This window comes from Hemiscyllium ocellatum, chromosome 7, assembly GCF_020745735.1.
Source record: "Hemiscyllium ocellatum isolate sHemOce1 chromosome 7, sHemOce1.pat.X.cur, whole genome shotgun sequence".
Taxonomy (NCBI): domain Eukaryota; kingdom Metazoa; phylum Chordata; class Chondrichthyes; order Orectolobiformes; family Hemiscylliidae; genus Hemiscyllium; species Hemiscyllium ocellatum.
The window spans coordinates 72,955,653-73,219,184 of NC_083407.1; the positions used below are offsets into that span (position 1 = coordinate 72,955,653).

General features: G+C 41.0%; 1 protein-coding gene and 1 non-coding gene across 6 annotated transcripts; one reads left to right on the forward strand and one right to left on the reverse strand.

The window, feature by feature from the left end:
* The first annotated feature begins 85,928 nt into the window (after positions 1-85,928).
* On the forward strand, positions 85,929-242,632 carry itprid2 (ITPR interacting domain containing 2). 5 transcript variants are annotated; one of them, XM_060827338.1, is made up of 20 exons: positions 85,939-86,007; positions 162,898-162,980; positions 167,233-167,460; positions 177,177-177,225; positions 184,143-184,192; positions 184,448-184,504; positions 192,664-192,706; positions 192,797-192,895; positions 194,417-194,625; positions 197,350-198,119; positions 200,717-200,801; positions 213,572-213,657; positions 215,612-216,874; positions 217,267-217,344; positions 221,275-221,402; positions 226,587-226,737; positions 229,884-229,943; positions 233,089-233,559; positions 239,421-239,536; positions 241,661-242,632. In XM_060827338.1, exons 3-19 carry the CDS (start codon positions 167,271-167,273, stop codon positions 239,526-239,528), a joined length of 3,897 nt encoding a protein of 1,298 aa, XP_060683321.1. In that variant the 5' UTR covers positions 85,939-86,007; positions 162,898-162,980; positions 167,233-167,270; the 3' UTR covers positions 239,529-239,536; positions 241,661-242,632. The 5 variants fall into 5 exon arrangements, with proteins under 5 accessions (XP_060683322.1, XP_060683326.1, XP_060683321.1 ...); XM_060827339.1 differs by lacking the exon at positions 162,898-162,980 and having other exon boundaries at positions 85,929-86,007; XM_060827343.1 differs by lacking the exon at positions 229,884-229,943 and having other exon boundaries at positions 85,938-86,007.
* On the reverse strand, positions 115,953-116,058 carry LOC132817748 (U6 spliceosomal RNA). Its single transcript, XR_009644915.1, has one exon. It is a non-coding gene; the product is annotated as a U6 spliceosomal RNA (small nuclear RNA).
* Positions 242,633-263,532: the final 20,900 nt, after the last annotated feature.

Below are 263,532 nucleotides of genomic sequence, written 5' to 3' on the forward strand. Positions count from 1 at the left end.
ACAGTACGGGTGAAGATTATCTCAACAGTACGGGTGAAGATTATCTCAACAGTACGGGTGAAGACGATCCCGACAGTACGGGTGAAGACGATCCCGACAGTACGGGTGAAGACTATCTCAACAGTACGGGTGAAGACTATCTCAACAGTACGGGTGAAGACGATCCCAACAGTACGGGTGAAGACGATCCCAACAGTACGGGTGAAGACGATCCCAACAGTACGGGTGAAGACGATCCCAACAGTACGGGTGAAGACGATCCCAACAGTACGGGTGAAGACTATCCCAACAGTACGGGTGAAGACGATCCCAACAGTACGGGTGAAGACTACACCAACAGTACGGGTGAAGATTATCTCAACAGTTTGGGTGAAGACTATCCCAACAGTACGGGTGAAGACGATCCCAACAGTACGGGTGAAGACGATCCCAACAGTACGGGTGAAGACGATCCCAACAGTACGGGTGAAGACGATCCCAACAGTACGGGTGAAGACTATCCCAACAGTACGGGTGAAGACGATCCCAACAGTACGGGTGAAGACTACACCAACAGTACGGGTGAAGATTATCTCAACAGTACGGGTGAAGATTATCTCAACAGTACGGGTGAAGATTATCTCAACAGTTTGGGTGAAGACTATCCCAACAGTACGGGTGAAGACGATCCCAACAGTACGGGTGAAGACGATCCCAACAGTACGGGTGAAGACGATCCCAACAGTACGGGTGAAGACTATCCCAACAGTACGGGTGAAGACTATCCCAACAGTACGGGTGAAGACGATCCCGACAGTACGGGTGAAGACGATCCCAACAGTACGGGTGAAGACTATCTCAACAGTACGGGTGAAGACGATCCCAACAGTACGGGTGAAGACGATCCCAACAGTACGGGTGAAGACTACACCAACAGTACGGGTGAAGATTATCTCAACAGTTTGGGTGAAGATTATCTCAACAGTTTGGGTGAAGACGATCCCAACAGTACGGGTGAAGACGATCCCGACAGTACGGGTGAAGACGATCCCAACAGTACGGGTGAAGACTATCTCAACAGTACGGGTGAAGACGATCCCAACAGTACGGGTGAAGACGATCCCAACAGTACGGGTGAAGACTACACCAACAGTACGGGTGAAGATTATCTCAACAGTTTGGGTGAAGACGATCCCAACAGTACGGGTGAAGACTACACCAACAGTACGGGTGAAGACGATCCCAACAGTACGGGTGAAGATTATCTCAACAGTTTGGGTGAAGACTATCCCAACAGTACGGGTGAAGACTATCCCAACAGTACGGGTGAAGACGATCCCAACAGTACGGGTGAAGACGATCCCAACAGTACGGGTGAAGACTATCTCAACAGTACGGGTGAAGACTATCCCAACAGTACGGGTGAAGACTATCCCAACAGTACGGGTGAAGACGATCCCAACAGTACGGGTGAAGACTACACCAACAGTACGGGTGAAGATTATCTCAACAGTTTGGGTGAAGACTATCCCAACAGTACGGGTGAAGACGATCCCAACAGTACGGGTGAAGACGATCCCAACAGTACGGGTGAAGACGATCCCAACAGTACGGGTGAAGACGATCCCAACAGTACGGGTGAAGACTATCCCAACAGTACGGGTGAAGACGATCCCAACAGTACGGGTGAAGACTACACCAACAGTACGGGTGAAGATTATCTCAACAGTACGGGTGAAGATTATCTCAACAGTACGGGTGAAGATTATCTCAACAGTTTGGGTGAAGACGATCCCAACAGTACGGGTGAAGACGATCCCAACAGTACGGGTGAAGACGATCCCAACAGTACGGGTGAAGACGATCCCAACAGTACGGGTGAAGACTATCCCAACAGTACGGGTGAAGACTATCCCAACAGTACGGGTGAAGACTATCCCAACAGTACGGGTGAAGACGATCCCGACAGTACGGGTGAAGACGATCCCAACAGTACGGGTGAAGACTATCTCAACAGTACGGGTGAAGACGATCCCAACAGTACGGGTGAAGACGATCCCAACAGTACGGGTGAAGACGATCCCAACAGTACGGGTGAAGACTATCCCAACAGTACGGGTGAAGACTACACCAACAGTACGGGTGAAGACTACACCAACAGTACGGGTGAAGATTATCTCAACAGTACGGGTGAAGATTATCTCAACAGTTTGGGTGAAGACGATCCCAACAGTACGGGTGAAGACGATCCCGACAGTACGGGTGAAGACGATCCCAACAGTACGGGTGAAGACTATCTCAACAGTACGGGTGAAGACGATCCCAACAGTACGGGTGAAGACGATCCCAACAGTACGGGTGAAGACTACACCAACAGTACGGGTGAAGATTATCTCAACAGTTTGGGTGAAGACGATCCCAACAGTACGGGTGAAGACTACACCAACAGTACGGGTGAAGACGATCCCAACAGTACGGGTGAAGATTATCTCAACAGTTTGGGTGAAGACTATCCCAACAGTACGGGTGAAGACTATCCCAACAGTACGGGTGAAGACGATCCCAACAGTACGGGTGAAGACGATCCCAACAGTACGGGTGAAGACTATCTCAACAGTACGGGTGAAGACTATCCCAACAGTACGGGTGAAGACTATCCCAACAGTACGGGTGAAGACGATCCCAACAGTACGGGTGAAGACGATCCCAACAGTACGGGTGAAGACTACACCAACAGTACGGGTGAAGATTATCTCAACAGTTTGGGTGAAGACTATCCCAACAGTACGGGTGAAGACGATCCCAACAGTACGGGTGAAGACGATCCCAACAGTACGGGTGAAGACGATCCCAACAGTACGGGTGAAGACGATCCCAACAGTACGGGTGAAGACGATCCCAACAGTACGGGTGAAGACTACACCAACAGTACGGGTGAAGACGATCCCAACAGTACGGGTGAAGACGATCCCAACAGTACGGGTGAAGACGATCCCAACAGTACGGGTGAAGACGATCCCAACAGTACGGGTGAAGACTACACCAACAGTACGGGTGAAGATTATCTCAACAGTACGGGTGAAGATTATCTCAACAGTTTGGGTGAAGACTATCCCAACAGTTTGGGTGAAGACTATCCCAACAGTACGGGTGAAGACGATCCCAACAGTACGGGTGAAGACGATCCCAACAGTACGGGTGAAGATTATCTCAACAGTTTGGGTGAAGACTATCCCAACAGTACGGGTGAAGACGATCCCAACAGTACGGGTGAAGACGATCCCAACAGTACGGGTGAAGACGATCCCAACAGTACGGGTGAAGACTATCTCAACAGTACGGGTGAAGACTATCCCAACAGTACGGGTGAAGACTATCCCAACAGTACGGGTGAAGACTATCCCAACAGTACGGGTGAAGACGATCCCAACAGTACGGGTGAAGACTACACCAACAGTACGGGTGAAGATTATCTCAACAGTTTGGGTGAAGACGATCCCAACAGTACGGGTGAAGACGATCCCAACAGTACGGGTGAAGACGATCCCAACAGTACGGGTGAAGACGATCCCAACAGTACGGGTGAAGATTATCTCAACAGTTTGGGTGAAGACTATCCCAACAGTACGGGTGAAGACTATCCCAACAGTACGGGTGAAGACGATCCCAACAGTACGGGTGAAGACGATCCCAACAGTACGGGTGAAGACGATCCCAACAGTACGGGTGAAGACTATCTCAACAGTACGGGTGAAGACTATCCCAACAGTACGGGTGAAGACGATCCCAACAGTACGGGTGAAGACTACACCAACAGTACGGGTGAAGATTATCTCAACAGTTTGGGTGAAGACGATCCCAACAGTACGGGTGAAGACGATCCCAACAGTACGGGTGAAGACGATCCCAACAGTACGGGTGAAGACTATCCCAACAGTACGGGTGAAGACGATCCCAACAGTACGGGTGAAGACTACACCAACAGTACGGGTGAAGACGATCCCAACAGTACGGGTGAAGACGATCCCAACAGTACGGGTGAAGACGATCCCAACAGTACGGGTGAAGACGATCCCAACAGTACGGGTGAAGACTACACCAACAGTACGGGTGAAGATTATCTCAACAGTACGGGTGAAGATTATCTCAACAGTACGGGTGAAGATTATCTCAACAGTTTGGGTGAAGACGATCCCAACAGTACGGGTGAAGACGATCCCAACAGTACGGGTGAAGACGATCCCAACAGTACGGGTGAAGATTATCTCAACAGTTTGGGTGAAGACTATCCCAACAGTACGGGTGAAGACTATCCCAACAGTACGGGTGAAGACGATCCCAACAGTACGGGTGAAGACGATCCCAACAGTACGGGTGAAGACTATCTCAACAGTACGGGTGAAGACTATCCCAACAGTACGGGTGAAGACGATCCCAACAGTACGGGTGAAGACGATCCCAACAGTACGGGTGAAGACTACACCAACAGTACGGGTGAAGATTATCTCAACAGTTTGGGTGAAGACGATCCCAACAGTACGGGTGAAGACGATCCCAACAGTACGGGTGAAGACTACACCAACAGTACGGGTGAAGACGATCTCAACAGTACGGGTGAAGACTATCCCAACAGTACGGGTGAAGACTATCCCAACAGTACGGGTGAAGACGATCCCAACAGTACGGGTGAAGACGATCCCAACAGTACGGGTGAAGACGATCCCAACAGTACGGGTGAAGACGATCCCAACAGTACGGGTGAAGACTACACCAACAGTACGGGTGAAGATTATCTCAACAGTTTGGGTGAAGACTATCCCAACAGTACGGGTGAAGACGATCCCAACAGTACGGGTGAAGACGATCCCAACAGTACGGGTGAAGACGATCCCAACAGTACGGGTGAAGACTATCTCAACAGTACGGGTGAAGACTATCCCAACAGTACGGGTGAAGACTATCCCAACAGTACGGGTGAAGACGATCCCAACAGTACGGGTGAAGACTACACCAACAGTACGGGTGAAGATTATCTCAACAGTTTGGGTGAAGACTATCCCAACAGTTTGGGTGAAGACTATCCCAACAGTTTGGGTGAAGACGATCCCAACAGTACGGGTGAAGACGATCCCAACAGTACGGGTGAAGACTATCTCAACAGTACGGGTGAAGACTATCCCAACAGTACGGGTGAAGACTATCCCAACAGTACGGGTGAAGATGATCCCAACAGTACGGGTGAAGACGATCCCAACAGTACGGGTGAAGATTATCTCAACAGTTTGGGTGAAGACTATCCCAACAGTACGGGTGAAGACGATCCCAACAGTACGGGTGAAGACGATCCCAACAGTACGGGTGAAGACTATCTCAACAGTACGGGTGAAGACTATCCCAACAGTACGGGTGAAGACGATCCCAACAGTACGGGTGAAGACTATCTCAACAGTACGGGTGAAGACTATCTCAACAGTACGGGTGAAGACTATCCCAACAGTACGGGTGAAGACGATCCCAACAGTACGGGTGAAGACGATCCCAACAGTACGGGTGAAGACGATCCCAACAGTACGGGTGAAGACTATCCCAACAGTACGGGTGAAGACGATCCCAACAGTACGGGTGAAGACTACACCAACAGTACGGGTGAAGATTATCTCAACAGTTTGGGTGAAGACTATCCCAACAGTACGGGTGAAGACGATCCCAACAGTACGGGTGAAGACGATCCCAACAGTACGGGTGAAGACTATCTCAACTGTACGGGTGAAGACTATCCCAACAGTACGGGTGAAGACGATCCCAACAGTACGGGTGAAGACTACACCAACAGTACGGGTGAAGATTATCTCAACAGTTTGGGTGAAGACTATCCCAACAGTTTGGGTGAAGACTATCCCAACAGTTTGGGTGAAGACGATCCCAACAGTACGGGTGAAGACGATCCCAACAGTACGGGTGAAGACGATCCCAACAGTACGGGTGAAGACTATCTCAACAGTACGGGTGAAGACTATCCCAACAGTACGGGTGAAGACGATCCCAACAGTACGGGTGAAGACGATCCCAACAGTACGGGTGAAGACGATCCCAACAGTACGGGTGAAGACTACACCAACAGTACGGGTGAAGATTATCTCAACAGTTTGGGTGAAGACTATCCCAACAGTACGGGTGAAGACGATCCCAACAGTACGGGTGAAGACGATCCCAACAGTACGGGTGAAGACGATCCCAACAGTACGGGTGAAGACTATCTCAACAGTACGGGTGAAGACTATCTCAACAGTACGGGTGAAGACTATCCCAACAGTACGGGTGAAGACGATCCCAACAGTACGGGTGAAGACTACACCAACAGTACGGGTGAAGATTATCTCAACAGTTTGGGTGAAGACTATCCCAACAGTTTGGGTGAAGACTATCCCAACAGTTTGGGTGAAGACGATCCCAACAGTACGGGTGAAGACTATCTCAACAGTACGGGTGAAGACTATCCCAACAGTACGGGTGAAGACGATCCCAACAGTACGGGTGAAGACTACACCAACAGTACGGGTGAAGATTATCTCAACAGTTTGGGTGAAGACTATCCCAACAGTTTGGGTGAAGACTATCCCAACAGTTTGGGTGAAGACGATCCCAACAGTACGGGTGAAGACGATCCCAACAGTACGGGTGAAGACTATCCCAACAGTACGGGTGAAGACGATCCCAACAGTACGGGTGAAGACGATCCCAACAGTACGGGTGAAGACGATCCCAACAGTTTGGGTGAAGACGATCCCAACAGTTTGGGTGAAGACGATCCCAACAGTTTGGGTGAAGACGATCCCAACAGTACGGGTGAAGACGATCCCAACAGTACGGGTGAAGACGATCCCAACAGTACGGGTGAAGACGATCCCAACAGTTTGGGTGAAGATGATCCCAACAGTTTGGGTGAAGATGATCCCAACAGTTTGGGTGAAGATGATCCCAACAGTTTGGGTGAAGATGATCCCAACAGTTTGGGTGAAGATGATCCCAACAGTACGGGTGAAGACGATCCCAACAGTACGGGTGAAGACGATCCCAACAGTACGGGTGAAGACTACACCAACAGTACGGGTGAAGATTATCTCAACAGTTTGGGTGAAGACTATCCCAACAGTTTGGGTGAAGACTATCCCAACAGTTTGGGTGAAGACGATCCCAACAGTACGGGTGAAGACGATCCCAACAGTACGGGTGAAGACTATCTCAACAGTACGGGTGAAGACTATCCCAACAGTACGGGTGAAGACGATCCCAACAGTACGGGTGAAGACGATCCCAACAGTACGGGTGAAGACGATCCCAACAGTACGGGTGAAGACGATCCCAACAGTTTGGGTGAAGACGATCCCAACAGTTTGGGTGAAGACGATCCCAACAGTACGGGTGAAGACGATCCCAACAGTACGGGTGAAGACGATCCCAACAGTACGGGTGAAGACGATCCCAACAGTACGGGTGAAGACGATCCCAACAGTTTGGGTGAAGATTATCCCAACAGTTTGGGTGAAGATGATCCCAACAGTTTGGGTGAAGATGATCCCAACAGTACGGGTGAAGACGATCCCAACAGTACGGGTGAAGACTACACCAACAGTACGGGTGAAGATTATCTCAACAGTTTGGGTGAAGACGATCCCAACAGTTTGGGTGAAGACGATCCCAACAGTTTGGGTGAAGACGATCCCAACAGTACGGGTGAAGACGATCCCAACAGTACGGGTGAAGACGATCCCAACAGTACGGGTGAAGACTACACCAACAGTACGGGTGAAGATTATCTCAACAGTTTGGGTGAAGACTATCCCAACAGTTTGGGTGAAGACTATCCCAACAGTTTGGGTGAAGACGATCCCAACAGTACGGGTGAAGACGATCCCAACAGTACGGGTGAAGACTATCTCAACAGTACGGGTGAAGACTATCCCAACAGTACGGGTGAAGACTATCCCAACAGTACGGGTGAAGACGATCCCAACAGTACGGGTGAAGACGATCCCAACAGTACGGGTGAAGACGATCCCAACAGTACGGGTGAAGACGATCCCAACAGTACGGGTGAAGACTACACCAACAGTACGGGTGAAGACTACACCAACAGTACGGGTGAAGACTACACCAACAGTACGGGTGAAGACTATCCCAACAGTACGGGTGAAGACGATCCCAACAGTACGGGTGAAGACGATCCCAACAGTACGGGTGAAGACGATCCCAACAGTACGGGTGAAGACTATCTCAACAGTACGGGTGAAGACTATCCCAACAGTACGGGTGAAGACGATCCCAACAGTACGGGTGAAGACTACACCAACAGTACGGGTGAAGATTATCTCAACAGTTTGGGTGAAGACTATCCCAACAGTTTGGGTGAAGACTATCCCAACAGTTTGGGTGAAGATGATCCCAACAGTACGGGTGAAGACGATCCCAACAGTACGGGTGAAGACTACACCAACAGTACGGGTGAAGATTATCTCAACAGTTTGGGTGAAGACGATCCCAACAGTTTGGGTGAAGACGATCCCAACAGTTTGGGTGAAGACGATCCCAACAGTTTGGGTGAAGACGATCCCAACAGTACGGGTGAAGACGATCCCAACAGTACGGGTGAAGACGATCCCAACAGTACGGGTGAAGACTACACCAACAGTACGGGTGAAGATTATCTCAACAGTTTGGGTGAAGACTATCCCAACAGTTTGGGTGAAGACTATCCCAACAGTTTGGGTGAAGACGATCCCAACAGTACGGGTGAAGACGATCCCAACAGTACGGGTGAAGACTATCTCAACAGTACGGGTGAAGACTATCCCAACAGTACGGGTGAAGACGATCCCAACAGTACGGGTGAAGACGATCCCAACAGTACGGGTGAAGACGATCCCAACAGTACGGGTGAAGACTACACCAACAGTACGGGTGAAGACTACACCAACAGTACGGGTGAAGACTACACCAACAGTACGGGTGAAGACTACACCAACAGTACGGGTGAAGACTATCCCAACAGTACGGGTGAAGACGATCCCAACAGTACGGGTGAAGACGATCCCAACAGTACGGGTGAAGACGATCCCAACAGTACGGGTGAAGACTATCTCAACAGTACGGGTGAAGACTATCCCAACAGTACGGGTGAAGACGATCCCAACAGTACGGGTGAAGACTACACCAACAGTACGGGTGAAGATTATCTCAACAGTTTGGGTGAAGACTATCCCAACAGTTTGGGTGAAGACTATCCCAACAGTTCGGGTGAAGACGATCCCAACAGTACGGGTGAAGACGATCCCAACAGTACGGGTGAAGACGATCCCAACAGTACGGGTGAAGACGATCCCAACAGTACGGGTGAAGACGATCCCAACAGTACGGGTGAAGACGATCCCAACAGTTTGGGTGAAGACGATCCCAACAGTACGGGTGAAGACGATCCCAACAGTACGGGTGAAGACGATCCCAACAGTACGGGTGAAGACGATCCCAACAGTTTGGGTGAAGATGATCCCAACAGTTTGGGTGAAGATGATCCCAACAGTTTGGGTGAAGATGATCCCAACAGTACGGGTGAAGACGATCCCAACAGTACGGGTGAAGACTACACCAACAGTACGGGTGAAGATTATCTCAACAGTTTGGGTGAAGACTATCCCAACAGTTTGGGTGAAGACTATCCCAACAGTTTGGGTGAAGACTATCCCAACAGTTTGGGTGAAGACGATCCCAACAGTACGGGTGAAGACGATCCCAACAGTACGGGTGAAGACTATCTCAACAGTACGGGTGAAGACTATCTCAACAGTACGGGTGAAGACTATCCCAACAGTACGGGTGAAGACGATCCCAACAGTACGGGTGAAGACGATCCCAACAGTACGGGTGAAGACGATCCCAACAGTACGGGTGAAGACGATCCCAACAGTTTGGGTGAAGACGATCCCAACAGTTTGGGTGAAGACGATCCCAACAGTACGGGTGAAGACGATCCCAACAGTACGGGTGAAGACGATCCCAACAGTACGGGTGAAGACGATCCCAACAGTACGGGTGAAGACGATCCCAACAGTTTGGGTGAAGATTATCCCAACAGTTTGGGTGAAGATGATCCCAACAGTTTGGGTGAAGATGATCCCAACAGTACGGGTGAAGACGATCCCAACAGTACGGGTGAAGACTACACCAACAGTACGGGTGAAGATTATCTCAACAGTTTGGGTGAAGACGATCCCAACAGTTTGGGTGAAGACGATCCCAACAGTTTGGGTGAAGACGATCCCAACAGTTTGGGTGAAGACGATCCCAACAGTACGGGTGAAGACGATCCCAACAGTACGGGTGAAGACGATCCCAACAGTACGGGTGAAGACGATCCCAACAGTTTGGGTGAAGACGATCCCAACAGTTTGGGTGAAGACGATCCCAACAGTTTGGGTGAAGACGATCCCAACAGTTTGGGTGAAGACGATCCCAACAGTACGGGTGAAGACGATCCCAACAGTACGGGTGAAGACTATCCCAACAGTACGGGTGAAGACGATCCCAACAGTACGGGTGAAGACGATCCCAACAGTACGGGTGAAGACTACACCAACAGTACGGGTGAAGATTATCTCAACAGTACGGGTGAAGACGATCCCAACAGTACGGGTGAAGACTACACCAACAGTACGGGTGAAGATTATCTCAACAGTTTGGGTGAAGACTATCCCAACAGTACGGGTGAAGACGATCCCAACAGTACGGGTGAAGACGATCCCAACAGTACGGGTGAAGACTATCTCAACAGTACGGGTGAAGATTATCTCAACAGTACGGGTGAAGATTATCTCAACAGTACGGGTGAAGATTATCTCAACAGTATGGGTGAAGATTATCTCAACAGTATGGGTGAAGATTATCTCAACAGTACGGGTGAAGACGATCCCAACAGTACGGGTGAAGACTACACCAACAGTACGGGTGAAGACTACACCAACAGTACGGGTGAAGACGATCCCAACAGTACGGGTGAAGATTATCTCAACAGTACGGGTGAAGATTATCTCAACAGTACGGGTGAAGATTATCTCAACAGTACGGGTGAAGACGATCCCAACAGTACGGGTGAAGACTACACCAACAGTACGGGTGAAGACGATCCCAACAGTACGGGTGAAGACTACACCAACAGTACGGGTGAAGACTACACCAACAGTACGGGTGAAGACTACACCAACAGTACGGGTGAAGACGGTCCCAACAGTACGGGTGAAGACGACACCAACAGTTTGGGTGAAGACGATCCCAACAGTTTGGGTGAAGACGATCCCAACAGTTTGGGTGAAGACGATCCCAACAGTTTGGGTGAAGACGATCCCAACAGTTTGGGTGAAGACGATCCCAACAGTTTGGGTGAAGACGATCCCAACAGTTTGGGTGAAGACGATCCCAACAGTTTGGGTGAAGACGATCCCAACAGTACGGGTGAAGACGATCCCAACAGTACGGGTGAAGACGATCCCAACAGTACGGGTGAAGACGATCCCAACAGTACGGGTGAAGACTACACCAACAGTACGGGTGAAGATTATCTCAACAGTACGGGTGAAGATTATCTCAACAGTACGGGTGAAGATTATCTCAACAGTTTGGGTGAAGACTATCCCAACAGTACGGGTGAAGACGATCCCAACAGTACGGGTGAAGACGATCCCAACAGTACGGGTGAAGATTATCTCAACAGTTTGGGTGAAGACGATCCCAACAGTTTGGGTGAAGACGATCCCAACAGTTTGGGTGAAGACGATCCCAACAGTTTGGGTGAAGACGATCCCAACAGTTTGGGTGAAGACGATCCCAACAGTACGGGTGAAGACGATCCCAACAGTACGGGTGAAGACGATCCCAACAGTACGGGTGAAGACGATCCCAACAGTACGGGTGAAGACGATCCCAACAGTACGGGTGAAGACTACACCAACAGTACGGGTGAAGATTATCTCAACAGTACGGGTGAAGATTATCTCAACAGTACGGGTGAAGATTATCTCAACAGTTTGGGTGAAGACTATCCCAACAGTACGGGTGAAGACGATCCCAACAGTACGGGTGAAGACGATCCCAACAGTACGGGTGAAGATTATCTCAACAGTTTGGGTGAAGACTATCCCAACAGTACGGGTGAAGACGATCCCAACAGTACGGGTGAAGACGATCCCAACAGTACGGGTGAAGACTATCTCAACAGTACGGGTGAAGACTATCCCAACAGTACGGGTGAAGACTATCCCAACAGTACGGGTGAAGACGATCCCAACAGTACGGGTGAAGACTACACCAACAGTACGGGTGAAGATTATCTCAACAGTTTGGGTGAAGACTATCCCAACAGTACGGGTGAAGACTATCCCAACAGTACGGGTGAAGACGATCCCAACAGTACGGGTGAAGACTACACCAACAGTACGGGTGAAGACTACACCAACAGTACGGGTGAAGATTATCTCAACAGTACGGGTGAAGATTATCTCAACAGTACGGGTGAAGATTATCTCAACAGTTTGGGTGAAGACTATCCCAACAGTACGGGTGAAGACGATCCCAACAGTACGGGTGAAGACTACACCAACAGTACGGGTGAAGATTATCTCAACAGTTTGGGTGAAGACTATCCCAACAGTACGGGTGAAGACGATCCCAACAGTACGGGTGAAGACTATCTCAACAGTACGGGTGAAGATTATCTCAACAGTACGGGTGAAGATTATCTCAACAGTACGGGTGAAGATTATCTCAACAGTACGGGTGAAGATTATCTCAACAGTACGGGTGAAGACGATCCCAACAGTACGGGTGAAGACTACACCAACAGTACGGGTGAAGACTACACCAACAGTACGGGTGAAGACGATCCCAACAGTACGGGTGAAGACTATCTCAACAGTACGGGTGAAGATTATCTCAACAGTACGGGTGAAGATTATCTCAACAGTACGGGTGAAGACGATCCCAACAGTACGGGTGAAGACTACACCAACAGTACGGGTGAAGACGATCCCAACAGTTTGGGTGAAGACGATCCCAACAGTTTGGGTGAAGACGATCCCAACAGTTTGGGTGAAGACGATCCCAACAGTTTGGGTGAAGACGATCCCAACAGTTTGGGTGAAGACGATCCCAACAGTTTGGGTGAAGACGATCCCAACAGTTTGGGTGAAGACGATCCCAACAGTTTGGGTGAAGACGATCCCAACAGTTTGGGTGAAGACGATCCCAACAGTACGGGTGAAGACGATCCCAACAGTACGGGTGAAGACGATCCCAACAGTACGGGTGAAGACGATCCCAACAGTACGGGTGAAGACTACACCAACAGTACGGGTGAAGATTATCTCAACAGTACGGGTGAAGATTATCTCAACAGTACGGGTGAAGATTATCTCAACAGTTTGGGTGAAGACTATCCCAACAGTACGGGTGAAGATTATCTCAACAGTACGGGTGAAGATTATCTCAACAGTACGGGTGAAGATTATCTCAACAGTTTGGGTGAAGACTATCCCAACAGTACGGGTGAAGACGATCCCAACAGTACGGGTGAAGACGATCCCAACAGTACGGGTGAAGATTATCTCAACAGTTTGGGTGAAGACTATCCCAACAGTACGGGTGAAGACGATCCCAACAGTACGGGTGAAGACGATCCCAACAGTACGGGTGAAGACGATCCCAACAGTACGGGTGAAGACGATCCCAACAGTACGGGTGAAGACTACACCAACAGTACGGGTGAAGATTATCTCAACAGTTTGGGTGAAGACTATCCCAACAGTACGGGTGAAGACGATCCCAACAGTACGGGTGAAGACTATCTCAACAGTACGGGTGAAGACTATCCCAACAGTACGGGTGAAGACTATCCCAACAGTACGGGTGAAGACTATCCCAACAGTACGGGTGAAGACTATCCCAACAGTTTGGGTGAAGACGATCCCAACAGTTTGGGTGAAGACGATCCCAACAGTTTGGGTGAAGACGATCCCAACAGTTTGGGTGAAGACGATCCCAACAGTTTGGGTGAAGACGATCCCAACAGTACGGGTGAAGACGATCCCAACAGTACGGGTGAAGACGATCCCAACAGTACGGGTGAAGACGATCCCAACAGTACGGGTGAAGATTATCCCAACAGTACGGGTGAAGATTATCCCAACAGTACGGGTGAAGATTATCCCAACAGTACGGGTGAAGATTATCCCAACAGTACGGGTGAAGACGATCCCAACAGTACGGGTGAAGACGATCCCAACAGTACGGGTGAAGACGATCCCAACAGTACGGGTGAAGACTACACCAACAGTACGGGTGAAGATTATCTCAACAGTTTGGGTGAAGACGATCCCAACAGTTTGGGTGAAGACGATCCCAACAGTTTGGGTGAAGACGATCCCAACAGTTTGGGTGAAGACGATCCCAACAGTACGGGTGAAGACGATCCCAACAGTTTGGGTGAAGATTATCCCAACAGTACGGGTGAAGACGATCCCAACAGTACGGGTGAAGACTACACCAACAGTACGGGTGAAGATTATCTCAACAGTTTGGGTGAAGACGATCCCAACAGTTTGGGTGAAGACGATCCCAACAGTTTGGGTGAAGACGATCCCAACAGTACGGGTGAAGACGATCCCAACAGTACGGGTGAAGACGATCCCAACAGTACGGGTGAAGACGATCCCAACAGTACGGGTGAAGACGATCCCAACAGTACGGGTGAAGACTACACCAACAGTACGGGTGAAGATTATCTCAACAGTACGGGTGAAGACGATCCCAACAGTTTGGGTGAAGACGATCCCAACAGTTTGGGTGAAGACGATCCCAACAGTTTGGGTGAAGACGATCCCAACAGTACGGGTGAAGACGATCCCAACAGTACGGGTGAAGACGATCCCAACAGTACGGGTGAAGACTACACCAACAGTACGGGTGAAGACTACACCAACAGTACGGGTGAAGACTACACCAACAGTACGGGTGAAGACTATCCCAACAGTACGGGTGAAGACGATCCCAACAGTATGGGTGAAGACTACACCAACAGTATGGGTGAAGACTACACCAACAGTACGGGTGAAGACTACACCAACAGTTTGGGTGAAGACTACACCAACAGTTTGGGTGAAGACTACACCAACAGTTTGGGTGAAGACTACACCAACAGTTTGGGTGAAGACTATCCCAACAGTTTGGGTGAAGACTATCCCAACAGTACGGGTGAAGATGATCCCAACAGTACGGGTGAAGATGATCCCAACAGTACGGGTGAAGATTATCTCAACAGTACGGGTGAAGACGATCCCAACAGTACGGGTGAAGACGATCCCAACAGTACGGGTGAAGACGATCCCAACAGTACGGGTGAAGATTATCTCAACAGTACGGGTGAAGACGATCCCAACAGTTTGGGTGAAGACGATCCCAACAGTTTGGGTGAAGACGATCCCAACAGTTTGGGTGAAGATTATCTCAACAGTTTGGGTGAAGACTATCCCAACAGTACGGGTGAAGACTATCCCAACAGTACGGGTGAAGATGATCCCAACAGTTTGGGTGAAGACGATCCCAACAGTACGGGTGAAGACGATCCCAACAGTACGGGTGAAGACGATCCCAACAGTTTGGGTGAAGACGATCCCAACAGTTTGGGTGAAGACGATCCCAACAGTACGGGTGAAGACGATCCCAACAGTACGGGTGAAGACGATCCCAACAGTACGGGTGAAGACGATCCCAACAGTACGGGTGAAGACTACACCAACAGTACGGGTGAAGACTACACCAACAGTACGGGTGAAGATTATCTCAACAGTACGGGTGAAGACGATCCCAACAGTACGGGTGAAGATTATCTCAACAGTACGGGTGAAGACGATCCCAACAGTACGGGTGAAGACGATCCCAACAGTACGGGTGAAGACGATCCCAACAGTACGGGTGAAGACTACACCAACAGTACGGGTGAAGATTATCTCAACAGTACGGGTGAAGATTATCTCAACAGTACGGGTGAAGACGATCCCAACAGTACGGGTGAAGACGATCCCAACAGTACGGGTGAAGACGATCCCAACAGTACGGGTGAAGACTACACCAACAGTACGGGTGAAGACTACACCAACAGTACGTGTGAAGATTATCTCAACAGTACGGGTGAAGACGATCCCAACAGTACGGGTGAAGACTACACCAACAGTACGGGTGAAGACTACACCAACAGTACGGGTGAAGACTACACCAACAGTACGGGTGAAGACGATCCCAACAGTACGGGTGAAGATTATCTCAACAGTACGGGTGAAGACGATCCCAACAGTTTGGGTGAAGACGATCCCAACAGTTTGGGTGAAGACGATCCCAACAGTTTGGGTGAAGACGATCCCAACAGTTTGTGTGAAGACGATCCCAACAGTACGGGTGAAGACGATCCCAACAGTACGGGTGAAGACGATCCCAACAGTACGGGTGAAGACGATCCCAACAGTACGGGTGAAGATTATCTCAACAGTACGGGTGAAGATTATCTCAACAGTTTGGGTGAAGATGATCCCAACAGTACGGGTGAAGACGATCCCAACAGTACGGGTGAAGACGATCCCAACAGTACGGGTGAAGATTATCTCAACAGTACGGGTGAAGACGATCCCAACAGTACGGGTGAAGACTACACCAACAGTACGGGTGAAGACGATCCCAACAGTACGGGTGAAGACGATCCCAACAGTACGGGTGAAGACGATCCCAACAGTACGGGTGAAGACTACACCAACAGTACGGGTGAAGATTATCTCAACAGTTTGGGTGAAGACTATCCCAACAGTACGGGTGAAGACTATCCCAACAGTACGGGTGAAGACTATCCCAACAGTACGGGTGAAGACGATCCCAACAGTACGGGTGAAGACTACACCAACAGTACGGGTGAAGATTATCTCAACAGTTTGGGTGAAGACTATCCCAACAGTACGGGTGAAGACGATCCCAACAGTACGGGTGAAGACGATCCCAACAGTACGGGTGAAGACGATCCCAACAGTACGGGTGAAGACTACACCAACAGTACGGGTGAAGACTATCCCAACAGTTTGGGTGAAGACTATCCCAACAGTTTGGGTGAAGACGATCCCAACAGTTTGGGTGAAGACGATCCCAACAGTTTGGGTGAAGACGATCCCAACAGTTTGGGTGAAGACGATCCCAACAGTTTGGGTCAAGACGATCCCAACTGTTTGGGTGAAGACGATCCCAACAGTACGGGTGAAGACGATCCCAACAGTACGGGTGAAGACGATCCCAACAGTACGGGTGAAGACGATCCCAACAGTTTGGGTGAAGACGATCCCAACAGTTTGGGTGAAGACGATCCCAACAGTTTGGGTGAAGACGATCCCAACAGTTTGGGTGAAGACGATCCCAACAGTTTGGGTGAAGACGATCCTAACAGTTTGGGTGAAGACGATCCCAACAGTTTGGGTGAAGACGATCCCAACAGTACGGGTGAAGACGATCCCAACAGTACGGGTGAAGACGATCCCAACAGTACGGGTGAAGATTATCTCAACAGTACGGGTGAAGATTATCTCAACAGTACGGGTGAAGACGATCCCAACAGTACGGGTGAAGACGATCCCAACAGTACGGGTGAAGACGATCCCAACAGTACGGGTGAAGACTACACCAACAGTACGGGTGAAGATTATCTCAACAGTTTGGGTGAAGACTATCCCAACAGTACGGGTGAAGACGATCCCAACAGTACGGGTGAAGACTACACCAACAGTACGGGTGAAGATTATCTCAACAGTTTGGGTGAAGACTATCCCAACAGTACGGGTGAAGACGATCCCAACAGTTTGGGTGAAGACGATCCCAACAGTACGGGTGAAGACGATCCCAACAGTACGGGTGAAGACTATCTCAACAGTTTGGGTGAAGACTATCCCAACAGTACGGGTGAAGACTATCCCAACAGTTTGGGTGAAGACGATCCCAACAGTACGGGTGAAGACTATCCCAACAGTTTGGGTGAAGACGATCCCAACAGTTTGGGTGAAGACGATCCCAACAGTTTGGGTGAAGACGATCCCAACAGTTTGGGTGAAGACGATCCCAACAGTTTGGGTGAAGACGATCCCAACAGTACGGGTGAAGACGATCCCAACAGTAGGGGTGAAGACGATCCCAACAGTACGGGTGAAGACGATCCCAACAGTACGGGTGAAGACGATCCCAACAGTTTGGGTGAAGATTATCCCAACAGTACGGGTGAAGACGATCCCAACAGTACGGGTGAAGACTACACCAACAGTACGGGTGAAGATTATCTCAACAGTTTGGGTTAAGACGATCCCAACAGTTTGGGTGAAGACGATCCCAACAGTTTGGGTGAAGACGATCCCAGCAGTTTGGGTGAAGACGATCCCAACAGTTTGGGTGAAGACGATCCCAACAGTTTGGGTGAAGACGATCCCAACAGTTTGGGTGAAGACGATCCCAACAGTACGGGTGAAGACGATCCCAACAGTACGGGTGAAGACGATCCCAACAGTACGGGTGAAGACGATCCCAACAGTACGGGTGAAGACGATCCCAACAGTACGGGTGAAGACGATCCCAACAGTTTGGGTGAAGATTATCCCAACAGTACGGGTGAAGACGATCCCAACAGTACGGGTGAAGACTACACCAACAGTACGGGTGAAGATTATCTCAACAGTTTGGGTGAAGACGATCCCAACAGTTTGGGTGAAGACGATCCCAACAGTTTGGGTGAAGACGATCCCAACAGTTTGGGTGAAGACGATCCCAACAGTTTGGGTGAAGACGATCCCAACAGTTTGGGTGAAGACGATCCCAACAGTTTGGGTGAAGACGATCCCAACAGTACGGGTGAAGACGATCCCAACAGTACGGGTGAAGACGATCCCAACAGTACGGGTGAAGACGATCCCAACAGTACGGGTGAAGACTATCTCAACAGTACGGGTGAAGATTATCTCAACAGTACGGGTGAGGACGATACCAACAGTACGGGTGAAGACGATCCCAACAGTACGGGTGAAGACGATCCCAACAGTACGGGTGAAGACTACACCAACAGTACGGGTGAAGATTATCTCAACAGTTTGGGTGAAGATTATCTCAACAGTACGGGTGAAGATTATCTCAACAGTACGGGTGAAGACGATCCCAACAGTACGGGTGAAGACTATCTCAACAGTTTGGGTGAAGACTATCCCAACAGTACGGGTGAAGACTATCCCAACAGTTTGGGTGAAGACGATCCCAACAGTACGGGTGAAGACTATCCCAACAGTTTGGGTGAAGACGATCCCAACAGTTTGGGTGAAGACGATCCCAACAGTTTGGGTGAAGACGATCCCAACAGTTTGGGTGAAGACGATCCCAACAGTTTGGGTGAAGACGATCCCAACAGTACGGGTGAAGACGATCCCAACAGTACGGGTGAAGACGATCCCAACAGTACGGGTGAAGACGATCCCAACAGTACGGGTGAAGACGATCCCAACAGTACGGGTGAAGACGATCCCAACAGTTTGGGTGAAGATTATCCCAACAGTACGGGTGAAGACGATCCCAACAGTACGGGTGAAGACTACACCAACAGTACGGGTGAAGATTATCTCAACAGTTTGGGTTAAGACGATCCCAACAGTTTGGGTGAAGACGATCCCAACAGTTTGGGTGAAGACGATCCCAGCAGTTTGGGTGAAGACGATCCCAACAGTTTGGGTGAAGACGATCCCAACAGTTTGGGTGAAGACGATCCCAACAGTACGGGTGAAGACGATCCCAACAGTACGGGTGAAGACGATCCCAACAGTACGGGTGAAGACGATCCCAACAGTACGGGTGAAGACGATCCCAACAGTTTGGGTGAAGATTATCCCAACAGTACGGGTGAAGACGATCCCAACAGTACGGGTGAAGACTACACCAACAGTACGGGTGAAGATTATCTCAACAGTTTGGGTGAAGACGATCCCAACAGTTTGGGTGAAGACGATCCCAACAGTTTGGGTGAAGACGATCCCAACAGTTTGGGTGAAGACGATCCCAACAGTTTGGGTGAAGACGATCCCAACAGTTTGGGTGAAGACGATCCCAACAGTACGGGTGAAGACGATCCCAACAGTACGGGTGAAGACGATCCCAACAGTACGGGTGAAGACGATCCCAACAGTACGGGTGAAGACTACACCAACAGTACGGGTGAAGATTATCTCAACAGTACGGGTGAAGATTATCTCAACAGTACGGGTGAAGATTATCTCAACAGTTTGGGTGAAGACTATCCCAACAGTACGGGTGAAGACGATCCCAACAGTACGGGTGAAGACTACACCAACAGTACGGGTGAAGACGATCCCAACAGTTTGGGTGAAGACGATCCCAACAGTTTGGGTGAAGACGATCCCAACAGTTTGGGTGAAGACGATCCCAACAGTTTGGGTGAAGACGATCCCAACAGTTTGGGTGAAGACGATCCCAACAGTTTGGGTGAAGACGATCCCAACAGTTCGGGTGAAGACGATCCCAACAGTACGGGTGAAGACGATCCCAACAGTACGGGTGAAGACGATCCCAACAGTACGGGTGAAGACGATCCCAACAGTACGGGTGAAGACTACACCAACAGTACGGGTGAAGACTACACCAACAGTACGGGTGAAGACTACACCAACAGTACGGGTGAAGACTATCCCAACAGTACGGGTGAAGACGATCCCAACAGTATGGGTGAAGACTACACCAACAGTACGGGTGAAGACTACACCAACAGTTTGGGTGAAGACTATCCCAACAGTTTGTGTGAAGACTATCCCAACAGTACGGGTGAAGACGATCCCAACAGTACGGGTGAAGACGATCCCAACAGTACGGGTGAAGACGATCCCAACAGTACGGGTGAAGATTATCCCAACAGTACGGGTGAAGATTATCTCAACAGTTTGGGTGAAGACGATCCCAACAGTTTGGGTGAAGACGATCCCAACAGTTTGGGTGAAGACGATCCCAACAGTTTGGGTGAAGATTATCTCAACAGTTTGGGTGAAGACTATCCCAACAGTACGGGTGAAGACTATCCCAACAGTACGGGTGAAGATGATCCCAACAGTTTGGGTGAAGACTATCCCAACAGTACGGGTGAAGACGATCCCAACAGTACGGGTGAAGACGATCCCAACAGTACGGGTGAAGACGATCCCAACAGTTTGGGTGAAGACGATCCCAACAGTACGGGTGAAGACGATCCCAACAGTACGGGTGAAGACGATCCCAACAGTACGGGTGAAGACGATCCCAACAGTACGGGTGAAGACGATCCCAACAGTACGGGTGAAGACTACACCAACAGTACGGGTGAAGATTATCTCAACAGTACGGGTGAAGACGATCCCAACAGTACGGGTGAAGATTATCTCAACAGTACGGGTGAAGATTATCTCAACAGTACGGGTGAAGACGATCCCAACAGTACGGGTGAAGACGATCCCAACAGTACGGGTGAAGACGATCCCAACAGTACGGGTGAAGACTACACCAACAGTACGGGTGAAGACGATCCCAACAGTACGGGTGAAGACGATCCCAACAGTACGGGTGAAGACTACACCAACAGTACGGGTGAAGACTACACCAACAGTACGGGTGAAGACTACACCAACAGTACGGGTGAAGACTACACCAACAGTACGGGTGAAGACGATCCCAACAGTACGGGTGAAGACTACACCAACAGTACGGGTGAAGACTACACCAACAGTACGGGTGAAGATTATCTCAACAGTACGGGTGAAGACGATCCCAACAGTACGGGTGAAGATTATCTCAACAGTACGGGTGAAGACGATCCCAACAGTTTGGGTGAAGACGATCCCAACAGTTTGGGTGAAGACGATCCCAACAGTTTGGGTGAAGACGATCCCAACAGTTTGGGTGAAGACGATCCCAACAGTTTGGGTGAAGACGATCCCAACAGTACGGGTGAAGACGATCCCAACAGTACGGGTGAAGACGATCCCAACAGTACGGGTGAAGACGATCCCAACAGTACGGGTGAAGATTATCTCAACAGTACGGGTGAAGATTATCTCAACAGTTTGGGTGAAGACGATCCCAACAGTACGGGTGAAGACGATCCCAACAGTACGGGTGAAGACGATCCCAACAGTACGGGTGAAGATTATCTCAACAGTACGGGTGAAGACTACACCAACAGTACGGGTGAAGACTACACCAACAGTACGGGTGAAGACGATCCCAACAGTACGGGTGAAGACGATCCCAACAGTACGGGTGAAGACGATCCCAACAGTACGGGTGAAGACTACACCAACAGTACGGGTGAAGATTATCTCAACAGTTTGGGTGAAGACTATCCCAACAGTACGGGTGAAGACTATCCCAACAGTACGGGTGAAGACTATCCCAACAGTACGGGTGAAGACGATCCCAACAGTTTGGGTGAAGACTACACCAACAGTACGGGTGAAGATTATCTCAACAGTACGGGTGAAGATTATCTCAACAGTACGGGTGAAGATTATCTCAACAGTACGGGTGAAGACGATCCCAACAGTACGGGTGAAGACGATCCCAACAGTACGGGTGAAGACGATCCCAACAGTACGGGTGAAGACTACACCAACAGTACGGGTGAAGATTATCTCAACAGTTTGGGTGAAGACGATCCCAACAGTACGGGTGAAGACGATCCCAACAGTACGGGTGAAGACGATCCCAACAGTACGGGTGAAGACTACACCAACAGTACGGGTGAAGACTATCCCAACAGTTTGGGTGAAGACTATCCCAACAGTTTGGGTGAAGACTATCCCAACAGTTTGGGTGAAGACGATCCCAACAGTTTGGGTGAAGACGATCCCAACAGTTTGGGTGAAGACGATCCCAACAGTACGGGTGAAGACGATCCCAACAGTACGGGTGAAGACGATCCCAACAGTACGGGTGAAGACGATCCCAACAGTACGGGTGAAGACGATCCCAACAGTACGGGTGAAGACGATCCCAACAGTACGGGTGAAGACGATCCTAACAGTTTGGGTGAAGACGATCCCAACAGTTTGGGTGAAGACGATCCCAACAGTTTGGGTGAAGACGATCCCAACAGTTTGGGTGAAGACGATCCCAACAGTTTGGGTGAAGACGATCCCAACAGTACGGGTGAAGACGATCCCAACAGTACGGGTGAAGACGATCCCAACAGTACGGGTGAAGACGATCCCAACAGTACGGGTGAAGACGATCTCAACAGTACGGGTGAAGATTATCTCAACAGTACGGGTGAAGACGATCCCAACAGTACGGGTGAAGACGATCCCAACAGTACGGGTGAAGACGATCCCAACAGTACGGGTGAAGACGATCCCAACAGTACGGGTGAAGACGATCCCAACAGTACGGGTGAAGACGATCCCAACAGTACGGGTGAAGACTACACCAACAGTACGGGTGAAGATTATCTCAACAGTTTGGGTGAAGACGATCCCAACAGTTTGGGTGAAGACGATCCCAACAGTTTGGGTGAAGACGATCCCAACAGTACGGGTGAAGACGATCCCAACAGTACGGGTGAAGACTATCTCAACAGTTTGGGTGAAGACTATCCCAACAGTACGGGTGAAGACGATCCCAACAGTTTGGGTGAAGACTACACCAACAGTACGGGTGAAGATTATCTCAACAGTACGGGTGAAGATTATCTCAACAGTACGGGTGAAGACGATCCCAACAGTACGGGTGAAGACGATCCCAACAGTACGGGTGAAGACGATCCCAACAGTACGGGTGAAGACTATCTCAACAGTTTGGGTGAAGACTATCCCAACAGTACGGGTGAAGACGATCCCAACAGTTTGGGTGAAGACTACACCAACAGTACGGGTGAAGATTATCTCAACAGTACGGGTGAAGACGATCCCAACAGTACGGGTGAAGACGATCCCAACAGTACGGGTGAAGACGATCCCAACAGTACGGGTGAAGACGATCCCAACAGTACGGGTGAAGACTACACCAACAGTACGGGTGAAGATTATCTCAACAGTTTGGGTGAAGACTATCCCAACAGTACGGGTGAAGACGATCCCAACAGTACGGGTGAAGACTACACCAACAGTACGGGTGAAGACGATCCCAACAGTACGGGTGAAGACGATCCCAACAGTACGGGTGAAGACGATCCCAACAGTACGGGTGAAGACGATCCCAACAGTACGGGTGAAGACGATCCCAACAGTACGGGTGAAGATTATCTCAACAGTACGGGTGAAGATTATCTCAACAGTACGGGTGAAGATTATCTCAACAGTACGGGTGAAGACGATCCCAACAGTACGGGTGAAGATTATCTCAACAGTTTGGGTGAAGACGATCCCAACAGTACGGGTGAAGACGATCCCAACAGTACGGGTGAAGACGATCCCAACAGTACGGGTGAAGACTATCCCAACAGTATGGGTGAAGACGATCCCAACAGTACGGGTGAAGATTATCTCAACAGTTTGGGTGAAGACTATCCCAACAATACAGGTAACGTTTATCCCAACAGTACGGGTGAAGACGATCCCAACAGTACGGGTGAAGACGATCCCAACAGTACGGGTGAAGACGATCCCAACAGTACGGGTGAAGACGATCCCAACAGTACGGGTGAAGATTATTCCAGCAGTACAGAGGTGAAGACTATCCCAACAGTATGGGTAACGGCTATTCCAACAGTACGGGTGAAGACTATCCCAACAAAATGGCTGAAGAATATCCCAACAATATGCGTGAAGACTATCCCAACAGTATGCGTGAAGGCTATCCCAACAGTATGCGTGAAGACTATCCCAACAGTACGGGTGAAGACTATCCCAACAGTACGGGTGAAGATTATTCCAACACATTGAGTGAAGACTATCCCAAGAGTAGGGGGAGAAGATTATACCAACAATATGGAAGAAGAGTATCCCAACAGTATGGGTGAAGATTATTCCAAAAATATGGGTTAAGACTATCCCAACAGTATGGGTGAAGATTATCCCAACAGTACTGGTGAAGACTATTCCAAAAGTATGGGCGAAGACTATCCCAAGAGTATGGCTGAAGAATATCCCAACAATATGCGTGGAGACTATCCCAAAAGTACGCGTGAAGATTATCCCAATACTACGGGTGAAGACTATCCCAAAAGTATGGGTGAAGACTATCCCAACAATATCAGTGAAGACTATCCAAACAGTAGTGGTGAAGTCTATCCCAACACTATGGGGGAAGTTAACCCAACAGTACGGGTGAAGGTATCCCAACAGTACGAGTGAAGACTATCCCAACATAATGGGTGAAGAGGATCCCAAAAGTACAGGTGAAGACTATCCCAACAGTACGGGTGAAGACGATACCAACAGATCGGGTGAAGATTATCCCAATTGTAAGTGTGAAGACTATCCCAAAAATATGGGTGAAGACTATGCAAAACAGTATGGCTGAAGATTATTACGACAATATGGGCGAAGACTATCCCAACAGTATGGCTGAAGAATATCCCAACAATATGTGTGGAGACTATCCCAAAAGTACGTGTGAAGATTATCCCAACAACATGAGTGAAGACAATCCCAAGAGTGGGGGGGGGGGGGAGATTATCCCAACAGTATGGGTGAAGACAATCCCAACAGTATGGGTGAAGACTATCCCAACAGTATGGGTGAAGACTATCCCAACAGTATGGGTGAAGGTTACCCCAACAGTATGGGTGAAGGTTACCCCAACACTATGGGTGAAGACTATCCCAACAGTATGAATGAAGACTATCCCAACAGTATGAATGAAGACTATCCCAACAGTATGAATGAAGACTATCCCAACAGTATGGGTGAAGACTATCCCAAAAATATGGGTGAAGAATATCAAAACAGTACAGGTGAAGACTATCCCAACAGTACGAGTGAAGACTATCCCGACAGTACGGATGACAAAAATCCCAACAGTATGGGCGAAGATTATCCCAACAGTATGGGTGAAGACTATTCAAATAGTACAGGTGAAGATGATCGCAATAATATCGGTGAAGATTATCCCAACAGTATGGGTGAAAATTATCCAGCAGTACAGGTGAAGACGATGTCAACAGTGCGGATGGAGATTATCCCAACAGTACATGTGAAGATTATCACAACAATATGAGTGAAGACAATCCCAAGAGTAAGGGGGGAAGATTATCCCAACAATATGGGAGAAGAGTATCCCAACAGTACGGCTGAAGACTATTCCAAAAATATGGGCGAAGACTATCCCAACAGTATGGCTGAAGAATATCCCAACAATATGCGTGGAGACTATCCCAAAAGTACGCGTGAAGATTATCCCAATACTACGGGTGAAGACTATCCCAAACGTATGGGTAAAGACTATCCCAACAATATCAGTGAAGACTATCCAAACAGTAGTGGTGAAGTCTATCCCAACACTATGGGGGAAGTTAACCCAACAGTACGGGTGAAGGTATCCCAACAGTATGAGTGAAGACTATCCCAACATAATGGGTGAAGAGGATCCCAAAAGTACGGGTGAAGACTATCCCAACAGTATGGGTGAAGACGATACCAACAGATCGGGTGAAGATTATCCCAATTGTAAGTGTGAAGACTATGCAAAACAGTATGGCTGAAGATTATTACGACAATATGGGCGAAGACTATCCCAACTGTATGGCTGAAGAATATCCCAACAATATGTGTGGAGACTATCCCAAAAGTACGTGTGAAGATTATCCCAACAACATGAGTGAAGACAATCCCAAGAGTGGGGGGCGGGGGGGGGGGGGAAGATTATCCCAACAATATGGGAGAAGAGTATCCCAACATTACGGGTGAAGACAATCCCAACAGTATGGGTGAAGATTATTCCAACAGTACGGGTGAAGATTATCCCGACAGTATGGGTGAAGAACATCCAACAGTATGGGTGAAGATTATACTAAAAGTATGGGTGAAGACTATCCCAATAGTATGAATGAAGAATATCCCAACAATATGGGTGAAGACTATCCCAACAGTATGCGTGAAGGTTACCCCAACACTATGGATGAAGACTATCCCAACAATATGGGTGAAGACTATCCCAATAGTACGGGTGAAGACTATCCCAACAGTATGAATGAAGAATATCCCAACAATATGGGTGAAGACTATCCCAATAGTACGGGTGAAAATTATCCCAACAGTATGAATGAAGACTATCCCAACAATATGGGTGAAGACTATCCCAACAATATGGGTGAAGACTATCCCAACAATATGGGTGAAGACTATCACAACAGTATGGGTGAAGACTATCCCAAAAATATGGGTGAAGAATATCAAAACAGTACAGGTGAAGACTAACCCAACAGTACGAGTGAAGACTATCCCGACAGTACGGATGACGAAAATCCCAACAGTATGGGCGAAGATTATCCCAACAGTATGAGTGAAGACTATCCCAACAGAATGGGTGAAGAGGATCCCAAAAGTAAGGGTGAATACTATCCAACAGTATTGGTGAAGACTATCCCAACAGTAGGGTTGAAGACTATCCCGACAGTACATGTGAAAATTATCACAACAATATGAGTGAAGACAATCCCAAGAGTAAGGGGGGAAGATTATCCCAACAATATGGGAGAAGAGTATCCCAACAGTACGGGTGAAGACTATTCCAAAAATATGGGTGAAGACTATCCCAAAAATATGGGTGAAACTATCCCCACAGTAAGGGTGAAGACAAACCCCACAGTAAGGGTGAAGACAAACCCCACAGTAAGGGTGAAGATTATCCCAACAGTATGGGTGAAGAATATCCCAACAATATGGTTGAAGATTATCCCAACAGAATGGGTGAAGATAATCCCAACAGTACGGTTGAAGAATATCCCAACAGTACGGGTGAAGACTATCCCAATATGATGAGTGAAGATTATCCCGACAGTACGGATGAAGATTAACCCAACAGTATGGGTGAAGACTATCCCAATATGATGAGTGAAGATTATCCCAACAGTATGGGTTAAGACTATCCCGACAGTACGGATGAAGATTAACCCAACAGTATGGGTGAAGAATATCCCAACGGTACGGATGAAGGTTATCCCAACAAAATGGGTAAAGATTATTCCATGAGTATGGGTGAAGACTATCCCAACAGTATGGGTGAAGATTATCACAACAGTTCAGGTGAAGACTATCCCAACAGTACGAGTGAAGACTATCCCGACAGTACGGATGACGAAAATCCCAACAGTATGGGCGAAGATTATCCCAACAGTATGAGTGAAGACTATCCCAACAGAATGGGTGAAGAGGATCCCAAAAGTAAGGGTGAATACTATCCAACAGTATTGGTGAAGACTATCCCAACAGTAGGGTTGAAGACTATCCCGACAGTACATGTGAAAATTATCACAACAATATGAGTGAAGACAATCCCAAGAGTAAGGGGGGAAGATTATCCCAACAATATGGGAGAAGAGTATCCCAACAGTACGGGTGAAGACTATTCCAAAAATATGGGTGAAGACTATCCCAAAAATATGGGTGAAACTATCCCAACAGTAAGGGTGAAGACAAACCCCACAGTAAGGGTGAAGATTATCCCAACAGTATGGATGAAGAATATCCCAACAATATGGTTGAAGATTATCCCAACAGAATGGGTGAAGATAATCCCAACAGTACGGTTGAAGAATATCCCAACAGTACGGGTGAAGACTATCCCAATATGATGAGTGAAGATTATCCCGACAGTACGGATGAAGATTAACCCAACAGTATGGGTGAAGACTATCCCAATATGATGAGTGAAGATTATCCCAACAGTATGGGTTAAGACTATCCCGACAGTACGGATGAAGATTAACCCAACAGTATGGGTGAAGAATATCCCAACGGTACGGATGAAGGTTATCCCAACAAAATGGGTAAAGATTATTCCATGAGTATGGGTGAAGACTATCCCAACAGTATGGGTGAAGATTATCACAACAGTTCAGGTGAAGACTATCCCAACAGTACGAGTGAAGACTATCCCGACAGTACGGATGACGAAAATCCCAACAGTATGGGCGAAGATTATCCCAACAGTATGAGTGAAGACTATCCCAACAGAATGGGTGAAGAGGATCCCAAAAGTAAGGGTGAATACTATCCAACAGTATTGGTGAAGACTATCCCAACAGTATGGGTGAAGACGATCCCAAAAGATCGGGTGAAGATTATCCCAACATTATGGGTGAAGACTATCTCAAAAATATGAGTGAAGACTATCCCAACAGTATGGGTGTAGATTATTACGACAATATGGGTTAAGACTATCCCAACAGTATGGGTGAAGACTATCCCAACAGTACGGGTGCAGATTATCCCAGCAGTATGCATGAAGACTATCCCAACAGTACATGTGAAGATTATCACAACAATATGAGTGAAGACAATCCCAAGAGTAGGGGGGGGGGAAGGATTATCCCAACAATATGGGAGAAGAGTATCCCAACAGTACGGGTGAAGATTATTCCAAAATATGGGTGAAGACTATCCAAAAAATATGTGTGAAACTATCCCAACAGTAAGGATGAAGACAATCCCAACAGTATGGGTGAAGATTATTCCAACAGGATGGGTGAAGACTATCCCAACAGTACGGGTGAAGATTATTCAAACATTATGGGTTAAGACTATCCCGACAGTATGGATGAAGATTAACCCAACAGTATGGGTGAAGAATATCCCAACGGTACGGATGAAGGTTATCCCAACAAAATGGGTAAAGATTATTCCATGAGTATAGGTGAAGACTATCCCAACAGTATGGGTGAAGACTATCCCAACAGTATGGGTGAAGACTATCCCAACAGTTCAGGTGAAGATTATCACAACAGTACGGGTGAAGACTATCCCAGCAGTACGGGTGAAGACTATCCCAGCAGTATGGGTGAAGATTATCCCAAACAATATGGGTGAAGATTATTCCAACAATATGGGTGAAGACTATCCCAACAGTATGGGTAAAGGCTATCCCAACAGTACGGGGGAAGATTATCCCAACACACTGGATGAAGACTATCCCAGCTGTACGGGTGAAGACTATCCCAACAGTATCGGTGAAGATTATCCCAACAGTACTGGTGAAGACTATACCAAAAGTATGGGCGAAGGCTATCCCAAGAGTATGGCTGAAGAATATCCCAACAATATGCGTGGAGACTATCCCAAAAGTACGCATGAAGATTATCCCAACACTATGGGTGAAGACTATCCCAACACTATGGGGGAAGTTAACCCAACAGTACGGGTGAATACTATCCCAACAGTATTGATGAAGACTATCCCAACAGTATGGGTGAAGACGATCCCAAAAGATCGGGTGAAGATTATCCCAACTGTAAGTGTGAAGACTATCCCAAAATATGGGTGAAGACTATCCCAACTAGATTATTATGACCATATGGGTTAAGACTATCCCAACAGTACAGGTGCAGATTATCCCAGCAGTATGCATGAAGACTATCCCAACAGTACATGTGAAGATTATCACAACAATATGAGTGAAGACAATCCCAAGAGTGGGGGGGGGGGGGGGGTGGGAGATTATCCCAACAATATGGGAGAAGAGTATCCCAACAGTACGGGTGAAGATTATTCCAAAAATATGGGTGAAGACTATCCCAAAAATATGTGTGAAACTATCCCAACAGTAAGGGTGAAGACAATCCCAACAGTATGGGTGAAGAATATCCAAGTATGGGTGAAGACTATCCCAACAGGATGGGTGAAGACTATCCCAACAGGATGGGTGAAGACTATCCCAACAGGATGGGTGAAGACTATCCCAACAGTACGGGTGAAGATTATCCAAACATTACAGGTGAAGACTGTCCCAACAGTATGAATGAAGAATATCCCAATAATATGGGTGAAGACTATCCCAAACGTATGAGTGAAGATTATCCCAACAGTACGGGTGAAGATTATCCCAGCAGTATGGGTGATGACTATCCCAACAGTGTGTGTGAAGATTATCCCAACAATATGATTGAAGACAATCCCAAGAGTTGGGGCGGGGAAGGGGGTGGGTGGTAAAGATTATCCCAACAATATGGGAGAAGAATATCCCAACAGTACGGGTGAAGATTATTCCAAAAATATGGGTGAAGACTATCCCAAAAATATGGGTGAAACTATCCCAACAGTACGGATGAAGATTATCCCAACAGTATGGGTGAAGACTATCCCAACAGTATGGGTGAAGACTATCCCAACAGTATGGGTGAAGACTATCCCAACAGTATGGGTGAAGAATATCCCAACAATATGGGTGAAGACTATCCCAACAATATGGGTGAAGACTATTCCAACAGTATGGGTGAAGATAATCCAAACAGTATGGGTGAAGACTATCCAAAAGTATGGGTGAAGAGGATCCCAAAAGTATGTGTGAAGATTATCACAACAGTATGGGTGAACACTATTACAACAATATGGGTTAAGGCTATCTCAACAGTATGGGTAAAGATGATCCCAATACTATGGGTAAAGATGATCCCAATACTATGGGTAAAGATGATTCCAACAGTATGGGTGAAGACTATCCCAACAGTATGGGTGAAGACTATCCCAACAGTTCGGGTGAAGATTATCATAACAGTACGGATGAAGACTATCCCAACAGTATAGGTGAAGACCACCCCTAACAATACGGGTGAAGATTATTCCAACAGTAAGTGTGAAGACTATCCCAAAAATATGGGTGAAGACTATCCCAACAGTATGGGTGAAGATTATTATGACAATATGGCATAATACTATCCCAACAGTATGGGAGAAGATTGTCCCAACATTATGGGTAAAGACTATCCCAACAGTGCGGGTGAAGATTATACCAGCAGTATGGGTGAAGACGATCCGAAGAGTGTGGTGAGGGGGGTGGGGGAGAGATTATCCCAACAATATGGCAGATGAGTATCCCAACAGTATAGGTGAAGATTATTCTAAAAATATGGGTGAAGACTATCCCAAAAATATGTGTGAAACTATCCCAACAGTAAGGGTGAAGAATATCCAAGTATGGGTGAAGATTATTCCAACAGTATCGGTGAAGATTATCCAAACATTATAGGTGAAGACTATCCCAACAGTATGAATAAAGAATATCCCAACAATATGGGTGAAGACTATCCCAACAGTACACGTGAAGATTACCCCAACACTATGGGTGAAGACTATCCCAAAAATATGGGTGAAGACTATCCCAACAGTACGAGTGAAGACTATCCCAACAGTAAGTGTGAAGATTATCCCAGCAGTATGGGTGATGACTATCCCAACAGTGCGTGTGAGGTTTATCCCAACAATGAGTGAAGACAGTCCCAAGAGTAGGGGGGGAAGATTATCCCAACAATATGGGAGAAGAGTATCCCAACAGTATGGGTGAAGATTATTACAACAGTACGGGTGAAGATTATACCAGCAGTATGGGTGAAGACTATCCCAACAGTACATGTGAAGATTATCCCAACAATATGATTGAAGACAATCCCAAGAGTGGGGGAAGGGTGTGGGGGGGCGCAGAGAAGATTATCCCAACAATATGGGAGAAGAGAATCCCAACAGTACGGGTGAAAATTATTCCAAAAATATGGGTGAAGACTATCCTAAAAATATGGGTGAAACTATCCCAACAGTAGGGGTGAAGACAATTCCAACAGTATGGGTGAAGAATATCCAACAGTATGGGTGAAGATTATTCCAACAGTATGGGTGAAGACTATCCCAACAGTACGGGTGAAGATTATCCCAACAGTATGGGTGAAGAATATCCAACAGTATGTGTGAAGATTATTCTAAAAGTATGGGTGAAGACTATCCCAACAGTAGGAATGAAGAATATCCCAACAATATGGGTGAAGACTACCCCAACAGTTTGCGTGAAGATTACCCCAACACTATGGATGACGACTATCTCAAAAATGTGGGTGAAGACTATCCCAACAGTATGGGTGAAGACTATCCCAACAGTAAGTGTGAAGATTATCCCAGCAGCTTGGGTGATGACTATCCCAACAGTACATGTGAAGATTATCCCAACTATATGTGTGAAGCCAATCGCAAGAGTAGTGGGAGGAAGATTATCCCAACAATATGGGAGAAGAGTATCCCAACAGTATGGGTGAAGATTATCCCAACAATATGTGAGACGATTGTCCAAACAGTACAGACACTATCCCAACACTTTGGGAGAAGACTGTCCCAACAGTACGGGTGATGACTATCACAATAGTACGAGTGAAGATTATCCTGAACAATACAGGTGAAGATTATCACAACAATATAACAATGTATCACAACAAGACTATCCAACAGTACGAAGACTATCCTAACAGTTTTGATGAAGATTATCCCAATAGTTCGGGTGATGACTATCACAATAGTACGAGTGAAGACTATCCCAACAGTACGGGTGAAGATAATTCCAACAGTACGAGCGAAGATTATTCCAACATTACGGGTGAAGACTATTCCAACAGTATCGATGAAGATTATCCCAACACTACAGGTGAAGACTATCCCAAAAATATGGGTGAAGATTATCCAAACAGTACAGGTGAAGATTATCCAAACAGTACAGGTGAAGACAATCCCAAAAGTATGGGTGAAGACTATCCAAAAGTACGTGTGAAGATTATCACAACAGTATGGGTGAAGATTATCCCAATAATATGGGTAAAGACTATCCCAACAGTAAGTGTAAAGATTATCCCAACAATATGAGTGAAGACAATCCCAAGAGTAGGGGGGGAAGATTATCCCAACAATATGGGTGAAGACTATCCCAACAGTATGGGTGAAGATTATCCCACCAGTACGGGTGAAGACTATCCCAACAGTACAGGTGAAGATTACCCCAACAGAATGGGTGAAGACTATCCGAACAGTACAGGTGAAGATTATCCCAAGAGTACGGGTGAAGACTATCACACCAGGATTGGTGAAGATCATCCCAACAGTTCGGTTGATGACGATCCCAACATTATGGGTGAAGACTACCCCAATAGTATGGGTGCAGATATCCCAACAGTATGGATGAAGATTATCCCAACAGTACGGGTGAAGACAATCCCAGCAGTTTGGGTGAAGACTTTCCCAACAGTACGGGTGAAGACTATGCCAATAGTATGTGCGAAGGTTATCCCAACAGTATGGGTGAAGACTATCCCAACGGTATGGGTGAGGACTATCCCAACAGTATGGGTGAAGATTATTCCAACAGTACGGGTGAAGATGATCCCAATAGTATGGGTGAAGACTATCCCCACAGTATGGGTGAAGTCTATCCCAACAGTACGGGTGGAGAATATCCCAAGAGTATGGGTGAAGAATATCCCAACAATATGGGTGAAGACTATCCCAACAGTTCTGGTGAAGACTATCCCAACAGTGCGGGTGAAGACTATCCCAACAGTGCGGGTGAAGACTATCCCAATAGTATGCGCGAAGGTTGTCCCAACAGTATGGGTGAAGACTATCCCAACAGTATGGGTGAAGACGATCCCAACAGTATGGGTGAAGACTATCCCAAGAGGATGGGTAAAGATTATTCCAACCATACGGATGAAGACTATCCCAACAGTATCGATGAAGACTATCACAACACTATGCGTGAAGATTATCCAAACAATATGGGTGAAGAATATCCCAACAGTATGGGTGAAGACTATCCCAACAGTATGGGTGAAGACTATCCCAACAGTTCTGGTGAAGACTATCCAAACAGTGTTGATGAAGACTATCCCAACAGTGTTGATGAAGACTATCCCAACAGTACGGGTGAAGACTATCCCAACAGTACGGGTGAAGACTATCCCAACAGTACGGGTGAAGACTATCCCAACAGTACGGGTGAAGATTATCCCAACAGTACGGGTGAAGAGTATCCGAACAGTACAGGTGAAGACTATCCCAACAGTATGAGTGAAGACTATCCCAACAGTATGAGTGAAGACTATCCCAACAGTATGAGTGAAGACTATCCCAACAGTATGGGTGAAGACTATCCCAACAGTATGGGTGAAGTTTATAACAACACTCTGGGTGAAGACTAACCCAACAGTTTGCATGAAGATTTTCCCAACAATACGGGTGAAGACTATCCCAACAGTACGGATAAAGGCTATCTAAAAGTACGGGTGAAGACTATCCCAACAGTGTGGGTGAAGATTAACCCAACAGTACAGGTGAAGATTATCCCAACAGTACAGGTGAAGATTATCCCAACAGTACGGGTGAAGACGATCCCAACAGTACGGGTGAAGATGATCCCAACAGTACGGGTGAAGATGATCCCAACAGTACGGGTGAAGATGATCCCAACAGTACGGGTGAAGATGATCCCAACAGTACGGGTGAAGATTATCCCAACAGTACGGGTGAAGATTATCCCAACAGTATGGGTGAAGATTATCCCAACAATATCGGTGAAGACTATCCCAACAGTACATGTGACCATTTTCCCAACAGTACGGGTGAACATTATCCCAACAGTACGGGTGAAGAGTATGCCAAGAATATTGGGGAAGACTATCCGAACAATACAGGTGAGGACTATCCCAACAGTATGGGTGAAGATTATCCAAACAGTATTTCTGAAGACTATCCAAACATTATGGGTGATGACTATCCCAACAGTATGAATGAAAACTAACCCAACAATATGGGTGAAGACTATCCCAACAATACCGGTGAAGACTATCCAAACCATATGGGTGAAGTCTATCGCAACAGTGTGGGTGAAGGCTATCCAAACAGTACGGGTGAAGACTATCCCAACAGTACGGGTGAAGACTATCCCAACAGTACGGGTGAAGACTATCGCACCAGGATGGGTGAAGACATCGCCAACAGTATGGATGAAGATTATCCCAACAGTATGTGTGAAGACTACGCCAACAGTAGGGGTGAGGACCATCCAACAGTAGGGGTGAGGACCATCCAACAGTATGGGTGATGACCATACCAACAGTACTGGTGAAAACTACCCCAACATTACGGGTGAAGACGATCCCAACAATATGGGTGAAGACTATCCCAATAGTATGGGTGAAGGTTATTCCATCAGTACGGGTGAAGTCTATCCCCAACAGTACGGGTGAAGTCTATCCCCAACAGTATGGGTGAAGATTATTCCAACAGTACAGGTGAAGACTATCCCCAACAGTTCTGGTGAAGACTATCCAAACAGTATGGGGGGAGATAATCCAAACAGTGCGGGTGAAGACTATCCCAATAGTATGCGCGAAGGTTATCCCAACAGTATGGGTGAAGACTATCCCAACAGTACAGGTGGAGAATATCCCAAGAGTATGGGTGAAGGCTGTCCCAACAGTGAGGGTGAAGATTATCCCAACACTATGGGTGAAGAATATCAAACAGTATGGAAGAAGACTATCCCAACAATATGGGTGAAGACTATCCCAATAGTATGGGTGAAGGTTATTCCATCAGTACAGGTGAAGTCTATCCCCAACAGTATGGGTGAAGTCTATCCCCAACAGTATGGGTGAAGATTATTCCAACAGTACGGGTGAAGTCGATCCCAATAGTATGGGTGAAGACTATCCCAACAGTATGGGTGAAAGCTATCCCCACAGTATGGGTGAAGTCTATCCCAACAGTACAGGTGGAGAATATCCCAAGAGTATGGGTGAAGGCTGTCCCAACAGTGAGGGTGAAGATTATCCCAACACTATGGGTGAAGAATATCAAACAGTATGGAAGAAGACTATCCCAACAATATGGGTGAAGACTATCCCAATAGTATGGGTGAAGGTTATTCCATCAGTACAGGTGAAGACTATCCCCAACAGTATGGGTGAAGATTATTCCAACCGTACGGGTGAAGTCGATCCCAATAGTATGGGTGAAGACTATCCCAACAGTATGGGTGAAAGCTATCCCCACAGTATGGGTGAAGTCTATCCCAACAGTACAGGTGGAGAATATCCCAAGAGTATGGGTGAAGGCTGTCCCAACAGTGAGGGTGAAGATTATCCCAACACTATGGGTGAAGAATATCAAACAGTATGGAAGAAGACTATCCCAACAGTATGGGTGAAGACTATCCCAACAGTTCTGGTGAAGACTATCCAAACAGTGTTGATGAAGACTATCCCAACAGTATGGGGGGAGATAATCCAAACAGTGCGGGTGAAGACTATCCCAATAGTATGCGCGAAGGTTATCCCAACAGTATGGGTGAAGACTATCCCAACAGTACAGGTGGAGAATATCCCAAGAGTATGGGTGAAGGCTGTCCCAACGGTGAGGGTGAAGATTATCCCAACACTATGGGTGAAGAATATCAAACAGTATGGAAGAAGACTATCCCAACAGTATGGGTGAAGACTATCCCAACAGTTCTGGTGAAGACTATCCAAACAGTGTTGATGAAGACTATCCCAACAGTATGGGGGGAGATAATCCAAACAGTGCGGGTGAAGACTATCCGAATAGTATGCGCGAAGGTTATCCCAACAGTATGGGTGAAGACTATCCCAACAGTATGGGTGAGGACTATCCCAACAGTATGGGTGAAGGTTATTCCAACAGTACAGGTGAAGACGATCCCAACAGTATGGGTGAAGACTATCCCAAGAGGATGGGTAAAGATTATTCCAATAGTACGGATGAAGACTATCCCAACAGTATCGATGAAGACTATTTCAACAGTACTGGTGAAGACTATCACAACACTATGTGTGAAGATTATCCAAACAATATGGGTGAAGAATATCCCAACAGTATGGGAGAAGACTATCCCAACAGTTCTGGTGAAGACTATCCAAACAGTGTTGATGAAGACTATCCCAACTGTATGGGTGAAGATTAACCCAACAGTATGGGTGAAGACGATCCAAACTGTATGGGTGAAGACTATCCCAACAGTTCTGGTGAAGACTATCCAAACAGTGTTGATGAAGACTATCCCAACTGTATGGGTAAAGATTATCCCAACAGTACGGGTAAAGATTATCCCAACAGTACGGGTAAAGATTATCCCAACAGTACGGGTGAACATTATCTCAACAGTACGGGTGAAGAGTATCCCAAGAATATTGGAGAAGTCTATCTGAACAGTACAGGTGAAGACTATCCCAACAGTACAGGTGAAGACTATCCCAACAGTACGGGTGAAGTTTAGCACAACACTCTGGGTGAAGACTAACCCAACAGTTCACATGAAGATTTTCCCAACAGTACAGGTGAAGACTATCCCAACAGTACGGATGAAGGCTATCTAAAAGTACGGGTGAAGACTATCCCAACAGTGTGGGTGAAGATTAACCCAACAGTACAGGTGAAGATTATCCCAACAGTACGGGTGAAGACGATCCCAACAGTTTGGGTGAAGTTTATCCCAACAGTCTGGGTGAAGACAATGCAAACAGTACAGGTGAAGACTATCGCAAAAATATCGGTGAAGACTATCCCAACATTATGGGTGATGATTATCCCAACAGTACGGGTGAACATTATCCCAACAGTATGGGTGAGGAGTATGCCAAGAATATTGGGGAAGACTATCCCAACAGTACAGGTGAAGACTATCCCAACAGTATGGGTGAAGATATCCCAACAATATCGGTGAAGACTATTCCAGCAGAATGGGTGAGGACTATCCCAACAGTATGGGTGAAGATAATCCAAACAGTATGGGTGAAGATAATCCAAACAGTATGGGTGAAGATAATCCAAACAGTATGGGTGAAGACTATTCCAACAGTATGAATGAAAACTAACCCAACAGTATGGGTGAAGACTATCGCAACAGTATGGGTGAAGACTATCGCAACAGTATGGGTGAAGACTATCGCAACAGGATGGGTGAAGACATCGCCAACAGTATGGGTGAAGACAATGCCAACAGTAGGGGTGAGGACCATCCAACAGTATGGGTGATGAACATACCAACAGTACTGGTGAAAACTACCCCAACATTACGGGTGAAGACGATCCCAACAATATGGGTGAAGACTATCCCAATAGTATGGGTGAAGGTTATTCCAACAGTACAGGTGAAGACTATCCCAACAACATCAGTGAAGACTATCCAAACAGTATGAGTGAAGACTGTACCAACAGTATGGGTGTAGATTATCCCAACAATACGGGTGAAGGTTATCCCAACAGTATGGGTGAAGATTACCCCAAAGTATGGGTGAAGACTATCCCAACAGTACGGGTGAAGATTATCCCAGCAGTACTGGTGAAGGCTATCCCAACAATATGGGTGAAGACTATCCCAACAGTACGGGTGACGACTATTCCAACAGTGTGGGTGAAGATTATTCCAACAGTATGAGTGAAGGCTATCCCAACAGTATGGGTGAAGATTATCCCAACAGTACGGGTGAAGACTATCCCAACAGTACAGGTGAAGATTACCCCAACAGAATGGGTGAAGACTATCTGAACAGTACGGGTGAAGATTATCCCAACAGGATTGGTGAAGATTATCCCAACAGTTCGGTTGAAGACGATCCCAACAATATGGGTGAAGACTATCCCAACAGTTTTGGTGAAGATTATCCCAACAGTATGGGTGAAGATTACTCCAACAGTACGGATGAACATTATCCCAACAGTACGGGTGAAGAATATCCCAACAGTACAGTTGAAGACTATCCCAACAGTATGGGTGAAGATTATTCCCAACGCTATGTGTGGAGACTATCCCAACAGTACGGGTGAAGATTATCCCAGCAGTACTGGTGAAGGCTATCCCAACAATATGGGTGAAGACTATCCCAACAGTACGGGTGACGACTATTCCAACAGTGTGGGTGAAGATTATTCCAACAGTATGAGTGAAGGCTATCCCAACAGTATGGGTGAAGATTATCCCAACAGTATGGGTGAAGATTATCCCAACAGTACGGGTGAAGACTATCCCAACAGTACAGGTGAAGATTACCCCAACAGAATGGGTGAAGACTATCTGAACAGTACGGGTGAAGATTATCCCAACAGGATTGGTGAAGATTATCCCAACAGTTCGGTTGAAGACGATCCCAACAATATGGGTGAAGACTATCCCAACAGTTTTGGTGAAGATTATCCCAACAGTACAGGTGAAGATTATCCCAACAGTAAGGGCGAAGACTAACCCAACAGTTCGCATGAAGATTTTCCCAACAATATGGGTGAAGATTATCCCAACAGTATGGGTGAAGACTATCCCAACAGTATGCATGAAAATTATTCCAACAGTATGGGTGAAGACTACCCCAACAGTATGGGTGAAGATTACCTCAACAGTACAAGTGAAGATTATTGCAACAGCATGGGTGAAGACTATCCCAATAATATGTGTGAAGATTATCCCAACAGTACGGGTGAAGACTATCCCAACAGTATAGGTGAAGATTATCCCAACACTATGGGTGAAGACCACCCCAACAATACGGGTGAAGATTATCCCAACAGTACGGGTGAAGTTTACACAAACAGTATGGGTGAAAACTATCCAATAATATCGGTGAAGACTATCCCAACAGTACAGGTGAAGACGATCCCAATAGTATGGGTGAAGACTATCCCAACAGTATGAGTGAAAGCTATCCCCACAGTATGGGTGAAGTCTATCCCAACAGTACGGGTGGAGAATATCCCAAGAGTATGGGTGAAGGCTATCCCAACAGTATTGCTGAAGACTATCCCAACAGTATGGGGGGGGAGATAATCCAAACAGTGCGGGTGAAGATATTCCAACAGTACGGGTGAAGACTATCCCAACAGTATGGGTGAAGACTATCCCAAGAGGATGGGTAAAGATTATTCCAACAGTATGGATGAAGACTATCCCAACAGTATGGATGAAGACTATCCCAACTGTACGGGTGAAGACTATCCCAATAGTATGGGTGAAGGTTATCCCAACAGTATGGGTGAAGACTATCCCAACAGTACAGGTGAAGACGATCCCAACAGTATGGGTGAAGACAATCCCAAGAGTATGGGTAAAGATTATTCCAACAGTACGGATGAAGACTATCCCAACAGTACAGGTGAAGACTATCCCAACAGTACGGTGAAGATTACCCGAACAATATGGGTGAAGACTATCCCAACAGTACAGGTGAAGAGTCTCCCAACAGTATGAAGGAAGATTATACCAACAATTTCGTTGAAGACTATCCCAACAGTACGGGTGAAGATTATCCCAACAGTATGGGTGAAGACTATCCCAACAGTATGAGTGAAAATTATCCCAAGAGTATGGGTGAAGACTACCCCAACAATATGGGTGAAGATTACCTCAACAGTACGGGTGAAGATTATCACAACAGCATGGGTGAAAACTATCCCAATAATATGTGTGAAGATTATCCCAACAGTACGGGTGAAGACTATTCCAATAGTATGGGTGAAAACTATCCCAACAATTTCGGTGAAGACTATCCAAACAGTACTGGTGAAGACTATCCCAACCATATGGGTGAAGAATAGCCCAACACTATTGGTGAATGTTAAACCAACATTACGGGTGCAGGGATCCCAACAGTATGAGTGAACACTATCCCAACAGTACTGGTGAGGACGATCCCAACAGTACCGGTGAAGACGATCCCGATAATAGGGGTGAAGACTATCCCAACATTATGGGTGAAAGGTATCCCAACAGTATGGGTGAAGACTATCACAACAGTAAGGGTAAAGATTATACCAACACTATGGGTGAAGGCTATCCCAACAGTATGGGAGAAGATTATCCCAACAGTATGGGTGAAGACCAACCCAACAGTTCTGGTGAAGACTAACCAAACAGTATTGATGAAGATTATCCCAACAGTATGGGTGAAGATTATTCCCAACGCTATGTGTGAAGACTATCCCAACAGTACGGGTGAAGATTATCCCAGTACTGGTGAAGGCTATCCCAACAATATGGGTGACGACTATCCCAACAGTACGGGTGACGACTATCCCAACAGTGTGGGTGAAGATTATCCCAACAGTACGGGTGAAGACTATCCAAACAGGATTGGTGAAGATTATCCCAACAGTTTGGTTGAAGACGATCCCAACAATATGGGTGAAGACTATCCCAACAGTACGGGTGAAGATTATCCCAACAGTACGGGTGAAGATTATCCCAACAGTACGGGTGAAGACTATCCCAACAGTATGCGTGAAAATTATCCCAAGAGTATGGGTGAAGACTACCCCAACAGTATGGGTGAGGATTACCTCAACAGTACAAGTGACGATTATTGCAACAGTATTACTGAAGACTATCCCAACTCTATGGGGGGAGACAATCCCAACAGTATGGGTGAAGACTATCCCAACAGTATGGGTGAAGACTATCCCAACAGTATGGGTGAAGACTATCCCAACAGTATGGGTGAAGATTATCCCAACAGTATGGGTGAAGATTATCCCAACAGTATGGGTGAAGATTATCCCAACAGTTTGGGTGAAGTTTATACCAACAGTATGGGTGAAAACTATCCCAACAACATCAGTGAAGACTATCCAAACAGTACTGGTGAAGACTATCCCAACATTATGGGTAAACACTATCCCAACAGTATTGGTGAAGATTATCCCAACAATATGGGTGAAGACTATCCCAATAGTATGGGGGAAGGTTATTCCATCAGTACAGGTGAAGACTATCCCAACAGTATGGGTGAAGATTATTCCAACAGTACGGGTGAAGACGATCCCAATAGTATGGGTGAAGACTATCCCAACAGTATGGGTGAAAGCTATCCCCACAGTATGGGTGAAGTCTATCCCAACAGTACAGGTGGAGAATATCCCAAGAGTATGGGTGAAGGCTGTCCCAACAGTGAGGGTGAAGATTATCCCAACACTATGGGTGAAGAATATCAAACAGTATGGAAGAAGACTATCCCAACAGTATGGGTGAAGACTATCCCAACAGTTCTGGTGAAGACTATCCAAACAGTGTTGATGAAGACTATCCCAACAGTATGGGGGGAGATAATCCAAACAGTGCGGGTGAAGACTATCCCAATAGTATGCGCGAAGGTTATCCCAACAGTATGGGTGAAGACTATCCCAACAGTATGGGTGAGGACTATCCCAACAGTATGGGTGAAGACTATCCCAAGAGGATTGGTAAAGATTATTCCAATAGTACGGATGAAGACTATCCCAACAGTATCGATGAAGACTATTTCAACAGTACTGGTGAAGACTATCACAACACTATGTGTGAAGATTATCCAAACAATATGGGTGAAGAATATCCCAACAGTATGGGAGAAGACTATCCCAACAGTTCTGGTGAAGACTATCCAAACAGTGTTGATGAAGACTATCCCAACAGTATGGGTGAAGATTAACCCAACAGTATGGGTGAAGACGATCCCAACTGTATGGGTGAAGACGATCCCAACTGTATGGGTGAAGACGATCCCAACTGTATGGGTGAAGATTATCCCAACTGTATGGGTGAAGATTATCCCAACTGTATGGGTGAAGATTATCCCAACTGTATGGGTGAACATTATCCCAACAGTACGGGTGAAGAGTATCCCAAGAATATTGGAGAAGTCTATCTGAACAGTACAGGTGAAGACTATCGCAACAGTACAGGTGAAGACTATCCCAACAGTACGGGTGAAGTTTATCACAACACTCTGGGTGAAGACTAACCCAACAGTTCACATGAAGATTTTCCCAACAATACGGGTGAAGACTATCCCAACAGTACGGATGAAGGCTATCTAAAAGTACGGGTGAAGACTATCCCAACAGTGTGGGTGAAGATTAACCCAACAGTACAGGTGAAGATTATCCCAACAGTACGGGTGAAGACGATCCCAACAGTTTGGGTGAAGTTTATCCCAACAGTCTGGGTGAAGACAATGCAAACAGTACAGGTGAAGACTATCGCAAAAATATCGGTGAAGACTATCCCAACATTACGGGTGAAGACGATCCCAACAATATGGGTGAAGACTATCCCAATAGTATGGGTGAAGGTTATTCCAACAGTACAGGTGAAGACTATCCCAACAACATCAGTGAAGACTATCCAAACAGTATGAGTGAAGACTGTACCAACAGTATGGGTGTAGATTATCCCAACAATACGGGTGAAGGTTATCCCAACAGTATGGGTGAAGATTACCCCAAAGTATGGGTGAAGACTATCCCAACAGTATGGGTGAAGATTATTCCCAACGCTATGTGTGGAGACTATCCCAACAGTACGGGTGAAGATTATCCCAGCAGTACTGGTGAAGGCTATCCCAACAGTACGGGTGACGACTATTCCAACAGTGTGGGTGAAGATTATTCCAACAGTATGAGTGAAGGCTATCCCAACAGTATGGGTGAAGATTATCCCAACAGTACGGGTGAAGACTATCCCAACAGTACAGGTGAAGATTACCCCAACAGAATGGGTGAAGACTATCTGAACAGTACGGGTGAAGATTATCCCAACACTATGGGTGAAGACCACCCCAACAATACGGGTGAAGATTATCCCAACAGTACGGGTGAAGTTTACACAAACAGTATGGGTGAAAACTATCCAATAATATCGGTGAAGACTATCCCAACAGTACAGGTGAAGACGATCCCAATAGTATGGGTGAAGACTATCCCAACAGTATGAGTGAAAGCTATCCCCACAGTATGGGTGAAGTCTATCCCAACAGTACGGGTGGAGAATATCCCAAGAGTATGGGTGAAGGCTATCCCAACAGTATTGCTGAAGACTATCCCAACAGTATGGGGGGGGAGATAATCCAAACAGTGCGGGTGAAGATATTCCAACAGTACGGGTGAAGACTATCCCAACAGTATGGGTGAAGACTATCCCAAGAGGATGGGTAAAGACTATCCCAACAGTATGGATGAAGACTATCCCAACAGTATGGATGAAGACTATCCCAACTGTACGGGTGAAGACTATCCCAATAGTATGGGTGAAGACTATCCCAACAGTATGGGTGAAGACCAACCCAACAGTTCTGGTGAAGACTAACCAAACAGTATTGATGAAGATTATCCCAACAGTATGGGTGAAGATTATTCCCAACGCTATGTGTGAAGACTATCCCAACAGTACGGGTGAAGATTATCCCAGTACTGGTGAAGGCTATCCCAACAATATGGGTGAAGGCTATCCCAACAATATGGGTGACGACTATCCCAACAGTACGGGTGACGACTATCCCAACAGTGTGGGTGAAGATTATCCCAACAGTACGGGTGAAGACTATCCAAACAGGATTGGTGAAGATTATCCCAACAGTTTGGTTGAAGACGATCCCAACAATATGGGTGAAGACTATCCCAACAGTACGGGTGAAGATTATCCCAACAGTACGGGTGAAGACTATCCCAACAGTATGCGTGAAAATTATCCCAAGAGTATGGGTGAAGACTACCCCAACAGTATGGGTGAGGATTACCTCAACAGTACAAGTGACGATTATTGCAACAGTATTACTGAAGACTATCCCAACTCTATGGGGGGAGACAATCCCAACAGTATGGGTGAAGACTATCCCAACAGTATGGGTGAAGATTATCCCAACAGTATGGGTGAAGATTATCCCAACAGTATGGGTGAAGATTATCCCAACAGTATGGGTGAAGATTATCCCAACAGTATGGGTGAAAACTATCCTAACAACATCAGTGAAGACTATCCAAACAGTACTGGTGAAGACTATCCCAACATTATGGGTAAACACTATCCCAACAGTATTGGTGAAGATTATCCCAACAATATGGGTGAAGACTATCCCAATAGTATGGGTGAAGGTTATTCCATCAGTACAGGTGAAGACTATCCCCAACAGTATGGGTGAAGATTATTCCAACAGTATGGGTGAAGATTATTCCAACAGTACGGGTGAAGACGATCCCAATAGTATGGGTGAAGACTATCCCAACAGTATGGGTGAAAGCTATCCCCACAGTATGGGTGAAGTCTATCCCAACAGTACAGGTGGAGAATATCCCAAGAGTATGGGTGAAGGCTGTCCCAACAGTGAGGGTGAAGATTATCCCAACACTATGGGTGAAGAATATCAAACAGTATGGAAGAAGACTATCCCAACAGTATGGGTGAAGACTATCCCAACAGTTCTGATGAAGACTATCCCAACAGTATGGGGGGAGATAATCCAAACAGTGCGGGTGAAGACTATCCCAATAGTATGCGCGAAGGTTATCCCAACAGTATGGGTGAAGACTATCCCAACAGTAAAGGTGGAGAATATCCCAAGGGTATGGGTGAAGGCTGTCCCAACAGTGAGGGTGAAGATTATCCCAACACTATGGGTGAAGAATATCAAACAGTATGGAAGAAGACTATCCCAACAGTATGGGTGAAGACTATCCCAACAGTTCTGGTGAAGACTATCCAAACAGTGTTGATGAAGACTATCCCAACAGTATGGGGGGAGATAATCCAAACAGTGCGGGTGAAGACTATCCCAATAGTATGCGCGAAGGTTATCCCAACAGTATGGGTGAAGACTATCCCAACAGTATGGGTGAGGACTATCCCAACAGTATGGGTGAAGGTTATTCCAACAGTACAGGTGAAGACTATCCCAAGAGGATGGGTAAAGATTATTCCAATAGTACGGATGAAGACTATCCCAACAGTATCGATGAAGACTATTTCAACAGTACTGGTGAAGACTATCACAACACTATGTGTGAAGATTATCCAAACAATATGGGTGAAGAATATCCCAACAGTATGGGAGAAGACTATCCCAACAGTTCTGGTGAAGACTATCCAAACAGTGTTATGAAGACTATCCCAACAGTATGGGTGAAGATTAACCCAACTGTATGGGTGAAGACGATCCCAACTGTATGGGTGAAGATTATCCCAACAGTACGGGTAAAGATTATCCCAACAGTACGGGTAAAGATTATCCCAACAGTACGGGTAAAGATTATCCCAACAGTACGGGTGAACATTATCCCAACAGTACGGGTGAACATTATCTCAACAGTACGGGTGAAGAGTATCCCAAGAATATTGGAGAAGTCTATCTGAACAGTACAGGTGAAGACTATCCCAACAGTATGGGTGAAGACTATCCCAACAGTACGGGTGAAGTTTATCACAACACTCTGGGTGAAGACTAACCCAACAGTTCACATGAAGATTTTCCCAACAATACGGGTGAAGACTATCCCAACAGTACGGATGAAGGCTATCTAAAAGTACGGGTGAAGACTATCCCAACAGTGTGGGTGAAGACTATCCCAACAGTGTGGGTGAAGACTATCCCAACAGTGTGGGTGAAGACTATCCCAACAGTGTGGGTGAAGATTAACCCAACAGTACAGGTGAAGATTATCCCAACAGTACGGGTGAAGACGATCCCAACAGTTTGGGTGAAGTTTATCCCAACAGTCTGGGTGAAGACAATGCAAACAGTACAGGTGAAGACTATCGCAAAAATATCGGTGAAGACTATCCCAACATTATGGGTGAAGATTATCCCAACAGTACGGGTGAACATTATCCCAACAGTATGGGTGAGGAGTATGCCAAGAATATTGGGGAAGACTATCCAAACAGTACAGGTGAAGACTATCCCAACAGTACGGGTGAAGATATCCCAACAATATCGGTGAAGACTATTCCAGCAGAATGGGTGAGGACTATCCCAACAGTATGGGTGAAGATAATCCAAACAGTATGGGTGAAGATAATCCAAACAGTATGGGTGAAGATAATCCAAACAGTATGGGTGAAGACTATCCAAACATTATGGGTGAAGACTATTCCAACAGTATGAATGAAAACTAACCCAACATTATGGGTGAAGACTATCCCAACAATACAGGTGAAGATTATCCAAACCATATGGGTGAAGTCTATCACAACAGTGTGGGTGAAGATAATCCCAACAATACGGGTGAAGGCTATCCAAACAGTACGGATGAAGACTATCCCAACAGTATGGGTGAAAATGATCCCAACAGTGTGGGTGAAGACTATCCCAACAGTACAGGTGAAGACTACTGCAACAGTATGGGTAAAGGATATCCCAACTGTATTGGTGAAGTGTACTCCAACAGTATGGGTGATGACTATCCCAACAGTATGGGTGAAGACTATCCCAACAGTATGGGTGAAGACTATCGCAACAGGATGGGTGAAGACATCGCCAACAGTATGGGTGAAGACAATGCCAACAGTAGGGGTGAGGACCATCCAACAGTATGGGTGATGACCATACCAACAGTACTGGTGAAAACTACCCCAACATTACGGGTGAAGACGATCCCAACAATATGGGTGAAGACTATCCCAATAGTATGGGTGAAGGTTATTCCAACAGTACAGGTGAAGACTATCCCAACAACATCAGTGAAGACTATCCAAACAGTATGAGTGAAGACTGTACCAACAGTATGGGTGTAGATTATCCCAACAATACGGGTGAAGGTTATCCCAACAGTATGGGTGAAGATTACCCCAAAGTATGGGTGAAGACTATCCCAACAGTATGGGTGAAGATTATTCCCAACGCTATGTGTGGAGACTATCCCAACAGTACGGGTGAAGATTATCCCAGCAGTACTGGTGAAGGCTATCCCAACAGTACGGGTGACGACTATTCCAACAGTGTGGGTGAAGATTATTCCAACAGTATGAGTGAAGGCTATCCCAACAGTATGGGTGAAGATTATCCCAACAGTACGGGTGAAGACTATCCCAACAGTACAGGTGAAGATTACCCCAACAGAATGGGTGAAGACTATCTGAACAGTACGGGTGAAGATTATCCCAACAGGATTGGTGAAGATTATCCCAACAGTTCGGTTGAAGACGATCCCAACAATATGGGTGAAGACTATCCCAACAGTTTTGGTGAAGATTATCCCAACAGTATGGGTGAAGATTACTCCAACAGTACGGATGAACATTATCCCAACAGTACGGGTGAAGAATATCCCAACAGTACAGTTGAAGACTATCCCAACAGTATGGGTGAAGATTATTCCCAACGCTATGTGTGGAGACTATCCCAACAGTACGGGTGAAGATTATCCCAGCAGTACTGGTGAAGGCTATCCCAACAATATGGGTGAAGACTATCCCAACAGTACGGGTGACGACTATTCCAACAGTGTGGGTGAAGATTATTCCAACAGTATGAGTGAAGGCTATCCCAACAGTATGGGTGAAGATTATCCCAACAGTACGGGTGAAGACTATCCCAACAGTACAGGTGAAGATTACCCCAACAGAATGGGTGAAGACTATCTGAACAGTACGGGTGAAGATTATCCCAACAGGATTGGTGAAGATTATCCCAACAGTTCGGTTGAAGACGATCCCAACAATATGGGTGAAGACTATCCCAACAGTTTTGGTGAAGATTATCCCAACAGTACAGGTGAAGATTATCCCAACAGTAAGGGCGAAGACTAACCCAACAGTTCGCATGAAGATTTTCCCAACAATATGGGTGAAGATTATCCCAACAGTATGGGTGAAGACTATCCCAACAGTATGCATGAAAATTATTCCAACAGTATGGGTGAAGACTACCCCAACAGTATGGGTGAAGATTACCTCAACAGTACAAGTGAAGATTATTGCAACAGCATGGGTGAAGACTATCCCAATAATATGTGTGAAGATTATCCCAACAGTACGGGTGAAGACTATCCCAACAGTATAGGTGAAGATTATCCCAACACTATGGGTGAAGACCACCCCAACAATACGGGTGAAGATTATCCCAACAGTACGGGTGAAGTTTACACAAACAGTATGGGTGAAAACTATCCAATAATATCGGTGAAGACTATCCCAACAGTACAGGTGAAGACGATCCCAATAGTATGGGTGAAGACTATCCCAACAGTATGAGTGAAAGCTATCCCCACAGTATGGGTGAAGTCTATCCCAACAGTACGGGTGGAGAATATCCCAAGAGTATGGGTGAAGGCTATCCCAACAGTATTGCTGAAGACTATCCCAACAGTATGGGGGGGGTAGATAATCCAAACAGTGCGGGTGAAGATATTCCAACAGTATGGGTGAAGACTATCCCAAGAGGATGGGTAAAGATTATTCCAACAGTATGGATGAAGACTATCCCAACAGTATGGATGAAGACTATCCCAACAGTATGGATGAAGACTATCCCAACTGTACGGGTGAAGACTATCCCAATAGTATGCGTGAAGGTTATCCCAACAGTATGGGTGAAGACTATCCCAACAGTACAGGTGAAGACGATCCCAACAGTATGGGTGAAGACAATCCCAAGAGTATGGGTAAAGATTATTCCAACAGTACGGATGAAGACTATCCCAACAGTACAGGTGAAGACTATCCCAACAGTACGGTGAAGATTACCCGAACAATATGGGTGAAGACTATCCCAACAGTACAGGTGAAGAGTCTCCCAACAGTATGAAGGAAGATTATACCAACAATTTCGTTGAAGACTATCCCAACAGTACGGGTGAAGATTATCCCAACAGTATGGGTGAAGACTATCCCAACAGTATGAGTGAAAATTATCCCAAGAGTATGGGTGAAGACTACCCCAACAATATGGGTGAAGATTACCTCAACAGTACGGGTGAAGATTATCACAACAGCATGGGTGAAAACTATCCCAATAATATGTGTGAAGATTATCCCAACAGTACGGGTGAAGACTATTCCAATAGTATGGGTGAAAACTATCCCAACAATTTCGGTGAAGACTATCCAAACAGTACTGGTGAAGACTATCCCAACCATATGGGTGAAGAATAGCCCAACACTATTGGTGAATGTTAAACCAACATTACGGGTGCAGGGATCCCAACAGTATGAGTGAACACTATCCCAACAGTACTGGTGAGGACAATCCCAACAGTACCGGTGAAGACGATCCCGATAATAGGGGTGAAGACTATCCCAACATTATGGGTGAAAGGTATCCCAACAGTATGGGTGAAGACTATCACAACAGTAAGGGTAAAGATTATCCCAACACTATGGGTGAAGGCTATCCCAACAGTATGGGAGAAGATTATCCCAACAGTATGGGTGAAGACCAACCCAACAGTTCTGGTGAAGACTAACCAAACAGTATTGATGAAGATTATCCCAACAGTATGGGTGAAGATTATTCCCAACGCTATGTGTGAAGACTATCCCAACAGTACGGGTGAAGATTATCCCAGTACTGGTGAAGGCTATCCCAACAATATGGGTGACGACTATCCCAACAGTACGGGTGACGACTATCCCAACAGTGTGGGTGAAGATTATCCCAACAGTACGGGTGAAGACTATCCAAACAGGATTGGTGAAGATTATCCCAACAGTTTGGTTGAAGACGATCCCAACAATATGGGTGAAGACTATCCCAACAGTACGGGTGAAGATTATCCCAACAGTACGGGTGAAGATTATCCCAACAGTACGGGTGAAGACTATCCCAACAGTATGCGTGAAAATTATCCCAAGAGTATGGGTGAAGACTACCCCAACAGTATGGGTGAGGATTACCTCAACAGTACAAGTGACGATTATTGCAACAGTATTACTGAAGACTATCCCAACTCTATGGGGGGAGACAATCCCAACAGTATGGGTGAAGACTATCCCAACAGTATGGGTGAAGACTATCCCAACAGTATGGGTGAAGACTATCCCAACAGTATGGGTGAAGATTATCCCAACAGTATGGGTGAAGATTATCCCAACAGTATGGGTGAAGATTATCCCAACAGTTTGGGTGAAGTTTATACCAACAGTATGGGTGAAAACTATCCCAACAACATCAGTGAAGACTATCCAAACAGTACTGGTGAAGACTATCCCAACAGTATTGGTGAAGATTATCCCAACAGTATTGGTGAAGATTATCCCAACAGTATTGGTGAAGATTATCCCAACAGTATGGGTGAAGATTATCCCAACAGTATGGGTGAAGGCTACCCCAATAGTATGGGTGCAGACTAGCTCAATAGTATGGATGAAGATTATCCCAACAGTACGGGTGAAGACAATCCCAGCAGTGTGGGTTAAGACTATCTCAACAGTACGGGTGAAGTCTATGCCAATAGTATGAGCGAAGGTTATCCCAACAGTATGGGTGAAGACTATCCCAACAGTATGGGTGAGGACTATCCCAACAGCATGGGTGAAGATTATTCCAACAGTACAGGTGAAGACGATCCCAACAGTACAGGTGAAGATTACCCCAACAGAATGAGTGAAGACTATCCCAACAGGATTGGTGAAGATTATCCCAACAGTACAGGCGAAGATTATCCCAACAGTAAGGGCGAAGACTAACCCAACAGTTCGCATGAAGATTTTCCCAACAATATGGGTGAAGATAATCCCAACAGTATGGGTGAAGACTATCCCAATAGTATGCGTGAAAATAATCCCAACAGTATGGGTGAAGACTACCCCAACAGTATGGGTGAAGATTACCTCAACAGTCCGAGTGAAGATTATTGCAACAGCATGGGTGAAGACTATCCCAATAATATGTGTGAAGATTATCCCAACAGTACAGGTGAAGATTATCCCAACAGTACGGGTGAAGACTACCCCAAAAATACAGGTGAAGATTATCCCAACAGTACGGGTGAAGTTTACACCAACAGTATGGGTGAAGACTATCCAAACAGTACTGGTGAAGACTATCCCAACCATATGGGTGAACACTATCCCAACAGTACTGGTGAAGATGATCCCAATAGTACGGGTGAAGACTATCCCAACAGTATGGGTGAAAGTTATCCCCACAGTATGGGTGAAGTCTATCCCAACAGTACAGGTGGAGAATATCCCAAGAGTATGGGTGAAGGCTATCCCAACAGTATGGGGGGAGATAATCCAAACAGTACGGGTGAAGACTATCCCAACAGTGCGGGTGAAGATATTCCAACAGTATGTGTGAAGACTATCCCAACAGTATGGCTGAAGACTACCCCAATAGTAAGGGTGAAGACTATCCCAACAGTATGGATGAAGATTATCCCAACAGTACGGGTGAAGACCATCCCAACAGTACGGGTGAAGACTATCTCAAAAGTATGGGCGAAGGTTATCCCAACAGTGTGGGCGAAGATTATCCCAACAGTATGGGTGAGGACTATCCCAACAGTATGGGTGTAGATTATTCCAACAGTACAGGTGAAGACGATCCCAACAGTATGGGTGAAGACTATCCCAACAGTATGAGTGAAAATTATCCCAGCAGTATGGGTGAAGACTACCCCAGCAGTATGGGTGAAGATTACCTCAACAGTATGGGTGAAGATTATCGCAACAGCATGGATGAAGACTATCCCAATAATATGTGTGAAGATTATCCCAACAGTACGGGTGAAGACTATCCCAACAATATTGGTGAAGACTATCCCAACAGTATGGGTGAAGATTATCCCAAAAGTATGGGTTAAGACTATCCAGCAGTACGGGTGAAGATTATCCCAAGAATATCAGTGAAGGCTATCCCAACAGTACGGTGATGACTATCCCAACAATATGGGTGAAGACTATCCCAAAAGTACGGGTGAAGACTTTCCCTACAGTATGGGTGAAGACGATCCCAACAATATCAGTGAAGATTATCCAAATAGTATGGGTGAAGATTATTCCAACAGTACAGGTGAAAACTGTCCCAACAGTATGGGTGTAGACTCTCCCAACAGTATGTGTGAAGATTATTCAAACAGTATTGTTGAAGACTATCCCAACAGTGTGGGTGAAGATTGTCCCAACAGTATGAGTGAAGATTATCCCAACAGTGTAGGCAAAGACTATCCCAACAGTTCTGGTGAAGATTATCCCGACACTACGGGTGAATACTATGCCAACAGTATGGCTGATGACTATCCCAACAGTACGGGTGAAGACTATCCCAACGATATTGGTGAAGATTATCCCAACAGTATGGGTGGAGATTATCCCAAAAGTATGGGTGAAGACTATCCAGCAGTACAGGTGAAGACTATCCCAAGAATATCGATGAAGACTATTCCAACAGTATGGGCGATGACTATCCCAACAGAATGGGTGAAGACTATCCCAATAGTATGCGTGAAAATTATCCCAACAGTATGGGTGAAGATTACCTCAACAGTCTGAGTGAAGATTATCCCAACAGTACGGGTGAAGACTATCCCAACAGTATAGGTGAAGATTATCCCAACACTATGGGTGAAGACTACCCCAACAATACGGGTGAAGATTATCCCAACAGGGTGGGTGAAGATTATCCCAACAGTACAGGTGAAGTTTACACCAACAGTATGGGTGAAGACTATCCAAACAGTACTGGTGAAGACTATCCCAACCATATGGGTGAACACTATCCCAACAGTACAGGTGGAGAATATCCCAAGCGTATGGGTGAAGGCTATCCCAACAGTATTGCTGAAGACTATCCCAACAGTATGGGGGGAGATAATCCAAACAGTACAGGTGAAGACTATCCCAACAGTGCGGGTGAAGATATTCCAACAGTATGGGTGAAGACTATCCCAATAGTATGGCTGAAGACTACCCCAATAGGAAGGGTGAAGACTATCCCAACAGTATGGATGAAGACTATCCCAACAGTATGGATAAAGATTATCCCAATAGTACGGGTGAAGACCATCCCAATAGTACGGGTGAAGACCATCCCAATAGTACGGGTGAAGACTATCCCAACAGTATGGGTGAAGACTACCCCAACAGCATGGGTGAAGATTATCGCAACAGCATGGGTGAAGACTATCCCAATAATATGTGTGAAGATTATCCCAACAGTACGGGTGAAGACTATCCCAACAATATTGGTGAAGACTATCCCAACAGTATGGGTGAAGATTATCCCAAAAGTATGGGTGAAGACTATCCAGCAGTACGGGTGAAGACTATCCCAAGAATATCAGTGAAGGCTATCCCAACAGTACGGTGATGACTATCCCAACAATATGGGTGAAGACTATCCCAAAAGTACGAGTGAAGACTTCCCCTACAGTATGGGTGAAGACGATCCCAACAATATCAGTGAAGATTATCCAAATAGTATGGGTGAAGATTATTCCAACAGTACAGGTGAAAACTGTCCCAACAGTATGGGTGTAGCCTCTCCCAACAGTATGTGTGAAGATTAATCCAACAGTATTGTTGAAGACTATCCCAACAGTGTGGGTGAAGATTGTCCCAACAGTATGAGTGAAGATTATCTCAACAGTGTAGGCGAAGACTATCCCAACAGTTCTGGTGAAGATTATCCCAACACTACAGGTGAATACTATGCCAACAGTATGGCTGATGACTATCCCAACAGTACGGGTGAAAACTATCCCAACAATATTGGTGAAGATTATCCCAACAGTATGGGTGGAGATTATCCCAAAAGTATGGGTGAAGACTATCCAGCAGTACGGGTGAAGACTATCCCAAGAATATCGGTGAAGACTATTCCAACAGTACGGGTGATGACTATCCCAACAGAATGGGTGAAGACTATCCCAATAGTATGGGTGAAGATATCCCAGCAATATCGGTGAATACTATCCCAAGAATATTGGTGAAGACTATCCCAACAATATGGGTGAAGATTATCCCAACAGTATGGGTGAGGACTATCCCAACAGCATGGGTGAAGATTATTCCAACAGTACAGGTGAAGACGATCCCAACAGTATTGGTGAAGTCTATCTCAACAGTACAGGTGAAGATTATTCCCACAGCATTGGTGGACTATCCCAACAGTATGAGTGAAGACTATACCAACAGTATGGGTGTAGATTATCCCAACAATACGGGTGAAGGCTATCCCAGTAGTATTGGTGAAGACTAACCCAACAGTATGGGTAACGACTATCCCAACAGTGTGGGTGAAGATTATCCCAACACTATGGGTGAAGACTACCCCAACAATACGGGTGAAGATTATCCCAACAGTACAGGTGAAGTTTACACCAACAGTATGGGTGAAGACTATCCAAACAGTACTGGTGAAGACTATCCCAACCATATGGGTGAACACTATCCCAACAGTACTGGTGAAGACTATCCCAATAGTATGGGTGAAAGTTATCCCCACAGTATGGGTGAAGTCTATCCCAACAGTACAGGTGGAGAATATCCCAAGCGTATGGGTGAAGGCTATCCCAACAGTATTGCTGAAGATTATCCCAACAGTATGGGGGGAGATAATCCAAACAGTACAGGTGAAGACTATCCCAACAGTGCGGGTGAAGATATTCCAACAGTATGGGTGAAGACTATCCCAATAGTATGGGTGAAGACTATCCCAACAGTATGGATGAAGATTATCCCAACAGTACGGGTGAAGACCATCCCAATAGTACGGGTGAAGACTATCCCAACAGTATGGGTGAAAATTATCCCAACAGTATGGGTGAAGACTACCCCAACAGTATGGGTGAAGATTATCGCAACAGCATGGGTGAAGACTATCCCAATAATATGTGTGAAGATTATCCCAACAGTACGGGTGAAGACTATCCCAACAATATTGGTGAAGACTATCCCAACAGTATGGGTGAAGATTATCCCAAAAGTATGGGTGAAGACTATCCAGCAGTACGGGTGAAGACTATCCCAAGAATATCAGTGAAGGCTATCCCAACAGTACGGTGATGACTATCCCAACAATATGGGTGAAGACTATCCCAAAAGTACGAGTGAAGACTTCCCCTACAGTATGGGTGAAGACGATCCCAACAATATCAGTGAAGATTATCCAAATAGTATGGGTGAAGATTATTCCAACAGTACAGGTGAAAACTGTCCCAACAGTATGGGTGTAGCCTCTCCCAACAGTATGTGTGAAGATTAATCCAACAGTATTGTTGAAGACTATCCCAACAGTGTGGGTGAAGATTGTCCCAACAGTATGAGTGAAGATTATCTCAACAGTGTAGGCGAAGACTATCCCAACAGTTCTGGTGAAGATTATCCCAACACTACAGGTGAATACTATGCCAACAGTATGGCTGATGACTATCCCAACAGTACGGGTGAAAACTATCCCAACAATATTGGTGAAGATTATCCCAACAGTATGGGTGGAGATTATCCCAAAAGTATGGGTGAAGACTATCCAGCAGTACGGGTGAAGACTATCCCAAGAATATCGGTGAAGACTATTCCAACAGTACGGGTGATGACTATCCCAACAGAATGGGTGAAGACTATCCCAATAGTATGGGTGAAGATATCCCAGCAATATCGGTGAATACTATCCCAAGAATATTGGTGAAGACTATCCCAACAATATGGGTGACGATTATCCCAACAGTATGGGTGAAGACGATCCCGACAGTACGGGTGAAGATTATTCCAACAGTATTGGTGAAGACTATCCCAACAGCATGAGTGAAGACTATACCAAGAGTATGGGTGTAGATTATTTCAACAGTACGTGTGTTGGCTATCCTAACAGTATGGCTGAAGATAACCCCAACAGTACGGGTGAAGACTATCCCAACAGTACGGGTGAAGACTATCCCAACAGTACTGGTGAAGATTATCCCAACAATATGGGTGAAGACTATCCCAACAATATGGGTGAAGACTATCCCAACAGTACGGGTGAAGATGATCCCAACAGTATTGGTGAAGATTATCGAAATAGTGTGGGTGTAGATTATTCCAACAGCACAAATGAAGACTATCCCAACGGTATGGGTGAAGCCTATCCCAACAGTACAGGTGAAGACTACACCAACAATATGGGTGAAGACTCTCCCAACAGTATGGGTGAAGACTATCCCAACAGTATGGGTGAAGACTATCCCATCAGTATGGGTGAAGATTATCCCAACACTATGGGTGAATACTTTGCCAACAGTATGGGTGAAGACTATCCCAACAGTATGGGTGAAGACTATCCCAACAGTAGGGTGAAGACTATCCCAACAATATTGGTGAAGACTATCCCAACAGTATGGGTGAAGATTATCCCTACAGTAGGGTGAAGACTATCCCAACAATATTGGTGAAGACTATCCCAACAGTATGGGTGAAGATTATCTCAACAGTACGGGTGAAGACTATCCCAACAGTACGGGTGAAGATTATCCCAACACTATGGGTGAATACTTTGCCAACAGTACGGGTGAAGACTATCCCAACAATATTGATGAAGACTATCCCAACAGTATGGTGAAGATTATCCCAACAGTATGGGTGAAAAGTATCCCAACTGTTCAGGTGAAGAATATCCCAACAGTATGTGTGAAGAATATCCCAACGGTACGGGTGAAGATTATCCCAACGGTACGGGTGAAGACTATCCCAACAGTATGGTGAAGACTATCCGAACAGTACGGGTAAAGACTATCCCAACAGTATGGGTGAAGCTTATCCCAACAGTATGGAACCCATTTCCTGAGTACTGTTATCAATTTAGGAGAAAGTGAGGATTGCAGATGCTGGAGATCACAGCTGAATATGTGTTGCTGGAAAATTGCAGCGGGTCAGGCAGCATCCATGGAGCATGAGAATCGAAGGTTCGGGCATGAGCCCTTTTTTAGGAGCCTCTCAGGCTCATGCCCGAAACATCGATTCTCCTGCTCCTTGGATGCTGTCTGACCTGCTGTGCCTTTCCTGCAACACATTTTCAGCTCTGATCTCCAGCATCTGCAGTCCTCACTTTCTCCTAGAAGATTTTAACCTACTGCGAATCCTCTTGCAAGGATGCCTTCCTCCCTCTACAAGGATTTCAGTGAGTACCTCTCTTACTGCACACCCCAGGTCATCTCCTCTGCCCAGAAGCTCTTCATCCACGTTCTCAAACAGACTCGCTACCACAGCCACATCTCCTTCCTCAGCACCTGTCTACAGAACCGACTGACAATTCCTGAAGAAGGGCTCATGCCCGAAACGTCGATTCTCCTGCTCCTTGGGTGCTACTGGTATCAATTTGCCTGGAATTGAAACTCAATTCTCCCTCACCGATATCTGAGCCATGGATTCGATGCATTAATTTTATTTGCCCAATGCCAATTTGCTCATAGTTTGGATAATAATGCAGAGATTACTACACCTGGGACTCTGTTTATTTTAATGAACCTCTACCTGCTCATAATTTCTTGCCAGCAACAGTTTCTACTTGTGTCATTAGTACCTTTGTGACATATGATCATTGGATTTTCGTCATCCCACTGCAAGTCCATTTCTACCCCAGAGTTGATACCGCTGGCCCTGGCATCTGGCAGGCAACACAGCCATCTTGCTTTTGGCTGTGGAGAATTATAATTAATCTCCTGACTATTCTGTGATCTATTGCCATTACACTCCTATTAATGCACCCTGCTGGAATGACGTCCTGTAATGTGCTGAAATAGCCAGTTCACTCAGGCACACTGCAGCTCTAGCTCTCATCCATGCAACCCCTAACAACCCAAAACTGCTGAACAATTGTAAAGGCTCCCCCACTTCTAACTTCTCAATCACTTTACTTGTCTCACTTGCAGTCAAACCATCTTTTCATGACTACAAACCAATTCCAAAGAGCCAGTTCTAAGGAGTGCCGCCACCTTTTGGAATAAAGTGTTCAGGTAACTCACAGCTACAGCTCACTGACTGTAAGCTCAAACACCCCAAGCCATAAACATTATTGCAGAAAAGTTTGCCCTGGATCAGACTGGCATCCAGAACATTGCTCATCTTGCAGTCACAGCACATCCACTACCCTGCATTCATTATCATGTGCTAATTAATTTGTTTTGAATTAATGATCTTACAGCCGCCAATACATTTGCTATGGCTAGAAATTTCAGAACACAAATAAAACCTTAAAATTAAAACTAAATTAAGTTGCACAGAAAGATAAATAAGCAAAATACCTAACTACCAATCACTTGCCTGTTTCTCTGTCAAGCCAATCTGTTTACATTTTTTTCTTAAGCACTTTAGACTGAGTCTCGGCCTCAGCCTCAAAGCTGGTGCTAGCTAATGAGCACTGCCACCATGGCCCTGCCACTGGTTAATGGTCTCTCTGCACTGTTTTCACACTGCTTAATGAACTCTCTCCATCACTCTCACACTCTTTAGTGAACTCGCTCTATCACTTTCACATCATTTGATGAATTGATTTTCTATTGCTTTCACATCATCTCTTCAATCTTGCACTATTTAATCTACTCAAAATGCATCACTCTCACTTAGTTTAATGAACTCTTCCTATCACGTTCATTAATAAACTCAGTGCATCATACTCTTGAACAAGCTTTTTCCATCGTTTCTTTGATGAACCCTTTTCATCACCTTTGTGTTGTTGATGAACTCCCTCCATCACACTCACAGTGTTTATTGAAGCTCTCCGCCTATCCTGTGCTTTGCAGAGGACTCCCTCTTCCTCTCTCATGCTGTTTCATCTCAAAATGGTCATGTTTGGAAATGTAACTTTCTGTAGGGTGGAAATATCCCATTGTGTTATCCAAGGCAAATATTCCACAGTTTTCCTGCAATCGATTATGGAAATAATTGGGCATTCATCTCTCTGGTTGAGTGATCTTTTATCTTTCAAATTGTCTGTATGATAATATGTAATGCAGTTGTAAAGTAGCTAATCGATTGACAGGTATTTTGCAATGTTCTGAGGAACTTTTTTTTTGAAACATTAGGCTCTTTCTAAAATCAAACAATGAAAATCTTCCTTGTCGTGAAGACTATGGTACAGGTGGTTCAGGTCATTAAGTTCTCAATCCCTTCTGAATTTGGAAACTGTAGCTGGACATTAGACCAGAATCTGTCAATACAATATTTCTTTATGTTGTCATCACAAGTGTTATGAGGCTGTGATTTAAAATTGTTAATCTTATCCCAGCTGTGTGCTTTCCAAAGCTTGGAACACTTCCTTATGCATTAATTTGAGATCATTTTGAAATGACAAACAAGCTGTCATCCAAAGATTTTATCTCATCCATAAAGGAATAGTTAATACAAGAATAAAACAGGCATCAATCAATTAGGTTTATTCTGCTCAATGCACATTAAGAGGTATTCCAAAACCTTTTCCTGAAAAACAAAGTTCTTTTCATCATTGCCAGTAGGTGGTGCTATTTTAATTATTACCTGATTTGGAGATGCTGGTGTTGGACTGGGGTGTTCAAAGTTAAAAAAATCACACATCACCAGGTTATAATCCAACAGGTTTAATTGGAAGCACACTAGCTTTCGGAGCGTCCGAAAGCTAGTGTGCTTCCAATTAAACCTGTTGGACTATAACCTGGTATTGAGTGATTTTTAATTATTACAGTATTTTTACACTGAAATCTGTCATTTCCAATCCTAACGCTGCCTACACAGTATAACCCAAGCACAGAACCACATGTGCCAGTGTTCACAGATACCTGCAACCAGTCACAAGTATAACCCAGCATGTATTATGCTGAACTCAGAACCTAGAAAGAAAACAATATTCTTTTGGAGCTTAATGAAAAGAGGTTAAATGGATCCCATAATGAGTAAAACATAAACAAAGCACATAAGGCGATGCACCATTCCTGATGTTAACCTTACTTTGTAGGATGTCAAGTACAATCCTCCTAGTGGCGACAAAAGTACCCCTGGAGTCCCGCCCAGCTGACGACAGTGATAAGATCCAGCACAGCGGGTCAGACAGCATCCAAGGCACAGGAAAATCGACGTTCATTGATTTTCCTACTCCTTGGATGCTGCCTGATCTGCTGTGCTTTTCCAGCACCACTCTAATCCAGATATTTGCCAAAAGTCTGACCTCCCTTACAGCAGCACCATCAAAGGCCCAATGTGTAGCCAGACAAACACTATCAGGGTGAGGCTGCCCTGTCTGCTTCCTGACATTTGCCTGGATATGACAGATAGGGGGAACCTGAAGTATGGCCTTAAGGACAGGGTCTGAAGGTCATTCTGAATGGAGTGATACCAAGGTGTGACACACTCCATTCCTAACATCAGCAATGGAGTGATGTCACCAGAGTATGCCAGCCTAGTCCAAGGTAACTACCCAGGTTAAAGCAGTTTTTTCCCCTCTGGAGAAATACCCCACACTGTAGGAAGGTCAACGTCTATCTCCACTTGCCAGATTAAGTGTGACCATCTTGTCTGTGATACCTTACTCTCAGTCTATCTCTGCTACTGTACCCACCTCATACCAAGGCTCATGCTCTATCATTCCCATTATTCCCTGCATCATCTCCCCTCTCCTGCTGTCACCTCTTCCCCCAAACCCTGGCACCTCTAAACCTACATGCCCTCTTACACTATCTACGCACTTTCCTGGCACACCTCCCCACTGCACCAATGATAATAAAAGAAGAATGAGTTTATTAGCTACTAACTCATGTGCAAGGATAATAAACCACAGGTACATACTCAGAGATTATAAATTGAGTGGTGAGTCCAAAAGGTACATGCTAGTAGAAGAAAATAGTATAAATTAGTCTTTGGCTTGTCTGAGATAAATAGATTTTGAAACATTGCAGCCATTAAGATGGTTATCCTGTGCTCAATGACTTTGACAGTTGAGTAATTGTCTAAAGATTCTTGGATCTGCAGTTGGCTGAATGGAGTTTGTTTAGGTTTTGCCATCAATGGCTTTACTGATGAATTTTTTTCAATCAAACAGACAGACTTCATGTCTTATCACCTGCACATACACAGGTTGCTAGTGGAAGTTCCCAGTTGTGATCCTTTACAGCATACTTTAGCAAGTGGAAAATGAACCCCAAAGCTAGCATATCTGAACACCAGCACTGTCGTACACAGGGACATGAGTTACAGTTAATGGTTGCACCCTTTCATATGTATTCCTGAAAAGGTCAAATACAAACTGCCGAACTGCCTGGCTTTCAAATCATTTTATTTCTGCAATCTTCATTTGACACACTTCAGGTGTGATATTCATTGTTTCCACCTGTCACTCAGCGTAATCCACACAGGGATTCTTCAGACAGCCACTGAATTTATAATTCTCAGATATCTTTTGGCCAGATATCCTTTCTTTTAAAAAAAACATATGCTATACTTAAAAGTTCAATATATTCATAATTAGGGATTATGGTTCATTGTCATGATAGTATACACATATTTTGCATAGGATTAGAATAAGACTAATGAAATTATAGATAACTGTGTAAATTGTTAACTTTTGGAGTAAAGGCATCAGGTTAGTTTGCTCCTAATCTATTTGCCAAACTATACAAAAGGTTATGGCATAGAAAGAGCCCATTCAGTCCTTTGCATCTGTATAAATAGAAGCTGGGATAATGTCATTACGCATCAAATACATTGTGGTAATATCATAAACACAAGTTGGGCAATGTACCAATGACTGTCACCTCGAGGTCTGTTAGTGTCTCAAAATGTATTCCCATTCTGCTATTTATATATAACTAAATATAGTGAGTTTGTTTTTGTTGGAAGTTGTTTATTGTTATATGATTGCACTATATGTCAAGCAGTAATAGAATAGTAATAAATTTACTTTACTGTATGAGATGCATTGCAAAATATGACACAGGAATGTCAAAGGGTGGAATCTTCAGGCCCATCCAAAACATTTAGAAGGGTAGATGGGGGAAGGAGGCAAACATTCATTTCCCCAATGGGCAATGTAACAATTTTGTTTATTAAGTTCCTAGGACATTTCAGCTGGTTCAAGTGGTTGGGAATCTCTTTTGCATTCATTAATAACCATGAATATTCATTATTACCCCCACCTAATGGAAGTGCATTCGTAGATGTAATCTTGTTAGATAAAAATGGTGACTAGGTGTGTTCTCATTCCTGACTCTATATAATATGGTGTGTATCTGGAGGGGGAGACTTCTTCCTTCAAACCAGAATACAAAGTCATCACTACTGGTGTCCTGCATAACCAAGCCATTGCATTGCTTAGAGTGTGAATGGTGAATCCTGACCAGGACAACCAGCTCACGAGAAGTCTGTCATTTGTGATCTCGCTGTCATTTTGCCTGAAACAAAATCTTTTCCCCCACCTGTCATTGCTTATGTTACCTCCCATAATACAAGAAATGGGTGTGAATATTGTGGTATTGAAGGGTCCAACAGATGTGTATTATAGCTACCTACTATATACAAATCTTACATTCTCAAGCATATAATTACCTGGGTTGCTGTTAAACTATTAAGATACTAAACAGGAACATGCCTGTAGTGGAGTACCATGCTTCAAGTGATTTTATGTTAAAATGGAGTATGAGATCCTTATACCCGCAGGTCAAATGCAATGATATTATGATGTTATTATCAGCATGTCTCTTAAAGGTATATTGACTCTGAGACATAACACACATTGTAGTTAAATGCTTAGAATGAAGGTTAACTAGGTCTACTAGGTTCCCCAACCAGGCACCACTAGCTGATGCCAGCAAACTTGACCATGGCAGGCACACAGTGCTCAACTGAAAAGGCATCTGAAATGAAAAGTTGGCTCAAATACAAAAGTTGACAGAGAGATGGGCTGGTTGGATGGGATTGCAATTCAATGGGAATGGTTGCTAGAGGCAATTGAGTGAACAAACTGGGACACAGAGAAGAGAGTCACAGTAAGGGGGCAAGGGAGAATCAAGGAAGGGTGGGAGCTGCATATTAATGGTGGGGAAGACAATGGGAGGATTAGTTGTCCTGAGGAGGGAGAAATAGCAGGCAAACTGAATAAATAATTGTATATGGATAAGGCTGGGCATAGGATTGTGAGAACAAGGACTAGACGGAGATAATGAAAGGGCAGATAGTCACGGAGTGAATTTAAAGAAGAATTTATACCAGGACAACCAGCTCATGAGAAGTCTGTCATTTGTGATCTCGCATGAAAAGAGAAGCTGATCTACAGAAATATCGGGAAAGTTACTTTGATGGGAAGGTTAAATGGTGAACAAATGGAGGGAAAAGTTGAAAACTACTATCTTCCTTCAATTTCTCAGTTCTGAGCAAGGGTCACCAGACATGAAATGTTAAATCTGATTTTGGTCTACAGGTGCTGCCTGACCTACTAAACTTTTCCCGTAGTTTCTGTTTTTGTTTCTGATTTGCAGCATCCAGTTATTTTTGCTTTTATATTTCTCCAATCATTTTTAAAAGGCCTCATGGAGAATACAAATACAAATGGGAAGGTCTGAAAATCTTTTACCATGCAGCACAAACACACTTGGCTAAAGGAATCGAGACAGAAATTGAGAACCTGGAGGAAGGACGAGGCCACTCAAGTCCCTCTCAGTACACCAGTGACTGAATGCATTAATGGCTTAAGTGATAGAGTAAAGACCTGAGTGAATATTGGCAGATACCAACTGTTCTCTTCGACCTGGCGCTCTGCAGAAGCATTCATGTGCTCATGTGCCAGTTACAGTGTCAGACAGAATTTGGGCAGACTCTTTCACCTTTTGGTCCAGCCTATATGTGGTCTCTGGCACCTCTGCTAGGCATTCCCCTGCTTGCTCTGTATCTCTACTGGCTCATTAACCGCCATGTCCAGAGGTTCAGGGTTTGCACTGAACTCTGCAGTGGTCAATTCTCCGGCAGTTCTCGAGTTATCAAGAGTCATGGATGTAATTGCATTGGAGGCACTAGATTAATTCCTTGTCTTATTGAGCAGTTTAGGTCTATAACACTGGAGTTTAGAATGATCAGAGGAGTGCTAACTGAGATATATAAGATGCTAAAGAGGATTGACAAATTAACATACAGAAGATGTTTCCACTCATCGGGAAGTCTAGAAGGAGAAGTCATAGTTTTAGGATAAGGGGTGAGAAGGAATTTATAATAGAGATGAGAAGGAATTCCTTCTCTCAAAGGGTCATGAACCTGTGAAATTCATGACTCTAGAAAGCTTTGGACACAGGAACACTGAATAAATTCAAGGAGGAGATAAATAGATTTTTAATTAGCAGTGGGTTAAAGGATGATGGAGAGAGGGCAGGAAAGTGGAGCTGAGGCAGATGGATGATCAGCCATTATTGCATTAAATGGTGGAGCAGGCTTGAGGGCAGAATAGGTCTACTCCTGCTCTTCGTTGTTATATTCTCATGGCCTATCAGTTCCTTCCTCCACTACCATGTCAATGCTGTAGTCACAAGGATGTGACACAAAGCCTGCTCCAGATAGATTCCTCACTGAAATGAGGAGATTTGAGTTGGTGGTAAGAGGGGAGAAAGATCTTTATGGCACACTCTCTGAGAGATTGCAAATGTTCTTCCTCACAGTTACACTGTAGTTGTTGATTGAGATGGTCCCAGATGGCCCTTTCTCTATTGGCCTTAGTTTGGGAATGGAGTTGAGAAGTTGTATAGAGAAACAAAACTTATTGTGCTGTGAGCATTCTCCTCTGAAAAGGTTTCATTAGACATTGCTGCTGGATATGCAGCATCTGGGAGTAACTTCGTGGCATCTTTATCACCAGGTAAGTATTCAATCTGCCCTTCAGATCGCCTGTTCGCCTTTATCTCCATCAGTTCAGCAGCCAGTTCCTCAAAAGGGGGTCACAAACCTTCAGCTAGGCATCCTAGTTTGAGAGACAGGCACCGTACCTGTATTGCTGGACACAGATACAAATATCAATCCCTAGAGCTATGTCTGTGTGCATTTCTGACATTGATATGAAATAGGAGGAACTAAAAGTTAAAGAGTCCTGAAAGATGGTTCAGTGTCATCAAAGGTCTCGAGCTGAAGTAAAATCATTAAGCCTGGAAGATATATGTACCTGTCATATCAGTGAGATGTTCAATCTAAACCCATGTTTTGTGGGTCATATCCTTGTACCATGTGAGAGTTTGGTCAGAACCTGTGCTTGTTTCCTCAGTTTTGGTCAACAATCAGTGAGCTGACTTCCAATGGTGCATAAGCTGCTGAGTGTTGTGGATCCTGTTATATTTTAATGGTAAATCCTTTCAGGTCTGGGAAGGACAGTACCAATGAATGCAAGTGATGGCTGCAGAAGAGACTGCCATGAATTGCATGAGAGACATCTTATGAAGATACCTAGCAACAAATCTTGTGTGGCAGTCTTCTCTTGTGACTACATCATTATACTAATTCACACTCATAGGACATGAAGCATTGAGTAGATTGCGGTACATACCCTAGCAGAATGCTGCAGAACATTCATCCTCCTAGAGTCACTGGAGCCAAATTCTCTTGAGCTGCTCTGAAGTACTGACCTTTGTAGCTACTTCTGTCCAGACTGACTTCATCATGTGGGATGGCCTCTTGCTATCTTCACAAGTGAGAGTAACTTACTTACTTTTCTGAGCAGTGTTCAAGACAACAAACAGGGAAGTGTCTGAATTGTGGAGCTGCTTTTTGCACTGGTTCCCTGTATCTCCAAGGTAGAAATGGCTGCTGAGCAGAGGTTGATTGATGCTAGTTGATTGTCAACAATGATCCACATGCAAAATACAAGTTCGGATCTGGACTAGGCCATTTGGCCCCATTAAGCCTGCTGTACTATTTAATAAGATCATCGCTGACCTGATTGCAACCTCAACCCCATATTTCCCACCTACCTATAATTAACATTCATTCCTTGTTTACTGAGGATGTATCTGCCTCCACCTTAAAAATATTCAAACTTTCTCTTTCTCGAAAGACACTGGAAGCAATTCCAAAGACTCACAACCCTCAAAAGGTTTCTCCTCAGTCATGAATGGGGGACTCCTTATTTTTAACCAGTGACCACCCCCCCCACCACCCCCACCCCCCCCGAATTAGATTCTCCCATATGAGGAAGCATCATTTCCATTTCCATCCTGTTAAGACTTCTTACTCTCCCGAACTCCAATGTATACAAGCCAAGCCTATTTAACCTTTCCTCATAAAACAATCCACCCATTCCAGGTTTTAGCCCACTATATGTAAATTGGATCACAGAAGGTCCCAGTGGAGAACAGAAATTCCTGACTAGCCATAAAATGTGCTATTTTATCTGTGCATGAATATGCAATGTGTTGAGAAGAACATTATCACATAAGAAAACCTACTCTTTGAGTGGAAGTACTTCCTGCTTTTAGGCCTGTCTCCACATTCAGTCTTAGAAGCAACGATTTTGCCCAATGATAGGTGATACATTCCATTAATATTCATGTTTCTTCATGCAGACTCCATGCAATAATTAGAAATTGAATAAACCTGTCAGAAATTAATTTATCTTGTCATCTGCATTAGTCTAGACTTGAACTCCTGAACAGCTCAAAGCACTCAGTCCAAAGTGTAAAAAGAGCTGTCAAAAGATCAATAACTTCTGGGATTTTCCACGCGTGAGAACATTGTGTTTTCAGAGCAGTGTTTTCAGAGCAATATTAAGAAAGTGCTGAAGATGTCAATGATATTAATCATCCAAACAGGATTGAAAGGTCCTGTTCAGCATCATTGTGTGCCGGGGCTAGATAAGGGTGTGCTTTATACGTTAGTTCTCTGTAAATGTTAAGCTTGTATTTATGACAGCATGTTCTATTTAAAGGTTAACATTTCTTCATATGTCAGTACAAAGGCTGCTAATTGAACTCATCTCCTGTATTATGGACAGGGAAAAGTATGAAATATTCCTCCTCACATTTCTTATCTCTGAGCAGATGGAAATAAAATGTATTTTTGAAAGTGGCTGTTTTAACCCTTGTGAGGACTGTGAATTTAAAAAAGGAATTTAAATAAAAAAAGATTCAATATTTATTTTCACAACACGTGAAATGTAAATGTAATAATTGCCCAATCCTCAAAAATTTAGATATACAAGTAATTAATTTCACATTACGCATTAATTGCTTGGTGAATCTTCCTTTATGAAGTTCAGAGCTTTTATTTGGTCAATTAATTTGTGATGATTCATAATTGTTACATGAACATTTCTTTTACCTCCTCTATTCTTTTCACTCTCAGTTTCATTTCTTTGTCTTTTTGCTGGGCTCTCACTTTGTTTCTGGTTAATTCAGGGGTTAACATTATATCTTAGAGTAAAGCTTCCAAGTAACTCTCCATTCCCAGATGCCCCATAATGTCTGCAGCCTCAGGTCAACAACTCTGAGCCAAACTTGTGCAAACTGCAGATACTTGCTACAAACATGATTGCTAAAGACTGCAGTATAATTCAAAGATTCCCGCATATTACATCATAGCACACTACAATTCCTACCATGTCTGTCTAACCTGACATACTTGCTTCATCAATTCATGATCTATTTACATACCTAACATAATGGAAGGTTACACTCTCCTAGTTTGGAGAGAAAAGACATATTACCAGCTGCAGAAGGCTGAATAAAATGAATAAATCCCACATCAGTCAAATTCTTAATTTCATATTTGGACTACGTAGCACACAAGCGTAGATATATGTTCATGATTTCCTTGCTGTATCCAGCTTGTAAACGTGTCTGTTTTTATAGAGTGTTGATGACTCACTCCCATCTTGCAATGCTACTTCAGTGTCCTGCAACAATAATCAGCATATATTCAAGGCAACCATGTTCTAACTAATTTACAGATGATTATCACTATCAGGCTATGCCTTTTTAAATCAGATAAATAGATGGCAGCTTGTAGCTTCAGTGTCAGTGCCTGACTCATCTTCTCCATGTAGATGTTAGAAAAAATAGCATGCAAAGCAAATTCCTGATGTGGCATTTGATTGATGTCACGGGTGTATTCTCCTTTCTACGCATATCCTTATAGCTCTTCTTTTAAATTCATTCATGGGATGGGAATGTTGCTGGTTGGACCAACATTTATGGCTTGTCTTTAGTTGCCCTTGAGAAAGTGGTGGTGAGCTGTCTTCTTGAACAATGGGTGAAATCCCATAGGGGAATGGATGACATGGGCTATGGTGAGCGATGTGGTAAAATCAGGTAATGTAAATGGTAAAGCGCATTTATTGTCATAGAGTCATACAGCATGGAAAATAGACACTTCGGTCCAACAAGTCCATGACGACCATCTCACCAAACTAATCTATTCCCACTTGCCTGCATTTAGTGCATATCCCTCCAAATGTTTCCTATTCATGTACTTATCCAAATGTCTTTTAAATGTTGTAATTGTACCTGCATTCACCACTTCCTCTGAACTGAATTGTGTTTTTTGTCACGTGTACCGAGACACAGTGAAAAGATTTGCCTTGCCAGCAATACAGGTAGATCACAGAGTTAAGTAGCATAGATAGTAAATAATAGATAAACAGTGGCAAAAACACAGTTACAGGCAAATGTTAAGAGTTTGTGAGTCCAACAGTAGGGTAGAAACTGTTGCGAAACCGGCTGGTGCGTATGTTCAGGCTTTTGTATCTTCTCCCTGATGGTAGAGGTTGTAGAAAAACAGTTGCCTGAGGAAGAAGAGATGTTGTTGGGTCTTTGTAACCAGTGTGTCCACATGAAGAGTCCAAGAAAGCTAGTTGTGGATGACCACTCCCAGGATCTTGACACTCTCCACTCATTCCACCTCTGTGCTATTGATGTGTAAGGAGACATGAGTAATATCCCGCTGAAAGTCAATAATGATTTCCTTGGTTTTGCTGGCATTGAGAGCTAGGTTGTTCTCAGTGCACCATCTTTCCAGGTCTTTCACCTCCTGTCTGTAGTCTGTTTCGTCGTCATCTGAAATTTGACCGACTGTAGTGGTGTTATCAGCGAACCTGTAAATGGCTTAGTCTGGTATTTGGCGACGCAGTCATGGGTATACTCTGAGTACAGTAGGGGCTGAGTATGCACCCCTGGGGAGGCTCCAGTGTTGAGTGTTAGTGATGATGAAATATTGTCCCAATCTTCACTGATTGTAGTCTGTGGGTCAGGAAACTGAGGATCCAGTTGCAGAGAGTGAGGCTTAGTTCGAGATCACTAAGTTTAATAATCAGTCTTGAGGGGATAATAGTATTGAAGGCTGAACTGTAACCAAGGAATAGGATTCCTACATTGCTGTTCTTCATGTCAAGATGTTCTAGGGAAGAGTGAAGAGCAGGTGGTATGGCATCTGACATGGATCTGTTGGTCTGTTAGGCAAACTGGAGTAGGCCAAGTGTAATGGGGATTCTGGATTAGTGGTGCTGGGAGAGCACAACAGTTCAGGCAGCATCTGAGGAGCAGTAAAATCGACGTTTCGGGCAAAAGCCCTTCATCAGGAATAAAGGCAGAGAGCCTGAAGCATGGAGAGATAAGCTAGAGAAGGGTGGGGGTGGGGAGAAAGTAGCAATGAGTACAATGGGTGTGTGGGGGAGGGGATGAAGGTGATAGGTCAGGGGCAGAGGGAGGGTGGAGTGGATAGGTGGAAAAGAAGATAGGCAGGTAGGCAAGTCATGGGGACAGTGCTGAGCTGGAAGTTTGGAACTAGGGTGAGGTGGGGGAAGGGGAAATGAGGAAACTGGTGAAGTCCACATTGATGCCCTTGGGTTGAAGTGTTCCAAGGCAGAAGATGAGGCGTTCTTCCTCCAGGCATCTGGTGGTGAGGGAGCGGTGGTGAAGGAGGCCCAGGAGCTCCATGTCCTCGGCAGAGTGGGAGGGGGAGTTGAAATGTTGGGCCACAGGGCGGTGTGGTTGATTGGTGCGGGTGGGGAGGCTGGAGTTGATTAATGCCATGACCAGCCTTTCAAAGCACTTCATGACCACCGAGGTTAGGGCCACTGGGCAGTAGTCATTGAGACATGCTGCATGAGCCTTCTTAGGCACAGGGATGAGGTTGACCCTCTTGAAACAGGCAGGGACAGTGACCTGCTGTAGGGAGAGGTTGAAGGTGTCCGAGAAGACCTCTGCCAATTGATCTGTGTGTGCTGAGTCTGGTCCCATCGCTTTCCTTGGATTCACACAAAGGAAAACTGATCTTACCTCTGATGCACTCTGAAAATTCATTTCATGAACAAGCCACTCTCTGTGCAAAAAGATTTCTCCTCATGTCTTTTTTTAAATCTTTCTCCTCTCACCTGAAAGATTTGCCCATTGTCTTGTAATCCCCAACCCTAGGGAAAAGACACCTATCATTCATCATATTTTTACACCTCGTGATTTTAAAAACTCTTGCAAAATCATCCCCTAAATCCTACACTCCATTGAAATAAGTCTCAACTTATTCAGCCTCTCCCTATAACTCAAACCTTCCATTCCTGGCAACATCTGGTAAATATATTCTGAATCCTCTCTAGCACAATAATAGCCATCCAATGACATGGCACCCAGAACTGATAATGTGCAGGAAAAGCCTCACCAACAGTCTATACTAAAATTGGAGGTGTAGTGGACAGCAAAGAAGGTTACCTCAGATTACAATAGGATGTTAATCAGATGGGCCAATGGGCTGAGAAGTGGCAGATGGAGTTTAATTCAGATAAATGTGAGGTGCTGCATTTTGGAAAAGCAAATCTTAATAGGACTTATACACTTAATGGTAAGGTCCAAGGGAGTGTTGCTGAACAAAGAGACCTTGGAGTGCAGATTCATAGCTCCTTGAAAGTGGCGGCGCAGGTAGATAGGATAATGAAGAAGGTGTTTGGTATGCTTTCTTTTATTGGTTAGAGTATTGAGTACAGGAATTGGGAGGTCGTGTTGTGGCTGTACAGGACATTGGTTAGGCCACTGTTGGAATATTCCCTGCAATTCTGGTCTCTTTTCCTATCGGAAAGATGTTGTGAAACTTGAAAGGGTTCAGAAAAGATTTACAAAGAAGTTGGCAGGGTTGAAGGATTTATGCTATAGGGAGAGGCTGAACAGGCTGGACCTGTTTCCCTGGAGTGTTGGAGGTTGAGGGGTGACCTTCTAGAGGTTTACAAAATCATGAGGAACATGGATAGGATAAATAGACAAAGTCTTTTCCCTGGGATGTGGGAATCCAGAACTAAAGGACATAGGTTTAGGGTGAAAGGGGAAGGATGTAAAAGAGACCTAAGGGGTAACCTTTTCACACAGAGGGTGGTACGTGTATGGAATAAGCTGCCAGAGGAAGTGGTGGAGGCTGGTACAATTGCAACATTTAAAAAGCATTTGGATGGGTATGTGAATAGGAAGGATTTGGAGGGATATTGGCCCGGTGTTGGCAGGTGGGACTAGATTGGGTTAGGATATCTGGTCGGCATGGACGAGTTGGACTGAAGGGTCTATTTCCATGCTGTACATCTCTATGACTCTATGACTCTATATTCAAAGTCTGAGCAATGAAGGCAAGTGTGCTAAACACCTTCTTATCCACCTTGTCTACATGTGCTGCAAACATCAAGGCATTATGTTCATGAAGCCCTACATCTCTCTGTTCTACAGCACCACCCAAGGCCCTACTTTTAATTGAATAAGTTCTTGCCTTGTTCGTTTTACCAAAATGCAAAATCTTGCATTTATCCAAATTAAACTCCATCTGCCACTCCTGAGCTTATTGATCCAATTAATCAAGTTCTCTTCGTAATCTTAGAGAGCCTACTTCACTGTCCACTACACCATCAATTTTAGTGTCATCCACAATTTACAAACTTACTAACCATGCTTTCTATATTCTCATTTAAATCATTCATATAAATGACAAACAAATGTTGCAATCAACAAGCTCCATCTTTTTCACTTTTCACATGTAGCGTGGTGAGGTTCCCTCTAAGCAGCAGCGAAATGCCAGTGGTTAGGGATTAGCACTTGTTATATGCTTTGTTATCATCACACTCGCCACTTTAAGATTCACCCTCCCTTTACCAAACTCATCAAAATAAGCTCAATGTGAGGAACACATGATAAGGAAACTAGATCAGGTACTTGATAGATTCAGCTTACCTCTTGCTCGAAATGATCTCTATCTTGGCAGCAACTATTCTGGGCCACTAACCATGAACATCAGTTGCATGTATCCATCATCTGTACACAGATATCTGATCTTAATACTGCAGAAGGAAAGGATGCTAACTGGTTGGCACATCAGCTTTAGTTGACCATGTCATTGCAGAAATTGAGCTGAAAATGTGTTGCTGGAAAAGCTCAGCAGGTCAGGTAGCATCCAAGGAGCAGGAGAATTGACGTTTTGGGCATGAGCCCTTCTTCAGGAATGAGGAGAGTGTGCCAAGCAGGCTAAGATAAAAGGTAGGGAGGAGGGACTTGGGGGAGGGGTGTTGAAAATGTAATAGGTGGAGGGAGGTTAAGGTGAGGGTGTTAGGCCGGAGTGGGGGTGGGGATGGAGAGGTCAGGAAGAAGACTGAAGGTTAGGAAGGTGGTGCTGAGTTTGAGAGTTGGGACAGAGACAAGGTGGGGGAGGGGAAATGAGGAAACTGGAGAAATCTGAGTTCATCCCTTGTGGTTGGAGGGTTCCAAGGCAGAAGATGAGGCGCTCTTCCTCCAGCCATCATGTTGCTATGGTCTGGCGATGGAGAAGTCCAAGGACCTGCATGTCCTTGGTGAAGTGGGAGGGGGAGTTGAAGTGTTGAGCCACGGGGTGGTTGGGTTGGTTGGTCTGGGTGTCCCAGAGGTGTTTTCTGAAACGTTCCGCAAGTAGGCAGCCTGTCTCCATCCCCAGACCATAGCAACACGACAGCTAGAGGAAGAGCACCTCATCTTCTGCATTGGAACCCTCCAACCACAAGGGATGAACTCAGATTTGTCCAGTTTCCTCATTTCCCCTCCCCCCACCTTGTCTCAGTCCCAACCCTCGAACTCATCACCACCTTCCTAACCTGCAATCTTCTTCCTGACCTCTCCGCCCCCACCCCCACTCCAGCCTATCACCCTCACCTTAACCTCCTTCCACCTATCGCATTTCCAACGTCCCTCCCCCAAGTCCCTCCTCCCTACCTTTTATCTTAGCTTGCTTGGCACATTCTCCTCATTCCTGAAGAAGGGCTTATGCCCAAAACGTCGATTCTCCTGCTCCTTGGATGCTGCCTGGCCTGCTGCGCTTTTCCAGCAACACATTTTCAGCTCTGATCTCCAGCATCTGCAGTCCTCACTTTCTCCATTGCAGAAATTGGGCAATCATAGGCTCTGAAAGCTTCCAGATGATTCAAAAAGACACAAGGCCTACGTAATCTTTTTCTTTGCATGAGAATGGGTCCTTATGTATGAATATATGTTGTTTCTAGCTGGAATAAATGAGCGACGCTATGAGTGAAGCTGATTATCTTAAATTGTTTGTTAGTGTATGAAATTTGTTTATTTGCACAGTCACAAATGTTCAGCAAGTGCTGCCCAACTGCAAAATTCACCTAACAATTGATTTTTGTTGTGGGTTTTGCAAAGGCAGGTTGATTCTGGTCTATTATAAACAGTTGGAAGAAAATCTTGTTTAATTCAATCAGTCAATCATTGTGAAGTATTGCCTATATCCTTGGCATCTAACTGACACTGAAGTTCATGGAGAACATTGCTCAACTGTGGTCAGGCACAATGACTTTTGGACTAATGATAGCATCCTGTTCATGGAATATATCATTCATGTCACCACTGCACAGTAACAAAGTAAATAGTGCTTTGGCAACATGACTCTCTTTGCAGCAATATAAAATACAGTCAATGTACCGTGTGGAATACACTGCAAAACACGAAGATTGACATAAATAGAACAGATATATTCAGTACATCTGTTAGCATCTGTGCAGAGAGAAACAGATCTTACGTTTCAGATCAATGATCCTTTAACAAAACTGGAAGATGTCAAGTGAAAGAAATCAAAGAAAACAGAAATTCTTTGATAGGAGAGAAAACAGGAGATATTCAAGGTCAAAACAATTAGTCATGCTGGAACAAAGGAAATGGTGATACAACGAGAAAGAAAATATGTGTCTGGAGGAGATGTAAATGGCAGAATAGTGAACTGAAAGCAAAATCAGGTGATAAAACCCAATCGAGTGCAAACAGTCAGTGGAAGTAAATTTAAATGGAGGAGCAGAGGTCATATTCTAAAACTGTTGAATCCTTTATTGAGTTTGGAAAGGCTGAAAATTGTGAGCTGAGGTCTTGTTTCTCAAGTTTAAATTGATCTTCGGTGGAATGCTGTTATAGATTGAAGACAGTCAGCATGAGGGTGAGTTAGGTAATTACGATAACGAAGGCAAAATACTGTGGGTGCTGGAAACCTGAAATAAACACAGAGAATGTTGAAGAAATGCGTCAGGTCTGGCAACATTAATGGAGAGAAAAATGGAATTAACTTTCGAGTGCAGTGTGACTCTTCTTCAGAACTCAATTACAATGGCAAGCCACAGAAAGTTTGGGATCATGCTTGCAGATTGAAAAGTGGTGTTCCACATATTAAACTGTCTACACTATGAGCGGCACATATAGTACACTAAATTGGAAGAAGTGTTCTGACCACTAGAAGGAATGTCTGGGTTTTGGATTGAGAAGCAACAAAAAGTAAAAAGGTGATTGCTGCATCTCCTTCTTTTGCATGAAAAGTTGTTGTGAGAAGGGGAAGGTGTGTTGGAGTGACTGAGGAGTGTGAGGGAATAGTGTCAGTGAGGGAATCGTGCTTTTAAAATGCTGAAACAGGAAGGAAAATATGTTTGGTGGCACCTACTTGCTGAAGGTGATGGAAATGGCAGAGGTTGTTCCATTAGGTATAGGGATTGGTAGGATGCAGGCTGAAACAAGAAAAAAAAGAACATAATTCTAGGAGGGAGGAATGCAAGAAATGGATCAGTCACAGTGGCGGCCCTATTAAACATAAGGTGGGGGGGAAGTGAATTTTATGGTTGATGGGAAAGGAAGACATATCAGAAACATAAATGTAGAAGATTGCACCATCAACCAGATTTGGTTGAGATGAAGAATCCAGGAAAATGGTATGGAATCATTAAAGGATTTACTTCTTCTGCACTCAGTTGACTTCTGTTCAATTTCTGTTTGTTCTACTCCATTCTTATAGATGATAATTAATAAGGACTTGCCAGTATTTAGGATGAATTGTCTTGACATTTGAAGTTGGATCATAAAAATGTTTGTTCTTTACCTTATTTGACGTCTTGCATTTTTTAAAAAAAAAATTTGGATGACTGATACTTTTTTATTCTTTATTCATTCACTGCATGAGGGCTTTGCTGGCTAGGCTAGCATTTATTACTCATCCTTAATTGTCCAGAAGGCAGTTAATAGTCAACCACATTGCTGTGTGTCTAGAGTCTCATGTAGGTAAGGATGGCAGTTTCTTTCCCTAAACGACATTAGTGAACCAGATGGGTTCTTCGAAAATCAACAATGAATTCATAGGCATCATTAGACTTCTAATTCTAGATTTTTATTGAATACAAACTCCACCATCTGCCATGGTGGGATTCAAACCCAGAACATTAACTAAGTCTCTGGATTAACAATCCAGCAATAATACCACTAAGCTATCATCTCCCTGTCCTGGGGAAGAGGCAAAACAATATTTCATCTGTGATCACTTTCTAGCAATAGAGCGTGCACAAGGAGACAGAGCTTAGAATTAGAAATCGCCAGTACATGTAATAGAAAATGTGGCCAGCTAAGACAAATCTTTTGGGGTCTGGGAACTCGCATGAATTCCACATGTAGATGTGCATTCCACCAGTTAATGGATCCTTATTTAAAACCAATGTTTAAAATCCATAAATCTTCAATGTACTTTGGGTTTTGTTTTAAAAGACATGTCATCCCTTTTTTGTGAACTCTTTCCAATGTACTGTTCTGCATGCTATCATAGTTTTCACAGGCATGTGCCAAAAAGGAAGCTCGAAATTCACAAAGAAGAATGGCCCAAAAAAACACATCTTAAATCATTGCACATAGAGCGAGCTTTTGTAACAATTTTAAAGTATCCACATTATCAACTCTTACGAATATGATTGCTGCATATTTCCTGTGCTGAAGTATATTTAAAGTACTGTTGGCATGTCAGAAAGTAACAATTTTGCAAGTTGCATGTACATTGAAGGAATTTTTCTTTCTGGATTTCCAAAATAACTGACTATATTGCAAGGTGTTAGAGAACAGGGAGGATCTGCCACTTCGAGATTGCATTAAGGGAGGTACAGGTGAGCAATTGGCATCTTGAACAAACGGCCAGATAGGCTGAGGGGTGACTTATAGAGTCCTCACACACTCACCACACCTTCACAAGCAATTGCAGAATGTGTGGCACCTGCCCGTTTAGTTCCTCCTCGCTATCCAAGGCTCCAGACACACCTTCCAGATGAAGCTGCTATTTCCCTGCACTTCATTCAATCTAGTCTACTGTCTTCGCTGCTCACAATGTGGTCTTCTCTACACTGGGTGACGAAACGCAGAAAGAACCAGCACCTTGCAGAACACCTATATTCTGTCTGCAAAAATGATTGTGAGCTTCCTGGTGCTTGCAATTTTGACACACCACCATGTTTCCTGGCCAACATCCCTGTCTTGGGCTTGCTACATTGCTCTAGCAAAGTTCAGCACAAACTGGAAGAACAGCACCTTATTTTCCACTTGGGGTTCGTGCAGTCTTCAGGACTCAGTATCAAGTTCAATAAGTTAAGGGCCTGAGCACTTTCTGCCATGTCCCTACCCCATAGCTCAGGCCTTGTCATCACATGGACTGCTTTCAACACAGCCAACCCATTTTCTCGCACTAATGGTCCCTATTAGTAGCTTTTCTTTCACCCTGGCTTTCCATTATCCATTCCTTTGTCTGTGCAACCACTGTTCTCTCTCTGGGCTGGGCTCCATCTCCACCTCTCATTTATTTTTTCTCCTCCTCTACCCCATTTCATCAGTATATTATCTTTTCCTAACCACAATCAGTTCTGAAGACGGGTCACTGGACCCGAAATATTGACTCAATATTGACTCTGCTTTCTGACAGCAGAGGCTGCCAGACTTGGTGAATTTCTCTAGCAATTTCTGTTTTTATTTCGGATTTCTAGCATTCGCAGTTGTTTGTTTTCTTTTTCCAAGTCTGACTAATAGACCCACCCTAGCCAGGATTACTTCACAAAGTTACAACGAGGCCTGCTAGCTTTGTTTGCTTCACAGTTTTATTACTTTGTAAGAAATTGATCTATAATTGATATTCTTTTCTGTTTTTTCAATGCTTGTGTGTTTTTTGAGCAAGATTAATAGTTACTTCAATGGGAATTTCATTTACTGCATTTGACAGTTTCATAAGAAGGTAAAAGAGTGACTTTTCTTTAAAAGAAATGTTGAATGCTTGATTGATATTTAAAATTAGCAATTTGAATAATTGCCATTTGGTGTTGAGTTCTGTAGCTACAGGGTCTGGAAAATATATGGGGGCATAAGAAGGTGCACAGAAAATATCGAAGAATGAGAAATGGCTGGGGAATATATGAGGTGGCAATAGGGATATGCAGGTTGCAGTGGGGCATGGAGAGAGCATTGAGATAAGAAGCGGCACAGAAGAAGCATAGCTGATATGGCAGGGGGAGGGTATGGAGGATGCAAGGGTGCATGGGAAACATGAGGAGATGTAGGGGTATAGCTAATATGAGGGAGTATGGAGGTGATGAGAGATATGGGAATTATAGGGAGGATGGAGGATGCATGTGTAATCTGAGGAGCAAAGGGGCACCTGTGGCTGAAGGGAACTGCTATGTGAGGACTAGAGGACCTGACAATTATGGATTCAACTAGACTGGTTCCCAGTTAATGGAGGCAGACTTTCTAATTTATCAGCCTCACCATTCCCCACCTTCATTGTCATCATGGACCTGCATCAGGAGGATGTGGCTCTGACTTCTGCCTGCACCCAACATGCAGAGACCAAAGTACCATTTGGGTGTGCCAAGTTTTTGAAGTCAGGACTGCGATTTTGGAGATGGCCTGACCTGCAGTTCCTGAACTGATTACAAAAATCTGGCCCATGTAGGTCTATGGAATGAATGTCGAATATAGTGCCTCTCATATGATGAATGTGGAAGTGTGTAAGCAATAATTTATCTAATCTGTGGTTGCAGCTTCCACATTCTCAGCACTCTCTGAGTGAAAATATTTCTTTTGGATTCCCTATTTGATTCCTTACTGACTATTTCATACTGTTGGCCTTTAGTCTTGTTCTTTCCCACAAGTATAAACATGATTCATATAATGTATTTCATCCTTTTAAAGTTCTCCATGAGGTTACCTGACAGAGTTCTCTTTCAAGAGAAAAGAGAACCAGCCATTATGGATAAGTTTGATGTTAAGATTTGTCAGAGTGCAATGCCCTGGATCATGCAATGAAAATTAAATAACGTCATATTAGCAACAATTTTCTATGTTTATAGGATTAAAGCAGTGTTTATGTTGTACTGTAAAATATAGCATTTAGCCTCTCCGTTGAAGAATCACTCCAGAGGATATGTGTAAGTTAATGAAAGGAGCATAATATAAACATAGAACATTACAGCACAGTACAGGCCCTTCAGCCCTTGGTGTTGCGCTGACCTGTCATACCAATCTGAAGCCCATCTAACCTACACTATTTCATTTACATCCATATGCTTGTCCAATGACGACTTAAATGTACTTAAAGTTGGCGAATCAGAGATCCAAGATGGCGGCGACTCAGCAAGTCTGAGTTTACAGTGCTCTTCCCAAAACCTGGGTAAAGTGAGTTACTCACCCCCACCACACTTACCAAACCACCCAAAAAATTTCTAACCTTAATTAGCTGTTTACTATTATATTTAAGCAGTTTAATATTAAGTGGATAATGAGTAAACCAAAGGGATCCCGCAGCTCTCAGAAAACAAAGACCCCTCCCCCACCCTCCTCTCCTCCTCCGGCTGCAGCTGATGTAAAAACAGGCCTTGAAGAGATGATTGCCAGGCTGGAAACGACACTCGTCAATTTCATTGCAGAATCCAGACAGAGATGGAACTCATTCGAAGAAAAGTTACAAAAGCACAGCCAGGCTATTGAGGAACTGCAGGGCCGAGTGAAGGGGGCGGAGCTAAAGGCCACGACCTCCGAGGCTGCAGCACAAACAGCTGCAGAACAGGTGCGAGCTCTGGAGCAGAGAGTCCGGGCCTTTGAAATCTACATGGATGACCTGGATAATAGAAATCGGAGAAAGAATATCCGTCTTCTGGGCCTCCCTGAACAAGAGAAGGGACAGTTAGCAGTATTTCTGGAGCGATGGCTGCCCCAGCTTTTAAACCTGGGGGCTGAAACTGATCGGGTAAGGGTGGAGTGGGCCTACCGGGTTGCAGTACGCGGATCTGGCCCAAACCAGCGCCCACGCCCGGTCCTGTTCCGGCTGCAGAGTTATAGGGAGAGGCAGATACTCCTGGATGCCTCCAGAAATCTTGGAAAGGATCCTAAAGCCATGATCCATGAAGGATCCAAGATTATGTTATTTCAGGACTTCTCCCCGGCTTTGGCACGAAGGAGGAAGGCGTTTGATGAGGTGAAGAAATGTCTAAGGAACTTAAATATTCAATACACCTTACGCTACCCAGCGACGTTGTGCTTTAACCACGAAGGATCCGAGTATAATTTTAGATCACCAGAAGAGGCTAAGGAACTTTTAGACTCGTTTAAATAAATCGTAAGAGACAATTTATGTTGGCTTGCCTCTTCCACACTCCGTGGGGAGAAGTGGATACTTTACTCTACTTTACTTTTGCTTCTGGGAGCAGGGTTGTTTTCCCTTGCTATTTTATGTTATTATACTTAACTGTAATTTGTTGGAGTTGTAATTTTATAGTTATGTGTGTTTGTACGTGGCATTGATGCTATCAGATATACTCAGGTATGGGTGGGGAGGGGTGGGGGTGGGGCGCTCACTGTTAACTCTAGCTCGGTATTATATCTAAATCCTATTAAGGTGCGCCCGGGTCAAGGGTGGGACACTGTTTGGGAGAGGATATGGTGGACCTTTAGAAAGGAAGTAAGGCCCCCTGAGAACAAGGGGGAAGATCTCCATTTAAGCATGTCTTTTTTTGTTCTTATTGTTTGGAAATAGTTTCCTTTTTATTATACTGTTATGAGTGTATTAGAGAACATTTTCTCTTGTTTGAAGGATGTAAGTGACTCAACTATACACTCTGGATAATTGTGGATTAGATTAGTAGTTAACTGAGTTTCATTGTTTTTCTTTCTTCTTTAGTATCATTCCTTTGAATTTTGATGATTATATATTTAAGATCTATTTTTATATTAATGTTTGTGCTTGAAAGTTCTGTTTATTTTTGTAAATCTGTCAAAATATTAAATTTCTAATAAAAATATCTTTAAAAAAAAAGTTGGCGAATCTACTACCATTACAGGCAAAGTATTCCATACCCTTACTACTCTCCGAGTAAGGAAACTACCTCTGACATCTGTCCTATATCTATCACCCCTCAATTTAAGCTATGCTTCCTCGTGCTCGCCATCACAATACTTGGAAAAAGGCTCTCCCTGTCCACCTTGTCTAACCCTCTGATTATCTTATATGTCTCTATTAAGTCACCTCTCAACCTTCTTCTCTCTAATGAAAACAGCCTCGAGTCCCTCAGCCTTTCCTCGCAAGACCTTCCCTCCATACCAGGCAAACATCCTAGTAAATCTCCTCACATCATATAGAAGAAACAAATGAAGAAAGCCTGTCATGTTGATGGGCTAATTATGAAATAGAAGGTAGTTCAAAGTTTCCACTGACATGATGGTGAAAATCTATTTCAAATAATACAATATTTTTCCTATTGTAGTCACTGAGGTTTCACATTCAAAATTAATCACAAGCTCCCTGGTGTTCTAGTGGTTAGGATTTGGTGCTCTCACCTCTGTGGCCCCATTAGGCAACATTGACTTTGGGTGGATGGTGGCTCAGTGCTTAGCACTGCTGGCTCACAGAACAAGGGACCCAGATCGATTCTAGCCTTGGGCAACTTGCACATTCTCTCCATTCTGCGTGGGTTTCCTCCGGGTGCTCCAGTTTCCTCCCACAATCCAAAGATGTGCAGGTTAGATGAATTGGCCATGCTAAATTGCCCATTGTATCCAGGGATGTGCAGGCTATGTGGATTAGCCTTAGGAAATGAAGGGTTACAGGAATAGGGTAGGGAGATGGATCTGGATGAGAAGCTCATCGGATGGTTGGTGTGGGCAGAATGGGCAGAACAGCCTGTTTTCACACTCTAGGGGTTCTGTGATGATAAAACTAGCTTCAGTCAATTCAGCTTTGCAGAAGGAATTGAGTCCTCTTCAACTGAACTTCGGCATTTGGAATGACGAAAGAGAAGGATGGGCAAAAGTGAGGAATGTAGATGCTGGAGATAGAGAGTTTAGTGTTAGAAAAGCACAGCAGGTCAGACAAGATCCAAGGAGCAAGAGAGTCCACATTTCTGGCAAAAGGCCTTCATCAGGAATGAGGCCACAGAGAAAGATGATTTAATGGTAAGTTGCATTTCATTCTTATTAGTCACACTGCTCAAATGTTATTCATTGGCTGAAACTCTCCTCCTCCTCCTTCTCCTTCACCCCCCCTCCCCCCACTGCGTCAGACATTGTTAAGTTCTGATGGTGTTCATGTCCTTGATTCACTGTTCTGTTACTCCTGTTCTTGGTCAAACAATAATAGGGTCAATGGTTCTCCTACTGCATTCATTGAAAGGCTTCTCGATTTTATTTTCACTGTCTTCTACTCTGATTCTACCTATTTCCTGCACAGCCTCTTCAGTTGTGGGAAGGAAATACAATGGGTAAAGATATAGCTCAGAACTTTTAATACTTTTATCAATTGCTTAAAACAAGTCAGTTATCATTTTTAAAATACATCTTTCATATCAGGCCAAATGGAATATAACTTCAGTCTGGTTTATCTGTTACTTCTCCTCCATACTTTTAAAATTTAGCAGAGTCCTTAAATTCAATGAGAAAATGGATGCTGATACACGTTCCCCCCCCCCCCCCAAATGAATTAACCAGTTGGTCCTACCATATCAGTGCGTTTGTGCAGGACGTCTCCTGGTAAGTAATCTCAGATCAGCAGAAATTAACATCTTCCAGGCCGTTCTATAATATTCTGAGACCACTAGGGATGGTGATGGTTTCCAAAAATTGGGTATGTGTACTGCCAATGGCAGCTCCCAAATAAATTTGCAAGTGTCGTTGAAACTGCCCATCAGGATCCAATTTTACTCTTGAGCACTTCAATACTTTGTTTTTAGTTTAGATGTCCAGCATCCGCATCGCTTTGTCAGATGTTCAGTTACCTTTTTGGAAAATGGAGTTTAAACTCTTGGGCACAAACTTGTAGTAGCGTGAATTTTTTTTTCAAAAGTCCTTTGAAAACTGAGTGATAGCCTTCGTCATGCAGTCGATTATCATCATCGGTTTTGTTTTATTGAAATGCAGGGGTTTTTTTCATTTTTAACTTTTAATTAAAATAAACATCTGAATTAATGCAATTTAATGATTTTAAGGACAAATTTGGGAATTCAATTTGATATGGTACAAATGAAAAGTTGTAGCAAATTTTAAAATAGAACAGATGTGATTTTCCCTGGCGGCCATGCCCATAATTAATCATTTATATAAACGTTTATACAATTTAGCGATTCTGTTTACCTCTGTGAAGTTCTAGTCAGCAGTATTTTTTGATGTTATAATCTAAACTCTGACAGACACTCTGAAGAAGGATTCATTCAACAAAAAAGATTTATGACCAAGTCAAAGAAAGTAGGTAAGAATATCTTAAGTTCAGATCCAGCATCGACCTTCCAGCGATTAACTATCGCACCTTTTATGTATAAGATTGTACTTTGAGTCCAAATAGCTCAAATGTAAGGGCTACAGATCCTTCTGATTTTTGTGTTTCGGAAACAGTATAATCCGTTTTCTCAGCACGAGGATATTTAAAGGAAATATATTTTTGTACTGTTCATAGACAGACAATAAACATGCAGGCTCGGTTTAAACTTGTCTTTGAATTCATAAACCCATTAATTCTCAAGCAAATGTATGCCTATTAACATGACGACAGAAGACAGGATGTAATTAAGTGTCCAAATGGACAACGATCTAATCACTTGCCTTTATTTCTGCATCTTTTCACCTTGAAAAAACAACTATTCCTCATCATGGTTTTATTTTGTGAACCGGACTGGGTGAGTTAAATATTTTAAAGACCATTGCTTATGATGTTTTAAAGTGCTCTATTTGAATTTATCGGGAGACCGATTTAGGTTTTGAATTTATAGCAACTGGGAACACGGGTTTGTATTTCTTATCCCGAGCGGATGCAACCTTTCATTGTTCTGAGTTGGTTTTACTGTTTTAATACACCCATTGATTCACCATCCTCAGAATGACACGGAGTTAACACTAACAGGCGCTAATTCAACATGAATGCAAGAAAACACAGCCTAATAGTGAAAGCACGTCTGAAAGTGAGGAACGTCCCTGATAGAGGAACAACATTACTTAATAGTAATACGTGTCAATCCTATGAAAAATAAACTTATGACGATTTAATATTAGGATTTATATTTAAGTACGATAACTATCAGATTTTCCTCTGCCGCAATTTTCCCTACCTAGCAAAATCTATCCTTGTGAAGTTGACATTTTAGACCGCGAAACATGATTTGTTACAAAACGTCAACATCTTTGTTCCTGGCGAACTACAAAAAAGTTCAGAAATTGGATTTAAATCTAAAAGGTCAACACTCTTGTCACCAGTAACTTTTTCAATCATGGCAAGCAGTTTGATACAGCCGTACGCCAACCCCTGAGCTCTGCGGCAGTGTAAGGGGATATTTCTATCCTGGGCGATTGGCTTTTGTCGATGCCCACTGTGTTGACTGGACGCTGAGATTGAACTCTCGCTGCTGTTGCTGTGACAGGCTCAAAGAGCTGCCGGCCCGGGAAAGCTTTGTTTTAGGGAGTGTTTACAGAGAAAAGAAAAACGGAAGCGGAAGTACTCCAATAAGTTGGGCAAGTTTAGTGAGATCGATTGTGAATTTCCCATTAAAAACGCAGGGAGACTCGGTCTGATGCGGTAGGAAGTTCGTAATTTCCCTATTTCACTTGTTATTTGTGAGCGAATGTTTTATGTATGAAGTTGGAGTAAATACCAAAACAGCACAACCGCTAGGACTCAACAGATAGAAACGTTCACGGAGAGAGAAAGAGCGAGAGGACCGTGGGGGGAAAGTTGCTGTCTGAGAGCAACGGTGGTTGGGAGACGAAAAGTATGTGTATGTGAGACAGAAGGTGAGTGTATTGGGAGGGAGATAGAGTGAGTGAACAAGCAAGAAAGAAAGTGCTGAGTGAAGGAGAAAAAGTGAGAGTGTGGGAGGGAGTGGTGTGTGTTTGTGTGCGGGAGAGAAGTCTGAGTATGTGAGCAGGGGAGAGAGAGGAGTGTGTGTATGTGTGAGGGAGAGGGGATGTGTGTATCTCTGTGAGGGAGAGAAAACAGGAGTGTGTCTGTGTGAGGCAAGAGAAAAAAAATCTCGAAGCAGAAGAAATGGAGTGGAGACATGGAAACAGGAGAGTGGAAAACTGAGAAGGGGACACTGAAACATATAGAGCGAGAGCAAACAAAAGAGAAGTTTTCACTTCTTGTGAAGAGGGTACGAACCTGTGTAGTGAGGGGGCACAATAACCAGGAAATGAAAATTTGAGATGGAAGAGAAATTGAGAGTTGTGGAAAGGGAGATGAAAGAAGGAAACTAATAAAAACTTTGGAGGGCTTAAAAACTAAGGAATTTGTTAAGAAAATATCAGTGAGAGATCACTGTGTTTGGGACAGTGAGAAAACGGAAGAATTGGGGAAAGTGAGAATAAAAGAAGGGACAACAGGGCAATGTGTTGATTGAGTTAGAGACAGCTAATGAATGGGGTAGAAGAGAAATTGGAATGGGAGGTAAAGTTGGCAGGGAAGCCTGAAGTGGGTAGAGGGAGGGTGAACAGGCTGGAGTCAGAAAAATTCTGATCCAGGGTGAGGTGCAGATATATGTGATGCTGGAGGAGGGCATGAGGTGAGAATGGGTGAGGGCATCATAAAACTAAAGGCAAGAATGGGCATTTAAAATTTGTTATTGGAAAAATAAAGATTCTTTGTAGGTCACTTGGGATGAAGGTGTTGGATCAGTTGTTTTGAAATGGGATGGGGGATAAGGACATCAGAATTTCACAGTACAGTGAGTGGAAGGCATGAGAAGTGGTGGATATAGTCGAGTCTGAAGGTGACTAATGCACGATGAAGGTGTTGGTAGCAGGTGACCTTTGAGTAAGGGTTAGACCCTTAGTTGAAGGATTAAGAACAAGTGAAAGGCAGGCGATTTAGAGGAGATTTGAGAATTTGTTTTCACCCAGTGGGTGGTAGGAATCTGGAAAGCAGTGGATGAGAGGGTGGTTGAGCTGGGTAACCTCACCAACTTTAAAAGTTTGAATATCATTACATTCCAGGCTATGGACCTTGTGCAGAAGAAAGTGAGGGCTGCAGATGCTGGAGACCAGAGCTGAAAAATGTGTTGCTGGAAAAACATAGCAGGCCAGGCAGCATCCGAGGCGCAGGAAAATCGACATTTCGGGCATAAGCCCTTCTTCAGGAATCTTCAGGAAGGGCTTATGCCTGAAACATCGATTCTTCTGCTCCTCAGATGCTGCCTGGCCTGCTGTGTTTTTTCCAGCACCACATTCTTCAACTTGTGTAGCCAAGTGGGACAAGTGTAGGTAGTAGTGTATGTTTGGCAGAACAGGCTTGATGGGCCAAATGCTCTCCTGTATGATTCTAGAAGTTTTGGAGGTGGAAGTAACTGTTTTTGTTAGGCATTAGACCCCAGCTCAGGTCTGAAAAACATTCTGATGGTGTAAAGGATTTGCATAAGCCAGAAGGTGTTGGGTCCACTGCTTTTTGTCACTTATGTAAATGATTTGGATGTGAGCATAGGCGGTAAGTTTACAGATGACACCAAAATTGGAGGTGTAGTGGACAGTGAAGAAGATTACCTCAGAGACCGATGGGCCAATGGGCTGAGGAGTGGCAGATGGAGTTTAATTTAGATAAATGTGAGGTGTTACATTTTGGAAAGGCAAATCAAAGCAGGACTTGTACACTTCATGGTAAGATCCTAGGGAGTGTTGCTGAATAAACAGACCTTGGGAGTGCAAGTTCATAGTTCCTTGGAAGTGAAGTTGCAGGTAGATAGGATAGAAGGTGTTTGGTATGCTTTCCTTTATTGGTCAGAGCATTGAGTCTAGGATTTGGAAGGTCATATTGTGGCTGTACAGGACATTGGTTAGGCCACTTTTTGGAATATTGCGAGCAGTTCTGGTCTCCTTCCTATCAGAAGGATATTGTGAAACTTGAAGAGGTTCAGAAAAGATTTATAAGGATGTAGCCAGGGTTGGAGGATTTGAGCTATAGGGAGAGGATGAGTAGGCTGGGATTGTTTACGCTGGAGCGTCGGAGGCTGAGGAGTGATCTTTTGGAGGTTTATAAAATGAAAAGGGGCCTGTATAGGGTGAATAAACAAGATCTTTTCCCTGATGTGGGAGAGTCCTGAACTAGAGGGCATAGGTTTAGGGTAAGAGGGGCATGATATAAAAGAGACCTGCGGGGCAATTTTAAGGGGAGGAAAGTTATGATAGTGTGAAGAGTGCTGAGAGGAGGATAAAATAGATTACTGAGGAAGATATTGTGATGGAAGGAGAGAAAGCTGGAGGAAGAATGACATACTGGGAAGGTTAAAGGAAGCTGAGTCATGTGATGAAGAATGAACTAAATCTTAGTGTATAGTGGGAAGGTCTTAGTGTATAGTGGGAAGGAGAAATGTGAACTTGGAGCCTGAGGTAAAAGGGATCAATGGAAGATAGCGAGAGACTGACTGCCGGATTCCAGCAACAAAACCTCAGCATGACTGCAGCTTGTACTGAGATGAGGGTATGAATTAACTTTACCCAGGAATAAGGCAACGTTTTAATGTTGTTGTCTTAGATTATTTTGTCTTAATATTGGTTGCAGTGTAAAATCAATGTGTGTGCAGCTAGTTACTTATGTATACAAATTTCACCAGATGGAACCATTCCTTTGCTTTAAATGCTACAATATGTCAGACTAGGATACCAATGAGCAAAACTCTATACATTTTAAATGGACTTTGCACAGACCTCTCAAATATTAATTCTGATCTCTCTGCACCTTCTCTGTGGCAGTAACACTGTATTCTGCACTCTGTTCTGCTACCCTGATGCACCTTGTGTGGTCTGATCTGCTTGTGTAGTACACAAAACAACACTTCACTGTATCTTGGTACATGTGACAACAATAAATCAAACTCAAATGCATTTGTTTGCATGCACATGTCGAACTCTGCTTCGCCTGAATACATTGCAGTGTGAGTATAGCTCAGTGCTGTTCCCTTGGATATAATATTTACACAAGACAGATTGGAAATAACATTTTATGCAAAAGCATTTAAACATTAGAATAATTTGTCTCAATTGGTTGAGGAAGCTGGTTTAATTTTTATCAGATAAACACTTTTTAAACAAAGGTTGTTAATGGTGATACAGGGCAGGAGAAAGCTCTGTTAATGCACTAATACTGACATTGACCAAATGATGTCCTTACATACGGAAATCTTGTGAAGTAAGTGGTCTTGATCAAATGCAACACCAGTGTTCAGCCTCTTAGTGTGCAATAACATTTTGCTTATTGTTTGGAGAAATATACTGTAGATAACTAATCTCTTTAGATTGTGTTGTAAATGGAAAACCCACACTTTGTTGTAGCACAAAACATAAATATATCTATATCCATGTGAAGGACAGTGGAACAGTGATATTCCAATTAAATTTCCATCCATCAGTTTTTGGGAGGGCACAGAGCTAGAGAATTCCATTGTGGTATGTAACAATTGCCCATAGGAATAATTGATTTAACTGTAAGATTATTTCATCTTCTAGCTACATTATACGGTTATAATTGGAATTTAATTATTCCAGACAAAAATGCTTTCATAGCAAATTTGCAAACCAAGTTATTTTTTAAAAAAAATAGAGATTCAATCCAGTGGATTCTTATATTAGGAGTAGTTGAAATATATTTTTATATGTCTACATTTAAGGTTGTAATTTGGTATATTGCTCTTTCTGTACTTCTGTCCTCAATTGAGATGTCAACTTTGAAGATGTGAATGCTATAAAATACATTAATGAGTAAGAGATTGAAGGTTCAATCCATTAATATGCTTGTTAAAACTATATGGCATGTGCTCAGTTTTAGTATAGTCACTGGGCCTTTGCAACCTACTATTTTCATTGATTTTAAAATGACTCAACCTTTCAATCATGGGCTGCAATAAAAGTTGGAATGATAAACCAGTAGCAATTCCGTTTATTTTTCGTTTTAGATTAGAAGTGTTTGGAAACATTTTATTAAATGTTGTAGATCCCAAATGTTAGCCTCAACTCTGATGTGTAAATGTATCTCGTGGTGAGATAGATCACAACTTAATGTTTGCTATTCCAGTGTTGGTGAAGTGGCATTCATTGTTTGTATGTTTTTGAAATTTGGCTTTAAAATATTATGACCAGTGTAGGTGTTTCTACCAAACATGACTTGTAGATGAGATTTATAAGCTAGAAATTTTTAAAACAGATTTAGATAATTTTATTTAATTCACGCTTGAATAATTTAAAATTTAATTTTGTAACATGTAAAATATTAATGTCAAGTAGTTGATCTCCACTAATTAGCAGTCAGAAATATATGTCCGTAACATCTTGAGGTTGTACATCAACTTTACAGAGCAATTAAGTTATTGTCATGGACAAAAGGAAGAAGTTTTTTTGTTTTCCTCTTTTAGTCTGTTACAGAGGTGAATTTTAATTTTAAAATTTTGTTTTATTTCTTTACCTTTTGAAATACACCATGGTGTGTTCCACCACTCTGTTTGTGGAGTCAATTCTTTAAAGACTCATAACAAACTTTGTTTTGCACTAAATCAGAAGGGATGGTTTATTTCAAGCATTATACCTGGGAATTATTCACAACATTTGTAACCAAATGCTGACATGGAAGAATGATGAGAAAAGATGGAGGAAAATAATTATAATTATGAATTCCTTAAAAATCAAAGATTAATTCATGTGAAATAGAATCTGGTAAGTCATTATTCATTGAAATTTTGCAGCTAGTTAGTGGAGCAGAATTCCTTTTTTTTTGTAGAACCTCAGATTACAGTCAAAGGTGCAGCAATATAATTTGTGCAGGCTGGGAAATTAGTTCAACTTTTCAGGTGTAATAAAGAATTCTTTCCAAGAATCAGGCTTTGAGGGAGGTTCTAGATTAGTGGAAGACTACAGTTAATCCTGGAGCTGTTTTACTGTGGACTGTAAAAAGACTAAAAGAAGTCAAAGCAGTATAATTAAAGCTGTTCAGAAAGCAGCAAATTTTAATAACCCAAGTAAGGTTCCTAGGGGCAGTGGTTTTGATGTCACTCATTAAACATCATTACATGTTTCAGGAGATGATAGACTAGTCTCTTACCATCTTATGATGTATAATGTGCTTTAAAGGTTACTGTTGCTCAGAACTGGCTGAGCATAGACTTTGTATCAGTTGTTCCTTTGAGTTGACTTGACCATAGTGTGTATCACATTCCACAAGGATAATGCAAGTATTTGTCCCCTGGTTACTAATAATCAGAATTTTGTAGAAACTGTGGTCAATTAGCATTTCATATGCTGGCAGATGTGTTGCCAATCCAGCAAAATATCAATTTAAAACAAATCAAGGGAGTATAAAAGAAAAAAAATATTTGTTTTTTTACATTTGGTACTATCCTGTCGAATCGAATGAAAATAACCAAACTTTTAATTCACATTGTGCTCCCACATTAGAGGCACACTGATTTGAATGGAGCAGCTCCTTCCTGTTTCTTCTCCTTCAGCAATTTTGGTTTCCTTTCCCTTAACTCCTCCCTGCCCAGAATTGCAGCTACTTAAATGATTTGCAGCTTCTGAAATTCTGGAAAGAAAGAATTCTACATGATGCAAAAACACAACCATTGGTAAGTAAATGAGTAGATTCTTATTCCAGGAAGATTGGACAGGTGTGAAAGCAAATCTTAGCAGGACCTATACACTTAGTGGTGAGGTCCTCGGGAAGGTTGCTGAACAAAGAGACCTTGAAGTGGAAGTTCATAGCTCCTTGAAAGTGGACTTGCAGGTAGACAGGATAGTGAAGAAGGCATTTGGTATGCTTTCCTTTGTTGGTCAGAGCATTGAGTACAGGAGTTGGGAGGTCATTTTGCGGCTGCACAGGACATTGGTTAAGTCACTTTTGGAATATTGTGTGCAATTCTGGTCTCCTTCCTATCGAAAGGATATTGTCAAACTTGAAAGGTTTCAGAAAATATTTACAAGGATATTGCCAGGATTGGAGGATTTGAGCTATAGGGAGAGGGTGAACAGGCTGGGGCTATTTTCCCTGGAGCGTTGGAGGCTGAGGGGTGACCTTATAGAGGTTTATAAAATCATGAGAGGCACGGATAGAATAAATAGACAAAGTCTCTTCGCTGTGATGGGGAGTACAGAACTAGAGGGCATAGGTTTAGGGTGAGAGAGGAAAGATATAAAAGAGACCTATGGAGCAACTTTTTCACGCAGAAGGTGGTATGTGTATGGAATGAGCTGCCAGGGGAAATGGTGGAGACTATTACTCTTGCAACATTTAAGAGGCATCGCGCTGGCAGCTGGGACTAGATTGGGTTGGAATATCTGGTCGGCATGGATGGGTTGGATCGAAGGATCTGTTTCCACGCTATACATCTCTACAATTCTATGACTCCTCTTCCATTCTCCTTTCATTTGCACCGGTACACCCAACTGGAAAAAAAATTGGCACATCTTTTACATTTATTCTGTGAAAATGCTCTGTTAAGTATTACTGTAATGCAATATGTGAATAATTACAATATAATATACTTTTGGTTAAAATTGCTTTGGATAAAAGGTAGTAGCAACTTGATGTAAAAGTTCATTAAAGCACAACAGTGATCTTTAATCATAATAGATTTAAAATTGTGTGATTTCTTTCATAGTTGCTAAATTGAATCTGTTGGTTGTTTGATTCCATTCCTAAAGTTAGTCACAAAGGATCAGCTTTACTTTTTCTGCTTTTATATCTTGCATAAAGACCTTTTACCCAAAAGTGAAATATGTTGCAAAGATCTGTGTTTCTTCTGTCATATTCTTTGCAAGGAAATGTTAGTTAACGGAATTACTTGTTAATATTTATTAAAGTTACTGAAGTGAAATAAAACAAAAAACTAGAGAGCATCGTATTAAATTGTAGTTATTCATAGAGTCATAGTGTCATACAGCACAGAAACAGACTGTTCTATCCAACCAGTTCATATCGACCATGTTCCCAAACTAAACCTGTCCCACCTGCCTGCATTTGGCTCATACCCCTCCAAATCTTTCCTATTCACGAACTTATCCAAAAGTCTTTTGAATATTGCAACTGTACCTGGACCCATAACTTCCTCTGGCAGTTTGTTCCATACACAAACCACGCTTTATGTAAAAAGAAACAAGTTTCCCCTCGTCTTTTTAAAATCTTTCTCCTCTGACCTTAAAAATATGCAGTCTAGTTTTAAACTCTCCCACCCTAGGAACAAGACTTTTGCTTGTCACCGAAACTATGCCTCTCGTGATTTAATGAATTTCTATAAGGTCACCCCTCAAACCCGTGTGGTCTGGTGAAATTGTCTCCATCTATCCAGCCTGTTTTATAATTCTCATCCACCAATCCCATCAACGTCCTGGCCAATCTTTTTTGAACCCTCTCCAATTTACTAATATCCTTTCTATATCGGGGTAAGCAGATTGGCAAATATCAGGTTCCAAGTCTAGGCTTCAGTGAGTTTTCTTTATGAATCTCCCTGAAGACCTGAAATAGGTACAACTAATGAAAAGTTTACATGTTGATTACATCTGTCTGGAGGCAATGCCAGTTATGGGGTGGGAAGCAGGTTTCCAATATACTTGATTTGACTGGGGTGTACAAAGTTAAAAATCACACAACACCAGGTTATAGTCCAACAGGTTTAATTGGAAGCACACTAGCTTTCGGAGCGATGCCTGATGAAGGAGCGTCGCTCCAAAAGCTAGTGTGCTTCCAATTAAACCTGTTGGACTATAACCTGGTGTTGTGTAATTTTTAACTTTCCAATATACTGTTTGTGTTTATCTTCTTTAAACCAGTGCAAATATTTACAGAAATTTAATGCACTCTGCATGTAATTTGCACTACAAAGCTTCTGATGGTTTGTGTTTGTTTTTGGTAATTGTGGGTGAATGGTGCTGAAAATCGAGTTAACCCAACGAAACTCCAGATTAGATTGTTAACATTCAGTGGGGGGTCATTTGTTGCAAGGTTTTGTTCTCTGATCATTAGAACAATGTTTTTTTTAAGATTGGTAGGTCTGTAACTTTTAGTGCTGAGGCCTGATTGGGCTGACACTGTTATTTTCAAGGATTACTGTGTGAGCTTTTTATATTTGTGTGTCTGTAAAAGTGTGTGACACTCAGTTCTTTTGTTTGCAATCTGCGTCTAGTTTTTGGTAAAATGTATACATGTTTTCTGTTGTCCGTTGTTTCCCTCTCTGTATATTCTGGAATGCTTTGGGTTTATGAGAAAATTCTCCGTAGCATCTGTTGTACTGGGAAAGAAGAAGTCAAGTTCAAAAATGCTGATCCACTAATCCATAAGTGAATCATGCAGATGGTTTGGGAAGTTGTAGTTTCCTTCTGTTATTTGTAACTCTTTGGTTCCCATCTACGAACTGTACAAATCATCAACAGAGTGCTTGACACTTAACATCCAATGGTGTGGCTTGAAGCTGCTTTGTTATGTACAATTGTGTTGTTTTGGATTTCTGCCTAATGATTGGGGTTGGCATTAAGGAAACTCTACCAGGACATTTCAACTTTTCCCTTGCATCTTCAGTCTTTGGCTGATATTTCGACAGAATATCGACTGATTTGCCAAAGTTTTCTTGAAATGGAGTAAAATTCAAAGTCTTAAGGGAGTGAAGATTTTTGGCATCAACTTTAAAAAAAAGCTCTCCTTAACAAATAGACACTCAAATTTGAATAGGCAAAACTGAGGACTACAGATGTTGGAAACCAGTGTCTAGATTAGAGTGGTGCTGAAAAATCACACCATCCTGATTTTCCTGCTCTTCTAATGCTGCCTAACCTGCTGTGCTTTTCCAGCAGTACTCTAATCTAGACTCAAAATTGAATGTTTAGTTGAAGTAAGTACGTCATACTTGAGTTAATGTGTCATAACGTGTAATTAAAAGACTACAGAGACATTGTTAATGTATTGTAACTTGATTGTACTTTGTAGATTTGCTTTTGGTTTGCAAAGAGAACAAACAGTTTAACATTTTTCTGTATGGCTCAGTTGGTAACTATATGATATTCTTTTGTGTAGTCACAGACACTCATGTCATTTCTGGTGGAATTACTAATTTTTACTTTAGATCTCTTTCAACCAAGTTACGACCTGGTTAGAAATGGCTGAGCCATAGGAGAATAAAAGCTGGAGTAATGGACAGGATGTGACTTGTGTTGCCCTGGATATTTCACAAGTGGCATATTTGACATTTTATTGTTAGATTATTGCAATAATAAAATGATTATTAGAGCAACAGAATTTTAAATGTCAGAGTCATTGGGTTATCCATCTAGTAATGAGGTCGGTGCTGACAGGAATAAAGTGCTCGAAGGGATGTAACACCAGCTTTGAGCATAAAAGCTTTTGTTTTGGATTTTGAGTAAGAATGAAAGATCCAAAGTCTGGTTGCTAAATCTACTGTGGATAGATAGGAAAGTAAATTGTGGAGAAGGCATATGGAGGCGACAAAGGGTCAATGGTTAATTGAGTGACAAGGAGCCGGGAAAAAAGGTACAAGGAGCCGGGAAAAAAGGTACAATGTGGAAAAAATGTGGAATTTTCCATTGTGGCACAGCAAATGAAAAAGAGTTATTATCATCCAAATAGTGAGGGATTGTTGAACTCTGAGGTGCAGAAAGATTTGGGTGCCGGAGTACATGAGTTGCAAAAGATTGGTATGCAGGTATAGCAATTAATTGGGAAAACAAAGAGGATGTTTGTTTATTGTGAGGGGAATTGAATGCAAGATTGAGGAGGTTATGCTTCAGAATATTGCAGGATCATGGTAAGACCACATCTGGGTGCTGTGTTCAATAGTGGTCTCCTTAATTAAAGAAGGACACAATTTCATTAGATACAATTCAGGAAAGGTTGACTGGACTAATACTATGTATGTACAGTTTGTCTTGTGAGGAAAGATTGAAACAGACTTGGCTTGTATTGCTGGAGTTTAGATGAGTAAATCCTAAAAGTTCTTGATTGGGTGAATATGGAAGAGATGTTTCTTCTTCTGGGAGAATCTAGAACTAGGAGTGACTTAAATGGGTAAGATCCAACTTTGAACAACAGAGAGAAATTGTTAATATTTCAAGTCTGGTATGACTTTTTCAGAATCTTCTGAAAAAGAGTAATACCAAACTCCAAAGTTAATTTTGTTTCTCTCTCATGTATGCTGCCAGACTTGTTGAGTTTTTCCACAATTCTTTGTCTTTATTATAGAATAAATTTGATTCTCCATGGTGTTTAAGATTTTCTTCTCATCTGCATAGTTTATTGAGGCAAGTGATAGGGAAATCAATATTGTTCTTGTACTTAAATCGCATTCTTATTGAAATATTTTACAGTGAACCATATAACTTTTGGGTTTTTATTTGCAAAATTTACTAACATGGAGAATGAACTTTGGTCAATATTTGTGGTAAAAGAGATTTTTTATTTGTCTAGCCCTTAATCTTTTATATACAAGCTCAATGTTTTTGGAAATTATGTCAACTTTTTGATTTTTTTTAGATGACTTTGGCTTAGTTGGTCTGCTGTATTCCTGTAGGATCATTGTTATAAGGCCTGACCAATGACAACTCAGGACATGATAATCTATCATATTACTGTTAGTCTCAGACATACCAAATGTTTACATAAGACAATTACTTTTTGTTTAAAAATAAAAAGTAAGGGATTTACAAGCCAAAGATGGCTGGGGATAGACATTATAATTCAGTGTCTGTAAAATTCCTCCATGGCTTACCCTTCGTCTTGATAGAGAGAATGGAATATCTCGCATGGAGGGTGTCAAGGAACTTCAGGTAGAAAAATTCAAGGGAAGCGATGCAATGCAATAGCTGATCTATAATCGCCTTGCTTGCAAACATGGTTGAGGCCAATTATCACCTCCGTGGAAACCAACTCTTGTTAGTTCTATCCCAGCCCATGGAAATGATGAGAAATAAAAGAAAGTATTTCTGTGCATAATGCAAGTCTGTGCTCTCCCCATTTAGGGATATGCAAAAGATGGGTTAAAAGAAACAAATGCAGCACAGATCTGTGTGCAAATCAGATGTTCTAGCATAAGGAAACTGGAGATCCTGGCTGTAAAACATCCACTAGGACACTGTTTTACTTGCAAGTAAAGGGAAAAAGTCTGTCAATCACTTGTTGCAGGAAGCAAACCACAAGTCAGCAAAACCACCATTGAGAAGGAAACAGTCAACTTCCTTTAGCTAACTTGCAGAATCAAGAATCTCCAAGTACATGTGCTCAGTGTCTGAGGTCAGTAGCATCAGAACCACACAACATACCAGCCTCAGTGTTTCAACATTTACTCCTCATGGACAAGTCAAAAATTGATTTGGGTAATTTTTTATAACTGTTATGTATTTCCGCATTGCTTATTCCTAATGCGTATATGTTTAACTTTTTATATTTTTCCTGTGTTAACTAATAAATTCATTCGTTCTTTCACCCAAGAAATCCTGATTACATTGACATCTTTTAAAATCTCAATACGTTTGAACTGTAGAAAAGGATCCCTCCTGTTGAGTTAAACTGTTTGCAACCAACCATGATGAAGGGAGCATTGAATAAAGAAGCGAATCCAGATCCAGCTGGGGAATAGTTGCAACACTCAGGTAGTGAGATGGTATGTTTTAATTAAGTTGAAAATCATGTGTTTTTAAGGAAAGAGTGTACAGACTTGGAACAGGTTGGAAATTTGCACTTGACACAGAGTATTCAGTATGTTGTAATGTTATTCTCCTGGCTTGCTGGCAAATAGTTTTGTTGATATTGTAGTATTATTCACTAACACTGAAGGTTTTAAGGTACCTCACACATTTGTTATTGTCATTGGTCATTCCTAAAAAAATGAACCTGAACTGTGAACTGGATTTTGCCTTCATTGGTGAAACAAAGGAGCTTGCTATTGACCTTTTTAATGACATTACCTACAAAGATTTTGCAATTTCTATGGCATGATTTCTCATTCTCTCAGTGGCAGCGTAAATCTGGTGCTAAGTCAGGGGGAATCTCCAGGCTACATCAACTTTAAAAATATCTGTGATATTAAAATCACACAGAAATGTGACATTTGTGAAGATCGTGAGAGCTTTTGAGTATTGTTGATGAAATTGTCAGTATTTATGAACTTAGTATGCTGTCCAGCACTCCGTTTCTTACTAAGTCTGCAGATGACACCAAAATTGGAGGTGTAGTGGACAGTGTAGAGGGTTACCTCAGATTATAACAGGATCTTGACCACATGGGCCAATGGGCTGAGAAGTGGCAGATGGTGTTTGATTCCGATAAATGCGCGGTGCTGCTTTTTGGGAAAACAAATCTTAGCAGGACTTATACACTTAGTGGTAAATTCCTAGGGAGTGTTGCTGAACAAAGAGACCTTGGAGTGCAGATTTAAAGCTCCTTGAAAGTGGAGTCGCAGGTAGAGAGGATAGTGAAGGCGGCGTTTGGGATGCTTTCCTTTATTGGTCAGAGTATTGAGTACAGGAGTTGGGAGGTCATGTTGCGGCTGTACATGACATTGGTTAGGCCACTGTTGGAATATTGCATGCAATTCTGGTCTCCTTCTTATCGGAAAGATGTTGTGAAACTTGAAAGGGTTCAGAAAAGACTTACAAGGATATTGCCAGGGTTGGAGGATTTGAGCTAAAGGGAGAGACTGAACAGACTGGGACTGTTTTCCCTGGAGCATCGGAGGCTGAGGGGTGACCTTATAGAGGTTTACAAAATTGAGGGTCATGGATAGGATAAATAGGCAAAGTCTTTCCCCTGTGGTCGGGGAGTCCAGAACTAGAGGGCATAGGTTAGGGTGAAAGGGGAAAGATATAAAAGAGACCTAAGGGGCAACTTTTTCACGCAGAGGGTGGTATGTGTATAGAATGAGCTGCTAGAGGATGTGATGCAGGCTGGTACAATTGCAACATTTAAGAGGCATTTGGATGGGTGTATGAATAGGAAGGGTTTGGAGGGATATGGGCTGGGTGCTGGCAAGTGGGACTAGATTGGGTTGGGATATTTGGTTGGCATGGACGGGTTGGACTGAAGGGTCCGTTTCTGTACATCTGAGTCTATGACTGTATGAGCATAGAGTATAAAAGTTCGGAGGTCATGTTGCAGCTGTACAGGGCACTGGTTATGCCATTTTTGGAATATTGTCTCCGTCCCCTCGGAAAGATGTGGTGAAACTTAAAAGGGTTCAGGAAAGATCTACAAGAATGTTGCCAGAGTTGAAGTGTTTGAGCTATAGTGAGTGGTTGAATAGGCTAGGGCTGTTTTGCCTGGAGTGCCAGAGACTGAGGGGTGACCATATAGAGGTTTATAAAATCATGAGGGGCATGGATAGGGTAAATTGACAGTCTTTTCCCTGGAGTGGGGGAGTCCAGAACTAGAGCTTTAGGGTGAGAGGGGAAAATTTATAAGGGACCTAAGGGGCAACTCCTTCATGCAGAGGGTGGTGTGTGTATGGAATGAGCTGTCAGAGGAGGTGGTGGAAGCTGGTACGATCACAACATTTAAGAGACATCTGGATAGGTATATGAATGGGAAGGGTTTAGAGGGATATAGGCCAAATGCTGGCAAATAGGATAGATTAGGTTAGGATATTTGGTCAGCATGGACGAGTTGGACTGAAAGGTTGGTTTCTGTGCTATACGTCTCAGTGACGCTGTATAGCTTTCTTAAAGATGGGCCCTTACCCTGGTAGATTCTATGTTGTGAAGGAACTGGACAGTAGACTGTCTGGGTGAGCAATGAATCATTGACAGACTCTCCTCTGGACAAGTTTAAACCTTTGCGGTTACTGTCATTTTTCAACAGTGTTCAAATGATTAATGCTGCCAACTCATTGTGTCCTTCCACCTCAGCATTTGTGTTTAGTTGAACATGTCTTGTTAGTGAATAGCAATTAGGAAGTTTTGGGCAACTTTTTTATCCACCAGTCCTCGTGGTGCCCTGATGGAAATCTGATTGGGAATTTGGTTGAGTTTGGAACCATCCTGATGTGAGTGCATCACATTTACTCAGCGCAGGATACTTACAAAATAAAAACAAGAAAGGCTTCCATGATATTTCAATTGAAAAGGCAAGACTTGTGGAAGCCTCACATAAACAATTGCAAAATTGGTGGGGCAGTGGACAGAGAAGATGGTTATCTCAGAGTGCATTAGGATCTTGGTCTGAAATGCCAATGGATTGAGAGGTGCCAGAGTGAGTTTAGTGTAGGTAAATGTGAGGTGTTGCATTTTGGTAAGCTAATCAAGGCAGGACTTACACACTTAATGGTGGTGTCCTGGGGCATGTAGCCACAAAGAGCTTGGGGTGCAGGTTCGTAGCTCCTTGAAAGTAAATTTACAGGTAGACAGGGTAGTGTAGAAGGCGTTTGGTATACTTGCTTTTATTGGTCAATGCAGTGAGTATAGGAGTTGGGAGGTTATGTTGTGGCTGTGCAGGACACTTTTGGAATACTGTGTGCAATTCTGGTCTTCCTGATATAGGAAGAATGTTGTGAACCTTGAAAGAGTTCAGAAAAGATTTACAAGGATGTTGCCAGGGTTGGAGGATTTGAACAATAGGGTGAGGCTGAAGTGTCAGAGGCTGAGGGTGACCTTAGAGAGGTTTATAAAATCATGAGGTGCATGAATAGGGTAAACAGACAGGTCTTTTCCCTGGAGTGGGGATGGAGGGGGTGGGGGGAGTCCAGAAGTAGAGGGTATAGATTTTAAGGTGAGAGGGGAAAGATTTAAAAGGGACCTGGGGGTTACTTTTTCACAGAGGGTGGTGAATGTATGGAATGAGCTGCCAGAGAAAATAGTGGAGGCTGGTACAATTACAGCATTTAAAAAGCATCTGGATGGGTATATGGATAGGAAGGGTTTACAGGGTTATGGGCCAAGTGCTAGCAAATAGGATTAGATTAATTTGGTTAGCATAGACGAGCTGGAGCAAAGGGTCTGTTTGTGTGCTATATTGCTCTATGACTCAAAGTTGCTGAGACTTGCTTGGAATTTGGGGATATTTTAATGCACTCTGTCACATAAAGTTACATTGGCGTGTACAGCACAGAGCAGGGAATTCAGCCCATTGAGTCCATTTTGGTAATTATGGTCCACTTGAGCCTCCTTCCGTCTTTCATCACTTAAGTCTGTCATTGTAACTAATTTATTTAGCTCCCCCTGAAATTCATCTATGATAATCACTGTGGTAATGATTTGAGCATTCTTTTTGAAAATGTATTCTTTCATGAGGTACGGCATCTCTGGCTCGGCCAGCATCTAATACCGGTCCCAAACTGTCCTTGAGAAAATGGGGTGCAGGTGTATCTTGGTTTTCTTGTTTTTCTAGGTAAGGTCATGAGTTTGGAAGGAGCTGTTGAATAACCCTTGATGAGTTGCAGCAGTGTATCATGCAGGTACTGTGCAGTGCTGCCATTGTATATCTGTGGTAGATGGGGTTCCGATCAAGTTGCTCTATTTTCAATGGCGTTGAGCTTTTGCAGTATTATTAGAACTGTAATCAAACAAGCAAAAGGAGAGTATTCATCTGATTTGTCTTGTAGATGGTCCATGGGTTACGGGGAATCAGGAGGTGAGTTAGGTGCTGCAGTTTCTGACCTGGTCCTTTAGCTATCATAGTCAAAAAGTGTGATACTGGAAAAGCACAGCATGTCAGGCAGTATCTGAGGAGCAAGAGTGTTGAAGTTTCGGGCATAAGCCCTTTATCAGGAATACATTTCTGGGCAAGGTCATGAGTTTGGAAGGAGTTATTGAATGAGCCTCCTTATAGCTACCATATTTCTGTTATAAGACTAGTTCAGCTTCTGGGCAATAGTTATCCCCAGAATGCCAGTTGTATGGGATTCTGCAACAGTAACAGAATTGAATGTCAAGGGACAACAGTTGGTTTCTCTCATCAGCAATTGTCATTACCTGGCACTGTGCAGTGTGGGTTTTTTTTGCCTCTAATGAACTCAAGCCTGGATATTGTCCAGGGTCTTGCTACGCTGCTTCAGTGTCTGCAGATTGTGAATTATTTTGGATGTTGTGTAATCAGTGAATATTCTCATTTCTGACCTAATTATGAAGAGGAGGTTATTTGAAGAAGCAGCTGATGCTGGTTGTATCTCAGATGTTACCCTCAGAAATGTCTCTGCTGGTGCTCTGAGACTGAGATGACTGCCCTCCAACAAACACAGCCATCTTCTTTGGTGCTAAGTACTTCCCTTGGTTCCCTTTGACTCCAATTTTGGTTGGGTTAATTGATGCTACACTGGTTCAAATGCTGCCTGGATGTTGAAGTTAATGACTGCTACTGAATGGGTAAAGAAGTTTTTTGTTCCTGAACTTTCAATTGGATTTCTTAGAAACTAGCTTGTATTGATGATTTCTAGCTATGCTCCTCCACAGATGAAAAAAATATTTTCTGTGCCTGTTCTATCAAAACCCTGGATGTTTTTAATAACTTTATTGGGTCATCTCTGCCTTTTTACAGAAGAAAATATTGTTAGCAATTTCTGATTTAATTTCAAAGAACCTTTTTATGCAGATGTTGGCAATTAATCATGGCTACAGAGGTGGGGAAGCATTTAGTTAGTTCTTGGTAACATTGTATTTCAACATCACTTAAAGAACACAACGTAGCCTTTAGATCTTCAGATTCTAAAACACTTGCAAATGACTTGAGGGTGTGTTTTGTTTGTTTGAAAAGAATGTTTTCATTGAAGCAGTGGTACCTCAAATAGGTTACATTGATTGAAGTTGACTACAGTTGTATTACAGACACTTTTGCATGCAAAATTAAGGACTTTGAACTGTGCAGTTTAAAGGATTAAGATTTTAAGGTGCGTTTTTTTTATTTTGAGGTGAGTAATGTTTGTTCTTAGGACTGGATTTCTTTGGCATTAGTTGCTTCTTAACACCCTCTTCACAGGAAGAAATGAAAGCAGTGAAAGTCACTATTTGCTAACCAACATATATTTTTGACAGAAAGTTTCCAAGTAATTATTTAATTTAAACCCAATATTTATTGCTACTGAACCATATACAATGCATAGCAAAGCACAGTGTGTGGATAACAGACTAGACATTATTGTTTTTTCTGCATTTAAAATATTATTTATACAAAAGATATAATTATATTTTAGTATAAACTTTTAAGGTGTGCCCATTGATAATGCTTTCACATAGTTTTTTTGTTTGTTCTTGTATAACCTAAATATTTGGTATGAAAAAAAGTCGTGCAAATACTGTGCTAGAGAAATGGATTTTTCTTTGGGCTTTTGACATTTTGTAACAATGAGTCAGTAACTACTTCAAGAATGATGTATGTGGCACCTGCTAATTGATGTCCTTTTGGTGTGTGTAATTCCTGTTAAAAGAAATACTGTTTCTAATGAACATAGGGATAAACAAACTTACTGATATTGATTAAATTTTCTATATTTGTGTTTGTACACAAAACTGATTTATGATTATAACTAACTTCTGTGTTGATTAGTATTTATTTTGTAGGTGGCAAATTAATGTATATCTGCAGAAGTAAGCGTGAGGAGCTCATGCAATTTATTGTCACTAACTTAGTGCACTTCTATAGAATTATGGAATAATTGAAACTTATGATACAAAGGAAGGTCATTTGACTGTGCAGGTTGTTTAAAAGGGCAGTCATGCTTCGTGTCATAGCCTTATTTCTTATCTGAAACCTTTCAAGTTCCTCATTCTCAAGAACCTGTCCAGCTCCCCTTTTTGAATTATTTATGGGAACCGACTGTTAACCACCTTTCAGGTAATGTTTAACATGCTGGCAACTTCCTTGTATTTAGTAAAAATGCATTTTTTTCAAATTTTAACAATTACATTTTGCATTCTTTGTGAAGGAGTGCAAAGAGTCTGGTAAATATCGTCGACCAACGTAAGAAGCAGTAGCTCTTTGGGAGAAAAATGAAGGAGGATTAGTACTTGTGTTATGGGAAGAGAAGTGATTCATTCAAGAAGTGATTCATCTGAAAAGTGATCCAGTTACTTCCTTAAGTTATCTGTCACTCTGGTGTGCGTGATGTGGCCATTGGAATAGACAAGAAAGTTGACAAAATGGATGCAGAAAGATAGACTCTCCCACTTGGGGAAACAAGGACCAGAGGGCATAATCTTCGAGTAAAGGCTTGCCTATTTAAGATAGAGATGAGGGGGCATTTCTTTTCTTGAGATGAGTGACTCTGAGGATTTTGTTTTTACATACAGGGCTCTGTTGAGCTGGGATGTTAAGTGTACTCAAGGCTGTTAAGCATGACCCAGTGTGTACATCTGGTGATCTCACACTTAACTCCATATCAAAATTTGTATTTATCACTTTGCCAAGATGAGTTTGGGAACCTTACCAGATGGTGGTGAGAGCAATTTTTTTACAGCAGTTACTTGAATCAAGGTTTGTTATCTCCAAGGGTTGCATAATCTTGCTGAAACTAAATGATTTCTTGCTGTATTGTCCAAGTTTATGTTTGCATTAACTTTGGAGCAGTTTATTAAGATGTTTGGTGTAGTTAGCGTTGGATATACTTTACTGAGATACCAGGGAATAGCTGATCTTGAGACTGGTTTATGAGAAGCTAAGGGCTCTTAGCACTTTGTTGGTGAGAGTTTGCCTTTGAACCTATTGTATCATTCAGCAAGATCTTGGCTGATCGATCCCAATTCCACCTTCCTGTGCTATTCCTGAAACACTCAATTCCTTAAAAATCCAAATTGACTTGAATTTACTCAACAACTGAGCATCCATGACTCTTCTGGATAGAGAGTTCCTGAGGTTCACAAATGATCAGCCGATAGCCCAGTCAAAGGACTGTGTATACTCTGTTAAAGCTCTGAAAAATTTAATATGCTTCAATGAAATCACCCCTCATTCTTTTAAACTCTGAGGCAGAAAGGCTTTGTCACTCAATCTCCCTTAACGGGACAATTCTCTCATGACAGAAATCCATGTAATAAAACATTGTTGCACATCATCAAAGACAAGAATGGCCTTCCTAAGGTAAGGGGAACAACCTTACCTTAGTTCACTAACCCACCTATCTTTGCATGTCATCAGCAAATCTAAGTATATTATACTCTGCAACCTTTTGACGGTCACTGATACAGAATATAAAAGGCTGAGGCCCAAGCACTGATCCTTGTGGACTGTCCTATTTACAGTGTATCATCCTAAAATGGCCTAATCATTTTTGCTTTGTTTTCTGTCCATTAAGCAATGCTTGTATATTAACCTCAGTTCCATGAACAGTAATTTGAATAATAACTTTTTGTGACATCTTATGTATTTTCAAAAAGCATTCAATGACATCCATTGGTTTGTCTTTTATGGTGCTCTAGAGCATAGAACGTACAGAACAGGAACTTGCCCTTCAGCTCACAATGTTACTTCGGATACAGCCAAAAACTCCTGTTCAAGGTCTTTTGCCTGAAATGTTGACTCTCCTGCTCCTTGGATACTGTCTGACCTGCTGTGCTTTTCCAGCACCACACTCTCAACTGCCAAATTAACTTCATCCCTTCTGCCTGCCCATGAGCCATAATCCATCCATTCCTTGCTTATTCATGTGCCTATCTAAAAGCCCCTTAAATGCCCCTATCATCTCTGCCTCCACCAATACCCTGAGCATTCCAGGAACCTACGGCACTCAGCATAAAACAGTGCCCCTCACATCTCCTTTGAGCTTTCCTCTCCTCACCTTAAATGCGTGCCCTCGACTATTAGACATTTCAATGCTTGGAAAAAGATCCCAACTCTAACTCTATCTATACATCTTTTAATTTTGTAAATTTCTATTATGTCTCCCCTCAGCTGCCTCTGTTCCAGTGAAAACAAGGCGAGTTTGTTCAGCCTCTCCTTATAGCTCGTACCCTCTATTCTAGGCAGCATCCTGGTAAACCTCTTCTGCACCCTTGTCAATAGCTCCACGTTCTTCCTGTAATGTGGTGACCAGAAATGAACACAATTCTCTAAGTGCAGTCTAATGAAAGTTTTATAAAGCTGCAACATCACTTCCTGATTCTTGTACTCAGTGCAATAAAGGCATGTATGCCATATGCTGCCTCTACCACCCTATCTACATGTGTGGACACTTTCAGGGAAGTATGGACTTGAACGCCAAGATGCCTTTAAGGCTCCTGCTACTAACTGTATCCTTACCCTTAGCATTTGATTTCTCAAAGTGCAGCACCACACACTTGCCCAGATTAAACTCCAACTGCCATTTCTCTGCCCATTTCTGCAACTGATCTATATCTCGCTGTGTTCTTTGACAACCTTCTGCACTTTCCAATCTCCAGCAATCTTTGTATCATCTGCAAAATAAATTTGTTAGTTAGAAAGCTCTGAAAGGACTGGAAAGCAAGATTTTCTTCATAAATCCTTGCTGTCTCTAACAAATTGTTACATTTTTCCAAATAACTTGGTAACACATCTTAAAATTCATTCATGGAATGAGTGTGTCACTGGCTCGGTATTTATTGCCAATCCCTCATTGCCCAGAGGGTGGTTAAGAGCCAACCACGTTATGGTAGGTCTGGAGTTATATCTTGGCCAAGCTAGGTAAGGATGGCAGTTTCCTTCCCTGAAGGACATCTCTAATAATAGATTCCAGTGTATTCCCTTAAAAGACCACAGCTTCATGTTAAATCTATCCTTTTCTCAAGTACCAGGATAATAATTGCTACTTTCTAATCCATGGGGAAAAGTTCTCAAATCAAAGGAATTCCAAATGGTCAAAACCAATCTCTGAATCTATCTGTTTTAGGATGCAGGCTGTTGGGTTACGGGGATTTTTGTTTTTAGTTTTAGTCATTTTTGAGTCACCGAGAGATATAGGACGGAAACAGATCCTTCAGTCCAACTCATCCATGCCGACCAGATATCCCAACCCAATCTAGTCCTATCTGCCAGCACCTGGCCCATATCCCTCCAAATCCTTCCTATTTGTGTACCCATCCAGATGCCTTTTAAATGTTGCAATTGTACCAGCCTCCACCATTCCTCAGGCAGCTCATTCCATACATGTACACTCTGTGTGAAAAAGTTTGCCTCTTAGGTCTCTTTTATATCTTACCTCTCACCCTAAACCTGTGCCCTCTAGTTCTGGACTCCCACACCCCGGAAAAAGACTTTGTCTATTTATCCTATCCATGACCCTCATGATTTTATGAACCTATATAAGGTCACCCCTCAGCCTCCGACGCTCCAGGGAAAACAGCCCTAGCATATTCAACCTCTCCTTATAGCTCAAATCCTCCAACCCTGGCAACATCCTTGTAAACCTTTTCTGAACCCTTTCAAGTTTCACAACATCTTTCCGATAGGAAGGAGACCAGGATTGCATGCAATATTCCAACAGTGGCCTAACTAATGTCCTGTACAGCCGCAACATGACCTCCCAACTCCTGTACTCAATTCTGACTAATAAAGGAAAGCATACCAAACACCGCCTTCACTATCCTAGCTACCTGCGATCTACTTTCAAGGAGCTATGAATCTGCACTCCAAGGTCACTTTGTTCAGCAACACTCCCCAGGACCATACCATTAATGGTACAAGTCCTGCTAAGATTTGCTTTCACAAAATGCACCACCTCACGTGTATCTAAATTAAACTCCATCTGCCACTCCTCAGCCCATTGGCTCACCTGATCAAGATCCCGTGGTAATCTGAGGTCCACTACACCTCCAATTTTGGTGTCATCTGCAAACTCACTAACTATACCTCTTATGCTCATATCCAAATCATTTATGTAAATGACAAAAAGTAGCGGACCCAGCACCAATCCTTGTGGCACTCCACTGGTTACAGGCCTCCAGTCTGAAAAACAACCCTCCACCACCACCCTCTGTCTTCTACCTTTTGAGCCAGTTCTGTATCCAAATGGCTAGTTCTCCCTGTATTCCATGAGATCTAACCTTGTTAACCAGGCTCCCATGAGGAACCTTGTCCAATGCTTTACTGAAGTCCAGATAGATCACGTCCAACACTCCCCCTTATCAATCCTCTTTGGTGGTACTTCAAAAAACTCAATCAAGTTTGTGAGACATGAGTTCCCACATACACAGCCATGCTGACTATCCCTAATCAGTCCTTGCCTTTCCAAACACATGGACATCCTGTCCCTCAGGATTCCTTCCAACAACTTGCCCACCACTGACATCAGGCTCACTGGTCTATAGTTCTCTGACTTGTCTTTACCACCCTTCTTAAACAGTGGCACCATGTTAGCCATCCTCCAGTCTTCTGGCACCTCACCTGTGACTATCGATGATACAAATATCTCAGCAAAGGGCCCTGCAATCGCTTCGGTAGCTTCCCACAGAGTTTTAGGACACACCTGATCAGGTAATAGGGATTTATCCATCTTTGTGTTTCAAGACATCCAGCACTTCCTCCTCTGTAATATGGACATTTTTCAAGATGTCACCATCTATTTCCCTATGTTCTATATCTTCCATATCCTTTTCCACAGTAAATACTGATGCAAAATACTCATAGTATCTCCCCCATTTTCTGCAGTTCCAAAGGCCCCCTTGCTGATCTTTGAGGGGCCTTTTCTCTCCCAAGTTACCCTTTTGTCCTTAATGTATTTATAAAAAAAACCCTTAGATTCTTCTTGACTCTATTTGCTGAAGCTATCTCATGTCCCCTTTTTCCCCTCCTGATTTCCCTCTTAAGTATATTCCTACTGCCTTTATACTCTCCTAAGGATTCACTCGATCTATCCTGTCTATACCTGACATTTACTTACTTCTTTTTCTTAACCAAACCCTCAATTTCTTTAGTCATCCAGCATTCTCTATAGTTACCAGCTTTTCCTTTCACCCTAACAGGAATATATTTTCTCTGGATTCTTGTTCTCTCATTTCTGAAGGCCTCCTATTTTCCAGCCATCCCTTTACCTGCGAACATCTGCCCCCAATCAGCTTTTGAAAGTTCTTGCCTAATAGCATCAAAATTGGTCTTTCTCCAAGTTAGAACTTAAACTTTTAGATCTGGCCTATCCTTTTCCATTACTATTTTAACTCTAATAGAATTATGGTCACTGGACCCAAAGTGCTTCCCCACTGACACCTCAGTCACCTGCCCTGCCTTATCTCTCAAGTTTTGCAGGTTTTGCAAAAGGTCAAGTTTTGCACCTTCTCTGAGTTACATCCACATACTGAATCAGAAAATCCTCTTGTACACACTTAACAAATTCATCCATCAAAACCCTGTACACTATGCCAGTCCCATTCTATGTTTGGAAAGTTAAAATCCTCTACCATAACCACTATTATTCTTACAGATAACTGAGATCTCCTTATAAGTTTGTTTCTCAGTTTCTCTCTGACTATTAGACGGTCTATAATACAATCCCAATAAGATGATCATCCCTTTTATTTCTCAGTTCAACCCAAATAAATTCCCTGGATGTATTCCTGGGAATACCCTCCCTCAGTACAGCTATAACGCTATCCCTTATCAAAAACGTCACTTCTCCTCCTCTCTTGCCTCACTTTTTGTCCTCCTTGTAGCTTTTGTATCCTGGAACATTAAGCTGCCAGTCATGTCCATCCCTGAGCCACATTTCTGTAATTGCTATGATATCTAGTCCCATGTTCATACCCATACTCTGAGTTCATCTGCCTTTCCTGTTAGGCTTCTTGCATTGAAATAAATGCAGTTTAATTTATCAGTCCTATCTTGTTCTCTGCTTTGTTCCTGCCTGCACTGACTGTTTGACTCACTTCTTTTCTCACATGTATCAGTCTCAGATTGATCTCTTTCCCCCATAATTTCTCCAGCAGTCTTTATTTACTCCAAGTAAAATCCCTAACCTCCGAATTTCTGCTAGAGCCCCCATTCCCTGCTATTTCCAGGATGTGTTTGTTTTAATGGTAGAACATTCAAAGACACAGTATTTGTTTAATACCTCAGCAATTGCCATGTGTCCCATGAAGGTCCTTCCTGTCTCTGTAGAACCCATATTCATTTTTGCTAATTACTTCCTCTGTTTCTATAGCTGTTCAATGTATTTTTATGTCCCTGCTAACTTTTCTGTCACATTCCATTTCTATCAAATTCTTTGTCAACTTTTGCTGAATTTAAAATCCTCTCCATCATGAAGCTAGCTGTGTTTTTGGCAATATTACAAGTATTATGCAAGTGAGAGACGCTACTGGGTTAAGCAAAGGGAGTGTTTTTTTCTGCCTGTGACATGTTTTGGGAGTGCTGGCTGCTGACACCAGTGGTTTTTGGCAAAATGCCTATTAAGAATATAATTACCAGAAGTTGATGATTCAGCCCCTTGAGGCTGCTCCCTTTAATACAATCTGGGCTGATCTCCTACCTATGCATGTAGAAGAATGTTAAGTAAACTGTTGAAACATAAAAATTTCTTTGCGTTCAACAGGGTAAATGCAGGAAGGAAGTTTGACAGGGTGGTGGGGAAAGGGGGTGGTGGTGTCTCGAACCTGTGGACACAGTCTCTGAATAAGAATGGCCAGGCTACTTTGGGGGTGCTGAATCACTAGCATTCTCCCTTACAGAGGGCTGCTGAAGCTCAATCTTTGAGACAGAGATTGATTGATGGATTTCTAGATATTCATTACAATAAGGGATAATTGAGATAATGCAAGAAAATGTTGTGCAGGAGATTGGCCATTATCTATCTGAATGGTAGAGCAGAGGCTGAATGGCCTACTCCTGCTCCTATTTCCTATGTACCTCAACTACAGTTTTGTGCTTGATCCCGTCTCCCTTAATTCTCTATCAATCTAAATTTTGCATATATTCAATGATAGATCTTTGACACCTTATAAGGTTCAGTATTCCAAAGAGACACCAATATTTCAATAAAGACATTTTTTACTACCTTGATCATAAAATATTCACTCATCTCAACTTGTCACCGTGTTGTTGATTCTTCCTACAATAGAAATAATCAAATGGCATCTTCTCTATCCCCTTCAGAGTTGTTTGAGTTGCAATGAAATCCAGTTCTTTTTCCTAAGCTCCAAAGAGTGTAGACTGAATTTACCAATACTTTTTAAACAAGGCAGTGCTCCCATTCCACAAATTAATGTGGTGAATTGTATTGCTTCCAAAGCAGGTACATCACCCCATGAATACAGTGACCAATTTGTGTCTACATTACTTGAGGTATGACTTCACCAAAGCCCCATATAGTTGTTGCAAGACATCCTAACTCTTGTATTCCAATTGCCTTTCAGTAAACATCAGCATACTATTTGGTTTCCTAATTGCTTCTTGTGTCCAGAGTCAACTTTCTGTTTTCTGGTACACCTACATTTTCATGAATATAAATATTTACATGTTTCATGCCTTAATTTAAAAAAACAGTTTTTCTATTTTTTTCATCTCAAAACAATTAAGCTCACTTCCCTGTAAAATGTCTTGTTTGACTTGTGTTGGCTCTTCCATTGACTATGACAATTGGGTCCTCCCCCTCCTACATTAAATACTCAATGTATGGAGATGTCTTTGCATTCACAGAGCCTACCAATGAGTACAGACTGGGCGGCTGTACAGTCGGATTTGTAGCCAAACAGTGTACTTTTGCAGTAAATAAATTGACTCACAGAATAGACTTTGTTTACTTCTTTAAAAACTATGCTGAAACCAACAGAACATCAGCAAAAACTTCTGATTTTAAAAGCAGGATGACTTGGCCCGAGCTGTGGGGTGAATGGAGTGTGGTTATGTGCGAATGTTGAGTGCGAAAGCAATCACTGTCATTTCTATGTGATTGAAGGGAAAATTGCCCATTTATCTCGATCTTTGTCGTGAACAGAGATGTCACTGTATGTAGCTGTGATCAGGTTTCAATACCTATATGGGCTGTCAGAAGTACATTTTTCATCTGCACTCCAACCTCAATGAAGTCAGCATGTACAACTTTGTCTTTTACTCTAGTTGTTGGTCTGAAACTGCCCCGTCACCTAGGTTAAGAACCACTCCTGTATACTGAAAATTAAAAGTCCCATTGCCTAGTTATAGCATCTCTGAAATATATTCTGGGAATAGACTTTGTAAAATGCATCTTTTGGCTGCCATTCGCCCTACTGTACTTCAGTCACTGGCTGACCCCCTGTAACATCCCTGTTTTTTTAAAAGCCTAAGTATCCTAGCAAGGAGGGCAGGCCATATAAAGGACCCAATAGTTGGAAGGAAAAGCTATGAGTGGAGAAACCAAATGAAGGAAAGTCTTATTTTGCTTTTGCTTTATCAGAAATACTTTATCAGTCCAAGGATGTTCAGGTTAGATGAGTTGGCCATGTTAAATTGCCCGTAGTAGTCACGGATGTCTCGGCTAGGTGCATTGGTCAGGGGTAAGTGTCAAGTAATAGGAGAATGGGTCTGGGTGGGATACTCTTTGGATGGTCGGTGTGGACTTGTTGGGCCTAATGGCCTGTTTACACGTTGTCGGGATTCTATGATTCTATTCTATGAAATCCAGCTTGTAGTCATTTTACTTTTTTATTCTGTAAGGTGGCTATTAGTAATGTGCCATTACACTAAAACAAAACTTCTTAGTTGTGTGACTATTGCCTTCCAATATATTTCTGTCCTTTTAATTTATCTTGGGGTGACCAAGCATGAGAATGACATCACTTTTTTTTGAAGTCAGGCAGCTTCTAAAAAATTATACTTGACTACCAATATTATAAAACTCCAAAAACCTGACTCACTTAATAATTGGAATATATCGTACATGGGACGAACAGCAGCTTATACTTAATTAAAGGCAGATGTCCTTGCTATGTACAGTAGCTGGTTTTCCATCACAATATTCAGATGGGTCTATTATAGTTTTCATGGAAGTGCAGTTAAAACTAAAGGGAGAAGTTTTGTCTGCAAATGGAGAGGGACTGAACTGTGCCAGTTCTCTGCTATTATTTATAGCCACAGATTTCAATCTCAGCCTGTGTCCGTGGGAATGTTGCTTTACTTTCTGTTTCTTCAAGCATATTTGAATGAGTTTTTTTGGAAGGGTATAGAACGACTGTGTACAACTATCCTGACTCAGCACTGGTAGAGAAATGGGCTATAATGAGGGTAAACTGGTCATTGTGTTTTCTTTCTTAACTTCAAAACAAATTGTTCCATCCAGCCATCATGAGGGAGTTCATTCATTCAATGCTGAATACTGCAGCAGCATTTTTTTTCATTGCAATGCTCTTATTTTACTACAAGAATAATATATCACCTATACCCAGGCATGTTCCTGTTTTACTAACACAATAGTCTGAGATTGACAGAGTTCACTTTCTGAGCTGGAATAAGTCCCATTTTATTAGGATAATCACTTTGTGTATGGAAGTCAAGATATATTATTACTGTTGATGTTCAGTATATCCTAACCCCTTAGTATATTGCATTGGATCATAATGTGATTGGGAGAGAGGAACTTGGCTTTGGATTTTAGTGACCAGTTTGATCTAATGCATTTTAAATCTCCACTTTCTTCTGGCCATTGATTTGGGATGTTATATGGTTTTGGCAATCTAAATATCATATAAACTAAAATAATGAACATTCAGAGGTCTGATAAATCTGTGTTGCACCCACTACTATAGGTCAGAATGAGAATAGGTACTCTTTTATGAAGCCAGATCAATTTAAGAAACACAAAGGTATTTTCTCTGGAAAGAAGGCCATGTACTCCTGGACAGGCCTGTACAGTTCAGTAGAACAAAGAGCAACCAGCAACAATGAAGTTCTATTGAACTGGAATTTTTGGATGATGAGTTATGATGTATAATATTTCTGTGTATTGAGTTAATTTAATGTGTAACCGTCTAAAGACCAGTGTGGTCCAAGTAGCAAGTGACATTAACTTTTGTTGTTTCTTTCTAGCAACGTAGCAATGAGTTTCCCACCCACTCCCCACCAAGGGACATTGATTGAAATTTATAAACCTGAGACTTATCTGAATACTGTATGTAAAGGAGTGAAAGGGAAGTTATCAAATAAAATTACAAAAATTTAACCTGTCTCACATTCGTGTCAGATTTTATTTTTGCCAGTTAAATTTATTTATTAATTGGTCAAAAGCCTAGTTCAATACTTGCCAAACTTTTTCCCACTGTGACCCCATGTCAAAGTTTGAAATTGAAATCCCTCTGTGAGAACTAAGAGAAAGTGGGGTGAGATGGGGGTCAGGGAAAGTGTTTCTGTGATGGAATGGACTTTTTAAAGAGCGAATACAATACAACTATTGGAACTCCAGGGTAGCCATTATTGCCTCTGAACTCAGGACCTGCAAAGCTTCAGTTCTCAGCTCCATTAGGGGTTCCAGTCCCCACTTTGGGAAGCTCTGGTCTGGTTGCATCAATCTTAACACTTTATTCAATGCAAAAGCTTGTTTCTGCTGGATCATATATTGATACTTTAAAAGTAAAGACTTAGATCAATATTACACTTTTTGCAGCCATCTGACATTTCAAAACTCTTAACAGTGAGACGAATATTTTTTGGACTGTAGTTATTATAAACAACCATGATAAGCCTATGTCATTTTTGAGACTGTCAGTTGGATTGAACTGCGGGTCTACTGATGTTGGTGTCTGACATCCTTGGTCCAAGTTGCACTTATTTCAGTTGTGTGCCCTCATTTTATGCCTCTTCCTCACTACACCTACTTTAAACACAAAATGCAATATAATGCCAGCCAATGTGTTATCCCTTTAATTTGAAAAATTGTAGAAATTGATGCAGAAAGACTTACAACTATTTGAGGTTGCATTGACATTTCCTATTAATCTCTGTATCAATGGTAACCTCAGTTAATAAAGTTAAAGCTTATCTGAAGTCATGATTCACTTCCCATCAGGAGTCTCCTACTGCAATACATTATTTCTTATAGTTTCACGATCATGGTTTAATATTATGCATTATGATTTCATGCATTTCTTACTCCTCTTTCCTGCTCACTGCATTGGACATTATAATGAGCCAATTCTGAGATGTATTTCACAGCATTAACAACATTTTGTTTGTGAATTAATGTTGCTTTGATGACCTGGGTGCAGTGAAAGCACTTGACTGAGTTTATTTTAGCTTACCAATCAGGACGCCACTGATCCTCCTAAAATCATTAAATCTTTGTTTATTCTAAATAAAAATTCTTATAAATAAATAAGTACTCACTTCTTTATGGTGAGGTGCAAAGTGCAAACTATAAAAAATGAGCTTAAACAAAGATTAAACTTTTTGTTTTAAAAATACATTATTTCCTTTTGACAGAAATTTGCTTCAATCCCTCTGGTGCCCACTGCTCACAAGTAAGGCTCCAAGCATCATGGTGTCCACTGCAACCAGTCAGAGTGCACATAGCCACGAAAGACAGACAGTTAACCAGAGCTAACACCATCACTAACATGTGTAACCTGAGTTTGTGGCTGGTCATCTTGGTCAGGCCCAGGGACAAATGCATATGGCAGCCCTCTGCCATTTTCAACACCCGACCCAGACTGAGGGGCCAAAGTACAGAGCGTTTCGTCACTTTGTGTATTATCCTTCTGCAGGGGCAGGCTAATCTTTTCTGCATAATTTTAATTTGATACATGTTGCTGCTGAATTGATCTAATTTAAGTTTACTTGTATTTTGCACACTACTGCATAGCAATCTTTTACCACCTTTTTATTGCAGCTGTTTTCTTAGCAATTTAAAACTGAGCATGTCTGTTGTGGATCTTTAGAAACAGAATCACAAAGTTAAGTGTGATTCTTATTGATCATCAATCACAAACACAAATGTTATGGCTGTTATACACTATTTTTTTTAAAAGGGCCTGTATTGCATAAGGGGATGAAGTGAGTTTGATTGTGTATAACTGGGATACCATTTGTGCAACCAGCTCTCATGGAGTTTTATAACATGACGTTCGATTATTAAACAATCACAAATGAAAATTGTGCTTTCTTCTATTCGGGTAACCACATTGTCCTCTGCCAGTGTTCTCTGCTGGATTTTCAGTCATTCGAGTTTTCTGTTAAAAGCTAAAGCACTTTTAAAAAGCTGACAATTGGGAATTGTTGAAATAAGATGGTCATGATTCTGTATGAGTAGCCCATGAGCAATTGTCTGATTTTATGTAGATAAATCTTAAAGGGAAGTGTTCAGTGCTTTGGTAGGAATCTATTGATTGATTGATTATTTAAAATGTGAAACCCATAACTTTAGAAATACCAAGAACTTGAAAACATTATGGAAGGACTTATGGAAGGGTGTTGCCAGAGTTGGAGGATTTGAGTTTTGGGAGAGGTTGAATAGGCTGGGGCTGTTTTCCCTGAAGCGACAGAGGCTGAGGGGTGACCTTCTAGAGGTTTATAAAATCATGAGGGGCATGGGTAGGATAAATAGACAATGTCTTTTCCCTGAGATGGGGAAGTCCAGAACTAGAAGACATAGGTTTACTGTGAGAGGGGAAAAACATAAAAGAGACCTAAGGGGCAACTTTTTCATGCAGAGGGTGGTAATTGTATGGAATGAGCTGCCAGAGGATGCGGTGGAGGCTCGTACAATTGCAACATTTAAAAGGCATTTGGATGATCATATGAATAGGAAGGGTTTGTAGAGATATGGGCCGGGTGCTGGCAGATGGGATTAAATTAGATTGGAATATCTGGTCGGCATGGACAGGTTGGACCAAAGGGTCTGTTTCCATGCTGTGCATCTCTATGATTCTATGATTTTCTCATAAGTTGAACATAGCCAAAATGCACGCCTTCTGAAAATGAATTAAATCTAAGACATGGTCAGTTTTGAACTATTTCTATCAATATTTGAAAAACTATGAAAATTTTCTAGAAATATTTGAAGTGAATGAGATCAGGGAGCTCAGTTTGCACTGGATTTAAGTTGAACTCCATTTTGCTGTGATAAATTTCGGGTGACTTGCAATTGAAGAAAATAAAAGATCCAACACAGTCCAAAGATGTGTAGGTTAAGTGGATTGACCATACCAAATTGTCCCTAATCATCAGGGATGTGCAGGTTAGGTGGATTAGCCATGTTCAGGGTTACAGAGATAGGAGAGGGGTGTGGGTCTGGTTGGAATGCTGTCTGGAGGGTCAGTGTGGACTTGATGGGCCAAATGGCCTGCTTCCACACTGTATGATTCTATTGAGTCTCTCTCAAACTCGAGCTGAATATTTGAATTGTTTATTTGCGTGTTTCTTTGATATTATTGTAAGAACATCATTAACTGTTTCTGAGCTAGACTGGACATGGTATTAGTATAAACTAGTAACATTTATTCACCATTTAAACTATATACTGGACCCTGGCAAAGCTGGACTTCTTTCAAATCTTCTTCACTCCTAATCCAGTCCCGTGGGATCTGACATCATTGAGGTAGTCTAGTTGTTAGTTTATGAGACTGATAACTATATGCTATCGTTATCCTTTTTATTCATGCTTTGTAATCTGGATGCATAGATGGTGGGACAGTGAGCAAGTTACTGAGGCTACAAAGCAATTCAAACTTTATTGTTATGATGCCATGATCAGCTAGATATTCCTTTTGTATTTTAAACTGCAATTTGAAATTGTTCAGTGCTGGATGTTTGATACCAATGAGAATACAGCAGCTTGTGAATCTTAGGTTCTATTGTTGTTATTTGGGTATGCAATGCAGGGAATCCAAAAACCATTTCAAAATAAACTAGCATGAAAGGTGAAACATAATATTAAATGGGTATGAAGACCACTTCATTAGTTTCAATTGTATAACAGGACTGTCTCAAATGTAAGTTCACGTGAACTGTGACTGTTCTCCCAATTTCTCAATGTTTCTGATGTGTTGCTTTAAGCCTCATTTTCTGATCATTCCTCCTCCACTTTTTCTAAGATACAATCCTGAAGAAAAACTATCAGAAGAATGTGGTTGCATAGAGAGCGGGGCAGAAGGATGCTGCCTGAGATGAAAAGTCTCAGTTTTATGCAGAAATTGGTTAGGCTGCATTTGTCCTCCTTGGATTAGAGGAGGCTGAAGTGGAATCTGATTTGATGTATAAAAAAATAATGAAAGGCACAAAAGAGGTTCGGAAAATCTCTTCCCTATGATGGTTGTGTCTAAGACGAAAGGACATAAGTTTAAGGTGAGAAGTAAGTGGTTTGGAGGAGTTCTCGGGAGTTTTTTCACCTAGAGGGTGGTAGATGTATGAGACATGCTGCCCAAGAGGGTGGTGGAGGCAAGTATGCTTGCAAAAATTCAAAAGTATTTGGATGAGTACTTCAAACATCCGGGCATTGTAGGCTATGGACCAAGTGTGAGTGAATGGAATTAGTGTAGTTTGGTGTTTGTTGTAGCCTAGACATGGTGAGCTGAAGGGCATGTTTCTATGCTGTATGACTCTATGGATCTCTAAAAGTTGAAAATACTCAACCACCTTTCCGCAATGGAGGGTTTGGCGTTCCTCAAATAGGTCAGAAGAACAAAACCATGCTTCCATTTGGATGGAGCTAAGGAAGAGCAAGAGACAGCAAACATTGGGAGGAGCAAATTACAGCAGATGCTGGAATCTGTACAAAGTTGCTGGAGATCACAGTGGGTCAAGCAACATCATTGAAGAGAAAGCTTTTTATCAGAGCTAACATGAAGTGTGTAAGGGGCAGCATTTAAACATTGGTAGGAGTTGTTTGTAGGCCACGGAACAGTGTGTGGTAGTGTAAAGCAATATAGACCAGGCAATTAGAGATGCATGTAACAAAGATTATGCAGAGGTTATGGGTGGTTTTAATCTGTATATAGATTGGGTAAATCTAATGAATACCTGTGACATGGAGGATGATTTCCCTGGGCTGTCGACAAGATATTTTTCCAGAGTTGAATTTTTGAGGAACAAACTAGCAATAGGCTACTTTTAGATTTAGTATTGTAAATTGAGAAAGGGCTAATTGATAATAGTTGTGTGAAGAACATTTAGGGGACAGTGACCATGATACAGTATTTTCCATTAAGTTTATAAACTATATTGTTCAATCAAAAACTACGATCTGGATATAGGTTTGCTCTTCTCAAAACTCGCTAAATGCTAGCATAGTAAATTTAAAGGAAGAAATTGTAAGTGTGAGGGGCAAATTGGCTCTAGTTGGTTGGGAAAATATATTTAAAAGATATGAAGGCAGACAGGAAATGAATAATGGTACTATTCACAAATTAATACTTGGCTTGCAATGAATTTATGGTTCTTTTAAGATCCAAAAGTCCAATAAGAAAAGCAAATTTAACTGTGGCTAGCAAAGGAAGTTAAAGATTTTTTTTCAGTCAAAGGAGTGGGGGGTTTATGAAGATTTGTGAAGACGAAATCATGTTTGGTAGTCCTGTCAGATTTCATTTAGGGAAATTACAAGAAAAATGGTTAAGGGTGAAACAGAGTGGGTTTGTTGCATTTGCAATTCTGGAAGGCTTCAGGTAGACTTGCAAGCTGTGACTGACCGGTATCGTGACAATCAGTGCTTGGATGCCAGCTGTTAACAACCTATATCAATAATTTGGGGACAATCTGTAATATTTCAAAATTTGCAGATGACACAAAAATAGGTTTTATGAGGAAGACGCAAAGAGGATCCCAAAGGATTTGGATTGGCTGAATAGAATAAAATGTGGATGATCTAACGTTATCCAATTTGGTAAGAGGATTGACAGTACAAGCTATTTATTAAATGATGAGCAACTGGAAAGTGTTGATGTTCAAAGGGACCTCAATGACCATCTCCAATAAGAGAGAATCTAGCCACCACTCCTTGACACTTCATGACATTACCATCAATGACTCCCCCGCTTTCTGCACGCTGGCAGTTATCATTGACCATGTTCTGAACTGGACTAGCCATATAAATGTTGTCCATGCCCTTCATGATTTTATAAACCTCTATAAGGTCACCCCTCAGCCTCTGACACTCCAGGGAAAACAGCCCCAGGCTGTTCACCCTCTCCCTATAGCTCAGATCCTCCAACCCTGGCAACATCCTCGTAAATCTTTTCTGAACCCTTTCAAGTTTCACAACATCCTTCTGATAGGATGGAGACCAGAATTGTGCAAACTATCCAGTAGTGGCTTAACCAATGTCCTGTACAGCCACAACATGACATCCCCAACTCCTAGATGTAATGCTTTGACTAATAAAGGAAAGCATACCAAACACGATTTCTTATTTGCATGAATCACACAGATAGCATGGGAAGAGGGATTTGAGGTTGATATGTAAGATCCAGCCAACTTTAAAAGTTTTTTTGAACTTCTGTGCTATTAGTGGCTGCATATTGATGGATGTTGGGAATGTATTTATTACTGAGGTGTCAGCCGGAACATTCAACCCTGTGTCTGACTATCAGCCTTCATAAAAATTCACATGAGGACTGCCAATTTCATCATTGCGAATTTTTTACCTCCCTCAACAACCACCTTTTATAGCTTATTTTAGTGAGATCAATACTTTAATATAATTGTTGCTGAATTGTGGACAGTTTTGTGCAATTAACATGAAAAGTACTTTGTCAACACAATGGTACTCAGATTTTACTCATTCGTTGTGAGCTGTGTTTTGGTTCGGATTCTGACTTCATTAAGAGGCCTTTATTATGAAAAAACATGAGTCTAATTAATTTTACATGTATATGCTAATTGAAACCATGTAAAAATAAGTATAATGTTGGGTTTATTTCTTGTCTACAACTACAAGTAAAATGTATTTACTCTGAACAAACTGACATTAGAAAATTACAGGAATCTTTTGTACAGCTAGAAGGTCAACACACAAGGTTTGCTGAGCTTCCACTGCTAAAGCTGTTCCCTGTGGACAAATTACTTAGCGTGTTGTCTTAACATTCAGCACATGGGACTGATTTATTTAACAACTCTGTATTTTAATTGTGATCTTTCTTTCCTGTTCCTATTTATAGATACTTTTAGTTTGGTATTTTCAGTCACAAAATTTGGAGAACTTTAATTAGTTTGTTGATTAAATTGATGATGTAGGTGCATCACTGTAGTGCCAAAAATGACGGAGTGTTGTAGTCTTTGAAACCTGAACCAAATTTTTTTTCTTTTATTTATGGTTTCCTAGATGTAATTCGTATATCATTTCATTGTGCAGTATGTAGGAAATACTTATTTAAATAATCAGAAAATGGTACATCCTTTACAAGGTAGTCAGTGTGAGAATGTAGATTGATGGTCTTTTTCAGAATATGCTTCCAGGCTGTTAACTATAATATGGATTGTTCAACAAGGTGGTCCAATGCTCACTTCTCAAGGACGACTAGGTATCTACAATGGAATATTGACCATACTTGCAATACTTGCATACCGAGAGTGAATAATTTTGTTTAATGTGTCCTTTTTATTTTGCTGGTACTGAAGGTTTGGTTAGCTGAATATTGCCCTGAGATAATTTCATTTACATTGAGAATTTTCTTCAGCAGAAATGTTCATGTGCATTTTATAAAACAACAGATGGTTAACGGCCAAACTGGAAGCTAACTCCTTTCTGAGATGGTATGTTCTTGAGGGTCTCATTGTAATTTACTGCTGGCACATGAGTTCAATTATTCTTGGAGTTGTAATGCATACTGGAGTGCATGTCTAAAAATTCTGGGTAAGCTAAAGAGAGATGCAATACTAGTGATTTGGCTCTGTGGAAGATGGCATGTGCTGAAACTGAACAGGTTGCATCTAAACTGAGCTGGGACTGAGGACCTTGCAGGGCACTTTGTTCATGCCATTAGAAGGGCTTTAAATTAACTTGCCAAGAGTATGGGAACAAAGACTATTAGAGGTGAATAACAGAGCTCACAAAATATTTAAGGATACAACTGGCACTAGTAAAGAAAATAATATTATAATAGGTGAAGTCAAAGTAGGGGCAACAGAAAGAAAGTCCAGAGCAGAACTACTGTGCATGTATGTAAATACATCGGGTATAATAAATAAGGTTGAGGAGTTACAGGCGCAGAATGCAAAGTATGTGATGGAGACCTTTCAAAAAAGGTAAGACTGAATATTAAAATGTTCCTGGTTATAAACTATTCAGGAAGGACAGCAAAGGAAGGAAGGACGGATAGCAGTATTGGTTAAGGAAACAATTGCAGTGCTAATGGAGGAGAATGTCACAAAGGTTTAAGGACTGCGTTAATTTGGCTAGACTGCCAAATAAAAAAGGTGCAATTACATTGCTCAATGTAGTCTACAGACTACCAATTCGTGAAAAGGATTAGAAGATCAAATCTTCAAGGAATTTAAGAGAATTGCCAACATTTATTGTGCAGTTATGACGGGGGACTTCAGTTACTCAAATATAGACTAGGATTCTGGTAGTGTAAGAGACAGTAAGGATTAAGTGTTCCTGGATTGTTTTAGGGAGTGTTTTCTATAGTAGAATGAATCCAGTCCAACATGAAGAACCTGGTCCTTTAGAAGTGAGACGGGCCAAGTGGATCTAGAGTCAGCGGGGAACATCTAAGTGACAGCAATCATTTGTATCATCATGGTCAGGATGGTGCTGCAGAATAGCATGCAACAGTCTAGAATGAGAACAATCAATTAGCAGAAGCTGATTTCTGTGGGGTGAGAACCAAGCTGAACAGGATTAATTCCAACTAGAGGTTGGAGGAAAGATCAGTAGCAGAACAATGGGAGGGGCCATATATTCTTTCGTGTGTAAGTGATGGGTGAGACAAATTCAGAGCTCTGTGGATGGCCATGGAGGTAGAAATTAACATTGGAAAGAAAAACTGTGCTTATGATTCGTGTAAGGGAGAAAATCTAAATAAGAACCAAAAGAGTGCCGAAAGTTTTGGCAGGGTGCTGAATAAGCAAATAACAAAAGCAAAGCAGAACCATGAAAAAAGACTAGGAACTAAGATAAAGGGAAATTTGAACGTCTTTCATAAGCATTTGAACAGTAAGAGTGGTTAAATGAAGAGTATGACCAAATAGTGGCCAAAAAAGAAATTTCCAGATGGAGTCGGGACATGGCTAAGTTCTTAAATGAAGGATGCTGCCCAGGCCATGGTGACGGAAGACGAAGAAACACTTGGTAGTACAGTGCAAAATTAATTGAGGTGTAGTGTTGAATAGGTTGTGGGCACTTAAGGGCAGGATGAGATGCACTTTTGAAGAAAGTGAAGGCAAAAATTGTGGAAGCACTAGCCAGAGGCACTTGATATTGTTCCTCACCACAGAACTATGAGAAAAGTTGTAAGTTTTGGTATAAAATGAACTATGGAAAAGTGGATGCAAAATTGGTTGAGTGATAGAAAATCAAGGGTAATATTCAATGAATATTTTTCAGGCTGGCGGATGGTTTGCTGTGGAGTTGTTCAGAAGTCTGTATTGGGACCCTTGATTTTCCTAAATGTATAAGCTTACAGATGACCCTAAACTTGGAAGAATTTTAATCTGCAAGGACCATAGTGTGGAACTCCAAAAGGACTTTGATAAGTCGGTGGAGTGGGTGGAGATGTGCCAGGTGAGGTTCAATGCAGAGACGTGCGATATGATACACTTTGGTTGTAAACACATTGAAACAAAAAGGAGGTGTAGGAGCAGTGGGAACTAGTTACACATGAGGACAGATCATTGAAGATGGCAGAACAATTGGAGATGGAAGTAAATAGCGTTCTCAACTTTACTAATAGGGGCATGAAATGAAAAAGTTAGGAGTTGATGTTGAACTTGGACAAGATTCTTGTTAGACCTCAGCTGGAGTACTGTCTACTCTTGTGGGCACCACATTATATGAAATATGTGAATGCGTTGGAGAGAGTGCAGTAGCAATTTATTGAGATGAACTCCGGTTGTGGGAAACTTCAGCCTCAGGGAAGATCAAAGAAGTTGGGACTGTTCTCCCTGGAGAGAAGGAAGCTGGAAAGCCACTTGATTAAGGTTTTCAAAATCCTAAGAGGGCTGTACAGGATAGATAAGGATAAGCTGTTTCCACTTGTAAATGAAACAGTAACGAGAGGGCATAGCACTCTTGTGGCAGAGTGGTAGTGTCCCTACCCCTGGACTGGGCGGCCTGCTCCAGAGATGTGCAATAATATCCCTAAATGGGTCCATTAGGAAAAATAGGTTAAATGAAAACTGCAAGAAAAAATTTAATTAGATGGCATAGTTTTAAAATGATGTGCAAATGAAGCAAAAGTGTTTTGAAAGAGGAAATAAAGATTAGTTCAGGTCTGGAATGTATATTTTGTTAATGTGGTGAAGGTAGGTTCAATTGATACATAGAAGCATTGGGTGATTTTTATTCAACAGTAATGGTTTGCAGGGATATGGGGAAAAGCCAGAAGATTGGCACTGGATAATAGAGCTAGAGTAGAAAATTGAGCTGGTGCAAGTATGATGAGTCAAATGGCCTCCTGGCCAAGGAAATAACCAAGAGCACACATCCTGTATTTTCAATGGAAAGTATACTTCAATATTTCTTTCTTGAGAGAGCATTTTCAGGAACTTTAAGAAGGTAAAACACCTTTGCTTAAGATTCTATTACTGGTGTAATGTAAATGTCTCTAAGAAGCCTGTTGACTAAATAGGATATTTTTCCACCAAGTTGCTTCTTGTAGCAGCACTTTAAGTCGGGGTATTTTTCTGTATGTGTGAGATTGTCTTCTCATCACTATTCCCTTCTCTGAGCTGTTGACAGCTCCGTTAGACAATGTGGGTTGCAAACCTATTTACACATGTTGAGGAGTCTTGATCACCATTTAAGATATGGAATGTTAAGATTAGGAATATTTTTGGACTTAAATTGATCAAATTTTGATATCTCAAGAACAACTATTGTTTTGACTTTGGATGAAATATTCCATAGTTTTAATTGCTTCCCTACGGACTGCTTTTACAAAGTTCTCAGCTGACAAGCATATACCCAATGATGCAAAGTTTTGTGTGTTTATGCCTAAAATGCTAAATTATCCAACAACAACATGGAAAATACACTGCTTCAAAAACAGAATGCTCAGGTTATTCATATTAAGCAACTTTAAATGAAAGAAATATTTATGTTTTTGTAGCACCAGATATCTTGAAGTGCTTACGAGCCAATGAAGTACTGTGGTCACTGTGGTAATGTATTAATCCACTAGTCAGTTTACATCCATCAAAGTTAAAAATCACACAACACCAGCTTATAGTCCAACAGGTTTAATTGGAAGCACACTAGCTTTCGGAGCGATGCTCCTTCATCAGGTGATCATCAAGCTCCCACAAATAGCATATTTATCTGTTATGTTGATTTTGGGATAAATTGACTAGAACACCATAGGAAGCAACCCCTGCCCTTCTTTGAAATAATAACATGGGTTAATTTAAATCCATCTAGCTGCATGGACGTTAATTTAATGTCTCAATTGAAAATGCCACCTCCATTGTGATCACTCCACTCAGTGCAACGCTGGATTGTCTGCCATGACTTTTGTACTCAGGCTCTGTAGCTCAGTTGGCTGGCTGGCTGGTTGGTTTGTGATGCCAACAGAATGACTTCAATTTCTGCACTGGCTGAGGTCAGAATGAAGCACTCACCTGACCCTTAGGTTAAACTCCCCATCAGTCATCTCTCTTTGATGAGAGAGTAACCTGTGGTCCTGTGGGGCTATGGTGATTTTACCTTGGAGTGGGACTTGAACCCTGAATCTTGTTGTGGAGCAAACTGTATTACTAACTGTGTCATGTGACTATAATGAAAGGCAATAAGTAATCTCCTTTTTATGAATAAAGATAACCATTAATTTTCAAATGTATTAATAACTTAGGAACAGGAGTGTCCATTCAGATTCTCAATCCATTCAATTAGACAGTGGCTGATTTGTTTACTAACAGCATATTTCTGGCACACTATTGTTATTGTTATAGCTAATAGCTTTGATTAATGCTGAGAGCAATTGATCATTTGTATAATCTAATTTCCAATACAAATACAGAAAAAAATTCTGGTAACTATCTAGTAACTTTGTCATAAAGAGTACACACTAAACAAGGAACTACAAATAAGATACACTGGGCTGTTTTCTCTTTCCTTGTCTGCACATTGTCATTTGTATTTTGTTCTCCAGCACTTATGAAGAGTTTTCAAGTGAGGGGCTGGCCTTTTTTGACATCAATTGAGGTCAAGTCCATAGTGTTTTGTTTACAAAAAAAAGTATATAGAGAAAAATAGCTTTCCCCTTTCAAGCACTCTTCAGTTGTTTTAATGTGTGTTGTATATTAAAATATCATTGCAAAAATAGTAATGAATAATATTAGTGCTTTATACAACTTCAAAATGAGTAAAGTCTGGCATTGCACAACAGAAATTCTGTATTTTGTTTGGTGATTATATAATACTTATCATACTTGTGTGGAAATTCTATTTACTAGAGCATGGATATGTTAATGTACAATGCTGTGCAAGTGCAGGAACTGTGATAATTTCAGGAAATGCCTGCAGCGTTCCTGAATGCCAAATAAACTCTTATTCTTTCCCCAAGGCAGCTTTGCAAGCTTTAATTTTATCAGCTATAAACCTCATGCTGGCAAATTAATGGGTCATCATGAAATGGAAACTTAATTTCAAGAAAGGGCAGATTCTATGCATACTACTTGTATTGCTGAGGTTTTCACTGCATAATCCCAGTTGTGTTTAGCTGAAGCAGTGAATTGGCAATAGTAAACCACTTATAATAACAATAACCTTTATTTATGTAGCATCATCAATGTAATTAAATATTTCAAGGTCCTTCACAGGAGCATTACAAAGCAGACATACCATGTGGCATGAAGTCATTAGGGCCATTGACTGAAAATATGGCCACAGCAGATGAGTCAAGTGGGATAAGTGATAGAGTTTGTTGTAGGGATTGGCATTCCCAATGTTTAATTGATCCATTAACTGGATCTCTTGGCACCAAAATTGAAGGTATAGTGAACAGCGAACGTGGTTATCTTCGATTGCAACACAATCTTGATCATATGGGACAATGGGCCGTGAAGTGGGAGATGGAGTTTAATTCAGATAAATGTGAGGTGCTGCATTTTAGGAAAGCAAATCTTAGCAGGACTTATACACTTAATGGTAAGGTCCTAGGGGGTGTTGCTGAACAGAGAGACCTTGGAGTGCAGGCTCATAGCTCCTTGAAAGTGGAGTCGCAGATAGATTGGATGGTGAAGAAGGTGCTGAAAATGTGTTGCTGGAAAGGCACAGCAGGTCAGGCAGCATCCAAGGAACAGGAAATTTGATGTTTCAGGCATAAGTCCTTCATCATGAATGAGGAAAGTGTGTCCAGCAGGCTAAGATAAAAGGTAGGGAGGAGGGACTTAGGGGAGGGGCGATGGAGATGTGATAGGTGGAAGGAGGTCAAGGTGAGGGTGATAGAGCGGAGTGAGGTGGGGGCGGAGAGGTCAGGAAGAAGATTGCAGGTTAGGAAGGTGGTGCTGAGTTCGAGGGATTCGACTGAGACAAGGTCGGAGGAGGGGAAAATGAGGAAATGGTGAAGAAGGTGTTTGGTATTGGTCAGAGTATTGAGTACAGGAGTTGGGATGTCATATTGAGGCTATGCAGGACATTGGTTAGGCCACTGTTGGAATATTGCCTGCAATTCTGGTCTCCTTCCTAAACTTGAAAGAGTTTAGAAAAGATTTCCAAGGATGTTGCCAGGGTTGAAGAATTTGAGCTATAGGGAGAGGCTGAACAGGCTGAGGCTGTTTTCCCTGGAACGTCGGAGGCTGAGGGGTGACCTTATCGGGATTTTTAAAAGCATGAGTGGCATGGATAGGATAAATAGACAGTCTTTTCCCTGGGGTGGGGAATCTAAAATTAGAGGGCACAGGTTTAGGGTGAGAGGGGAAAGATATAAAAGAGACCTAAGGGCAACTTTGTCACACAGAGGATGTGTATGGAATGAGCTGCCAGAGGACGTAGTGGAGGCTGGTACAAATGCAACATTTAAAAGGCATTTGGATGGGCATATGAATAGGAAGGGTTTGGAGGGATATGGGCCAGGTGGTGGAAGGTGGGACTAGATTGGGTTGGAATATCTGGTCGGCATGGACGGGTTGGACTGAAGGGTCTGTTTCCGTGCTGTACATCTCTATGACTCTTTAAGCTTGGTTTGCAATGTTTTAGCTCCCATTTCAAGATCCACTATGTAAGTAAGTATTAAAGTTTTATTGGGGGGTGTTTTTGAAGGGTTCAACATAATTGTTGAGCGGCACAGTGGTTAGCACTGCTGGCTTACATCGCCAGGGTCCCAGGTTCAATTCCAGTCTCGGGCGACTGCCTATGTGGAGTTTGCATATTCTCCCCATTTCTGCATGTGTTTCCTCCCACAGTCCAAAGATGTGTAGGTCAGGTGAATTGGCCATGTTAAATTGCCCATAGTTTTGGAAGGTCGGTGTGGACTGGTTGGGCTAAAGGGCCTGTTTACACACTGTAGGAAATCTAATCTAATCTAATTATTTGGATTAGTAACTCTCACTTTATCCACATCCTAATGCTTCATGATATTGATAGAAAAGTAACTAGAAGGACCATTATCAGTTTAATAGAATGTTTAGAACATTCCTTTACTGTATCGTTGACCAACACATGTTGATGCATTTGAACTGAGTTTTTTTCAGTCATTGCAGTTCACAAATGTATGAGAAAAAAAATTTCAAAACTGATTTGAAAGCCCCTGTAATTTAATGGGTGGGCATGGAAAGGCAGGTTCTCTTGGAAAGGGAGGAGAAAAGCACAATACATCTCCTCATGGTTTAAGGTCCCAGGCATGGTTTTCTGAAGCAGGAGGAAATCATGCTATCAGTATATGTTTTATTGATGTGGATCCTGAGTCCATTGTATATTTTGAGTGCTTATGAATTCATCAAGAAATACACTAATGAATCCTGCAAATTTACATAAAATGCTGATTCAATAGTTGCCAGTGCTAGGTTGAGACAGTTCACCACCACCACCTCTCTGGCAATTAGGGTTGACAATAAATGCTGGTCTAATCGATGACACGTTTATTCCATGAACAAATAATGAAAAGAATGAAAATGAGTGGTTGATATTTAGTTAATAGAAAATGGTGAGATGGAGAAAAAGTGTCACCGTCTGTTTTAGAATCAGATGTACAGCATGGAAACAGATCCTTCAGTCCAAGTTGTCCATGCCAACCTGATATCCTAAACTAATCTGGTCCCATTTGCTAGCACTTAGCTCATTTCCTTCCAAACCTTTCCCATTCATGTACCCATCCAAATGCCTTTTAAATGTTGTAATTGTATCAACCTCCACCACTACTTCTGGCAGCTCATTCCAAACACATACCACACTCTGCATGAAAAAGTTGCACCTAGGTCTCTTTTTATATCTTTCCCATCTCACCTTAAACTTATGCCCTCTCGTTCTGGATTCCCCCATCTCAGGGAAAAAGACTTTGTCTATTTACCCTATCCATGCCACTCATGCTTTTAAAAAACCCTATAAGGTCATCCCTCAGCTTCCAGTGCTCCATCAAAAACAGCCCAAGCTTATTCAACCTCTCCCTATTGCTCAAACCCTCCAATCCTGGCAATATCCTTGTAAATCTTTTCTGAACCCTTAAAGAAAGATAAATAAATCTTCAATGACAGCTCTATGATCAAGTCATCCACTGCTGACCATGGGTTGTCTATCACTGGATTAACGCAGTGGTTGTATGACTGATTGGAGTTTGAATTGCATCAAATGGCTCACTTCCCAACCTCTGCAAAGATTCTCCACCCCCTGCAAGGCTTAGGTTGCTGGATGTGAAACCGGGGATGCCACATCTTACAGTCACGTTGTGGAAGCAACTTTGCCACTAACTTCAGCAGTTTGAGACAATATTCGTCCAGTTTTTTGGGCAGTTAACAATGACTCCTATTGGAATTGGAGTCACAATGGAAACCGTTACAATGGAATACTCACTGCTGGCCTGAATAGATCCAGTGTACCACTGCTCGTTTTGTTGGGAAAAGAGCTAAACAAAGTGGATGAAAAAACACTAGGATTACAGTAGCGTCTCGACATACGAATGACCTCGTTAACGAACAAATCGGTTTACAAACAGGATTGTACGTAAAATTTTGCTTCAATGTACGTACGAAATTCAAGGTACGACCGAAGGTACGAAGGAAAAGGCCCGTGTGCGAGCACGTGGTTTCATTGTTCTGCTTTGCTACGCGCTTGTTGAACGCAAAAGCTTCGGGCCCCATGTGATTTCATTCAGTTCAGTCTTTGGCGCGTGCGCTGTGAACAGCCGTCCAAGCATTCTTACGCTATCTGAACAATGGAAAAATTGATTCAGTTTGCGAACCTTTCGGTTCGCGAACCGGGTCCCAGAACTGATTAAGTTTGTAAATCGAGGCGCTACTGTACTTGAAACAGCATTATCTAGAAGGAGAGCTTAGAAATGTTAAATATAAGTTTGCTCGTTGTTTAAACTATAGTGAACTGACAACACTTTGAACTGATTTCAGCAGAGTGAATCACAGATTGATCCTGAACTTGTCAAGCAGGTTTTACTGTTACAATGCAGATTAGTCCATGGTTTGACCAGCTTTCATTTCCAGAATATATTGTTTGGTATTTAAATAGGAGTGATGATGCAAATTGTAATTATATTTAATAGTTTCTTTTAGAGACCCTGAACACAGAAGCATCTTATTAATAATATCAGCATAGCAGCTTCCTTCATTTGTTAAAATGTGGTTAAAGAAGGCGACTGGAGAGCTGACCAGCTATGGTCAACCTCAAACTGTGATGTGTCTCTTTGAGCAGTTGAATTCTGGAGTTTGAAAGAAGCAGGACAGGATAAATGCATCTTGAATTCAGTAACAGGACACTAATATAATATATAATACCACAGGACATTTGGTTGGAACCCTATGTAACAAAATTTCCCAGAGTTCATAGGGAAATGAAAAGTAATTTCATGTATTATTTTTAATTAAGATGTTTTGATTTTTGGCACTTATACCCTTATAGATCAGAAGACCAAAGAAACTTGCATTCCGCATACTGTGTTGCAGTCACTCTAAATTTCTACCTCTTGAGTAATCCTTGAGAAAATGATGATATTATCATTATGAAAGTGCTAAGTAAATGCAGAAATTTGTTTTACTTTTATTTCTTCGTTGAATCTAGGATGAGTTCTGTATTCCTCCAAAGGAAGTGTGGGCTGGGTGATGTGTCTACGGTGCTACCAGGATGAACTCCTAGTGAGGAAGTGAGGACTGCAGATGCTGGAGATCAGAGCTGAAAATATGTTGCTGGAAAAGCGCAGCAGGTCAGGCAGCATCTAAGGAGCAGGAGAGTCAACGTCTCATGCCCGAAATGTCGACTCTCCTGCTCCTTGGATGCTGCCTAACCTGCTGTGCTTTTCCAGCACCACATTTTCAGCTCTGAACTCCTAGTGAGTACCATTCCCATGGGGCATAGGACATCAATATCGGCTTTTATGTACAAAACAGCATTCCATGATTTTGCACTCTGTGTTGTCACAGTGCTGAGTTCCAACATTAATATCTAAAATGGGATTAATAATGAAGAAATGGCAATTGTAATTAGGATTTAAGGAGAAACTTGGTCACTGTAAAGGAGAATTATTTTAATTTTAGAGGCTAGTTTTGTGTATAGTATGTTTTGGGGTGTTGCCTTGTGACTCATTGCCAGTGAATTACTTTCGTACAAGTACAAATAATTCTATGTAGATTCAATAGGTTGCATCGACTCCTTCTGTGCTGTAGATAACTAACTTATTTATGAAGATGCGTCAATGCTACAGATGTCTACTGTAGAACCACAACTACTGCATGCGATATGAATTTTCTACTACATTACAGGCACCTAGCTTGCTACTACCTGAAGCCATTATACTGGCTGAACCTTGAATTCTGTTGTTGGAGAGAGGCCTGTGCAATTACAAGTATGTAGTTCCTCTCCCAACATCTATATTTTGAAGCATCAAAATAAGCAGAAGTTCAAGTATCCAAGGAAGTCGCATTGCTCCTGCCTCCACCCCTACAATGCCATTGCATTTTCATATCAGTTTGTCCAGCAGTGGTACTTTGCTGTAAGTCATTTGGCCCTTTGAATGCGGGTGGTGAAGGTGCCTATGTGTGTATTGGTTATATGTGTACATTCATGCATGCATATATATTTACATACAGTAAAATTACTGTTTATCCAAAAAAAATTCTCTATGACAGGACTCCATTATATCACCTATCTCATGAAAATATTGCCAAACATCTTCCTGTCAAACATAGTGATATGAAACATCTCAGTAAGATAACAATAGTAACTGAAGATGCTATTTCTGAGTTATAATTGCATTTAAAATTTTTGAGATAAAATTCTTGTTTGGGAATGTTTCAAGGTTGTTGTAAACTCCTGAGGCCTGCACGTTTCTAAGCCAGGAACTCCTTGTATCTTAGCTGGAACTTAGTCTTTGTATTGACAAAAACAAACACAACATGCTTTTTGCAATTCAGATATTTTTGCTGCTTACTTAGCACTTATAATGGCAAATAGAGAAGCATGTTGCCACTTGTTCTAATGCATTTTTATTTCAGTTAAACAGAAATGTTTCTCATTTTCAATTAGATGTCAATTTGTAGAATTATTAATGGAAGATTGCAATTTTTAAACATTCGAGTTGAAGGGCAGTTAAGAGTCGATTATATTACATTTCCTCTGGATTTGCGTGTAGGTCAGACAGATATCCTTCCCTGAATAAGGAGACATTAATGACCCTGGTGGGTTTTTAAAAATTGACAAGGATTGGTTGCCGTCAAGATCGCTTTTCATACCAGATTTTATTGAACTTCAATTTCATTATCCTAATTTAAAGGACAGGTGAATAAAATTAATAATGTTCAACTTCTGCTGTGTTCAAGTTATAGAAGTTGCATTTACATCAATGTGTGGCGTGTGCATATTATAATTTTCTTCCATTTCACCCCTTCAGAATCCATATAATGTCTGTCATCTTGTACAACCCACTGAGTTTCTATTACCTTCTACATTTATTTATCATGCTCTCTCAGTTGTCAAATATTGTGAAATTTTCACCAACTTTATAAATGCTGTGGAAATTTTAAGCTTCATGATGTAATGTGTAAAATGTTACCATTGGTTCAGGTACAGAAAGAGAAATCACTATTTTAATCTATCAGTTTAGACATTTAAGAATTTGGCTTTAAAATCCAGTTTGTTGGCTTGTGCATTCTTGTGAAATTTGCCACATGGTGGTTTCTCATCATTAACCAAGGATGTTGATGCCTCTGTGAAGTTAATAATTAACAGAGTAATCTTTAAGTGCTGGAGGAACATTTGTCAGAACAAATTCCTTTCCACCTTTCCCTGTTTGTCTGCCTATGTATGTTTGAGGCTTGATAAAGTACAAATGTGTTTGAATTTTGATCTTTCCTCCAAAAGGATTTGGTAGGGATTATGTTGCTTTGCTGAGGTAGGGACATAACAAGAAAGAACCTGCATTTATGAAATGTGTTAGCATGTTTTCAGAATCAAATACAAAAGCTTTGCTCAATGTAGGAGTTTCTTCTGAAGTGAAGTTATTCTATTTATATAGCTAAATCTGGCAGGCAATGAACATGCAGTGGGATCCCAGGAACAGAAAGAAAAAAATTTAGTGCTGTCTAACCAGGTGTCATATTTCTCATGAGTCAAGATTAGCACTTAAAACATTAGTGAGGTTTGAGAAAATTTATAGCTTAGGTTGATGTTCTGGATGTAGGTTTGCTCGCTGAGCTGGAAGGCTAGTTTTTAGATGTTTCATCACCAAACTAGGTAACATCATCAGTGAGCCTCTGATGAAGCATTGGTGGCTTTCTATTTATGTGTTTAACTTTCCTTGGGTTAGTAGTGCCATGTCTTGTGGTGATGTAATTTCCTGTTCTTTTTCTCAGAGGGTGGTAAATGGGATCCAAGTCAGTGTTTGTTGATAGAGTTCCGGTTGGAATGCCATGCTTCTAGGAATTCTCATGCGTGTCTCTTTTTGGCTTGTCCTAAGATGGATGTGATGTCCCAGTCGAAGTGGTGTCCTTCCTCAGGACACTATGTAAGGATACGAGTGAGAGTGGGTTCATGTCTTTTTGTGGCTAGTTGATGTTCCTGTACCCTGGTGGCTAGTTTTTTGCCTGTTTGTCCAATGTAGTGTTTGTTACAGTTCTTGCAAGGATACCATTTCAACTGGGACAACGCATCCATCCTAGTACAAGCCAAACAGCATCTGTTGTTGAGAGCAATTTTGATGTAATTGTGTTATTATGATTTTAATCTAAAAGTTTATAATTTGGAAAAGAAAAACTTGTCTTCCAAAGTGTCTGTCTTTGCAAGACGAGAGAAAACTACAAACAGAGCTGATGGAGGTTCTTTAAAATTAGGAAGGGCTGTGACAGATAAAAATAGCAAAGATGTTTCAACTTGTGGGGAGTCTAAAACTCTGATGCCATTGGAAATTGTCACCATTTAAAATCTCTATATGCGAGTGTGGTAAGATTGTGGAACGTGTATTTTTATTCATTCATGAAATGTGGATGTCCATGACTGCGCCCGCATTTATAACCTATCCTTAGTTACACTTGAGAAGCTGTTGTCCTAAACTGATTGATTTGTTGTAGATATAACCATAATGCAGTTAAGGAGATAGTCCAAGGTTTTGATCCAATGACACTGAAGGAATGCTGATCTATTTCCAAATCATGATGGTGAGTAATTTTGAAGGGATCTTGCAGGTGGTGGTGTTCCCATGTACCTGCTGTCAATATCCTACTGTGTTGTAGAGGTGCTGGTGTTGGACTGAGGTGGGCAAGGTCAGATGTCACATGATACCAGGTTTGGAGTGATGCCCCTTCGTCAGTTGAACCTATGAAGGAGCAGTGTTTTGAAAGCTTGTGATTTCAAATAAACCTATTGGGCTATAATGTAGTGTTGTGTGACTTCTAACAATGTCCTATTAGTTGGTGTTGGTTGAAGGTTTAGAAGGTACAGTTTAAGGATCTTTGGTAAATTTCTGCAGTGCACTTTGTAGGTGGCACGCACTGCTGCAACAGAGTGTCAGTGGAGGTAATGGATGTTCGTGGGTGTGGTGCAAATCAAGGGATTGCTTTATCCTGGATTGTATCAAGCTTCTTGAATGTTGTTAGAGCTGCAAATGGGTTTTCCATAACACTCCTGACAAATGGACAGTTTGAGTTATGTCATATACATGCATTTAACAGGAAGTTAGATATGTAAATGAGGGAGAAAAGGATTGAATGAGTTGATGGAGCAAGTGGAGAAACCATACCTGTGGAGGAAAATATTTTGAATTAGGCATACTTTCTAATGGAAGAACATTCATTAGTTGTTTTGAAATGGATGCACTCTTTACAATCAATGAAATATTATTTTAGGTCTTTATTGGGTCAACCAGAGTGGGGAAAGTGAAAGCATGTGTGGCACATAAATACTGCCAGGACCTGTTGGGACCTGAATAGCATTTCTGTGAAAAATTCTATTTAACCGAAGGTATTTACTTTGAATACCACAATTAGTTTCTTGCACAAGATCAAATGTAATTCCTTTGATTTTAAATCTCTAATTTCACAACTACTTGTGAATGCTATTCCATGACTAAATAAACACATTTCAAAATATTTTCCTCCCGATGAGACTTCTTTTACCTGCAGTTGCTTGTTACTAACTGGGATATAGTATACTTACATGACGTCTGGCTGAAGAAGCTAATGGCAAAATGATGGACAATGTTTGTTTCTGACAAGTTGACCTACTGGCTGCTAATTCAACAAATTGTTAATATTCATTCTTGGCAATTTGAAGGTTTGAACAGCAAGATAAATTAATCTTGTTAACTGAGCACCATTCAGGTTTGGGAAGTACTTTGTTTTAAAAGCCATCTCTTTGGAGATTGCATTTACAACTGTGTTAAATCTGTGTGCATCCAGAGCTGTGGCATTACCGCTGTGATTGTCAGGTTGAACTGCAATTAAAATTTGGTTGTGCCTATAGCAGAGCTGTTGATATTAAGTTGCAACATTAACTAACATTAAATACTTCCATTTTAAAAAAAGAATTCCAATCACTCATTTTAATGATAAGGTAGATGTGGATAATTTTATTTCTTGGATCAACTGTTCTACAAATGAAAGAAAGATGATCTAAAATGCTGTTCCAAGATCATTATTGAACAGTCCAATTGTCAGGTTAAGCATGTTGAGTTCCACTTACTCAAGCCTAACAGGCTGCCCCTTCAGCTTATGATTAGCTGAGTTGCTCCATTGTAACGGAGTCAACTTGTTCTTTCTGACTGTTCAGTTGGCCGTTGACTCTGTAAAAGGTTAGTAGTTTTAACTAATGTGATAAGTTTCTTACTCTTTCTGTAATAATGTGTTCTGCCATACAGTCATTGTAACTGACATGTTTGTTTCTTGCTGCATCACTTCAACTGTTGCTCATTGATATAATGGTGATCTTTATGATAATGTGTTTTAACCAAGAGAACAGTAGAACAAGGGTCCCATTAATAAGGATGAAAATGACCACATTGTTCGAAGCATCGTTTCAAAGTAGCTGCTGTTCTCAAGGTTTTCGATGATTTTGCTGTTTTGATTATTCAAGATTGCTGTTACATATTTTCCTTTGACCAGATGGCCATGGATAAGTTGGTAATTTTGTCCATGAGCAATCAATGTCAGTAGTGGAGAAGATCTTTATAAAGTCCTATCCACTGTCCAGTAGCCATCCAGTCACAAGAAGACATTGGGGATTATCAAAGGTAGGAGCAGTGCTGGCATGTGGCTAGCATTCTACCAAGAGTTGCGCAGTTCAGTCAGTAATTGCATTGTTACTGAACCACACAATTGCTGGAATAAATGATCTTAGCAAGGTTAATGCAATTGTCATTATGATTTCTTGACTGTATAGCAAGAAATGTCAGCCAGATTTCCTATTTTTGTTTGTTCAGTAACTCTTGTTGCAAGATTGTTTGCATGGAGAGTGTAGGCTTGGAGTTGGCTGTGATACTTCAATGCTAATACAGACTTGAATTTGTTGTCTGTACTTGAATGTGAAAGAGTATTTAGACAAACTACCAAAAGTTTGTAAAACTATGGCACTATGGGGATTTTTCTTAGGGAAAAGAGGACTAACATGAGGGACGTCAGTGCAAAAAGCTGGTTTAGTTCAGTTTGATGGTGAAATGTTCATCCCTCTAGGGTATTAAACAGTACAACCTAGGGGGCTAATGTGCAAGGGAGTTCAGTGCAGAGTAGATGAAATTGTAGGCTAATTGAATGTAAAGTTCTGAATTGGCAGAAATGTAATTGCGAGGCATGGAAGTTTCTAATATATCGTCACACACAAAATTGATGAGGTGATGTATTCATCAAAGCTTTGGCATTCCAGTATAAGGACAAGTGTGACAGGAAAAGTCCATTTAGCATGTTAAGTTTGTCATCCTACCTGTTGAGTACTTTGACCAGTTAACTTGAATCTCCTTGAGGAACGCAACTATGCACAGTTAAAATAAATCTTAGTGACTTCTAATAGTGAGGTGAAAATTAATCCATTCATATATGGAATCCAATATTTTTGAATTTTTGATCACTTTTATATTTCACAGATGCTTCTTCCAGGGATACAGTTGGACAGTAACCTTTTGTGTTCTACGTGTTTGTATTCCTACACATTTTAATCCTATTGATCTATTACCTTCAGGCAAAATAATAATTGACACATCAGTAAGGCGGTGGCTCAGTGGTTGCACTGCTGCCTCACAGCGCCAGGGACCATGGTTCGATTCCAGCCTCTGGCGACTGTCTGTCTGTGTGGCGTTTGCACGTTCTCCCTGTGTCTGTGTGCGTTTCCTCCAGGTGCTCTGGTTTCCTCCCACAGTCATCAAAGATGAGTAGATTAGTTCGATTGGATGTGTTAAGTTGCCCATAGGGTTCAGGGATGTGTGAGTTGGGTGTATTGGTAAGAGGTAAATATAGGTTAGGGGGAATGAGTCTGGATGGGTTACTCTTCAGAGGGTCGGTGTGGACTTGTTGGGCCGAAGACCCTGTTTCTACACTGTTGGGATTCTAAAAGGAAAGAAAGTAACTAATTTAACTTGTGATCTCTATTTCACTTATGCGGCTGCTTTGTAATAAAGACGAGACCCATCTAAAATTAAATCAAGTTTCAGCATGTTCCATTTTCTTCGTTTGCAATCTTAAGTTATGCTGCTGTTGCTGACTTTCACAAGTATGTCCATATTTGTCAGGGTTGGCACACTTACTTGTGCACCTTTTGTTTTCAGCATAAGAACTTGTCTTCTGAGTCCCTTCTAACAAAGGTAACTCCTAGAACCAATGTATTTGCACTCTCCATTGCGTCAATGCCCTCTAGAAGATAGGATATTCCAATCTTTGCGTGCTGCTAAATATTTGCTTTACCAGTGAGCCATGCAAAATCAAGTAACTTAGTTTCAACTTATCAGATATCCTTCAGATATGCTATTTTGTTTGATTACCTTGTTGACGGCACCTTTGTTTGGTTCTAGACACGTGTTTCACCTGTTCTATTTAATACCACCTTGCATTGAGCCACATTAAAATCCAGAGAAATGAGAAAACATTGTAAAGTGTTTGCCTCCAGCCATCCAGGCATGGATTCCATCATACCAAATGGATTATCGTTTTGAGTAGAATAACACCAGGTGATTAGATAAGAGGCGAAGAACCCTGCCTTTGAGCCAGAAGGAGAAAGTGAGGTCTGCAGATGCTGGAGATCAGAGCTGAAAATGTGTTGCTGGAAAAGCACAGTAGGTCAGGCAGCATCCAAGGAACAGGAGATTCTAAAATATTAGACGTTTCAGGCATACGCCCTTCTTCAGGAATGAGGAAAGTGTGTCCAGCAGGCTAAGATAAAAGGTAGGGAGGAGGGACTTGGGGGAGGGGCGATGGAGATGCGATAGGTGGAAGAAGGTCAAGGTGAGGGTGATAGGCCGGAGTGGGGTGGGGGCGGAGAGGTCAGGAAGAAGATTGCAGGTTAGGAAGGCGGTGCTGAGTCCGAGGGATTTGAGCCAGAAGGCCTGGGTTCAAGTCTCACCTGCTCCAAATGTGTGCCATAACATTTAAGAGGTGAAGAATAAGGAGTATCTTACAAGATAAATGATACGTGCTGCTAAAGTGTGATGCCTTCAATGTCATTTGTTTTAAAACTAAACTGGTTAGTCACACTCTTGTAACTGCACTAGTTCATTACAAGTTTGTAAGTTATTTTCCTGAAGGTAAATGGCATTTTCTTGAGTTAAACTGTAAGTTTCAGCTGTGTAGGCTCAATTACCAATATATCGTCCATTGAACACATTGTTTATATTGTGTATTGTGTGGGAATGAGGGGATCAGCTTTCAAGGTGAATGTGTTTCTTTTAAAAACAAATGTTTCATTCTATTTCTGTGTGTAGTCCAAATATTTAACTAACTTAGTGGCATGAATCTTGGAAATTGTCAACAGTTATGACAGAAAATTAATCCAGTGCTTTCAGTCCACATGTGACAGGATGTAAAAATTTATAAAGTTCCACTTGATTATACAAATCTAATTCATGCAAAGAAATGATTGCTTAAAAAATTACTTGGTAGTACAGACCTTGAATATTGCTAAAAAGGGAGACTTGATATTGAAGGCTTTTGTTTTGCACTCATTAGGGCACATGTAAAGTCAAATTTCAAATAGTTACATCCAAGCGTTTAAATGGTTGGTAAATGAATGCTAATGGTAAAGCCTTGGACAAGAAAGCACTTGGGAAATATAAGTCCCTCAAACTCCTGCATGTTTGAATGCATTCCTTTATTTGCAGAGAACAAATCCCTGCCAATGAGTCTGTATTGAGTCATAGAGTCATTCAGCATGCAAACAGACCCTTCGGCCCAACTTGTCCATGCCGATCAAGTCTTTCAAAACTAAATTCGTCTCATTTGACCTATATCACTCTAAATCTTTCCTGTTCATGTACCTGTACATGCACATTTAAAAGGCATCTGAATGGGTATAGGAATAGGAAACGTTTAGTGTGGTTATGGGCCAACTGCTGGCAAATGGGATGAGATTAATTTAGGATATCTGGTCAGCATGAATAAGTTGGACTGAAGGGTCTGTTTCAGTGCTGTACATCTCTGACTCTAAATCTTGTAACCATAACTTCATCTACAACTTCCTCTGGCAGTTCATTCCACATATGAACTAAACTTTCTGTGAAAGAATTTCCCCTGAGGTCCCTTTTCAATCTTACTCTTCTCACCTTAAAATATGTCCTCCAGTTAAGAGCTCCCTTACGCTAGGAGGAAAAAAAGCTTCTTGACTGTTTATCTTATCTATGCCCTCGTGGTCTTTATATAAAGTCACTCCTTAACTTCCCTCAGTCCAATGAAAAGGTCCTAGTCTATCAGCCTTTCCTCATTTGGTACATCCTTGTACTCTCCAGTCCTGGTACATCCTTGTAAATCTTCTTTGAACCCTCCCAAGTCTAACAACATTCTCACTATAGAAGGGCAAACAGAATTGTATGCAGTATCCCAAAGGTGGCCTTACCAATGTCCTGTACAACTGTAACATGGCGTTCCAACTCTGATACTCAATGGTCTGAGAAATTAAAGCATGCATGCCAATTTCCATCTTTCCACTCTGTCTACCTGTGATGAAACTTTCAGGCAACTATGTACCTAAACCGGAGCAAGTTACGTGAGCCGTATTTTGAACTTGACTGATTCCGAAAATGATGGTTAGTGTAGCCTATGGTACATTGCAGATTATTCAGCATGTGCTAGCCAATCACTGAATCACATCACACAACAGACACTTTCTTTTGGGTTTTGAGAGCTAGTTGGATCATTTAGATGGAGTGATGACACCATTCTCTCACTCTTTTTCCTCTTGAGATTGTGAAAAGCTGCATTCAAACTTAACATTTGGATTTCAGGCTACAAAATAAAAGCTATGTAAGATTTAGTTCTAATAAGGTGTTAATGGACACATTATGATCACCAATGATTGGGTTTACAATAGGAATTAATCATCATATTATGATTTATCGTTGAAAACTGGCAACTTACCCACCTCCCTCACCCCCTATGCGTGGGGCCAGATTTTTCATTTTGTAGTTGCTGTATATCTCTCAACATCTGTTATATTAGTTATATTACCCCTGCACCCATCACCTCAACATATTTCTGTCAGTGATGTTGCGGAAGTGTGAGCTGATGAAAACACAGAGGGAAATGGCATCAGCTACCTGGATGAACAAAGCAACAGCTTTTATACCTCACTTGCCTGTCAGATTGACAAATTGTGAAAGGGCTGTGGAGGTAAGCAAATTAGTGAGTGAATTCAATGTCAAATCAGGTACAGAAAGAGAAATGCGGGAAAGAAATATTCATTTAAAATGTGGTGGAGGGAGAAGCTGAAAAATGTGTTGCTGGAAAAGTGTAGCAGGTCAGGCAGCACCCAAGGAGCAGGAGAATCAATGTTTCAGGCCCTTCTTCAGGAATCAGAGGGAGGGAGACCACAAGGTTTTAAAATTTCGTAATTTTTAACATCTCCTTTAAGGTACTGGGACTCCATAATTGTGGTAGTTAATTTGAATTCAAAGAGATTGATCAGCACAGTATTTACTATTTAAAGGGGTTGTGTAAACCTCAGTTGGAAAATTTGTCTAGAACAGTGAGTTTTGTATTAAGAGGTGTGTTACAAAGCCAGGATACACCAGAGAAGCAGCAGTCTCAATTAAAGAAAATCGACACCGATTCTTTTCTTTCTTAAGAAAAACACTTTATACAGCAGGAACATTATGTAAAATTGAAACATTTTGAACAGAATACAGACTTTTTAAATAGATGGATAATTCAGAAGAATGGATTAATAACTCCAAGATCATGAGTGGAATTTTAGATCTCTGGAGGAAAGTGACCTGGAGCCTTGCTGGCCCCCATTGACTGGCCCGCCTTTTAGGTTCCTGTCTGCAGGTCATGAGCAAATGTGTTCAGGAGTAAAATGCCTTCTTGTCTGCAAATGGTAAATATTTAGACTTGTTAGTAGATCTCTTAAGAGCCCTCTGCTGTCACGGCTTTAAGGAGGGAGTTTTCGCTTGATACGTCGTGTTTATTTACTTGCTCATAGGGTGTGGGCATTGACTAGGATAGCATTTATTACCAGTGTCTAATTGCCCAGAGGGCTGTTAAGAGTCAACCACATTGCTGCGCATATGAAATCATAAGTTGTCTTGATAGGTCATGAGAACAGATTACCTTCCCTAAAAGACATGAGTGAACCAGTTGACGGTGGTTGCCAGCAGGTTGCTTTTGATCCCATGTGGTTATATCATTCAATTTTTGCTACCTGCTGTAGCAGGATTTGAATCCAGGCATCCAGAATTTAGCCTGGGGTTCTCGATTACTAATGCAGTGATATCATTACAACTATACTGCTGCCTTCTCTTGTTGAACTCTTTTCACCCTCATCCAACTCATTACAGGTACAGACCTATCCAGCTTTTATCAAATGAATTTTAGATTTTGCAAGGGTGCCTCAATATTGAGGAGCTCTCTTGTTTTTTTTGCCAGCATCGATAGTCCCTGCCTTGGACTGGGCTTCCGATGTCTCCTCTTCACTGGCCATCCGTGGGATGCTGTCCACTGTTGAGGTTGTATGGTAGGCAAACTCCCTGGCCGTGAATTGACTATCTTTTCAGACATCACATTGGGCATCACACACCAATGTTGCTTTGGGGATAACATTGGTATCCCAAACAGATGAGCGAAAAACCAGCCTGACAAGTTAATATCTCATTATTGCAATATGAACATTTTGGATATAGTTTTGTTATGATAGTGGCAATAATGAATTCTCAATTTTTGGTTTCTGTCATCTGAGTTTAATACCTTGGTTATGGACCAGATCAAACCACCTCAAAATATATAAAGAAGACAGCCTAGACCCTAACTTTTTCTTATCTTAAAGGCAAGTGCTAGGCATTGTGTTCCAGATAGAATTCAATTGGTCAAACTACCAGATTTGAAGCAAAACACACTTTTTTCACACACTATTGTTAAAATACAAAAGAACAAAGAAATTGGACTAATTAACTCTATTGGAAAACTTAGCAGGATAATAGATTTCTCCACTACTAAACAGTAACTGTTTCAATGTAGTAACATCCCATAAAGACCCCTTTGGCACAAGGCAAATTCTGTAAAGTTAATGGGCCCCTTTAGCAATTTTCCAGTCCAAGAGGAAAAAAATCAAGAGAAAACTGTGTGTGTGTGTGTGTGTGTGTGTGTGTGTGTGTGTGTGTGTGTGTGTGTGTGAGAGAGAGAGAAAGAAACAGGGAGAGATGTACTGCAGGTTCCAAACCTAGTTTCAAGACCCCAGCAAATGCTGTAGGAAATTAAAACTAAAACTCCTGGTTCCATGGGAGCTTGCCCCACACATTCAGGCTGCTTCTATTGTTCTTATTTTTAAAAACAAACCCAACCCCTCAAATTGTTTACTTTATGGGCTTTCAATAGACAGCTTGGCACCTCTATTTTAAAACCTCCCTTCCTTCAAAAACAAACAGGACAAAATGCGTTCCTTAAACCTATTGTATTGTCGCACCTTTCAGTGATTAAAATATTTTATACAAGGAGAAATACTGATTTAAGATGGCTGCAGTGGCCACCTGCAGGTTAAGCCAAGCTCATGAAATGATTAATAGACAAGAATCCATTTAAAATGAAATTAACATGTTTATAAAATCTCTGATTTGTATCTCCTGTTTGAATCACTTTCTGTAAGTCTCAAATATAGAGATTAATGAAGCCTACAAATTATTCATCATGATAAAATACTGAAGCCAGGCATGGGAATATACAAGTGAACTCACTTGAGGCAGCATCCTTTGTGGGAGGATGATGGGTGAATTGATGGATTCATTACAGCTGACCAGGAAGTTTGTGCTCCCTCTTCTCTGTAGTTTCCCTCAGCCTCTCAGAAGTCACTGCCTGTGAAAAACAAATTGGAGAAACATGCAACCACCAAGAAACTCCAAGATGTCTGTAAACATTGTTGCCACTGAGGATACAAGGAGTCAATTAAACAACTATTTACTTGGGATAAAAGCTGTGGGTGCTTGATGTAACCTTTTTTATTACTTTTCTCAGAGGCAGGTCAACCTTGAGTGCAAATGTTTTGACCCAGCAGTGGGGGCACTACCACTGTGCCTCAGACCCTTCTGTGTTCCTATGTGTTCATATAACTATCCAATCAGTGCTCTCTACCTGTATGTGCTCAACTTCAGTTGACATATCAATCATGTCGTTTACTTCGTAGTCCAGTATCTTCCTTGAAATGGGCCAATAGAAGGTTAAAGATAGCGAGTGATTGAACAAAGATGCTCATCAGTTGCACAGAATAGTGATAAGCCTGAGGTTTGGGAGAGTGTTTAGAAACCAGTAAAAAGGAATGTCAGAAAGTTGATAATTAGGGGGAAAATTGACGATGAACAAATGAACTGAAAATGTGTTGCTGGAAAAGCTCAGCAGGCCTTGCAGCATCCACGAAGCAGAGAATCGACGTTTTGGGCATGAGCCCTTCTTCAGGAATGAGGAGAGTGTGTCAAGCAGGCTAAGACAAAAGATAGGGAGGAGGGGCGTTGGAAATGCGATAGGTGGAAGGAGGTTGGGCGGCACGGTGGCACAGTGGTTAGCACTGCTGCCTCACAGCGCCTGTAGACCCGGGTTCAATTCCCGACTCAGGCGACTGACTGTGTGGAGTTTGCACGTTCTCCCCGTGTCTGCGTGGGTTTCCTCCGGGTGCTCCGGTTTCCTCCCACAGTCACAAGATGTGCGGGTCAGGTGAATTGGCTAAGCTAAATTGCCCGTAGTGTTAGGTAAGGGGTAAATGTAGGGGTATGGGTGGGTTGCGCTTCGGCGGGTCGGTGTGGACTTGTTGGGCCGAAGGGCCTGTTTCCACACTGTAAGTCTAATCTAATCTAATCTAATCTAGGTTAAGGTGAGGGTGATAGGCCAGAGTTGGGGGTGGGGGCGGAGAGGTCAGGAAGAAGATTGCAGGTTAGGAAGATGGTGCTGAGTTTGAGGGTTGGGACTGAGACAAGGTGGGGGGAGGGGAAATTAGGAAACTGGAGAAATCTGTGTTCATCCCTTGTGGTTAGAGGGTTCCTAGGCAGAAGATGAGGCGCTCTTCCTCCAGGCGTCGTGTTGCTATGGTCTGGTGATGGAGGAGACTAAGGACCTGCATGTGCTTGGTGGAGTGGGAGGGGGAGTTGAAGTGTTCAGCCACGGGATGGTTGGGTTGGTTGGTCCGGGTGTTCCAGAGGTGTTCTCTGAAATGTTCCGCAAGTAGGCGGCCTGTCTCTATCGCCAGACCATAGCGACACGACGGCTGGAGGAAGAGCACCTCATCTTCCACCTAGGAACCCTCCAACCAAAAGGGATGAACTCCGATTCCTCCAGTTTCCTCATTCTCCCACCCCCCCCATCTTGTCTCAGTCCCAACCCTCGAACTCAGCGCCACCTTCCTAACCTGCAATCTTCTTCCTGACCTCTCCGCCCCCACCCCCACTCCAGCCTATCACCCTCACCTTAACCTCATTCCATCTATCGCATTTCCAACGCCCTTCCCCCAAGTCCCTCCTCCCTACCTTTTATCTTAGCCTGCTTGGCACATTCTCCTCATTCCTGAAGAAGGGCTCATGCCCGAAACATCGATTCTCCTGCTCCTTGGATGCTGCCTGACCTGCTGCGCTTTTCCAGGAACACATTTTCAGCTCTGAACTCCAGCATCTGCAGTCCTCACTTTCTCCTAGATGAACAAATGAGCCAGGAACATAAAAACACATTAAGATCTTTTTACAAGTTAGAGAGTATCTAAAGTAAACAGTAGTCTCATTAGCAGCAGAAGTGGGAGAAATTGTCACAGTATAAGGAAAAAATGGTAGACATTTTGTGTTTGCTTTTCACGGTAGCAGACATAAGTTAAATGACAAAAACAGAGGCTAATATAAGTGACAAACCTAAAGCAATTCAGAAAAAAGAATAATATTGGAGAAAATTAAGAAATTAAAAGCCAACAAATTCCAAGAATCACTCTTTCACTCCCTGTCAGGGTGAAAGGGAAGGCTAGTAGGTTTAGGGAATGCTGGATGACTAAAGAAATTGAGGGTTTAGTTAAGAAAAAGAAGGAAGCAAAAATCAGGTATAGACAGAATAGATCGAGTGAATCCTTAGAGTATAAAGGCAATAGAAGTATATTTAAGAGGGAAATCAGGAGAGCAAAAAGGGGACATGAAAGAGCTTTGGCACATAGAATGAAGGAGAATCCAAAGGGTTGTCACAAATACATTAAGGACAAAAGGGTAACTCGGGAGAGAATAGGACCCCTCAAAGATCAGCAAGGCGGCCTTTGTGTGGAACCTCAGGAGATAGGGAAGATACTGAACATAAATTTTGCAACAGTATTTACTGTGGAAAAGGACATGGAAGAGATAGAATGTAGGGAAATAGATGGTGACATCTTGAAAAATATTCATTTTACGGAGGAGAAAGTGCTGGAGGTCTTGAAATGCATAAGTGGATAATTCCCCAAGACCTGATCAGGTGTACCCTAGAACTCTGTGGAAGCTAGGGAAGTGATTGCTGGACCTCTTACTGAGATATTTGTATCATCGATAATTACAGGTGAGATGCCAGAAGACTGGAGGTTGGCTAACACGGTGCCACTGTTTAAGAAGGGTGGTAAGGACAAGCCAGGGAACTATTGACCAGTGAGCCTGACATTTGTCGTGGGCAAGTTGTTGGAGGGAATCCTGAGGAACAGGATGTACATGTATTTGGAAAGGCAAGGACTGATTAGGGATAGTCAACATGGCTTTGTTTGTGGGAAATCATGTCTCACAAACTTGATTGAGTTTTTTGAAGAAGTAACAAAGAGGATTGATGAGGGCAGAGTGGTAGATGTAATCTACATGAACTTCAGTAAGGTGTTCGACAAGGTTCCCCATGGGAGACTGGTGAGCAAGGTTAGATCTCATGGAATGCGGGGGGAACTAGCCATTTGGATACAGAACTGGCTCAAAGTTAGAAGACAGAGGGTGGTGGCAGAGGGTTATTTTTCAGACTGGTGGCCTGTGACCAGTGGAGTGCCACAAGGATCAGTGCTGGGTCCACTTCTTTTTGTCATTTACATGGGCTGGGTGCTGGCAGGTGGGACCAGATTGGGTTGGGATATCTGGTTGGCGTGGATGAGTTGGACTGAAGGGTCTGTTTATGTGCTGTACATCTTTTATGACTCTATGGTTCTAAAAGAGGTGGCTCCAGGCACACTGTTATTTGCTACCACTGCTAGTATGTCGTATTAGCTCGTGGTGTTTGAGGCAGTTCACGACCATGAATCATTTTTAACTAGGTTGTGTGTAGGAGCTGTTTATTCATCAGTGGGAGAGGATAGGCTACTAGTGAGACTAAGTTAATAAGATGTTTAATTGCATAATTGCAGTAAGTGCAGTTTGCATTACTCGTCTAGCATAATTACTGAAGACTGTTGGGAAATGCACAGATAACATCTGCTCAACCACCCCCACCCAAAAACTGTGACATCATCAGACTGGGTGGATTTATTGCAAGCTCAATATTTTTTCCTTCAGTAACCTTGCATATCGCTTAAAATAACTTCTTCGATTCTAGAATGGTGGCGGGGGGTGTTTAGGAAGGTAATGCGTTGACTGGAACGGAGGACTCATCAACAAAGAGGAAACAATAAATATAGCTAAATGGGCCCATTTTAAAGTTGGCAGGCTGCAATCAGTGTGGTACTTCAAGGATCATAGCTGGCAGCTCAATCATTCATGATCTGAATGACTTGGACAATAACAATAATATAGCTGAAAACGTGTTGCTGGAAAAGCCCAGCAGGTCAGGCAGCATCCAAGGAGCAGGAGAATCGAAGTTTCGGGCATGAGCCCTTCTTCAGGAAATTCCTGAAGAAGGGCTCATGCCTGAAATGTCGATTCTCCCGCTCCTTGGATGCTGCCTGATCTGCTGCGCTTTTCCAGCAACACATTTTCAGCTCTGATCTCCAGCATCTGCAGTCCTCACTTTCTCCAATAACAATAATATACCCAAGGATGGTGATGATGAGACAGTGCTCGATTGGAATGTAAATTATGGTGAGGAGACGAAGCGATGTGTGAAAGGGACATCAAGGTGGCAGGTGGAGTATTAATGCTGAACAGGCTGCTGCTGGTTTCTGTAAATAGCTTTTATAGCTCTCCGTTTTGAGGAAGGGTCACTGGACCTGGAACATTAACTCTGATTTCTCCCAACAGATGCTGCCAGACCTGCTGAGCCTTTCCAGCAATTTCTGTTTTTTATTTTATAACTTGATTCCTTTTGATTAATTTGCATTTTAACCTTGCACCATGTAATATTCATTTTGGGGCAACTTGAGCACTTGCAGGGCCTTTCATGATAATTACAAATAAAGATCTCGTGGGCAAAACTTTATGAATTTAGTTTTTTAACAAAATGAACCAGGTTTCGATGTAGAGAGTTGCTGAGAAAGGTAGAAACTTTTCGGGCCCTGAACGATGTGGGCTAGGGTAAGAAACTTAGAAGTCATGCAAGAATTTTCTCTACATCAAGACCAAGAAGTTTTGTTTTCCAACAGAGTTCTGAACATTGAGTTGAGATTCTTAGTAGGGACCTGGGAAATGCCTATTATTGCTTATTATCATATCTTACTTCTTTAATGGGCAGTTTCCTTATTCTGCCATGTGCTGGATAGAACCGAGCCATTGAGAATTGCTGACACAAAATTCTGAGCTGGTGACTCCAGCTCCCTGCTTGTTCCTGTGGCCCTCCATCTTGGACACACACCCCCAGGGCAGTGGCTGAATGCATCTCCTGTCCAAGCACCTGGCATCTGACTCCTGCCGACATCTCTACCTCAGCATGGCACATTTCTAATCCACTTGAATGCAGTTTTTAACTTCAGTGCTTCACTTTGGGTTGCACCGATGCCTCTCATTGGAAAGTTGCGGCACAGACATTCTGCACGCAGAGACTAGTCCCCAGATCATGGAGTGGATTAGATGAGCATCTCGATGCTGCTCAACATGCTCTTCTCGTGCGAACGTACCTCGTGCCAACTTAGATGTTCCCACAACGTTGCACAGACAAAAATGAAGGCAAATTCACAGTTGTCAGCAGACGTAGAGTCATAGACTCCTAGAGATGTACAGCATGGAAACAGACCCTTTGGTCCAACCTGTCCATGCTGACCAGACATCCCAACCCAATTTAGTCCCACCTGCCAGCACCCGGCCCATATTCCTCAAACCCTTCCTATTCATATACCCATCCAAATGCTTCTTAAATGTTGCAATTGTACCAGTCTCCACCACTTCCTCTGGCAGCTCATTCCATACCCGTAACACCCTCTGTGTGAAAAAGTTGCCCCATAGGTGTCTTTTATATCTTTCCCCTCTCACCCTAAACCTATGCCCTCTAGGTCTTGACTCTGACCCGTAGGTTGCTGTATGCAGCCAAGTTACATCAGTATTATACATGCAATTATACCAGCAGACACCCTGCTTGTGCTTCAACCAAATGACCATATCTTGAAGGTGGAGGGGGGGTATTGGATAGTCACATCAATGCAGACATCCTTTAGTCAGTGGGTCCTAGCAAAGTAAGTACAGGGCAGTCTTTGATGTCCACCTAGGGGCTTGGTTACAGCCAGGTGGCCACCTGAACAGTCACGGCCCAGATCCTTTCCTTGTGAGGATCTGAATGTTAGCCTTCCACAACTCGTGGTGGTTCTTTCAGCCCTGTTACGTATTATTTTCTCCCGGATGGAGAGCAGGAGTAGAGTGAAATGAAATGGAGGTGACCTGGCACAGATGTTAGTGCTGGTGCAGCTGGGAGGAAAGTGGTGAGGTGTACTGGGTAAATGAGTAGGAAACACAGGTGCCATGCAGGACTAGGTTGTGTGGTGCATTGGGTAGATGCACGTGAGCGAGGGAAGATGTTACATGCAATAGTGAGAACGGAAGACCATAATCTTGACTTGTGCCTTCATGTTCAGAAGCAAATTGCAGCATTTCCTTATGTTTGTGGAGTTCTGGTGCTCTACCACTGTTTATTGTATTTTAACCCTTTACCTTGATGAGCTTATTTCGACATTCCTTTTCATTTTAATATCCATAATTTGGAGGAAGTAGTGCCTGTAGGATATTATTTCTGAAGTACAAAATAATGGATTGATAATTTAAAAAAAATAAAGGCATGCTGGAAGTACCCAGAGGTCAGTATTACAGCATTTTCTGTTTTTATTTCAGATTTACATCATCTTCAGTATGTTCCTGTAGTAAAATAGTTAAATCATGTTTCGATTGTAAGTACTAAACATGTACATCAATTTTGCAACTCAAAATGTGGATTTTACATTATCTTTTAGTAACAGCTGTTTTTCACATGGTGTTTGAGATTTGAAATGGTTAATGAAAGTGAGTTAGAAATGCAGAAGATTTCTGAGCTGCTCGCAACAAAATGTCAACCACTTCCTCCTGGCCCTTTACACCTGCCTCTTGAGTTGAAGAAATCAAAATGCAGCCTGAAATGCAGACTCTTGATGTAGTAACAAAGGAGAAAATATATTTGACCCCTGTCCTGATGAATAATGACAATTTTTCAACAGGTAAGGCATGTACGAAAATCCCGTAAGCGCAAGATCAACTGATGTGTATTTTTTGACAAATGTGTTCACAGGATGTGGGTATTGCTGCTAGGTCATCATTTAGTATCATTCCTAATTACCCTTTAGATGATGGTGGTGACCCTTTTGAACTGCTGCAGCCTATCTGGAATGGGTGCATCCACAGTGTTGTTAGAAAGGGATTTTTAGGAATTTGACTCAGCAACAGTGAAGGAATGGCAAAGTTGTTCTAAGTCAAGATGATATGTGGCTTGGAGTCGAATTTGAAAAGAGCGATACTTCTATTCATTCATTTGCACTTGTTCTTATAAGTGATAGATGTTGCAGGTTCAAAAAGTGCTATCAAAAGAAACTAGATGAGTTGCTGTATTGCATCTCAGAAATGGTACATGTTGCTGCCAGTGTGTCAGTGGTGGAGGGAATGAGTTTTGTAAAAGGAGCCAATCAATGAGTTGTGTCACCCTGAACGGTGTCTAAGGTTTTGAGTGTATTTGGAGTTGTGCTGATCTAGGCATGTGGACAGTATTCCATTATACTCTGAATTTGTTACTTACAGAGAGTAGACAGACTTTTGGAAGTATCTCATCTGCTCTTCTTGTCAGTGTTTACACGTCTGATCCAATTCAGTTTATGGTCAATGATTACGCACAGGATGTTGATAGTGGGGATTCGATGATGGCAATGCCAGTGAATGGTCCAGAGAGATGATTCAGCTCCCTTTTGGTTTGGGAGGATCATTGCATTTGTGTGGTGCAAACACTACTTGCCACTTTTTTAGCCCAGGCCTAGATATTGTCCAAGTTTTGCTGCATGGGCTGCATTGATACCTAAAGAGTCAAGAATTGTGCCAAACGTTATGCAATCATCAGTGAAAATCCACATTTCTGATCTTCTGATAAAGGGAAGGTCATTGAAGTGGCTGAAGATGGTTGGATCAAGGTGCTACCTTGAAGTTCTGCAGAGATGTATGGAGCTGAGATGATTGACCTCCAATAACCACAAACATCTCTTTTTGTAACAATTGCAACTATTTACAGGGAAAGTGATTGCCCAGTAGTAATGTTCAGTAGACCTGGGTTCAGTTTCTGCTCAGGCAGATGATAAAAGTTGTATTTAATGAAAGAAATTGTCAGAAAAGCCTTTAGGGAAGAAAACTGTCATCCTCACCTGGCGTGGCCGACATATGGCTCCAAATGTTCAGCAATGATTCTTAAGTGATCTCTTTGTGGCCTATCTAGTGATGTCCACATCCCGTGAATGATAGGAAAAGAAAGTGAAGAGTTTTCACTCTGATTCAAGTTAATTCCAATTTTCCTAGGAACCTTGGTGCCGTACTTCACTGAATAATGCCAAGGGCAGTCTCTCACTTTGCTTCTGGAGTTCAGCTGTTTGTCGATGTTTGGACCAATGCTAAAACTAAGTCGCAAACTGAAGGGCCTTCGAAGAACCCAAACTGAATGTCAGTCAGCAGGTTCTCTCTTTGATTGATGACAGCTTCTATCACTTTGCTGATAGTAGACTGACTGAGATTTGGTCCGATTGGATTTGCTCCTTCATTCTATGGACAGGGCCTACCTGGGAAACTTTCTACTTTGTGGTTACAGTCCAGTGATGTAGCTTATTAGAAGAGCTTGCCTATGGGCGCAGCTAATTCTAGAACACAAGTTTTCAGTACTCTTTGCTGAAATGGTGTCAGGCCCATCATTTTTAACTAACCAGTCCTTTGACCATTGCTTGATATCATGTAGAGTGAATAGAATTGGCTGAAGACTAAATCTGTGATCAGGAGACCTGAGGAGGAAGCAGAGATAGGTTCCCCATTTGGCACTAGCCCTTCATCATTCCCATTTGCACTGATATGTTGGCCTCCACCATCATTGAGGGTGGGGATATTTGTTAAATTTCCTCCCCTTTTTAGTTAAATGTTCACTGCCATTCATGGTTGGGTGGAGGACTGCAGAGTTTAGATCTTATCTGTTGGTTGTGGGAAGTGATAGCTCTATTTATCACTGGCTATTTGCTATTCAAATAGTCTTATATTTATAGCTTCACAAGGTCATATTTAGTTATTCCTATTGCTGCTGCTGGCATGTCCTCCTGAACTCTGTTGAACAAGTATTAATCCTCTAGTTTGATGTAATGGTAGAGCAGGAGATGTTGCAGGCCATGAATTGACAGATTGTTGTTAAATACAATTCTGCAGCTGATGGCCCACAGTGTGGCCAGTTTTGAGGTATTAATTCTCTTTTGCATTTAACCTGGAAATGGTGCCACACAATAGGATGGAGGGTATGCTCAATGCGATGATGGCTGGACCTTGTTCAAACACAGACTGTGCAGAAGTCACTCCTGGCAATGCTACATCAGATGCCTCTGAGACAGGTACTTTGGTAAAAATAAGGTCAAATAAATTCTTCCTCTTTTGTTGGTTTTCTCTTGCCATCTGTCACAGACCCAGTATAATAGCTTTGTGCTTTAGGACTCAACCAGCTCAGTCCGCAGTGATGTGGCTGGTGAAGTTGAGGCCCCCACCCAGAATGTATTGTGCGCCCTTGCTACCTACCCTGTGTGCTGCTTTCAATTGTTGCTCAACCTGGAGATGCGATGATTTATCAGCTGAGAGAAAGTGCAAGGTGTTAGTCCAGGAGAAGGTTTCCATGTTGACCTGATGCTCTGGAACTTCATGGGGTGAGGGGTCAATGCTGAGAATTGCTAGGCCAATCCTCTCCTGACTGTGTGCTACTATGCTGTGACCTCTGGACGTCTACAACAAATGGGAAAAGACCGACCCAGACATTATGGTAGTGGTGTCTGGGATATCTTCTGTAAGGTATAACTATATTCCATGAATTATGTCAGACTGTTGTTGATTAGTCTTGTGAGGCAGAGCTCTCAGGCTTTGCACCATACAGTCATAGCCCATAAGAGAAAGGAATATAAGTAGGCCATTCAGCCCCTTGTGCCAGCCCTGCTGTACAGTAGGATCATGGCTGAACCAACATTCCTGCCTTTTTTCCATAACCATTGTTTACCCTACTGATAGAGAATGTATCTGCACGATTCCCCAGATGCTGATTAGAAAGAGCTTGCATTTTGCAGGGTTGATAGCTAATTTGTCACCATTGTTTCCAGTCCTTCCAGAATGCCAGCTGATCATTCGGAGTTAATTCCTTTTTTTTAAAGACCACCCAATGGTTTAATACTACTGAATGGCTTGGTTCGTCATTCATGTGGCCTGGGGTCACGTTTGCCAGAATAGAAATGGAGAACTTCCTTATCAAAAGGGATTAGACTATTTCTGACTGCAAAGACTTAAAAACAGCCAAGGCATATTTGTTATTTGATACATGTTGAAGCTAAAAGATATATTTTTAAAAAATATATAGACCTCATTAGACTTGCTGTTTTGAGATGGAACATGAAGTTTGTAAAGATTTGGGGGTCTGCAGAAATCATTAAAAGGAGCAATATATTTTAGCTATATAAATGGTTATTTGTTAAAATGGTATGAATTGATAGTTCTGTGATGATATAATGCTGTCACACTTTGGACATCTATGCTGCAGCATTAACATGAGAATCAGTCTCTATGATATTCATGTCTATTTCTGTATTTGGGGTAAACTTTCAGAAGAATGAGAAATATGGTTCGGTATGAGAAACTGTTCTAATAATCACATTTAGCAATTTTTTTAAAATTTCCTAGCTGTTTTCTTGTTGCATGTCTTTCTGAGCAATGGAGATTTCCATGTTTACTTCCAGACAAAGCCAGAAATAAACTGTATTCGAATATATAAGTCGCTAGGAATTCTGAAAATAACCTCAATGTGAAAATATCCAGTTTACCATCTCGATTGTAGGCAGGTTATCATTATGTCTGATGTGATTTTTATTATTGAAATATTAGTAATTGTGACAATAAAGCAGTCTCCAGTTTAGTTACATGTATATTAGATTAGATTACTTACAGTGTGGAAATAGGCCCTTCGGCCCAACAAGTCCACACCGACCCGCCGAAGCGCAACCCACCCATACCCCTACATTTTCCCCTTACCTAACATTATGGGCAATTTAGCATGGCCAATTCACCTGACCCGCACATCTTTGGACTGTGGGAGGAAACTGTAGCACCTGGAGGAAACCCACGCGCACACGGGGAGAATGTGCAAACTCCAGTCAGTCGCCTGAGGCAGGAACTGAACCCGGGTCTCTGGCGCTGTGAGGCAGCAGTGCTAACCACTGTGCCACCATGCCGCCCACATATAGTTTGGTACGATATGAAGTAGGGTGGGATGCAAGACTGAAGATACTAGCTTTTAAAAATGGATATATCAGACATTGAGTATTTTGATGGATTTTTAGACTTCATTCTTGTATACTTCACTTTGAATTTGAGCTGTCCATTCATTCATATTTAGTATGGTGTGCTTCCGTATAATCCATGAACGTTTAGGAGAGGGGAAGAAAGAGCCCTTTTTTTTAAAAAAAATCGACTGCAGATCTTGTAAATTGAAACAAACACCAGAATGCAGGAGAAACTCGTCTGATCTGGAAGCATCTGTGGAGAAAGAAACCAAGTTAACATTTTGAGTCTGAACTGGTTTTATTTTCCTCACTTTCCGTCCACAGACAGAGTGGTTTATTTTCAAACCCCCTTTTAGTTTTTGGCTAACATAAACTACTTTTCATAAACTGACGTTTCAACAAAGTATTATTTATTTTCACATGAGTGTCTGATATTGAACTGAAAACAAGGAGACATATATCAAAACTCAGCATGTTTGCAAAAGTGCAAATAATCACCGTACCCAAGTACTCTGCTTCCATTCATCACGCTTGGACCCACATGCAGTTTCATGTTGGTATTCTCTCTGGCAAGTTGATAGTTGTAACTGCCTATCTGCTTCTCAGCTCCACACCCACTTTCCCCTCACACTTGGCCTTAGTATTGCTCCAGGGCTGCTTCTAAAATCATACTGTGACTACTGTTGTATGAAAAAGTGGTTAATATATCCGCATGTTGTGGGTGGAAATTCCTGAATTCACAAGAATTCGTGCCTACAGTAGGCAGCTGTTTTCAATCGCTTTGCTTTCCAGTAGCAGTGACAACAGGACTCTGGAGCCTTGGAACAGTGCTCGATGTGGGAGACTGTCTACTCTGAATTATGCTTGTAGACACATGTGCCAATTTTTCTGGTGGTCAAATGTGAACAAGTGACACTTATGTAAAACACACAGGTCTTCTCATTGATGTCACACATTTCCATATAATAAGTGGACTTAGGCTTTTGTCTCTTGCATTGTGAGTCATGGGCCAATACTTCTGTATTTGGATCGTTGCTTCTTTAGTTGTTAAAATACATTCTTGAAAAGCAATTCTCATTAAGTTTGAAATGTGAAAAGTAACAAAAAATGTTAATTGGGTTCTTTCAGTAATTTACTGGAGTCAGTTCGATCAATGATAGTATTCATATCCAGCCTATAAATAAGGATAACCAAAATATCCCAGTGGGCCAAAATAGAGAGGATAAAGCAGTCCTTTCTGTTCTGACAATAAGCTATCATTGTAAAGTTCATAAAATAAGAAAAAGCATTTCAATCTCCCATTACCCGAGGGTAAGTAACAATTGATTCAATAATTGATCATTTTCACTTTCTGAAAGTTGTATGAAACTCTGGAAAAGCTGAAAAGAAAGGCCAACTCCCATGAATCTGTTGCCACATAAATGACTCCATGCACCTTGCACATAAACTCTTCAAAGTAGTTATGCCTGTTACTTATTAGTTAAGTGAAACACCCATTTTGTTCACGGCAAAATTTCACGAACGGCATTGTGAGAAACAACCAGTAGATTTGTGCTCTGATTATTTGAGAGAAGAACAGTTCAAATAGTAACATGGGTTTTTCAGCATTCATCTGAACCACAGCAAGACAGAAGGAACCTCAGTTTAACATCTCGCCCACAAGATATTGTACCAATAGCACAACACTCTGTGTTACATGTGGTGGCAGGTTGGATTTCGGTATGTATGGATTCCTTCAAGCCTAGTTTGATCAGGATATCTACCTTTTTTTGGTGTAGCAAGTAGATTGATAGTGAGCAAACAGAAGTTTTTATTGCATTATTGTAACTATTTCCTGGTTATGGTATGACCTACATTGCTACTGTTAGGACACTCGGGTCTGTTGCTGACTGTTCCTTTTGTTAATCTGAAAGAGTATCGGAGATAACTAGGTGTTTGGTTGCACTCAAAGAAATTTTAACTCTTTGAGACCCATGTACACATTTCCCTCCAACCAGTGTTTGTTTTTCTCAACTAGAGTATTAGAGTGCCTACAGTGTGGAAACAGGCCACATAACCCATTGAGTCTGCACTGACCCTCCATGCAGCATCCTTTCCAAACCCACCCCTATTATGCTATCATTGTAATGCTGTATTTACAATGGCTAATCCACCTGGTCTGTGCATCCCTTGACGCTATGGGCAATTTAGCATGGCCAATCCACGTGACCTGCACATCTTTGGACTGTCGGAGGAAACTGGGGCACCCAGAGGAAACCCATGCAGACACTGGGAAAATGTACAAACTCCACAGAGACACTCGCCCGAGCATTGAATTGAACCTGGGTCCCTGGTGCTGTGAAGCAGCAGTGTTAACCATCGTGCCCAATTACTGTTGCTCCATTTCCCTAAGGGTTTGACTTTATAAATTCAGATGATCTGAACATAACATGTTTGGCAACAATAGTGAATTCTTTGGATATGCTTGAACTTGACACTTCCTAACACCTCAACAATTAGTTGCTGACTTAAATTTGCAGTAGATAACTGTTCATTGGGCTGTGTGACAATCTGATGGAATTCAGTTGTGGAGTAGCCATTGCCCATCACCATATATCCTTTCTAGTGGAGTTGTTGGTTCAGTTGTGATCTCTTTGCTTCTATGTTAACACAAACTTTGTTGCTACATGGAATTCAAACTCTCTCCAGTTTTGATAATGTTGGAAAACATTTCAACCTATTGACCTGTGTCTAGATTAAGCATGTACTATCTACTTATTGGTGAAAGCGAGTAACAACCCTGAGAGTCAAACCTCTGTTTGAATATTCCCACTATTGTCTTAAAAGCAAATTACTAGTAGAATACTGTAGTTGGATAAAACTATTCTTTGTGTGTGCGTGTGTGTATGCGATATTACCTGTCTGTCATCTGGTTGATAAGAACCTTATGTGGAGGTCTCAACTTCAGCCTGTCTTCTGCTCCTGGTCGTTTTCCTTGTGGGTTCTTCTGCCTTGAACAGCTGTAGGCCTTCTTTTATTTTCTTTTTGTCTCAGCTACTGGAATTGGACTTATCTGTTGTATTATAGGGATAGGTGAAGGTGTCAAATTGGAGGAATGGTGAACTACAACAATAATAGGCAGGAACTGGAGAATTTTGATTGAAGGCAGCTGTTTGTGGGGAAATCCACATCGGACATGTGGGAGTACTTCAAACAGCAGTTGATGAGAGTTCAGGAGTGGCACGTTCCTGTGAGAATGAAGAATATGTACAACAAGTTATGGGAACCTTGGATGACCAGGGATGTTATGACCTTGGTCAAAAAGAAAAAGGAAGTGTGTATATATAAGGCGTAGGAGGATGGAACTCATGAGGGCCTTGAAGTATACAAGGAAAGTAGGAAAGAGCTTAAACGTGGAATCAGAAGAGCGAAAGAGGGTCATGAAGAATAGTCAGCAAACAGAATTAAGCAGAATTCCAAGGCTTTTTAGGCATATATAAAAAGCAAGAGGGTAGCCAGGAAAGGAGCTGGCTACTTGAGGACAAAGGAAGGAATCTATGTGTGGAACCAGAAGAGGTGGATGAGGTCCTAACTGAATAACTTGTGTTAGTATTCACCAAAGAGAAGGAATTGGTGGAGAATGATCTCAGGAAAGGGAGTGTCAAATTTCTAAGCCAAGTTGTTATTAAAAAGGAAGAGGTCTTGAGCTTCTTAAAAGTGTTGAAGTAGGTAAGTCCCTGGCTCCTGATGGGATCTATCCCAGAATATTGAAGGAGGCAAGAGAACAATTTGCTGGTGCATTGACCGACATCTTGTATCCTCTTTGACCACAGGTGAGGTCCCAGAGGACTGGAAAAAGCCTATGTTATTCCATTGTTTAAGAACTTAGCAGGGATGATCTAGGAAATTACTGGCCTGTGAGCCTCAAGTCAGTAATACGGATATTATTGGAAAAGATTCTCCGGGACAGGATCTAAACACATTTAGAAGCAAATGGATTTATTAGTGATAGACAGCATGGTTTTGTGTGGGGGAGGTCCTGCCTCATGAACTTGACTGAGTTTTTTGAGGTGGTGACGAAGATGAGGGAAAAGTAGTTTGATGTTTACATAGACTTTAATAAAGCCTTTTACAAGGTCCCTCATGCAGACTGGTACAAAAGGTGAAGTTACATGTTTTCGGGGTGAGCTGGCAAGGTGGATACAGAATTAGCATAGCCATAGGAGACAACGGGATGCTTTTTGGAATGGAGGGTTGTGACTAGTGGTGTTCTACAGGGATCAGTGCTGTGACCTGTGCTATTTGGAGGAAAACTTAGCTAGTCTAATTAATTAGTTTGTATGGTACAAAAATTGGTAGAGTTGCAGATGGTGAGGAGGATTGTCAGAGCATAAAGTAGGATGTAGATCTGTTGGAGGCATGGACCAAAAAATGGCTGCTTGAGATTGAACTCTACCTATGTGAAGTGACACATTTTGCAAGGTCAAGTACAAGTGGAAATTATACAGTGAATGGCAGAACCTGTAGAAATATTAATATGCAGAGGGATCTGGGTGTGCAGATAACTGAAGGTGGCAGCTGAGGTAGATAAGGTAGTAAAAAAGACTTGTAGGATGCTTACGTCAATGGGATACTTACTTCAATGGAAGGGGAATTGAGTATAAGGGTGGATAGGTTATGCTGAAACATTATGGAAGTATGATGGGGTGGCCCAGGAAAATTCTATACCACCTTTTCCTTGACCTTTTGTTGTTTAACCTCTTCCACCTCTTGAATGGGTTTGAGGCCAAAATACATGCCTTACTGGGAGAGAGAACTCTTGTTTGTGAAGTACATAAGGTATTTGAAATTGGAGAGTTGCTTATAACATACCTTTAATGTTTAAGTATGATGGCCCTGGACTGTGTTGCCGAACAGCTGCTCGCTGTAAGCAGTATATTGTTAACTACAGCACTCTCCCTGGCAATACTATAACACTTGCTCCTGTAGCTAACTTGAAATTTATAAGATCCTATTGATGTGAATGTTTCCATAATGAGATATTTGGGCTAGGTGTCTGATTTCTCCAAGGAATGTTTGAGATTTATCTTTTACTGGAGATGGTTCTCTCTCAATTATCTGTTTGTGTGGTATGTTCTTTAGTCTTTCCATTTTTCTGTGGTTATAAGACTTAGGAGTGTAAGTAAGGCCATTCGGCCCATCGAGTCCACTCCGTTATGTCGTGTTGTGGTGCATTTACATGAAGTGCCCTTGTTTCTTATAATAAAAGCAGAGTTTACTTGCTGACCCATCAGTACTCTCCACATGCGCTGTATAAATATTTGTTTTCCTCTTGAATTTATTTTTTTGGGAAATGTCCAGACGAATGCAAGGCAAAAAGCTTGACAAAATGCACCTGTTGTGAACAATACTGAAGTTCTGTACTAACAAATGTCTATTTACAATAAAATTATTTTGTTTTAAAAGCTAGGCATTGCTTGTACCTGGCAGGGACTGAGTGTGTCTGGTGTCTGTCCTACCTACCTTGTTAGGGACAAAAAAAATCTGCAGATGCTGGAATCCAAAGTAGACGGGCAGGAGGCTGGAAGAACACAGCAAGCCAGGAAGCATCAGGAGGTGCAGAAGCCAACATTTCAGATATAATCCTTCTTCAGGACTGGGAGTGAGTGTGTGGGGAGCTGCAGATAAAGAAGGAGGCAAAGGCAGGGTGGTGAAGTGGAGATAGGTGAAGACAAGTATGACCTGCTGCAAATGTGTTGCTGGTCAAAGCACAGCAGGCCAGGCAGCATCTCAGGAATAGAGAATTCAACATTTCGAGCATAAGCCCTTCATCAGGAGGGCTTACATTTACAAGTATGACCTGGTTGACCAATGGAAAGATTGACTCTGGTTGGTGGAGGGAGATGTGGAAAGGAGGGGAAGGGGCTGGCGCTGGGAAGGAAGTTGGGGGATGGGGAAGGAGGTTATTTGAAATTGGAGATCACAATGTTGAATCCTCAGGGCTGTAGGGTGCCCAGATGGAAGATAAGGTGTTGTTCCTCCAATAGGAGCTGTGGTTTGTTTTGACAATGGAGGAGCCCAAGGATGGTCATGTTGGAAAGGGAGTGTTTGGGGGAATTAAAATGGATGGTGACTGGGAGGTCTGGTTAGCCGTGTGAACCTGGCTGAGATGCTCTGTGAACCATTCCCTAAGTTTACGTTCAGTCTCCCAGATGTAGAGAAGACCATATTGGGAGCACCTGATGCAGTAAACTAGGTTGGAAGAGAGACAGGTAAATCTCTGTCTGCACGCTGCTGGTACACCAACCCTCTCATGCTCATCCAAACAGTTCTTCCAGATGAGACAGAGGTGTCCCCACTTCACCACCCTGCCCCCTCCTCCTCTTTTATCTGCAGCTCCCCCCACACCCACCCCGAGTCCTGTAGAATAGTTACACCCAAAATGTCAACCTCTGCACTACCCATCTTGTTAGTCTTTTAGGCTTTGTATAAAGAATCAAAGAGTCATAGTGATGTACAGCACGGAAACACCCTTCAGTCCAACTCTTCCATGCTGCCCAGATATCCCAACCCAATCTAGTCTATGACAAAATGAATAGATTTTATCGATCTTCTGTGCCAGGTATTATCTTCTCTTAGGGTTGATCTGTTTTGCTTCCAGCTTCCTTTGTTTCGCTCACCTTCTGATTGGCTTTCGCTAATGGATTTGACAAAGGTTCACCAGAATTGCCTACGCAATCCAATCCTTTATGAATCTGGCATTACATCACCATAATGACACTTCTCCGTTTGTTTGTAAAGGGAATAAATAAAATTATTCATGCATTAATCTGGATATTTCATCATTTTGTTGAGTCTTGCCCTTTTGAGATTTTTATAGCTCTGGCCTTGAAATAATCGCCAAAGGTTTTCAATACCTCTTCAATGTCATGTAGACTAAGCACAAAAGACTAGCAAGGTGGGTACGACAGATACCAGATATTGCCGTCCTTGCCAATGGTCTAGAGCAAAGCAGCTTCACAAGTGCAACCAATGTTTTATCTACCCTTTGAGTAATAAAATCATCTGCTACTCTCTCAGATGCGTACAGAAGAATATTTGTGTGTTTAATTTCTTTCTTCATTCACTGTTTAGAAGCTACTCAGTACTTCAAGAATCATTATCTTCAGATTGTCCAATTTTGTCTTCTATTTGGCTCATCTGAAACAAAATCTTCCTGGGAAAGCTATTTCTGATGTCATTACTTCCTAATGCGCTTAGGTATTTTTTTCATTTTAAAGACTTTTATTCTGCAGTAATACCAGTTCTCCCATGCGTAGCTGCTGTACTGTAGAGTTTCTTGTCCAACCTAGATACCTTTCTATGCTTTTCAGGTGTGACAGAGGTTTTCCTGCATTTCAGAGCCTCACCATGACTACAGTTGAGTTCTCGACCCCTGAAAATATTTCTGTGTAAGGTCAGAATTGCATACTACTTTGCATTGCTCAATGCTTGCCTTTTTTGAGTTAGTTTGGTTAGTGACTTCCCCAGCTCTTTGCTCCCAGAATGTAGCAGTTTTTGCTCGTGGCTTTGAAATGTTTTCCAGCCGTGTCTTGTGGTATCCACTCATGATACAGAAGTTACTGAGCATTTGAGGTTTTCCGTTTGGTACAAGGAGTTTTAGTTTTGACTCATACAATTCTTCATGTATGGTTGCCTCATTGACTCAGCTGTGACTCAGGACTGTTCCACAGAGCAGTGTGTCGTGATGTAGACTGTATGCCTGCTGCAGAGTTCTTTCTGTTCCTGTATGCCTTCTCTTTGGTCTGAACTGCTTTCCGTGGCATCTCCTAAATCATTCTTCTGCTTTGAGTGTTGTGCAATTCTCTGTCATCAGCAATTAGTATCCGTTGACTTTGTCTTTTGAGTCATAAACATGTTTTCTTTTCTCTCTGGGGATTTTATAGAAAGTACAAATTCTAATTTCACTTAGTTGGCAGAAAGACTATGCAGTGATCGACAGCTTTGTGTGGCAGGGGCCAATCATTACTACCATATGTTTTGTACATGGGTTCCTTTAATGCTGATGTGGCCTAGGCTGGCTATCCAACTTTTCAGGTTTAACTAGAAGTATCTGGTTGAATAAACAATTGGATGTTTATTGCCTCACTACAGCTAATTCCAGATTGCGTGAATGTGACATACATTACTCTGGAGTTTGTTAGGACCACCATAGCCCTAGGTCTGTCTCCTACTGGTTTCTTCTTTACTCTGACTCAGTCCAAAGACACCCTCACAGTAATTGGCGCTTCCAGCATACAATTATTTATTAACCTTGTTAGACCCCTGTGCAATTATATTATCTGTTCAAGATCTGGAATAGAACAGAATATGAGATCTTTATCTGCAGTCAAATTTAACCAACCTGAAACTCGTTTACTGCTGAGTATTGTTATTCATACTTAACAAAATAGGTAGCAGCTACTCTTTGGTTCATTTCTCAGGTCACTGCCTTGACCAATCAGGATTTGGAGGTGCCGGTGTTGGACTGGGGTGTACAAAATTAACAATCACACAATTATGCCCAACAGGTTTAATTGGAAGCATTAGCTTTCAGAGCGCTGCTCCTTCATCAGGTGGTTGTGGAATACACAATTGTAAGACACAGAATTAAGAGCAAAAGTTTAGTTTGATGTAACTGAAATTATACTTTCAAAAATACCTTGATTGTTAAGTCTTTTATCTGTTAGAATGACCATGTTATTTTCACTTCTTTCATATGTAATGGTCACCCGAAGGTCCAAGGTCGAATTCCTGGGCTGCTAAAGTGCTCTCCAACTGTGAGGGAACACTCCTGCCTGTTGATTGTTGTGCGGTGCCCATTCATTTGCGGTAACCTCTATTCAGTTTCACCAATGTAACAAGCCTCAGGGCATCTTTGTCTATCTCATACACTGCAGGCAATGTTGTTTAAGTCGCATGAATACCTGCCACATACATGGTGGGAGGTGTCCCCACATGTAATATTGGTATCCATGTCCACACTCTGATATGTGACCATCCTCCAAGGTGGACTTCAAGACAGGCAGCAGCAAAAACTGGCTGAGCAGAGGCTGGGGATAGCTATGTTCAGTACCCATAGGGAGGGCCTCAACCGGGACCTTGGGTTTATGTCACATTACAGGTGACCTCATTGCACTACACACACACACACACACACACACACACACACACACACACACACACACACACACACACACACACCCATATACAGGCATGCACACACACTCTCACACTCCTATAGACACACACACATGTGTGGGGTGAATTTGTACTTGCAGAGTTACATTGTACTTTGCTCAAAAACTGCAAGAATCCACGAAAGACTCTATTAACTCATTTTTTAGATTAGAATCTGTCTAAACATTATGGCACAGACAACAGCACACAGGGGGCTAACACCAATTGTTAAAGTTAACCTGAATGTAACATTTAAAAAAAGTTTTGATTTACATATGAAAGAAGTGAAACTAACATGGCCATTCTAACAGATGAGTAGCTTAGCAAACAATCAAGGTATTTTTCAAAGTATAATTTCAGTTACATCACACTGTCAGCTTTTGCTCTAAATTCTGTGTCTTATAATTGTATACACCACAACCCTCTGTTGAAGGAGCACCACTTCAAAAGCTAGTGCTTCCAGTTAAGCCTGTTGGACTATAACCTGGTGTTGTTTGATTTTTAACTTTGATCAATCAGAGTCAACATGCCTATGATTAAAATTTAAAGAGAACCTGACCGATAACTTTCAGTCATCAATTACTGATACATTCCACATGACAGCACCTTCACCAATCAGAGTTCACTTGCCAACAAATCATCACTCTCCTCTTGTATGGTATAAATGTTGTTTTTCCCAAACGTTGGCATTCTTGTGAATTGTCCTGATGCTTATGATGTGAAAGTTTAAAAATCACACAACACCAGGTTATAGTCCAGTAGGTTTATTTGGAAGTGCAAGCTTTCTGAGCACTGCTCCTTCATCAGGTAACTAATGAGGCAGGATCAGAGGACACAGACTTTATAATAAGATATCAAAGCATCATATAACTGATGCAATGTATTGAATAAACCTAGGTTGCTGTTAAGTCTTTAGTGACTTAGAATGAGGCTACAGGTTTTGACTTGTTAACATGTAAATCCCAGAACTTCTTTCAGATCATATATCAGACAATACATTTGTGAGGTTAGGTTAGAGATGAGGTTATGATGTGAGGTTAGAGTCTGTCTGTTGCGTCAGATTTGATTCTGTTTTCTAAGTGGAATTGATAAAATGTCTCATGGCCTGACTACCTTAGAATGTACCTACACATCCAAATCTGAAAAGGCAAATTCACCCCATAGGTGTGTGAGAGAGAGGGAGTGTGTGTGTGTGTGTGTGTGTGTACGTACGTACGTACGCGAGTGTGACAGAGTATATGCCTTTGAGAAGGTATGTGTGTGAATGAGAGAGGGTCTGTGTGAATGTGATCATATGTGCTTGTGTGTGTTGAGTGAGTGTAAAGTGTGGTGGGATCACCTGTAGTGTGATGTGAAACTAAAGTCCCGGTTGAGGCCATCCTCAGGCGACTGACTGTGTGGAGTTTGCACATTCTCCCCGTGTCTGTGTGCGTTTCCTCCGGGTGATCCGGTTTCCTCACACAGTCCAAAAATGTGCCTGTTAGGTGACTAGGCCATGCTAAATTGCCCGTAGTATTAGGGGCAGGGGTAAATGTAGGGGAATGGGTCTGGGTGGGTTGCACTTTGGCGGGTCATTGTGGACTTGTTGGGCCGAAGGGCCTGTTTCCACACTAAGTAATCTAAGTACTGAATTTGGCTGTCAGCCTCTGCTCAGCCACTCTGCATTGTTGCATATCCTAAAGTCCACCTTGGAGAATGGTCACCTGAAAATCCGAGGCCGAATGTCCTTGACATCCCCCCCCCCCCTCGACATACACTTTTAAGTTTATGGGGTGCATTTGCAGAGCCATTCTATTTTGTTCAAAAAGCACACAATCTATAGGCAGTCTATGCATGTGACATTTTATAAATTCATACTTTGGAAATAGAACCAATCTGACCCAAGATTGGGATACAGACAGACTCTAACCTCATACTTTTTAATGCATTGTCTGAGCTGAGATGTCACCTTTGTTTTTATGAAACCTTAAGTTATCTCGAATGTGCCTTGAAATAATTCTGCGATTTACTTATTAACGAGTTGAAACCTACAACCTCATTCTAAATGATTAAAGACTTAACAGCAATCTAGGTTTATTCAATACATTGCATTGTTTTGGTGTTTTGCTATAAATTTTGTGTCCTATGATCCTACCCCATTGATTACTTGACAACAGCACTCCGAAATCTTGTAAACCCAAATAAACCTGTTGTAGTGTGATTTTTAACTTTGTCCACCGAGTCAAACTCCAGCAACTCCACGTTATAACGTGATAAGCTTTCAGAAAATGTATTTCTTTTTGGCAATAGTATGGGTTTTGTAACAAAAAACAACTATTTGTCCCTAGACTGGTGAGTTGGCATATTATTGTATGGAATCGCAGCAGTGGGACATTTGAGCTACTGGCAAGCCTTCACTTATCACTTAGCTTAGATAACTGGAAAGGTTGAAACTCTGTTTTTCTGATGATCTGGCATATTAATTGTTATCCTCTGCCCTGGATTTGCAGGTTGACTTCTTCATTGAATTAAAAGTGTAATTGTAACTATGGATGAGGCAGTTCTATCTGACCGTGCACGTAGCTGGAGAAATGCAAAGGATAAAAGGAAAGCTTGGGCAAGAAGCAGAGACTCTTGGCAAGTCTCTGAGACAGAAAACGGGTGTGTTGCAGAGTCTACTGTACTATCGGAAGAAAACAGATCCGCAAATCTAGCACTTTCTGGGCCATCAACTGAAGGTAGGAATTTCTGTTCCAAAGGGTACATAAGATTTATGTAGTCGGTTATGAACAAATAATGGTTCATGATTAAACAGGTTGATTTTTTTTGTGTAGACTGAGCATAAACTTTTTTAAAAATCCTACAACTATTTATCTGGAATTACCTGCATTTGTTGTATGTGTGCACAAATCTCTTTGACAAAGGTATTTAGTCCCATTCCAACATGGAGCAGCATTAACCTCCCTTTGAAATAGCCCAGAAAACCATCAAATTGTACAAACTTGGAGCAACTAGGGATTATGCATATATTCTTAGAATAGATTATTAGAAATATTCCATAATTAGCTTTTTGATTAGCTAGTCATCTAGGTACAGTTTCTTTAATACAATTCAATGCAAGTTAGACCCTTGTCCCTGTTGTGATAAAACAGCTGCTTACTGTTTGATCTAGTTCATCTTTCAGGGCAAGGATGACCATCTTCTTCATGTGCAGTGTCTGCTGGTATACCAATGGGTGCATCAGTGACTGTGAAGGCCAATGGGCTTTGGAATGTTCTACTGTATGCTGGACAGGACACTCTGGAGACTGATATCTGGACACTGGCTGAGAATTTCCTCTCCTTGTGTTTTTTTTTCTGTCTCTGATGTTTGCTTTGTCACAAATTTAGTTTGGGAAACTTGATTGACATGGATGAGTTGGATCAAAGGGTCTGTTTTCATGTAGTCTGGCTCTGTGTTGATGTTTTTGCTTGATTGCACCAAACGCAGAGATAATGCATGAGCTTATAGTGGACCACAAAGTCAATACCAAAACACCGAAGTGAAGCTTTCACAATATCCTTGTACTGCTTTATATATCTGCCATAGTAGTGTGTTGGAGAGTCAAGTCCTCCATACAAAATTCACAGAGGTATTCTGGTTACGTGACCAGCTAAGTCATTCATGACTGTCCGAATATAATATGGTGTTTGGTCTGCCAGATGAGGAGTAAACCCTGTGGGTATGCTGTGGATAGGAGTTTCAGCAAACGTTCAACAATTGGAATCACTCGTTTTACCAGCAGGAAGGGAATAGTGCTGAAGAAGTGGTAGACTGCTTATGTGGCTCCTGTGTTTAAAAAGCACATGGAACAAGTTGAGCAGTTTGGAGACCAAATAATTCAGTGTCAGTGGTAGGAAAGAAATGATATCTTAATCAAATATGCAATAGAACACGATCAGGAAACAGGAAACACGACTAATGGTCATCATTGATTCTAAAAGGAATAATCAATATTTTCGATTTTCCTTTTAAAAAGAAGTAACAGAAAGGATTCATAAGAGTGATGTAGCACACATTGTAAGTCTGGATTTCCAAAAGGCCTTTGATAAGGTGCTGATGGAAGATGTGCAACTAAGGTCGGGGCATATGAAGTCAGGGGATAAGTAGCAGATGACATCGAGTAGGGATTGTGGATGGTTCCTCACATTGGTAGCAGGATGGAAGAGAGGATCCACTAGGATTGGCACTAGGGCTGTTGGTAACAATTTACTTACACAATTTACTATTAGAATCTCCTTAGAGACCAATAACTTTTAAAACAGTTACATATATCCAAGTGACCTACACAAAAAGAATATTATCAAAATAAGCATGCCAAGATCCATGTTAACTAAATGTTACTTAATAGGAAAATAATACACTAAACTACAAAAAATCTCTTCACTCCCCCATCCCTGCCCATTTTAACACCACAGAAAACCCCATGTAGCATTGGTATGTTCGACTTACTCTTTGTAAATGTGCAACTTTAAGTTTAAAGTCCAATTCCTCCCAATATTAATAGGATCCCTTTTCCCTGCTTTGCCAAGATGTATATTCCAGTATTCTTTTAAAATAACCACCCTTTTCACTCAACTCTTTAAACATAATTGAATAGACTTTGTAACATTGCACAACACTGATTACCTTGAACATGGATTTCATCCTTACCAGCATTTAATTGGTGGTTATCACATAAAAAAACAGCCATTTATTTGGACTGACGTTACAATATCTATAGCGGTCTCTTTCCCCTAAGTCTGTTGGTCTCACTGGCTCTGGGAGTCTGAATCAGATAAGATCTGCTTCCTTTGAAAGTGCTAAAGCTCATATCTGCTATCGCTCCAGTTGACCAAGGTCTCCTGTCCCCTTGTCAATTGAATTGAATGGGTCTATTACGGGAAGAATTCGTAAATCACATCACTCGTGTCATTCCCCGTTCCAAGCCATTTTGCTTAATGTAAATTGAAGTTTAAAACACTCTCACCTTATGAAGTCTAATAGTGATAGTAAACTCTGGAATCAGAAATACAGTTTCAAAATTTGTGAAAGACACCAAAATGGGTGGGATGTCATTTATACCAAAGCTGATGAGATAAAATATAAGAACTGCACCCCGCACGGTGGCACAGTGCAGGGCGGCACGGTGGCACAGTGGTTAGCACTGCTGCCTCACAGCGCCAGGGACCTGGGTTCAATTCCCGCCTCAGGCGACTGACTGTGTGGAGTTTGCACATTCTCCCCGTGTCTGCGTGGGTTTCCTCCGGGTGCTCCGGTTTCCTCCCACAGTCACAAAGATGTGTGGGTCAGGTGAATTGGCCATGCTAAATTGCCCCTAGTGTTAGGTAAGGGGTATATGTAGGGGTATGGGTGGGTTGCGCTTCGGCAGGTCGGTGTGGACTTGTTTGGCCGAAGGGCCTGTTTCCACACTGTAAGTAATCTAATCTAATCTAATCTAAAATAAGAAACTTTGGGAATGAGATGGTATATTTCACTTATCACAAAAAGAAGACTTGGGGAGGAACTAACAAAATGGGGGTCTGAGAAAAAAGAATACAACTGCAATAAAAAACATGAACTGTAGTAACTTGTGTAATTGAATAAAGTTATTGGGATTCTTAACATTAAAGTCAAAAAGCAAAAGTATTATGTTAAATGCTATAAAAAAAATTAAGACAATGGAGAAGGTATAAAAAGTATTTACTCAGGTTTTTTTCTCTCTCAAAAATGATGAGTGCCCTAATGAAATACAGTATTTGATGAAGGAAATGGTGAAGTATTTCCACCTGGAGAGAGCAGTCACAACTAGACATTGTCTATGTGGACTGTAGTAAGGCCTTTGACAAAGTTCTGCATAGTAGACATGTTAGTAAGGCGAGATCGCATGGGATCCAGGGCGAGCTAGCCAATTGGATACAAAATTGGCTTGATAGTAGGAGACAGAGGATGGTGGTCAAGGGTCATTGTTCACACTGTGAGGATAGAAAGGGAAAGAGAATAATTACCTTTTTAAAATTCAGCTGATGCAGTTCCCACATTTCAAAACTGACCAAACTTATAGAGTCATAGAGGTTTACAGCAGAGAAACCGACCCTTTGGTCCAACTTGTCCATGCTGACCAGATATCCTAAATTAATTTAGCTCTATTTTCCAGCATTTGGCCCATATTCCTCTCATGTTCATATGTCCATCCAGATGCCTTTTAAATGCAATTGTACTAGCCTCCACCACTTCATCTGGCAGCTCATTCCATACACACACCACCCTTCGTGTGTAAAGTTGCCCCATTAGGTCTCTTTTAAATCTTTCTCCTCTCACCTTAAAACTTCCCCTCTAAACCTTCGAAGCTAGGAGAAAGTAGGACTGCAGATGCTGGAGAATCAGCATCAAAACGTGTGGCACTAGAAAAACACAGCAGGTTAGCCATCAGGAATGATGAAGGGCTTCTGCCCGAAACATTGACTCTTCTGTTCCTTGGATACTGCCTAATGCACTGTGCTTTTCCAGCACCACATTTTTTGACTTAAACCTTCAAAAGAACTTGGTTGGCTGTAAAGCATTTTGAGATATCAGATAGTCATGAAAGGCACCAATTAATTTTCTCTTACTATATCTTATAATTTTACAATGGTTGTAAAATGCTTTGAGACAATCAAAATCTTTTGAACAGAATGTTATGAATGTAATGCTATGGTTTATATATTCTAGGAATATATTTTTTCCTGGGAATTGGAATTTTAAATTGAAGATGATTGGTGGGGCAGGGGTGTGGAACGGGGCAAAATAGAATTTCAGAAACCAAAAGCCTTCCTGAAAAAAATTATAATTCAAATGGTTGCCTACACTTACTTAGAGTGGGAAGATAACAACCAATAGATGGTCCTCTTTTAGCTTCTAGGATCTCCACCATTCCTTCAGCCTTTTGAGCTGTCTGTGCTTCTCTCAAAATGGCTTGTGGAATGCCTCTGACTTTGGCTTTGCCCTTAGCTACCTTGGCTCTGAGCTTTGGAATTCCCTTCTGCAATCTCTCTGTCTCTCTCCCTCTCCCTGTCCTTCGGCCCTCTATGTTGTGCTGACCTGTGAACTAATCTAAGCCCATCTCCCTACACTTTTCCATCGTAATCCATATGCTCATCCAAGGATTGTTCAAATCTTCCTAATGTGGCAGAGTTAACTACTTTGGTAGGCACGGCATTCCACGCCCATATTGCCTCACACATCTGTCTTAAAATTTATTAGCCCTCAATTTGTAGCTATTTCTCCCTCGTACGAGCTGACGTCATCATCCTAGGAAAAAGACTCACTGTCTACCCTATGTAATCCTCTAATCATCTTTTATGTCTCTATCAAATCCCCTCTTAGCTGCCTTCTTTCTAATGCGAACAGACCTAAGTTTCTCAGCCTTTCCTCATAAGACCTTCCCTCCAGACCAGGCAAGATACTGTAAATCTCCTCTGCACCTTTTCCAGTGTTTCCACATCCTTCCTGTAATGGGGAGGGGGGGCGACCAAAACTGTACACAATATTCCAAATGCAGCTGCATTAATGTTTTGTATGGTTGCAGCATGACATTACAGCTCTGGAACTCGATCCCTCTACCAATAAAACCTAACGCAATGTGTGCCTTCTTAACAGCACTATCAACCTGGGTGGCAACTTTCAGGGATCTCTGCCTTCCTGTTATTCTTCCCAAAGTGAATCACCTCACATTTAGCTGCATTTAGCTCCATTTGCCACCTCTCAGCCCAATTCTGCAGTTTATCCCAGTCCCCCTGCAACTTGCAATGTTCTTCACACTGTCACTACTCTACTGACTTTAGTGTCATCTGCAAATTTACTAACCAATCCACCTATGCCTGCATCTAAGTCATTTGTAAAAATGACAAACAGCAGTGGTCCTAAAACACATTCTTGTTGCACACCACTGGTAACCAGACTCCAGCCTGAATATTTTCCATCAACCACACTCGCTGCCTTCTTACAGAAAGCCAGTTTCTATTCCAAACTGCTAAATCACCCTCAATCCCATGCCTCTGCACTTTCTCCTACCATGTGTAATGTTATCACATGCTTTACTGAAGTCCATGTACACCACGTCAACTGCCCTACCCTCATCCACATGCTTGGACACCTTCTCAAAAAACTCAGTGACATTTGTGAGAAATGACCTGCCCTTGATGAAACCATGTTGACTATCTGCAATCGAATTGTTGCTTGCTAGGATTATAAATTCTATCTCTTATAATCCTTTCCAAAACATTTCCTACAACAGATATAGGGCTCACTACTCTATAATTACCTGCATGATCTCTAGTGCCCTTCTTGAACATGGGCACAACATTTTCAATCCTCCAGTCCTGTGGTACTAAACCTGTAGACAATGACGACTCAAAAGGTCAAAGCCCAAGGCTCCGACACCATCTCCCTAGCTTCCCAGAGAATCCTCCGATAAATCCCATCCAGTCCAGGGGACTTGTCTACTTTCATTCCTTCTAGAATTGATAACACCTCTTCCTTACCAATCTCAATCCTTTCTAGTCTAATGTCTCATATCTCCTGCTTCTCCTCTACAATATTCTCCTTTTCCTGAGTGAAAACCGATGAGAAATATTCATTTAGCACCTCTCCATATCTCCAAAGGATCCACACACTATTGCCCACTTTTGTCTTTGACTAGCCCTATTCCTAGCTGCAAATGTGTTGCTGGTCAAAGCACAGCAGGTTAGGCAGCATCTCAGGAATAGAGAATTCGACGTTTCGAGCATAAGCCCTTCGAAACGTCGAATTCTCTATTCCTGAGATGCTGCCTAACCTGCTGTGCTTTGACCAGCAACACATTTGCAGCTGTGATCTCCAGCATCTGCAGACCTCATTTTTTAGCCCTATTCCTACCCTAGTCAGCTTTTTATTCCTTACATATCTGTAGAAAACATTTAGGATTCTCCTTTATTTTACCTGCTAAAGACTGCTCATGTCCACTCTTTGCTCTTCTTGACTGTCTCTTTACAGACTAGCTAGCAAGGATTTAAATCTCCAATGTCTCATATGAATCATCATGTCTCATCGTCACATAAGCCTCATTCTTCCACTTAACAAGAAGTACAATTTCTGTAGAAAACCACGGTTCCCTTACCTTATCACTTCCTCCCTGCCTGATAGGGACTTACCTATCAAGGACACACAATATCTGTTGCTTAAACCAGCTCCACATCTTGATTGTCCCTATCCCCTGCATCTTGCTACCTCATTCTATGAACAAAGAACAAAGAAATTTACAGCCCAGGAACAGGCCCTTCAGCCTTCCAAGCCTGAGCCAATGTACTGTCTAAACCTGTGGGTCAATTCCTAAGCATCTGTATCCCTCTGCTCCCCACCTACTCATACATTTATCCAGATGCATCTTAAATGAACCTATCATGCCTGCCTCGACCACCTCTGCTGGCAACGTGTTTCAAATGCCCACCACCCTCTGTGTGAAGTACTTGCCGCGTGTATCCCCTTAAAATTTCCACCTCTCACCTTGAAAGTATTCTTGACTCTCTCTTTACAGACTAGCTAGCAAGGATTTAAATCTCTAATGTCTCATATGAATCATCATGTCTCATCGTCACATAAGCCTCATTCTTCCACTTAACAAGAAGTACAATTTCTGTAGTAAACCACGGTTCCCTTACCTTATCACTTCCTCCCTGCCTGATAGGGACTTACCTATCATTAGGTAATAGGGACTTACCTATTCATTATTGAATCCTTCACACTGGGAAAAAGCTTGTCTCAATCCACCCTGTCTATACCCTTCATGATTTTATCTATGTGTCCTAAGTCTTGCCTAATCACATTATAATTACCCTTGCCCCATTGATAACTCTTGCCCTGTGGCATTTATCTATCCCTTTCCTTCGCTAAATTAAATGTAATTGAATTGAGATCACTCTCTCCAGAGTGCTCACCTACCATTAAATCAAATAATTGGCCTGGTCCATTACCAAGCACTAGATCCAATGTGGCTTCCCCTCTTGTCAGCCCTTTGACATACTGTGACAGGAAACCCTCCTGCACATGTTGGACAAAAACTGATCCAACCGACCTAATAAAGTTATCGCATTTCCAGTCAATGTTGGGGAAGTTAAAGCCCGTCACAATGACCACCCTGTTCCTTTCACTCCTATCCAGAATTGTTTTGCCGATCCTCTCCTCCATAGCCCTGGAGCTCTGTGGAGGCCTATGAAAAGAAACTCCCAGCAGTGAGACCTCTGCTCTCCTGTTTCTAACCTCAGCCCATACCACCTCAGTAGACGTGTCCTCATCAAAAGTTCTTTTAGTCACCGTTATTCTATTCTTGACTAAGAAGGCCACACCTCCCCCTCTTTTACCATCTTCCCTGTTCTTAATGTAAGATCTAAACCCTGGAACCTGCAACATCCATTCCTGTCCCTGCTCTATCCATGTCTCTGAAATAGCCACAACATCATAGTCCCAGGTACCTCTCCATGCTGCAAGCTCACCTCCCAACTTTCCTCCTTTTGAGGTGTTTTCTGAAGTGTTCCATTTTGACAAAGCTGTTCGTCATTTACTAAATTACTGCTGAGAGAAACTGATGTCTACATTTTGCTTTATAATGCTCCCATCTAATACTTTGAGACATTTATTGTGGTAAATTAACTATCAATACATAGTGCTGTTATCACAAATAACTCTCTAATTTTTCTTAATTTGCAAATTTTTAATGTGGTGCATCTCCAGTGTCAAAAATAATTTTTGCTGTCTCATTAGCAAAGTCATAGTTTAATTTGTCCAACCATTTATCTCTCCCCTATTTTGAGAAGACGGCAAAATTAAGGTACTCTCAATGATGGCAGATCACAAAAACAGAAAATGGAGAAATAACATAATGCTCTGGCTCTATGACTTCTCTGTTTAGTGCATTAGTCACTTCACTCTAGAGGCATTATACCTTTTAGATCTTCTAACATTTTGAAATCTCTTCTTTTGTGTAAGTATCTGTTATCCATGTTGAAAGTTATGAAACTTAAGGGGCAAGAAACTCCAAATTCTGAAAGTGCTTTTGCACAAGTTTGTTTATAGCACCATAAATCAAGTACCTCACAATCAAATGAGTTTGCTAAAGGTAAGTAAATACATTAAGTAAATAAATGATTTTTTTAAGGCAGATTAGTTTAGCTGTGTGACTCATTCAGAACATGACTTTGCATTAATTTTGAACAAAATTTTCAGAAGCAGCTGAAATAGCTTGATCACTTTCATCTTGTTGTTGTATTTGTCCTTTGAGGAGACTAAGAATTCTGCTTTTACAGAAACAATTGCAGCTCAAAGTGGAATCATTACTAGTTTTTAAGGGAAAATACTCTTTTTTTCTCCTTTCTGTCTTCTCAGTCAGATCTCTGGCATTATTTTAATTTTTCTCCAACTTGCCCACAGGGGTTTGAAACTTTGATCATGAAGTTCTGGTTTGGTTCTGCAGTTCCTTGTACTGTAAGGACTCCATCACTTCCCAGTGTGACTAGTTTCTATCCTCTTCCTCGTCTATACTGTTTCCTGCACCTCCTACCAGCTCTGATGTGAAGGTTTTCTTCTGGAGTACTACTTCTGTCCTGTTGGTGACTGCTTCTCTGTGAGAGAATTTGTTGCTGTTGCCGACTAACTCTTGAGTATTCATAAAGCAGTAGTGTGCTTAATGTAGCAAGATCACTCTCTTCCAAGTATGTTTCCTGCTTGGTTGAATGGGTGTAAATTTTCACTGTTGTTACCTTGAGCTATATAAGCCATGATCCTGGCCATCACCATGATCACCATTTGTAGTATCAACCACCAGCAGCTTATGGTTGGGAACCAAAAACACTAATCCTCCTTTCGACTGTTGTAAACAAAACTATAATCAGGTTAAGCAGTCTCTTCAGAGACAAATCCTCCTTTTCTATGTTAAGCGCATGGGACTATTCCATTTAGAATGGAATTAAACACGATTGAATCCGAATGAGAAGGGGTACAAGATAAGTTTACTGCATGGTAACAGTAATACAAGCTGCATTCATCGATTGTTAAGCATAATTACAAAAAATTATTAGAAGCTAGAGATGACACATTTATCTCAGTTGGGTTAAAATGTTCGACTACTAAGTTCTGCACCCATGAATGTATGGCACCATCAGATACAATTTACAGAAGCATTACTTTAATGCCTCTCATATTTGCTGGGATTTTGAGTATTCTGTGTTCTTTAGAAACAGCAGATTTTTAGTTACTTGTGAGTACAAAGTCATTACAGATCTGTTCAAGATCTTTTAGATTTCTAGCCTGGTTTTGACTTGTACAGTGATTTATATTTGTAACCATCTTCGTTGTGGTTAATGCTTAGTTAATTAACTTAAGAGTGATAATATATTGCTAATACTGATCTGATGTATCTTGACAGAAAATGGCATATCAAATAAGAAAATTGAAATTTGGCTTCAAGATTGTGGGTAAGTTGTTTCTGTTGGAGAAACGTGCTTTTTAGAAAATATGCTTCATGTCCATAAGAATTCACTAAGTTCAATTTTATTGTACTGTAATTTTTTCATTACTGTGTCAAATAATCTAAATTTAAACATGAATGTACACCAAACAATTACTACTTTTTTTTTGGCACAAATGCATTTCTATTTTTGTGAACCGCTTTTAGATTATTGTGCAAAGACTGTTCGGCAATAAATAAATAAGTTTTCAAGTCAGGGCAGTTGGCTGGAATCAAGTATAATATGCGGTTCTACCCTGAGGAGTTTAGAATAGTTCAGAGGAACTGTAAGATCACGTGATTTGCTTCTACAATTGGTCTCTTCATAACAGAGCTACAGTTGTGTTTAGTTTCCTTTAAGCATTCGAGGCATGTTTTGGTGCAGAATCTTTCTTCAGGGAAAAGTGGGTCTAAGGTAAGTACCAAATGTTTCATACTTTAAAGAATTTACTAGTTTTTCTTCAAAGCTGATGTTGTTGGTGCGATTCGAAGACCTTAAAGGTTAGTGAGGTCATTGATACAGAGTATCCTCAAGTGGTTGCATAGGAAACAATCCACAAAATCTGCCTGGCTTAGGTTCCTCTTGATTTGTGGAATTCTATGGAAGTGTTGTTATTGATTTGTGAATCCAGTGTATCCTGCCTATGGTGTATTGGCCTGGAAAGCCTTGGCTTAGTCAACATTCCCTTCCTCCATAATTTTCATGTGGAACAGCTCGAAGATGCACAGAAACACCTCTCAACAACATATTCTGTGGGATTCTCCAAGTAAGGTGACCCATGCCAAAAATTCACAAGTGGCAATTTAATAAGATTTGAAAACTAAATCCTTGGGTGTTTTATCCAAAACAGTCAGCATATTCCTCACTTGCATTCACTTTTTATGCACCCAAATATTTATTCCAGTCTACCCGCTGCTCTTCCAGAAAGCAAGGTGGAAAGATCTTCCGTTTGGAATTCTTCATATTAGCTATTAATATTCTGTAAATTACTGCAATCGACTTGCAAACTTTAACCTTTTGTCCATTTGGGGCTCCTACCTAACAAAGTAAGTCAACTTTTGTGCATAAAATGGATGTAAATTTATGACGTTATGGGCTGGAAATTTATAAAGCCTGTCACTGTAGGAACCATGTCTACTGGGCCTGGGTGATTGTGGGAGGAGCCTGACCAGTTTCCTGACAGTGATAAAATTTCCAGAGACTGATGCGGGATTGCTAACCAGTAACATTGGGATTAATTAGGCTCATGAGGGAGCCTATTATCACTCATTATTCCTCAGCCCACTACAATTAAATGGCTTCCGGGATTACCCAGAGATGTCGAGAAGGCCATCTAGCAAAACCCGTGGATAGTGCCAACAATCTCCCCAGGTATAGGCACCTTGCTGCTTGCAATAGGAACTGGCATTACGTGGTTAGTAGCCACTGTCCTGAGTCCTTTTCCAATTTAGAGCCTCAGAAGGGTTGAGTTTAGCCATCAGCCACAACTCTCATGGGCAGCTTGCCACTGAATGGCTGCCTGGGATCACAGTCACAGCAAAAGCCCGAAGGTGGTTCTGATTCCTGTGGGCCACATTGACAAGGTTTCTTCCCCGGTCCCTGACCAGTGAATGAGACTTGCATTATCCAGTTAAGATCTCGTCTTTGAAGTCAGCGGCCATCTGATCTTCAGAAGCTTAACATTTGATTGTCTCATATACAGAGGCTTCTGCAAATCTAAACTAAATCCTACTAAATGTTGTTTAAAAACTTAAATTGAATGCCCAGAGTTTATTTTCACTTGAAAAGAATTCTTGAACCTTCTTGTCATTGGGATTCCTGTGTGATATTACATAGGAACAGGAGTAGGCCATTCTGTCCCTCGAACCTCTCTACTATTTAATGAGATCGTGGCTGATATATACCTGCCTTTTGACCATATCCCTTTGCTTCAAAAAGTTTAATAATCTTTAAGATTTAAAATTAACAACAGATCCAGCATTTACTGCTGTCTGTGGAAGAGATTTCCAAACATCCTACCATCCTTTTATGTATAGAAGTGCTCCCTAACATCTCTCCTGAATGGTCTGGCCCTAATGTCCAATGTTTCAGTTAACTCATCTGTTGGTTGTTATTTTCTTGGAAGTTGCATGGTGCATTTTTCAAGTTGTCTTCCTCAAATTATGCATTTTTGAGGTAGGAAATTTGCAGTGAGTTTAGCAGTTCCAATTTCCATTAAATTCTATCACTGGGCCTGCCCATGAAAGAGGTCCTTGACCAGCAGGTGGCATATTTGCCACCAACCAGAGGATAATACCAATGGGAGTGGTGCCTGCTGGTGACATTGCATGGCTACAGGTGAGTGCAGACATTAGCACATTAGCATTTTATCTACATGAAAGTTAATTGAAATAGTACTGACTTGCTGCAAAAATCGTCAAATAATTGAAATTTCCATGCCATTTATTTTGCATATTTTCAAAGTTAAAAATCTCACAACACCAGGTTATAGTCCAACAGGTTTGTTTGAAAGTACAAACTTTTGGATCACTGTTCCTTCATCAGGTAGCTAGTGGGGCAGGATCATAGGACACAGAATTTATAGCAAAAGATCACAGTGTCATACAACTGATGTGATACATTGAACAAACTAGATTGGTGTTCAGTCTTTAATCACTTAGAATGGGGATGCAGGTTTCGATTCATTAATATGTAAATTCCAGAGTTCTTTCAAGTCACTGTCCCGAGATAACTTAAGGTGTTATCAGTATATTAAAAAAAAGTGACATCTCAGCTCAGACAATGCATTAAAGGTGTGAGGTTAGAGTCTGTCTGTATCCCAACCTTGGGTCAGATTGGTTCTATTTCCAAAGCAAGAATTTACAAATTGTCACATGAACTGACTACCTCCAGATTGTGTGCTTTTTGAACCAATTCGAATGTATCTGCAAATACAAATTCATCCCGTAGACACGTGTGTGTGTGTGTGTGTGTGTGTGTGTGTGTGTCTGTCTGTCTGGGAGAGTAAATGGGGTAGAGGTAGACAGAGTGGGTGTGTGCATGCATGCATATATGAAAGTGTGTGTGTGTGTGTGTTGTGGTGTGGTGGGGTCACCTGTAGTGTGACATAAACCTAAGATCCCATTTGAGGCCACCCTTGCAGTTACTGAGCTTGGCTACCAGCTTCTGCTCAGCCACTGTGCGTTGTTGTGTATCCCGAAGTCTCCTGTGGAGAACGGTCACCCAAAGACCTGAGACCGAATGTCCTTGACCTCCACAGCACGTTTTCATGTTTAAGATTTGCTTTATTTTGAATAAAAATTTAGTTTGGCTAAGTATTTTTATGAAGTGTCCTTTTACAGCAGTAATTGTGTTGTACAAATTTAACTTTATTACACACTTAGAGAAAATTAGGGTACATAATTGTTGTGTGACATTGCGCACAGCACACCAGAGAACATTTCTGAGAGAACATGATCGTGGGAAGATCTGGAGAGAAGTCTCTGTGGGAGGAGCTCAGAAGAAAAATGTTACTTAATGAAACCGATAATCAAATCATTAATGGAACTTTTCTCTTGTATGATCTTGAAAATACATAGTAAAGTGATTTTTGTATATAATAAAAAATCCATGCTGCAAGAGAAAACTACTGTTCCGGGAATAGCACTAATTTGGTAGGTAATGCACAGTTGCACTCTAAGTTTATTTAAGATCAAACTGAGAACAATTTTCTGTTAAAATGATAAAACTCTATGTAAAAGCTTGTGTTTCACAAAACCAAAATTTTTTTTAGCAGTAGTTTATTCATTTTAGAACTATTCCATGTTCAATGTTCATGTTTCAAGGCGTTTAATCGCGAAAATTCGGGTCAGTGCACTTGTAGAAGATGAAAGAGTTATGGTAATCTGCTTTGTGTCTCCGTTGAGTCATTTGGAAACACAAAGAACTGTTGGCGCTGAGCTGCTGTTTTCCATAAAACTTTTGCCAATTAGCAATCGGATCACTTGGTCTCTGTGGTAGAACTTTGCCTCTAAGTCAGAATGTCAGTTCAAGTCTCTCTCCAGACATTTGTGTATAAAATATAGGTAGACATTTTAGGACAGTATTGGGGAAGTGCTGCAATGTCAAAGGTGTTGCTTTAAGTCATTTGACATACCAGGCCCAACTGTCCTCTGAGGCAGAAATAAAGCACTCATGGCACATCTTAATCGTGGGCAAGAAAGTTCTCCAGGTTTATTGGTCATTATTTACAACCACCCCCCCCCCCCCCCCCAAACCCCCATTATGAGCAATTTAATACTGAGTAACTAGTCAGTTTGTTTGTTGTTGTTGTTTGTGAGACACTGCTTTGTGCATATTAACTTCCATATATTCTACTCCAGTGAATAAGAAAAGCTATACAAATGCAAGTTTTTTTTCTGGGAAAATAAACTGTAGTAAAATTTTATGTCTTTTGATAGGAGGCAACAGTAAGATGAACAGTACTGCAGTATAAGGCATTTCCCTTTTACCCTTCTCCAAAAGATTTTGTTACACTTAGATTAACAAGATAGTACTAATTAATTTTTGCATTTCATAGCCTTGCCGAAAACAGAATACTTTTTGAATGTGAGCCATTTCATATGTGTACTTTGGTTACCCAAATATCAATTATTTTTTGGTTGAATTCATTCAGTTGTAGGACAGCGAATGCAAAAAAAATTTAAAATATACTCATCCAGCAATGTGAGCATTTAAAGAGCAACAATTGACAGGATGAAATAACATTATTTAGTAAAAATGTACTATCTTTCTAAAAATTGTGTGGATGTTTTGGAAATAATATGGTGAAAAATTGTGTAATTGCTATAAGATAATCTGATGTTTTTCTCAATTGTGCAAGAGAATCCAAAGAGTTTAGCAAAGAAATACCTAGTGAAAAATGACTACATGATTTCTAACAAGGATTATCTATCATATCCAAGAAACCTTTGTAGGGAATGAAGGTGATTTCAAGTAACCCTGCCTTTATTGCAGGAAAACATGCTCTTTCAAGGGCATAGTTGCAATACATTTGACCTGAATCTTCCGTTCTGGGTCAGCATCCAGTTTCTGGTCAGCATCCTTATTTCTTACCCAGATTAGATAGATTTCCCCTTTCTTATAGGATTTCAATTGGCTGAACCTCTGAAGCAGGTCAGCAAATCAGCAGTCAGCAACTATACCGTGTTATACAGTCATTTCTGCCTTAACATGGTAGGCCCATTCTCGTGCAATCCAATGGTATAAGAAAATCGCATAATAGCAGCACCATTTAAACTAATGAGCTAGAATTGTATTATAATGAATACACAAGTTAAAAGAAACAATGCCCTCATTTCATCAATCATGTTGTAGTGAATTTGTGTTAACAAAACGTGTGTTATAGCAGAAAGACCTGTTCTGCAGGTGATGCCCTATTCCATTGTTTAAAGGTCCCAAAGTCTTGACAGAGACAAAGAAAAGGAATGTGTTGTAGGGAGAAGTTGGGGGTAGATTGTCCAGTGGTTGGATGCCATGAAATGAATGCTGGTCGGTGAGATAGTTGCCAGGCAGATGTGGGAATGGTAGATGGGGACTGTGGCTGGTAGATTTTTGAGGGTTTAATGTAGGTTGGGTGGGGAAATTAAGGCTGGACGCTGGTGGGTTTTGCTGTGCATGGTCATGTAGATTGGGCGAGCCAATCAGGTCAGGAAGATGCGAGCCACAAGGAGCAGGGTCAGGTCCACTGGAAGTTGGGGATCGTGTTGGGAGGGAATGTGGTGTTCAGGTCCAGGTTGTAAGGTGCCAGGGGAATGTATGAAGAGAGTCATGGGGTTTTGAATATCTCTGATAAAGCAGGATGGGCTGTAGTTGAGAGTGAGTGGGTCAGTTTTTGGTAGCATGTGGTGGGCATGGTGGGTGTTCAGTTTAATAGTAACCTAGGAATTGGATCAAAGTGTAATTCCTCTAACATTTCCTGGTTAACTATTAAGCCAAGCAAGGATAAAACTAGAATTTAAAACATCGTTAAGAGAGCGTCCAAACAAGTGTCTTTCTGGTCAGCATTTTATTCTCATCTCGCAGATCAGCCTCACCAATACTGATTTACATGACCCTCCTAAAAATGCACCCAATCAGGTTTGTGACATCCTCACTTTACTCAAGTTGTTTTCTGTTTTCTGCTTCCATTTGGCCTCAGGCTGCTGCCAAACCCAGTAGATAATAACTAGCGAGTGGGAACAGTCTGAAGTTTCCAACTCCAATGGTTCTAGTCATGGTTAAATTGCCCATCAGACACTTGGACTTACTGCTGCCCCTGGACATCCACATGGTTCCGATTCACAACCCTTTCTATGCTTCAGCAATGATTTTTCATCCAATTATAAGATCTGAGCCAGTGTGTTTTTGTTGCTCTCAAAATATTGTAACAATTCTTTCTTTCTTCTATTAAAATTGTGTGTGTGAAGAGGCTCCTGTGTTTTCCTCTGATCAGGTGTAGTGCATACACCACACAGAAGCATTCCAGTATTCAGCAGCTTTTCATTGCTTGTTTGCTTTGAAAGAAAAGGCAGACCATGAGACCTTTCATGACCTCAAGCTGGCTGAAAGCTGTTCAGTGAAATATTTTAGAAGTTTGGGACAGTTATAATAGTGTAAGCAGATTGTTGTGTTGTAGTTGGTAGCGACATTATGGCATGTCAAAAAAAACCTCTGCTAACAAGAGCTTCATTTAGCCAATTTTCTACTTATCCTAAGTTCTTGTCTTCTTCGGAGCCTGTTTTTTACGAGAAATAAAAGCTGTTGATATGGTGATTGTTCTCTTACATTTTTGTCTTTTTGCTTATTTGCAAGCATATTTCATAAAAGATAAGCTTCTTTATCAAATGTTTATTGTACGTTTACAGACCACCATTAGGGGCATCTTTGGAAGAACAAAGCCAACTGCCCTTAAAAGGTAAATTTGATCTTTTACCAATGGATGTTGTTTGAATTGGTAGAAAAGGTGATTTATTTTAGAGGTATGATTTCATTAATTTTTTTATTTTTTGATTTTATGGTTTTGTTTTCTTTTAATGCAATGTCATGCAAATGTCTGAAGTGGCAAGTAAATTAGAGTCTCAGCTTAAAAATATAACTTGCAAAGCATAATGTTGATATAAAGGCATTTGAGAAATGTAAGGTATGCATAACTTTGTAAATGTTTCAACAGGTGCAGGTACAAAGAATGGCTGTAGTTTTGAGGATGACCTGTCCCTTGGTGCAGAAGGTAGGTACATTTTCTGATGAAGAATGTACAGTAGTATTTTCACCCCAGTCCTTTGTATTCTTCTACCTCATTAGGTTTGTGAGTTACCATTTTAAAAAAGTACATTTATAGCATCTGCTTGTACAGTTACGGATTGTTACTGATATTAGTTCTGACGCAGAACAACTGCAGCTTAATAGGTTTCCTTAACAACTGTAGAGCCACTGCACAAAGATCGGAATTTGTAAAGTGGCCAATGCAAAGTTTTAGTACAAGGCAATGTTCTGGAACTATCTTTCAAAATACCACTTAGGCATTTTCCACTACTTAATTTAGAAATTTGTTTGAAATTTAAAATGATGCTGGTTATTTTTTAACAGCTATCTTGTACCGTGCTGCATTTAGAAAAAAAATGCTCAATCTATTTTCAAGCCTTTGTGGCCTTGTGAAACTGTAGTTTCCACTGGACCTTCACATTTTTGCCAGTTGTAAAATAATGACGATCCGTGTGTGCACAAGTGAGCTTGTCATTTCATTTTTAGATTCTTTATCAACAGTGATTGTTCCACATTATGCAGACACCAAGTTTGGTACACATTAAAACTTGTTTTGCTCTTTACTAATTTGTTTGTAGAATGAGGGTATGACTGGCTGGGGCAGCATTTATCGCCAATCATTAAATGCCCTTGAGAAAGTGGTGACGATCTGCCTTTTTGCACATCTGCTGCAGTCCATGAAGTGTAGATACATTCAGTGCTTTTGGAAAGGAAGGTCCATGATTTTGACCCAGTGATGCTACAGTAATGGATATACAGTTCCTGATGAAGTTTTTTCTGTGTTAGCCCACATAACATTTATGTCACAAAGCGTAGGTTCTCGTTGAGACAGAATTATTGAAGGTATTAGCAACCCTTGTTATTTATATGGCAACAATATCTTAGACTTGCACACAGTCCCGGTTCTGTATCTTGTGATGCTACAGTGCAACACACACGTAGCTGACTGAAAACACCAATTCCAGTCAACAGAGTGTTACTGAAGGCAAGGCAAGTGACTTGTTAAAGCAATGTCATGCAAGTGTCTGAAGTGGCAAGTAAATTACATCACTTCCAATAATACACCACTTCCGGTTCAGAATGGTTTGAATTGGAGGAGATCTTGTGGGTGGTAATGTTCACATGCAACTCCCACTGCCGACTTTCTCAGTAGTAAAAGTTGTTGGTTTGGGTGGTGCTGTTGAAGGAATAGTGGTGAGTTGCTACAATCTAACTTGTAAATGATGGTGCACAATGCTGTTACTGCACATTGGTCGTAGAAAGAGTGAATGTTGAAGATGGTGAATAGTATGCCAATCTGGTGGCTTTGTCTTGAATGGTGTTGAGTTTCATAAATGTTGTTGAAGCTGCACCCCTCCAGGGAAGTGGTATTGGATCACACTCCTGACCTGTGGCTTGGAGGTGATACACAGACTTCAGGGAGTTGCTTGTTGCAGAATCGCTAGTCTCTGATCTGCATTCATAGCCACAGTATTCGTATGGTTAGTCCAGTCCAGTTTCTGGTCAGTGTAACACTAGGATTTGTTATTGGGGGAATTCAGTAATGCTAATGTCTCTGCACCTCAGGGAGATGGTTGGATTATCTCTGGTTGGAAATGGTCATTATCTGGCGCTTGAATAGTGCAAATGTTACTGTTTGACAATTTGCCTTAATTGTAACAGTAAACAATCATACTTTAATTCTCAAATGATGTTTCCAGTTTACACAGCAGCAATCCTAAAACCTCTGAACAGGGTTGCTAGTTCTTGTGCATTTAGTGCCATATTGGGGTCAGTTTGGTCTGTGGGTTATTGTCTGCTAGATTTGGTTTAATGTTAGTGCTTTTATTTATCTGAATGGAGAGACTTTTCCGCCCACAAATTTTGAACCTGTTCCATTTTGAGCACAGGAGGAAAGAAATATTTATGGAACATTTATCTTTTCTCCTTTTGTGCACTATGCATGATCGACAGACATAGGGGAACTACAGAAGAGAAACCATGACCAGTCTGCTTTGTATTGTCATTCATCAATCCTCCAGTGTGATACAAAACTCTCTCCAGGAATTGTTTTAAAACTGTTTGCCAACTACCCGGAGGACTAATCGAACCCGGTTGTCCCACCCATAAATAATTTTTTTTTCAGTCTTGCTATTGACTGTTTAGGTTTGAATACTCAGAAAGGTAATGTTAGCTAGTAACTAGTTTGATCTTATTTACACATACATTTCCCGTTTGAACACTGAGTATTTTCCTATTTTGCCATCAGTAGGTTAATTTTCTTTATGGATAATCCATTCAGCTTTGGTGTGAAATTGCCACGATATTCGTTATTAGAATAAGGCTTTACTGTCTGTCCAAAAATATTTGGTGAAACCTAATATTCTTGTGTATAAAATATTTACATGTTTCAACGAGTTAAGTAATCTTGCCAGGGAAAACTGCTTCTGACCAAGTTAAAGGAATAGAATTGAAAAGGTGTCATGTTTGTGTGACTGTGATACAAAAAGTTACCTACTTACTGATTAATATTAGAAGTGCAATTTTCCCCTTTCATATGGGAGTTGGCATGTTAAGTATCAATTTACTTGCCACTCCTACCGCTACTATTGGAATATTGCTTGCAATTCTGGTCTCGTTCCTATTGGAAAGATGTTGTGAAACTTGAAAGGGTTCAGAAAAGATTTACAAGGATGTTGCCAGGGTTGGAGGATTTGAGTGATAGGGAGAGGCTGAACAGGCTGAGACTGTTTTCCCTGGAGCATCGGAGACTGAGGGGTGACCTTAGAGGTTTACAAAATCATGAAGGGCATGGATAGGGTAAATAAACAAAATCTTTTCCCTGGTGTCAGGGAGTCCAGAACTAGAGGGCATAGGTTTAGGGTGAAAGGGAAAAGATATAAAACAGACCTAAAGGCAACTTTTTCACACAGAGGGTGGTACGGGTATGGAATGAGCTGCCAGAGGAAGTAGTGAGGCTGGTACAATTGCAACATTTAAGAGGCATTTGGATGGGTATATGAATAGGAAGGGTTTGGAGGGATATGAACGGTTGCTTGCAGGTGGGACTAGATTGGGTTGAGATATCTGGTTGGTATGGATGGGTTGGACCGAAGGGTCTGTTTCCATACTGTACATCTCTATGATCAGCTACCAACCTGTGAAGAGCAGGCTGGTGAGCTTTAGCAAATATCTCAGCCTATCACAGATCTTGACAGTGGTGACTTAACTCCCTTTCTTACCATCTCTCTCTCCAGCTCCAGGGAGGACAACATAATGTTAATTTATTTTCTATTATTGAAACATTTGTTCAATGATGAACTGCTTTTAGGCTTTCATATAATATGGAAATCAAATTAAAATTGCACTTCATCTATTAAAATAAAGCAACTGAGTTTGTAAATGTATTCAAACAACTTCCTGGTTTAATCATTTCTGGGAATTCCATTCAATTTCTGATTACCATTGATGCGAAGCTCAGTTAATGCCTTCGTTACCTCTCGACTCTGCTGTTGCAGCCCAACCTTGGCTGATCTCCATATTCCATTCTATAAACTTAAAGTTATCCAAAATCTAGACTCCTATATCTTAATTGATAATATCTTTCCTTATCTCAATTATCTGATCCAGCCCCACAATCTTCCAGTATCTCCATTGATCTAATTCTGGCCTCTTGAGTATCTCTGATTTTTATTGTCCCACCAGTAGTAGTTTTACTTTCGACTGCTTAGGCTCTAACTTTTGGAATATCCTCCTTTTTACCTTTCTGCCTTTTGATTTCCTCCTCAAAGATACTCCTCAGAACCCAGTTCTTTGTCCAAATGTTTTGTGATCCATCCCAATAGCCTCTGATGTGGCTCAGTGGGATATTTTGTTTTATAATGCTTCTGTGAAGTGTTTTGGCATGGTTTATTATGTTACAAGTGCTCTATAAATAACACAATAATAGCACAAAATAAACATTAAGCAATGTGTCTTGCTTTGAAAAAGGGTTGAGCTGGTTTTCCAAAGTAATGTTCAAAAAACAAGAGTAAACAAATTCAGATGACTGAGACTGAGACTTGAACTTGTGGCCATTGGCAGCAGAGATTTAGTTATTAGAGCTGTGCATCTGTGTTACCAATTTTGTGGAGAGGCCATTGAGGGATGTGAGAACAACAATTAAAATTTTAAAATTAAGATGTTGTTTGACTGGGAGTCAATGTAAGTCAGCAAGCATGGGGTGTTAGATGAACGAGATTTGGTGTGAGTTAAGATGTAGGCATTAAGGTTTTGAGACCTCGAGAAAAGATGTTAGAATAATCACTGATATTACAGAATTGTTTAAAATCCTTAAAGCTTAACATAGTCTGTTACAGCAAACTTAGATACTAATGAGCTTAGTTATGACTAATAGTTCAATAATCAAAAGTCAAATTAGAATGCTTTGCACTCAATTTGTATAACTTTTTACTGACCAAAAGCCTTTTCAATAAGACCTGATTATTATGATTCTCATGTTCTATGGTCACATGTGTGATTTGTCTCCCCTGCCTGTTTTTGTTTGCCCCAGACTGATGGGGTCAATTGTAAGTTGACAGAGTGGTTTATTTTATTAGAAATAAGTAATAGAATTTCACTGAAATGATATATAATTTTTAAAATCGTTCATGGTATGAAAAATAACAAAATATTCCTCTTAAGCCAGTCTCACTTACCAAGCTTGCAAATTTGTCAACATTTGTGTCTGTAGCATTCTTAGATTGATTGAAGTGAGATCCACATGACTGTTCTCTCAAGTATTAATAAAAAGGGACCATGCTGAAAGCACTCAGTTCAGAAGACAGAATCAAAGCTCATTTCTCTGAGAGCTCTCTATCAAGCATTGAATGAAATTGAATTAGCTTTATTGTTGTATGTCCGCAAATGAGTACAGTGAAAAGTTTACAAGTCGCCAAATTACGGCACCATCTTAAGTACAAAGGTACTGAGGTCCAGATTCTTCAGAACAAATTCTTAGGGAAAGAAAAATTAGAAAAGCATAGAAATAAAAAAAAGTCCAGCATTACAGGTCAGGGGAACAAATTAGAAAAATAAAGTAGTAAAAAGTTCAGAATAAGTCTTTCCAGTCCAGTCCAAGCTGGCACCCAACCTCCAATAACTGAAAGAGAGATCTCCATTGCCTCACCGCTGCCGATTCCAGACCCACTGACGAAGGCGTTGCCTCACCTTTGGTGCCATCTTTTAGTTGCTGGGCCCACTTCACTGGTGCTACTGACTCATTGTATTGCCACCTCCAATCTCCCATGGCACTTCCATTGTTTAGATGCCCTTCTCTCCGACCATGCATCTACTCCCTACAGATACACAATTCTCTGGAAATGTTGGTATGCACAAACTACTGTGCATTATTGCTTTGAATGGTAAACTTTCAGGAAAGGCTCTTCAAAGTCCAAGCTACCATTTTTTTTTTGGCTTCAACCATTTTGCTCTCGAGCCATATAACTACATTGGATATCTGGAAATTAAATATTTGAATCTACATCTGGCATTATATCTGAATAAGATGTAGCTTAAAAGTAAATATATTTTCACCCTCTCTCAAAGAAGATATTATTGAATCACATTCTGCAGCTACACTTGCAACCTCTTGCAATGAGTAACAACAGCTTGCATTTTTATTGCTGTAATCCCCCAAAGCATCTTGTAGAGATATATTAATGAAAAGGGTATTGAGACAAGATAGGAAATATTTCTTGCAGTGATCTAAAGCTTTTTTACAAAATGTTATGGACAGTAGAGTTTTAGATGGTCGGTACGGACAGGTTGGACCGAAGGGTCTGTTTCTGTGCTGTACATCTCTATGACACAATGAGCTGAAGGTTTTGTATGGTGAAGGGTGGGAGGGCTCATTAAACAAATGCTGCAATAAGTAAGTCTAGTGGAACAAGTGAGGGGAGGTGCAGGATGTTGCATAATAGAGGCAGACAATATTGGTGATGAAAGGTGGCAAATTCAGCTTGCAATTGAATGAGTTGCCAAGGTTTTGGGCAGTCTGGTTTAGTTGAAAAAGTGGCTTGGAAGGAGGATGGAATTGGTGCAAAGAGATTATTTTTATTTGATAGTTTCTCAGTGCTTAGGTGGGGTTAATCTAATGCTGAAAACAACACGTAGCTTGACGTAGCATCAGCAAAGGAATGGTTAAGATGTGAGAGAGCTGGATTTCATAGGGAAGTATGGAAACTGACTCCAGGTTGGTCCATGATGACATACAACACATTTTCACATGACCTTAATAACTGAGCATGTGGTTTATTCATCCTACTTATCACAACCAAATTCTTGCTTGATGTCATATGTCACTTGATATGGGTACACCCATATATGAGTCATGGAAAATAATTGAGCGGGAGAACTCTGCTTGTTTTTTTTCTTTACTCAATCAACAGCCTTGAGGCTTGATGTGACACCAGAATCTCTTCCCTGTTGAAAATCCTTTAAAATCCATACAGATGAAATACCTAACATGAAATCTTTATTACACTGGGTGTTACCTTAATCCCTTAAACTGTTATGTAACTGAAAATCATTGGGATTGATGTACATTTAGAATTCAGATGGTTTACATTACATTTGTTCTCCAAATGTCACAGATTTATTAAAGATATGAAGAAATGGGAAAGAGAAGACTTATTAGAATTGTTCAGAGTTTATGGCTCTGAAACATGCCATTGGCATAATTCAGTTCAGAGTTATACAGTATGAGCTTCCTCCCAAACTTGCCCACACAATTGTAATCAAAATCCTTGTACCCTTTTTATAGACTTACCTAGTGTCCCCTTCAATGCATCTATATTATTTACCTCAGCCACTTTCTGTGGGTGTGAACTCCACTCCGTTGCCACTCTTACTAAAGAAGTTTCTTTTGATTTCTTCATCTGATTGGTTGCTGATCATCTTCTGTCATTTTGCTCTTTCCTAGACGTGAACTCATTTTATCTGGGTCTACTCCAAATATATTGATCATATTTTTTAAAACTTCTACCTGTTCACCCTGAGCTCTCTCTTGTGAACAGACAAGATCCTCAGTCAGTTTATAATTTCCTGATAGTTACAAATGTTTTCTTTTCACTCTGTTGTCTCTATATCAATTTTATAATGTGGTGTCAAGAACTGCACACATTACTCCAATCATAGCTTCACTAGGTTTGACACAAATTTAGCACAATACCACTACTTGTCAACTCTGTACCTCCAGAAATAAATTCTAGTGCTTGGTTTCCTTTATAACCTTATTAGTTGGCATTGCTACTGTAGTGATTTCTGTATTTACACTCCCACATACCTGTGCTCTGCATCGAGCTTAGCTATCTACTTTTCAAATAATGTGCCTCCTTATTTATCTTGCCAAAGTGGCACAGACTTATTATGTCACAGAAGGAGACCAGCCTCTCTTTTTTTTTAGAAAAATAATTACTTGAATGTTATAAGGGTACTTCTCCACCTTTGTGTTACTGCAGGAACATCCTGTGTAATTTAGTGTGAATGCCTTACTGAAGTTTACAGTCATATTACACAGCCTGCCTTCCAATTCCCCAGAAGCACTCTTGGAACCTGAGGCTTTCCACTGGGTATACAAAGTCACAAATCTGTCCTTATAAGTTATCAGAAGAGGTTTACTCAATTGGTTTAACAAGTCTGCACAGAGTAAAATTTATCGAGGTACCAGTTGTCTTAATTTTGTGTTATGTGGCCAGGTTGTTCAAAAAAGTAAGCTTTGATCTTCTGAAGTGTATGCAGAATTGAATAAACAGCAAGAAGAGGAGTAGTTCTGAAGAAGTCATCAGACTCAAAATGTCAACTCTGCTTCTCTCTCACTGATGCTGCCAAACCTGCTGTGTTTCTCCAGCATTTTCTGTTTTTCTTTCCAGACCTGCAGCATTCACAGTACTTTTGTTGAAGTGAGAAGGATACCGGTATAGCTATAAAGTGTTGATGAGCATGAAATAAAAGTGCTTATAGCTTGTCGAGTCAAGGAGCATATAAGCAAGCAGCTATTGTTTCTAGCTTGTGAAGTTAGATATCTGCATCCGTACAGCTGTTTTGTTTAAATTGTAGACTTTCTGAAGACCAATAAATTTTATTATTTAAACCTTTCATCTACAGCAAAACATCTTCAGACTTGCAGTGACTCGATATCAGCAGCAAGGTTGGTATACACTTAAGGAAAAATGCTTTTGTTAATTTGCTTACTGAAGAGAACATTCAATATTTCTAATCAAACACTTATGCCTTGTAGCCATGGGACATCAGCCAAGGAAAAACGGAAGCAGTTTTATCAAATGGGAAACAGCATGAATTCTACTGGCTCTGGCAAGAGCAATACAACTGTATCTAGGTAATCTGATGTCAAATGAAATGTAGGCTTCTAACCTTTTTTGTTGTTCGCTGCATATTCCTCAGCTAATAATGTTTAACAATGTGTACAGAAAGTATATTATAATGTAGTTCAAAAATTTCTGCATGTCTTCTACTTGAGTAAACTGTGTTATTATAAATGTACTTCTGGTTTTTAGTAAATTTGTTGAGAGTTTGGATGTGCAACAGTTAAATGGTTGCTTTTCTTAAAAAAATGTAATTGTATTGCACTAAAGAAGTTATTTTTATGTCAATTTTTCATTTCCTGCCATTGTGTGTATGAAAATATGTTTGGCCTTGTATAAAAGAATTTACCCAGGAATTCCTAATTTTCCAGGATAAGTGGTTAGTGATTTCAGTAGTGCCTTGCACTTCGTTATCCACAATCTTAATTGTTTTCCACCAATCTTCTATGAACTATCCCTCCTTATTAAAATCATTAATTCTAATTCTTTCCTCAGTGTCGGCATTATGATGAAAAAAGGCTATTATGTTGATTGTTTTCTTTTTTAAGAATCATCTTTATTTTTGTTGATCATTTGTATGCAATGATGTCTCTTTGCTATTAACTATTATTATTTCACAGGCATGGACTACAGGTCTTTTTCAGTATAGCCAACTATTATTTTTAAATCTGTTCAATTGAAGGGTTGAAATGTTTTTTCTTCTGCACTGCATACATTACATATTAACAACTTGTCATACCAGGCTAACTCTCTTGCTGACTGTTAATGTTAGTATATGAACAACATTTTTAAGCTTGGTTGGTCAGGGGTAGAACAAAAGTACAAACATTCCTTTTAGCCTTCCCTAATAATAAGGTTGTATTTTGTGTTGTCAACAGTCCCTCAAACTTATGTAATCATTAACTGGATTTCCCCAGATGGCAAACAAAACACATCAGAGAATTAATGATGTGTTTCACTCAATGAAAACTCATGAAAATGTTTTAATATACCATATTGAAATTTAAGTATATATTAAGTAAAAATACTCTTTCGTTACTCTAAATTGAAAGGTATATATCTACTGTCCCGATGATTCAGCCTTTTGAGACATTGAGGTCTAGATTTTCAGGTCTCCATCCATGTCAGAATGGAGTCAGATAGTATTTAAAAGTAGCGGGTGGGATCCAATTCCAGAATTCCTGCTCCGTTGTACGGGATTTTTATAGTCCAGATAAGGATGTGGGTCCCAGTCTTGACTGTGCTCACTCTGTTGTGGTCATGGACATTTCACCCCTCCCATTTCCATAAAGTTTCTTTGATTAGGAGATGGGGTCCAGAATATCTGAGCCAAGGAGTTCAGTGGTAGGTGAGCATTTATTACTGCATTCTAGCTGGGAAAGCCTTTGAGGCTGTACAAAAGTGCAAAGAACTACTAAACTCACAATTGTCCATAAGTTTATTTTTCTGATTCGTTTGATAATTTTTGAACTTTTTTTACTTGCTGCCCTCTGTTTGCATTGAAATATTTGTTTTTTTTTATTTTCTGCTTTCAGTGTTTCAGAATTATTGGACCTTTATGAGGAAGATCCTGAGGATGTTCTGTATAATCTTGGATTTGGAACAGATGAGCCTGACCTTGCATCTAAAATTCCATGTCGATTTTTTAATGCTGCATCATTTGCAAAAGGAATTGATTTTAAGCTATTTTTAGATGCTCAAATGCAACGTATGGAATTAGACAATCCAAATTTTGCTCTTACAAGTAGGTTTCTCTTTTTGAAAAAAAATCAAATTCATTAATATTCTCTGTTTATTAACATTTTGCACCATAACCTAATTGAGTAATTTAACAATTTATTCAAACATTTATTTTCTGAAGAAGTAACAATGCTTCCTATTTATGTTCAAAAAAGGAAAAGCAATCTATGTTTTAACACAAATGAATCTCAATCCTGATGACTGTAAGTATTCTAAGTGGCATACCTGTTTTTGCATATTCTTGACCCTGTTTCCACAGAGAAAATTACCAGAATGCAAGTTTGTTCCTATTTGATGCCAGTTTGGCAGTTTCAGGTCACAAAGAAGTCACTTTATATGCAAGTTCTTTTGTCTCATAAAACAAACTGTAAGGAGATGCAAGAATATAGCAGATAGGAAGATTTTTTAAGAAACGCACTTACATGATGTAGTGCTTTCAGAATGCAAATAACATTGACCTTTCTCCAAACGGTTGGAAGTAACTCAAATGCAAAATTATTCTTCCTCTGTTGTAGATGCCAGGTGTCATGCTCTCTTTTGGGCCATTTGAGGCTTGTAAGTGACTAATTAATGACAACAAAGAATCCTCCTCTGACTGTAACTGGCAATCTACTAGTGGCATAGTCAGGAAGGGAAAGGGAATGGTCACAACTATGTAACTGTGGCTTCGGGATATGTTGGAGCTCCTCCTGACTAAAGCATGCTGAGTTGGGCCTCCCTCCCTACTCTGGCAGAAAGATCCATCCCAATGTACACCTTCATTCATTGCTGTCCCTGACACCCTGGTTATTGCAAAAAGACCCTAGCACCCACTCCAACTGCCTGGCTATCTGGTTTCCAACACTGCCTTTGTTCAAGGTTTGATTGCCATCCTAGCAGCAGCGACTGAACCTAAAGGCCCTGACCTTGGGCAGTGACCTGTGAAATATGCTTGGGGCTTCCTGGGCAGCTGGAGATGGGATTGCCCCCAATATTTCAACTGATTAGCTTCCCCAAAAAGTTCCAACAGTTGTCTTTATCTGATGCCTTGTGTATGTTACTATTGTCCTCCCTGATCTTTTATTTCAATGCTTTCAGTAAGCCTTTTGTTTTGTGGACTACTTAGATGAAGAATTAACTACTGACTACACTGCTGTTAGGATAAATGTAGTGATGTTTACTAAAGAACATGGTTTTTAGATAGCTTAGAGTACAATACTCCACTCATCTCTATTCAAGCCTTGGACTTCACAACATTGGCTGTTAGGGACTTACTGTTTTGTCTATCGGGAAAGTTAATGGTAACAAAGAAAATGGTCAGTGTGTTAATATCTGAAGAGTTGTATGTGATTATAGAGTAGCTCCCCAATATCGGTGATACAGTTTTCAATCCAGCACAAAGGAATGTCTTTAGGAGCCTGAACCAATAAGGACATTCAGCATTATATGTGTATACTGTTTGCTAAACCTTACAGATATATCAAACGTTTTTGTAACACTTGTCACATTACACTTCACTGATATCATCCCCATTGTTATAAAACTCTGAAAATTCCACATCCTAACATGAACAGGCTGTTAATTAATTGAAAATACCATTGAAATCTGAATGATTCTAGCCAATTTTATGTTCTTTATCACCAAGCTGTTTAATTCCCATGAGGTCTTCTACATATTTGTTGAATATACATATTTTGGTCATTTTTGTGTTCAAATAATCATTGCGATCTAAAAATGCCTTTAACTTATAGCTTATTTCATAGACTGCCAGATTGCAAACCTCTTAGACTTGTTTTCAAAAGCCTCTAGGGCCTAACCACATCTATTCTTCTAATCTCCTTCAGTCCTATAATTTGGGATTTGTGTGTACTCTAATTCTGGTCTTTTGTGTGTTCTAGTTTTAAACACTACATCATCAACAGTTTTGCCTTAAGCCACCTTCACTGTGAGATGTGTGTTTTTGTTATTGGTCACTGTCCCTAATATCTCCTCCTTTACCAAGTGCTGAATCTTTTGGTGTTTACATGAAAGACATTGTGACGATTTGATATTTTAAGCGTGCTGTGTACATACATGGTTACTTGACCAGGATTTCTTTACAAATTTTTTTTTTAAGTATTTAAGGTATAGAATTAGGTTTATCCTTTATGAAATGGTAGTATGTCTGTTGCGATAACATTACATGATTTCAAGCAGTAGGCATCACTATTCATGGTTAATGTTCACCGTGACCAGGCATTGTACAGTTGTAGTAGTTATAAAGCTTATAGATGGCACTCATGATTTGGAGATGCTGGTGTTGGACTAGGGTGTACAAAGATTTAAAAAAAACACACAACACCAGGCTATAGTCCAACAGGTTTAATTGGAAGCACTAGCTTTTGGAGTGCTGATCCTTAATCAGATGGTTGTGGAGAATAAGAATTTATAGCAAAAGTTTACAGTGGGATGTAACTAAAATTATATATTGAAAAAGACCTGGATTGTTTGTTAAGTCTCTCATCTGTTAGAATGACCATGTTGGTTTCAGTTCTTTCACATGTAAATTGCAAAGCGTTTTTTAAAAGTTATATTCTCAAGTGAATGGCACTGTCTGTCTCTGGTCTATCATTCAGATGGCGTAGAGAAATTTTGTGTAGGACTGTTACAAATTTTATTGGTATTTAATCCTTCTGTGTGTTTCTGTCATATCCTAAGCTCTATCATGTGTATTATTCTTTGTATGACAAATTCTTCCTTTCAATTACAGGCCGGTTCCGCCAGATTAAAGTTCTTACCACTGTGGCTAATGTATTCTCATCACTGTATTCTCAAGTTTCTGGTGCCCATGTGAAAAGGATTGGTAGTTCAACAGAAGACCTGGCTGCAGGTGAAGCTCCTGCAAATGGAAATGTTGCAGCTAATAGATTAAAGAAAACCGTGTCAAAACTCAATTTGCTTGGGCCACAGCAGGTAAAAGGGACAGAAACAAGCAATCAAGCAGAATCAGCAGATTCGGAAGGTTCTAAACCGTCGCAGTCTCCCGGGACTAATGAAAGTATGACTGACAATGAGAAGAAAGAGGAGGTAAAGCAAAAGAAAGAAGCAAGGCTGCAGAAATGGCGTAAATTGACTGACTCTTCACTGAAGACTGTAACTGAAGAAGTGATTGGTGGAAGTGATTCTCCTTTTAGTCCGTTAGAATCTGTTCCTCAGGGAATGACATGCGACGTAACAGCTGGCCAGACATCCGTGCTGGGTGGGGCTGTGTCCACTCGAAAAGGGTCAGGGAATTATTTGAAAGACGATAGTGGGATTTCAGATTCTGTTCTGACTGAGGACCTCCACGGTACCTCCACAGACACAGAACCTGAAGCCAACAGCGAACTGACATCTGTCCACTCCCAGGAAAGTTCAGAGATAGTGAGCACAGGGCCAGTGTGTTCAACTCACGGCAAAGGACCTACTGCAACAATTCAGCATCCATTAGTGAAAACTCTGGTGGAGGAGCAGAAGGAATTCTCTTTTGATTTAGAAGAGGTGAGTTGTCACTTCAGTTTGTGTTCATCTGCCAAAGAATTTGCTTTACACGTTACTTACTAAATTAACCAATTTACTAATGTCCTCGAGGGAAGAAAGTCTGGTTTACATGCGACTTCTGACCCACTGAACTAACCACCTTCCCCAGCAACCTCTCCCAAAACTAACCACCTGGCCCTCCCGCCTCCCTCTTGGGAAGTCACATAGCATCAAGGGTGAGCTGACATGGTGGATACAGAACTGGCTTAGTTGGAGACCGAGGGTAGCAGTGGAAGGATGCCTTTTGGTATGGAGGATTATGACTAGTGGTGTTCCACAGGGATCGGTGCTGGGACCTTTGCTGTTTGTGATCTACATAAATATTTGGAGGAAAACGTGGCTGGTCTACTTAGTAAGTTTGCAGATGATACAAAGATTGGTGGAGTTGCAGATAGTGAGGAGGATTCTCAGAGGATACAGCAGCTTGTAGATCAGTTGGACACGGGCAGAAAAATGGTAGATGGAGCTTAATCTGGGCAAATGTGAGATGATGCTTTTTGGAAGGTCATGTACAGGTGGAAACAATACAGTGAATGGCAGAACCTTTAGGAGTATTGATATGCAGAGGGATCTGGGTGTGCAGGTCTACAGATTAGTGACAGGGGCAACTCAGGTAGATAAGGTAGTGAAAAATGCCTATGGCATGCTTGCCTTTGTTGGAAGGAGCATTAAGTATAAGGATAGGCAAGTTATGCTGCAGCTTTATAGAACTTTAGTTAGGCCACACTTGGAATATTATGTACTATCTGGTCACCACACTATCAAAAGAATATACAGAAAAGGCTTACCAGGAAATTGCGTGGTATGGGGAATTTCATCTATGAAGAAAAGTTGGATAGACTGGGTTTGTTTTCACTGGAATGCAGGAGGTTGAGGGGGTGACCTGATAAAAGTTTATAAAGATTGTAAATGGCATAAACACAGTGGAAAGTATAAGGCTTTTTCCCAGGTCTGTGGGATCAATTATTCGGGGACACAGGTTCAAGATGTAAGGGGGGGGGGGGGGGGGTGGTGCAGTTTAAAAGAGATGTGTGCGGCAAGTTTTTCATACAAAGGGTGGTGAGTGTCTGGAATGCATTGCCAGGGTAGGTTGTGGAAACAGACACAATAGTAGTATTGAAGAAGTACCTGGATGAACACGTGGAAAGGAAGGGAATAGAGGGATCCAGATCCTGTAAATGAAGACAGTTTTAGTATGGAAGGGCAAGATGTATTGTTCTTTGCTAAGTTTAATACTCCCCTGACCCTATCCAATCATGCAACTCCTCTGGTATCAGTGAGACCTAATTGTTACCCGGCATCCCCTTATCCTGTCTCATTAGCTCCCTGACATAACCTGATCTGATCACATATCCCGGATTCACCTCAACCCACATGTAACCTCAACCAGCTCCATCCAAACATCTCTCCATCCATTCTTGTACTCTGTCATTCACTACCATTCAATCTGGACATGTAAACATCATACAGCGGTTAGAGTCATAAAATCCTCAAAGTCCATAGCACAGAAGAGCCCTTTAGCCCATTGAGTCTGTACCTGTCATAAACAAGCACTTAACTATTCTAATCCTAGTTTCCATAGTTTCATAGCCTTATATTCCTGTAAAAATATTTAAGCACTAATTAATTCCATTTAATTCCATGTCATGGTGCTATCAAGCCACACTTGGTGGCGCATGTTGAAGTTCTGCCCAATGTTTATTCTGTACCCTTATTGCTTTTTTCAAATGCTGTTCAACACGCAGAGGTACAAATCCAGCAGCTTAGGGAATGCTGTAATTTTTTCTGCTCATATTGATTTTGATATCATTGACTCTGAACCTATGAAATCTAATGTTGAAGACCCCTGTAAAGTGCATGTAAAGTATGATTCCGAGAGTATGATTGCCAGGCTATTGCTTAATCAGCCTGCAAGACAGATTTCCTAATTTTGTATGTCCACAGATCTCTGGGAAGAGGACTTTGCAGGGTCTAATAGGCATGGTGTGCTTGGGCAGGTATTTGGGTAGTTCAACCAGTATTATTACTATGTTTTTCACAGTAGCTTCTGGTAACTCATTTGCCTATTAGGCTATTTCAGGGAACAGTTACGAGTCAACTACAAGCTGTAGGTCTACAGTCACATATAGGCTAGACAGCGTAAGGATATAGGTGAGGCAGATAGGCTTTCATAACAGGCTGCTGGCTCTATAGTCACCAGGAGTGACACATTTTTTCCCCAAATTAAACTAACTAGATTTATATTCCCCAACTGCCATGTTGGAATTTGTACTTGTCTCCAGATCACGAAATCAGTAATGTAACAACTATGTTACTAAAGCTGATGTTTAACATGGAATAGCAAATGTATTATAAAAATGTCAATTTTTAGATATTTTTGTTTAGAATTCATGAGTTATGAACATTAACCTATTCTGAACAACTTGCAAACATGGTAAAGTATTTGAATAGCAGCAATAGATGCTATGTCCTGTTAAGATAAGGTGGTATTTTTGCTTTTCTTCAAAATGATCTCTCTCTATTGTATATATGGTCACACTTATACTCTTATTGAACAGGTTCAAAGCAATGAAGGTGAAGGGGTAAATGTTCCAGCAACTAGAAATCATGCTGCACAAGACAGAGTTTCAGCAGCCAGTAAAAGTAAGTAAAATTTGAAAGATTTATAAGCATTGTAGTTTTCTAGATTTAATTTTTTAAAATGTTACATTTGTTTTGAATGTTAAGTGATTGTGACATGTAGATATTGAGAGTACATCCAATTCCATGGCACAAAGCCAAATGCAACCACAGTAGTTTGATTTAAGATACCAAAGTAAATTCATTCTGTTTTAACTTAATGGAAATTTTCTTTGCAATTTGTAGCTTGTGCGATATTTTGGATTTTTATTTTTCTGCTTCTGCACTTAAGAAACATTGGGATTCACATGGGCTACACTTCTACTGCATTTGGTATTTGGAAAAACTTCATCTTATTTAATGGTTTAATAGTAAAATATGACCATAAAGTAATAGATTACTAACCTATTCAATATTTGTTAGCTGTATATATCTAGAAAGTTGGCACTTTTTGTTTTCCCCTGAATTCAGCATCTAGTAGAAAACCAAATGCAGAGAATGCAATATGTTGTAATTGTGTTCTGTCAATTTTGTGTCTTATTCAGGAAAAGTACTTTAGCAGATTTCTCTGTTTTTCTTTCATTAATCTGCACATGGTAGTCATCAGGCAATTAGACTGAGTTGACCCAATAATGATGTGGTTAAAAATCTCCTTATTTACATGAACAGAAATTGTCTTCCCCCAAAATTAGTAATATTATTATTTTGTTTGCATGGTATTAGGTTGTGCAGAAGTATACTATGCAGCACCATTTTCAACTTTGAGCTATGGCTTTTAACTATACTATCTAGTCTGTTGTAATTGATTGATTTTGATTCATTGGAAACAAAACTAAAACCAGCAGGTGTGTGCTGAGTTGTCTGGCTACTGATTTAGATAGAAATTGCAGTTTATTAAATATCTGTAGTGAAGTGAAACACCTTTCCTGGTATTTGGACGTCAGTACTGTTTGTGTGAATGAGCTTTGGCATTCGTGTGAGAAGTTGTTTGCATTAAGGTTGTGAATTGAACAAATTTAGTGGAAATGTTTGCCTCTGAATAGTTTGAAGTATTTGAAAGAAAATCGCTAAGTTATTTAGTTATATGAAAGGATTATTTAACTTTTCTCCAAATACGAATGGGCTGAATTAATGCTGAGAAAATAGAAATAACAAATTTGCTTTAGAAAATCAGAAATTTTGCCTGATTTCTGAAGATTTCTACTGCACCAAAATAAGGTTTAACTCAGCCACTAATCTCTTTACAGTTGTTACAAGACAAATCTTTATGGTTTGAAAATCAATAGAAAAAGAAACCATTCCTCTGTCATTCTGTTTTGTATTGTTACACAATTGTCAAGATTACAAATACCTCCATGATAAAAACCAAATTCCTGCGGATGCTGATCTACTTATTCATATCTAGACTAATCTACTATTTAGATCAATACCTCAGTAACTTTGTATCCTTTGTAGTTTTGGCTCATCAGTGGGGGTGTTATGATATTTTGTGTTTGTTACAGTCAAGGTTTCTGTATAATTCTTGGGTTTGTGACGCCAGCTGTATAGACTGCATATATCTATATAATGTATAACATACATATTCTGTTCCTGATCCTTGATGGAAACCTTTTTTTATCCTTTGTAGGTGGGTCACCATTGTGCCTGTGCTAATTCTTGTAAAAATCTACCCAATTTGACTCACTCCTCCTGCCATATAATCCTGTAATCTTTTCACTTTCAAGAAAGCATCCAGTTCCTTTCCACAAATTATTATTCTATCTGTCTATAGCACTTTTATGGATTTTTTAAATGTTGTATTCTAGCAATATAATTGAAAGGCCCTAATTGCATTGCCATACTATTTGTTTTGCCATTTTTCAGTAACTATCTAGTACCATCTAAATTTCTTGTAATGTGACTGATTTATTTGAATGAATGAGCTTTTTAAATGTTTTTGTGTGGCTACACATGTGCGCTACCTTTTTAAAAGGGCTGAATTTTGTGTAGCTTGTTCAGTGGTTAGCACTGCTGCCTCACAGCACCAGGGACCCAGATTCCATTCCCACCTCAGGTGACTGTGTGGAGTTTGCCCTTTTTCCCCGTGTCTGTCTGAGTTTCCAGGTGCTCTAATTTCCAACCACAGTCCAAAGATGTGCAGGGTTAGGTGAATTAGCCATGCTAAATTGCCCATAGTGTTCAGGGATGTGTGATCAGGGAGAAATGTTAAGTAACAGAGTAGGGAATGGAGCTGGGTGGGTTACTCTTTGGAGGGACAGTGTTTGCTTGTTATGTCAAATGGCCTGTTTTCACACTGTAGGGAATCTATGATTCTATGAGCTTCCACATTAATGCACAGCTTAGAAGGAACATTGATTGCGATCCGCAAACCCCTTTCTTGCACTGTGTGTAATTTTTACCAGGTATTCCTGAATGTCATAAATAGACCTAGTCTTTCCTAATCCCAAATGCATGGCTTTATACTTGTTTGAAGGACATTAGTTACATCTCGTCCAGATCGCAAATTGAAATCACATGATTTTGACCTAAATTTGCAAGTGCTTAATATTTTTTAAGTCTTTGTGAAAGCTTTTATTAATATACTGATCTAAATCATTTAAGTTATAATTAATGATCAGTTCCAACAAAATTGAATTTACTCATTTCATTTTAATTACACACCAATGGAACATCTTACCTTAAAAGCATTAATAATCACCTCTGGTACTCGTCAGCCTTCAACAGCAATCTGAAGTTTAACTGTTGGGAAATGGAACCAAATATTCTATCAGTATTTGTTGCTGAAAGCACTTAATGATATCTGTGAGGGCACCAGGCACCTGTGACTGGATTGAATAATGCAAGCAATTTGCTAAATGCCTTTAAACAATCAAAATGAGGAATGTAACAATATAGGGAGTGGAAAGAGGTGTCAGTTAGTGCTGGTAAATTCAATACCAAGTTAGATACAGAAAGAGAAATGAAGAGAGAGGAATAAAAAGCAGAAAGGAATGGTTCAGACTTTTTTTTATTTACAGATACCTCTATGCCTTTTCTTTCCCCCTCTCTCTAAATCTTCTCTAGCTTTGCAAGCCTCCAAGAGATGGGTCCCTCTAATTTGGGCCCATTGAACATCTCCATTTTTAATCCCTCCACCATTGGTGCCTATGCCTTCAGCTCTAGGCTTTGAAATTTCCTCCCTAAGCCTGTCTATCTTACTTTCCTCTTATTAAAAATATCCTTAGCCCTTCGGCCAAGCTGTTGGTGATCTGACCTAATGTCACTTTACATGGCTTAGTATCAAACTTCGCTTTATAATGTTCCTGTGAAATGTCTTGTGGTATAATATTAAGTTACAAGTGTCTGTAGGTGATGGTTGTTGTTGTTGTTTTAATATACTTGGACTGAAAGGGACAAGACTTCATTTTCTCTGGCGAGTTTGACCACACATATATGGTAATGTCACAGCACCCAGTAGACTTCAATGTTGCACAATGCAACAAGATGCTATTTTTTGTGAAACTGATGGAAACAACTCATGTCACAATCAACTTTGGATTTCTGAGTTTAACTATATATCATCCCCTCACCTGGAATTGTTGCATCATCTGGGCATAATTAATGGTGACTAATTGGTACACTTCAAATTTAGAAGCAAGTTGTGATCCATTTGGTTACAGCACTATCTCAGTTGGCAATCCAAGGTACTTGTCGGCATTCAACAGCAATCTGAAGCTTAGCTGTCGGGAAATAGAACATTTGGTTCCATCAGTATTTGTTGCTGAAAGCGCGTGTTGACATCTGTGAGGGCAACCAGGCACCTGTGACTGAATTGAATAATGCAAGCAATTTTCTAAATGCCTTTAAACAATCAAAATGAGGGAAGTAACAATATAAAGAGTGGGAAGAGGTGTCAATTAGTGCTGGTAAATTCAATACCAAGTTAGATACAGAAAGAGAAAGCTTACACTAAAAAAGTATAATGCCTTAGCTTTCTAATCCAACACTGCTGGGACATTATCACATCTTCTGTTTACCTAGCTCCTTTTTAATATTTCAAGATTTCGCAAGGTCTAGCACAGGGAGCATTATCAGGTATGGGACTAAGCCTATCAGGAGATATTATGTTAAATGACAAAAAAATTGGCAGAAAGGTAGGTTTTAAGGCGTGGTTTCAAAGCGAAGAATGAGCTGGGTGTTGGTCTGCAGTGGTTTAGAGCTCCAGAGTGTGAGCTCTAGGGAACTGAGGAACTGGTGAACCAAAGCAAATTGGGGATAGCCCAGAGGTCAGAATTAGAAGATTCTGGATGTTGGGCAGGTTTGTGGACGAGGAGATTGCAGAAAGAGGGATGGGTGAAGTCATGGTGGGATTTGCAATTGACGAGGAAAATGCTCAAATCAAGATGGGTGGCTTGGTGGCTCAGTGCTTAGCACTGCTGGATCACAGCACCAGGGACCCAGGTTCAATTCCAGCCTCTGGCAACTGTCTGTGTGGAGTTTGCACATTCTCCCCTGTCTGCTGGATTTTCTCTGGGTGTTCCAGTTTCCTCCCACAGTTGAAAAATGTGCAGGTTAGGTGAGTTGCTAAATTGCCCATAGTGTTCAGAGATATGTAGGTTAGGTGCATTAGTCAGGGGAAAATGTAAAATGTAGGGCAGGGGAATAGGTTTGGATAGGAAACTCGTTGGAGGGTTAGTGTGGAATTGTTGGCCTGAATGGCCTGTTTCCACACTGTAGAGATTCTATGATTCTAAGATGCAGCTTAAATGGGTGTTAAATGTGTGCAAATGGTGGTCAACAAGCACAGTGACGAATGAGGAATAAGCCTGCTAGAGATTAAGGCACTGGAAACAGAATATTGGATGGCCTCAAGCTCACCAAGGATAGAATGGAACCTACAGTCCAGGAGTGCATTAGGTTAGTTGAATCTAGAGGTGTTGATGGATGGATGAGGGTTTCCGAAGGAGGTAAGCTGGGCGTGGGCGAAGTTGGGCATTTTCGCAGAGGTTAAAATAGAGAACAGAGTTTGGACAGGTGACTAAAAACTGAGGCTTTACTTTTCCCAATACTGAGTTAGAAGAAATTGCGACCCATCAAGTGCTTGATATTAGGTAAGCAGCTTGATAGCTTTAGCATCAGTGGAAGGAGTTGAGGGGTATTGATGAGGTCAAGCTGGATGTCAACAGCATAAATGTGAGAAAGTAAATCTCCACATTTATCACAGTCACATGAATTTGGTAAGTGATGTCTGGCACTACGTTACTATCACAACGTTTTACTCCTGCTAGAAGCCGGAAGTATGAATATGTTTCCTTTTCTTCACAAGAACTTTTGATAAGAATTAAATTATTGATACCAAAAGTTGAATTATTACTTCAGCCATTGTTGGGTACTTTTGTTAGCCATTGTCTGCAATGATAGCACCTCTCAGTATGTTGTGTAACCTTGAGATTTGTTGACATTAATACAAAGGTATTCTTGTTTAGTGATATCATTGCTTAAACCTTTTCAGAAATGATCTGATAATTGGCATGAAATTCTATATCTACTGTAATCTGCTAATAATCTTATGCAGGCTGATGTTTTCCTACCCTAAAACATTGCATCATCTAGTAGCAGTTAGCTTTTGTAGGGTTTGAGTGATCTTTTGCTGTCGCTCATTTATTTTAGGATTGTGCTTCAATGTGTGTATTCTGATTTTTCGAGGGAGGATATTGACTTAAAGCTTTAATTCAAAATAAGTTTAAATATGTAAGCGGTTCATGCATATTAGTATCAGTTGCAAATAGAAACTGATTGAAACAATAGTTAAAATTAGCATTTGTCATTAATCCTCTACCATTTAGGTACTTGCAATTTTTCAAAAAAAATTAACTATTAGTTCCTTATTGCTTTGTTAATGAGGATTTTAAATGATGAAAGCAAATCACCATCTGCAATAGCATATAAAACTATAATTTTATAGTTTTAAGTGAAAAGTAACTAGTTCTTAAGTAATTCTAGCTCAGGATTACATTTTGACTTGATATTAATGATTTTTTTTCTGGGATAATTGCACAGGAATTCTATATATCTATGAACATAGGAGATACAGTTAGTAAATTTGCAGATGGCACCAAAATTGAGGTAACCTTCTTTGCTGTCCACGATATCTCCAGAGTACAATGGGATCTTGATTAGATGGGCCAATGGGCTAAGGAGTGGCAGATGGAGTTGAATTTAGATAAATGTGAGGTGCTGCACTTTGAAAAGGCTGGACGTATACATTTATTGGTGAGGTCCTGCAGAGTGTTGCTGAACAAAGAGACCTTGAAGTGCATGTTCATATTCCTTGAAAGTGGAATCGCAGGTAGATAGGATAGTGAAGAAGGCGTTTGGCATGCTTTGCTTTATTGGTCAGAGCATTGAGTATAGGAGTTGGGGAGGTCATGTTGTGGCTGTACAGGATGTTGGTTAGGCCACTTTTGGAATTGTTGTGTGCAACCCTCCTATAGAAAGGATGTTGTGAAACTTAAAAGGTTCAGAAATGATTTACAAGGATGTTGCCAGGGTTGGAGGATTTGAGCTATAGGGAGAGGCTGAATAGGCTGGGGCTATTTTCCCTGGAGTGTCGGAGGCTGAGGGGTGACGTTAAAAGAAGTTTATAAAATCATGAGGAGCATGGATAGTACAAATAGACAAGGTATTTCCTCTGAGGTGGTGAAGTCCAGAACTAGAACACATAGGTTTAGGGTGAGAGGGGAAAGATTATAGGAGATCTAAGGGACAAATATTTCAGAGGGGTGTGTGTGTGTGTGTGTGTGTGTGTGTGTGTGTGTGTGTGTGTGTGTGGAATGAGCTGCCAGAGGAAGTGGTGGAGGCTGCAAAGTTTACCAAACCTTGATCAAATGAATGTTCCCTTAGTCTCAATAGCCTTGTGGATACTGACACCACTTGATGAAAACAAAGAATTGCACAGCACAGTAGTTACCATTTGTGAGAAAAGGCACAGCTTATGTAGAAATGATTAAAATATTGAAAATACTTTTAAACTATGAAAGCAATCTATTTTAAATGTAATATTCAATTTTCATCTGCCTCCAAACATTGAAGTTGTTTTACCTGAATCTTGGGGGGAAACGTATAAAAGTGCTTCTGGTGGTTTTAAAATAGAGGTTTTCAGAAATAAAATGCTTTTTAGAAGTTTTTTTACTGTTGTTGATGTTTGTAGCAAGCATTTACAACTGTGTGTCTGATTTTGTCACAATATGAGAAGAGGTGGTATATATCAATTTTTAAACTTGCAAGGGATTCCAACTTCTTAATCTTCAACATAGGCAATTCCTGTGCTACCTGAATTCTTCAAAGAAATGTTAAGTGATCTAAGCTGCTGGACTCCAAACTTCTATTGTGGGGTATTGATAGAGAGGAATGTTATATCCACCGATTCTTCTCGCTAGTTCGATAGCCTTCTCATCAATGATGGTCTCTATTAATTTCACTAACAGTTGTTGATCTGCAAACTGTCTCCTCTCCGTATCTCAAACCCCTGATTAGTGGTGAAATGTATTTCTTTTGGCCCTGAAATTCCTCATGAGGAATGAGACCATATTTATATGCAAGTCTCAACAAAGGCTTATTCTATCTCAAGCAGTGTCAGCCTAAACTCATTGCTCTCACACAATGCTCATACATATATTTTCCACTAGGAGTCATCAGTTAACAAAATCCTTTTTGCACTGATTCTCGCACTAACTGGGTGACAGTCAGGCTACTATAATCACCCATTATTAAGCTGGATTGTGTCAATTATGCCTAAAAATATGAACTTAATTTAGGACCTAATTCCTCTAGTGATAGAACCTATAACAAGGGGCATAATCTTCAAATAAAAATTTGGTCATACAGAACTGAAATCAGAGAGTACTTTTTCATATAGGGTTTTGAAATCTAGAATTCAATCCCTTTAAATGCTGTGAATGTTGGTGCTATTGCAATTTTCAAGACTGAGATCCACAGACTTTAATTAACTAGATACATTGAGGGACGGTGAGAGAAGGCAGGTAAATAGAATAAAGAACAATATGGTAAAGGAACTGGCCTTTCTGTACTCCAAGCCTGTGCTGCCACATTTTGCCCTTCCATACGAAAACTAAAAGAGTTGAGAACTTTTCAATCAATGTGCTTGGACATGTTATGATTTTATTTTTATTATTGTCATATGTACTGGAATACAGCAAAATGTATTGTTTTGCATGCTAACCAGACAAATCAAACCTTACCTCGATATAAGTGTGTAAGTGAAGAGAATGCAGAATATGGTGTTACAGCTACCTCGGGCAAGTGGGACTCTAATCCAGAGCTTTTGGTCCAAAGTTAATGATACTACCAGTGCATCACAAGGCCCTCTTTCAACCATGATCTAATTGAATGACAAAGTAGGCTGAAGGAACTGAGTGGCCTTTTCCCTTTCCTGTATATGTCCAGCTCAAGTGACTGAGTCAATCTCTTCTGGGAATACTAAAAAAGATTTACAACAACTTGTATTTATATGGTTCTTTAATGTCAAATGTCACAAGGCATTTCTTGGATATTATCAAGCAAAACTTGACTTTGACCTTTTCTGCAACCTTTTACTTTGTTTTAAGAAGTATATCTCTGGAATCTGGCCACAGAAACAAATTGAATTAATCAGCACACTGAGTTTGCATGAATTAAACAGTATCGGGCCTCTGAGGAAGTTCTTAAAAGCATGGTTAATTTATAGTTGCAAGAGTAATAATGTGTACCTTTTTTAAATAGTTCTTGAATATCAGCAAAGTATTTATTTACTAAAACTGACCACACACTCTATATTGAAGCCAATATATTGTTGTGGTTCACTTTCTAGTTATTTTTATTGTATTAACAAGTGATGGATTAGGCATTCATTAAAAATGTTTTTTTGAGGTAAGCACATTTCATCTGCATTGACAAAACAGTTATCAAGCTTAAAAATATGTATATGTTTAAATGCAGAAAACAAACAAAAAGGGAAAAATAAGTCCTAAAAAATCTGGTTCAAGAAAGACTTTTATATTTATGATTATATAAATGAGTTTGAGCAGAAAAGTTTTGATCATAGTTTGTGCCTAGATTGCTCATGTGCCATTGGCAGAAATTTTACAATGGGATGCTCAAGTCTATATGAGCAGAAATTTCACTCATTCAAAAGGGATTTATTTCATGCCTAGGATTGAAGGTGCAGTTTCCTTTATCTCTCAACAGTCAGTAAACTTAAACAGCAGGAAATCATATATTAACAAGAAGCTCTAAAAGTGTCTAAGTACACTATAGCCTTTATAATCACTGAGTGTCAAGGAAGTGATGTTTTCAGATCTGGGGTTTGCTTGTTGTCCTGCAATTACTGGTTAGCCTTTATTTGCTTTATTGATTGTGCATTCTTTGTGTACTAAGTACATCTCAAGTTCCACATCACATCCCTGTTGACTTTAGATTAGGTCAGGCCAACCGCATGCAAGATTGCTTACAGCATGAATCAGCTCATGTCAGATACTTATTTCTGTAATGCACATGTTTATATGTAATGCACAGCACTTTCAGCATGCAGTCACTTTTTATGAAGTCTCATAATATACAGATGCTTCAGTGAAAACAGATAATTTGTTTTTATGTTTCAAACTAAAGGGGTTTTCAGTTTTGGTGAAGTTTTTTTATTGTAAGAATTTGCCACCAAAATATTTGAGTCCAAAAATTGAGTTGAGTTGAATTGGGTTGTGATATTGGTGTTAAGCAAAAGGCCTGTATTTAAAGAGGTCAGTGACAGGACTGCAGGAAGTTCATTTGCTGGGCATCATTTGTTTATTATCAGTGAGCTGCAGCTACCAGTCCCTGCAAAATTTGACAGTCTTGAGAGGCACTAACATTTTTCCAACACCGATATCAGTTGAGGTTGCAGGTAAAGTCCAGCAAGGCAACTGGGCTGATCGGAAGTGGTAACTGGAATAAAAATGTGATTACTAAGTACATGCTGTAATGAACACTTTATTGTAATATGAAAAAACACCTTCTCTAGAAAATCTGTTACTACACCAGTTTTACAATGTAAAACCGGTGCCTAAACATCCAATACGGCTGGTGACATACATTCACATTGGTAAAGGCTTTTGTATAGGGACCCAGAGCTGAAGGCTGTAACAGTCATTTTAATACTTGGCTTCTCCTGAAAATCAATTTGCAACTAACATCAGCATCCATGAATACTCTGTCATTACTGTCAGGTACTTGGAAGCCAAATCAGCTACCTTCAAAGAAACCCTAGAGGCTTCCTCCCACAAGGCAAACTTGAGAGAAATATTAAATCAATACCTCACTGCTGGTCACTGTTGTGATTTGAAAGAGATTAGCCAGGTGGATCTCATAGATTAGGACCTCCCTGATTAGACCAGGTTAACAGTGCCAATCGGGGAGTCCTGGCTGACGGATATAAACAGGAGGATCAGAGATTCTGGTCATTCATTTTGAGGGAGCTGGGTCAGTGTCAAATACTCTCTACCTGTAAATCAAGGATGACTTGGTGATGGCAAGAGGCCTGTGTGCCATCAGTGAGGCATTGATTTAATATTTCTTTCAAGTTTGCCTTGTGGGAGGAAGCCTCCAGGGTTTCTTTGAAGGTAGCTGATTTGGCTTCCAAGTACCTGACAGTAATGACAGAGTATTCATGGATGCTGATGTTAGTTGCAAATTAATTTTCAGGAGAAGCCAAGTATTAAAATGACTGTTACAGCCTTCAGCTCTGGGTCCCTATACAAAAGCCTTTACCAATGTGAATGTATGTCACCAGCCGTATTGGATGTTTAGGCACCGGTTTTACATTGTAAAACTGGTGTAGTAACAGATTTTCTAGAGAAGGTTTTTTTTACATTTTGTATTGCAATAAAGTGTTCATCACAACATGTACTTAGTAATCACACTTTTTTTGTGAATAAATCTTTGCATTCCACTTCTTCTTGATGAACGGTTAAAGAATGAATGTTGGGCATTTTCTAATTAGATTCATCAAATGGTTCCAAAGTAATTGTTGCTGGTTCCCTTTGTAAAAGTGTACAAGATTTACTGATGCATCATTGATAGAAGAGCTGTTATGCATGTGCTGGAAATGACTTGTTTGGTGTGTAGAAACTAACAGATGGGGCCAGTAGTTACAGCACAATATTTTTTTTGTTTGAGGTAAAGTAAACTTGGAGCTGCATAGAGTTGATTTTGATTTTGCAGCCTGGTTGATAATTGACAGATTTCCTTCCATTCTGTGTGATCATAACTAATCAGATAACACCTCTCTGTACTTTGATCAGAAAACATGATTATTTGGTACAATATTTTAAAATTGCTAATGTCCTAAGTAACATTAATATAAATTGCTTTATAGCAGCCTGTTAAATAACAATAATTTACAATGCAATCAACATATGCTGCCATTAAGATAAAATCTACTTAGTTTGCACCTATCAGAGCTTTTCAAATGATGGTAAATAATTTTATAAGATACTGTTCCTTTGTGGTTTTATGAATTATTTTATTTGAAGGAATAAACATCTCTCTTGGTTCCATAACACAAAAAACATGTAACAACTGCATAACAATTGTCCTTTATTACTTTCTCAGATGTTAATTCTGACAAAGTTGAGAGTTAATTTGTATCAAAGTTTAGCCTTTCTTCAGATGACCCAGTTGATTAAAGTGATGCATAGCTAAACCAAACAAGCCTCAAGTTCACTCCCTGTCCTTTATAAATTAGCGGGTCTGATTAGGATTCTGGCAGCATGCTACAATCAATCTTAGTGCCTCAGGTTAGGAAGAAGAAATTTATCTAGGATTACTGCCTCTGATGATTTTTCAATGTCACCCACTAAATCTGTGCATGCGTTGATGTCAGCTGAAGATAAATCAAGCGTGGCTGTTATGCTCTACAAGATAGAATAACTTGTGAGCGCATTGTCTAGTCCTTATGTGCAAGATTCTCATTCTGGCAAGGTATGTTTCAGTGGAGGGAGTAATTTCATGAGGAAAAAGAGAAAATCGTGATAGCTGTTGAATAGCATATCTAAATCTGTCCCTCCTAATAAATGAGAATTTATTATGAAATTATTTATGAAATTAAAGTTTAGAGGAGCACCAAGAGAAAGACTAGATCAATTCTGGAATGTGGAGGCAAGATTTATCCGTCCGTGTCCTGCTGAAGGAGCAAAGGTTTTAAATAAGCCTCCTCAGGAATGAAAGTAATCTAATCTGCTATTTTTTGTTTGATTTGATAGTGCTAGGAGTTGCTGAGGGGATGTTAAACTAGAAGAGAAGATACCAAGCTTCTTGGTACAAGAAGCAATATGGGAAATAGGTTACATATTAGGATCAAAAGAAGTATTGATCACCACAATACTGATCTGAAATGTGCATCAATCAAAGAAGGAATAGCTTTTGTTTCATATGGCTTGCCTTGAGACTGAGAAATCTGTATAAACTTTATTTATGTCAAGAATAAATGGGAGATTTTCAAATTGTCAACTATGAGTTTTGTTAACATCTTAATGAGTAAAATAAAACTCATTGCAAATGTAAGCATACAGTATGAATATGCTCATCAAACTAGAAGCGATAATGGAATAGTCAATGCAACTTTGTTATGCTAGTTCAAATCAGTTTGAGTTTACTTTTGTACAGTGCATTCCATTCTAACATTATTAATTCTAAGTGCAACATTTCCATTTCTAGCTCACGCTTTGTCTGCGTGTTTATGTTAATTTGGGTTCAGATTTAATGAGGTCTGCTGTACATTTCAGAACATTTTACAAGGACCAGCAGCTCCCATTCTGATAGCAGCGGCTTTGCAGAAGATCCATCCTCTGACATGACCGGACAGTGTCAGGTATTACATTTTTACTTTAAAAATGAAAGAAAATTGTGCTCAAATTTACTTCTTAACAGTTACATTTTAGGTTTTTTTTAGGAGAATGCAAATAATAGGCAGTAGAGGTCAGGAGCAGACCATATGCTTTCTCTCAAATGTTATATGGCTTTTTGAAGGGGACAGTGAAGGAAAAGTATTCATGAAGAGAGGAGAAACTGCAAACTTAACCTTTGATAACCTGAAAGAAGGATCTATTTTTCCAAAATATAGGATACTTTTTGTCAGTTTGTACACTGACACACTCAGATTTAAATGAGTAACAATTTTTTGCGTAACTATAGCAGGTTAATCAACATCTTAAAATAAACCAGAGAGATTTGTATCTGTGCAGTATGTTTTATTTTGGATCTCCAATCCTTGCAGTATTCTGTTTTTAAATTTGCAAGTATTCAATTTTTGAAATTAAATATATCTTTTAACAAACTGCTTATTGACATTTAAGGCCCTACTATTACAGCAATATACTACAATATCATGACGTTTACTAAAGGTGTCCTAATCTGTAATGTGTATCCACTTTAATTACCCATCTAAATTAGCCACACAATGTCAGGGGGATATCTGATTTCTAATGCACGTCCTGTTGACTTTTAAGAATATCTTTAATGTCTAATAAATCTGTTCTATCTGCAGTTGAAACATATACCTGGGGATACTGGTGACCTTTCTGGTGACTGAGCCCCAGCAGATGCTGTAGGTCATGTATTCAGTAACTTTAAAAGCTGAGGAGGTACTAGTATTTGTCAAATAATCAACATTGATTTTTAAATTGGACAGCTGTATTCACTGTTCCCTCCCTTGTGGCTCAGATGCTATGTTGACACATATCTGGTATCATATTCGGATTCTATGGAGCTTATGTTATTCTCTCCTCTTGTTACTTAGCACTTAATGCTTTATTTCTAGAATCTCTTGTTTTATATTTTTTCAGCAGATCAATTAATGCACTGTTGCTGTTTGTAAATTCTTACATGTTGTCGTATTTCTCCCTAATCATTTCTGCAGGGAATTTAACTTGGAATGATTTAAGATTAATAAAGTAAACTTTTTGACTATTTATTTCAAAATATCTTTACAGTGCATTTGGCTTGTATACTAAGTGTACATACTAAGATTGCATTAGATTTTACACATTACATTTCTAGAACAGATGATTGACCTAAATATATTTTTGTGACCAGTTCCAAGTAATAATTTGAGTAATAGAAATATGTTTGTGTGAGAGGCTGTTTTCATTGAATAAAACAGTGGGAACATCTAAGACACTGGTGGGATTTAAAATCAACTTTGAGAGCTCTTGTAGTTAGTTGAGGGTTTATATTTCACAAAACAATGGATTTTTGTTTTGCTATTATTGCTATTTTAATAAAGCAGAAACCTCTCTTTCTATAAATCTCGGCTTTGGAAGCGATTTCTTTTCAATCAGTAGTTGATCAATAACTTTAGCAGCAGTTTCCATTCCAGGAAAGAGTTCCCTTGAGCCAGCAGAATAACAGCATAGAGAGTTTTGTTGGAAAGCATATCTACGAGAACATGACTCTAGTTTGCCACAAATTTAAAAGTTGAAGAGATCCTTGTGGTGAGAAGTCCCCGAGACAGTTCTTTTCTCTTCTACCCAATGGTTCAAAGCCTCGCACTCTATTGTGAAAACTAAATTAACTTTACAGCTGCATAGTTCCTAAATGATCTGTGCCCTTTAGACACATTTGAAAACTGCAAACAGTTATGATATGTACGATGTTTACTGACCTATTTCAGAGTATTGACTTTTTTTTTGAAGTGATGAAAATAAAACTGAGTTTCTTAACTGGATACAAGATCATTTAAATTTAAGCTACTAGTGACTGATTGATTGAATTAATTATTTGAGTTGAATTTTTATGATAATTTTAATTCTTGTGGTCTATCCAAGGGTCCAGATGGTTACCTGCAGGCTATGGGGAGCAGTGCTGATAGCTGTGATAGTGAGACAACAGTCACATCATTAATTGATGACCTTAAAACTCCTCAGAGTTGTGACCAACAGTTTTTCACTCCATTTCAAACACCGGTGGAAAACATGACTCTGGATCTTAAGGAGACAATTTTAGGGTTGAAGGCTGAACTAAATCCTGATGCTGTGATTGATTCACAAGGAGCAATGGTTGAGAACGATGGCAAGGAAGCTGCTGATGTGGACAATTCTGCGCAGTCAGGTGGACAGAAGGCTTTGGATTTTACTGATGAAGAATCTTCATCACAAGGTGACATGACACTGTACCCAGAAAGTGACACAAGGTATGAAAGTGAAGGTGATCTTCCTATATACTCTGGTCATCATAAAGCTGGACAAAGGCAGAGTAGCATGGATTCTGTCCTGAGTTGCTATTCAGAACCTGCTGCTTTAAGTCTAAAGGATGCTGAAGCAATGAGTTTTTCTTCTTCATCAATAGATAAAATTACTACAGTACTTGAGAGAGCTAAAACGAAAACCTATATTGTCTCACATAGCTCAGGAAGAACAAGACGTCCGGTGACCAAAGCAAATGATCGAATAATGCGAGAGGGAGAGAGATCACCCAAGAATGAATCTCTTGCACAGATGAAGCGATCCAATTTCCAAAGGTCCAGCTCACTCCCAACTACACTGCTCAGTCCAGTGCGAGTTGTGTCATCACTAAATGTACAGTTAACACCAGACAGTGGTTCACAGTGCAGTTCACCCTGTTTTACCTACAAATACTCTGCCCTGAAAGGAAAGCAGGAGATGCCTACTAATGATGAGGATGAGCAGTCAACCTGCCGATCAACACTATTTATCCCATTTGCGAAAAGAGAGAATGAAAAACAGTTTGCTTGGAATAGACATCAAGAAATGCCACAACATAGGTTGAGTTCACAGTCATTTCCAATGCCTTCACCTCTGACACAGTCTTGCTGTTCTCTTCATACACTTCCTCCAGACTGGCACGGTCAACCTCTCCACGATCACATGAGAACCAGGAGTATGTGCAGCACTCCCAACCTCATGGAACCTACTTGTGCAACATGTACAGCACCTTTTGGACATTTGTATCCCCAGAGATCCATGGCACACTCTTATCATCACGTTCCCATGAATCCTCCATCTGCTATTGAATCACAGCTTCGTGGAGTCCTTCATGAGATTAGAAGCACAGTACAGAATCTTTCACGGGTAATGAAACATCATTTCACTTAGAGTTGGGGAGTTAAGATTACTTTGCCTATCTTATAAATCTAGAGGTGATTGGAATGCCATTTACTTCAATGTCTAGTGGTAACAAACAAAACGTATATTTCTGAAATGTGTAATTTGAAAGATTAATAACTGTTCATTATTTCATATTCACATTTGTATTGTGTGAGAGAAGTTGGGATTGAGATCTGTGGTTGCATCCTATTAGTGTATCACTGACATATTGATAATGTGAAACATATTCTACCTTTTGATTACTTCAATTTTTCCCTTAATAATTAATGTTAAATCTGTACATGATCTGAATACTTTAAATATGCCTCTTAGCTTTCCAAGAAGCTCCTTGCTAATCAAATTGCTTATGTTTTCAGATCCCAATGTTTCATGGGAGTGATCAGCCCTTTCCTTATTGTTCTTCATCAAGATTAGGTCTTTTACCATTGTATGAAGTAAGTTGCTTTCTGAAACCAAAACAGTCTATTACTTTTTGATGTTTTTATTTATAATGTATCAAAAGTGCTGGTGGGTGGCATGTGTCAGTTGCATTAGTATTGTACAGTATAACTGCTAGTTATCAAATCACATTTCAACAGGGCAAATTTCAATGAAATGCTTTCAGTTTTAAGCATTAATGCATATATCTAGACTAAACCAAAACACACACGCTCTTTTCACAGCACTATAGAAAAACATTGGACAAGTGAGAAGATCACAGATTTGTGAATTTTTGTATTTTGATGGGAATTGATGTAACATATGTAACTTTTATCAACTTCACTATCACAGACACTGCTGTGATTCACAAAAGTGGTCCCACCATGACCTTCTGAAGGGTGACTAGGATTGTATGGTAAATGCAGATGTTGTCAGTGAACCTTACCTCCCATGACATTTTGTTTGATTTCCCTGAGCAAAACAGGAGCTGGATGCAAGGTCTTGCAGCCCTAAGAAAAATCACTTAATCTTTAACTGCAAAAAACTACTTCCTACTGCAACACTGGGAAGTGTATCTTCTGCAGGAACCATGTCATGTCAGAACAAAATTGATTTATAAACTAATGCATTTTGTATCAGAGGTCCCATTTTGTGCTATGGGCACATGAGAATTAGGTGCAAACTCAGCTTAAATTCTACCTGTCAGAAGAGGAGAGTTTTATCTTGGGTGGGGGGGCGGAGGGGAAGCTAAAGAATCTGTTATTGGCTGTGGAAGCAAAGTAAATGAGCCAGTGCTAGTGTTGAAAATGTTATAGCATGGCATCAATGTACTCCCATACATTTTGGACTTTGCAAGATAAATAATTACTGAGGTCAGTTTGATAGAAGAAATAACATGAGTAGAACTTTGGGACAGAGCATTATATTTGCCACTTCACTTGTTTCATGGGCAGATTTTCCACAGTGTTCATTCCAGGTTCGTTGGTGTTATTAACACTCAGAGTCACTGATTCATAAAGATGTAGAGCATGGAACAGACCATTTGGTTCAGTTCAGCCATGCTGACCAGGTATCCTAAACAAGTCTAGTCCCATTTGTCAGCACTTGGCCCATATCCCTCTAAACCCTACCTATTCATATACCTATCCAGATGCCTTTTAAATGTTGTAATTGTCCCAGCCTCCAGCACTTCCTCTGACAGCTCGTTCCACACACGCACTACCCTCAACGTGAAAATGTTGCCCCTTAGATTCCTTTTAGGTTTATGATGAGATGCGAAAGACTTATGTCCTCTAGTTTTGGACTGCCACCCTCAGGGAAACGATCTTGACTATTTACCCTATCCATGCCCCTCATGATGATTCTTGATAGTCCAAAATGGAGGACTAAAAAACGATTGTGGCTGTAAGAGTTGTTCCTTTTTTGTTTTGAGGTATTTTAGGTGTTGGAGCTGATTTCTTCACATTCCAGGAGCACTAATTACTGTTTTATAAGCTGTTGCATTGTTTTGGAGCTTTAGGGGACAAAAAGCTCTTAATGAATATCACAAAAAGGTAGTTATACTTTGAAAGACATGAATTAATGATATCATGACTCTGCTTCTAAACTGAAGTATATCTTCATTGAGTAAAAAATGAGGTCTGCAGATGCTGGAGATCACAGCTGCAAATGTGTTGCTGGTCAAAGCACAGCAGGTTAGGCAGCATCTCAGGAATAGAGAATTCGACATTTCGAGCATAAGCCCTTCATCAGGAATAAGAGAGAGAGAGCCAAGCCGGCTGAGATAAAAGGTAGGGAGGAGGGACTAGGGGGAGGGGCGATGGAGGTGGGATAGGTGGAAGGAGGTCAGAGGAGATGACCTGGGGGGTGCAGTGAGAGAGGGACTCACTGAAATCCTTGTAGAGGGAGGAAGAGAGCTTCTTCAAGGAAGGCATCCTTGTAAGAGGATTCGCAGTAGGTTAAAATCTTCGAGTAAAAAATGAGGTCTGCAGATGCTGGAGATCACAGCTGCAAATGTGTTGCTGGTCAAAGCACAGCAGGTTAGGCAGCATCTCAGGAATAGAGAATTCGACGTTTCGAGCATAAGCCCTTCATCAGGAATAAGAGAGAGAGAGCCAAGCCGGCTGAGATAAAAGGTAGGGAGGAGGGACTAGGGGGAGGGGCGATGGAGGTGGGATAGGTGGAAGGAGGTCAGAGGAGATGACCTGGGGGGTGCAGTGAGAGAGGGACTCACTGAAATCCTTGTAGAGGGAGGAAGAGAGCTTCTTCAAGGAAGGCATCCTTGTAAGAGGATTCGCAGTAGGTTAAAATCTTCGAGTAAAAAATGAGGTCTGCAGATGCTGGAGATCACAGCTGCAAATGTGTTGCTGGTCAAAGCACAGCAGGTTAGGCAGCATCTCAGGAATAGAGAATTCGACGTTTCGAGCATAAGCCCTTCATCAGGAATAAGAGAGAGAGAGCCAAGCCGGCTGAGATAAAAGGTAGGGAGGAGGGACTAGGGGGAGGGGCGATGGAGGTGGGATAGGTGGAAGGAGGTCAGAGGAGATGACCTGGGGGGTGCAGTGAGAGAGGGACTCACTGAAATCCTTGTAGAGGGAGGAAGAGAGCTTCTTCAAGGAAGGCATCCTTGTAAGAGGATTCGCAGTAGGTTAAAATCTTCGAGTAAAAAATGAGGTCTGCAGATGCTGGAGATCACAGCTGCAAATGTGTTGCTGGTCAAAGCACAGCAGGTTAGGCAGCATCTCAGGAATAGAGAATTCGACGTTTCGAGCATAAGCCCTTCATCAGGAATAAGAGAGAGAGAGCCAAGCCGGCTGAGATAAAAGGTAGGGAGGAGGGACTAGGGGGAGGGGCGATGGAGGTGGGATAGGTGGAAGGAGGTCAGAGGAGATGACCTGGGGGGTGCAGTGAGAGAGGGACTCACTGAAATCCTTGTAGAGGGAGGAAGAGAGCTTCTTCAAGGAAGGCATCCTTGTAAGAGGATTCGCAGTAGGTTAAAATCTTCGAGTAAAAAATGAGGTCTGCAGATGCTGGAGATCACAGCTGCAAATGTGTTGCTGGTCAAAGCACAGCAGGTTAGGCAGCATCTCAGGAATAGAGAATTCGACGTTTCGAGCATAAGCCCTTCATCAGGAATAAGAGAGAGAGAGCCAAGCCGGCTGAGATAAAAGGTAGGGAGGAGGGACTAGGGGGAGGGGCGATGGAGGTGGGATAGGTGGAAGGAGGTCAGAGGAGATGACCTGGGGGGTGCAGTGAGAGAGGGACTCACTGAAATCCTTGTAGAGGGAGGAAGAGAGCTTCTTCAAGGAAGGCATCCTTGTAAGAGGATTCGCAGTAGGTTAAAATCTTCGAGTAAAAAATGAGGTCTGCAGATGCTGGAGATCACAGCTGCAAATGTGTTGCTGGTCAAAGCACAGCAGGTTAGGCAGCATCTCAGGAATAGAGAATTCGACGTTTCGAGCATAAGCCCTTCATCAGGAATAAGAGAGAGAGAGCCAAGCCGGCTGAGATAAAAGGTAGGGAGGAGGGACTAGGGGGAGGGGCGATGGAGGTGGGATAGGTGGAAGGAGGTCAGAGGAGATGACCTGGGGGGTGCAGTGAGAGAGGGACTCACTGAAATCCTTGTAGAGGGAGGAAGAGAGCTTATCTTCATTGAACAGGCATCGCCTTCCTTTAATCAAAACATGTTCAGCAAATGATCTATTTAATTTAGGAATGCATGAATGTAAAATCTTACCATTGTACCAGCATTGAATTAAGATACACACAGTACTGTATTAGCAAGCCAAAGTCTAAATTCATCAGAGAGTCTGTGTTCATCAACGTCTTAAAGCTAATGTACACATTAGCTTGATGACAAGTGACATTAAATTTACTTTCATGCAAAATCTCAACAAATGCACTGCATCTGTAACATTAAGTTTTTCTTCAAAACCTTTTTTCAGACTACATATCAAGAGTTGCAGATAATGAGAAGGAATCTGAATTTTTTTAGAACACAGATGATGGACTTGGAATTCATGATGCTGAGGCAGCAAACTTTGGTGTATCAGCATTTATCTGATGAGGAGAGGTGAGATTTTAAAGCCTTGCCATTCATTTATCAGTAGTGATTTTATTTTCATTTATTCCTTTTGTAATACAGATACACAATCCTTTATCCAAAACCCTCGGGACCAACTGGTTTTCGGAATTTGGAATTTTTTTAGATTTCTGTATAAGTAACAGTTTAACAATTAAATTTTATAAAATCTTCCCAAACAGCAGACTCACCTGTGAGTACTACAGGCCCTGAGACAGAATTGATGCCTACCAGTTTTGGGTCACACCCCCATGTCACATCTGAGTGATGTGGGTCAAGTGGGTGTGGAGTTGGTTTAACTGTTTGCATGCCAAACAACCTTGTTAATGAGAGAAAAGTTTCACAAAACGTTATTCGGATTTTGGAGCTTTTCAGATTTTGGATTTTATGTGCCTGTACGATATTATTCCATTTTGCCATTTTTTTCCATTTATTCCATTTTTTTAAAAAACTTACACTATTTTTCCCCTAAGTCCATACTAAATAGGTAATCTCCCTACAAAACTGTTAATATGTGTCGTGCATTTTGAGTGCAGGAAATGTAGGCGATATTTAATTGGAGAAGATAACACAGAAGATTTTATTTAAATTCATTAGGAGTTACTGAACAAAATTTTATTTGATGCAATAAAAGCTAATTGCATTTCACTGCCATTTAGTAAGATACACTGTTTGAAAAGTGAAAGAAGTTGAAAGCTAACCGACAGTTCCTAGATCCGTGAGAGCATTGCAGGGATGTTAGACAAACTGACGGCAACACTGTGCTATAGGATTGGCCTTTCAAGGAGAGGACGTATAAGGGAAATGGTGGGAGACCCTTTAGTTAGGAGAATGGATACCACACAATGCAGCTTAGATTGAGAGTTCCAGAGGCTGTGCTGACTCCCCGTTTAAAGATTGAGATTGTATCCTTGGTTTGCGAGTGGAACTTTGGAATCTAAAAGCTCTGATCCAGTTGTCATAGTCCACATGGTTGCCAATGGCATAGGTAGGACTGAGAAAGAGAATCTGCCAAAGGAGGATAATTTTAATTTAACATCCAAAGCAGGCATTTAGCAAAGCAAGGACTCCAAATAATAGTCGAGAATAAAATGAAAGCTAAAAGCTGCCTCACGCTGATCCTAATAATCTATGTGTCTGTAGATGAGTTCCTCATCAAACGTAGCACCCATTACAGATTGTTGGGCAGAGTTGACCCATCGGGTTAAAATCACTTTGGGCTTCTTATAATGTTCTCTAATTTGGCTTCATACATAATGGCACGTAACTGTGTTTAGTGAGTTCCTCTGATGCTGAAGAAAAGTATTAAAATATTTAATTGTGTTAAAGCAGTGCTGAAATGGAAGTTGGTTAGGCAGTAAAGGGGAAAACGTCTTATTGGGTGATAGTGTTAGTGTTTTTGGGTGTGGTGTGGAGTGGAACTGACTAGATTGGTCTATAAAGAATCAGCATGGACTTGATGTGTCAAATGCGCCTTTCTGAGTCAAAATGATTTTATAAACATCTAGGGACTAATTAAAAAACAAAAACACTACATGAGCTATTATAAAATTGACATACAATAAATAAGATGTGATGGTTGATCACGTGGCTCAAAGATTAAAGTGGGAGAATTATGTTTTGATTAATGTTTCCGCTCATCTGGGATTCTAAAACCAGGTGATTCTTCAAAGTAATGGGTCTCCCATTTAGGAAGGAGAAAATGAGAAATTTCTTCTGAGCTTTGTAATCTTTAGAATTGTCTCCCCAAGAGAGTGGTAGAAGTTGGGAGTCTTTGAATATATCAAGGCTGCCAAGCAGATAATTTCTAGACAAGGGAGTCTAGAGTTATTGGAGGACAGGCATGAAAGTGAAGTTGGGGCCACAATTCTTTCAGGCAGAATCATTGACTTGTAGAGCAGCTTCAATCTGACCAAATGACCTACTCCTGCCATTTCTTGTGCTTTCATGACAAGACTCTTAGTCTGTTGCATGTTATATTGTCACAAATATATATCCGTAGATGTCTAGTATAATATATAATCTTCATTGACTAAAATATAATGTTAGTGTAAACCAGGTCACAAGTGTTCAGGCTGATTACAGTCAGTTTCAAGGTGCAGATCTATTGTCAGTTCATTTTTATAAAGTGTCTACTTAATGGATTTGTAAATTCTCAGTTGTCTGGTTTTAAGATTAAAAATCCTTTAGATTTAATGTATATTTTATAAGGACTGATGGTGTAATCTTTTATCAGTATTTCCTCCAAGGTTTGAAAATCTATCACATCCTGATGATCAGATTGGCTGCAAAATTTTTTTTGGCATTTACATTTAATTCACTGCCATTTCTCCTCCAAATCTGCTCAACAAGAAGAAATCCTGTTTCTCTCTTTGACATGATTACCATTTGAGGAACGATCTGCATTTGAAATGTTAATGTGTGTTTTCTTATCAGTTGCTACCTGACCACCTGTCTGTTTGCAGCATTTTCTCTGTAAGTTACATAATTCAAAGGTGTCATTTGACCAAGTCAATCAATAATTTCAGCATGACACCTTCCAACGAACGCTCCACTATTGCCCACCTAGTCAAGCATTCCTCTTGCTTTTATACTTAGCTGCATTGAGCTTCAGTCTACTGTGGTAACTAGATGATGTTTTGCTATTTTGAGACCATTCATGGATAATGTCAGCCCTGTCTCTATTCAACCTCTGCCTTTTGGGCATTCACATTTGTTTTAAAAATAACTTGTTAGCTGTGAAGCATGTTGAGACATCTTGAGAATATATACGGTGGTATACATAGAACATAGAAAAGTACAGCTCAGAACAGGCCCTTTGGTCCATGATGATGTGCGGAGGATTATTCCTAATCTAAAATAAGATAAAATAACCTAACCTACGCACCCCTCAAGTCACTGCTGTCCATGTGCATGTCCAGCAGTCGCTTGATTGTCCCTAATGACTCTGTTTCCACCCACGAAAACATGTTTCTTTCTATTTTTTCATCCTACTTGTATTTTCTTCCAGCTGTATCTCTATGAGCAATTTAATCTTCTATTACACTAGCTTACTATTTTGATAAATTCTTCACTTATCTCAATTTGTCCCCTCCACTTCAACAGTCTACCAAACTTGGTGTGATCCATGAATTTTACTGACCTGCATTGAACTTCTGTATTCAGGTGATTTCATGTAAGTTAAAAGCTACACCATTGATCTCCAGCCACTGCATAAGCACTTCTCCCTATCTCCACACCCCTCCTCTCTAAAATGTACATGAATCTTTGAGCTGTAATCTTAACTATTTCCAAATTCTACTGTGAATCAGTCATTAATTTCAAGAATGGTTTATTCCTAAGTAGCAGTCAAACTCACATAAAAGTCAACTCTTGATTTCTGGTCAAAAAATCCAAACTCTTTCTACTCACCACCTGCATGCCAACAAAGTCAGTTTTGTCATGATGTAAACCTACTCATAGGTGGAGAATAGAAAGACGCACCATTAAAGGTGGCAGTTCAACTCTTCATGCCTGTGCACGTCGACACATGATGTCAATATTACTATCTCTGTAATGCATGCTGTGTTTCCAATAGTTCCATTTCCTAATATGTCAATATGGCACAACCTTAGAACAGCAAATGTACAGCCCAGTTGAAACTTCAAGCCATTGAGATTGCCAGTTACGCAAGTAATTGTGCAGCATGTGGCTGTAGTTGAACAGTTATGAAAAGCACCAGACTGGGACTGTCAGTTTCTCATTGATCTTCCAAATCTTCTAAAATAAAGCATAAGGAATTAAAACATTACAGATTTCAAAGGCAACCTTGGGCCATGTACCAGGCTATGAAGAGAAACAATTTTGAACTGCAACAGATGATCAAGATTTCACATGCTTTTATATTAGGTTTTCATTGAAATTATTTTTTGGCTCCTTCTGTGCTACATTTTGGAGCGAGGTTGAACAGTTTTGATTCTAACACCTCCGAGATAGCCAAGAATTTGTAACCATGCAAAAGTGCTCCCTTAGCTGTTGCCTAAAAGTTAGCTTTGTGGTCTCTAGTTTTACACAGTCTTACAACCATTCGCTGGTTGAGGTTCCCTGATTTGTTACCATTCCAGATTAGATTAGATTAGACTTAGATTAGACTTACAGTGTGGAAACAGGCCCTTCGGCCCAACAAGTCCACACCGACCCGCCGAAGCGCAACCCACCCATACCCCTACATTTACCCCTTACCTAACACTACGGGCAATTTAGCATGGCCAATTCACCTGAGCCGCACATCTTTGGACTGTGGGAGGAAACCGGAGCACCCGGAGGAAACCCACGCAGACACAGGGAGAACGTGCAAACTCCACACAGTCAGTCGCCTGAGTCGGGAATTGAACCCGGGTCTACAGGCGCTGTGAGGCAGCAGTGCTAACCACTGTGCCACCGTGCCGCCCACACGTATCTCGAATCATTTAAGCACCCAGGTGAGAAGAGACAAACTGGATCCCCTTCCCTTTTTACCCGAGGTTAGTCATAACAAGGTTAATTTTGAAAAATAAGTTTCCCTGGTGAATACCTTTCTCCCAGAGTAAGTTAATTTATTTTAAAAGGCGCCAATACAACAGGTTTAAGTGAATCAAGAGCAAAATGGGATAATTAGTTCCTATCTGCGCTGAGAAATAATAATGCAATATAAGAACACAGATTAGGAATGAGATGTGAGTCCCCCCCAAAAAAAGTTAACAATGTAATAAATGCTGATCATCTCAAGTCATTGTCATCAGACTGCAGGGTTTTTGCAATGTTGAATATTTTATTAATTTCTTTTTTAAAAAATGCCTTCAGTCCATTCCAGTGAAATTAGGTTTAGTTTTATCTTCAAAGTAATGTTGTATGAGTTATCTATTTCTTTTAAGTGGAAATGTTCAGTTCAGTTAAAATGTCAAGCCAATCTCTGGATTTTATTGTTGCTCTGAATTTGATTTCATGCCCAGAATTGTGTCTTAGAGAAAAACTGTGATGAATAGTTCATTGCTTTAGCTATAATGTAGTGATACTATGGTCATTGCTTTCTGAATTGTTTCAAGTATGCCACATGAAAGCACTGAATGTCTCACGTCCTCAAATATTGAAATGTAACGTATGTCAAGAGCATTTAAAGCAGAAAAAGAAGATTGAGTATTTTATCTTCGGTTGCAGACAAGAAGCTGACCAACTGCAGAACCTTCGAAATTGCGTGCGTATGGAACTCCAAGAGTTGGAATTTCAACTGGAGGAGCGATCGTTGTCTCTGGAAGAACAGCTCAAAGCCCCGAACCAGTACACCATGTTTAATCCTCCACCTTGTTCTGTGAGTTACATGCATTTAGTCCTATTGATCCTTTTTCTAAATTACTATATTGGATGGATATTTTAAATAACTTTGATCTTCCTGAAATGTATTTTTTTTCTTGCTTCGTTTGGCCAAATCTGGCATCCTTTGAAATGAGGGAGAGCTTGTAGGAGTTGTGCCCAAGGCACTTTCATTGGCTTTTGCTTTTGGACATTGCCTTTTGCTTTTGAATTTATTCTGCAGAGAAATGCCAGACCCTCCATTTGGTATTTCATACCCCCTGCAAATGAAATTGGGAAATGAATTATTGCGACTGCCTCTGTTAATGCTCAATGCCATTCCTGGCACTCATAGATTCTAATCAGGTCATACGTTAATTGCTCCTAACTGACCTGAATTATCAGCAGACTATCATTCCAAGTTTCAAGATGGCATTGGAGAGTGGCAACACTATACAACACTTTTCACTGTATCACGTGACAATAAATAAATCAAATCAAATCAAAATCCAATGAAATTGCTAGCCATTTCTAAATGCTATCTTGTTGTCTTATGAAAGTTTATGTCCTAGGCCTGCAACAGTGTTCAAATGAAACCCAGTGTAAGCTGCAGAAACAGCATCTCATTTCCCATGTTGGCACTTTACAACCTTCAGAACTCAATATTGAGTTCAACAACTCAAGGCGAAGAACTCTGCTCTCCACTTTGAGTATCCCCTCACCGTTCTCCCCAGGTCTTGTCTTGTTTGTATGGGTTTGCTGAGCTTGTGATGCCTACCATTAATATCCATTCTTCATCTATATCTTTTCTCTGCTACCATTGACACTCCTGCTGATATTTGCTCTGAGCACCTTTCCCTACTGTTTCATTTGCTGGGGCTCCCATCTGTTGACAGCATTAAATCTATCATTTTACTGGTCTCTTCGATTCCAAATAAACATTAGGTTGGACTCATAACATTAACTCTGTTTCTCAACCGATGCTGCCAGACCTGTTGAGTTTCTCCAGCACTTTTTGTTTTTACTTCTGAATGATTAGCCCGCTTCTCCAAGGTTCAGTGGAGAAATGTCCTTCAGTTAAATGGGAGGACCAAAACAATTATCCTTGATTCCTACTCTTAAATTTTATTCTCCATCTTTCCCAGAAAAATACACTCCATCCCTCTCCTTGGCAATTTCCAGAGTCCGAATCGAACAATTCACAACCTTCATATATTTGACCCTGAGGTGAATTACTGGGGTAGAATTCTCACTTTACCTCTTGGAGACACATTAAATTACTGCAGGGTAACCAGCACTGATGGCAATGCATTCTCTGCCTTTCTGGCCTTTGCATTTTTCTCTGGAGCATTCGCTCCCTCTCCAAAATATTTTTCTTTTGTTTTGTGTCTTGTCGAGCCCTGCAGATCCTGCATGCTTTTCTCAAAAGCTGACAGTTTTGGGGACACAGTTAATGAGCAGTAATCTTGTAATAAAGGAAAATATGTTAGAAAGCAGGGTTTCAACAAAAGGAAGGTAGTGCACCTGATATTTTGAAATCCACCATTTTGTCTTCTAGCTTGCGATTTAGAACATTGAACATTAAGGCACAGGAACATGCCCTGTGGCCTATGATGTCGTGCCAAACATGACATTGGATAGTGAGGAGGGCTGTTGTTGGCTGCAAAGGGACTTAGAAATGATGCAGAGGTGGACTGAGGAGTGGAAGATGGAGTTCAACCCTGTCAAGTGTGAAGTTGTCCATTTTGGAAGGACAAATAAGAATGTGGAATACAGGGTTAATGGTAGGGTTCTTAGTAAGGTGGAGGAGCAGGGGGATCTTGGGGTCTATGTTCATAGCTCTTTGAAAGTTGCCACTCAGGTGGATAGAGCTTGTAAGAAGGCCTATGGTATATTAGCGTTCATTAGCAGAGAGATTGAATTCAAGAGTCATGAGGTGATGTTGCAGCTGTTCAGGACCTTAGTAAGGCCACATTTGGAGTACTGTGTGCAGTTCTGGTCGCCTCAATTTAGGAAAGATGTGGAAGCTTTGGAGAGGGTGCAGAGGAGACTTACCAGGATGTTGCCTGGAATGGAGAATAGGTTGAGAGTGCTAAGCCTTTTCTCATTGGAACGTTGAAGGATGAGGGGTGACTTGATAGAGGTTTATAAGATGATCAGGGAAATGGATAGAGTAGACAGTCAGAGACTTTTTCCCCGGGTACAACAGAGTGTTACAAGGGGACATAAACTTAAAGTGAAGGGTGGAAGGTATAGGGAGGATGTCAGGGGCAGGTTCTTTACCCAGAGAGTGGTGGGGGCATGGAATGCGCTGCCTGTGGGAGTGGCAGAGTCAGAATCATTGGTGACCTTTAAGCGGTAATTGGATAGGTACATGGATAGGTGCTTAAGCTAGGACAAATGTTCGGCACAACATCGGGGCCGAAGGGCCTGTTCTGTGCTGTATTGTTCTATGTTTTATGTTCTATGACACCAAATTAGACCATTCCCTTCTGCCTGCCGTTAATCCATATCACTCCATTCCTTGCATATCTGTGTGCTTATCTAAAAGCCCCTTAAATCCCCTTGTATGTGCCTCCACTACCACCCCAGACTCCTACCACACTCTCTGTAGAAACAAAAACTGCCCCTCATCTGTTCTTTGAATTTCCCCCTCTCATCTTAAATGCCTGTCCCTTTGTATTAGACATTTCAACTCTTGGGGAAAAAGGATTCTGACCGTCAACCCTATCTATGCATCTCATAATTTTATAAACTTTGTATCAAGTGTCCTCTCCACCTTTGCCACTCAAGAGAACACACCCTGAATTTTTCTAGCCTCCCCTTATAGCTCAAAGCCTCTGATCCAGGCAGCATCCTGGTAAACATCGTTCTGCATCCTCTCCAAAGCCTCCACATCCTTCCTGTAATGTAGCGACCAGAACTGAACTCAAAACTCTAAGTATGGCCAAACCAAACCCTTATAAAACTGCAACATGACATCCTGAATGTTTTACTCAATTCCTGACTAATAAAGGCAAGCATGCCGTATACCACTTTTACCACTTTATCTACTTGCGTGGCCACTTTTCTTTAAAATTCCATGGAACTGGAAAAGGCAATATGTTTGCTGACCAGAATTTGCATGCTACATGTTTTGAATGATTTTGTTCTCTCACATTTCAGGGGACATTCACTGATAACGTAGATTCTGCTTCTTCCTCCTCTCTCAATGTAATGGAACCGGTATGTAAATTACATTGTCCCATGAACAATTTTTATATACAAACAGTGATTATATATAAACTGCTTTGCAGCACTCAATCTTTTGAACTGGAAACTCCTGATCTCCTCCTATGAACTATATATCAATGCAGACGATCCAATGTGATTGACTTCTGTCTACATTTATAACTTTTATAAGTGGGATCAGCACTTTCTCACATTCTGTTGTCAATTGCAATGCAGGTTAGTCCCTGTATCATTGAATATCGTGAATTTGTGTGAATCTAGTAAATGATGTCAATTAGATTCCCAAATTCTTTATACTTATGTTGTGCTCATTTTCTATTATTTTACTTAATAATATTTTGGAAAAAATGGTTTCAATTATATTTGCTATCTTATTGATCAAGTTGATGCTGAATGTCACCCATTGCTGTTCAGAAGTATAAGACATGGCTTGGTTGAAATATAAAAAATTGTCACTGGTCTCGGTGTGGATGTGGAAAGGGTTTTTATAAATCTCTGGTAGGGGAATCTACAACAAAGGGTCACTTTTTAAAAATAAAGAGGCACCTATTTATGGGCGGCACGGTGGCACAGTGGTTAGCACTGCTGCCTCACAGCGCCTGAAACCCGGGTTCAATTCCCGACTCAGGCGACTGACTGTGTGGAGTTTGCACATTCTCCCCGTGTCTGTGTGGGTTTCCTCCAGGTGCTCCGGTTTCCTCCCACAGTCCAAAAATGTGTGGGTCAGGTGAATTGGCCATGCTAAATTGCCCGTAGCGTTAGGTAAGGGGTAAATGTAGGGGTATGGGTGGGTTGCGCTTCGGCGGGTCGGTGTGGACTTGTTGGGCCGAAGGGCCTGTTTCCACACTGTAAGTAATCTAATCTAATTTAAGGCAGCGATAAGGAAAAGTTTTCAGTCAGTGTTTCAGCAATTTCTTAGAACGATTTTCCTCAAAAAAACAGTGGAGATAGAATCTTTGAACATTTTTAAGGCAGAGGTCATTGGATCCTTGATAAGCAAAGGGTGAAACATTATTGAGGGTGAGCAGGAATGTGGATTCAGTCATGATCTAACGAATGGCAGAGCAAGTTCAAAAGGCTGTGTGGCCTTATCGTGCTCCTAATTTGACTGATGACACCAAATTAGGAGATGTAGTGGACAGTGAAGAAGGTTATCTCAGAGTACAATGGGATCTTGATCAGGTGAGCTAATGGGCTGAAGAATGGCAGATGGAGTTGAATTTAGATAAATGTGAGGTGCTGCGTTTCTGGAAAGGCAAATCAGGGCAGAACGTTTACTCTTAATGGTAAGGTCATGGGGAGTGTTGCTGAACAAAGAGACAGTGCAGGTTCATAGCTCCTTGAAAGTGGAGTCACAGGTAGATAGGATAGTAAAGGAGGTGTTTGGTATGCTTTACTTTTTGGTCAATGCATTGAGTATCAGAAATGGGAGGTCATGTTGTGGCTGTATAGGATGTTAGTTGGGCCAGTGTTGGAACACTTCATTCAATTCTGGTCTCCTTCCTAGGAAGGATGTTGTGAAACTTGTCAATCTTTTCTGAACTCTTTCAAGAATGTTACCAGGGTTGGAGGGTTGGAGCTATAGAGAGAGGTGGAGTAGACTGGGACTGTTTTCCCTGGAGCATCAGAGGCTGAGGGGTGACCTTATAGAGGTTTATAAAATCATGAGCATGGATAAGGCAAATAGACAACGTTTTTTCCCTGGATTGGTGAAGTCCAAAATTTGAGGGCATGGGTTTATGATGAGAGGGGAAAGATTTAAGAGATCTAAGGGACAACTTTTTCACACAGAGGGTGATGCATATCTGGAATGAGCTGTCAGAGGAAGTGGTGGAAGTTGGTACAATTATGACATTTAAAAAGACATCTGGATGGGTACATGAATAGTTTGGATTTCAGGGATATGGGCCACTTGCTGGCACATGGGTCTAGATTAATTTAAGATTCTGGTTGGTCTGGACAAGGTGGACTGAAGGGTTTTTTTTTCTGTTGTACATCTCTAGGACTATGACTCCATGATCAGTTAGTAACAGGAAGAGCAGAACTATTTTGATAATTCACTTTCTAATGGCCAGCATAGGCACAATTGACCAAATGATTGCCTTCTATGCTGTAAGATTCAATCTTTCAATTGTATTGATCAAGAACGCAAGTAGTCATTTATTAAAAATTGCTAATCACATCATGACACTTTTTTAAAACTGAGATGCAAAAGAATTTCTTCTCTCGGGTAGTGAATATCTGGAATTTTCTACCCAAAGAGTTGTGGAGACTAGATTGTTGTAAGGTCCATTTGAAAAATTAAGGAGGTGAGGCCCAATAGGAGCTGGCATGAAAGAGAACTTGAGGCTTGGGGCAGATCAGTCATGATCTTGTAGGATGGAGGAGAAAGTTTGAGGGGCTGAATAGCCAACTCTTATTTCTTTGCTGATATTGCAACAAATTCCCAGCCACGACGTACTAATGATAGAGGATACATGCTAATGAATGCAAGAAAAGAGCTGAATGTGGGTTTTATCATTCTCCCTCTGATACCTAAATGTTCTGTACAACAGATCTGAAATGTGTATGGTGTAGGAACAATGAATATTGAAGTCAGTCTTGAAATAAGGAAACATTTTAAAGCACTGATTTTAAATTACTGATGCTTCAAGAGCATTCCTAACTGGCCCATGAATGAATATGGAAAATAGAATACATAAGTCTAATGTAAAACTAATTCAGAATAAGTTGGAAGCTTTAGTTTTCTTTGTTGTAAAGTAATAACTTTATATACACACACACACACACACACACACACACACACACACACACACACACACACACACACACACACACACACACACACACACACACACACACACCTCATCTGCCCCAATCATATTGCCGTTGTAATAACCTGGGAATGCTTACCATTGTAATGATTTTAACTGATTTAAGCAAAGTGATATTTTTAGTTTATCCATGTTTACATATATAATTCCTTACTTAGCACTAAATGACACAGGTAAAATAGAAAATAAAATTTGCATCAAATAAGCTTGTTCTCTCCTGTTGAAAGGTGGAAATTTCCAGTAATGTATTATTTTCTGTATAATATTCTGTCACTGATTTATTGTTAATTTTTGTTTAAATCCAGGTAAATGAGCTTTTGAGGGAACAGTCTTACCTTCGATCTGAACTAGGGTTCTCTGAACCTTTAGGAGATGAATGTGATTACCCGCAATCCTACTCTACACCCTGCACTAACTTAGACTCAACTTCACGTTGTTCGAGCCCAGGCCAGATGCCTAAATATTCAAGGTCTCTGGGTCACAATTATCAAGGTGCACCAAGCTCTACTGTACACTCCGAAAAATCAGCAACCCCAGCTACCTCGTCGTCGCAAAGCAAGCAGGTTTATCGTGCTTCAGTTATGCTGACTCCCTCACTCCCTGCCCGAGTTGGACAGGGAAAGCAGGTTACAGAAGACAGGTCGTCACCAGGATCTGTGCAGCTGAAGTCAGGAAGTGAGACGCCTGAACTGACTGGAGCTACAGCAGTCCCTAATGCTAAAGAAGCACAAAGCAACATTTTGGATCATCCAGAATTTCAGAACGTTCTGCAAGAGGTCAGTGATTTTAATGTACCGGAATCTGTTGAGGTACTGAAGGCTGTAGCAGTAAGTGGTCCTGGGAAGCTTGGAAATGTCCCACTTCTTGTAAATCCATGCTCACCTCAGTAACCAATGGGGCAATAGTTTTCCTTGCACCTCAAAAATATCGGTTGGGTAATTTTGATTGTATCTTGAGGGAGTTTAAGTTCAGAAATCTTTCACTGCTTCTGTGCAGATTGCAAATGATATTCTAAAATCTCTGTTAACTGCTGATGAAAATTAAACAAGCAGAACGTGTATCTATTTAGTGAACTGTGCATTGCATTTCAGTCAAATAAATTCTTTCGTCTGTATTTTCTGCTGGCCAGACACTTGTTATTCTAGCATTGATGAGAGTTTTGCAAGGGGTCTCTGCACACTCTGAAGGAATTGCCTGGGAAATAGAACATTCTGCTAATTCCCACACACCCAGGAGCCTTCAAATGGATCCATTTAAATTAGAGAATGTGAAGGGTTACAATGAAATGAAGTAAACAGTTACTCAGGAAATGTAAAACTATTAAACACACAGTCTAACTCCTGTGGAGTTATTCAATTGATTTCATTCTTAGCTCTCACACCCACAACTACACCTTCCACAGACCACAAACAACCCCAGGACTCAATACCTACATCTCCTCAACCTGACAACCTCACCTCCCCCACTTCTCCTATTTCCTGGCTTGTTCTGCCCCAGACCAACGACCCCTACTTTCCCCACTCAAGATCCTACCCTGCTTGCTCTAGAAAATAGGTCAGTTATAAATATAAATGGTGAGATTCCAGCAGATGGAATATTTTAGCTTGTGTCGTCTCGCCAAAGTACGCCTTCTGATCAAGTTGAAATAAGATGAAGCAAATGGCACTGAAAGTAATTATCTCTCTCGTAACCTAAGGGGGAAAAGATGAGCTGTTCAAAAATGGACAATTTTATTATAAAAGGTTTATTCATATTTATTTCTTAGGAAAATGTGCAGTGCTTGCTTTCATATTAACTTGACATGTTAAAGATACAAACTGGTGATGATTTGGAGCTAAAACGAAAATATGATGATTTCAGTTTCACCCTATGTCCTGATTATGGAATCACAAGCTCACACAAATGGTTCTTACTCAAAATCAATGATATCAGATGAAGAGAAGTGCCTTAAAATCCAGCACAAAATGGGTGTTGCCAGCAGACAAACAAAGAGACTTTGGAGTGCAAATTCATAGCTCCTTGAAAGTGAAGTCGCAGGTAGATAGGATAGTGAAGGAGGTGTTTGGAATGCTTTCCTTTATTGGTCAGAATATTGAGTACAAGAGTTGGGAGCTCCTGTTGCAGCTGTACAGGAAATTGGTTAGGCCCCTTATGGAATATTGCATGCAATCCTGGTCTCCTTCCTATCTAAAAGATGTTGTGAAACTTGAAAGGGTTCAGAAAAGATTTACAAGGATGTTGCCAGGGTTGGAGGATTTGAGCTATCAAGAGAGTTGAATAGGCTGGGGCTGTTTTCCCTGGAACGTCAGAGGCTAAGGGGTGACCTTACAGAGGTTTATAAAATCATGAGTGGCATGGATAGGATAATTGGATAAATTTTCTCGGAGGTTGGGGAGTTCAAAATTAGAGGGCTTAGGTTTAGGGTCAGAGGGGAAAGATATAAGAGACCTAAGGCGCAACTTTTTCAAGCAGAGGGTGGTGCGTGTATGGACTGAGCTGCCAGAGGATGTGGTGAAAGCTGGTACAATTGCAACATTTAAAAGGCATCTTGTTGGATATAGGAAGGGTTTGGAGGGATATGGGCCGGGTGCTGGCAGGTGGGACTAGATTGGAATATTTGGTCGGCATGGGCAAGTTGGAACGAAGGGTCTGTTTCTGTGCTGTACATCTCTGTGACTCTATGACAATCCCATTGGATTGTTTGTAAAACATTTGTTAGTACATTGCATTTATCAATTTTAATGATATATATGTGCATGTGATGGAGCAGATAAAACAGATGCTTGCTTGAAAGTTTAATGGCAAATTACATTCAGTATGGATAAGTTTAAAATTGATCCAAGTCTGTTAACATTTGTGGATAAATTCAGAAGATTTAAATAATGTTATAGAAGTGTTAGGCTAGTTTGAATAATAATAATAAAAAATTCATTCATGGGATGAGGGCATCGCTGGCTAGGCAGCATTTATGGCCCATTCCTAATTGCCCAGAGGGCAGTTCAGAGTCAACAAAATTGCATCGTAGTGTGGAGTCACATACAGCCCAGAACAGGTAAGGATGGCAGTTTCCTTCCCTAAAAGACATTAGTGATCTCTTTGGAAAAGTTGATGAGCAGAGAGATCTAGGAGTGCAGGTCCATTGTACCCTGAAGGTGGCTGCACAGGTGGATAGTGTGGTCAAGAAGGCATATAGTATTCTTGCCTTCATCAGATGGGGTATTAAGTACAAGAGCTGCAGGTCATGTTAAAATTGTACACGACGTTGGTTCGGCTGCATTTAGAATACTGTGTACAGTTCTGGTTGCCACATTACCAAAAGGACGTGGATGCTTTGTAGAGGGAGCAGAGAAGGTTTATGAGGATGTTGCCTGGTATGGAAGGTGCTAGTTATGAACAGAGGTTGAGTAGGTTAGGTTTGTTTTCATTAGGAAAAAAGGAGAGTGAGGGGGGACCTGATTTGAGGTCTACCAACTCATGAGAGGTATAGACAGGGTGGATAGAAATAAGCTTTTTCCTGGGATGAAGGATTCAATAACAAGTGGTCACACTTTCAAGATGAGAGTTGAAAAGTTTCAAGGGATACACATGGCAAGTACTTTACACAGAGGGTGGTGGGTGTCTGGAACGCGTTGCCAACAGAGGTGGTAGAGGCAGGCACAGTAGATATCTGTGAATCTATGGACAGGTGCATGAGTAGTGCGGAGCAGAGGGATACAGAGGCTTAGGAATTGAGCGATAGGTTTAGACAGTGGATTTGGATCGGCACAGGCTTGGAGGATCAAAGGTTCTTGGGCTGTAAATTTTCTGAATTCTTAGCTGGTTGGACTTTTCTGACCAATTGGCAATAGGTTTGTGATAATGATTTCAGATTTTTTAAGAATTGAATTCAAATTCCACTGTCAGCTGAGACAGGATTCGAACTCCAATCCCCTGATTAACAGTCCAGCAATAATTCCACAAGGCCATCGCACTCCGCGCCTCCGTGCCCTCCCACCCCCACCCCTCCCCAATGACAGGAAATAGAGAGGATATCATAAATACATGGATATAAGACATACGCAAAAATATAGTTGAAAAATTTGTTGAGCTTGAATTTAACAAAGTATAAATTCAGTTTGGTTAGGTAGCCATTATTTTTTGGCAAGGGGGATGGGGGGGGTGAGGGAACGGTGGGGAGCAGATTCACTGGGGGGTTCTCGTGTTCTGCAATGCCTTGCGTTTGAGTTCAATAACATTCATAATTCTTTATCATCTTATCTATGATTCTTTAGATCATGAAATCTTGAAATCAGCCCATTTTACATTTAGCAATGTGAATGTTCCAATGTGTTGTTGAGCTGAATATAAACGTTGTGAAAACTCTAAATAGCATTTGGTCATTTTAAAGTTGTGCCGTGATGCAGTTGAAATAACAAATCTAGTGTTCAAACTTAAATGGCAGGTTATTGGTTAAAAACAACTAGTCACTTCTAATGGTCATTTAATTTGTCTTGAATTAACATTTTTACTGAATTGATGCTTTAATTTTGAATTACAGAATTCCTCTTTGGAGACCTGTAAATGCTTATTCTGATTAAGGGTGAGGAAAGCTCAGACAAATTTGGACAGGGTGATGAGAAATGGATCTGTATAGAATAATGTCTGTGGGGAAATGACACCTATCATTGTCTGTTACAAAGCTGCATGGTTTTACATCTCCAAGTGACTTATGTAACAGGGGGGTGAAATTTCCTACCAACAAATAGTAACTTTTGTAACACTGGAAGGTGTTGCTCCACTATATGTGGTGTACATATGGTATGTGATGAGTTTTTTGTTCCATGTTGAAGTACTTAACAGAATCGCACATCAATTTTTTTTTCATTGTTATCTTACACTGTTTACCATAGATTATCATGTCAATCTTAGAGTTAATCTTGACTTAACTTCAGAATAAAGCTGCTTTCAGTTGATAGTTCTGGTGAATGGAGCGAGCTGTTCAGTAGTGAACTCCAAATTGTGAACTTGTTTACTAGTGTCTGTGTACGATAAACGTCGTGATTTTTGTGGATGGGCATGTGGATCTCTACCTAGTGATGGTGCTGACTACACAAACAGCCAGGGGAAACCTTAGGGTTAACCTGCCTTTACCAAACCAACAACCTTTATTAATTCAGATTTGTAAAAGATTTTTATTTTTTGGCTTTCAGAAAGCCAATCTCCATAAGGCCACCTGAAATCATTGTTAATAAGACTCCAGAGACAACCCGTGAAAAGATATAAAAGACAAATTTGTAAAGTCTTCAGTTGTTGCATTTTCAATTTACCTAAGAACTATTAAACCAATGTTTAGAACCAATGGTTAGAATAAATTTTTCATAGACTGTATTCTTAAAAATAATCAGTTACCAAATGTAAGTTACCTTGTGCAACATAGAAACTAGGTTTAGATTTGAATAAAGTCCAGTATGACTCAATAACGAACTATTTCATAGATACAATATATTTTTCTACACATGTTGTCAAACTGGCAATGGATTGGTAATTCAACTTGACAAAGCTTTTTAAATTCTCAGGATTAATACTGGTTTTCGTTCACTTAGCTCTTCAGTGCTTTGGTATGATAACCTCCTCAACTAATTTCAAAGTTTTGCTGGAGGTTCGACTTTGTTTTTTGCTGTGTCACTTATCTTGTATCGTTGTATTAAATGTTCCCCTGCTATTCCATCAGTTGCCTTTTTTTAAAAAAGATAAAGAGATGTTACCTGTCAAAATCATGCCCTTAGGCTAGATCATTCCTGTGGCCTTTCTTCATCATGCCTCCAGATCTTGAATAGTTCCCTTGTGACCAAATGAGCAAAATAGGATACAGTATTCAAAATGTTGTTTAATTTGGCTGGAGTCCTAAACGAGTATATTATTGTTCCACTATTCTTTGACATGCTAAAGGAAAATTTATGTCCCTTTCAAACTTACCTTTTAGCTATTTTTACACTGATAAATGAATTGCTAAATATTTAATATTTAGAATAAGAATTAATGTTTAAATCCATTGAGTGGTCATGTTTACTTAAGAAAAGGCCTTCATTAACTGAATTGTTAGTGGCATGATCTCATATCACTGTCCCATTTTATGATTAGCCCTGGTTTATTATCATAGAAACCCTAAGCTTCAGAAAATTGGCATATATTTAAATATACAGCAGCAATAAGGCTCATAGCCTTTCAGCAGAATATCTGATTCGCAAACTAAACAGTGTGACACATTCTGAATCCCATAATTAATTTTTTTTGGAGGCACTAAATAATTTGATAAAAGCAGGATGTGGAAAATGGTGTAACGTTTCCATTTTCCACTTGCAAAGTGGCCCCAATTGGGTGCTAGTGTTAAAATTGAACATTTAGTTTCAAATCTGTCTTACAAATCGAAAAGTAAAGATCCTTAGGCATGAGAATAACATCAGCATTGACCAAGAACATAAGAGAAATGTAGTACGCAATTCCTAGAAAAGTCTAAATCCTGCCATGTAAACATCATAAAGAGGTTATTAAATTAATTGACTGAAAATGTTTGCCTAGAAGAGATTACACGTCTTGTTTGCTTTTACTTTTAATAATTGCTGTACTTTTACAATTGCTATAATTCTGTCACCATCAGATAAAAGAATCACTTGCTGGAGAAATAAGGCGGGAGATTATGGATGGACTTCTAGCTGCGATATCTCCAACTAGTAGGTCTGCTGTTGGGCAAAGGGAAGAGTTGTAACTGTAAGGGTGAGTAACTATTGTTAACTCAAACTACTGTGCTGGCAAAGAGATAGAAAGTCTGGTTAATAATTTTCTTTTCTGAAATCTGGCCTTCCTCTTTTATTCAAAGTTATGTCAAACTATCTAGAAAGCAATTTTATGAGATTCCTTCATGTACGTATTTCAGTCTTAAAATTTATCATTAGTAAGATTTGAAATGTTTAAGATCCTCTTTCCTTTAGTCTGTGAGCATTTTCACTAGCAGCTAACTGCCCTGAACAACTTATTGTGTATTGATGATAAAAAGGAATACAAAGATTAAGCAACCGTTGTGTGGACTTGGATGATAACATTGTCAATATAGAGAAAGTAGTAGGTCACATTGTTCTGTCATTTGTGTCTAAGAGTTAGGGCCATTGTAAAAGGTCCTTCATAGTTCTTGATGTCTTATGAAATGTTGAAATACCAAAAACTGCATCTACCGTGTTTTGCTTTATTTTTGCAAAAGATAAGGCCTACTTGCAGGAAGGTTCTAAATGAATGAGAAAAGCACACATTTTTGGAAATCTGATTCATTCAACCAAAATAAAAACTATATAGTGTTTGTATACTACATCTTAGAACATTCAATTAATCACAGGCAATCTGCAGGTAGTCTCTTCTCGGTTTTTCTTACAAAGGGATTCCTCTTTGTGATTGGTGTCTAATATCAAATTCCCTGTTCCTAAACTCTCTGCCTTATATAATAAAGGCAAGTACCCTATATGCCTGCTTAACTACTTCATCTAATTGTCCCAATAATGTAAGGGCCCAGTATACATGCACACCAAGGTCCCTCTGATCCACTAAACAAAAAAAACCCAAAGAACTGTGGATGCTGGAATTTAGAAACAAAGACAGAAATTGCTGGAAAATCTCACCACATCTGGCATCATCTATGGAAGGAGAGCAAAGCTAACATACCATTCTTTCTCCACTCCCAACTCCTCCCGATACTCCTTATGGTACCTTCCCACACAATCGCAGAAGGTGTAATACCTGCCCATTTACTTCCTCCCTTCTCACTATCTGAGGCTCCAGATATATCTTCCAGGTGAAGCAACAATTTACCTGCACTTCACTCAATCTAGTCTACTGCATTAGTTGCTCACAATGTGGTCTCCTCTACACTGGGACGTCAAAGCGAAGACTGGGCGACCGTTTTGCAGAACACCTATGTTTTGTCATAAAAAAGACTCTGAGCTTCCTGTTGCCTGTCACTTTAATGCACCACCCTGTTCCCTGGCCAACATCCCTGTCTCAGGCTTGCTGTAGTGCGCCAGCAAAGCTCAGTGCAAGCTGGAAGAACACACCTCATTTTCTGCTTGGGAACCCTGCAGACTTTAGGACTCAGTGTGGAGTTCAATGATTTTAGGGCCTGAGCACCTTGTCCCATGTCCCTACCCCAACCCCCACACACCAGGCCTTGTCATCACAGGGACTGCTACCTCAAACAACCCATTGTCAGTTATTAATGATCCCCATTGGCAGCTATTCATTCTCCCAAACTGACCTTTACCCATTCCTTTTGTCTGCTCAACTACTCTCCTCCTCTTCTGCCGCTGCCGCCACAACCACATGCCAACCGTTTCCTAACTACAATCAGTTCTGAAGAAGCGTCACTGGACCTTCAACAGTAACTATGCTTTCTCTCCTCAGATTCTGCCATTTCTGCTGGGTTTTTGCAGCAATTTCAGTTTTTGTTTCCCTCTGATCCACAGTTCCTCCCAGGATCCTACCCTTCATCAAGTACTCCCTTGCCTGTTTGACTTCCTCAAGTGTATTGCCTCTCATTATCTGTCATGATTCATTGTGAAGTCAAGTGTTTGCTTGATTTACATCTGAGAGACTGGGAAAAAAACGTGATGCTGTTTTAAGTTGTGGTCCTGTTCAAGCAGGTTATGTCAGTGTGAGAAAAATTTCTGCGTGACTGTTTAAGAAAGTAATTAAGGCTACTGAATCCAAGAAAGCATATATATGAAGATCCAAATTTGTGAATGATGATGAAAAATATTGCTTGAAAAACATGCAAAGTGAATTTTAGTTACTGACTGCCCTATTGTACCCATTTCATGTTCCACTTAAGTATAACCTGTTTTAATTTTCTTTTAGTCAAGGATGTTTTTTTTTGTGGCCTGGGTTCAAAAGAGGCAGTCTTCAGCACAGGTGAACAGTTTAATTCATGCCTCTTGGAATTCGTACTGGTGGACCTTGCCATTTGAATGCACCAACGTAGATATCCAGTGCTTCACAAAATGCTACTGCTACTGAAATGGGCTGCTTTTATCTAGTCATTTTTCAGAACACCTTGTATGCAAAATCTAAGCTCAATTTTTTGTATTTGATTGTGCTTCACCGAGCTAAAATTGTTTTAAAATTGTTAACTCAAATGTAATGGGTGTATCATTGTAAAAGATTTAAATTTGTTCTAATATTTGTTGGTGTCTTTCTATTAGACATTTACCTCTTACGTACATAGTAAGGTTGAAACTTGAAATTCCACTTTTCGTTAAAGTTTAAGTCAGCTACATGTGCTGTAACACTATGGAAATTTGTTATCATTTCCTCCTTGGAGCACTGACCTCTATGAGGTATTCCCTGTGCAATAAATGTTTAACATGGCAAACTTGAATTGACAAATGTACCTTTACTACTGTTTGTAATCACATCACCTTTAATATCTCTGAAATATTCAGTCCACTACATTTTAAGAGGAAAAATCATTTTGTCATTAAGTTTTAAATAGAAAGATTTGAGGGCATCTTTCTGAGTCCTACGAACTGGTATGGGGTGGTCCTACACTGTATTTTATAAGCTTTAAGTATTTAATTTCATTTGATAATCTTGAATTTATTTCTAATCTTGAATAGGTGCAGTAACTGGGGTTGGGATGCAAAATACTAGTGCTGAAAGCTTTTTCTAATTTGTACTTGATACATTATATTACCATACATTTATTTACTGAAAGTGTATGATGGTTCATGTATATGGAATGTATGCTAAAAGAAATTGTACAAGAGTTTAACGTGGGATGCATGTGGAATATATTGAAATCACTAATAAATATTTATTTTAAATATAAAAGGCTAATTCTGAGTGTTTGTTTTTTTGTAAAATCAATTCTCTATTCATTTTAATTTGCATTTGGTGAGGAAGGATATGGGAGAGTGACAAGAGGTGGAGGACAGAGAGGGAAAAATTCAAGTAGGAAAACATGAGTATGGAAGGAAAGATAATAGGTACAAGTGAGTTTGATTTTGCCTTTCACATCCACTATTAGGATGCGATGTGAAGTTGATGAGAACATGCTGAATGGTTCTGCACCAGTGGCTAAACAGATGGATATTTATCATTTCTAGGCATAACCTGTACATACTCCAACTGGTTCACACAAACGGTTAAACCATATGTTTCAAAATGGAAGTACAGTAGGATAATGTGATTAAAACGGAAACATACTCTGCCTACCCAGTTTGTTCTTTGTTTTCTCCAGTTTAGGAATATTTGCAGAGCTGTGGGCTACATGAGTATCAAGCAGCAATCATGTCTAACAAGATAGGCCAACATCACCCTCTGCTTGACATTCAGCAGCATTGAAAATAGAATACACCATAATGCCAGAGGAGCATATGTTGCACTCTCAGAGAAAGATGATTGGCGGTGCATTTAATTTGAAATCACCAGATTTCGGGTGAGGGATTAACTTGGAAAGGCAAAGCATTTATGGTGATCTCAGCCAGTATAGAAATTGATCCTGTGCCATTATTGTCACTGCATTGCAAATAAGTTATCCAACCAGCTGTGTTAATAGATCCCCATACAATCAGTGGCATTAATATTGTAAAAGATTTAAATTTGTTCTAATATTTGTTGGTGTCTTTCTATTAGACATTTACCTCTTACGTACATAGTAAGGTTGAAACTTGAAATTCCACTTTTCGTTAAAGTTTAAGTCAGCTACATGTGCTGTAACACTATGGAAATTTGCTTTGGAAATGGAAGCTTCCATTTGCTATGGAAGCTCTGCTTTCAATACTTTGAGCATTAATATTAATCACAATCTAGGCCAGCCACACAAATGCCATGGTTATCAGAGCAGATCAGAATCTGAGTTTTCACTAACCATCCAGAATCTGAAAAATATTACCTTCCCTTTAACGTCACTGGGTGAGCATCATGGAATTTCATCTCGAATAGCATTATTTGTCTAGTTATACCAAGTGGACTGCAGTGGTTCAAGAAGACCATTCACCACTATCATCTTGAGGGCAACTAGAGATGGGGAATAAATGCTGACCCAATCAGCAATGCCCATATCCTGTGAATAAATTTTAAAAATTCATAACTGAATGACTTGGCACCTTATCTCTCCAGCCTCTTGCATGGTACATGTGAGCAGCAGTGTGATGGAATACTGTCCACACAGACTTACCCATAGCAGTATTTAAACATTTGACGTCAATCCTTCCTCAGCAAATGCTTGGTTGACATGCCATGCAGATGTCAAAGCACCACCAGCATGCCTTGGCTGCATACCTGCAATTCGGCATGTACTTAAGGCTCTTGGCTTGCACCTCCAAACCCCAAAGCCTCCCACAATTAGAAAGGGTAGCAGCTGCACTATCACCTCTGTGTTTTATAACTTGGAGGTTTGATTTCAGGACATTTCTGAAGAATAAATTGCTGTGTGTGAAAGTACATTCTACTGCTATTTTGATGATCGATAACAGCAGATATGGAGCACAGACGACTGGTTTTAAAAGGTAGTCAAACAAAACTATTGACTACTCTGCAATAAGGATGTACGTGATTTAGAATGGTGCAAACATTTCCTGTTTTAAAAATTCAACTATAAGACACATTAACTGTAGATGTGGAACTATTATGGATAAATGATTGGCCCTCAGGTTACAGAAATGACTTTGAGCCTCAGTGATTGCAGTACAATTGAGATCACTTCTGCAACCTGAAGACCAATGGTGTGGGCTCTTGGGAACCATTACTACTCCAGTAATCAATTGCAGTCAGTATTTTTATTCTATGTGATGATTTATGATAAGATGCTTTAGAAGAATGTTTACTGGAAAGGGAGGGACATCAGTGACGCCACCTACATCCCTAATTTATCTTTTCTTCTGTGAATAGGCAATTATTGTTTTAATCTTGCAATTTTTTAATTGTTTCATTTTTAATTGTTGATGCATTTCTCATTTATAACACCAGGGTAAATGTGAGCATCCATACATCTATGTGTTGCCTACTAATGTAAAGTTGAACCATTAAATTTAGAATTCATTCATAAATTGTTAAAAAAGAAATTAGTGAGGGTACTGTCTAGCCAGCACTGTCTTTGTTATTGATTCTGATTTCCAGGTTAGAAATATCTAAAGCAAGTTGTGACAACAAACATCTTGCCAGTTCAGTCATAGTTGTCTGTTGTGACAATAAACTGGAGATGGAAAGAATGAAAGTCTTCTCTTTCAGATTACAAAAGCCTTTCATGTAATATAATTTGACAATCTTGGTTTAATTCCAAGGAGCCTAAGTTGTGCTCTTTGTGTCACTGCCAAAGATGAGGTTAAGAATTTTAGAAAGAAAGAGGATGTGAGGTGCCTGTTATTAAGGAATGAGATCAGTATAATAATGAAAAATGATCTTGAGTCAGAGGATAAACATGTAGAATCAGTTTTGGTAGAGTTAAGAAATAATCAGTACTGGGCGTGGTTTAAAGGTCTTTATCAATAACTGAATCAGAAGTATAAAGGAATAGTGGATCTGTAAGAAAGGGACTGGATGACTATTGGAGATTTCACACTTTGTGAATCAGACAAATCAAATTGGCAATTATAGCCTTGCGGTTGAGTGCATAGTGTATTTGGGATAATTTCATAGTAAAATAATTCTGGATTCAACTAGGGAGCAGGCTATTTTCAGACCTGGTAATGTATTAGGAGACAACATTAAAGAATTAAATTCAGTTAAAAAAATTTTCTGTAAATGATCATGACAAAGTAGAATTTCACACTTGACTTGAGGATGAGAAATGTGTATCGGAAACTGCCTTAAACATTTTACAATTCATTCAGAGGAAGTTGACATTGCTGGCTAGGCCAGCATTTATTGTCCATTGTCTAAGTGCCCAGAGGGTAGCTAAGTGTCAACCATGTTGCTGGGGGTCTGGAGTTACTTGTAGGCCAGACCAGGTAAAGACAGCAGTCTCCTTCCCTAAAAGACATCAGTGAACCAGATAGGTTTTTCTGACAATCAACAACAGACTTACGATCATCATTAGACTTTTAATTCCAGATTTACTTTATTGAATTTGAACACCTGCTATAGCAGGATTTGAACCCAGGTCCTGAGAATATTGCCTGGGTCTCTCAATTAATGGTCTAGCACTTAGGCCATTGACTCCTCAGTAAAGACAATTACAAGAGTCTGATTAAGAGTTTGCTAAAGTGCATAGAGAAAATAGGTTAAAAGATAAGATAATACAGAAGCAAAGGCATGTTATTTCATAACTCTCAACAAACATATACTATTTATAAGCAGGAAGCACAATCTATGTCAAGGATTATATTAAAATAAAAGAAAATACCGTGGACCTGAAGATTGGGAGCATTTTTGAAACAGCAAAAAATGTGAAGGAATTATAATGCAAGAGAAAATTAGCAATAAATAAGCAAGCAAACAGCAAAAGTTTTGACAAGTATATGAAAAAGAAAACAGTAGTGAAAATTGAGCCTCTATCCCTCACAAATTGAGACTAGGGAATTAGTAATGGTAAATGTAGATATTGAGCAAGTGTTTTGCATTGATCTTCACATAGAAGACACCAAACTTCCTAAGTACAGAAGACAAACAGACGGCAAAGGGAAGTGAGTAACATAAAACAATCACCATCCGTGAATAAACATTGGAAAAGTAAATAAAACTAAGAACAAAAATATCTCCGCCTTCATCCTACAGCTTTCAAGGAAATAGCTATTGAGATAGTGGATGTAATGGTAGTCATCTTCCAAAATTCCCTAGGTACTGCCACCCCACCCCAACCAAAAATGAAATGTAATCACTATTGCATTGTGTTTTCATAAATAAAATCCCAAATATAACAACTTATTATATATGCTTTAACTATCTTAAAATTAGCTAACCACATATAATGCAAACAACATTCTTTCCCAGGCTATCACATTTTCCAACAAGCAATCTATTTTTGCAACATTGCAGTGTTTAACCGTTATCAGTCAAATGAGTGTAATATTTGTAGCAGTTCAGACTTAAAGTCCTCTTTAAAGCTGATTCTTAAAATCCTTTGTGTGATAACTCAAAACTGGTTTCATTGCTAATAGGCCCTTTCTCATGACAATTAAAGTTTGTGCTGTTTCCAGGTCCTTGATTAAAATATAGTACACATTTGGGAAATTTAGTCAAAACTATTGCAGACATGTGATGAGTCAGGTATAAATTGTAGACTCCGAAGGAATTCTCTGTTGTAATGCTTTTTACCCTCTGGATTCAGTATTACTTTTGATTTTTCTTTAAAACCAGATTTGTAAAAAATAGTAGTGCTTGCAGCTTTTTGTGCATTTTCTGTTTTGTGGTCTCCACTTTCAGTATAAGCTTTGTCTAATTTCTGCAGAGCTAGAGATACATAGAGCATAGAACAGTACAGCACAGCACAGGCCCTTCAGCCCTCGATGTTTTATCGTAAGTGGAATTGAAATGCTCATCAGCCATGATTGAATGGCGGAGTGGACTCGATGGGCCAAATGGCCTTACTTCCACTCCTATGTCTTATGATCTTATAAGATTAAACTAACATACATACCCTTCATTTTATTATCATCCATGTGCCTATCCACGAGTCCCTAATGTATCTGACTCTATTGCCACTGCTGGCAGTGCATTCCACGCATGAATCCACCACACGCTGTGTAAAGAACCAACCCCTGAAACCTCCCTAAATCTTACTCCAATCACCTTAAAATTATGCCCCCACATTATGGCCATTTCTACTCTGGGGAAAAAGTCTCTGACCATTCACTCGATCTATGCCTCTCATCATCCTGTACACCTCTATCAAGTCACCTTTCATCTTCCTTTGCTCCAATGAGAAAAGCCCTAGCTCCCTCAATCTTTCTTCATAAGACATGCCCTCCAGTCCAGGCAGCATCCCCCTGGTAAATCTGCTCTGCACCCTCTCTAAAGCTTCCACATCCTTTGTATAATGAGGCAACCAGAACTGAACACAATATTCCAAGTGTGCTTTAACCTGGGCCCGATAGAGCTGCAGCATAATGTCACAGCTCTGAAATTCAATCCCTGTGCTGATGAACACCACATACCTTCTTAATAACCCTATCAACTTGGGTGGCAACTTTGAGGGATCTGTGGACATGGACCCAAAGATCCCTCTGTTTCTCCACACTGCCAAGAATCCTCCCTTTAACCCTGTATTCTGCATTCAAATTTGACCTTCCAAAATGAATCACTTCACACTTTTCCAGGTTGAACTTCATCTGCCATTATCAGCCCAAATCTGCATCCTGCAATGTTTTGTTACAACCTCAACAGTTCTCAACACTATCCAACATTCCACCAATCTTGGTGTCATCAGAAATCTTACTAATCCACCATTCCACTTGCTCATCCAAGTCATTTATAATAATCACAAAGAGCCGAGGTCCCAGACAGATCCCTGTGAAGCACCACTGGTCACCGAGCTCCAGGTCAAATAGTTTCCATGCACTACCACCCTCTGTTTTCGATGGGTCAGCCACTTCTGTATCCAGACAGCCAAATTTCCCTTTGTATCTCATGCCTCCTTATTTTCTGAATGAGCCCACCATAGGGAGCCTTATCAAATAACTTGCTAACATCTATGTATACCACATTCACTGCTCTACTGTCAACAATGTGTTTTGTCACAACCTCAAAGAATGCAATAAGATTTGTGAGGCATGATTTGCCTCTCTCAAAGCCATGCTGACTATCTCTAATCAAACTTGAAGAAGGGAATAATATTTGCTTCCCTCCAATCATCTGGCACTACTCCAGTGGACAGTTAGGACGCAAAGATCATCGTCAAAGATGTAATAATCTCTTCCCTCGCTTCCTATAGTAACCTTGGGTATATCCCGTCGGGCCCGGGGGATTTATATATCCTTATGTTTTTCAAAATTTTCAGCACACCCTCCTTCTTGACATCGACCTGTTTGAGCATATTAGCCTGTTTCACACTGTCTTCATAAATGTCAAGGTCTCTCTAAGTAGTGAATACTGAAGCAAAGTATTCATTAACATCCTACTCTACCTCATCGGACTCCAGGCACAAGTTCCCTTGACTATCCCTTGTCTCATTCCTGGTGAAGGGCTTTGGCCCAAAATGTCGATTTTCCTGCTACTCGGATGCTGCCTGACCTGCTGTGCTTTTCCAGCACTACTCTAATCTTGACTCTAATCTCCAGCATCTGCAGTACCCATTTTCACCCAATTGATTTTATCCCTGATCGGCCCTACTCTCACTCTGGCCATCCTCTTGTTCCTCACAAGTGTTGGTACAATCCTATTTCATTTTGCACTCTAAAACATTTAATAAGGGTCTTGAATTCCATTGCACCATAAGTTAGAATCAAGTCCTTTTACTTCAAAGCATTACCTTTCTTTGGTTGTCCATTTGCTTTGAATTTTGCTGCTGTATTCTACTTTGACACCTCTGACTTAGAATATGCAGTCAAGTTCAATTGATAAAGATCCAATTCATTTGGAGCTGCTTTCGTCCTTTGTATGACATTTAAAGTGTGTGTTACTCTCAGAGTTCTGAGTTCTTGATTCTTTAGGTAAATATGTTTTGACAAAATGATACATTATTGTACAGCAGGATCACACGTGCTCAATTTCTATGGTTCAATATCAATCTCCACGAACTTGCCTCTATGCTGAAGATGGGAAGTTCTTACTATTACCTGTAATTAGTTTGAAATCAACATCATTAATAGGCAACTGGGATACCTCTCAAACAATTACAGACCTATTGAAAACAGCACTGGCTAAATTCACACTACACAATGGAACAGGTAAACAATTTCCATGAAAAATTCTTTTAAGAAATACGTTAATTTAGTGAATTCTTTGGAGACGGTTGACCATATAAGTTTTAAACTGAGCTGATATCCTAAAGTATGCCAATATTTTTGGCATCTTTATCATCCAAAAATGGAATTACTTCACCTTCTATCTTTTTCGAATTCATAATTCACATTCTTGCATTTATCTTTTTCCTTTTTCTCTCCAAATTCATGTTTTGCTTTTCTCTTGTCTATTTCCAAAGAGTTGCTTAATTTGTACATAAAAAACCAGCCAACTCAGTTGGTATTTTATCTGGATTGCCTTTTTCTTCCTCAAGGTTCAGATGTTGAGCCATTAGCACAACTATTTTTAAATATTGAGCACTGACTTTAATTTCCAACTTTCTGCTGTGACCTTCAAATTAACCTATGTTAATGATTGAAAAGCACTCATAGATGAATCCTTTGAAGTAAAGCTTCCTCAATTGATGTAGCCATTCTTAATTTTTCAGTAAATAAAGTGCAAGTCAATATGAACTTTTGTTCATGTAAGAAATTCAAGCCAAACCCAATATAAGCATCATAGCACGTGAATAAAAGAGCCCAGAAAGATCCATGTAGAGACTGATAATCTTTAAAAAGCATTTCCAACTTTTAAATTGTAACAATGACATATCAAGATTTCATGTGTAAAGTGTATGTTGTACAAAAAACTAAAAGACTACTTGTAAATATGAACTTTATAAGCAACTTATAGTTTAAACCTCAAAATGATAAACTCCACTCCTTATGTATAGCCCAGCCCAAAAACACTGCCCTTTATGTAGGCATTTGATTATCTAAGAATCAATCCCAAATTGCCTCATAGCTCCTGAGAATGTATCCATGTCCTTTTCTATTGTGGTTCCGTTCGCCAAGCTGTGAATTTGTGTTGCAGACGTTTTGTCCCCTGTCTAGGTGACATCCTCAGTGCTTGGGAGCCTCCTGTGAAGCGCTTCTGTGATGTTTCCTCCAATATTTATAGTGGTTTGTCTCTGCCGCTTCCGGTTGTCAGTTCTGCTGTCCGCTGCAGTGGCCGGTATATTGGGTCCAGGTCGATGTGTTTGTTGATAGAATCTGTGGATGAGTGCCATGCCTCTAGGAATTCCCTGGCTGTTCTCTGTTTGGCTTGTCCTATAATAGTAGTGTTGTCCCAGTTGAATTCATGTTGCTTGTCATCCACGTGTGTGGCTACTAAGGATAGCTGGTCGTGTCGTTTTATGGGTAGTTGGTGTTCATGGATACGGATCGTTAGCTGTCTTCCTGTTTGTCCTATGTAGTGTTTTGTGCAGTCCTTGCATGGGATTTTGTACACTACGTTGTTTATGCTCATGCTGGATATCAGGTCCTTTGTCCTGGTGAGTTGTCGTCTGAGAGTGGCTGATGGTTTGTGTGCTGTTATGAATCCTAGTGGTCATAGTAGTCTGGCTGTCAGTTCAGAAATGTTCTTGATGTATGGTAGCGTGGCTAGTCCTTTGGGTTGTGGCATGTCCTCATTCCATTGTCTTTCCCTTAGGCATCTGTTGATGAAATTGCAGGGGTATCCGTTTTTGGTGAATACATTGTAGAGGTGTTCTTCTTCCTCTTGTTGCAGTTCTGGTGTGCTGCAGTGTGTTATGGCCCTTTTGAATAGTGTCTTGATACAACTTCTTATGTGTGTGTCGGGGTGGTTGCTACGACCACTAGGACTCATAACAGCACACAAACCAACAGCCACTCTCGGACAATATCTCACCAGGACAAAGGACCCGATACCCAGTATGAGCAAAACCAACATAGTGTACAAAATCCCATGCAAGGACTGCACAAAACACCACATAGAACAAACAGGAAGACAGCTAACGATCCGTATTTATGAACACCAACTACCCACGAAACGACACGACCAGCTATCCTTAGTAGCCACACACGTGGATGACAAGCAACATGAGTTCGACTGGGACAACACTACTATTATAGGACAAGCCAAACAGAGAACAGCCAGGGAATTCCTAGAGGCATGGCACTCATCCACAGATTCTATCAACAAACACATCAACCTGGACCCAATATACCAGCCACTGCAGCGGACAGCAGGAACTGACAACCGGAAGCGGCAGAGACAAACCACTATAAATATTGGAGGCTCCCAAGCACTGAGGATGTCACCTAGACAGGGGACGAAACATCTGCAACACAAATTCCCAGCTCGGCAAACAGAACCACAAACACCCGAGCTACAAATCTTCTCAAAAACATCATAAACTTGTAAATATCATAATTTAAACAGAATGCTGGATTAAGGTGGTAGTGGCTAAACATTTATAAAATCAGGTAGCACCAATATGGTTTTGAGAAGGGGAAATTGTGTTTGAAAAAATTGAAAGGATGTAGGAAGCAGAGTCCATAAAAAGGAACCAATAGATATATATTTGGACTTGCAGAAGTCATTCAAACTTTGATGTCCTTTTCTTTTCCCAGTTTGCTTACTTGCAGCCTTAAACACATCTTTTCCTGGAGAATCTCCCTTCAGTCCAAGCTAGTTGACTCTTACAATCTTGTTTCAACCCTCCAAGAATTTGGTCTTTTTGATCCAAGAGTGAACATCCACTGATATTGTTGTGTGGTGAAGCATAGAGACAGTTTGGCCTCTAGCTGCTCCAGGTAGACCTAAAGGTACTGTCTCCTGTTTAGTGGTGATCTCAGAAAGCCATAGCAATATGAGTTACTTGGGTCAGGAAGCTAGGTAAAACTGCAAAGTACGTATATTTGAAAGTCCAGTTCCCCTTTAAACTGACAATTTAGCTCTAAGGTAAAGCACAACTGTTTACAGACATTTGTAATTTTAGTTGCTTCCATTGCCTGCAAGCAAAAACCACCTTCAAGCAAAAACCACCTTCCTCCTAGTAAAACAACCTAACCCATGCTTTAATCTCTAATAAATAATCTAGTCAAGATTATCATCAGGCAGGCAACAGTGCAGGCCACAAGACCCCCTTCATGTTACGTTAACTTTAAATATGTCCAAAAACATCATAATTTAAGCAGAATGCTGGATTAAGATGGTAGTGGCTAAACATTTATAAAATCAGGTAGCACCAAAATGGTTTTGAGAAGGGGAAATTGTGTTTGAAAAAATTGTGAGGATGTAGGAAGCAGAGTTCATAAAAAGGAACCAATAGATATATATTTGGACTTGCAGAAGTCATTCAATAAGGTAGCTCATGAAAGGTTGCTACAAAGATCAAGGATTGGATAGCAGATAACGGTGAAGCCAGATAAATGGATCTTTTTCAGGTTGTAATTAGTTGAGTGCCAAAGGGATCAGTACTGAGGCTTTGACTACTTACTTGAATAAAGAGACTGACTCTCTTGTAGCCAAACTTGCTGATGGTGCAAAGAAATGTAGGAAAGCAAACTGTGAGGAGGATGTAAAGAATCCGTGAGGATGTTTAAAATGTGAAAATATGTGGTTGTTAACTATGGCAGAAAGAATAAATCAGCAAGATATTATTTCAATAGAAGAGACTGCAGAATTATGTAGTTCAGACGAATCCATGTGCCAGCATGCATCAATTATTTAAGTTCAGCAAACAAATACAACAATTAATTGGGAAGATACCTGGAATACACTTTATTGCAAGGAGAATGGAATGTAAAAGTATGGAGGTAATGCTACAACGGTACAGGTCAATAAGATCACAGTTGATCTAAGACAGTGTCAACTCCAACTTCCTGCCAAAACCGAACATGGTTTGCTATGTGCAGTTTTGGCCTCTTTTAGGAGAGACAGACTTACGTCAGAAACAGTTCAGAGGTCCATGAGGCTGATTCCTGGTTAAGAAGTTGACTATTGAAGAATGTTGAACAGGTAGATTTTAACCTACTGCGAATCCTCTTGCAAGGATGCCTTCCTTGAAGAAGCTCTCTTCCTCCCTCTCCTGATGAAGGGCTTATGCCCGAAACATCGAATTTCCTATTCCTTGGATGCTGCCTAACCTGCTGTGCTTTAACCAGCAACACATTTTCAGCTGTGATCTCCAGCATCTGCAGACTTCATTTTTTACCCTATATTTATTCAGTTCAGAGATGGTCTTATTGAAGCATTGAAGATTCGGGGGCTTGAAGGATAGATGTTTCGCTTTGTGGGAAAATCTGAAACTAGGGGACACAGTTTACAAAAGCAATCTCCAAGAAATTTTGAAGTCATAGGAGAGTTTATTCTCTCAGAGAGTTGTTGTTATCTGGAGTTCTATTTCAGAGATCAGCAAAGGCTGTGTCATTGTACGTATTTCAGACAGAATTAGATTTTTGACGGGCAAGGGAATTGAGGAATGTGGGGACAGGCAGGAAGTTGGAATTGCCACCATCTTAGATCAACTGTGCTCTTATTGAATTGCAAGGAACACTCAATCAGTTGAATGATCCACAGTTGCTCCTATTTCTTTGCATCTTCTGGTAAGGTTTAACCAAAAACCTAGAAATGGGTATATCACAAAAATAATCATTCTTTTCATAGCAGTCCAACTCTAGTAGATAAAATAATTTCAAGTAATTGAAAATGACATTTGATAAACAAGCTATCCAGCACCATTTACTGGCTTCATTGGTATTCTTATGACTAGGTAAGGAGGAGTAATTTGCTCCTTTCCTTGAAAGCCCTTATGTTCGGTCATGCAAAATACTTTAGTTTCTTTCTTTAGCACATAGCTATCTTACTTCAATTAAAACATAACTAACTCAATCAAAAATGAAGAGGCTGATTTCAAGGTTTTCTTGTGTGAAAGAGAGTGGTGCATTATTAAACCCAAGAAAAGTAAGAAAACATGATATACACAGAAACACAGGCAATAAAGTTTTACAAAGAAGTGATGCAGAGCGTATCTGACCAAAAGGTAAAGGCAGTTGCTGTTTGAAGTTTTTCGACTTCTTGAGTTTCAAGGGCTATTGTCTTGTTTCCTCAGGAGTGATTGGAGTTTGTATAGTTTGTATAAATGCTTGATGTCTTGGTTTTACTAATTTGCTTTTTCACCTGCGCTGCTTACTGAGATTGAGACAGAACTTGAAAGAGAGAAGGGGAGTAAAGGTTGCAGTATCCTTGCTGTTTCAGTCTATGTTGCTTTCTCTTTCCTTTATTGTTCAAACAAGCTACAGAAATATGGTTTGTTTGTATATTCCAAGTCTAGCTGCATTGTCTTTTGCAAATTCAATACTCCTCTGATGACCTTTCACCTCCAATGTGTAAACTTACCATGCAAGTGTGAGTAAAAAAGATGCAAATATTTTGATGCTGCATTGAGTATTCGGGCCTTTTGATTGAGTTGGTAATTCTAATACAACCAGTTCTATATATCCATGTGGATTGCCAAGGCTTGTCAAGTGATCACAGCAGCCATTTTGGGTCAACAGTGTCCTTATTAAGATGTTTTATAGTCCATGAAAGTCTTAAGTGTTAAATGATAAACTTTGAATATTGGGAGTCCATTTTACTATTATTTTAACAGTATATTCTAGTCAGCTTCTTAGATTAAATAAATTTTAATATGAGAACATGTTCAAAGCTTGCCTAATAGCGCCTGTGTTTTTAAAAAAATGAGTGTGCTAGTTTAGAAGAATGTTTCAATTTACAATCTGCAAAATCTCTCAATTCTCATTACTTTTGCCTCGGGGCATAATGTTTTGAATGTATCACTAGCTTCAGAAGCAACTATTATTATAAAAGCATTACAGATGAAGGAAATTTCTTTTTATATGATACTTCTTGTTCAATCAATTTTATTTGCATTGCACTAACAAATCAAAAGACATTTCATCCTTTATTTATATTTCTCCACTAAGAAAGCAGAAAAGCTAAGGTAGTAGATTCTTTCTCAGTTACTCATGACATAACTCATTGTATTTTTCCATGAAACAAATACCCATAATTAATCCTTATGTCAGAGTACCAAGGCATTAGGCATTTTCCAAACCCTCCCAATCTGCTGTAGGAATGCAAATGGACTAGGTTCAGGCTGATACAAATGAGCGAATTTAATGGTTAAAGTTCATTGCTCAGAAAGAATGCCACTTGGTGATATTTGTATGTACAGAGCCTTGTTTATGTATTGCACAGCACCCTGTAAAGCTATTTTTAACTGGAGATAAGATTTATCTATAAACAAGAAGACATTTTGATAAAAAAAAGCTTGAGACAGACTTTTGCAAATTATTGTAAAGATCTTCAACATTTATCTGGAATAAAAATGAAGATTTTATACTAGCTGAGCATTTAAAGAATCATTGCAGATGTATAAGGAAAATTGATGGAATCCATTTATTTAAACGTAAAAGCAATAGGTAGAGCAAGCAAAATAGCAAGCAGTAGTACACTGTTTGGAAGAACCTGAGAGATATAGAAAATAGTCCTGCAATATGCATATGCATCATTTGCTTATCCATTTTGCCCTTTGGCAAGTCCAATGTTCACTTATCCACAGTTTTCAGAAAATAAAACTTGGCAAAAAATGTTGGAACTTGAAAAAAACACATGAAATGTGGTACTGTACTTCCTACGTCAGAAAGTTTGCACTGCAAAGGCATCTGCTGTCATGGAGAGTTTGCACATAGGTATTTATTATGGTTGCACTCATAATATTCTACTGGAATACCTTATAACAAGGTTAAGTGTGACTGATTAAATATATTTCATTTATTCAACAATTTTTCCATTCCCAAACATACTTATATTTTAAAATACATTCCTTTTATTGTTTTCCATTTTCCACTGTGTACTGGAAATAGGGTTTTTTGGGATGGTTGTAACCTATTTGCTGTTGATAAGGTTTTCCAAAAATATGATCTCCTCAAAATTTGTGGTTTTATTGCAGGTTGATGCAGGAAGAGGGTGAATAGTGATGGAAGAGGAATGTTGCTTGAAAGAAAATATTAGTTGACCTTTACTGTACAATTAAATGGTTTACTAGGCCAATTCAGAGGACAGTTAGCAGTCAAACACGACTGAAGTGCATTTCCTACGTGTAAACACACAGGGGTCACACCAGGTAAGAAAATTGGATCTCCTACTTTAATAGTCATTAGCAGGCTGAACTGGCTTTTACAATTGTACTGTAATTTTATGGTCACCAGTTACCCCGACTAACATTTTAAAACTTCTGAATATATCTAGTAAACTAATTTGAAGTTCCCTGCTGCCACATTAGATTTGAATTCATCCAATGATATAATCACTGTGCTATCATCGAGTTGTGAGAGTGTAGATCTCATGTATACAGACTCAATAGAAACAGAATACAAAGCAATATATTACCTGATCAAATGGCAACCAGGTTATACAAAGCCAAACATTTTATTTTCTAACTTGAGATTGATATTTGAGGAGCAGTAAAAGCCAAAAAAGCATAATAATGATGGGATATTTAATACTAACTGTTGCAAATAAGTCAAGGAGATCAAACATCTCACACATTTCAGATATTAGGTCAAGATGGTTGACAACAAGTATTTGATTTCAGTGCCACATTGTCTGAAAGGAAAGATATTGCCAAATATGTAAGCTGTTAAAAATGCAATACCAATTTGTTAAAATATACAAAGGCAAAGCAATGAGTAACATCATAGATTGGCGAGCTGTCTAAATATGAGAGAAAATGTATTTATTAATTTGTTCATACATGGAGGAATATCAAATGAGTATGCCAGTCAACCTTAAAGTGTAAGATGGACTATTTATTTTACTGTAGTTATTGGGGCATAATATACTGAGCTCCAATCAGTTCACAAGGAATTACAAAATTAGGAATGAATGCTGACCATGAGATCAATTAGTTATGAATGCAACTGGACTTTTGGAATAAAAGTGAACAATTTCAAATTTTAGAATTGCAAGTATAGACTATCCTTAATTTTGATAATATCAATTATTAGGTTTGATCAAGAAAGTTGATACGGTCACCAATGGCACTGACTAAATGGAAACCAGGAAGTATGTAAATGTATCCAAATGCTTCAAATGCAAAGCAAGAAAGCAGAGCATAGATCTAAGGCCAGATGGTCAATATATATACATTGAAGAAAGCATTACTCATAATTTGTGATCAAGTTTATGGTCAGCTAGTTAGGATAGATTAACTGGTGTGATAAAGAAATTGAAATATCCAAAAAAACCAATGAGTGATCAAATATTATGTGCCAAGAGATTTGAATAAAGCAATGGATACATAATATTTCTCCATGCAAATCAGAGAGGAAGTGGTGTGAAAGTTATCAAATGTCAAAATCTTCAACATAGTTGATGCAAATTAAAATCTTTAATAAGTACATTTAGATAAGTTGAGCATATTTATTAATCTCTGGCACAGTTTTATCCCAGAATGCTCTTTGGGATCAATTCAGCTCCAGAAATTTTTAAAAAGGAAATGTTACAGATGCTTGATGTGGGAAAAGTGTGAAAAAAAACAAAGAAATGTTGAAAACATTCTCTAACAAAAAGTGCACATAGTGTACAGTACAATGTCCGTATGTTATGTCACATTATGAAAGCTGCCAATAACGTACTGAATATTTTGTACACTGTACTTTCTTTTACTCACTCAAGGAATGTGACTGTCACAGATTAGGCCAGCATTTATCGCCTGTCTCTATTGTCATTGAGAAGATAGTGGCGAGCTGCCTTCGTGAACTGCTGTAGAAAGACCCATAATGCTTTTAGGGAAGGAATTCTAGAACTTTAACCCAACAATACTGAAGGGTCATCAATATATTTCCAAGTCTGGATAGTGAGTAGCTTGGGAATGAACTTGCAGGTGGTGGGGTTCCCATTATCTGATGCCCTTGCCTTCTGGGATAGAAATAGTCATGAATTTGGAAGATGCTTTCTAGAGAGCTTTGGAGAATTTCCACAGCGTGCATTTTGTGGATAACACACAATGCTGTCACTGAATGTCAGTGGTGAAGGGAGTGGATGTGTGTGGATGAGATTCCACTTAAACAGGCTGCTTTGACATGAATAGTATCGAGCTTCTTGAATATTACTGAAACGACACTCTTGGATGCTAATTAGGAGTGACAAGCTTTGGGGAGTGAGGGGGTAAATGATCATAGTATTCCTAGCCTCTGACCTGCTCTTGTAGTCACTCTTTACATGGTGGATCCAGTTCAGTTTTTGATGAATGGCAATTCCCAGGATGTTTATAGAGGGGAATTCAGTGACTCGAGCATCAATGAATGTCAAAGGGGAGATGGTTAGATTGTCTCTTCTTTAAGATGGTTATTGCCTGGCATTTGTGTGGTGTGAATGTTGCTTGCCATTTTCAACCCAAGTTTGAATAATATCTGGGTCTTATTGCATTTGAACATGGACAGCTTCAGTATCTGATGAAGACAACCAAGAGGCTGGAAGTACAAAGCAAGCCAGGCTGCAGCAGGAGGTGGAGAAGTCAATGTGTCAGGTGTAATCCTTCTTCAGGGCTGGGTTTGGGTGTAAGGGGAGCTGTTGATAAAGTGGATGGAGGAGCAGGGTGGTGAAGTAGGGATAGGTGATAGAGGTAGAGGGTACAACTGGTTGGTTGATGGGAGGAATGAATCCGTTTGGTAACTGGAAGGAAGGGAAGAGGAGAGACTGGGAAGGGAGTTGAGGGATGGGAATGGAGGTTATTTGAAATTGGAGAATTCAATGTTAAGTCCTCCGAGGTGTGGGGGCTGCTCAGGTGGAAGATGAGGTGTTGTTCCTCCAAACTGTAGTCTGATTCACTCTGGAAATGGAGGAGGCCAAGGATGGCCATGTCGGAAATGGAGTGGGAAGGTGAATTAAAATGGGCAATGAATGGAAGTTCTGGTAGGCCCCTGTGGGCCCAGCTGAGATCCTTGGTAAAATGTGCCTTGAGTTTACGTTTGGTGTTCCCGAAGTAGAGAAGACCACATCCAGATACAGTAAACTTGGATGGAGGAGTTGCAAATGATGTTGAACATTGTGTTATCATCAGTAAATATCCCCACTTATGACTTTTTGGTGGAGGGAAAATCATTAATGAAAAAGCTGAAGGTGGCTGGGTGTAGGACACTACCCTGTGGAACTTCTACGGAGATGTCCTGGAGATACGATGACTAACCCACAACACCATAACCATCTTCCTATGTGCCGGAATGACTCCAACCAATGGAAAAGTTTCCCCTTCAGTCCCAGGTTTTCTAGGGTGCCGAGATGCCACACTCAGGCAAGTGTGGCCTTGTTGTCAAGGACTGGCACTCCTGCCTCACCGCTGGAATTCAGCTCTTTTGTCTATGTTTGAACTAAGGCTGTAATGAGGTCAGGAGCTGAGTGGTCCTGGTAGAACCTAAACTGGGCAACATTGAGCAGGTGCTGCTTGATAGCACTGTTGATGACATCTTCTATCACTTTACTGATGATCGAGAGTAGACCAATGGGCTGGTAATTGGTTGGGTTGGATTTGTTCTTTTTGTATGCAGGGCAAATTTGGATAATTTCCCACATTGTTGGGTACATGCCAGTATTGCGGCTGTACTGGAATAGCTTGGCTTGGGTAGCAGTAAGTTCTGCAGCACAAGTCTTCTGTACTATTGCCGGAATGTTATCCATGCCCATAGCATTTCCAGTATCCAATGTTTCCAGCCATTTCTTAATAGCATTTGGTGTGAATTGAATTGGCTGAAGACTGTATCTATAATGTTGGGGACCACTGGAGGAGGCCAAGATGTATGATCCGGTTGGCACATCTGGCTAAAGGTTGCTACGAAAGTTTCAGCCTTATCTTTTGCACTTATGTGCTGGGCTTCCCATCATGGGGGACTGAGATATTTGTGGAGCTTCCTTCTTCAGTGAGTTATTCAATTATTCACCACCATTCATGACCAGATGTAGCAGAGATTGAATCCGATCCGTTGGTTGTGGAATCATTTAGATTTGTCTATCAATTACTGCTTATGCTGTTTGGCATGATTGTAGTCCTGTTTGGTAGCATGTCATTTTTACATATGGTGGTGCTATTCCTGGCATGCCCTTCTGCATTCTTCATTGAACTAGAGTTGATCCTTGTGCTGATTGGTAATGGTTGAGTGGGGTATATTCCTGATGAAGGGCTCTGGCCCGAAACGTCGAATTTCCTGTTCCTTGGATGCTGCCTAACCTGCTGTGCTTTAACCAGCAACACATTTTCAGCTCTGATCTCCAGCATCTGCAGACCTCACTTTTTACTCGAAGATTTTAACCTACTGCGAATCCTCTTGCAAGGATGCTTTCCTTGAAGAAGCTCTCTTCCTCCCTCTACAAGGATTTTCCTGATGAAGGGCTCTGGCCCGAAACGTCGAATTTCCTGTTCCTTGGATGCTGCCTAACCTGCTGTGCTTTAACCAGCAACACATTTTCAGCTGAGTGGGGTATATGTCAGGCCATGAGGTTGCAGATTGTGCTGTGTAAAATTCCACTGCTAATGATGACCCATAGTGCCTAATAGATGTCCAGTCTTGCGATGCTTGATCTGTTCTAAGTCTGTCCCACTTAAAATGATAAAAATGCTATTCATCACGATGTAAGTATTCTCAGTGTGAAAGTGGGACTTTGTCTCTATGGGGACTGTGCAATAGTCATACTTCCCAATACAGTCATAGACAGAGGCATCTACAGGCAACAGATTTGTAAGGATGACATCAAGTATGTTTTATTGGTTCTTTGATCACCTGCCACAGACCCAATCTAGCAGTTTCTGGATTTGACTAGCTCAATTGGGATGTGCTGTTGCCAAGCCAGTCTTGGCAGAGGATTTTGAAGCCCCTCACCCAGAGTGCAATCTGTGCCATTGGCCCCTCAGTACTTCCTCCAGGTGTTGTTCTCCAGAGTACTGCTTCATTAGCCAAAGGAGGACAGTGTGTGGTAATCATCAGAAGGTTTTCTTGCCCATGTTTCACCATGTGCCATCGGGGAGTCAATGTCGAAGCTCCCAAGACAATTCCCTCCTGATGGTGCTGCCATTCCTTCTGTGTCTGTCCTGCTGATCGTACATGACACACCCAGGGGATGTTGGGTATGTTTTAAATGTAACTTATGTATGGAGTATCAAAATATTTGACTCTTTAATATTTTAATTGAAGCTCTTCCTTTTTCATTAACAATATTTGAACCTAAAATACTTTGTAACTCTCCATATTAACTGCAGATATGTGACAAGTAACGTTTATTTTACAAAATAGATTTGTAAGTACATGGATAGTTGATTATATAAGTAACTTATGTTTTAATTTATTCAAGGGATCTGCGGGCTTGCGATAAAGCTCGAATTTATTGCCAATCTCCACATATTCTCTCCAGTGGCTGATAATGGTGTCATTGGCTTGCAATGTTTAAAGATTTTATCTCGATAAAAGAGAGTGTGACAGTGAAATTTTAGACTTTTACAATCTAAGCTTCAATTGTTACCATCTCCTCTTGAGTGTATATGGGTATCTGTGTGAGGATATGCACAGGTGCTGTTGTGAATGTATTTTGAGTGTTGAGTGTTGAAGATTTATTTTATTTTTTAAGACTACAAAAAACATTTTATTGCCTGTTCTTAACTATTGCAGCGTACAAAGGGTCAAAACACCAATTTTCATAACACATCTATCTTTGTTCAGTTAAAAGGAAGAAAGTGAGCCAGGGGCAAACTCTATCAACTCTACCTTGTTTATGACATACCACATCTAATGGCTCTGCCCTGCCAGTGGGATAAGAATAGTGCTGAGGGAGCCTGGAATATTGGCTGCAATGTATCATTCAATGAGCATGATTGTGTCAGGTTGTCATTTAATTGGTTTGAAGGACAGCTTTCCCAATTTTGTGAAGAGTCCTGGATGTGCATTTGTCATAATTAGAATTGCTGGTGAGAATTACATTTTACGTAACATTACAAAACATGACAGCATTATAAATTAAAAAGTTACAGAGTGGTAACCAGAAAACCATAAGAAATAGGAACAGGAGAAGGCCACTCGGCCCCTCGTGCCTGCTCTGTCATTCGATAGGATAACGGCTGATATAACGTTTGTCATGTTCACTTTCCTGTGGGTTTTCCCGTAACTCTTGCTTCCCTAACTGCTCAAGAATCTATCGCTGCTTTAAACATATACATGGATAAGTTTATAACATTTAAACAAAATATATCAAAATATTATAAATGTCAGCCACTTTGGAGCCATTCTTCGTATTCACCAAACCATAGATACTAACGTCAACGTCAAGGTATTAGCTGTAGCAGGTTGAGTTATTTTATAAGATTAGAAATTACACATTCATAATGGTGAATGCAAAGTGCATGTAATAGAGAGAAATCCCTTGAAGACCAGTGGGAATCAACTAATTAGCACGACGTACCAGGCTGATAACTATGACAGATCCCCTAGTGTCTGCGCCGTTCATAATGTAATTTTGACTTCTGCCTCAGCTGAGGTTAGCTAACTCAGCACTGAGTAGTGATTGATTGGGGGCTTTCCTCATCTGATACCTTCACCAGATAAACTTGATGAGCCATCATGAGTGTCATGGTTCTCTTATTACTGATCGTAATATTGACTCTAAATTATTTAAAGAAGGAAAAAAGCAGGAGTTTAACAATGACAGTTTAATCAACCTTATTATTAACAGTGAAATTAATTAATCATTTTAATAGAAATTTCTGAATCAGTAACTGAGAAAAATATGCAAGACTGATGCCTTTTGCAGTACAGGATTTGTTTACTACCAAACATATGCCCACTTGCAGCAATTTTTCAGCTGCCTTCAAGTTTCGGTTTTCACTGCACTAAGAAAGATCTTTTCTGTTTGTGTAACAGACCTTTCAGTCACATGATATTCATAGGTCATGCACTTTGTTGGACAGCCACATTTTGAATGTTAATGTTTACCACAGG

Bases quoted from the DNA above. Each gene is read 5' to 3' on its own strand.
- itprid2 (XM_060827339.1), top strand. From the start codon at position 167,271: ATGGATGAGGCAGTTCTATCTGACCGTGCACGTAGCTGGAGAAATGCA. The intron at 184,505-192,663 runs GTAGGTACATTT...TTTCATCTACAG, and splicing joins CCTGTCCCTTGGTGCAGAAG to CAAAACATCTTCAGACTTGC. The intron at 198,120-200,716 runs GTGAGTTGTCAC...CTTATTGAACAG, and splicing joins TCTCTTTTGATTTAGAAGAG to GTTCAAAGCAATGAAGGTGA.